General features: G+C 39.5%; 2 protein-coding genes and 2 pseudogenes across 5 annotated transcripts in view; 2 read left to right on the forward strand and 2 right to left on the reverse strand.

Moving 5' to 3' along the window:
* Window positions 1-28,200: 28,200 nt before the first annotated feature.
* LOC114031203 lies at window positions 28,201-161,219 on the forward strand (annotated as a pseudogene).
* A 124-nt stretch (window positions 161,220-161,343) lies between these two features.
* LOC114031210 lies at window positions 161,344-167,883 on the reverse strand (annotated as a pseudogene).
* Window positions 167,884-169,293: 1,410 nt separating this feature from the next.
* Window positions 169,294-181,835, forward strand: PSMD7 (proteasome 26S subunit, non-ATPase 7). Its single transcript, XM_027847721.1, has 7 exons — window positions 169,294-169,452; window positions 176,132-176,223; window positions 176,642-176,734; window positions 177,603-177,700; window positions 178,206-178,286; window positions 179,289-179,380; window positions 180,801-181,835. The coding sequence occupies exons 1-7, from the start codon at window positions 169,379-169,381 to the stop codon at window positions 181,243-181,245; spliced, it is 975 nt and encodes a 324-aa protein (XP_027703522.1). The 5' UTR covers window positions 169,294-169,378; the 3' UTR covers window positions 181,246-181,835.
* Window positions 181,836-204,819: 22,984 nt separating this feature from the next.
* The window catches only part of WWP2 (WW domain containing E3 ubiquitin protein ligase 2), a 120,218-nt gene continuing 95,813 nt past the window's right edge, over window positions 204,820-229,224 (reverse strand). For all 4 annotated transcript variants that reach the window (XM_027847153.1, XM_027847145.1, XM_027847160.1 and 1 more), the window contains exons 11-24: window positions 226,456-226,510; window positions 221,466-221,547; window positions 220,820-220,948; window positions 219,516-219,594; window positions 219,088-219,159; window positions 218,750-218,838; window positions 216,654-216,813; window positions 214,579-214,712; window positions 214,100-214,240; window positions 209,736-209,856; window positions 208,341-208,445; window positions 207,378-207,474; window positions 207,050-207,122; window positions 204,820-206,757 (exon numbers count right to left, since the gene is read on the reverse strand). In XM_027847153.1, coding sequence (XP_027702954.1) covers window positions 206,658-206,757; window positions 207,050-207,122; window positions 207,378-207,474; window positions 208,341-208,445; window positions 209,736-209,856; window positions 214,100-214,240; window positions 214,579-214,712; window positions 216,654-216,813; window positions 218,750-218,838; window positions 219,088-219,159; window positions 219,516-219,594; window positions 220,820-220,948; window positions 221,466-221,547; window positions 226,456-226,510 — 1,437 coding nt within the window. In that variant the 3' untranslated portion in view covers window positions 204,820-206,657. The remainder of the gene's footprint in view (window positions 206,758-207,049; window positions 207,123-207,377; window positions 207,475-208,340; window positions 208,446-209,735; window positions 209,857-214,099; window positions 214,241-214,578; window positions 214,713-216,653; window positions 216,814-218,749; window positions 218,839-219,087; window positions 219,160-219,515; window positions 219,595-220,819; window positions 220,949-221,465; window positions 221,548-226,455; window positions 226,511-229,224) is intronic.

A 229,224-nucleotide genomic window follows, 5' to 3' on the forward strand; every position in this document is an offset into this window, starting at 1 on the left:
TCTTCTTCTTCTTCTTCTTCTTCTTCTTCTTCTTCTTCTTCTTCTTCATCATCATCATCATCTTCTTCTTCTTCTTCTTCTCTCTCCCTCTCTCTCTATTACTGAGTAGTAACTGTGAGTGCTTTTACACTTTCACACACTTTCACATACAACACACTCCATTTCTAGTTTCCACATCTTTGTACTCATTGTTTTGAATGTCCTCTTTCTGGTTCCCCAAGTTTTTGGTGCTTTCTCCTCCAAGGTTACCTTGTATTGACTTTATATTTTTTGTATATCTCTATATATGTATTTTGTATATACATATATGTATATGTTGTCTGTCCCATTAGAATGTACTATCCTTGAAAACAAATTCAATTTCATTTACAACTTCATATCCTCAGCACCTAGAACAATGTCTGGCACATGATAAGGACATATAAATGCTTGACTGATTGATCCAAAGGTCAATGGTCTTCAGGAGTTGCAATGGCTGAAATATCCATCATCTTGTGGCCAATTTGGTTATCAGCTCTTATGAACTCAGCTCAGCTTGTCCTCCATCAGATTTGCAGAATCTGAGAACTGAAGGGGATTTTAGAGGTCATCTAATTGAATCCATACATAAATAGGAATCCCCTCTACAATATTCCTGCCAGAAGCCATTACCTCCCAAGGAAATACATTCCACTTTTGGATAACACTGGGAAGTTTTTCTTTAAATCACAATTAAATGTATCTCTGCAACTTCCACCCATTTCTATTCATTCTGCCCTCTGTACCCAAGCAGAACAAGCCTGATCACTTTTCTACATGACATCCCTATAAATCTTGAAGATAGCTATCATATCTCTTGTCCTGATTCTTCAGCCAATACTTATGGAGCGCAGACTCAATCCACACTGTTCCCCATCCAGGTTTCTCTCCTCTGCATGGACATATAGTCTGTCAAAGCCTTTCTATCTTGGTAGCAAGGATCTGCCCAAGATTATACTCAGCTACATGGTAAGGAAAATAGAGCATTGGGCCTAGAGTCAGGAAGGCCTGAGTTCAAATACAGCCTCAGATATTGACTACCTGAGTGACCCTGGGCAAACCATTTAACTTCTGTCTGCCTCTATTTCTTCAATTGTAAAACTGAAATAATCATAGCCCCTACCTCCCAGCATTGATGTAAGGATCAAATAAAATATTTTGAAGCCTTCAGCACAGTACCTGGCACATAGTAGACACTTAATAAATATTTCTTTCCTTCCCTCCTTAACAGAGACTAGAATCACTTCTGCACCAATGACAAAGCCCCAGTGCAGGACAGTAGTGGAGGAAATAATATGATTTCAAGATCTATTCTAAAAATCTACTTTTAAGATATATCATAGAGTCAGAACAAGACAGATACAGTCTCATTTAGTGAAATTTCTACATCAATGATAAATACTTTGTGTTCTCATCAGTGTGGCCACTATTGTTTACCAGTGCAGATCATGATACTTTCATTCCTTCCCAAATCCCATGATTCTTACATATGCCTTTCTATAAATTTTCCATAATAAAAATAAAAATGATCATTTTATTCCTAATAAGATACTAAAGCAAGAAAGATTCTAAAATGCTCTCCAAATCAAAAAAGATTGAATAATACTCCATGTAGTTTTAATGTTATATGTATCATTATTATTGAAAATTGGTAATACATACATGTTAATATTCAATTAACTAAAGCTGCCCATTCTTATACTATCATTGACTGAGAGCTGAAAAGGACCTTAGAAATCATTTAATCAAATTCCCTCATTTTAAAAATTAGGAAACTGAGGCCCAGTGAGGAAAAAGTATTTGTCCAAAGTATGCAGGCAGATTAGAATCAGGATTTGAACTCAAGTCATCTGACTTTGAATCCAGTGATCTGCTTAGTGCAATATGCTACCACTTTGAAAAAAGTAGGCCACCACACTACCCTATTGTTGTTTCTAGTCAGATAATTCTATGACCAATTTTTCTGCAGATTTTCTTAACGTATTTTCAAGGCAAAAGATCCATATCATAAATTTAAATTGAGGGTGCTTAAGAATAATTCAGCAATGATGTTGCACGTCTAGTTATAGAATTTTCCTTCTAAGTATATAAACTCAATTCAATTCATTCCACCAAGCATTTTGTTTTTTAAAAAACTACTACATTCTATGGAATCATGGTAAACATCTATAATCTCAATTACTAGGGAAGCTGAGGATGGCAGATCTCATGAGTTCAGGAGTTCTGAGCTGTTAATGGCTATTCCAATCCTACCTGCACTAGGTTTAATATTGATATAGGGAGTCTCCAGGAGTTGAGATTTTTCCAGGCTGCCTAAGGAGAGGGTGACCCAGACCAGGCTGGAAATGGAGGTCAGATCTCTCACACTGATCAATAGTGGGATCAGGCCATGAGTAACCACATTTCAGAGATGGAAAGGGTCTTTTTTTTTAACTTACTATGTATAAAACACAGTGATAAGCTACTATTTAGTACCTACCTTCAAGAAGTTTTTCATTCTATGAAGGGATACTATGTACACAAGTTCTAAGTCATACCGAGTGAAAAAGGACAGGGTACAAATAAGGTGGAGGATCAGGAAAGGTCTCAGGTAGAGGTGTTGGCTGAGATGTGCTTTTACAAAAACTAAGGTTTCAAAGAGAAAGTTGTAACTAGTTTGGGTTTTTTTGTTTGGGGCTTTCTCTTTTGTTTTTTGTTTTTTTTGTTTTTTTTGCTTTCTCTGGGGAAGAGGAGGTGGATAAAGGAAAGAATGCAGACCTAAAAATAAAATAAAATTGAATTTAAAAAGAAAAGTAAAGCTAGGGTTTCAATGAAGGAGAGGTGAGGAGGGAATGTATCCCATATATGGAAGGCTACTTGGACAAGGAAGTAGAAAGTTATATATGGATAGCAACTAGCAATTCACACGGAGGGTGTATGAAGAAGAATAATATGAAACAGGACTGAAAATGAAGTCGGGACTAGAGAGCAACTGAAGATTTTTGAGTAGGGACAACATGATCAGATCTGTGTTTTAGGAATATCAATTTGGTTTCTATGTGAAGGCTGGATTAGAGAGGAGAGGCTATTGAAATGGTCCAGGTGAGGCTGGATGAGTGGAGAGAAGGGGACACATATGAGAGAGGTTATGGAGGTAGGATCAACAAGGCTTAGGAACTGATTAATTATGAGGACTGAGAGAGCAGGGAAAGTCAAGTATGACTTCAACTTCACAACTTGGAAGAATGGTGGCACCCTTGACAAAAATACGGATGGTCGGAAGAAGTGTTAAACTCAGGAAGGAAAGAAAGTTCATTCTGCTTTGGACATGTTGAGTTTGAGATGTCTATGGGACATCCAGGTGGAAATGTCCAGAGGATAGTTGGTGATTCAGAACTAAAGTTCAGGTTAAGACTGGATACATAGATTTGAGAGTTGTCCACATAGAGGGAATGATCAGATCCCTAGGAGCTAATAAGAGAGAAGAGACCCCAGGCAAAGTGGTCTGAGGAATGTACAAGAAGGACTTAGCAGAGGAGACTGAAAAGGAATGGTCAGAAATTAAACACAACACAAAAGTGTGAATATATACTTAGTGTATCTGCCCTATAAAGTGGACCCAATGCATTCAGACTTGGGGTCTCTTCAAAGTCACATCCTGCCATGAACAATTCTATCATTAAGAGCAACCAGTACAAGTCACCAGAGTAGTACCACAGGGCTTCATCCTCATCCGAACAGGGAATATGGTTAAGTGTTAGAAAAGAGGAATGTGATCGTATCGGGTTTCCTGTTGTTTCCTTCTGGTGCCATCCTGTGTTACTTTTCTCACAATTAGCAATCCCCATATTTCCCACACTCAATGAAAGGGGTCTTTGAATGAGAAAGCTTGCATCTTTCATTATTCAATATAATGGGAATCTATCATCTAAATATCGCTACCATTAGAGGACTGTCATGTTCAAATTCCACCTCACTGTTCATCGACGAAAGAAACCAAATTTTTTTAAAACCTTGCCTGAATTTCAACTAAAAAGCATTTGACTTCAAGGTGACAGACTGGATTCTTAAGAGCTGTTACCACCTTGGATAGTTACAAAGCAGAGAGAAATGCAGAGCGATGGAACCAAAAAAAAAAATTAACACCTCTATGTGTTTATGCAGTATTGCTCAGGTGGTGTCACTTTTGACATAGAACTAAAAACGCTGCTATAACAGCTGCCAATTGCAAATAAAAGCAAACAAAGGTGGGAGGGAAGACCCCAATATCAACAATTAAAGAGAACCCACTTTGCTTCTAGGAAAGCTACAGACAATCAGATCTAAGAAAATTCAGATTAAAAAAAAAGAAAAAAAAGAAAATTCAAATGACTTTAAGTCCTGCCAAGGTCACACTGATTCCAAATGAATTAATTGCAGAATCATAAAATTTCAGAGTTAGAAGGATATTCAGTGGCCATCTAGTCCAAACTGGACTTGGAAAATAATCCCCCTCCCTCTAAAATATGCCCAACAACTATGCCTTTGTTTGAAGAACTGAAGTAAGAAGGAATTAACTGCATTCCAAGCCAGTCACTCACTTGAAGATAGCTCTAATTGTCAGGAAGTTTTTTGTCACTTCAAACCTCAGTTGTACCTTCCGTTCATTGGTCCTAGCTCTGCCCTCTGGAACAAGCAGAACAAAGTTTCCATGTCCTAGCCCTTCAAATACTTAAAGACATCTAACACTGCCTCACCTAAGACCTTCTCTTGTCCAGGCTAAATAGTCCCAGTTTCTTTAAGTAGTCAAATTAATGAATCAATAAACATTTATTAAGTGTCTACTATGTGCCAGGCACTGTGCTAAGCACTAGAAATACAAAAAAAGACACAAAAGACAGTCCCTGCCCTCAAGGAGCTTACAATCTAATGGAAAAGACAACATGCAAACAAACATATATAAGGCAAGTTATATGCAGATAAATAGGAGATAATTAACAAGGAGAAGGTAGTGGAACTGAGAGAGGTTAGTGGAGGCTTCCTGAGAGGTCAGTAGTTGGAACAAAGAAAGGAGAATGTTCCAGACATGAGGGACAGCCAGAGTTCTCCTATGATGTGAGCTTGGGGTCCTTCACCATAATAATTTCCCTCCTCTATGTTCTGTTTAGTTTTTCAAGCTCCTTCCTAAAAGGTGGTACCCAGAACTAAAGGCCATCTTTCATATAGGGCCTGACTATAGCCTTCCTAGTCCTGGACATTACGTCTCTCAACATAGCCTAAGACTATCTTACCTTTTTCAACCACCTACATCACAGAGTTCACTGATATCAATTAGTCGGCAATGATTAAATGCTTACTGTGTGTCAGGCTTGTGTTAGGCAGGAAGAATACAAAGACAAAAATGAAACAGTCCTAGACCTTGAGAAGCTTACATTCTTTCAGGGAGACAAAAGAGCTTTGGAGCTAGAAGGGCATAGTGGAGATAATCAGCCCAACTTCCTCATTATACAAATGAGTATAGTTAAGTTCAGAGAGAAGTGAGTCACATAATATTATGTAGCTTGTTACAGGAAGAATTAATACTAAACTAATACAAAATCCCAATCGGCCCAGTGGACTTGGAGTGAGGAAAGCCTGAATTCAAATCCTGCCTTAGATATTGACTAGCTGTGTGACCCTAGGCAAGTCATTTAACTCTGGTCTACCTCATTTCCTCATTTGTAAAATGGGAGTAATAATAGCATCTACTTTCTAGGGTTGCTGTGAGGGTCAAATGAGATAATATTTATAAAGCTACCTGTAAACCTAAGATACTATACAAATACTAGCTATTATTGTTATTATTACTATTATTATTATTATTACTATTATTATTATTATTATTAATTTCAACTACCCATAAGGGACAAGGTAGGATCTATCATGGCACACATATAGAAATTAGGACTGCATACTTCATATTAGAGGAGCCCATCCTGCTAATAGTAAAATAAATTTTGAGACCTTAGATTCTTAAGAGGTGAAATCCTTGCTATAGCCAATAACCACAGAGGGCCATATCTGATACAAATAGGACACTGGATCTTAGTTGCTCTTGATTTTATATATAGTTCCTATTATTTTGGTCTCCAGTTGGTATGATCATTAGAAATATAAAACCACACTGTAACACACAATGACTATTTTTTTAAGAGAAACTTCAGTTTAGCTCTATCAAACAAGTAAGTTTTCCCTCAAACATTTAGGAGGTCAAGTCAAAATAATGGAGTCTTGTATAAATGCTTAGATCATTGGATAATTAGTTTCTTCGACAGTAGCCTACCTCAAACTAATTTTAGTAAAAGTCTTGAAATTGCATTGTTCAGTTCAAATGGAAATTGCAACATCCTTCAAAATGAAAAAATAACTCTGGGTGATTCTAAAAAACCTCTTGGTATGCTATGCAAGGGTTCTTTGCATGGGGTCCACGAACTCTTTTTTAATTTTTTAATAACTCTATTTCAATATAATTGGTTTCCTTTCTAATCCTATGAGTTTTATTTTATGCATTTGAAAACATGATTCTGAAATGTCCATAGGCTTTACCAATCTGCCAGAGGGGTCCAGGAAAAAAAATTTTTTTTTAAAATCCCCTAGATTAGAGAAACAGCCCAAAATCAATCTTCTCACTTCCCAATTCTCTGAAGCACCTTAAATACAACCTACTGGCAAAAAACACACACACTTGAAACCAAAGGCTTTCATTACTAATTCCTCTCCAACCTTCTTATTCTTCATTTCCTTCCATATACTCTATGATCCATCTACTTGCCATTCCTTGTACATGACAATCCATCTCCCATCTCTCTAGATTGCATTGTGGGTCTCCCATGCCCCTCCTCACCTCCATCTCAGGCTTTCTTCAAGACTCAGCTCAAATCCTTTTTTCTGCAAGAGGCCTTTCCCATTTCCATTTTCTCTACCTGCAGGAGGTTCTCTACCAGTGTTTCTAAGAGCTTTCATTTATGCCAGATATATCTTGTGTGTGTGTGGTTAGTTATAATGTTGTCTCTCCCATCAGAATATGAACTCCTTGAGGGTAGAGACCATGTTTTTATCTTTCTTTGTATTCCCAGTGCTTAGCACAGGTCCCGGTATACAGTGAGTACTCAATAAATGCTTGTTTAATGTCTAACTAACTAGTTTGTCAGGATAATAAATGAAGAGATTTGTCAGCTCACTTAAATGAAATTTAAGAAAGGACTGGACAATTCTGCCTCCAAATTTTGAATGATAGTATTCCTTTCTCAAACATGAAATTTCTATGTCACATGCACTATGGGTCTTTCTATAAGCTAAAACTCAAAAAATATCTATGAAATTTTACATCTTAACATAAATGAGTAAGGAAGAAAAATCACGACTGTCCAATATACAGCCTGGTGTAGGTCTTTAAAATACTGAAGTACTTCATGATAAATCCTCAAAATAAGAACCTCAGAACCACATTTAGGAAGCTCTACATCAATATAAGTTCAATTATACTAGCAAGTAAATTCTCTGTACTTCAAAGATATTCAGATAAAAGAGTTTTATTCTTCAAAAATTAAAATCAACGCTTGAATGCAATCTAGTGTTATGTATCTTTTCAGAATTTGTTAGTATAATGAGGATTTGAAGCATCCGTAAATCACCCAAAATGGCATCACACACGGAAAACACAACAGGAATGCTTCTGAGACTTTATAACAATGTGCATTGACCTTCCATATGGTTAGGAGTAGCCTTGTTCCAGTAGCTATATAGCTAGAATCGTCAACATTTTTAAATTGCCTGATTAAGCATAGTTGGAACTTTTTCCTATATTCTCATCTGAGAGTAAAGGACTTCTTCACAAATATCATGTAATAGGAAGGAGGGCCTAATGTCTTCTTCTTCTTGCTTCCTCTTTAAACCATATGACCTCAAGAATGGAACCTGGAGTTTTGGCCTTTTCTTCATCTTTTCTGTTCTAGATACAGGACATGGAATCTCCAAACCAGGAACTTGAGCCATTAGGATCTTAGCAATCTAAGACTCTAGGCTAGGTGTTACAGTCATCTCAGCAGCAAAGCCCTGTGGAGCAAGGATGCCAAGATGCTAGCCCAGCACAGCTTTGGACTTGAAGCTGATGCAATCAATGCTACATAAGAGCTAAACTAAACTAAACTAAACTAAGATTAAGCTTAATCTTCATCCCCCTCTCCAAAGACAAGATGAAGTAGGGAGAATTATGCACTCAAACTATAGGTGGAAATGTTTGTATCTTTGTTGTTGCCATATTTTTGAAGTATCTCTTTATAAAAGCTAATCTGATATAAGGTAATTAAGTAGAACTGGAGTACTAGTCCGTGGGCGCATAAAAATGAGAAAACATAACTAATGGGGGCTTAAACTACAAAGGCTATTCATCCCTGCTTTATGACATTTACAAATCTGATAAGCACATCATGTATTCCTTTATCCTAATCAATGATGAAAATGTTCAAGATTGGGCAAAAGATTCCTGAAAGACCCTACTGGAGAGCTCCTACCAACTTGACCACAAACCATCAATGACTTCCTTGTTGACCTGGTCGTTTAACCAGATCCGAATCCAGCTAATTGTGGCATTGTCTGGTCCACACCTATCCATCTTTCCCTGCGTTTACCAGTTCAGTAATCATGGCGGAAAAGGGGAGGGAGGGGTAGGGAATGATTAGTTGACACCATGGTGCTGACAATGAATAATGAGATAATTTGAACATAGATATACAAAACAGACAGAAATGGATACCTCAATCAGTTAATCAATCAAGAATCATTTATTTTGTACCTACTATGAACCATGTACCGTTCTAAGTGCTGGGGATGCAAAAAAAAAGAAGGTGGGGGGGGGGGGGGGGGATACCTTACATTCTCAAATACCTTACATTCTACCAGGGAGATAGAACAGTTTATGTGTATCTTTGGGCATACACTGAAACTGAAAAAAAGAAATGAGCCTTAAGCTAGTTGAGGTCACAAGTAGCCAGGCATTCAGTCATATTTTAATTTCTTCACCATCACAAAATTACAATGACTGTGACCCTGACTAAGATTACACTAAGGAGTGACCCAAAGTGAAATTAAGCAGAGGGTAAAGATCCCTAGCAGAATAGCTCCTGGGGAGCTCACTGCACTGAGACACATTCCATATAGGGGAATCGCTCCCTTTTATGAGCCTCCAAGTTGACTCCAAAGTTAAAAGCCAATCTTGAAAACTCCATCTTTTGTGACATAGACTTGGCTACAAGAGAAGGCACTGGTCTGGGGGACTGGAGTAGGAAGAGGGATGGACCCCAAGGACTTTTCTAATCAAACAACCAGCAAGTTGAGCGTCCTACTGTCTTTTTTTTTTTTAATGGAAGCCTTTCACTATATGGAACTAATTATCACCATCTGCAGTTCTATACTTATATTTCCTCTCTAGCAGCTCATTCTTCAAAAACTCAGTAGCTTCCTCCCTTTACATTTGTAAATGCTGTTGACGGTGGATAAAATCCATGTTTGCTTTGTATTCAAAACCCCTAGGAAAGCTTGTTTTAATCACCGACAGATGTTACATTCTGCTTTGCTATGCTTGGCACAGAACTTCAGAGAGGAATAAAAGAAAAATCTTTATTTTATATTTAAATTGTAGATTGTTACAGACTAAATAAAATGCCAAATTGTTATTGGAAACAACACAGCCACTGTAATAACGATAGTCGGCATTGCGTTTTTACAATTATAATTTTTTTCTGGCATTTGTTTAACCCAAGATGGTTTCCACATTTTGCAAAGGGTTAGGTTTTTTCCCCTTTTGCTGAAATGACTTACGCTGAAATAGTAGACATTTGTAATCTATATTTACTAAATGATATTGTGGAATACTGGAAGCATAATGTCTTATAACGTCCAAGGTCACAGGTAGGTTTTTGAAAATTCTCTGCTTTTTCTGGACTCACCCTTCCAAACACCTGATTCTTTTGAATGCATTTACAAATGCTTTTCCCCAAAAGACCACTCCACAAACATGGCTCTATAAACTATTTCAACCTTGCATTTCTTTTATCTCTAGTTTCTTTGCTAGTTTATTGTCAACTTAAAGACTGGTGACCATATACCCATTCATTCACTTGCACTTCTATTTACTCTGTTACATCTGCCCAAACAAAAACAAAAACAAAAAAAGCCAATACTTTATTAGTGACAATGAAAAAGGTTGTTTCTTTAGGTTCGGAGGTAGACTTCTGACTCATCTCCATATTTGAAAGAAAACTCAACACTATCCTTCTGAAATATACAATTCCTCAAATAGCCATCTTCTTGGAACCCCCATCTGCCCCCAAAGCTCACCTGCTTCATTAATATCCTGAAATTTCCTACTGACATGTTTTCTGATTTCTTTTCTATTAGACAATGCCAGGAATCCAACTGTGCTCCCCAAGACTGATCCCCAGAACCAATACACACCAAACTTTCACCTCTCAGACACTACAGCCAACCACATTTCTCCTCAGGAATATTTCATCTAACATACATTTACATGATTGAGTTATTTTTGAAGTTCATTTTCATTCCAACCAGTTAGAACATCTTGGTTATTAACTTTATGCATTCATATTTTTTTTTGGTTTAGCCCACACAGTTCAAGAACTTATTTACTTTAAGAAAAAGGATGCTTTGTGAATACTTCAGAAAATAATTAAATCTTTCCAAATAAAAATGACAAGCAACTGCAGCCCAACACCAATTGGCTTCAAAATAGGCCAAATCAGTAGTTCACCATTGCTTTAAATATACCTAGTAAGTCTCCAGCTAGAAAGTGTGTACGTTTCTCTAACAGAAACAGATGGATAGATAGATACTTGCATGCATGCATACATACATGTGTTTATAAACGTGTGTGTATGTATATGTATGAACATGCATATATGTATGTATAGTATTTACTCATCAGTGTACATGATATTAAGTTTAAGGTATTTTCTTCCCAAGAGAATATAAGATCCTTGAGGGTAGGGCCCATTTCTTTTGTCAATGGCTTTTTTATTTTCAATTTTACAAACTTTACTGAAGGGACCACAACTAAGCATGCTGTTAGACAGATATTTATAACCAAATGCAAAGAGTCTTTTATAAAATTAACCTCGCTTGTTAATCATTGCAGCCCTATAAGCAGAAGGCAGCTACATGCACACTTAAGAAAAAAAAATTTTTCCTAAATAAAAATTACTATTTTATTGTTCAGTCATTTTTCAGTTGTATCCAACTCTTGGTGACCTCATTTGGTTTTGGTTTTGGTTTTGGTTTTGTTTTTTAGCAAAGAAACTGGAGTGGTTCACCATTTCTTTCTCTAGCTCATTTTGTAAATGAGAAAATTGAAGCAACAGGACGAAGTGACTTGCCCAAGGTCACTCAGCTAGTAAGGTCTGAGACCACATTTGAACTCATGTCTTCCTGACTCCAGGACTGGGCTCTATCCACTGCACCACTTAGCTGTCCAAAAAATGAGTACAGGAGGAGGCTAAAAATAATAATGACATTTACATAGCACTACAAGGTTTACAAACTATCTTATATTCATTTTCCCTTATGTACGCCTCACAACAGCCCTATGGGGTTGGTAGCACAAATATTATGATCCCTGTTTTAAAGATGAGACAATAGAGGATCAGAGATGGAAAGAGATTTACCTAGTAAGTATCAGATTTGAATCTGAATCTTTCAAACTTCTGATTCAACATTCTATCCACCAGTCTGCACTATATCCTAAAAATCTGGCTAATTATTCTTTCCTTTTAAAAACATCAGCCGCCATTTACACGAAGCAAAATTTATATAACTGAAAGAAGAACAAGGGTTATTAATCTGGGATCCATAGATACCCACAGGGTCCATGGGTATATTTCAGGGAGTCCATGAAAATATATGGGGAAAACAACTACATCTTTATTTTCATGAACTTCTAAGAGAAATTTAGCATTTCCTTAAATTATGAATGTTGACTAATATTATTGTAAGAAAGGGTCCATAGTCTACACCAGACTGCCAAAGGGGTCCAAGACACCAAAAAAAAAAAAAGTTAAGAACCCCTAATGTAGACCATCACTATATTTTACTTTACATAATCCTTACAGTGTGTGCACGTGCGCACACACACACAAAATTGCGTGTTTATTAATTGAAAATTACATTAACCTGTATGAGTTGTTCACCAGAGCACAATTCATCTTAGTACTCAGGATGTTAACATATCAGAATTGTAAAAACATTTGATACAGTCAGTCAGCTACTGAGAACACAGTGAGTTTAGGGAAAATGTGGTCATTCATTAAAGGAATTCTGAGTGAAAATGGAACCCTCAAGGACAAATGATAACTTGATACAAATTACCTGGGATAGAATTCTATTTCAGATCACAGTTGAAAGCCTGTATATGATTTAATAGTTCAATAGAAAAGAATTCCAACACTCACACTAAAAAAAATAATCACTGGCTCTGCCATATAAACTTCCTACGTAAGGATGAATATAAGCAATGGCAACTACACAAATTTCCACTAAAAGCCAAACAAACAGGTGTATATTGGCCTCAGTCTCTTAGATTCCATTACTACAAAGCTCCCCTTCATATACCTTTACAGAGACAAGAATCACTTGGCTTGAGAACAGAGTGTCAGACTTGCTTATTAAGAACACAGAAATGCATATAACGAATGCCTCTTTAAATCCAAAAAGGAAGAAAGACACATTGTGAAGTATTTCCCCCAGAAATCTCATAAATCACAGAAAAACTTAATTTCTCTTGCACAGGCTGGAAAATCTGCTTGTGGTTTCTAATATAGTTTTACACATGCATAACAACATAGAGAATTCACACACATATACATACGCAGGCACAAAGAATCCTCAAGTTTCCATTCAGTTATTTTATTTATATTTGACTTTCAGATTAAGTGTAAATTTAAGAAAAACTTTTGTTTATTCAAAAATTATTTGGTAGTAAGTCAAAGTGTTTTTTGGCTCCCATCAACAACCATTTCTTTAAAAACTTAGAAGTCTTCAAAAACAGTCATTTACGTCAATTTTATTGCTTACTGCCATTTGGTCAATACAGGTCAATATTTGGTCAATAAGGCTACATGGTTTTCTGATTTCTTTTCTACTTCCCAATCTGAGCTAGGCTCATCCATAGAGTAGCATGATTGGACACAGAGTAAGGAAACATTGATGACTCAAACTACTATGCATTGTTCTTGAGAATTTGACACATATCAAAATAAAGAGTGGCTTAAAGAATCTCATCCAATTGCTCTTAAGTCTAGGGATAAAAGAAAGAAGGAAACACTGTCCCTACCCTCAATAAGCTTATACTCAAATGGAGAAGACATATCAATAGCCATGTACATACAAGATATACAGAGTGTTAATGGAAAGTAATGACAAGAGAGGCATTAGCAGCTGGAGGGCTAGGAAAGCCCTCCAGCAGAAGATGGGAAAAAAACAAATTGATGAGATTACAAATCCATTTAAGTATTGGAAATCATCTACTTAAAGTTGAAAGGGACCTCAAAGATGACCTAATTCAAACTTTACCCAATCATGAAGCCCTTCTACCATATTCTCTATCAGTGTTAATCTACCTCCAGTAGAAGGGCTCCAGTACCAGGAGACTCATCACTCATTGCTGCCTCCCTCTTAAAGGCTAGGGACAGGAATGGCCAGCATGGGGAGATTTTTGAAAGATTTGTTGGTTAGGTAACAACCCATCACTGGCATAGCAATGAATCAGTAAATCTTTCATTTGATGTTCAGCTGTTTCTCAGTTGTATCCAACTCTCCATGACCCCATTTGGGGGCTTCTTTTGGCAAAGATACTGGAGAGGTTTGCCATTTCCTTTTCCAGCTCATTTTACCAATGAGGAAACTGAGGGTGAAGTGACTTGCCCCCAGGATCACACAGCATCTGAGGCCAGATTTGAACTCAGGAAGATGAGTCTTCCTGACTCTAGGCTCAGCCCTCTATCCATTTCACCATCTACCTGCTTTGATCTTTCAGACCTATAAGTTATTATAGTGACTAGTCTCTCTGGCAAAGACAGAAGTTTTCTTTCTCAAAATGAAAAGTTATCTAATTATAAACATTTCTAAGTGTAAAGAAAAATTTTAAAGTCATAGAATTATAGAGGGTTTTTTGGTTGTAATAGAACTTAGAAATTATCTGTATCCACCTTTTTGTTCTAAATATGAACAAATCAAGATACATAGAGATGGGTAGAATGACTTACCCAGGGTGACACTATAATTTAATAGTGGAGGTGAAACTAAAAGCTGTCTCTTAATTTCCAATCCCCTGTTTCTGTCATATAGTATAAAAAGAAAAAACACTTATATACAATATCTGTCCATCTTACAAGTAGAAATCTATAGACAGTAAAAGTATTTAAAAACATAGAATTCAAAACATTTTTCAGAAGAAGAAAATAGTTAAAAGGTTTTTGGTGTTAATATACATAGTGACCCAAATTTTGCTAAAGTATTACATACTTGAGCATTATTCAAAGACTAAGATCTGATTGGACTAAAGTCATAGGGAAACAATCATAGGGGAGTTTAGAAAGAATTTTATATGATTATATGGCACCACCACTTGGTTTTTTCTTGGTTAATAAAAATTATCAGTTGTATTATATTTTTATAATGTGATCTGGAATCATTTTCCCAAACCCACTCTCTAACAGGCTAGACCCAAAGAGCTTGACTAATGCTTGTCCCCTCACAGTCTAGGGGTGGGTCTGAGGGGTTGAGGAATGTCCAACGCTCCTTTGCCCCACTAGCATGCTTCCCCTTCCTACCATTTATCAGTTGATATCAATTAGTCAGTCAGGGTTATTTACCTTTTAGAAAAGGGGATTTACTAGGTTGGTATAGTTTGTATAAAACACCACCACCACCACCACACACACACACACACACACACACACACACACACTCACACAAAGTCTGTGACATCCTTTCCCACCAATACATACAGAGTTCAGGGAAAAGCGAGTTCAAGCTAGAAAGGGGAATCTCATAAAAACTTTTACTGGAGTCTTCAAAATAATCCCCTTAGGGATGGCATAGCTTTTCTGCTGGCTCTTTGTAAATCCTTAAATCTATCTTTCCTCCTCACATCCAGGCTATCATTGACTCTCTCCTTTCCATCATCACAATATGCTTAAATTGGATACAGCGCTGGCCCTGAAGTCAAGAGGACATGAGTTCAAATCCAGCCTCATACACATAACACTCACTAGCTATGTGACTCTGGGCAAGTCACTTAACCCCAATTGTCTCGCTAAAAAAAAAAAACAAAAAAACAAAATGCTTGCATTCTAAACTGGTTGACCATATTTTAGAAGCCTCCTCCACCTTTTAGGACATGACTAATTCCCTCAAACAATCCAAACAGATTTTTTGCACCTAATTCAAATGTCTTTTGATTATTTGATGGATTTATTGTTGTCAAGCCCTTTTTCTTTCTAATTCACACTTTTCATTGAGACTATTTTGACATGTTCTCATATGACAAAGTTATCAGTTACTTTAAATTAAGTGGGGTAAATTATCTAGGCTGACCTGATACATGCATCCTTATGCTTTTATGCCAAAAGTTATCACCATCAAGAAATATTCATGTCCCAAATTTGTTTCTTATGACTCTACAGAATGGAACAATGGAGGATCAATGAATTTGGAGGTAGGAGAGATCTTAAAGATCATCTCTTCCATCACCTTCATTTTATAAACGAGAAAATGGAGGTTAACCAAAGAAGATAAGTGACTTTTTCCAAAATTATACAACTAGTAAGTAGCAGAGCTAGGATTCAAACCCATATCATCAAACACCAGAATCACAGTATCTCAGTATCTCAGAATTAGAAGAGGCTTCAGAGTCCATCAAGTTCAACTCATAACTGGACAACAATCCTCTTCCCCTCCCCTCCATCTCCTAAGTCCCAAATGGTGATAATCTAGCCTCCACTTGAATGCCCGAGGTAAAGGGAAACCCACTACTTTTCAAGAGGGCTTATTCCTTTTTTATTTTTTTTCAAAAGTCCCAATTGCTAGGAATTTTTGAGCCCAAATCTTTCTGGAGCTTCCACCCATGATTCCTAGTTTTGCCCTTTGGGGCCAAATAGGCCATGTCCAATTCCTCTTCCTCTATGACAATCCTTCAAATACTCGAAAAGACCTATGGTGTTTCCTTTGACTTTCCTCTAGGCAAAATATCACCATTTCTTTAATTGATGATCCTATGGCATGAATCAAGACCCTTAACTACCCTAGTCATCCTCTTCTGTCTGTTCTCCAACTTGATAACATTGTTTCTAAAATGCAGTGCCCAGAATTAAACATAAAACTCCTATATTGTGGACAATGCACTTCTCTAAATTCAGCAAAGATAGTGTTAGGTTTTTGAACCACTATGTCATACTTTTAGTACATATTGCAGTCACCTAAAACCCGCAGATCTTTTTCATTCCTTTTTCCAAGGCAGTTAGGTGGTACAATAGATAGAAAGCCAGGCCTGGAGTCAGCAAGACTCATCTTCCTGAGTTCAAATCTGGCTTCAGACACATCCTAGCTGTGTGACCCTGTGCAAGTCACTTAATCCTGTTTGCCTCAGTTTCCTCATCTGTAAGATGAACTGGCAAAGGAAATAGCAAACCATTCCATTGTCTTTCTCAAGAAAATCACAAATAGAGTCACTATGAGTCAGACATGACTGATAATAGTCAATTTTTAAAATCTGTGTTTAAGACTTTATCTCTACTAACTTTCATGTCATTAGATTCAGCCTACTGATCTAGCTGTCCAAATTTATGTGGATCCTGTTATCCATTGTATTAGCAATTCCTCCAACTTTGTGTCTTCTGATAATTTGATAAATATACCATCTTTGCTTTCATCCAAGTCATTGGTTTTTTTTTTCATATAGACCAGCAATTTCACTGATGTAAGGAGCTCATAGGGACAATCTCTTCAACTAGAGTGGAGGAGTACTTTCTCTCCAATTTATAGACTTAAACAGTTGCCTGGTGCAGGGGGTGGGTTAAGTGACTTGCCCAGGATCATACAGACAATATGTGTCAGAGGGAGAACCTGAAGTCTTCCTGACTCTATGGTACTCTGTTTCTCAAGTCATTGATAAAACTATCAAACATCAGAAGAAAAAGGACTGCACTGGAGACCTCACTTCAAATTGATAATGAACCATTAATCACTATTCTTTTAATGTAGTCATCCAACCCATTTCAAATCTTATCTATCTGTCATATAATCAATCAATAAACATTTATTAACCACTTACTATGTGCCAGACACTAGGGATAAAAAAAGACACAAAAGACAATCCTTGCCCTCAAGGAGCTTATAACCTAATGGGGGAAACAATACGCAAACAAATATACACTAAACAAACTATTCAGGATAATATCTATATTACAGTCTACACCCCATCTCTCCATCTCATCTACAAGGACAGTGTGATACATTTTGTCAAATGAATCACAGGACTAAGTAAGTCATACGGACAATATTTCCCTGAAGCATCGTTCAAGTTACTGTCCAAAAAAGAGCTAGGGTTAGTCTTGACTATGACCCTGGACTGATCCCTTTCTGGGTACAGAATCACAAAAGCACACTTTGAAACCTTATAGTTTTATAATGACCACTGAATTTGTTTTGATGAAAAATTCAGCTCATTTCTTTTCCATATGGCTTGTTGGCCTTTCTCTCAGGCAATACTGGTTTGGTCGTGTGTGTGGCTCCCTCATAGTCCCGACATACTCTCTGTATAGCTTTTGGGCGATTCTCAACTCAACATGGAGTAAGGTTGGGCAGATTGAGTTGCAGTCCTAAGCCAAGAAGGACAATGAAAAGAAGTGAAGGTAGAAATAGGGGTAGGAAGTTTAGTGTAGGGCTGTGCTAAGAGTAGGACGGTAAGGTTGAGTTGTAATACAGACTCAGTGGTCCCGCAATCACTGTAAGTCATCTGCATTTCGAGTGTTCCTTGTCTACACAGAGAGGCTCATGATCTCTAATGAGCCCCAAAGCCACAGCTGGCACAGATACAAGTCACCCACATGCTTACCACTATTTACTATTTATTCAACCAATTTGAAGTCAATTCAGAAAAAAGAGGATTAACAAATTAATCCAAATCAGAAAGCACAGAAAAGCACAATCATTACCTGAGTATTTATGTTTTAAGAGTGCTTATTGGGGCAGCTAGGTGGTGCAGCGGATAGAGCACCGGCCCTGAAGTCAGGAGGACCTGAGTTCAAATCTGACCTCAGACCAAACACTTGACACTTACTAGCTGTGTGACCCTGGGCAAGTCACTTAACCCCAACTGCCTAATTTTAAAAAAAAAGAGTGCTTATCATGGTTTTATAATCTCAGCTATCTGTATATTTAGAATTAATTACATTGCTTTTGACCAGAAGGGATTGGACTAGATAAGACAGAGTGTTGCAGTAGAAAGAGCATTAGATTTAGAGGGAGAAGGTGTGTGTTTGAACACATTGAGGTGGTTAGAGGAGAGTAGATCACCATTACATCTCACTCTCAGCACCCTCTCCATCCTCCTACAACTGCACTCTGATTATCCTGGGAAGGAAACAGCAGTCCTTGCCTGAGCCAGCCGTCCCATTGTGTTCCCTTTGGCCTCCTACAATGGTATACCAGTTACCCTGCCCTTCCCCCCATTTCTCCTTCCCAGTTACACACCATTGTCTGATACCTTTGAATGACTCCACACTGAGGCAGAACCTCTACCTGATGAGAAGGTCCAGCCTCACTGCACACTCTCTAGCATCAGCCTGTCCCACCTCCATACCTGGCCTCCTAGGATCAATGATAACCTACTTGAATTCATTCTTCAAAGATTAACACACTCCCACTCCCTCACCACTTCTCCATCCCAATTATTCTTAGCCTACCTCTGTTATTATACAAGTCCCATTCTCCATTCCACACTGCTTACTATCTTATCCCCATCCCCTTGAACCCAACTCCTCCAAAGTCCCACTCTACAGCTACCCACCCCTTCCACTGTACTCTCTGAAATGCCTGCTCTCTTGGCAACAAACTTGCTCTTATCTTCAACCTTTTTCATTATTATTAACATTTTAATATCATTATTATTATTACCATTCCAATTCCTTCCATCTTGCACTCTCTCCTCATGACCTTATCTCCCTGGCCTGGTAGACCTCCAATTCCTGACCTCACATTAAGGGACTTCAACATACTACGTATTGTTCCTCCCTCAAGTACCCATACTGCTCAATTCCCCAACTTACTCATCTACCACGCCCTATACCTCAGGTATACTCAGAGAGAGTCTGGGTACATACCTTTGATCTTGCAATCACCAGCAAGTGTTCCACTTGCAGGTTAACAAATGTTCATTAAGTATTACTTTGTGCCCGGCACCGTGCTAAGCCCTGAGAATACAAATACAAGCAAAAAGGAAAATGGTCCTACCCTCAAGAGGTTTTCATTCTAGTGGGAGAAGACAACATAATGGGAAACTAAGAAGCAGGGAGGAGAGAGGAAAGGAAGACACTAGAATGGAGGGCATGGTGGAGAAAGTCTAGGGAGTAAAGAGTGAAGATCAGAGAGGAATGAACTGACTGACCTGGACTCTCTCCTTAAATCAGAGGCTCAGGAAGGAACCCACCAATCACAGGAAAGTACCACAGGGACAGAGTGGATTTGTAGGGTGAGAAGGCTGCTGTGGCATTGTGGGGAAAGTCCTGAGAGTCAGCATTATCCACGAGCTCTGAAGTTGTTTTCTCTGATCCTAGTTCATGAAGTCTAAAATTCCTCTCTTTCGATCTTGCACCTTTAAACTCTGTCCTTTATACTCACTGCGACCTCTCAGCCTCCCCACTTCAGTTCTTCCTCAAGCCATCTATCTCTTATGCTCTGGCTACATTCTCTTCCTCCTCTGTCTTGACACCTTGGTGAATCAAGTCTATTTCCTTTAACTAGCATCCTGTATCTTTTCTCCTTTTTGTGGCTAAACTCCTTGAGAAGGCCATCAACAATAAGTGCTTCAGAGCAGCTACATGATGCAGTGGATAGCCCACCAGCCCTGGAGTCAGGAGGACCTGAGTTCAAATCTGGCCTCAGACGCTTGACACTTACTAGCTGTATGGTCCAGGGCAAGTCACTTAAACCCAACTGCCTCACCAAAAAGCAAAAAATAAAACAAAACAATAAGTGCCTCCATTTCCTTTTCTCTCACTCTCTTCTTAATTCTCTCTAATCTGGTTTCTTGACCTAATCATTCAGATGAAACTATTCTTTCCAATGTTACCAATGATTTCTTAATTTACAAATCTGATGCCCTTCTCCAAATCCTCATCCTTCATGACCTATCTGCAGCTTTTGATGTGGCTGATCGCCATCTCTTTCATTCTTCTCTTTAGGGTTTCATGACACGACTCTCTCCCAGTTCTCCTCCTATCTACTCCTCCATTTGCTCCTTCTTAGTCTGCTTTGCTAAATCTTCATCCAGTTTGCACCCATTTACTGAGTATCTCCCAAGGCTCTGTCCTAGGTCCTTTTCTCTTCTTCCTCTGTACTACTTTGCTTGGTGATTTCATCAGATCCCTTGAATTCAATTATCCTCTATATGCAGTTGATCCTCAGGGCTAGTTGTCCAGCCCTAACCTCTCTCCTGATCTTCAGTCTCAAATATCCAACTGCCTATTAGACATCTCAAATGGAATGTCCCATATTCACCTCAAACTCAATATATCCAAAACTGAATTATCTCTCCCCTAAAGCCCTCCTCTCTTCCTATCTCATTACTGTCAAGGACACTACTATCCTCCAAGCCACCCATGCTCCCAACCTAAGCGTCATCCTCAATTCCTAAATATCACTCACCACCCCATCCCCCATTCAATCAGTGGGCAAATCCTATTCATTCTACCTCTATAATATCTCTTGTATATGTGTCCTTCTCTCCTCTGACGTTGGACCACCATGCGCCACCCTGGTGTAGGCCCTTATTACCTAACACCTAAAATTGTATAATTCATGACAAGACAAACCTCTTGATATTTCATACAAGTATAAAAGTGATTAAAATATAGGCTTTACTTGGCCCCAAAGAGGAAATAAGGAATGAGAAATAAGGTGGAAGACTATGGACTACATGCTGCATATATAATCAGACCCAATTGTGGTTAGTTTTACAGAATTGCTTTTTTTTCCTCTTTCTTTTTTTATTCTTTGTTACAAGCAATGTCTCTCTCAATACAGAAGGGCTGGAGATCATATTTGTGGAAAAGGTGATGTAAAAAAAGATAGCAATAAGAAATTTTAAATGAAAATAAAATAAAGAGTATAAGAGGAAACCACTCACTCCACTATCCATCCTCCTTGTCAAGCTGCTGATCACAACAATTTCAGATGGGACCAACTTACAGCCCCACAGCTTTGGTCTTTTCTTTTATTATTAGGAGCAGTTGCATTACACAGAACATGAGCCAACCCAATCCGTGGTATCGCCAGAGTCAATTCCTCAGGTTCCTGCCAGGCCTTAACAGTTACTTTAATGGTCTCAGGGTATACAAATGATCTCAAAGTACACAAATGGTCTCAGGGTACACAAATGGTCTCAAAGTACACAGATGATCTTAGGGTACAAAAGCTTAATAGGTACCATATTTTTTAAAATTTCTAGATCTTCGTATGAGGTATTACGTGTAAAAGAAGCTACATCCACATCCCCCCAGCTGGCATTCTTCTACGTTTTGAGGCAAACAATGTTGAGTCACTTGTCCAGGGTTGCTGCAGCATCAATGATGGGTTGAACTTTGATGGGGAAGCTGTTATTGTTGTATGTCTTGGTTGTGTTTGTAACGTTACAGAGCCAAAATTCAAACCCGGGACCTTTGCATCTAAAACCAGTGTCCTCTCCACTACACCCTGCTCTAGAAAATGCAGGGTTTTATCCCTGATCCCAGCTCTACACACAATGATCTCTGTGAACTTGGTCTCAGTGTCCAAAGGGAATGGACTTCATGACCTCTAAGGTTTCTTCCAACTCTCAATCAAATTCATGCAAGATCAAGCTTTGGATAACCATCTCTTACGTAGACACAATCATAGGATTTAGCTCTGAAAGGGACTTTGGAGCCTTTCTAGTCTAGTTCTTCTACTTGGGTCTGTAAACTTGGTTTTGTGTTGCTGTTTTGCTTTAATATTTTGATAACTGTATTTCAATATAATTGGTTTCTTTGTAGTTCTGTGTATTTTATTTTATGCATTCAGAAACAATATTCTAAGAGAGATTCATAGATTTCACCAGGAGAAAAGTGAGACAGAAAGACAGTGACTTCTCTCAATGCCTTACTTCTCTTCAGGTGTGAAGATTTGGCTAAATGGCACCTAACAGGTATCTCCCCTCCCCCATCAACAAATAGTACTCTAGGTATTTGACTTCTAATTCCCACTGAATATCCTGTAACTATCTTGGGAAAAAAAATGTTCATAAAACTTTCAAAACATATATGAGTTTTGAAACTGAGTTTACTTATTATACTCAGGTTTAACCCCAAGTGTGATTAAGGGAGGACATTAGTGCCTTCCCTCTGTTCATTATCTCCAATTGATAAATAGAAAGATAGATAGATATCTTGAGTATATCTTATCTGTATATAGCTGTTTGCATGTGGTTTCAACATTACGCTATGAGCTTCTTGAGAGAAGTGACTGTCTTTTACCTCTCTTTGTCTTCCTAATACTACAATGGATAGAGCTCCAGGCCTGGAGTCAGGAAGACTCCTCTTCATGAGTTCAATCCAGCCTCAGACACTTACTAGCTGTGTGACCCTGGACAAGTGACTCAACCCTGTTTGCCTCATTTTCCTTAACTGTAAAATGAGCTGGAGAAAGAAATGACAAACCCCTCCAATATCGTTGCCAAGAAAACCCCAAATGGGTTCAGGAAGAGTCAGACACAACTGAAATGAATGACCACAACAACAAACTTAGCACAGAGCCTGATATGTTAAAGGTGCTTAACTCATGTTTCTTGATTAACTGACAAAGACAGAAATTGTCCAGACATCTTTAGTAGGCTGAATATCAAAGTACATGGGGTGAGAAATAAAACATAGATAGGGCAGGTCATACATATTTAAAGACACAGAAAGAAAGGAAGATTCTTACTCCCTCCCCTACCCACCACCTTTAAAAATATCTAACCACAAAAAAAAAAATGTTTTTTTGACTTAGGAATTCTTGTTCCTTGACAAAATGCAAATATCCATATAACTCATTATGGAGCCCTCTGTGTGGATTAATTATCCAGAGTCACAGAATCAAAGAAATGAAGAGAACTGGAGAGAACAGGAGACACCATTCTCCTGAGAAGGAAATAAGCATGGTAGAACAACAAAGCCAGAAACCAGTGCAAGACTGTTTTGACTGCTTCACAGTTGTGCCCAGGGCTAGCCCTGCTTAAAGAAAGGATGAAGGATGTGCCCCTCTTGTACAATCATAAAATAAATTCCAAAAGATTTGGAAACCACTGTTTCTACTATCTATAATTTACACCACTGATTGAAATTTTAATACTTGAAGCTGCCAAATTCCATGAGTCTAAAAAAATATTTATGTAATATCTTGGTGGAAAAGAACCTCACCTCAAGGTCTGTTTAATTTCACTTTTCCTGAATAATTTGTTCAAACATACCCTGCTACATGCTGAAATGAAAAAAAAAAGTTGGATTTAAGGATTTTGAATAAAAATTGGGAAAATAACTCCAAGGCACTTGGAGTTGTGCGATTTCTCAATTCTATCAAATATGAAACAGGGCTATTCTCTTATAGTCAATCAACAAGCATTTAAGTGTTTATTATGTGCCAGGCACTCTGATAAACCCTGAAGATGCAAAGAAAGGTGAAAACTGGATTCAAGGAGCTTACATTCTAATGGGGGTGACATCATGTAAATAGCTAAATATATACAGATATGTGCAGAGTAAATGGAAGGTGATGCCTAAGATTAAGGCACTAACATCTAGGGGAATTGGAAAAGCCCTCTTGAAAAAGGTAGAATTTGAGATGAATCTGGAAAGAAGCCAGGAAAGCTAAGAAGTGGCAGCGTAGGAAGAAGACATTCCAAGCATGGGAGACAGGTGATGCAAAGACATAGATAGGGGATGGAGTTCCATGTTTGAGGAACAGCATATAGGACAGGCTATGGCTGGGGGCCTTTCTCAAGATCTTGTGGTATTTTAATGGCATCCATTGAATACAATGGGCTACCCATTGTTTATCCCTCTCTCTCACCACGTGACTAGCCAACACTCCTTTTAGGGTCTGATACCACTATTTCTGTGGCACAGTTCTTCATTTATTAATATGCTTCAAACTATTTACTCACACCATGTGCTTGTCTATTCGAATTGATAATTCTTCCATAATTTACAGCCATATAATCAAGTCCACAAGCATTTACTAGGCACCTACTATGTATCAGGCACTGTGTTATCATTGAATGAATATTGGTATCAAAATATGGATTTTTTTTTGTCTTAAGGAGAAATTCAGGGTCATTAAAAGCACTGCACAATTTTCCAAATACAATCTAGCTAACTCTTCTGCACGTCTTTCTAGTTCTGGGCACAGTTCATTGTCCGTCTGTAGTTACTGAGCAAGATATATACATTCAAATGGACTGGTTCAAAAGGCTATGTATCACAATATGAACAATAGCCATTCTTTACCCACTTGGTTTTCCTGATGTAGATAGTTAAAGCTGCTCTCTTTTGAGAGATTATGGGTCTCATTCAAAAAGCTCTGCAAAGTCCTAAGGCTTGACATAATAAGCATAATAACATCTACAAATAGAGAGGCATCTAGAGGATTCCCTCTTCCATTTGTACTGAGTGTTGGTCATCTTACATGGCCACAGCAAATGCTTTTGGTGATCACGTCTTCCTATTTTATGTTTGCTACTTGCACAAATTAAGAAGTCCAATTTATCCTATCTATCTATATCATGTTTTTAAAGACAAGAGGAGAACTGTGCCTTACACACCTTTTCTTCCTCCCCTTTCCCCCCACCCCAACCAGGTTTCACACAGAGCTTTGCATGTAGAAAATGCTCAATCAATATTTGCTGAATGAATGAATAAATGATTGTGTCTTTCTGAATTCATCCTTCCTGGTCTAAATAATTCTAATTTTCTTAGTCTTTCTTCTTATGGTAGCTATTTCATTAACTTAGTAAATTTAGTTGCCTTTTTTCTAGACCTTTCTTTTTCATTTCCATGGGTATTTTTTTCAGATTCAGCAACCAGGATGACATATGATATTCCAACTGTGGGAAAACAAAAATGTTGTGTAAATATTTGTCACATTTGATTCATGGATATCCATAAGCCTTCAGGAAACTGGCAGATATATTCTGTGTCAAATTGGATAATAATCACAAAAAAATAATAATAGTAATAGCCACCAATTTATATAACTCTTTAAGGTTTACAAAGCACTTTACATATGTCATCTCCTTTGATCCTTACAACAACCCTGGGAGGAAGGTGTTATTTTTCTCCTCACTTTACAATTGAAAAAATTAAGGATAAGAAAGGTTAAGTGATTTGTCCAGGTTAACATAGCTAGTATGTGTCTGAGGCAGAATTTGAACTCAATGCTTCTTGACTCCAAGTACTGTATTCTATCCACTATGCCATCTAGCTTCAGAATATCCCATAGACATCTCAAACTCAAAATGTCCAAAATAGAACTCACTATTTTTCTTCTCCAAACTCTCCCCTTTTCTGAATTTCCCTGTTCTGTTGAGGGCATCACCATCCTCCAGATTACTGGGATCACAACCTTGGTGTCATCCACATTCAGCCCACATATCCAATCTGTTGTCAAAGCCAGTCATTCCTACCTTCACAACCTTTGTTATATATGTACCCTTCTCTCCACTCACACAGACACTAACCTAGTTCAGGGCCTCATCACCCTCATCAGCCTCCTAGAGTGGTTAGTCTCTCTGCCTCAAATCCCTCCTCATTCCCCTCCATCCTCCCACAGTTATCAGAGTGATTTTCCTAAACCATAAGTCTGACCATGTCAAGCCCCTGCTCAATCAAGTCCTGTGGCTCCCTATTACCTCAAGAATTAAATATAAAATCTTCTGTTTGGTTTTTACATCCTAACCCCTTCCTACCTGTCCAATCTTCTTACACTTTATTCTCCTCCATGTACTCTACAATCCAACAACACTGGCCTCCTTACTGTTCCTAGCACACATCACTTTATCTTCTAACTCCAGGCATTTTCTCTGCTTGTCCCCCATGCTCAGAATGCTCTCTCTTCTCCTCTCTGCCTCCTGGTTTCCTTGGATTACTTCAAGACTTTACTCAAATCCCACTTCCCACAAGAGGCCTTTCTCAATATCAGTCTTTTCCTGCTGCTAGTTCCTGCATGGGATTCACCAATATTAGGAGAGTTATTTGGAATGTTAGGACAGGAGGAGGGCAAAAAAAAATTATGTACGAGGTAGGTAAAGTTACTACTTTTCCCATAACCTTCCATTATCTTAACATGGCCCTGTGACTTTTTCCATTAAGTCTTCATATTCAAATTCCAGTTGTACCTAATGAAAAGAATTGGGATAATCAAAAAGAAAGTATACCAATTTAAATTCACTGACATTCAGGACATTTCTACATAGCACAAAGTGAAGGAAAGGATTAAGCAATCCTTTAGGGAATGACTAGTCATTAAGATAGTATGATGAGCCAATGTAGATATTCAATGCTCAAATACTCAGAGAGAACTGTGCTCTTTGATTCAGATCTCCCCTAAAAAAAGATTCGGATCACCAGGAGCCTATGAGCCTCTCAGTCATCCACAACTGTCAATCCATCCCCTCCCATATGTTCACCACACAGTATCCACCTAGCATGCCAAGGCTCCTTCTCTTCCTCCTGACATTGCCTGGATATCAATGGAGCCCTCAGGCTGTCTACCTGTCATCCTTCACCCTCAACACAAGACCAACTCATTTTCTCTTTCTATTTCCCTGGTGACATCTTTTACTTCTATTCTCTGAAGTGATTCATTTATCACATATTGCCATTTGCTCACAGCCACCATCCATCTTTCTATTGCCCTCTGTATGATATTCGAAATCAGTGCTTCTGAGATAGCTGTGTTCAGGGTCTCGCTACCATACAACTCTGATAAACCATTGGTATGAATAAGATGGCCATTTGTTTCTGGGAGAAGCTTGGAGATATTAAAGGAGCTTTGTAATATCCTGAATATAATCCATCCCACTCTTCTCCTTTTCAACTTTGGGCCCCCAAAGTCTAACTGTACTATCTGCTCCAGATATACAGACTGGTAGGTAAGCTCTGTAGGATGTCCATCCAACTGCATGACATAATCTTATCAATAGTTATTCTTTATCCATTTGGTCTTTCCTATGTAGATGGTCAGGCCAAACTCTTTTGAAGGGTTAAGGATTTCTTCAGGGGTTCTGCAATGTTATATGACTTGGGGCAATAACCACAAATATCACTGGCAAACAGAAGCCTGTAGAAGACCTTACTCATCACAGGGAATCCCTTTACAATTTAGAATTTTCTCTGGATCACCTCCATCACAGTGGCAAATATCTTTGTCAAGCTTCTATCTCCTGATTTTGCGCCTAGTCTGATATTTATGATGAGATGATCATTGAACCAGGTTTTATTTGTTGTTCTATCTTTCAAGGAATCTTTAATAATTCTGATGTATGGATGGGAGTTTTAGAAGCAGAGTTTTGCTCTACCAAATCAAATGCTTTCTTATAATCAACAAATAATAAGCACAAGATGATCATGTAATCTCTACGTCTTTCAATCAACTGAGAAATGTAAAGATGTGGATAAGTCAAGTAAAATAAAATCACTTTGGAGTCTAACCCGTCAGGATTGGGTTCTACTTATCTCAACTCATTGTATCATTGCCAATTCTCTTTCTCCCTGAATGACATAAACTGGGAGTGGAGGGGACAAGTAGTCAGATGAGCCTGATTGGAAGAAAATCCTATGACAACTATCTTTCCATCAAGATTTCTTCTGTGGTTTTTTTCTTTTTAGTCCCGGCAGCAGGAGGAAGATGACAAAGGGGACGTCTTCGTTAGAAAGGGCCAGAATAAGACGTACACTGCCATCCTTGTGATTCTAAGGCATACCATCTTCAGAAGTCAACATGTGGCAAATGTGGATATCTTGCTAAATATAAGAGAAAGTAGAATTGGAGTGCAAAGGCTAAGCGACACAACACCACTGTTCCTGGTCGAATGAGGCACCTAAAAAGTGTCTATTGCCGATTCAGGAATGGATTCTGTGAAGGAATAACACCTAAATCCAAGAGAGCAGCTGTTGCAGCATCTAGTTCATCTTGGCGTTTCAACTGTTTTGCTAAAATAAATGTCCTTGGGGCAGCTAGGTGGCACAGTGGATAGAGGACCAGCCCTGAAGTCAGGAGGCCCTGAGTTCAAATCCGGCCTCAGACCAAACACTTGACACTTACTAGCTGTGTGACCCTGGGCAAGTCACTTAATCCCAATTGCCAAAAAAAAAAAAGAGAGATAAAAAAATAATAAAATAAAATAAATGTCCTGAATGAAAAAAGTAAAAAAAAAATTTCTTCTGTGTAAGATACTTCTTCTCTTGGAGTCTATTAAAGCTGAGCAGACAATGACTAGATCTCTAAATCTAAAACAAAATCCCAAACTGGGGCAATTGTCCAGATAATTAAGGTTATAAAACTCTATAATTAATTATAGCCAGCATGTTAATAAAACACTTTATGATTTGCAAACTATATAAATATAATCTTGCATTTTTTCTTCACAACAACCCTCAGATATAGGTGCAATCACAATCTCCATTTTACAGATGAGTTAAATAGAGGTTAAGTAGCTTGCTCCAGGTCACTGGCTATTACACATCTGAGTCTGGATTTGAACTCAGGTCTTCCTGACTCCAGGACCAGTATGCCATGCAGTGTGCCACTTAGTTGCCTATAATTCTAGTTATCCATTTGTGAAGTGGCAAAGGCAAGGCTAAAAAAGTCACACCTATAATAGAAGGGGGAAAAAATCTACAAAGTCAAATATTTCCCAGAAAATACAAAAGCTTATCTTATGAAAATTTTTAAAAATGAATGTCCACTGTAGCTGTAAGGTATCTAGCAATTCAATAGAAGGAAGTGATAGAGTTGGTCAAACTACTCTGTTTAGATTGTGAGCTCCTTGAGGGCAGGGACTGTCTTTTGCCTCTTTTTGCATCCCCGGTGCTTAGCACAATACCTGGCATACAGTGGGCGCATAGTAAATGTTTGCTGCTTGATTGATTTTCATTTAATCAAAGGTCATATCACCAAGGAATCACTGAGACCAAACAGAGAACAATCAGTTTCCATACTGTCTTTAGATCATCAAAGTATTCCTGAAAAAGGTAATATGAGTAAGGGCAAAGCCTATCTCTTATGGAATACTTGTTCTATTTATACTAAAAAATAATAATAATATTTTTACATTGTCAGCCAGTATCATATAGCACCAACCCTGAAAGCCCAAGTCAAATGCAGCAGCCCAGGAGCTGAAAGAAAATGAAGTCTAGCCCAGGAAGAGAAACTGCTTTTTCCCCATGACATTGGAGAGGTGTAGCTTTTCAGAATATTATCTGCATGTGAGGTCCTCCCAGAGGTGATTCTATTAGATCTCCCGTGCTGTGGTATAACATAGCAAACAACTATCCCATTATCTCAGGGCACTTTCTAGTTTGTGTGAAACCCGTAAAGTGCAGCTTCGAGACACAGAATGTAGCATTCATTAGAGAGCTAGTTAAAGGCTGCTAATGGGATCCTTTGGCTACTTCTTCCTGCCGAGTTATTTGGAGGAGGTCCATGTTCTAAACCACATCCATCTCAGATGAAATAAATTCTCCTTGCAAATTCATATTACCGAACACCCCCAAAATGTGTAAAAAGAGTCTGTCCCCCCCACAATGGATTTTTGTGTGAAAATATCAAAATTCACATAACAAAGACAATTCTGGGGAGAATCAAAAATAGAAACCATTATTAGAATATAAAAACATTTTAGTTACTTAAGAACCCTCATTGCTAAGAAAAGCACAGTCTCATTAAACTACAATTGCTCAATAGGCAATTTTTCCCCTTTTAATTTTCATAAATGGATCATGTTGAAATGTATTCCCTCTAACAAAGACTATGTATTGCCCTCAAATGATATAGTATCTTCAAATTTTAATTAATGTCGAGAGCTTCATTTTGATTCCAAGTAACTTATTAAAAACATGGGATTAATATAATTTAATTGGGGAGGGGGTATAAGGGGCATTTGTTTTCTATTTTTTTGAAAAGGTGGTTCTGAAACTCTGGCCCTGTCAACATCGTTTAAACATTCCTGTTCTGTGGCTCAATGTAATAAATTAAATCAGCATTTTAATTGTGCCCATATTTTGTGGTTCCTGGTAGTACAAAAAAGATCTTCTGTGAATGCACATCCTCCCCACCCCATCAAAAAAAAAAACCCTACCGAGTGATTAATTACTAGTCTGGAAGATATAAATATGCCTTTCAATAAAGACAGTATGGGTTGCAGGAAGCTTTGGCCTTATACATCTCTGTAGGGTGCTTTTACTTAGCAGACATCCTCTTAATTCAAACAAGATTCCTGTTCCAGTACTCACTGACAGCTTGACCATCCTTCCCTCTTCATCTATTAAACTGTATATTTATTTTAATTAGCATAATTTATACACATTTAAGACTAGGAGGAAACACAGGCAAAGCTATTGGTTTTCTACAGAATTTTCTCAATATCTCTCCCCCTTCCTTACATAAGGAATCAGAGAGAACAATAGAAAGTAACCTTGAACATGACATACCAAAAGCACCACTTTTATGCCTTCTCTTTTCGCTCAGGCTCTGTCATTATTCACCCTCTTTTCTGAATTCAAGATGTTGGCAGAGGGGCCCCAACTTTAAGACAAGGAGCACACACTGAAAAGTCTCTTTGTTCAACAGAAAACAGCCGTTCTCAACTGAGCTTCTTACCTACTGCTTGGATTAAGGAGCAATCTTGATCTTTAGAAAAGACAGCATTTCTGAGGAAGGACTTAGGAACTTACATACATGTTACTCAAACCATAAATTCCATAATTTGTGGAATTTCTAAATTGATCTCTTCAAAGCCAGAACAAAGAGGGCAGAATCATCCAGATAATTCAGGCAAAAAGAAAAATCTGACAACAATCTAATTTGGGTTGTGTTTTTTTAGGGTTTTTTTTTTTGTTTTGTTCTGTTTTTTGTTTTTTAAAGAGGAAACAGAGAAGAACCTGGCTTTCTCCAGGGGAAGAATGGTCATGCACGACTTTTTATTTCTTGCTTGACATCAATAATATTAATTGTTAAACGCTATTTCTTCTTACCCATTTCATAAGGAGGAAGTAAAGCCATCCCTAACGTTGTTCAATCTAGAGCAAAAGTGAATTCTGGGCCATATTGAGAACCCAGACATCATCAATCGAGATTTGGAAAGCACCTCAGAGGCCAATGAACCCAATTCCCTAAATTCACAGATGAGGAATATAAGACCCAATTGAAAGGTACCTCCTTGGCCAACCAATCCAACCTAATCTCTACCACAACATACCCAGCAAGTGGCTGTCTAGTCTCTGCTTGAAGACCTCCAAGGAGAAAGAATATACCACCTCTAGGATGAAGGCATGAATTGTTAGGAAGGTTTTTTTTTTCTTCCTGACATCAAGACTCCATAGGCCTTTTGTCATCTTCCATTCATTGCTTCTGGTTCTGCTCTCCAGGGCCAAACAGCACAAATCTAATCCCACACGGTGGCCCTATAAATGCTTGAAGACAGCTATCATATACCTCTTAGATCTTCTTTTCTATAAGCTAGATGTGCCAAGTTCCTTCAACTCATACCTTGTATGACATCATGGTTGTATTCCCCTGAACACTCCTTCAGCTTATCAACATCCTTCTTTAACCCTGTTGCCTAGAGCTGAGCACAGTATACCAGATAAGGTCCTATTCCCCAGCAGAGCAGAGGAAAGCTGTCACCTCAATATTCTTCGAAGCTATGTCCTTTTTAAAGCAGCCCAAGAATGGATTAACTTTTTTGGCCACCATATAATATTGCTCACACATAATGAGTTTGCAGTCCACTAAAACCCTCAGGTCTTTTTCAGAACAATTACTGCCTAATCCCCATCTTATATTTTTGTAAAGTTGACCCAAAAACCATGTTCCTTATTTGTCATATTTAAAGTACATAAAATAAAACCAGTTGTGTTCAGGCATCTTTTATCTCACCAGCTACTATATTCAGCTGGTGTTGGTAGGGATAAAGTACAGCTATAATTACCACATATGGTAGAAAAAGAATACAGCAGACATGAATTTTAATCTTAGCCAGCAATGTGCTGGTAAATATTTAACAACCAGCTCTCAATGGGGGGAGGGGGGGACATCTGCAAGACAATGTTTAAATTTAAACTGCAGTATTAATGTTTTTCTCCATTACTTTCTAAGTCTAGGTAATCAACAAAACAATAAATCAAGCCAAGATTTGTATCACCTGCCAATTTCTGAAATTTAAAATGCTCACTCTGAAAATTTAACAATCACTTTTTTTGAGATGGTTCTAGCGTGTGCCTTGCTTCTTGGTTATGTGAATATTAAGTATCTAAAGAGTTCCCATCCTTCAGGACCCAACATAAATAAGCCTCTTATTCTCCACAAAGGATTCCCCGATTAGAATTAGGAGAGAATCTCAGAGCCCAAAACCCTTATTTTTGCAGATAAGGAAACTGAGGAGTTCGGCTTGCCCAGTCATGCCTACGTATAGCCGAGGTGGGCTTTGAACTCAGGACCTCTTGATGCCATACCCAGCACCCAACACTCTTTTCACTACACGGTCTGGCAGACCACGTTGAGTTCTTGCTTCTCTGAGCTTTAACGTTGTCTTTGAAAGAACTTAACACCCCATTGTAAAAAGAATAATAGTTGATATTTGTATCCCACACTCTGATACAGTAAGAATACACCATCTTGTTTCATCTCCTAGGTGTTTAACATTATCTTTCATCCTTGAAGTCTAGAACTATGACTTTCCTTTTGTAGGGAGCCACCACAATGCCTGATACAAGATCGGGCACACACTGATTATCAAGAAATCACCAAATTTAAATGACTTGAAATCTTAACTCTAAACTCTGATTTGGCAGAAGGTCATTAATCTCCCTTTGCTACATTTCCCTCATAAGTATAATAGGTAGGCAGCATAACACAGTGGATTGAGGACTGGCCTTGGAGTCAGGAAGACCTGGGTTCAAATCCTGCCTCTTATACATGCTAACCATGTAACCATGGGCCTTTCACTTAACCAAGACTCTAAGTTATGGATTTGCATCAGTAAATGTAGCTTCCACGCTGAAAGATTCTTAAAGTGGTCACGTAGGTTCCACTCCTAGGCAGCATGGCAGTCCTCTGAAGCGTAAAAGTTAGTTAGCATGGTCTCAGCTAACTTCACTTCCTTCCCACCAAATGTTTGTTGCACAAAGGACAATTACAAATATTGAGCTAACATATTTGTCAAAGCAAGCAGTAAAACAATAAGTCAGACAGATTAATTTAGGCAAGGAAACATGAGTCAAGGGGCTCTATGACCAAGGAAGAAAATAAAATCTCACCCCAACCAGGGAGAGAACACTCTCACCTCACAAGTCCACACCTAGCAGTCTCTAGGGTTATAGGTACTAAGAATCAGGGTGCCACCTTTTTTCCATATACCTACATCTTCAAGGTTAATAATCACCATTCAAAATTTCACATCTTGGGGCAGCTAGGTGGCACAGTGGATAGAGCACCAGCCCTGGATTCCGAAAGACCTGAGTTCAAATCATATGAACTACAAGTTCATATGAGTCAATGCTGAGACCTCTCCTCTCTCTCTCTCTCTCTCTCTCTCTCTCTCTCTCTCTCTCTCTCTCTCTCTCTCTCTCTCCCTCTCTCTCTCTCTCTACCATCTCTCTCTGTCTCTGTCTGTCTGTTTCTGTCTGTCTCTGTCTCTCTTTGTCTCTCTGTCTCTCTGTCTCTGTCTCTCTGTCTCTCTGTCTCTGTCTCTCTCTGTCTCTCTCTCTGTCTCTGTCTCTCTGTCTCTCTCTGTCTCTCTCTCCCCTTTCAATGATACCAGTGAAGCTTCTGGCCTATCCACATTTTATTCTCTGCTCTTACTGTATGACCAGCCCATCTTCTTTTTCACCAATTTATTTCCATGATGGTATCCCTTTACTCCACCTTTCATTCATAATTCCCCATTTATAATATATAATGTTCCCTATGCTGATGAAATCATAGATCCAAGCAAAAAGAAGTAAGATAAAATTGCAAGCTCACTTCGCAGGGCTGCCATAAGTAATAACAAATTATAATGTTTGAGTCCCTTTACAAACATAAGATTCTATGAATGGCTTAATAAGAATGGACAAGAGAAGGGACTGAAACTCAACAGAAGAAATAGTAACTGGGGAGTCTGAGGGAACTGAGGATAATTTATCAAAAATGACTTTGATAAAAAAAATTGCTCCAGTTTCAGTATATATGGACAGAAAATAGTCAATCCATGAATCCAGGCAAAAATTATATTGGATCCATTATCTACAGAAGAAATCTAGAAAATTATGACAGTAATGACCTGATCCATCAATCAATTTATATATGACCTAATGAGAGAAAGCTTTGTGTAGGAAAGTGGGAGCTATAGCAAAAGTAAGAAAGACCTGGTTCAAATCCCACTTCATCTACTTTCTATCTATGTGACCCTAGGAAAGTCACTTACCTTTCAATGTCTCAATTTCCATATCTGTAAAAATAGGGCTGATAATATCTGTAGTGCACATCTTACAAGGTTTTTGTAAAGATCAAATGAGATAATATAAGTAAAGCATCTTGTAAACCTTAAAGTGATGTGTAAATGTCAATTATTATTATGGCATTATAAATAAGGAGGAAATTTAAAGCTAGAGGGACCTAAGAGGTCATCTATTCCAACCTCTTCATTATTCAAATGAAGAAAATTAGTCCTAAGGCAGTAAAGTAACTTGCCCAAAGTCATACAGGTGAAAGAGATGAGATTTGAACCCAGGGCTCTTTCCACTGAACCATGTTGGCTCCATATTTTAAAGTAGTAAACTTGCAGAGAGGGGACTGACTCAAGGATTTAATAAAGGATCAGTAACCCTTGCCACAAAGCAGGGAGGGAGGGAATAAAAAGGGGGAGAATTAGGTTAGTGAATACCAAGCCAGTAGAGTTGACATAATGTTGTAAGTCCTCTCATCATGGCCATACTTGAGCAGTAGCTCAAGAAGAGACGATAGCAGATGTACCCAAGGCAGTCATGGTGGATGGAAAGCCTACTCTGCAGAGCCCTGACTCAGGATATGAAGCCAAAAAGAAGAGGAACTGTGATTATAATCCTTGAAGAAGTGACCCACAGTGGGGCAGGTAGGTGATGCAGTGGACAGAGCACTGGCCCTGAAGTCAGGAGGACCTGAGTTCAAATCCAGCCTCAGACCAAATACTTGACACTCACTAGCTGTGTGACCCTGGGCAGGTCACTTAACCCCAATTGCCTAAAAAAAAAGTGATCCATAGGATCAAAGAAGCCCTACTATCTACCAATGGACCTGGTCAAAGTTATAGAGAAGTAAAGTAATGCTTGAGCTACCAATAATCTGTGTTGTAAACCTTTTTTTGTTTCATGGACCCCTTGGGCAGCCTGGTAAAGCCTATGGACCTCTTCTCAGAATAACATTTTAAAATAATTGAAGGAAATAGTAAATTTCAATTAAAGGTTAGTAAAGTTAAATATGTAATTGTATTCTCATCCAAGTTCATGAAACATTCCTCCCCCAAATTAAGAACTTCTGACCTTTATGGATTTCTCTTTAAATTTCAATGGTTTATAAGGACCAGAGGCACTATGAATGTCTTGCTGTGCTATTATTCCCTTTGGTGTATTTCCAGACTGCCAATATTTCTAAGAGTTCATCAGAGGCATACAGCTGTAATCACACATACTGGAGAGTGACCCTGGGCAAGTTATTTAATCTTTCACTGCTCTGTGATCCGTGTCCCTGCACTGTCTGATAGAAGGAGGAGGAGAAGGAAGATGAGGAAGAAGGAGAGGAGAATAAAAAGGAAGAGAAGAGGAGAAGGACAAGGAAAAGGAGGAGGGAAAATGGAGATGAAGAAAGAGAAAGAGAAGAGAAAATAAGGAGGAGAAGGAGGAAGAAGAAGAAAAGAAGAGGAGAAAAAACTAAAATTGATATAACCCTTTTAAATTGGCAAAGTGCTTTGCAAATATAGGCTCATTTGATCCTCGTGATCCTGGGAGGTAGGGAGATAGAGTCAGACTTCCCCAGGGTCACACCAATATTTTAGTAAGTATGTGAGGCTAGATTTTAGCTCTGATCTTTTTGATTCCAGGTCCAGCACTCTATCCACTGGAGCACCAGCTGCCTCTAGCTGAGAATACCTGTTTCCTAAGAAAACCAAGCTTCCTTACCACTACCACCACCAAGACACCCCCCTCCAAAAAAATTCTAATTTTTACATTGAGACAGTTTTAAAAAAAAAACAAAAAACAAATTTAATTGTGTAACAAGGGAATGTTAAGCTTATATTAGAGTTGTCCAATATACATAAATGATGGTGATGAATTGGTCATAGCCCTGAGTCTGATTACATTTTTAACAGGTTTATAATGAATGGATAAAACTATAAAGGTGAGAAGTAACCCTGTGCTGCCTTTAGTGGGTCCTCCTCATGATTACTATCTAGGTTCTATAAGGTAACGCAGGAAAACATACTGAGGATGGTTGACATTCTGTTTTACTTAGTTTTGTCACTGCATTAGTTTATTTGTAGATGGAATTTATGACCAAAGTAATTGACACTTTTTGCTTTGGAGTGGCCACTGTGGTAAAAGTTTTCTTCCAAGTAGTCCAGGACAGGATTGTCTTATGGATCTAATTTAATAATAATAATAATAATAATAAGTACCTAGCATGGTACCCTGTACCTAGTAGTCACTTAATAAATGATAAGATTTATACAATGCTTCGCTTACATTATCTCATATGATCCTCACAACTTTGTGTAACTATTGTTAGAATAGTTACACAATTTACAGAAAAGGAACCTGAGGTACAGAAAGTTGAAATGACTTACTCATGATCACACAGCTGGTAAGTGCTAGAGGTAGGATGTGAACCCAGGTCTTCTTAGCTCCAAGTCTAGCATTGAATTCACAAGGCCTCTGCTTTCTCTCCCAGGCCAAGATGGCCACTCACAATGTCAAAACCCCATCCCAACAAACTACCCCTAAACTACAAGGAGTTGTGGTTTGGTATTAACAACCCACACCATCTTCTTAAACATGGTTATATAGGAAATTAAAATGGAGGCGTGCCAACCATTCACTAAGCAAAATTTTTAGGAAGGAATCTCTTTCTTATCCTTTTCTTACTGAAAAATGAGCAGACTCACTTGACCAGTCAGTCAAACAAGTATTTAGCAAGAGGTTGCTAAGCCAGGCACTGTTCTAAGCTATCTACATACAAAGAAAGGTGAAAACAGGTTTCCTGCCCTCAAGGAGCTCAAAGTCTAACAACAAGATAAAAACTGTTGAGGAACTACAATATCTCCTTTTTTCCCCATCCCTATCTACTTTAAGAACAATCAACAAGTGATGTCTGGAGAATTTGCCAATTCAAAGAGAGACTCTCTCCACAAAACTTTCTCTACCATGTCACAGAAAACCCTTCACAATGAAAATTCACTCTGCTGCATCCTCTCCTTCTGGTTGGCTGTTTCCTCCCAGAACCTCCACTTTAACGAAGAGGTTCAAGGACCACCATGCCTTCATTCCTTTCCAGGTTGCGCTCCTGACTCTCTTCAAGACCTTCTACCATACCTCCAAGCCAGGTACCTTTATCTCTCCCCTCCTCCCTCCCTTTTCTGCTCCTTTTCAGGTGTTGTCTTCCTTCATTAGATTGTAAGCTTCTTGAAGTCAAGAGCTGTCTTTATGCTTGTATTTCTATTTTCAGGGCTTAGTACAATACCTGGGATATAGTAAACACTTGATAAATGCTTGCTGTTGTCTAATCTATGTTCCAAGGTAGAATAAATTTGCTTATGAGTTTTTTTATTATTAAATATAACAACAATATAGAAAAAAATGATTGAACTTCCTAAATATATTTACATTCAACTCCTACTTCAGCCAAATTCTTTTCAAGTAACAACTGTCCTACTTCCACCTCTACCCCCAATACAGTACTGAAAAGGGGAGTAGCTAAAGATCTGTTTCATTTAGAAATCCAGAATTTAATGGCATGTAATTTGGCTAATGTATTTGAGGAATACTCGAGTTCAGCACAGTCAGAGATTTGTATCATGCAAGGTCAGGCTTTCACCTAACTCTATCAGTCTCTTTCCCTACTCACACTAGTATAAAATCCAACTTGAAAATCCTCCCATCCACTTCCAACATTTAATCAAGCCTATCTCTTAGAAGAAAGATTGATCAAAACACTGGCTGTTAGCAAAATCCAACTGAACATTCTTGCCTTAAACAGATTCCTAAGGGATTGGTCAGAGGTAATTTGACGGTTGAGGTTTGTTCCTACTTTTTAAATAATTTTTATATGAAATAAAGCTGTACTCATAAGCTATACAAATAAATCCTCACCTCTGGCCAGCCCTATGAACCTGAGAAAACATAAAGGATGGTCCTAGAGATGCCTATCACCTACGAACCAAGTTCTGAGAGTCATCACCAGGTGGGCCACAAAGTATTAAATTCGGCAGTCATAGCAAGCCAGTCCTCTAATTAAGTTGTAGAGTAGGTGCAAACTAGTCAATAAACATTTATTAATCTCCTACTGTGTGCTAGACACTGTGTTAGACCTAGGGATACAAAGAAAGGCAAAAGACAGTCCTGCCCCTCAAGGAGCTCACAATCATTAGAACTTAGTCAGTGGTCAATAAACATTTATTAAGTGCCTGCTATGTTCCCGGCACTGTGCTAAGTGCTGAGGATACAAAAAGTGTCAAAAGACAGTCCCTTCCTTCAAAGGGCTAAGGGGGAGACACAAATATGTACAAACAAGCTATATACAAGATAAATTGGAAATAATTTACAGGAGAACGGCACTAAAATTAACAGGGATTGGAAAAGGCTTCCTGTAGAGGATGAGATTTTGGTTAGGACTTACAGGGAAGCCAGTGGGCAGATATGAGGAGGGGATTATTCTTTGGGGCCAGCCATTCAAAGAGTTCTAATTCTACACAATTGTACAATCATCTATCCCATATACCCCCATCTTTCTTTAAAGAATAGCATGAAAGGCTTTGTCAAATATCTTGCTAAAACAACAAAAAAAATAAGATAAATAACTGTGCCTACTTCTTTGATAGAAAAATTGAGGCCAATTATTCTGAAACTCCTTAATCTCCTCCCAAAACCTCAGAACCCCTCTACATCTTAATCCATTCCCTCCTCTTTTGCTTTTGTCACTAAAGATGATATGGTCATTCTCCTGGACCAAGCTAACCTCTCCACTCATCACAGCAATCATTCCTTCTTTCTCTTATCTTCAATATCTTGCCTCTAAATTTAGAGGCAGCTGGGTGGCACGTTGGATAGAAGTCAGGAAGACCTGAGTATGAATCTGGTCTCAGACACTTACTAGCAATGTAATCCTGGGCAAGTCATTTAATCTCTGTCTTCTTCAGTTTCCTCAACTGCAAAATGCGGATAATAATAGCACCTATTTCCCAGGATTTTTGTGAGGATCAAATGAGATAATATTTGTAAAGCACTCAGCAAAGTATCTGGCACATAGTAGGTGTTCAATAAATGTTCATTTTCTTCCTTCCCAATCTATTGACTCCTTCCTTGCTGCCCACAAATATACCCAGGTGGACTCCACACAAAAAAATCTTTTGTTTGTCCCTGTCATCTCCTCAAACTATCATCCCACATCACATCTCCCATTCACCACCAAACTCCTACTCATCTTATCCATCATCTCCTTTCACTGCCAATTCCTTCTTATCTACATTCATTGTCATTCTGTACCACTCATTGACTTTTCAACCTCTTGTAATCTGGCTTCCTGAAAATATTCTCTCAAAATTTATCATTGACCTCTTAAATATTCAGTTCAGTGACTTTTTCTTGAGCTCTCTTCTTACTTCTCTGCAGCATTTTTGGCATTGTTAACCACCCCTTCCTCATAGATGCCCATGACCTTCTATGCCACTGACCTTTCCTGAGCCTCCTCCTACCTAACTGCCCCTTCACAGTACCCATTGCTGAATCATCATCCAGCTCCTCCCCACCCCAATCATAGGTAGATGTCCTAGGCCATCTTCTCCTCTCTCTAAACCCATCCTTTCATTGATCTCCTCTGATCCCATGGACTCAGCATATATATGCTGTTGTTGTTGCTTATTTATTTTCAGTTGTGTCCAACTCTTCGTGACCTCATTTAGGGTTTTCTTGTCAAAGATACTGGAATGGTTTGCCATTTCCTTCTCTAGATTATTTTACAGATGAGGAAACTGAGGGAAACAGGGTAACGTGACTTGCTCAGGGTCACACAGCTGGTAAGTATCTGAGGCTGGATTTGAACTCAGTTTTCATGACTCCAGGCCCAGTGCTCTATCACTCAGCCACTTAGCTGCGTCCAACTAGACTACTAGCTATTCCCCAAACTTGATACTCCATCTCCTGCATCCATGAATTTGCCCAAACCCATCCCCAGGTCTTGGATAAAATAGACTCTCCTCCTTCTTTTGACCTCTCAGAAGCCATAGCTTCCTTCCAGATTCAGCTCAGGTACCTCCTCCTTTATGAAGCCTTCCCAGATCCCCTCAAGTTGATCACACTGTCTCCTTCCTCACACCTTACACCCAATTTGTATTTACTTAGCAGTATACTAGGTCTACCTGTATGTAGAACAGGAGCTCCCTTAGAGCACAGACTATTCTGGTCTTTGTATCCATGCCCAACAAAGGGAACTTGATAAATATCTAGAGAATGCAATTGAACTGTATATCCGTCAGAGACACACAGAAAACCACCTTAACCAACAGCCTTCTTGTTTCTACCTTCACACTATCTCTCACATCCATCTGCTTCTCAACATTCACACCTTGGTTCAGGCCCTCATCACCTCTTGCAACAACCTTCTAATTGTCCTCTTTGCCTCAGTTATCTTCCCATTCCAATACTCTTCCATTCAGCTTTTTTCTAAATCATAGGTCTCACCATGTCACTCCCCCCCCCCCCCCGATCCAGTGGTCACCTATCACCTCCAGGAACAAATATAAACTCCTCTCTTTGGCATTTAAAAATCCTCATAGTATGGCCACTTTCAGTCTTTCCAGCCTTCTTACATCTTCTTCCCCTCCATGCACTCACTGAATGACCTAGCTCTACTGGTCTAGAAGCCATTCCTCAAACACAACAGGCCATCCCCCATGCCTAGAATTCTCTGCTCCTTTACTTCTGCTTCCTGATTCCATTCAAGACTTGGATGGAATCTCACCTCCTTCCAGAGGCCTTCCCTGCCCTGCCTCCACCCCAGCCATTCACACCTTCCCCTTTCAGATTACCTTCATATGTTCTTTACATATTTCCTATGTATATAACCATGTATTTACATGTCATCTCCACCATGAAAATGTGTACTTCGTGAGAACATGGACGGGAAGGTACGAGGGGTGTTGTATTATGTTGTGTTGCCTCAGCATCACCAGCACGTAGCACATTCCCTGGCATGTAGCAAAAGCTAAATAAATGTATGTTGACTGACTGACTAACTGATAAGGACCTCCAAGGCTATGTAGTCCTCATTTTATGAATGAGGAAACAGAGGCCCAGGAAGATAAAGTGATTGGCCCAAAGTCATATAGGTAGTAAGCATCAGACTGGAGATCTGAACTCCAGTGCTTTTTAGAGAAAGCTTTAGATATAAAGCTTTTCTCCTCTAAAGAACTTATACCACAAGCAAATATCTTATTAATGATCACAAGATCCTAGAAAGGTAAGTCTTTTTATCCATCAAGGAAATAGAGGGACAGAGAGGTCAGACCGAGCTGTCTAAGGCTGTGGGTAAGTAAATAGAGTTGGAGAGCAGACACAGTGGGGCCTTCCTTATAACCGGTCTAATGCAACCCACTCAGACAACCTCTGGAAAGAACTTCCATGCCCCCACTTGAGTATGGGGTTCAAATCTTTCCCACAGAGACCATTTGGAATTTCATTCTGATGTCTTTTTAGGAGAATCCGTAAAAGGAGCTAATAGCGTGAGTTCAATAGGTGAATCTTCATTTATCACAAAATGGCTCCTAATTGGTTCTGTGGCCAGTAATTCTCACATCCCATCCCCCAGTTGTTCTCTCCCTCTCCTTCCCTGGAAAAAAAAAAAATACAGCCATAGAGACATAAGTACCCTCCCAGGCTCTTGAAGCGGTCAGTCCATATCCTCGTTAATGCTCACCAATGAAGAAGGGAGAGTTGAGAAATAGCGTATGGGAAATTACAGTGTGACTAACCACACTGAGCAGATAAACAGGGTAAAGCCTCTAGGGATATCAAATTCAACACCTTTCATCAATCCCAACTAGCAGATTTCCCACTCTAAAAAATATTTAAATATTGCTACCCTTCCTACCATAACTCATTAAAATAAACATTTTCCTTTATGATTTTTTTTCCATTTTTACCATGTGAAAACTGAACATTAAACATATACAGAAGACTAAGAAAACAAGGCAGTCACCTCCAGTTAAATCAAGAGAGGTGAAAGAAGGAGGGAAAGAGAGAGACAGAGACAGAGACAGAAGAGAGAGGGAGAAAAAGAGAGAAAAGAGAGACGGAGGGGAGGGAGGAAAGAAGGAAAGAAGGGAAGAAGGGGAGAGGGAGGGAAGAAAAAAATCAACCTTTGATGAAATAATTGCTTCTGCTGTTATTTTTTGCTATTGCTGCAGAAATGTTCTCTCTCTCTCTCTTCCTTTCTTGTCCCTATAGCAAAGTGTCCTGCTGTTGTGCAGATGAAAGGTCCAGTCTCTTTAAAATTTCATGCAGGGCTCTTCACAACATTGAAGCTTTAAAGGCCCATGGCAAATTCAACACATTGTAGCACTTGATGGAGCTAGATAAAAAATTACATGCAAAATATACTGTATAGGTCCTATCCTGAAATCCTATAGCTGCCTACAATTGCCCATTCTATACTCTACACGCCATCTGTTGTTAGTTAAATATTCAAAAAGAAAAAGATTCATGTAATAAGAGTAATGAAGTTATGGCACTTCCCATGGTATAATGAAAATAAAAAGTAAACTCAAGACTTCTCAGATCAGATCAGGGTCCCAAAATGTGTTGATTGCTTTATCCATAGTTTTCCTGCTTATTTGTTTGATAGTAAAAAAAATAGCAAAAGAATCAAGAAAAACATGTTATTATAAAACCTATATGTATTAGCCCTTTGTCCTGGTTTCATCTCCTTTATATTATTTGTTATAATGATGAAAATAACACTGAGTGCTATATTTATCCCCATTTTAGGAATGAAGAGGCTGAGACTCAGAAAGTTTTTGCAACTTGCCCAGGGTCACACAGCTGACTTTCTAGTGTAGGGAGGGTGAGAGAATGCTTATGGCATACTTTCCTCCACTGACACATGGACTTAACTGAGTTAGCTCATTCATTCCCTGCTGTTTTTTTCTACTTTTTATCTCTTTTCTTGTGTAGGTGACCCAAAGGGTTATTAATGTGGACATGTCCAAGCCTGAAGGTGACCTTATGATTCTGAAAGGTCTGAAGGTCCTCGTCAATGAGAGGTGCAATTGTTTGCAGCAGATGTAGTTAACTGCTGCAGAAGCATAAGCAGCTGAGTAGGGTGGTAGCTGAGCATGAAGTGAATTCAGCTTTGGAGGGAAGTAAGAGCAGAATATAAATGTCTAATCAACATTCCCACAAACTGCTTTATGTTCTGACGAAGTTTAAGTATCATCCTCCCACCAGATTGTGCCAACAGTTCTAAGTTAAGTTACTGAGTTCTGTTCTATTTATTAATCACACGTGGAATTGGTTCACCTTTTTATTTTTAATGTTTAGCCTTTCTTATGTGTATAGGAGTAAATTACCTGTCCCATGCTTAATTCACATTGTATGTTGTGTACCTTTTTTTGTTCCCCCCTCCCCTTTTGTGGAAGCTGTAGATGTGAGTCAAAAGTAAAAATCATTCCCTAGGGGCTACTGAGTGAAGGACTTAATGAGCCAAGGAATGGAAGAAAGAGGAACCTAATCCCCCTAATTAGAGGCAGGCTCCCCCAGGACTGAACCTAGTCCAAACCTCAGGCTTAGGCACAGACCAGGGAATGGTACAGTTTCACAGTCCCTTGGCTTCCTCAAGGCCAGATTATTACTATTACACCACAATGCCTCACCCACATTTTGTATGGATCTATTAGAAAATCCAACATGATCATGAATTAAATTAGAATTTCCTACATAATATTTTAAAATTACATATTAACTTAAAAGACTTTATTAGAAAAGCAAAGAAATGGAGAATAACCTCTGGTGTCTTTTTTTTTTTAAAGATGTACGCGGATTTCAAACAAATCAAAAGCGTGTGACTAACTATAAAGGAATGAATGGGTAGTAAGATTCTAGACATGAGAAATTATTTTGCCAATCAGCTGACTCACTGTGGTATAGCTGAAATTCTAATTTGTGGGTGTGGCATTAGAGCCATTATCTCCAAACCTAAATTTTTTGCCCTGATTCTTTTTGTATTGATTTTTAGATAGCATCTACCCAATATCTGCCATTATATCCCTAAGACCATGCCAGGTCAAGGTCACTTATGTGGTATCTCTGACTGATTTTGTGACTATCACCTGCTAGAGGGGATCTCTCCATGTTAGAAGGGTTTGCCATCACTGTCTTTCTTCAATAATTCATTTCAATTCAAAAAGCATTTACGGAACCCTATTATGTGCAAGACACCATGCTAGGAGGTGGGAACAGGTACAAAGATGAAAATGAAATCATTCCTGTCCTCAAGGTATTTATAGTCTACTTCAAAGAAACAATACATACAAGGATAAATAAATACAAAATTTGTATGAAGGAAATACAAAGTAACTTCCAGGGGAGAACATTAATAACTTGGAAGATCCAGAACTTAGAGAGTCATAGAGTAAGCACAAAAATCTCAAGAGTTTGGGGGCCCCATGGTAAAACCCAAAAGGAATTTTTTTAAAATCTTCCTGTCTTTTCTTGGGAAAGCTGGAGCTGACCCTGTTTTTCACTAGAGAAAATTCCATCCCCCTATAGCTTACATTCTTCAACCTGATAAATGTTACCACAAAGCTATAAAGTTGCAATTTAAAGGCAAAATCATGTGCCTTGCACATTGTGGGTAGTAAGTAAATATTGGCTTATGATTTAATTTCCTGCCCTAGCTTTCTCTTCCATATACCAACCCAGACAACTTTACAGAATGTTGGCTGAGCTAAAGTGAATTTTGTCATAGTGACACAAATCTTCAAATCATCTGGAGAAGCCTACTGAGTGACCCAAGGATGTCCCCAAGATTCTGAGTTTCTTTCAAAGTTTCACTCATTTTCCAGTTTTTTTTTTTGAAAGACATCCAACTTGATCATGAATTAGAATTTTCCATAAAACATTTTAAAATTACACACTAACTTAAAAGATTTAATATTTATTATAGTGGAAAGAGTACCTGCTCTTGAGTCAGATACTTACTATCTCTGATACTTACCTCTGATACTTATTACCTGTGTGACCTTGAGCAAGTCACTCAACATGCTTAGGCTTCCATTTCTTCATCTATAAAATGAAGGGGTTAGACTAGATAGGCTCTGAGGTCCCTTCCAGCTCTAATATGACCTGAAATTTCTTTATTGGATTATGGTCACTTTATGGTCTGATTCTGTTTGGTTTTTTTTGGGGGGGGGAATATTTTAGACATTACATCAAAGTCTTACTCCAATGCCTCAACGTAGTGCCTAGGTTACTATGAGTTCTCAATGGGCTTAAGCTTTGGTAGGTTCTACTATGCTGGAAAGGCTTTGAGTAAGTTAGAGACAACAGACTGTCTGTGCTTTGTGTAGACCAACCAAACTAGCTATCTACAGAGAGGCACGTGACCAATAGACTGGCCACTTTTTGATGAATTCTTTAGCCAGGGCAACCCGTGAATGAGATAATTTATATAAAGTGCTTCACAAACTTTAAAGTGCTATATAAATGTCAGTTGCTATTATTACCAAATATAGAAAAATACAAAATGGCCCCTTGTCCTGAGCAACCCCAGCTATTTATGAAGAGATAATAACAGAAAAGAGCAGCAGCAGATGTTAAATATCAAAAATCACCATTTTTAGACAATGACAAGCATTCACTTAGTTATTAGTCCCCTAAATGTGAAGTCCTTGTCCAGATACCAATGAGTATTTGGACAACTAGAGTAAATTAATCTCGTAGTCTTAACAAACATTGTTTTAAATGAAACCAAACGGCAAAAGGAAGTCCAACTCAATGAAAAGATGGTTCCCAGGTTCTCTTGGGAGATGAAAATAAAAGCTTTGGCAGAGTAAGTTTTACTGTGTATCCAAAGGCAACAAGAATCACAACTTAGAATATTTAATAATTTGTAATAATCTTATTAAGAATCATGGAAGATCACAAGTAGTGTTACCTCATAAAATAGTGAAAAACAATGGAAGGAAAAGCAAATACAAAGAAAGTTTGACAAAAGAACAAACTAAACATAGTTATCTAAAGGGCATTTAAGAATGAAACTGTGAAGAAAAAAAAGAATGAAACTGGAAGGACAATAGACCCCCAAAATGGAAAAAATCTGTCAAGATATTTTTAACAAACTTTGTTCACTATCAATAACAATGAGGCCACTAATTTGGACTCTAAAAGCACAGGCCCCAATATGCTAAATGAGAAAGTGAAAATATCACTGAAGAAAACAAATATGGGAAGAGAAGCTGAACTTGACCAGATATACAAAAGGAAGTAATTCAGGAGGCAGCACAACTTTGACAGTGTTAAGAAATCAATTCTCTTAAGATACCAAAGGCATGGAAAAAATCTCTAACCTTATAATTACCAAAAAAAGGCAACCAAGAGAATACCACTAACTGCCAACATATATGATTATTTTCCTATCTAACTCTACAAAATTTTTTATGAAAATAATCTGATAATGATAAACAATTTATGAGATAAATATGAGACAAGGGCATCCTTGATTAAGGTATGAGAAGGACATACAGACTTTAATAAGTAATATTCTACAGCAGACCACATCTTTACAGTCACACAGTTGACTAAAAGTTGTAAAATAGACACATACATTCTATGAGTTATTTATTGATTATAAAAAGCATTTGACCCAAAGGGGTAAATGTGTCAAAATTATTCCAGATTCTTTGAAAGATATAACAGAAATATTTTTGTTCAACAACCCCTTGATTACCAGTTTCTAGTGACGCATAAGATTGGAAAACATAAGTTCATCAAAAGTATTTGTCATAGTCATGAAGAAAGTGCAGTATAGAATCCAAGTGGAAAAGGGATTCTCTATAGACAATGAGGTTGTCCGGACACTCTTATTTGTGAACGACACTGTTCCAGATGCATCAAGTGCTAAACTTTTACAGATCTTCCTAAATGACATCCCATAATCACTCAAAAGATTTTTAGCCTCATTATCTACATATGAAAAACCAAGTGGATAAAGACTGCCTCTTGATTAAATGATCCATAATATGCAGTTGGATGGTCAGCCCCTAGTATATATATCTTAGACACTGGAAATGCACTATAATCTTTTCCAAGGAGCAGAAGACTGAGCTGGATTGCCTTTGGATAAATACACGTACTAAACTTCTTTTTGAAACAAAGACCTATATTTTTAATGATAATATTCTTCCAGCTATAGGTCTGCAAATAATGGAATATCACAATTTCTAAAGAATGGAAGTTGAGAATTACTCATAAGGCAGTATAGCCTAGAATATACTAGAATAAACCAAAAACTGCACAGAGTGGTCATAAAGGGTATCTTGAGAAATATCCACCTATGTCTGGAGCAACCCTAATGTTTAAAAGAGTGTTAAAAAGTGATTAAAAAATTCCATTTGAATGTTCTCCAAAATCATTTATTCTAATTACCAAAATCAGACCATCATTGTCCATTGCACAAATTAAAATATGTAGTATTGATCAAAGATATTATATTCAATGAATAAAATTCATGACTTGGCAACTATGCAAATACTTAGCTTTGCCTAAAATCACATCTTCCAATAAAGCAAGGCAGTTTGCATTCTTTTCAATTACTGTACTTTTAAGAGGGAGCTGCCCAGGAAAATTTACACAGTTGAGTAAAAACTACAATAGAAAGAATGGCCCTAGATTTGCTTGAATTCAGTTGGCCACTTCTGGATTTACCCAAGCTAATTGACATAATTTGCTTTAATTTGTTTGGCTTTCTCCTGAGGCAATGTTGGTATTTCTCCATAATGAGTGGGCACATCTGTATTTGCCTGAGCACATCTGGAAGAGCCCTAACTTCAGGGTTTGTCCACAGCAGATATACTAATGTGTGCATCTGTAGGCATTATTGCCCGGCGTTCAAAGAGGTTAGTCACTCTATGAAGATAACAAATATCTTTTTCCTTCCTTTTCTATATAAATTAAATTTTGAAGCCATTTCTTTTGATAGGATCTCTCTGAAGCTTTATGTTGCAGTTACAGCACTGATATAGGCTGAGAACTCCTTCTTTACCTAATACCACCCTCCACCACATACCCCCACAAATTCCATCTCTATTGCTAAAGCACTCATATAACATTAAATTCTTTTGGCCCCATCTAAAGTTTATAATAGCAAAATATCATGATTCTGAATTATCATGTCTCTATCATATCAACAACATTCAGGCACAAATAGTTGATGGAGTTATAATTAAATTGGTAACTAACTGAATAGGTTTTATTCATTCAAAAGTTCCCATTAAACTAATCAGGCTAATAATGACTTTTATAGAAAAAAAACAAACAATGAACCCCCAAAGTGAGATTTACCTCTAAATCGCACCAGAGGGGGGAGAAGAAAAAAAATCTATATTCTGGATCAGAAAGTCAAATTTATTTCATTCTAAATCAGAGGGAGGGGATTTAGGTTGCTCTTTTAACCTACTTGTGCATAATGATCATTCAGATTAATCTTAGTGTTTAATAGAGCATTATTATTAATTAGACATGTCATTGCTTGAGGCAGAAAATTATTAGAAGGCAAAAGTAAAGATCTGAATTCCAATGGCTCATAGCAGAAAGATTCCCATCTTTAACGTGGTGCATCTTTGTCAGCTTTAAGTCACCATTGAGTCTATTTCAACCTAGCCCAATTCCATTTAATATTAACATAGAGGCAGTTTTGTATTTTAAGAAATAGTTTGCTGTATATAACAAGGGACTGGCCAATAGGAGCCCAGGCCTTTGAGCATGCTCTGAAGTGGCAGGCAGGGACCCTCAATTCCACTTTTCCAAAAGCAAGATCCCCAAGTATCCACCAATTCAGAGTACCCCAGGCACCAGGCAGAGCAGATTGTGCATGCACTAAGGACCAGACGGGCCCTTATTGGCCAATCCTCCATTACACTTATAAAGGACATTTTTTATTCAGCCCTTTATAAAGCACTTAATTTTTTCTTGGTGTGTGGTAAAGTAAAAGTTCAGAGTCATTAACGTTTTTCTTTTCCAGCACCAAAATATCTTCCCCTTGTTAAGCCATGTTGGTCACTTAAAAGAAAGAAAAGCCAGAGGCCTATGGCTTAGGCTATTTCTCAGAAAATGGGAATAGCATAGACTAAGCAATGAGTTAAAATTTAAACAGTGTGCAGATTTCTGCTCAGGTCCCCAAATCTTCCCATATTCCAGGTTTGCAGCTGCTTTTCCAGATTCACTTGTAGCTCAGGCTTGCAGTTCTGGAAAATAAGGGCCTGAGCAACGAAATTCATAGGCAAGCAAGCACAGGTGATATTTTCTGTAGCAATTCTAAAACAGCTTAAGTGGTTCTGTTCTAGCTCACTAGAGTCCCTACTCCAGCTGGAAAGGTCACATGGGTCAAGGAGGACCACAGAGGGGAAAAAAGGGTCAGGGGAAGGGGAGGACAAAGAGAAGAACCATTCATTTTTTTCCCTAACTCCCTGCATATAAACTTTCAGTCCACATAGGCCAACAGTAATCTTCATCTGATACTTCTGTTCGGAATTTAAAGCCTTTCACTGCCCACCTTTCCAGGCATATCCAACATTATTCTCTTTTACCCACCTCATACTTCAGTCAATGTGGTCCTTGCTTTTCTCCTGGCATAACATCCTATAACCTATCCTCGGGCCTTTGCAGACTCTGTGTCCTGTTTCAAAAATGCCTTCCCTCCTCAACTCTGTCTCTTAGAATCCATAACTCCCCTTTAAAGCTCAGCTCAAGCATCCTCTCCAATAACAGCCCCTTCCTCATTCTCCCAGTCTCCTTCACTCCCTTATCCACAACTGCTTTTTTTTATGAGAACTATGATTTCTCCTGTGTAAGGAGCTTCCAGTAAGGTTACCAATATAAGTTAGCACATTCTCTGCAAATTATAGTCTTAGAGAATTCCCTGGGGATGCTGAAAAATTAAATGACTTGCCCAGGATCACAAAGCTAATATGTATGTCAGAGGATTTGAACCCAGATCTTCCTAACCCCAGGGCAGCTCTCTATCCACTATGCCATAAAAGCACTCATCACTTACTCAGTGTATGTTTTACATGTACATATATATATACACATGTATGTATCTACATATACATATATGTGTATATATGTACACATGTGTATTTAATATATACATATATATTTGCTATTTTCCCCCCAATCAAATGTTTGTCTTTGTGGTAATCATGGGGAAATTGCTAGCTTTGAAAATAGAGGACTTAGGAACAAATCTTACCTATAATGCTTAGGCAAATCATTAAACATTTCTAAGCCTCTGTTTCCTCATCTGTAAAAGAAGGGATTTGAACTAGAAGGTCTCTGACTTCCCTTCCAGCTACAGAGCAATAGATGCCTGTGATTTGGCATATAGTAAGCACTTAATAAACGCTTGTGGAAATCAAGAGAAACAACTTTTTTTCCTTTTCTCTTGGTCACACATGCTGTTTCTGAAAACACTCCTGAGCACATAGAAAATGGAAACAAAAAGCAGCAGTCCAAGGAGTAGCAAGGCAGCCTGGGAAGTTCCATGTCCCATCTCTAGAATTAGACTTCCGCTATTCATTCCCAAAGCTAGCCCTGGAGCAGTGGGCAGCTAAAACACTCCCTTGTCCTAACTTGTAGGTTCTGAAATAAGAAATGGTGTGATTCATCTTAACTACCTAAGGTACAAGACGAACAGCACCCTAAATTCTATTTCTGTTTCTGCTATTGTGTGATTTTAGAAAGTCCATTAAACTCTACATATCTTGGTTTCCTTGTCTGGAGAGAGATGAGAGAGACAAACAGAAAAAGAGAGACACAAAAAGTGATGGGGAGGGAGAGAGAGAGAGAGAGAGAGAGAGAGAGAGAGAGAGAGAGAGTGAGAGGGAGAAGGAAGGAGGGAGGGAGGGAGATAGAGAGAATAATCCCCTGAGCAGGAGTTCTTAATGTAAAGTCTATGCATCTGTGGGTAGATTTCAGGGGTTGCATGAACTTGAATGGGAGAAATCAAATTACATCTTTATTTTCACTAACCTGGAACTGAAATTTAGCATTTCTTTCAATTACAAATATAGGTAATAAACCATTGTTTGGATAATGGATCCATCATTTTTTCACCAAACTGCAAAGGGGCCCAAGATACAAAAAACAAAAAAAAAGTTAAGAGTAGCTACACTAATAGCTACCCATGTATAGGATGAGAATTCATGAGAATTCACTAAGACCCCTTAAGTTTCTCAAAGCCAGATGCTATCTAAATATGGCCTATCCTTATTATGAAATAAAAAGTCACACTCCAAAAAGTTGATATGACTTCATATTGTGAGCAGAACATGAAATGATTCACACACACACATACACACACATAACTGGGATATCAATTTTTCCTTTCTGGCCTAGCTCAATCATCTTACTTATCAATGAAGGGCAAGAACTATTCTGATGCCCACAGAGATGCAAAGTATGATTTCCTTCTCCTCATAGAAATTCCTGATTCATTAACCACTAAATTCAGAGACAAGAAAACCAAGTTTACAAATTCAGAACTTTGTTGTATCCCAAGGCTAAGCCCTCATCCATATGTCCCACAGTGGAAGAATATCAGAATTCTAGGACAAAATGGAGTCCATTGTAATGGCTGTCCTGGAGAATTCCTGCTCTGCTGTAGAATTCTCTCTCTGCTGTAGAATTCCCATAGCATGGGAAACCAGCCAGTGGCTACAACTAGGGTAATAATTGGAGGTATCCATTTCCTAAATAGATACCTTCCCACACCCAGTCCTCTAACCCCTCAAAATGGCATGCCTTTCTTGACATACATACTTTGCCAGTGGGCCAAAGTCTTAAGTGATTTATTTCCCAGAAAACTAAATAGAAGAAAGTGCATTCTTCCTAATAGGGACAGCTCTTCCACTCTGATATGCCACTTCTGAGCAAATAATCCCGTATTTATGCAGATAACATTATTCAAAGAAATTTTCCCTTTGTGTAATATTCTCATAATAGTAAATCAGTTCATTCAGGCATCTGCTTGTTTAGGGTTTCAAACAGAGCTTCTTGACAACATTACATGTGAAGGCTGGCTGCCCACACTTGCTTAATGCATGGTAAATTCAGCTACAAGGGCAACTATGAAACTGTCCTTATTTACCTATTCAGTGTTCTAAAATCCTGAAAAGGGCACTTTTAAAAGAAGGAGGAGTTGATGTTCCAATCAACAAATCACAACTACCAACTTTCTTTTTGGTATTTAAATGTATACAATCCAATTCTCTCCCTTTCCAAGTACTTTAGGGTACCCTCTGGAACCAGAGAAGGGAAAAAAGTCACTTAAATTCTCTGAGCTTTAATTTCCCCATCTGTAAAATGGGGATAATAATAATAACAAACTCAAAGAGTTGTTGTAAGGATCAAGTGTGATAACATATGTAAAGCACTACATAAATATTAGCTCTTACTATTATTATTATTACCAGAGAAGGAGAGGGAAGAGATATTTCCTAATGCTAAATAAACCTATAGGTGACTTACTTAAATGGATTTGGGATAAATGATTGCAATGATTTTGCAATAGGGTCTTCCCTTAACCACCATCCCCACCTTAGAGCATGCTCAGTCGTCACTCCTGGCAACAATAAGGAAGCTTGAGGTGAGCTTACTTCATTTGCAATGGAAGATGACAAACAGTACTCTAATTGACTGATCAGCCAGAACTCAATGGATATTCACAAACAGTGATCTGTCTTTTTGCTTCTCTATTCCTTTTTGTTTGGAAGCCTAAGGACTACTCTGTTCTGTCTCCCAGGAGTCAATAGAAAGTAGGCCAGCTAGTTCCATTCTTCCAGCAAGCTCCATGGTGACCATGAGCCCGTGAACCGTCTAGGCAAGACTGAACCTAGATTTGGGCTGCTTGTTTTGTGTTTCCTTTCCTGAAGAGCTGACCATGCAGCAACTTCAAGATGGACATGTCCATTCAGTGCCACCTTGTGAGTTCTGAAAGTTCTGGAGGTCCTTGGAGGCCTGTGAGTGCTGGTCAGTCCTGGTGGTATCCACCAGAGGACTATGGCTGATGGCATGGAAACTTCTATGATGGAAAGTTAGTTCACCAAAAGAAGAGAGGCCACCAGAAAGAAGAACAAACTTAGCCATATGGATGGACAATGCAATGATAAAGTGAAATTTTGAAATTGCTCAATATCAGCCTGGTAATGTGTTATGGTTCTTCTATAGTTATCATTGCTTTCTGTGAGGGAATAAATGTACTGTCCCATATCATATTATACTCTGCATACCCTTTGTTTCTCCTCCATTTGGGAAGAAAACCTAAATGAGAGTTACAAATGACCAATTATCCCTGGGATACCAAGATAAGGATTTGATGAATCCGTAAGTATGAAAAATGCAGAATTTACTTCCCCTAATTAGAAGTCATGGCTTCCCCATGAATGAACTTGGGGCAAACCACAATGCCTGGATACAGGAAAGGGAGTGGGAAAGGTCACCAGCCTGGAGCACTCCCAGCTAAGCAGGGCTTCTATATTAGATAAGCATCTCTTATAAATTACCATGCATTACTTAAGAGAAAAGACTACACAATTTAAATTCACTCTAGTGAAGGAGGCCTTAACCTTTTTTGTGTCCTGAACCCCTTTGGCGACAGTCTGGTGAAACCTATGGACCTCTTATCAGAATAATATTTTTAAGTGCATAAAATAAAATACATGGATTACAAAAAAACACAATTATACTAGAATGCAATTATCAAAATATTTTTTAAAACAAGTTCACAGACCCCAGGCTAAGAACTTCTGCTATTATAGATCTCTGATCTCACCAATGTGGGTACTCGCTCCAATCATGCAGATCTCAAGCCATCCAAGTTTATACCTCCTGTGCAGTTCTTGTCTGTGTCTTCCTATAAGTTTGCCACAAAGGGTATATCTAACATACTTGCACTATCTAGGCATTATAAAAATGTTGGAGTTACATGGCCTATCAATTATCCTTTAAGCTCAGCACAAGACCAGCCCGTCTTTTTCAATGGTATATTTCTTGGGTGACAACCTTTACGCTATTATTCCTCCATAAGTTTTTTGTTTTTATTTTTGTTTTTGCTTTTTGGTGAGGCAATTAAGGTTAAGTGACTTGCCCAGGGCCACACAGCTAGTAAATGTCTGAGGTCAGAGTTGAACTTAGGTCCTCCTGACTCCAGGGCTGGTACTCTATCTACTGTGCCATCTAGCTGCCCCCATAATTTAGCATTTATAAAGTGTTGCAGCCTGTTCATGCCTACCATGCACCTCCCCATTGCCACTTGAGTGATCCTCAATTTTAATACTTTGGGGACTATAGCGTCCTATGATATGCATCCAAACAGTATCACTGAAAGAATACTGGTACCAAAAAAGATGGGCCTCTGTTTCAAGGAGAAGCTCAGGGTCATTAGTTTCCTAGACTAATTTAGACCACTCTCCTATTAAATTCTTGAGTCCAACTGATTGACCATTTTCAGTGCTAATCCATGCTCTTGAAAAATGACCATCAAATTATCATTTTAGAAAAAAAATATGGTTTTTAATCACAACCTTTATTTCCATAATTTCTACTTTCCCAGTCAGTGGGACAATAGTATTGCCTATGAATCTGAAGATTCTGAAGATCAGTGACAAATATTTCTAGGTATCCTTCCCATATAAGTATATCTTCATCAAATGAAGGAGAATGACAATAATAATAGCTAGCATTTATACAGTACTTCAAGGTTTACAAAGCACTTTACATATGTTAACTCATTTGATCCTCATAATAATCCTGCAAGGTAAGTGCTATTATTATCCTCATTTTACAGGTTGTGAAATTGAGATGCAAATAAGTTACATGCTAGGGTCACATAGTAAGTAAGTGTCTGAAGCAGAATTCAAACAGGTTTTCCCGACTCTGAGTCCACTCTTTATCTACTGTGCCACCCACTGTCTCTAAATAATAATAGCTGACATTTGTATAGAACTTTAAGGTTTGCAAAGTGTATTATAATGTTATCTCATGATCTAGCAGGCAGAAGAAATGAATAAACTTTGCAGAAACCTGGGAAACTAAAAGAACATTTTCAATGATACAAGGAGTTGTATCTTCAATGATGTGCTTACTCCTTCCACCAGTTCAGATCAAAATCCCTCTGTAACTTAGCAAAATGGCTTTCCAAGCATCGCTGTGATGAAAAAAGTCATCATTCTGTGACGAACTTGGGGATGAGCTTCTCCAAATTTAATTTCTAATGCCTCCAAAAGAATGCAGTTATTAAAGATGCAGCAGACGCTTCTTTTGGTCATTTAAAGTATGTATATCATGTTTAGCTGCTGGAGTCATGAATGGGTCCAACCATTCTAGAGAACAGTTTAGGACTGCACTGAGAAAGTGATTAAATGTCCAAACTCCTTGACCAAGAGATCCCAGAGCTGGGCATACATCTCAAAGAGCTCATGATAAAAAAAAAGCCTCATATACAACAAAATATTTGAAACAGCACTTTTTGTAGTAGCAAAAAAAAAAACCAGAAACAAAATAGATGCTCAACAATTAGAGAATGGATAAACCAAATGCTGCACATGAATGTGATGGACTATTAACTGTGAACAATGAATATGACAAATACAGGGAATCATGGAAAGACTCAAATGAACTGATACAAAATAAATAGACATAACCAGAAAAAATAAATACCCAATGACTATAACAATGTAAACGGGGGAGGGAAGAAGGGGAAAGGAACAACTACAAGTCAATTGAATGATATGTAATTATAATGATCAAGTTGGGCTCTGATAAGAGAGAAGAAATTATACTTTCCTCCCTTCTTTGTAGAGGTGGGGGCTACAGGCATAGAACATTACATATACTGTCAAACTCAGCTGACATGTTGGTAAATTTTGCTGAACTTTTTTTTTCTTCCCTTTTTTTTTATTCTTTTTTTTTTTAACAAGAGATGGTTCTCAGGAGGAAAGGGAGAAGTGATTTCTTTGGAAATGAAGATGATGTAAAAACAAAAGATATTAATAAAAAAAATTTAAATGTAAAGAAAAGAAAGTGCCCAGTGTTGAAAAGTCAATAACTTGAAATGGTCTCTACATCAACAACATCCTCTTTCACCAACTACATGTATCTTCTTTTGTTCATTTTTTTTTAAATCTATGCTAATAATATCTTACAATTTAATCTTACTACAGCCTGAGTGGTTCAGTCCAGTATAATAGAGGGAAAAGGAAGGAAGGAAACAAATATTTATTTTATAAATAAATAAAACAAACATTTGTTAAGTACCTACTATATGCCAGACACTATGCTAAGCACTTTACAAATATTATCACAACAACCCTGGGTGGTAAATGCTATTATGATTTAGCCCTTTTTTACAGTTGAGGAACCTGAGACAGACAGAAGGTAAGTGAGTTGTTCAGACTCACATAGCTAGTTAAGTGTCTAAGGGCACATTTGAATTCAGGTCTTCCTAACTCCAGGCCCAGTACTCCATCCTTCATACCACCTAGCTGCCTCTTGACCATTGACTTTAGAGTCAGAAGACCTGGGTTCAAAGCTTGACCTTGTCACTTGCTACCTTTATGACCTTGGGCAAGTCATCTAACTGACCTGAGTTTTGAGATCAAATGTCTTTACAACTCCAAATCTATGAGTATGATCCCATAATGCCAAAGCTTAAGGACAACATCTAATTTAATGTTTCACCAAGCAATTATCTTTTCACAGAGAATAAGTATAAAAATTTCCAATCTGAGAGGAGTTTTTTCATTCTGCATTTGAGTGGCTGAAAATGAAAAGGGTTAGCTTGGTGTTTGTCTTGAAACCTGATGTTATCCTCTGCTACTATGACTTTAAACATAAACACATATATCATGACCATGTATTACTACAGCTCTGTATTTTTAATTATGTACAGAATTTGATACATGCACAAACCTGAACATGCTATTAAACATTATGAATCTATTCAATCTATAGTCTTATTTTGCCTTTCATTTTTTCATATTTTTGCACTTGGATTCCTATTTCCATCCTCATGGCATACCTGATCACAGAGTAACTCAAAACACATTGACTTTAATGACTCTTACACATTCATAAATAGTTTTAAACCCTATAAATGTTTAACTTAGTATAGCATATCAAAGTGCTGTTCTTTTGGTTGTAAATAAATCATTTTTAATCTGAACACTGGAGGAGGGGAGCGGGGAAACATACAGCAATCCTAACCTTCCTGGCCGGTGAATCAAAGGACATTCCCAGACATAGACCCTCCTTTCCAAATATGAAAACCATATTAAATAGATCTCGTCTAATAAGATGTTTTCCTCATGCATTCTTTAGTTGAAGTCTGTTTTGTGCATTCCTCCTCATATTAGGCTAGGACATTAGAAGCCAGGTTTATCATTCTTCCATCTGCAAAGGGCTGGCTGCTGGGAAGATGCCAAGACTGCTATGATCCCACTCACCCCACCAAGATTAACCATGTTAAGCACAGGCAAGAATAGGTCACAATGTAAAAAACGTAGGGGAAAAATGTAAACTTTATGCATGCATATGTATACGTAGACAGTGCCCATTGTCCTCATTCTAAGGACAAAACAGATAACTACCATTCATTCTGTTTTGAAAAGAAGACTGTTGATAAGAGACATAAAGCATTCCCCAGATTAGAATTAAACTTCTGGGTGCTCTAAAAATTTCTATGATGGAAGTTTCTTTTCCTACCATCGTGACCATCTGTATCACCAATCAAGGGGAAAACAATAGGGATTCCAATAAACCTTTACTAAAGCTACTAAGCTATTATGGTAGTCAAAAGAAAATAGTACCAATAATGACTTGTTGAATTCTGCATAGAGCAATCACAACAAACCATGTACGTGGGTGGCCATATAGATTGCTTATATTCTTGGATGGGGAGGTATATTTGTCCACATTCATTACACAGTAAAACAACTCACATTTCAAGGCTACAGAAAGTCCCTCTGTTACTTCTGTGATATCTTTCTCACATCTTTTTGCAAAGCCCATCAGTAGTCGGCTATGCCAGTTGATTATGTCTGTAGCAGTCAATAATTTTTCTGTATAAACATCCTCTTTGAATCAAGCTTTTGCCACCTGGATTGTCACACATCACTTCATCTTAGCATCACTAACCACTTCAACGAGACAACTGCCACTGGAAACATGGTACTGGAGCAATCATTTGGTTCTGTGCACACATTTTAATTTCATGCCCTACAGGGGGGAATCACCATCGGCCTTAAACAAAAATTGAGTCTTTAATGCTTTATTATTTTACACCATTTATCTTTCCGAGCAGTGTGTTTGCTCTTAAAGAAATAAAAAAAAATAACCCCAACCCTTCAATTGATGCTACCAACTTATTCAAGGGGCATTCATCTTCTCAATCTGAAATTCACAAATATTTCCACAACAATCACAATAGAAATAAACCAAAATTGCCAAATGACTTCTTCACCTCACATAGCCAGTTGTCATCACAGCACAGCTGGATCTCACACATTGAACAAAACCCTATTGCAATCTCCAGAAGGGAGAATCATCCCGATTTGAGATCACAGACTCAGATGGTTTTGTATCATGGCCTATAATTTACATCTCAGAGAAACAGGAGCCAACAGGAGAAAAGGAGGGTAAGGAGGGGGGCAATAGACCAGAAAGCAATGAAGCACTAAAAATGTGTGTGTGTGTGTGTATGTGTGTGTGTGTGTGTGTGAGAGAGAGAGAGAGAGAGAGAGACAGACAGACAGACAGACAGACAGACAGGCAGACAGACAGAGACAGAGAGGGACAAAGAGAGAGAGAGAGAGAAAGAGAGAGAATCAGGGTTGGCCTCAAACCTATTATGCCATTTTTGTTTTCCTTTTACACAGGCATTATTTTTATGTTGGCAAAGACATCTGGTGAAATGTTAGTCTTTTTTGTTTCCCTTGTGTATGCATTAAGAGCTTAAAACCATGAGTCAGTGGAAATGAGCTGCCTCAGGCACTGAACTTACAGTAGCCCAGCAATATTAAATTCAGCAATTAGAGTCTATTATTAGGACCTAGAGAAGGAGAAAAGTGATGACCAATGCTCTACAGTGACTGTCCAGAAAATAAGAGAGTCATTAAAGGCATTCGCTTTTATAACTTATTTTTAAAAGAAAAAAAAAGAAAAGGGCAATTTTTTTCCCACATTCTAAAAGAATGTATTGAAGATAGAGCTGAGATCTTTTCCACTGAAGATTTTTTTTTTAATTACATTTGCAGCCCTATGACAGACTTTTCTGCCCTCTGGTGGACAAAAGACAGACCTAACCGGAGATCATAAAGATGATGGTTCAAATACAAGAATGATTTTTCCCATTATTTATGTATGATTTACTATTTTATCTAGAGCCACTCTGCTGATCAAAGACCTTTTTCTAACTATTGAAAAAAACTGACACTAAAAGAAAGTTAAGTCCCACAAGAAAAAGGAAGTTTGGAGGGGATGGGGGGGGTGTTATAAAAAAAATAAAAAAAGACATTATACAGCATGAGACAACCTAATTTTGGACAAGAGGTTAAGTTTAAGAAAAACTGCAATGACCAGTTTGAATGCCTCCAATGGCTAAATAAATATACTTTGAATAAGCAGAAAAAGGAGAAAGAAAGAGGAATTTTCAAAGCAGCTTTTAAAAATACCTGGTAGTGTTTCAGTCTCTCCCCTCAGAGAATGGGGCTGTTGTCTCTCTCTGTGGGGGCCGCTATTGTAACAATACAGCATTGTACTGCTCAGCAGGAAGCCCAGCCTCAGGAGGAGAACCAGGACAGAGAACATTCATGTCCCATTAGAAGCCCCTGGAAGTCAGAGCATTTCAAAGTTATTTTTAAAATCTGCAGAAGTTGGTTTAACTTGACCCAAACTTCTTTTCCATTAAGAAAGAGAAGGACAAGGGCCGGGGAAGGAGGAGCTTTGTGAGTTCTGTCTCTTCTTCCACATCCCAGGGCTGGCTACCAGAGTGACCTGAGTGGACCCAGGCCTTTAACCTGAGCCCAGCTCCCCTTCTTCTATGGGACTCATAAAGGAGGATGCTATGAAGATTATATTTAATTGAATACATCATATGCTCTGAGACTCTCAGATCAATGATGCTTTAAGAAAATCAAAGTTTTGGCTTTGTTGATGGTAATTTAAAAGAAAAATTGTCAGGGGAGGAAAATCTCCTAAAATTATGAGGCTAGATCTGAAAAATTCTAAAAGATGGCATGATCTGTTGGAGATTTTTTTAAACTATTTGTCCTAAAAGAGGCAGAAGAAATTGGACTACTAGATCATTCAAAAACAAACATTTAATAAGAGTCTACTGCATACGAGGCATTGTGCTAGGTGCTGGGGATACAAGGACAAAAATGAAACTGCCTCTGCCTTCAAGGAGCTTACATTCTACTTGGAGGATCTGCCATACATACATATAAATACAAAGTATATACAAAGTAGCTTCAAGAGGGCAAAAACACTAACAACTCTAAGAAATCAGGAAAGGCCTCATACAGGAGGTAGCTACTTGAGCATAACTCTGAAGAAAAGTGGGGATTCTACCACACAGGGCACTCTAAAGGTGGGGGTCTATGTCTTGGTACAAGACATAGATGGAATATTGAGTAAAGGAAACAACACAAGAAAGCCAGGTTGACTGGAACAGACAATACACAATAGGAAATAGTATAAAATAAGACTGGAAAAGTAGATTGGAACCAGACTATGGAGGGCCTGAAATTTTAGGTTAAGAATTATCATATTTTATTTGGAGTTTTCATATTTAATAGGTTTTCTATTGCCTAACACTAACACTGAGAGGTAAGCCAAGCTGGCTTTTCTCCAACCCAACATCACGGGCTACCACTTTCCCATGGCAGTAACAGTAGGAGGGCCCTACTAAGGGAGCTTGCAACTTGGCCCCTGGCTGCCTTTGCCTGGTTCTTGGCTTCCTTCCCACAGCAGGTGACTGAACAGCATCCTCCAGGTGGATGTGCCAGAGCTTGGAGGCAACATGGTGAGTTTGAAGGACCCAGAAATCTTGACTCCAATGAAGCAAAGGAAGCATCTGACCACTGACCAGAGAACTGGCCTGTTTTCACCAACACAGACAGGAGGAGAGTTGTTTGGACAGTGTAAAGACAAAGTGAGTGTAAAATGACTAGTCAGCAATGCCACATGTCCTGATGAGGTTTAAGGATCAGTCCTCCCGAGAGAGCCTAACAGAAATTAAGTTACTGAAGTTGTTACTAAATCCTGTTTTAAGTCATTGTATCAATACACACTTGTAAGAGTTTTATATTTTCATATATCTTTTGAGTATTAGAATTTCTTTTCTGTGTAGGAAATAAATACCTATGTGAACTTGGTAGCACAGTAGATAGAGCTCTGGGTCTGAAGTTAGGATGACTTGTGTTCAAATCCAACTATAGACACTTACTAGTTGTACGACTTAAGGCAAGTCACTTAATCTCTGACAGCCTCAATTTACTATTACTCTATAAATTGGGGTAATAATAGCACCTATCTCACGGGATAATTGTGAGGATCAAACAAGATAATATTTGTAAAGTGCTTAGCACACAGTGAGCATTTCATAAATGCTTATTTTTTTCTCTCCCATCTCTCCCATACCATATATATCCCATATATATTCAATGTATATTGAGTACCTTTTGACTCCCCATTTTGGGGAGACCAAAATGTAAGCAAACAACCAAATTTTTAAGTCATTTTTCTTGGTGGAGGGAAATGAGAGGAGGTTACCAGGGTGGGGAACATAATGAGCCAACGAGGATGAAAAAAAAAAAAAAGAAATCTGACCCTTCTCTTTAGCAGCCATTCTCCCTTAAGACTAAACCTGGTCCACTTTATATACCTGGGACCAGAGCACATGAACCCCTTAGGGAAAGAGAATGGGCATAGCAGAAGTTCTTGTGTTATATGCCAATGAAGAAACTGAAGCTCAGAAAAGTTTAACTTGTCCAAGGTCACACAGTTAATGTCTGAGGTGGGATTCAAACCCAGGTCTTTATGACTTCAAATTCAACACACTATGCCATATGTGCCTTACTCAGAGTTATCCTTGTCTCTCCTCTGACCCTCCCCTCAGTTGTTGGTATCTTCAACCTCAAATTACCTTGAGGGAAGGAGTTATTTTGTTTTGTCTTTTTATCCTAGCACCTAAAATAATCCCTGCACTTAGAAGGCACTTAGTTAATCGAAATAGCAAATTGTCAAGATATGTGCTAAATGTAGTTTAGACTAGAATCTTGACAGTTTTCTCAAAAAAAAAATCTCACTCCTTCTTCCTCCTTTGCAGTAGAGGCATCCCCAGCCCTTAGCACAGCGCACGTGGAGCAGGTGCTTAATAAACACTTGCTAACTTAACTTCATGGTCATCTCCTTAATGGCCCACATTCATCATGAGTACTGCAAGAAGAGAAGTTCAGAGGGGGCAGCTAGGTGGTGCAGTGGATAGAGCACCGGCCCTGGATTCAGGAGGACCTGAGTTCAAACCCTACCTCAGACACATAACACTTACTAGCTGTGTGATCCTGGGCAAGTCACTTAACCCCATTGCCTAGCCAAAAAAAAAAGAAGAAAAAAAAAGAAGCAATGTTCAGGTATCCCTCGAAATGATGTCTCTTGCTGTATTTGGGTGCATAAGGAACTCAATTCACTGGTTTCTCTGCAGAGAACCTGTGAGGCATCCCTCTTTTTAGCTAAAACTCTTCTATATCCTATTCTATGTCATATAAAATGAGAATATCCATTTACATATGCTTCAGCTCCTCCAATAATATAGTTGGCAACCATAGATCTCATATTAATGAAAGCAACAGTTAAATTAAGTTTTGTAGATGGTCTAAAATACATGTGATTCCCCCACTAATCTACTTTTGTGTTGCTCCCACAATACCATTTCGGAAGCAAAAAGACAGAAGGCCATTTTGTATTTTAATTTGTTTCATGAGTCACCATGGTAAAATAATTCATCACCTAGAAGTCAACTGGCTGGTGGGGAGGCTTTCCAAATATTTAGGTGGGCTGGTCATCAGAAAATAGTCACAATCGGGTCTAGCTTGGTAGAACATACTATAGACTGAATTTTCCTGGCATAATCATCAAAAATCTAACATTAGCTGCACACCAGAGTAAGACATCAGAGCAGGATTTTGATGGAGGGAACATCTTTAACAGTTACTGTTACAAAACTTGCAAGAAGACAAACATTCCAATGGACGGCTTGATACTTTGTTCCACCAAGCAGAGGCAGCTATTTCGCTGCAAAAATGGGCAGACAGTAGCACCGAGATAAATACACACATGCAGGATGCCTACAGGCTACAGTTTTTCATTTGGGTCCCCAATCCCCTTGGCTGATCTTCCAACTAAACTGCCAAAATAAACGGACTTAACCTTCCATCAGTGTTCAAAATTGAGTCAGTGAACTGAATCTGTGCATTTAATGTTAGTAAAAGCATAATGTGTTGGCCTAAAAAAAAACTAACCTCTTTATATGTTTGTATCTATGGCACATATGTATAATATTTACTTAAACAATTATTTTAGAAGATTAGAAATGGAATTTACTGGGTTAGAGCTCTGTCTTTCACAGCCATCTGGTGTTCTTCCTTCTATTTAGAACTGTGTGGCGGGAGGGGAAAAGCGCCAAGTTGTTATAGATTAGCCTGTGTTCACGCTGATAATCTACTAAGGGGAAAGTAAAATACAACTTAATCCAATTCAAATATTTGTTGATCTAGCAAAGGAGACTGAGAAGAAACAGTCAGGCAGGTAGGAGGAGATCCAAGAGAGTTCATTCATCTTTGTGGAAGGACTGGATTTGGAAGCAGGAGGCCACAGGTTTGAATCCTACCTCCAGTTCCAAAGTTCTCTGAGTTATGCCTTCCTTGCCTGTAAGATGGGGGTGCCTACTTCACAGGCTTGTTCTGAGAATCCAATGAAATAACATATTTAAAATGCTTTGTCCATTTTAAATCACTATATGTATGTGAGAGGCATTATTATTTGCCACTTTTATTATTGTTGTTCAGTCATTTTTTCAGTTGTGTCCAACTCTCTGTGACTCCCCATTTGGGGTTTCTTAACAATGATACTGGAGTGATTTGCTATTTCCTCCTCCAGCTCATTTGACAGATGAGGAAACTGAGGAAACTGAGGCAAACAGGGTTAAGTGACTTGCCTGCAGTCACACAGCTATTAAGTGTCTGAGGCTGGATTTCAACTCATATCTTCCTGATTCCAGGCCAAGAACTCTATCCACTAAGCCACCTTGCCCCCTTGCCATCCTTTTCATCGTTGTAATAGTCTATTACATTCATAGGTCATGCTTCATCCAGTCTTTCCCCAATTGATGGGCTCATATTTTTGTTCCAAGTTTTGTGGTATTACAAATGAAACTATTATGAATATTTTTGTACATCTGTGTTCTTTCTTGTCATTAAACTCATTGGGGCATCAATCCAAAAGAGGGAGTTCTCAATCAAAGGATATAGATATTTTAATAACTTCTCTATGACCTTCATATTGTTCCTTACACATGAGTCTCTATCTCCCAACACATGCCTTTTCACTGGCTATTCCTCAAACCTAGAATGCTCCTCTTCCTCATCTCTCCAGTCTGGCTTCCCTGGCTTCCTTCAGGATCCAACTTAAATCTTACCTTGTGTAAGAAGCCTTTTCTAGTCCTGTTCCCCACCCACCTTCCTTTGAGATGACCTTCCATTTACTCTGTATCTATGTTGCATGTACATAGTAGTTTGCATGTCATCTCCACCATTAGAATATGAGATCTTTGAGCAAAGGAGCATGTTTTTTTGTTTTTCTTTGTATCCTTATGCTTAGCACAGTGCCTGGCACATTGTAACTGTTTAAAAACATTTGTTGACTGACTCATCTCACGATATTTTCCAGAATCATTGAACTCAGCTACATCAGCAGTGATTTAATATGTCTGTCTTCCCATAACCATTCCAACATTAGAACTATCTCTATATATGATCATTTTTGCCAATTTTAAAGGTGTGAAATGAAGCTTCAAATTTGTTTTAATTTGTATTTCTCTGATTATTAATGATTTTGAACATTTTTTCAGATAGCTATTGATAAGTTGTTTATATCTCTTGACCACTTATCCACTGAGGATTAAATGACTTACACCTTTCTGTAAATTCCTTGTAAATTTTGGACTTCATATTTTATCAGAGATAAAGAAGGTAGGCGACCCAGAGGATAAAGCACTAGAGTTGAGAATCAGGAAGGCCTAAGTTCAAATCCAGCTTTAAACACTTACTAGATGTGTGGCCTTGTGCAAGTCACTTAACCCTTTTCTTCCTCAGTTTCTTCATCTATTTTGGTTGTTATTCAGTTGTTTCTGTCATATCCACCTCTTTGTGACCCCATTTGGGGTTTTGTTGGCAAAAATACCAGAGTGATTTGCCATTTCCTTCTCCACTCTTCATCTATAAAATGAGGATAATAATAGTACCTACCCCTTAGGGTTCTTGTAAGGATAAAAAGAGATAATAGTTGTAAAGTGCTTTGCAAATCTTAAAATACTATATAAATACTAGCTACTATTTTTAACTCAAAGATTTTTCCTCAATCTGGATCTTTTCTCATTCTAGCTGCATTAATTTTTATGTAAAAACTTTTCATATTTACATAATTGAAATTATTTTTTCTTTTATAGTCTTCTATATCCTGTCTAGTTATAAATTCTTTAGTTGTCAAAGATATGACCCTCCACTTGCTCTCATTTTTTCATATTTAGATTGTTTATCCCTTTGGATTTGTTGTGGTATACATTGTATTATGCTCTTCTCAATATGTTTCCCAAGCTGTTTGCTGAGTTTTCCCAGAACTTCCTGGGAATAAAGAATCGCTTTCCCAGTAGTTAATGTTCTTGGCTTGATCAAACAATAGATTTCTACATGTATTTGCTTCTAAGTCTTGCTTGTCTAATCTATTCCAGTGCTCTATTTTCCTCTTCTTCATTCAATATCAAGTCACTCTGGAAAAAAAATGATCATTTTTTAAGAAAGGTAAGGAATCAGAGGAATAATTTGATATATGATTAGTTCAAGCCCTCTTCATTTCTACTTTTTAAAATTTTTTTCCCTTGACATTTCAGAACATTTATTCCTTCAAATAAATTTTGTCATTATTTTGTCTATTGTTATAAAGTATCTATTTGGTAATTTGATTGGTATAGCACTAGCTATATTAGTGATATCATCCTTTTTGCTACACTGAAACAGCCCAGACATAAGCATTAAATATCACTCCAATTATTTATCAGCCTTCATTTTTGTAGGGGAAAATAATTGTAGCTTTATTTCTAAAAGTCCCACCTATGTCTTGGCAGGTTACTTGCCACATGTCAAGTATGTTTTGTTATTCATTTAAATAAAGGAGAGAATCAATAGAATATTCTCAATGAGAAGTTGCAAAGCAGTATCTTCAGCTGGGGTTGGAGGTCACCTTGGTTGTCTCATGATGGAAGAGGATATGTAACCTGAGAGGAAGTTTTAGGCTGGGATAAGAAGAATATTAACATTTAGCACTTCAAATCATTCCAGATAATTTGGAAAGAAGTACAAGAAAGCTAGCCAGAATGAAGCAAATCATTTCCACAGTGCCTCAGGCCTCAAGTTGACTCAGGATATCTTTTGTCTCAAACTTGGGGGCTTAGCCTTGACTATGGGGCTCAGTGCAGTTGAACCTGGAAACAACGGTCATATAGTGGCTCCATTCTGGCCTGACAAATCTTTTGTGATGAGACTCAGGGAACAGCTGGGTGTTACAGTGGATAGACCACCGATCCTAGAGTCAGGAAAACATCTCTATGAGTTCAAAGCTGGCCCTGAGGGCTGTATGACCCTGGGCAAGTCACTTCACCCTGTTTGCCTCAGTTTCCTCATCTGCCAAATGAACTAGGGAAGGAAATGGCAAACCACTCCAGTATCTTTGCCAAGAAAACTCCAAAAGGGGTCATGACACAACTGAAATTACTGAACAACAATATAGTGCTTACTATGTGCCAGGCACTCCACAATTATTATCTCATTTGATTCTCACAACAAACCTGAGAGGTAGGTTCTGTCCCCATTTTACAGATGAGGAAACTGAGGTTAAGTGGCTTGCCCAGGGTCACACAGTTAGTAAGAATCTAAGGCCAGATTTGAACTGAGGTCTTTCTGACTCCAGGCCCAGTGCTTTAGCCACTTAGCCACCTAGCTGTCTTGCTAAGTCCTTTAAGCTGTTGTTCTGAATGAAGTGGTAGATAATCAGACAGAGCAGGTTGGGCCTTCAACTATAAAATTGGGATAATAATAGTATCTGCCCACAGGGGTTCTTGAGAGGATCAAATGAGATAATATTTGTAAAATGCTTATCACAGTGCCTGTAAGCATAGGAGCTTACTAAATGCTCCTTTCCTTTCTTTCTTTGCTACTCGTTGGACCTATTCAGTTTGATTACTCACAGGACGAAGTCAGACGACTTAGCCATGGGATGCTACCATTTATAGGCAAACTTCAGAAAACAAATCCCCTTAATAAAAAGGTTTGTTCTGTAAAACTTGAATTCAGTCAAAAGGCTGCATCTGAGCACCTAGAAGGCCACATGTGACCTTGAGACTGTAGGTTCCCCACCCCTGGTATAGTGAATAGAAAACTGGCCACAAAGTCAAAAGACCTAGCATTAAGTCCTTTATCTCACACATACTGCCTGTGTGACCTTGGACAAGTCACAAGTCCAAGTGGTCCCAGGCAATTTTCTAAGACTATAAATTCCAGACCGTGAATTGCACTGTTAAAGGGATTTTTCTCACTAAGTACTCACTACATCATTGAAATCACTGGCTCAAGTCCAAAATTAATTTTTTTTCACTACTTATGTTGCTTCTAAGGATAATGTAGGTTCTTGTCTGTCTCTCCTGTTAGGATCTATTTCTCCCCTTTCCTTTTCTGAAGTCTTTATTATGACACCTGAATTTCTTAGATACAGCTTTGATGTATATGTCATTAAGTTTCTGGTATATTTCTTAAATGCAGTAAATCACTACACACTCTTTTCTAATCCACTCTGCAACCTTCTTCTCTTTTACGGATGAAATTGCCCAATAACATTCAAGTTAAAATGATTCAGTTTGTTTTATCCTCACATCAGATCTTCTTATAGTACATTTTAAAAGACAAAAAAAAAAGCAGCATAAGTACCTACAATTTATTTTGCTTAAAACATTCTGATCCCAGAGTCTTCACTTATATATAGACACCCTATCCCTTCTACTTCCTTAACCAGACCAGATCCTGATGTTTTCTTTAAAAGAAAAGATCCCTGGTATCTGCAGCTTTTTTTTTTTTGCTTGAAGCTGTTGGATTCTAGTTTTCATCTCTAACTATAGACCTCTCCCACAACTACCAAACCAGATGTCTTGGTTCTCTTTTTACTGATACATTTGTTTTTATGCTTCTCTTGTCCACACCAGATGTAAGTGTGGATTATGAAACCCTCTCTTTTTATCTCTTCCCCAACTCTTTCTCTTAATAACTTTTACCTGAGGCACCCTAACTTAAAGAAATAGCAATCTCTTACTTATTTGTTCTTCCCTCTCCTCCCTTCCTCTCTTTAAGATACTTCTGTCTGATCAACTTTCATGAATGAGGGAGTTGTCTCTGCTCACAATTATGCTCAGTTATCTGCTCCCTGAAGCATGTAATCTGCTTTTTCACCCGATGTTGATTGATTGACTTTATTTATTGACTTTATTTAGTTTCTTTTGTTTGCTGCATTTGCATTTTAAAGGCTGTACTCATCTCTAGTATCCTGTGAAGAAATAACTGAAGATTCCTGTTGAAAATCCATCTTTTTCATGTTTGAAGTTTGTTCAGCTTTTCAGAAGATATTATTCTGGGGTGCAAGCATTTTCTCTTTTTTTTTTGTTAGTGTATTATTCTTTCTTATCATCAATGAGAAGTCCTACAGAGTGCAAACTGAGTTCTACAGAGAGCAAACTGATATTTCTTGACATGTAAATTGCCTCCTCCTAGATGCTTGTGAAACTATTTGGTACTGAACTTTGGAGCTTGGCAACTACATATCAGGGGAAAGTAAACATGGAGTTCCTCTCTACTGGGTGCCTAGATTTTATTAATGTGCCTTTCTCCCTGTTCTTCCAATATTTCTAACATGCTTTCCTAAAGTATGGAGTTTATCCAACTTAATTTATCACACTTTTATGAAAGATCAATGAGTCACAGACTGCCTCAGTGAACTCTGTCTTCACAATGAGTTACTTTGGTTTATAGACACCTCAGTTATACTTTCAGTCTGTTTATTTTTCCTCTTATATTTGTTACATTTATGTGTGTTTAAGCTCATCTATGTAATCTGCTTCTTCATAATGTCCTCTATCATATTAAAGTTTCCTATTATGTGTTCTAAAACACTTATTCTTTTGTCTTTCCAAACTCTTCTTTAAGAAATCTAAATTCTCTTCTTTTATTTCTCTAATTCTCTTAAGTTTCCCAACTACTCTGTAAATTCTTGTATTTCATTTTCATTTCTGGGGATCCAGCTATTAGTATTGTGATATTAATCATTTCTTCTTATGGGTGCATATTTTACCCCATAAATTTAATTTAATATATACCTCTTTTTAATAATATTTAATAATACCTCTTTTATGAGATTATTTCTCTAGTCTGTTAATTTTTCTGCAAGGTTTTCCTTTTGAGGACATTGAATTCCTTTTTGGTATTGAAAAAGCATGATAGAGTTGTGGATAGAATGCTGGATGTGGAGTCAAAAAGACCTGAGTTCCAGTTTCATTCGGTAGATTTCTTCTTGTTTTAAGGTGATGCAGAGGATCTGGACTTAATCATTCACTAAAGCTCTACTTATTCACTTCTTGTTGAAAATCCCCAAGTGCCCAATTTTGAAGACATAAATTTGGATAACAATGCATAGATAAATGCTGTTCCTTGAGGACCAATGCCATCTTGAGATGATGTCTTGACTTGCACATGAATTGGATTTAGGTGAGGCAGAGTTGCATAAAGTCATCAGCCTCACTCTCTCTTCCAGAGTCATGGAAGTCCAGTAGCAAGACAAAAGTCAGAATGACTGGAGTGGATGACCTTTGTGTCTTCAATGTCTAATCAAGCTCCACAGCACCTGCTTCAGCCATCTCCATGGCCACTGGAACAAATTGTTCTCATCTGCCCATTCTACCAGAAGAAGTCTTCACATGTTTAGGATAGACATCCTCCTAATTCACTGAGGAGTTTGAGGTCTGTTGGTTAACCTCAAACTTGTTTAGCCCTTCTGCCAAGACAGTTTTACTGGGGTATGGCTGCTGTGCATGCTACAGCTTCTTGGAGCACCATATGAGAGTTGGGTGAAATGTGGCAGGTAGGTGGCATAGTAGAGAAAGTACCAGGCATGAAGCCAGGAAGACTCATCTTCATGAGTTCAAATTCAGCCTCAGAAAATTACTAGCTGTGTGACCCTGGGCAAATCACTTAACCCTGTTTACCTCATTCTTCATCTGTAAAACTAAATAGAGAAGGAAATGCCAAACCACTCCAATATCTTTGCCAAGAAAACCCCAAATGGGGTCACAAAGAGTCAGACATAACTGAAATGACCCAACAACAATAAAAGATCTCTTCTAGCTCTGTGATCCTATAAGTAAAGTATTACAATAAAAGATTATAATAAAAGGATTAATATCCATGGAGATGGTACAACCAATAGGTTACACCCCAATAATACAATGAAAACCTTATCTAGTACCTGACCATGTAATCGCTATCTCTAGGAAAATACTTTATTTGACTTTATTTATTCTATAGATGGAAAGGGGGAGGAATTTATATGCCTCTTATATAGTACCCTTTAGAAATAATTGCCCTTCAATTTGTCTCACTCTTCTGTATCTCAAATATTTCAGTCTTGCTGAAATAATCAAAACACCATACCTTAATTCCTAAACCACATAAGCCCTTCCAAAAAAATGTATACACACACATACACACACAAAGAGGGACTAGAGTTCAAAAGAAAGGAATTGCATGATACCTCCTATTTTCTCCTTTTACATTTTTTTTCTGTTAATTCACTGCCTCTAATTGAAATCATACTCCTATGTTTGTGGAATATATATTCCTTATCTCTACTTCCTCACCATCTTCCTCCTTAATCTCTTGAAATCTATATTTCAATTATATCATTTTACTGAAACTGATCACTCAAAAATCAACACTGACTTCTAAATATCCAATTCTGATCGCTCAAAAATCAATGCTGACTTCTAAATATACAATTCTGATTCATTTTTCAATTTACATACTCTCTGAATTTTTGCAGTCCTCAACACTGAACAAAACCCCTCTTCCTGGATAGTAATTTTCTTTTGGTTGTTAGGAATTCTATTTGGCTTGGCCTTTGCCTTGATAGGGATACTTCGTGAAAATTTTGAATGCCCTCTGATGAAGAGACCCAGAGAAAAATGTCTGTCTAAACTTCCAGTAAGATTGTCTTTTGTGTGAAAGGGATTCCTTAGGACATTTTGGTGTGCCTTGTATAGAAAGGGGACATGTGGAAATGTTTTGTCCAGACCTCCTTTTGGTTTGTCCTGTATGCTAATGGGAATCATGAAAGAATTTTCACCCAGGAAAATCTGGTTTATCACATAAGGATGAGGGAATGACTTCCCACTCAACTCCAAGTCTCTAATCCTTATAGGGAGAGCCCCACATGTATTGGGAGTTTTTTAGGAACCAAGCTTTCCTTCTGATAGGGAAAGCTTGCTTTTCTTGTCCTTTTTCATTTCTTTATTGTTTTGGGGTCAAAAGTAACCTTTGTAAGCATCAAGGTGACAACCTCTGAGAATTATGTAAAATTATATCTATAGCACAGACTGAGGTTTGGTTTGGTTTTGTTTTAAATGTGGACACTGTGGAGATTTGTTTTGCATGACTATACATGTTTGTAAGAGCTTGTGCTCTTCTTGCTTTCTCAATTGGGCAAGGGGAAAGGAAATGGGAAAGAATTCAGACATGAAATTAAAATAAAATTGAATTTAAGAAACAAAACTATGTCTGTTTGTTAATTGAACCACCATGTGTTTAGAAGTTTAGAAGAATGTTAATTTCTGGATTTGTTTATGAACTAGGCCACATGAAATAAAAATTTGTTAGCAAACTAAAATGCCACATAAGAATAGCATGTAACTGGGGGCAGCTAGGTGGTGCATGGGGGCAGCTAGGTGGTGCAGTGGATAGAGCACTGGCCCTGGATTCAGGAGGAACTGAGTTCAAATCTGGCTTTAGACACATAACACTTACCAGCTGTGTGACCCTGGGCAAGTCACTTAAACCCATTGCCTAGATTAAACAAAAAAAAAACACAAGAATAGCATGTAACTCGGAGTGTTGTTGTGAGATCAACTGGGATAACATATGTAAATCACTTTTCAAACTTTAGGGTGCTACATAAATGCTAGTTGTTGTTGTTGTTAAATTTTTCAAGAGACTCTTTAGTACAAGGCACTAGAAAAGACACTGGAGGGGCAGCTAGGTGGTGCAGTGGATAGAGTACTGGCCCTGAAGTCAGGAGGACCTAAGTTCAAATCCGGCCTCAGACCAAACACTTGACACTTACTAGCTGTGTGACCCTGGGCAAGTCACTTAACCCCAATTGCCTAAAAAGAAAAAAGAAAGAAAAGACACCGGAAAAGGGCAATGTTGGAAGTTTCCCTAGTCACTAAATAGCTATCCAGAATGTGGGACCTCAGAATTTAACAAAAGCACTGCAGGTGATTTTCTGGGAACATCAAATGTTTAACTGAAGGGATGAGGGAGAAACCTAAGCATACAATCCATCTCTACCTTCAATTAATTACTGAAAGCCCAGATAGCTGGACCAAATGAAGCAAAAGAAGACTAGATATAATCAACTTGAAAAGATCATAGGGCTTTTGAGTCATTGGATGAAAGCAGATGATGTCACACAGGAATTGTCATGTGATTGTTTGAAGAGTTATGCCCTTTAGGGCTATGTATAAAAACTGTAAGTTACATTCAAACCAATTAGTCAAGTAGTAATCCATCAATGAAAGGTTCCTATAAAGGAAGTGACTATGGAAAGTAAGAGAGCTCTATCTCCCTGCTTTTTCTCCTGCTCCACCATTAAGCAGGTGATGAGGGCACCACCATCCTCCTAATCACCTGGGTTCACAATCGCAATGTCAGCTTCCACTCCTTACTGTCTCTCATCCACAGCCCTTCCCCTATGTCCAAGCAGGTGTCAAGTCCAGTTGTTTCTACCTTCATATCTCTCAAATACTCCTCCTTTTCTCCTCTGACACTGCCACCAACTATACAAGCCTTCATGGCCTCACACCTGATCTAGTGTGGTAGCTTGCTGTTGGGTCTAACTACCTCATCTCTCTCCACTCCACTCCATTCTCCAGTGTCAAACTGATGTTTCTGAATCACCGGGCTGACCATGTCACACACTCCCATTCAATAAACCCTGGGGGCTCCCTATCACCTGCAGGATCAAATATAAAATCCTCTGTTTGGCTTTCAAAATTTTTCATAACCTGATCCCTTCCTACCTTTCTAGTCTCACCTTACTCCCTTCTACATCCTCTGGAATCCAGGGACACTGGCCTACTTTCAGGTACACACACACACACACACACACACACACACACACACACTCCATCTCCCCATCCTGGACATTTTCACTGGCCATTCCCCATGTATGGAAGGCTCCTCTTCCTCATCTCCACATCCTAGCTTCCTTCAAGTGTCAACAAAAATCCCATCTTCTGCAAGAAGCCTTTCCCAGTCCTCTTTAATCTTCAGCCTTCCTTCTGAGGCTATCTCCAACTTATCTTGCATATACTTAGTTTGTGCAAAATTGTTTGCATATTGTCTCCTCCCATTAGAACGTGAGCTCCTTCAGGGCAGGTGATGATTTACTTGTTTGTTTGCCTTTCTTTGTGTCTTTAGTTCTTAACACAATGCCCAGCACAGAGTAGGTGCTTAATAAATGCCTGCTGATTGATGGATGACTTTATGATAACTTATACAACAGGAAATTCGCACAAGTGTCAGTAGTAGGGTCCATTGAAACTGGTAACCATGACCCCAGAGCAGCCATGACTGACAGTAGCAACTCCATTAAGAGCTGCCCATAAAAGAGTCCAGAATTCTACAAGGGCTTCAACCCTCAGAGCCTAGCAGAGAGCTTCACCCACCGGGACTTTCGTGAAGACTTACAAAGGCATATAAAGATTCCCATTAAGTAGAAGCTATGTTTTGCTGAACTTCTTTTCAATAGTTGTTACAGAGGAAATCATTTGAATAAAAGAGGTGGGAGGGTATTAATTTGGAAATGATCTGATGCAAAAAGTAAAAAGATCTTAAATAATTTTTTTAAAAGTCCTCTAACTAAAGGTGTTCTCCCCCTCCTCTAATTCTCCTGGAGCACTTGTTTAAATTTCTATTACCTCTTATCACTCCCTATCTCATATTATAATTATATGTGTAAATGCCATAACCTCCCATTTTATTTTTTTGAGGTCAGCATTTGTCATTTTTTCTCTTTGTATCCTTACTCCCCAACACCACTTCTTTCACGTGGTAAGCATTAAATAAATTTTGTCGAATGTAATTGAATTGTATTGTAGATGTGACCCTTAATTCTCAAAATCTGGATCAGTGGACCATGAGCATTGACAGATTTTATTAAGCTAGGAAAGCTTTGAGTACAGACACAGGGATGGGATACAGACCTGTTATCTGAGGACTAACCTATTAGAGAAACTCATCACCGAGTTAGCTACAGAGGGATGATGCTTTTCAGCCACAGCTAAATGTGAACACTGAAACTTTTCCTAACCTATCTTAACTCTAGTGCCTTCCTTCCGTTAATTATTTCCTATTTATATTATATTATGTAGCTTGTTTGTACATGTTTGCTTGTCTTTTCCTCCATTAAATTGTGAGGTCCTTGAGGGTAGGGATTATTTTTTGCTTCTTTTTGTATTCCCAGCACTTAGCACAGTACCTGGCACATAGTAGGCACTTAATCTACAAGTTTGTAGAGGGGTTGCAATCTGTACCCATGACAATGAAATTACAGATTCCAGGAGGGTTGAAGTATATGTATAATCCACTACAAACAAGATAGATATTAGCTCCTTCTTCTCTGGAGCTTCTGAAGATTAGGATTAAAGTTTCCAGAAATTTACTCATTAAAATAAAATCCCAGCCCTAGGAAAGAATACAAATACCCTGTGCTCATTAGGATAGGATTTGACATTTAATGTTATTTACCTCTTGGATCAAATATTATTACCTATGCAGACAATCAGACAACAATATCAATTCATAAAACAAAATCAGCTTCTTCTTGAATTTTTTTCCTCTCAGATGATAAGGAAACAGAGAGACAGGAACTGAGAATATTATTTCAAGCTCAAATGCAATGATTTCGTCCTAATGATGCCCCTGGTGGCAAGTAACATTTAATTTTTCTCTGTGACATTGAAAAAAATTAGATGTAAAACTCAGGTAAGAGATTAATATTTCACACCCTGAGGCTAAATACTTCAATATAAATATTCAAAAGGACCTATCCTGAATGAAATCCCTTATGGGTCTAGATTAAAAATGCTTGAGACTTTCATACAGTTCAGACACTGGATAGTCCATGGAGAAAAGCAAAATACCATCAACTACCATGTCAGTGTGGAGAACTCAGGGCTGTTAAAAATGAGACTGAACATGTCTTTGTGGCAAACTTCCCATCATATGCATTCCTCTCCAATGACCTTATTCTGAAAGTCCTCATCTGAAGGCTTCCCTTTACCTTTCTCTCTTTTTTCTAGTAATGATGGTAAATGTCAGTCAACAAGCATGTATTACACACTTTCTATGGTCCAGGCACAGTGCAAAGCACTAGGGATTCAAAACAAAAAAGCAAAACACCCCCTGCCCTCAAGGAGTTTACATTCTAATGGGGGAATACCACATGTAGGTAACTAGGTACATGCAAGATAAACAGAATTCATGGAAAGTAATCTCAAAGGGGAAAGCATCAGAAAATGGTGGGACCAGGAAAGTTCTCCAGTAAAACACGGGCTGCCAGTGCTCACTGCTATTAGTTTATCTAGGTTGACCCCCTGGAATTTTAAAGTCTGAGGTAAAAGAACTGACAGCCATACCTTCCTTAGTCCACAGGGACATAGGAGGGGGGAGAGGTGACCACACCTTGGTGCTGGGTTGGGTTCTCTTTATTGCACATCTATGAGCCAAGATGACCGTTAAGACTACCCCAAGACAGAGGACCCAAGGTGAATATCCTGATTAATTCCACACTTAGGACAACACTGCTCTAGGTCCCTTAATGGTCATTTCCACATTGAGGAAAGGGAAAGAAGAAGAAATCATATAAGGAAATCTCTTAGCCCCTGTGGAACAAACCCTAAAGCCAAATTGACACAAGCAGACGGTCTAGAGAGACAAGCAGCAATAAGTACAGAACTAAGAGGAGAGAGTGTTTTAAAGGAAAAAAAGGAATTAAATATGAATTTCCTGGCTACACAGCATCCCAGTTGGCTAGGGAGCCATGATAATAGTCTATAAATGCCTGAGAGGTGAAAACACCAAAGAGGGGGGAAAAGTCATGTTTAGCATGATGTCTGGAATGATGAAGTAAGAGGATGAAATTTAATAAAAAGAAAATGTAGGCCTAGGGTAAACTTCATAGTTTTCCTAGCATGCCATGGAATATTTTTCCCAAGTGTAATGGTGTAAGCTTCCTCCTTAATGACAATTAAAACAAGCCAGGACAGAGGGAGGGATAATATACTTTAGGGAACAATCCTGCCTTTGCCTTCATCATCAGAAGTGGATGGCAAAAATTCAGAAAGAAAAAGAAAAGAAATCTAAAGATCCTTTCTATATCTAGCTCCTATGATGCGCCTTTCTTCTGTTCTTAGGTCCAGTACATTAGTGCTTAATGCTTAACAGCTGCTCCATTAATGTTTCCAGCCCCTCTGCTATCTCAACTCTATAAAGTACTTTATGTCACCTTAGATACAAATGTCTCAGAAAATAAATTCAATGACTGCTTGGGGGTCAAATGGCAGAGGAAGCATGCCTCTTCTCAGGAGATCATTTTGAGCCCTGAGTTATGTTCTAAGTCCCCTCCAAAGTCTATGTCTGTTGCAGAGTGGAAGGACCCTCCAGGCCGGTTAGATATTCTTGCAGCTCCTGCAGCAAACCAGAGTCCAGGAGGACAACAAGGAGGCTTAAAGGCATGACCTAGGTGAGCTCTGGTCAGGGTACAGAGCCAGGGACTGGATTGGGGGCATAAACATCACATGTAACCCATCTACCTTGCCTCCTATCAACTTCTGCTGCATTTCCCAGGGGTGGGATTTAATCTAATTCTGCTGTACCTGGGTAACCAGTTGTGTTTTGTGGCCTCGTTGTCAGATCGTTCTGAACTTGAGTCTCAGAGAAGGAAAGAGCAGGAGGAGGAGGAAAAGAAGAAGAGCTAGCATTTATTAAGCACCTACTATGTGCCAGTCACTATGCTAAACACTTTATAAATATTATCTCATTTGATCCTCACAACAACCCTGTGATGAAGAGGCCATTATTATGATCCCTATTTTACAATCAAGGAAACTAAGACAGAGGTTAAGTGACTTGCCCAGGGTCACACAGGCAGTAAATGTCTGAGGTCAGATTTGAACTCCAGGCCCAGTGTTCATCCACCTCACCCCCTAGCTGCCCCAAAACAAGAGTTGAGGCTATTAAATGTCTTAGGAGTTCACAGAAGGGAGAGATTAATGCAATGAAGTAATAGAAGACATTAGGGAAGAAATGAGACTGAAACTAGGCAGGAAAGGATGGCTAGGAAGTGTACAGTAAGGGGGTGTGTGTGTGTGTGTGTGTGTGTGTGTGTGTGTGTGGCAGGATGAAGGAGACCTTCCAGGGAAACAGCATGAGTGAAGGCAGAAATGAGAGAATGGACATGGCACGTTGGGAGAAGAGGGAGGGCATTGCACCTTTATGCCCCAAAGGGTTTGTGAAGGCTGCAGTACAACATTCCCTCCGCTGGTACAGATCACACCTCTTCCAGCCTATTCACTCCCATACAATTCTTGTCCATTTCCTTGCGTGAATCCTCCAGAGAAAACCTATCCAATGTACATAAGTGTTCCTATGAATCTTTTAATACTTCATGGATACTAATAATTACAATTATAATAGCTAGCAGTTACATAGCACTTTAAGATTTGCTAAGCACTTTATATATGTTATTCCATCTGAAACTCAAAACAACCCTGTGAGGGAGAGACTATTATTATTCCCCATTTCACAGATGACTGGCCCAGGGTCACACAATAGTGTCTGAGGCAGAGTTGGAACATTCCTGCACCACCAGGGTGCCCCATCTACAAATAATCAGTGTTATTTCTCCATCTGTAAGGCCTGCCCTCTTTTCCCATTGGTGAGTTCCTCTTGGAGCTTTTTTGTTGCAGAAGAGTCCGGGCCAGTTCCTCAATAGATGGAGCACCGGGCCTGGAGTCTGTAAGACCTGAGTTCAAATCCAGCTTTAGACACTTACAATCTGTGTGACTCTGGGCAAGTCACTTAACATCTGTCTGCTTCAGTTTTCTCAACTGTAAAAGGAGGATAACAATAACAGCATCTCCCTCACAGGATTATTGGGAGGATCAAATGAGAAAACATTTATGAAGCATTTAGTATTGTGCCTGGCACACAGTGGGCACTGAATAAATATTTGTTCCCTTCCCTCTCATATTTGTTCCTGGTTTCTAGACTTCTGAGTCATGCCCTCTAACCCAGTACCTTCTTTTCTACCTCTTTAGCTCCTTTTATGTATTGTTTCTCCATTAGAATGTAAGCTCTTTGAGGGCTGAGACTGTCTTAATGATTTCTTTTGTATCTCCAGCTCTTAGTATGGCACCTGTTGCGTATTAAGTGCTTAATATTCTTGTTTCCTTCTTTTCTTCATTTCTTCCAGTCTTCCTTCCTTTTCTTCCTTCCTTCCTTTCTTCTCTCCTTCTTTTCTTTTTTCTCTTTTATTCCTTCTTTTCTTTTTTCTTTCTTTTCTTCCTTCCTTCTTTCCTTCTTTTCCTCCTTTTCTTTCTTCTTTCCTTCCTCCATCCCTTTCTTCTTTCCTTTCTTCCTTTCTTCATTCCTTTCTTTCTTTCCTTCTTTCTTCCTTCCTTCTTCTGCCCCTTTCTTCCTTCCTTTCTTCTTCCCTTCTTTTCTTTTTTCTTTCTTTCCTCCCTTGCTTTCTTCTTTTCTTTCTAAACCCTTTCTTCTTTCCTTTCCTTTCTTCATTCCAAAATATATAAAAGTGAGGTAACTAAAGGGGTTCTCACTCCCTCTTGTCTCTTTTTTGGTACTAATATATTCTCTTTTTTGCCATTTGGGGAGTATCTTCCCTGTCTTTAAGCTATAGTGATAAATCAATCCATGACGAATTTTAATATTACATCACCTGTAGCACAGATATTTTTTCCTCTATGTATTTGCTGGGGTCCACCTACTTTTCCTGACTTCATAGACTCACAGATCTGGAACTGGAAAGTTTTAGAGAGGTCTCTAATCCATCCACTTTGCAAATGAGCAAACTAAGGCCAACAGAGGTTAAAGGAATCAGCCAAGGCCACAGGCAGAGTATGTGAAAGAGCCATGACATGACCCTCTGCTTCCAAATTCAGCACTCTCTTCATTACACCACCTTCTCAACTCTCTTTTCCATTTTTTCATGTGCAATAAGCCCTGAGATATTAGTGTTCTGAAGCAGCGGTTATACTGGCATCAAAATTGTGAGGCTAGGTCATTGTTTTTTTTTTTAAACAGGCAGATCTGTTCCATTTTACTTCTATTTGTTTAATTCCTTCTGATTTTATCTATAAATGGTCTTGGAACAATTTTGAATTATCTGTCTCACACCAAACTTTCTGTCATTTTGTCTTCTCCTGTACTGCTTTTTTGCTGTTTCCTGAAACTATATTGTTTATCTTCTACCCACCTTAATAATGTTTTGCAAATGTGCTTGGACTCAAAACCAGTTTTGCCCTTATTTACTATGTATTTCTCTCCACTTGCCAAGTTCTTCGTGGCAAATTTGGGCAGATTTATTGGGTATTTTGATCTCTTTTTTGAGGTAATTGTTTTACATCAGTTAAACTTCTCTAAGAAATTATAATAATCAAAGTCTTTTTTCCATAGTTTTTCTTTTTTTTCTTTTTTCTTTTTTTCTTTCTTTTTCTTTTTTTCTTTTTTCCATAGTTCTTTTTCAGACTCAACAGAGTATTAAAATAGCCCTCCACAGAGTGTTTCCTACCTGATACTTCAATCATAAAGCTAAAAGGGATAGCTGATGCACCAGATGATAAGAGTCTGGATTCAAAAGGATCTTGACCAGCTTGATTCAAGTTCCCAAATTGTGCCCAATCACCCACAGTGAGATATTTTACATTTTTGAGGGAAGCACAATGATACTCAACATCTGCCAGACAGGATGCAAACCACTAGCTTGAGATATATCACCATTTCAACATTAAACCAAGCATTATTACTTTTTTTTCATGATTCCTTTTGATCATATTCTTGAATGTTTGAGATATGACTTTGTTTACTTGCACTTTTGGCTATGCCAGCAACTTCTCATTTGTGGTGTCACATCTTTGCATAGCTAGATTTGGACAGATGATGTGGTAGAAAAGAAAAACAGAAATAGAATAAAAATAGATAAAAATAAAAGAGAAAATAGAAAAATGCAAAAAGCAATGTGGGACAGAAAATGAAGGTAGCAGAGTCTAATCTGACTTGCAGTTTTGAGAAGTCGTGTACAACAGATGCACATATCCTATTAATAAGTAATTTTGGCTATTTAAGAATGAAATACGGGCAGCTAGGTGGTATAGGGGATAGAGCATCGGCCCTGTAGTCAGGAGCACCTGAGTTCAAATCCAGCCTCAGATATATAACACTTACTAGCTGTGTGACTCTGGGCAAGTCACTTAACCCCAATTGCCTCACAAAAAAAATGAAATAAAAATGTTATTTTTTCTTTCAACTTATATATATTATTTTTTCAAACATTTACTAAATTATTAGGATAAATCGCTGGACATAATTGCTCGGTAAACAGAATTGTTAGGGTTTTTTTTTTTTAACCTAAGGGCACCATGAAAAAAAGAAATTAACTGACACACTAAAGACATCATGAACCAAGAAAGCCTGGAATGTTCAGACTAGATCATTGGGTTCAATAGAATAAGATGAAGTTCATTAGGGAAAAATGTAAAATCTTATTTTTATTCAATCATTTTTCAGTCATATCCAACTCTTTGTGACCCCGTTTGGGATTCTCTTGGCAAAGATACTGGAGTGGTTTGCCATTTCCTTCTCCAGCTCATTTTACAGATGAGGAAACTGAAGCAAACAGGGTTAAGTGACTTGCCCAGGGTCATACAGCTAGTCTGAAGCCAGATTTGAACTCAGGAAATTGAGTCTATATTGTAAGTCTTGTACTTAGATACAAAAATTCAGATAGAGAAGGCACGGTTAGACAGAGTTTGAGAAATGGGGAGGAAAGGATTAAGGAGCATTATACAGTATGTGAAACAGTTATGCAGTATGTATATGGAGTAATACAATATGTTACAAGTTAGATAGTATGTATAGTAGCTCTACATACTATACAACTACATAACAGTCCTGGTCGCTACAATCATGTCTCCAGTGATGCTCTATTGCCTAGGACCAGTAAAGAAACCATATGATGGAGATTAAGATAATGAGTTTGGCAAAAGGTCAAGAAGGTGAGGAAGCCCAAGGTCCCAGAGAAGGGACATTGGGTAATTGAGTCTGGCTGATGAACTGGATTAAGTTGGAAGGCCTGAACAATTGAAGGCACCAGTAAAGGGCACAATGAATGTTTGGTGGGTGGGTGAGGAATGGAAAAGCTAGTGAGACAGGAAGTTGCATTTGGAAAGGAGAAAAGCTGAATCAGCTATGGAGAAGGGCCTTGTGTAGCCAAGATGCTTCATGGATGATGTATGAGTTGGAGGCCTTCAGGGTTAAAAAGGACAAGGAATTATGAAGTCAAGGAGTATGAAGATATGTTGACATGAATATTGGAAATGTGTAAGGATGAGCATGGGAGAAACACATAGAAAAAAGAAGCATATGAACTAGATCTCAGAGTCATAAAAACTTAAAAATAGACATTGGAGAAAGGAAAACAACAGTAAGGAGAGCTATAGATGAGTGGTATGAATATGTTTTTACAGGAAGCATGGTACAGAGGACTTGGAATCAGGATGACCTAGGCACAAATTCCACTTCTGACACTGACCATGGACAAGTCACTCAGTCTCCCTAAGTCTCTGTTTTCTTATCTGTAAAATGAAGGAGTCAAACTTAATGATCTTGAAGGTCTTTTCCAACTCTAAGGCTATAATCCTATGATCTATTAGTCTTGTGAACCTTGTTACCTGAAAGAAGTTGCCTACCCTATAGCAATTGCATAATAACAAGTATATAGCCCTTTAAAGTTAACAAAGCCACCAAACATTGTAACATCTGATCCTCCAAAAAAAAAAACCCTATGAGGTAGGTACTATAGGCATTACTATTCATACCTTACTGGTGAGGAAAATGAGGTCTGGAAGAGTTAAGTGACTTGCCCATGGTCACAAAGCTGGAAGGTGTTAGATTTAAACCCTCTCCTGACTACTCTTCCCATGATCCCATGCTGCCTTTTGGAACCTATTTGGATTCTGACTCAGTCATAAATAACTATAACAATCTGCTGTGCTTAATTTCTGTATGTATGTTGTTGATGATTCTATAAATAGAACAAAATGTTTAATTTGATCTGTTTGTTCAAGTTTTGGAGGCTACTTGTTTCATTGCCCCCTCCCCAACATGGCTATATCACTGTACCTATAGCATCATTTATTGAGAAAATGAAAAGGAGATTTTAATTTTACTTTTAAAAATTTATTTTGTGTGTGTGATTTAGGTCTGTCAGTGCAAGTCCTAAGCACCCAAATGGGCCAAGTAAAATATATCAAGTGTCATGGGAAGAACACGTGGGTTGGTATGTAAGAGTTATATTAATCAGCCAAGAGGGTAACTCTCTGAAAATACAGCAACTGAGGTTGCATTCACTTCCTTTTATACATTTTCTGTCTGAACAACATCTGTTGTTCTCATTTGTCAGGTTTTTTTTTCTTTTTTAACATTCTTCTTAATATGGAGCCTTTATTTGGCTCTCCCAAAGGAATACAAGCAATTTCTTGTAGCAGGAGGAGAAATTTCTGTCAATTCTGTATAATGATCCAAACAGAGAGATTGTACTGTTTAATTGAAGCTATGTGGATTGGAGTGTGATGTATATTAAGCTCTGCTCATAGCAAAAAAGAAAGCAGTAGGTGGGTATTCATGTGGGTAGCACGAAAAAAGAACGAAGGCAGTTTGGGCCTTTCTATTTGCTTTATTTATCTGCAGCTCACTCAATCCACAAGGGATTCTCTCTGTACTTCTGCAAAAGCCAGAGGTGATGCTGATGGGGGACGGAGGAGGGTGTAGAACAATAAAAAAAAAGTCTAAAAGCTAAGTGCATAAAAGCCTTGAGTTTATAGATTAGAACAATTTTATCAACCCACAACAATTTCAACTACCTCACCATCACTTCCCACACTTGCCAGGGTCTTAACAAAAGATGCGCCCAAGAAAGAAACTGTAACCACAGGACATATTGTACCAACATGGTTGATAACATTTTTTTAAAATTTTGTCCAGATTCAAATTCCTTCCAACCTCTACCTATGGCCCATCCTGGTGCAAAGGTTAGGACCCCAAGGACCTTGTCAACTCAGATTCTGTGGTGCTAACAGAGATTTTCCAAGAGTGGAGGAGATACAGAGAATAGTTTCTACTGGAACACCATGGCTGGGCAAAAAGGAAGGCAGAAAAACAGCAAGGCCAGGTTAGTGGTTAAAGAGATAAGTTTTGAAACTAATAGCACCAGGAAGTAGCACTGTGAAGGTCAGTAGCTATGGATTCCAATTGTCAAGATAATTTAAGAAGTAAATGATATAATCAAAGTTCAGGTCGAGCCCCTCATTGTAATATTCATTCCCTCATTAATTGTTAGCCAATCAGAGTTGATTGCCACCCTTGGGAACATCTTTCTTCCAATTGGCACATAAGCTTATGAGCCCCATCCCCACCACAATTGTCTTTGGTCTAAGACAGAGACCGCCAATTAACCATCCTAATAAACATGCTGACATTATTAATAAAATGATTAAATTACCCAGAAATTATGTCTCTTAAACCTTTTTAAACATCACAACTTGGACTCAAAAAATTAATTTAAGGATATATTAGAACAACAGTTAATGGGGAAAAGATAAGTTTGGAATACAGTCAGCCTAATATGAATCAATAGTGAGATATGGTGGTCAAAAATCTAATGTTATCCTATCCTAGAGAGCCACACTGTTCAGAAATGATGGAAGTAAGAGTCCTATTGTCTTCTGCCTTTATAGAATACATATGGAATATTGTGTTCAGTTTAACATGCCACATTTTACAAAGAATGTTAATAAACTGGAGAGTGTCCAAAGAAGAACAAAAGAGATGGGGGCAAAGAAAGAACTGACTTGAAGTCAGGAAGACCTGAATTCAAATTCTACTTCACACATTTACAGCTGTGTGACCCAGGACAAGTTACTTATCTGTAAATTGGGGTTAATCATAGTGATGGTGTATGGGCCCAAGCCTAGATCTTTGCTCTTTGCCCCAAAAGGAATCTGGCTCTACAGGCCCCAGCTCCTTATCTCCCTTTGAAAGCCTTAGCCCTACCTTTTGATCTTATTCAGATGCGCCTTCCTTCGCCCCTTGCCTTAAAAAGAATCTGGCTCCCATTTGTCTACAGGCTCCAGAAAACCCTTAAACTTTTAGGTTCCTTATCTACCCCCCTTATCTCCCTTTGAAAGCCCTAACCCGACCTTCTGATCCTTTCAAACTTCTACCTTCCAGTTCCCTTCATTATCTATTCCCATTGTCTATTCAATCTCTCAGACCTTCCGATCAGAATTCTCACCTAGACCCTTTTCCCAACTCCCCCCCTCCTCTGGCCACCCAAAGTTACTTTAGGGTATATAAGATCCACCCTGGCCCCCATTCAAACGCTGAGATTTTCTCCTGCCCAAAAGGCTGAGACTCTCTCATGCCCCCTTGTCCCTACAGGCATTACTAATGTTCAAATTTCTTAAGAGTCTGGCCTATATGATTTATCTCTAATAAACTTTTTCTCTGGCTGGAAAAAGATTTGAGTGGAATTCATTCAGGCAGGGCCCACATCGTGATCTTGGGGTTCAAGCACCCCAAACCTCTAGACCTCTTCAATAGTGCCTGCCTCACAGGGTTGTTGTGGGATCAAATTAGATTATGTAGAGAGCTTTGCAAATCTAAAAGTGCTATATAAATACTAGCTACTATTGTTGTTGTGGCTTGAGGAAACTATCATGCTGAACCTATAGAAGAAAAAATTCATGGCAACTTAATAGGGAAAGGAATAGCTAGTTAAGAAAATGGCATCTGAAAATAGGCTCTAGATTTTGGGACCCTACTTAAAATACAAGGGTAGCAGGGATGACTGGGTGAAGCTCTGCTCATTTCAGTGAGCAACTGGATGGGATTCGGGCCATGGACCTTTGTTTTATGAAGCTAGGCATGCACCTTTCCCCCTTTCTGATGCTCAGACATGGGGAACTCCCCCCAGAAGTCTCCAGGGACTATGCTGCCTGCCTTGAAGATGTTTGGCAATGGAGTCAAGAGCTGTTACTAGACACACCTCCACTCTCTGTGAAGGGAGAGAACCATAGAAGTGGCCTCTACTTCCAGGTCCTACTTCTCCCGCCCTCTCCTCCCTTGTGCTTTTAGAATGGATCATGCCTGGAAGCAAAGGCTATCCACAATAGAATCACAGGTGCATGCCCTGGAGAGTCTGAGACTGGGATCTCTAGTCTAAAAACCTAAAAGCACTTAGGTTAGCCTGTTTTATTTGTTACAGTCTGAGACTTCCAGTCTTTTAAGTGTTCAGCAAACACTACAATTTTTTCAAGCTTTTTACAGCTGTTATTTGTGTCACCTTAATGCTAAATCAATTGAGTACTCTGACAGAGCAAAGAACAATAGGACCTACACCTCCTAATCCCACCTGCCTTTTGCTGCCTTTCTGTTTCCTTTTCTGGGCACAGGTCAGTGACTATTGATCTTGAGAAATAGATATTTCTAGCCTTGGGGGTTTCCTCACAGGTAATCTTTAGTTGGAGAGCTTCTGAATTCAACAGCCAAGAAACAGCTGCCCCAAGGCAGAAAATTTCTATAACACACTTTTCAGAGGAGAAGAGGATCCCACCCCACAACCTGAGGAGCCTGCCTTTAAAGGACTAACGCAATGCTATGACTGAGGAGAAGATCTGAACCTTGTCAACCTTCCAAGATAATTACAGTGAGTTGCTTAGATAGGGTAGGTCCAAGATAAATGCAAAATAAGTCTTCAGCAGTTCCACAAAAAAAAATCTTTGCTTTCTGGGGCAGAAGTGAAGGGGTCATTAGTATGATAGTTGTAATGGACTATTTGATTGTTTTATGTTTCCTGTGTTTGTTCATATATTCCTGTAAAATTCTTTGAGTTTTATGCATTGGTAATGAAAGTTTGGTGTTTACTGAGACCACCTAAGATGGCAGCATCCATGTGGAAGATGTTGAGGGAAAATCTGCTTCCATGAGACTGGAGGATTGGTGCATGTGTGGACATTCTTTGTTGGCCTACCATAGAGTTACAAGCAGCCTTTTTCCACTGGATACATAGCCAGAACTGTCAGTGGCTTTGAGATCTGCCTGACTTAGCCACAAACACAGAAAATAAAAAATAAAAAACCCTACCCACCCCATCTTGATTGTTGAGTCAGCTAAGTTTTTAAAACACTGAAATTTTAAAATTTCAACCATGTAGCCAATGGGGAAAAGATTCATTTGGATGCATCTTAACCATGTAATAGGACAACATAGAATTTCCACACATGGGCCAGCCTTTCAGTCTCCCAGAAGCAGGTCCCTGGCATCTTCCAAGTGGATTACACCATCTTAGATAGGCACACACCAAATCCCCATTACACATTTTTGGATGGTGGAGTAAATAAGCAAACTCTGGATTTCAATTATGGTATTTCTGGAACTTTTCTTTTTTGAGTTCCTTTCAGGAGATGATTATTGAATTCCTTCCATGTTTACTTAACTCTCTCATCCTAAAAGATCTGGAAATGTTTCATTTATGATTTCTTGAAATTAAGAGTATAAGGTGTTTTTTCCCCAAATCATGGTTTTCAGGAAGTTCAATGACTCTTAAATCATTTCTCTTCAACTCATTTTCTAGGTTTGTTATTTTTGATACCAGATACCTGCCATTTTATTCTATTTTTTCCATTTTAGATTTTGCTGTAATGTTTCTTATTGTCTCATGGAGACTGATTTGTTTTTGGTATATTCTAGTTTTCAGGTTTTCCACTTCTTGGGCAAGATTTACCACTTTCTCTTCTTCCAATTCTTTCTACAAGAACTTTTGTTTTGTTTTGTTTAAAAGATTGAATCTCTCTCTTTCTCACCCAGGCTAGACCTACAGTGGCTACCCACATACCCATTCTCACTGCTAATTGATATAAGGATGATTTGCTCCATTTCTGACTCAGACCAGTTTACCCTTGTTTGGGTTACCTGGTGGCTCCCTGCTCCCAGGAGCTCACTATATTAATGTCATACTTAGTGTGGACACCTGATTGGTATAGCTCACTGCAGGTCAGAAGATGTGCCAGCCTCAGCCACTCTGGTAGATGGAATTACAGGTATGTTCCACCACACTCAACCTTCAAGAGCTATTCTTTCTTCTTTTTTTGTTAATATCTTGCATCAAGGGGCAGCTAGGTGGAGCAGTGGATACAGCACTGGCCCTGAAGTCAGGAGGACCTGAGTTCAAATCCAGCCTCAGACCAAACACTTGACACACTTACTAGCTGTGTGACCCTGGGCAAGTCACTTAACCCCAATTGCCTAAAAAAAAAAAATCTTGCATCATTTCTTTTAGGTATTAATATAGTCCTTAGAAAATATTTCCTAGGAGGCAGAGCCAAGATGGCAGAGGGAAAGCAGTGACTTGCTAGAGCTCTCCCCCAAACCCCTCCAAATACCTATAAAAATGGCTCTAAATAAATTCTAAAGCAGCAGAACCCACAAAAAAACAGAGTAAAACAAATTTCCAGCCCAAGACAACCTGGATAGCTGATCGGAAAGGTATATTGCATCAGGCAGGGAGAGGAGTGCAGTTCATCATGGGCACATAGGCCACAGAGACCCTGGAGCAGGCCTCAAAGGACTGAATCACGGGCAGCTGTGGCAGTTTCCAGACTTCTCAACCCAGGAACGCCAAAGACAACTTAGAAGGTCAGTGGGAAAAGTCTGTTACTGCGGTGAGAGAAGAAGCTAGGTATCAGCTGCCCTGAGGGCAGTGGCTGCCTCCTGAGCTTCTGGCCCACAGACTGAGTGAGACTCGAGTGGCTGATCAGAGGGGGATTGCAAGGATCTCTTTGCCAGTGCTAAGGCAGGAATCTTTTGCTTTGCCCATGCTTGGATCTGGGTCACAGTTCTGAGGGGTGGTCCTGGGGAGAGGAGGAGCACTGGCGTGGTAGAGCTCTTTGTGGCAGTGGACAGGAAACACCTCACCCCTTATCATAGCACCTTGGAAGAACTGACACTTTTCAGGTCCCTAGAAGTATCTCTGAAAACAGCTGTACAAACCCTCAAAGCTTGGGACAGTACATTCTCCACATTGGAAGCAGACTCTTATCTTAACAAAGAGTTTAAAACTCAAGTAATTGGTTGGGATCATGAGCAAGCAGCGCAAAAAGAGTCAGACTACATTATCTTACTTTGGTGACAAAGAAGATCAAAACATACAACCAGAAGAAGACAACAAAGTCAAAGCTTTTACATCCAAAACTTCCAAGAAAAATATGGATCAGTCCCAGGCCTTGGAAGAGCTCAGAAGGAATTTTGAGAAGCAAGTAAGAGAAGTAGAGGAAAAACTGGGAAGAGAAATGAGAGAGATGCAAGAAAATCATGAAAAGCAAGTTAACAGCTTGCTAAAGGAGACCCAAAAAAAATTGAAGAAAATAACACCTTAAAAAATAGCCTAACCCAAATGGCAAAAGAGGTCCAAAAAGCCAATGAGGAGAAGAATGCCCTAAAGAGCAAAATTGGACAAATGGAAAAGGAAGTCCAAAAGATTACTGAAGAAAATACTTCCTTAAAAATTAGAATAGAGCAATTGGAAGCTAGTGACTTTATGAGAAATCAAGACACTGTAAAACAAATCCAAAAGAATGAAAAATTAGAAAACAATGTGAAATATCTCATTGGAAAAACAACTGACCTGGAAAATAGATCTAGGAGAGAGAATTTAAAATTATTGGACTATCTGAAAGCCATGATCAAAAAAAGAGCCTAGACATTATCTTTCAAGAAATGATCAAGGAAAACTGCCCTGATATTTTAGAACCAGAGGGCAAAATAGAAATTAAAAGAATCCACCGATCTCCTCCTGAAAGAGATCCCCAAAGGAAAATTCCTAGGAATATTGTAGCCAAATTCCAGAGTTCCCAGGTCAAGGAGAAAATATTACAAGCAGCCAGAAAGAAACAATTCAAGTATTATGGAAACACAATCAGGATAACACAAGATTTAGCAGCTTCTACATTAAGGGACCACAGGGCATGGAATATAATATTCCAGAAGGCAAAGGAGATAGGATTACAACCAAGAATCACCTACCCAGCAAAACTGAGTATAATCCTTCAGGGGAAAAAATGGTCATTCAGTGAAATAGAGGACTTTCAAGCATTCTTGTTGAAAAGACCAGAGCTGAATAGAAAATTTGACTTTCCAATACAAGACTCAAGTGGAACATGAAGAGGTAAACAGGAAAGAGAAATCACAAGAGACTTATTAAGGTTGAACTGTTTACATTCCTGCATGTAAAGATGATATTTGTAACTCATGAGACCTTTGTCAGTATTAGGGTAGTTGGAGGGAAAAATTAAATGGATGTATATAGATAGATAGATGAATGGATAGATATGTAGATAGATAGAGGGCACAGCATGAGTTGAAGATGAAGGGGTCATATCTGGAGAATAAAATTAAGGGGTGAGAGAGGATTATACTAGGAGAAGGAGAAAAGGAAAGGTAGAAAGGGGTAAATTATCTCACAAAAAAAAACAGAAAAGAAAAGGCTCTTACAGTGGAGGGGAAATGGGGGAAGGTGAGAGGGAATGAGTGAATCTTATTCTCCTAGGATCTGACTCAAGGAGGGAATAACATACACACTCAATTGGGTATGGAAATCTGTCTTACCCTACAGGAAAATAGGAGGCGAAGGGGACAAGAGAGTAGAGGGATGATAGAGAGGAGGGCAGATTGGGAAAGGGGGTAATCAGAAGCAAATACTTTTGAGGAGGGACAGGGTCGAAAGAAAGAATAGAATAAATGGCGGGGCAGGATAGGATTAAGGGAAATAGAGTTAGTTTTTCACAGCATGTCTACTATGGAAGTGTTTTGCATAACTGCACATGTATAGCCTATATTGAGTTGCTTGCCTTTTCAATGAGGGTGGTGGGGAGGGAGGAAGGGAGAAAATTTGGAACTCAAAGTTTTAAAAACACATTTAAAAAAAATGTTTTCACATGCAACTGGGATATAAGAAATACAGGAAATGAGGTACAGAAATCTATCCTACCCTACAGGAAAATAGAAGGGGAAGGTAGGGAGAGATAGCAGGGAAAGCAGACTAGGGGAAGGGGTATACAGAATGTATGCCATCTTGGGGGGGAGGGGTGAGATGGGGTGAAAATTTGGAACTCAAAATCTTGTGGAAGTAAATGTTAAAAGCTAAAAATAAAAAAAAATTAAAAAAAAAAAGAAAATATTTCCCTCTTTGAGCCTCTATATGGAAGTAGATCTGCAATAACTTTTTATATTTATTTTTATATTTTTATTTTATTTATATTTATATATTTTATTTTTATATATTATATAAATATAAATATATATTTTTATTATTTATATATTACTTGTATTTATATTTATATATATAATATATTTATATTTCATGGGGTTTCCTTTGATTTACCTACCTTTCTATCTTTAGTTCCTAAATTGAGGCCTTGGGCCAGGGCCAGCCTCTATTTTCTGCTATGTTTTTGGGTGGGATTGTTGGCCCTTATTGGCTTTTTCCTGGATCTTTTGCATTTTACATTGATCTCCATCTCCTGAGGTTTGCCCCTTCATCACTCCTGGATCTTTGAGATTCAGAGCACTGGATCTTCAGGGATTTCCCTGGTGTTTCAGGTTAGAATTCAGTTCAGAGCCCCTGGGCCTTGCCTGTTTGGGTCTGAGCACCATGCTGATGCCATGCCACTAATGGTTAGTGTCTGCTACCACTCTCTGAGGCTTCCAAGGTCACCTTCCTAGAGATTTCTGACCACCCTGGGGCTTTCTTAGGGATGACTTCTGCTCTTGCTGCTTTCAAACACAGAGCATTGTGGTTACATATGTCCTTGTCTGTCTATGGTCACCCTGGGGGGGTCACCCTGCACTGGGATTGTCTTTCCTGGTTGAAGAGACAGCCTGACTTTTTATGTAGTTCTGGAGTGGAAGAAATCACTTACTATAGCTTCACATTGTATTTCTTGAACATTACTCAGTCTGGTGCCAACTTCAGGGTTTTGTTGGAGTATATGTATGGGAGCTGGGTGGCCTACATCTTGCTCAAGAGGCCATCTTGGATAAAAGTCCCTTAGACACTTACTAGCTGTTAACCCTGAGCAAATCACTTAACTTTTCTTAGCCTCAGATTCCTCATCTGTAAAATGGGGATAATAATAACATTTACTTCAAAAGGTAGTTTTGAAGATCAAATGAGCTAAGGTATATACACTTGGCGCATCTTAAGGCACTATATACATGCTATTTATTATTATTATCACTACTACCACTACTAGTGAGTTTATCCCTTCATGTTTACTGTTTTAATTATTGTTACTTCCTTCTATCCTCTCCTTTTATATTCTTTCTCTCCTTCCTTCCTTCCTTCCTTCCTTTCTTCCTTCCTTCCTTCCTTCTTTCTTTCTTTCTTTCTCCCTCTTTATGATTCACCTCTTATGTTGGAATTTGCTTATGACTAATCGTCTGTTCTTCTTACCCTTCCTCTTAAACTTTCCTACTTCCTTTCCCTCTCCTTACCTAGTTCCCAGTTGAATTTAACGTATTTCAATACTCTCTCTCTCTTCCATTCTCTCTCTCTTTCTCTCTCTCTCTCTATCTCTCTCTCTCTTTCTCTCTCTCTCATTTGACTCATTTTTATGTGGTTCAGATGAAAGTGAGGTGCAAGTGATGTTCTTCCATCCCTTCCTTTAGGTTTGTATACTCTTCATCTTGCATATCCCAATTATGTGAGATAGTAAGTTCTCTCCCATTCCTCCTCTTTTCTTCCTTATTATAGTCCTCTATTCCTTCTTTTGTCTTTCTTCTTTTAAGAAATAAGGACAGGGCAATTCCACCCTTAGACCCTCTGTTAGTCTTATTTATCTCCTTCCATGACCCTTGAAGATATTAAGGTTCTGAAGGGACACTTGTTTTTGTTTTCCCTATTAGAATGTAAGTGACTCATCTTCCTTTAGTTCTTTTCAAATTCTTTCCAGCATTCTCTAACTTCTATGTTTTCATTTTAAATCTTATACTCAGCTCTGACCTTCTGCAAAACTGTATATCTGACCACTTTCCCTTTAAGTCTTTCCTCACTTCATGGTATCAGAGGACAGAGTCCTGCATCCAGCATCCCGGTGCCCAGTGACCTCATGCTGCTGACCTTTACCTTTGAAAGTTGGAGGAGAACATGTCTTAGGGCAAGATTGCCTTCCCAGTGCCCTTCAAATCACATATCAATTGCCCTCTACTCCATTTACAGTAAGGCTTCCCTTACCCAGAACCAGTCATCTTTAAGGAAATTCCACACCAACATTGGATAACCTAGACATTCCAATATATCTACTATCAAAATAAAATAATTTTTGAAAAAAAATTTTGAATTAGAAATTTTCTGATAATCCATCAGTATAAACAAATATATTTGGATTTGAACAGCTGAGCCAAAAGGAAGAGTCCACAAAAAAATTACATCCTGAAAATATACTAATAACATGCTAGGATTTGAAACAAAATATCCAAAATATGAGAAAGAAAATAAGTAAATGAGAGAGAGACAGAGACAGAGACAGAGAGACAGAGACAGAGACAGAGAACAAAACAGAATGGAAGAGAAAAGAGAGAGAACCACGCACAGTATAATGGACCCTTACCAACAAGAATATTGCAATGTCCCCTGCTGTTCAGACACAGATTCTTCGAATTGAATTAACGCTTGTTCATATTTGTTTTCTCACTTTTTTAACACAGTCCCTGTGATCTCTTTTTGTGCCAACCCTAAAGCATTTATGGAAAAATAACTTGGAAATGCCTTCCTAAAGCAATGAATGGAGTGGTTTGAGACATTTCTAGAAAGTTTATGTAACATATAGCTCAAAGCCCACTTGCATAAGACTCTCCTGATTGGTGAGGATTGATTACTCAGAGCTCTAGGACTGGATGAGGGGTGGAGTCGATGAAAACTTGAGAGAAGAGAGATGCTAGTCTTCTGACTTCTAGCTTCTAAAGAAAGTGAGAGAGAAGACATTTGAGGTGGCAGCCCCTTTACATGTCTTCTTTCCAGGGTCTCTCTGCCTTCAGGGACCTGAGGAGAGTCTGGAACCCTGTGTCTTCTCTCTCAAGTTGGGTGTCATAGCATCTCTATTCTCCCAAGTTTTCACTAACTCCACCCCTCATGCAGGCTTGGAGCAGTGAGTAATCAATCCCCACCAAGGAGGATAGTTATAAGAAAATGGACTTTGAGCCATACATTACCTTTTTTAAGTTAAAATGCTACAGAAAATGATCAAGAAAAAACATCTCTTGACCAACACTTCTCCATATCCCACATATATACTGTGCTCCAAACTCTACATCCCTTATTATTTGAAACTGAGACAAAAATTTCTATCTCCTATGCATGTTAGACTGTCACACTTTATAGCTCAAACCAAATTTATGAAGTTGATATCCCCTCCTCTTCTCCCTTCTCCCCTTCATCCCACCTCCTCCCCTCTCCCTTTTGCTCCTCTCCTCCCTTCTTCCCTCCTCTGCCTCTTTCTCCTCCTCCTTTTCTTCTTCTCCTCCCCTCTCCTTCTCTTTTCTCCTTCCATCTTCTACTCTTCTCTTGTCCCCTCCCTTTTCCTCTCCTCTACCCTCTCCTTTCTTCTTCCTCTCTTCCCTTCCTCTCCCTTGCCTCCTCTCCTGTCCTCTCCCCTCCTCTCTTCTCCTCTCCCACAACTTGCCATATCTGTGCCATATCTTAGGCCATATCCATGAAGATTTATTTCATTATTGGTAGAGAAAATTAATACCTGAGTGATGGTGACAAGTGCTTTTGGTTTAACTTCACCATCTCTGATGTAGAATCTCTGTTCCTCCACCGCAGTCACCAAGGACAAGACAACTGTTTACACAGGGTGGTCCGCTCGAAGCAGGCCTCTTGGAAGGCACAGAGAATTAGTCAGGCATTTTTAAATTAGTCTGCTCTGCTTTATTTTTAGATCATTTTTAATGGATCCACTTAGGGCTGCCCACACTCGGATTTATAAGGGCCACCAGAAATTTAGGATGTTTTCAAATACCAGCTTTAATAATGCATGCTTCCAGATGCAAAAGGCTCTGCTCTTCTTCTTTGGAAATTTAAAACCTGCAGGACAGTGCTGAAGGTCTCCAGATGCAGGCTTGAAAGTGAACCCCAGACACCTGACAGGTAATTCCTTTGAGAGTGCGATTTGCTGTTGCAACAAAATTCCCCTTAACTACCATGAAAAATATATGTTGCATGCAAAAGTGCAGAAGTACTATAAATGCATGTATACACCTCTAACAAAAAAAAATAAATTAGGGACTAAGGAATCACATTACAAAAATAATCTTTGCTTTATAAAAGGTTCCTTTAAATTATAAATTCATAGGAGCCCAGATGTAGAGCTGAAATGGACCTGTCAAATTATCTAATCCAAATCCCTCATTTTACAAGTGAAGAAATTGAAACCCGGAGAGATTAAGTGATTTGCCCAAGACCACTCAGGTATAGGAAGTAGCAATTTAAATCCAGATTCCCAAAATCTAAATCCTTATTGTCACATTGCTTCCCTTTCCTCTTTGATATATAAAATATGGAGGGAGAGAGAGAGAGAGAGAGACACACAGACACACACACAAATACATATGTAACCCCTATCCCAAAGACCAAGATAGAGGACTCTCCTTATTGGCAGAGATGAAAACCCTATCTTGTGTGAGCAGTAGGATGGGGTTGGGCAGAGGAGAGAATGTTTCAGTTCTCAGTCCCGTTGCGGACTCTCCAAAGCAGTCTCCTCGTAGACTCTTTAGGGTCAGTCCCTTTGGGACTCTTTAAGCATCAAATCTTCTTCAAGGCTCTTCAAACACTTCAGCTGCTTCTGGCATCTAGCCTTGAGAGAGAAAATAGAAGAGGCCAACCCCACTTCAGTTTGCTGAAGGAAAAGACTCTTGGAAGGTAAGAAAGGAGTGAGTAGTCTCCATCTTGTCCCTGTTCCCAGCTTGCTACTCTAGAGACTACAGGAGATTCCCCTTGGGTGAGATCTAGGACACTTTCTTGATTGAGTTGAGTTATCTCTTTCCCAAAGGGAGAGCTCCTTCACACTGGATAATCTGGTTTATATTCTCCTATGCATACCATCTCTGATTTCTATTTGGCTATGATTTGGATAAATGGGTTTCTTTGCTTTTCTATTTGTGTGTTTATTGTGGAACTGGTATGTGGTGGGAAAGAAATCAAGCCTTGGATATAGAGTTTAGGGTCTTACTTGCCTCCTCACACTAAAATGACAAAGTGACTAGAAGGTAGATGGAACCCAATCACATACCCTAGAGGTCATCAATTACAACCTTCTTATTTTACAGATGAGGGAATTGAGTCTTTAAGGGTTAAGTGACTTGCTCAAGTTCCCATAGCTAATAAATGTCATGGGCAGGATTTGAAACCAGGCCTTCTGACTCCAAGTCCTGCACTCTCTATACACTAAACCATGCCATAGCTCAAATGAGCTTTATAACCATAAAAGACCACATAGTAAGCTATTATCAGTAGTATGTAACCTAAGACCCAAAGCCTATTAGTATGGGGCTCTTTCCTCATTTGGTGGAAAGCAATGCCCCAAGCATCTGAGCCACCTAGGACAGAATTGGGAAGAGAGGAAGAATAGAGAGATCTGGTCTCTTCAGTCTCTTCAGGTTCTTCTACCTTCCATTTTTTGAGAGAGAAGATGGGCTCTTCTAATATCTCTCCAAGTCGCTGAAGGGCAAGGCAAACTCTGAGGAGCTGGCATAAGAGCTGGCAGTCTCCATCATATCCTTATCCTCAGTTTGCTATACTTGATATCAGGGAATTTTTCCACTAGCTGAGAACTGGGACTCCCTCTCTCTTTTGGCTGAGCTATCTCACTTCCTATGAGAGAGCTCCTTCAATCTGCATTATCTGTCTGATATATATTCTCCTACGTTTACTTTCTCTGATTTCTGTTTTGCTACAGCCTTAGATAAATGCTGACTATCTGCTATTTGTGTTCATTGTGGAACTGGTATTTTATGGGAAGGGAATCAAGCCTTGTATATAAAGCTTTATTAATGTTCTGCAGTCATTCAGTCATTCAGTCATATCTGTCTCTTTGTGACCCTGTGGACCATAATGTCCGGGGGTTTTCTTGACAAAGATACTGGAGTGGTTTGCCATTTCCTTCTCCAGCGGATTAAGGCAAGCAGAGGTTAAATGACCTGCCCAGGCACAGCTAGTGAGTGTCTGAGGTCAGATTTGAACTCAGGTCTTCCTGATTCCAAACCCAGTGCTCTATCCACTGAGCCACCTAGCTGCCTCCTATATAAAGTTTTGTTGGTCAATTCAGAAGTGAAACAAGTTTATCCAAACTAGTGTGATGTCATGAAAATACTGTTATGAAACTGCTAAATTTATTGATAATATGTATCTTCTAAAAGTCTGAATGCTACCATATATGTAATTATTGGTTATATGTCTAAACATAAAGTCATTGGCATTGTTTTCATGATTTGAAACTTAATATAGTTTGTTCAGTTGTTCAGTTTGTTGCAAACTGTTGTTTCAGTTGGGTCCAACTCATCATGACCCAATTTGGGGTTTTCTTGGCAAAGATACTGGAGTGATTTGAACCATTTCCTTCAATGGCTCATTTTATAAATAAGGAAATGAGATAAACAGAGTCAAGTGAGTTGCCCAAGGTCACACAGTAAGTGTCTAAGGCTGGATTTGAACTCAGGAAGATGAGTCCTCCTGACTCCAGGCCCTATACTCTATCCACTAAGCCACCTAGCTGCCCTATATAAAGTTTGCCCCAACCGATCTCCCATGAATTAATAATGATCCAGAATTTACCTTGAACCTAAAATATACTTCCCCTAAAATAACAACAGTTTCCTGTCAGGAATTAAAGTCTCTCTTATAAAAGGGTGTAGTGAGGAGATGCTAGAGATGCCTATCTTTGCCTCCCTGCAAGCCACATCAAGTCAGCCACACTACATATGGGAGCTCTCTCTATAGGAATATGACTATAATTTCTGGTTCCTTATTTTGCAGGAAACTGTGGGGTTTTGTTTGTCTTTTCTAAAAAGCCTTGGGCCATTTTTTTTCCTGTCCTTCTGTGGTTCTTAAGGATTTTAACTCATGACCAGCCCATCGTTTTCTAAATAGCACCCCTGGTGTGAGGGCTGCTCAGCCAACTTTGGTGTCCGCCCAGCACCCAACTCTCACCTGTGGCTCCAAGAAGCTGCAGCATGCACAGCAGCCACACCCCAAGGAAACCATCTCAACAGATGGGCTAAACCAGGTTGAAGGTAATTCAAATCAGTCAATGAGTTAGGAGTATGTCTACTCCAAGCATGTGAAGATTTCCTCTGCTGGAATGGGCAAATGAGAACAATTTGTTCTGATGGTCATGAAGGCAGCTGAAGCAAGCATTGTAGAGTACTTAGAACTTTGTCAGACATGAAAGACACCAAGCTCATCCACTGCATCCTGGCCCATTACCAATCCTCTTGACTTTTGACTTGCCTCTGGACTTCAATAACTCTGGAAGAGAGAGTGAGTCTGATGGCTTTGAGCAGCTCTGCCTCATTTAAATCCAATCCATGTGCCAGTCAAGATACCACCTCTTGAAGTCTTTGGTCCTCTTCAGAAAAAAGACAAACTGGGGGTAGGTAGGTGGTGCAGTGGATAAAGCACCGGCCCTGGAGTGAGGAGGACATGAGTCCAAATCCAACCTCAGATACATAACTCTCACCTGTGTGACTCTGGGCAAGTCACTGAACCCCAATTGCCTCACTAAAAAAATAAAAAAGTAAAAGGACAAAGAAGAGCAAATAGAACTACTTGAATATACCTTTTAGTCCAGATCACCTCAGGCTTTTACTGAATGGTCCCTGAAAGCACCAGCCTTCAATTGGTTTATACTTTTGTTGGCCTGGAAGGAGTTTAGATAGGAATTGTTCTCTACAAACAGCCTGGTTTACAATTTGTACTCTAAAAATTTTTGTGAGAAAAAAATTGTTTTTGTTTCTGCTGAGGAATTTTGCCATCTCCTTTTCCTAATTTCTTATCTAGCTCTTTGTACTCAAATGGATGTTGACTCAGGCAAACAGTCTGAGGCTGAGAAACTTCTTTAATTTAGGAAATTCCTGACAACGTTTTGCTGTGGTAATTTTTGTTTTAGAAGTAGATTTTTGTTTCTCTATTCTATAAAATCCTTTTGTTTACATTTTTCTTTTATTTTTTTTCTTCATAGGGAGCAGACTTTCTTTAGTACCAGATAATTTTGTTTCCCCCAGTCATACTCTCAAATCTATTTAATGTAAATTTCATTTTGCTTTATTATGAGGTTTTTGAAGAACTGAAACAATTTATCCATACTGGTGTGACTTCATGAAAATACTGTTATGCGACTGCTAAAATTATTGATAGTTTTGTATTCCTAAAAGTGTGAATGCTACTATATGTATAATTAATTGTTACATATTAAAACATAAAAAGTCATTGGCATTGTTTTCATGATTTGAATTCATATCTTTTGCTGTATTATTATATTGCTTAAGCACAGTATATTAATGCCACAGACTGTTTTTGCTTTAATACATTACATTGATTAATTTCTTTAATATTTGTGTATTAATATGGGCACACATGGAGCAATCTCTGGAAGACATGGAAGCTAAGGTAATTAAGGAGTACTGTCTTGTTATTGCATTTGAAAAGCACAGCTCTCTTCTAAAATTAAGAATAGACCCAGACCTTAAGAATGAGATCATTTTAAGGATATTAGGCAGAAAAATGAAAGGACTGGAAGTATGCAGATAAGGCCACTGATTTTCAGGCAGGTAAAGCAACTCAGGAAATTTTTCTAATCTTTTTTTTTTAATTTTATTTTTAGGCAATTGGGGTTGAGTGACTTGCCCAGGGTCACACAGCTAGTGAGTGTCAAGTGTTTGGTCTGAGGTTGGATTTGAACTCAGGTCCTCCTGACTTCAGGGCTAGTGTTCTATGCACTGCGCCACCTCACTGCCCCAGTTTTTCTAATCTTGCCTGAGAATTTTGACCACAAAGATATACCTGAGGAATTAAGAGTAAGGAGTAATTTCTGGGAATTCTAGACTTGTCTACGCTCTGAGGATAGGGAACTGCTTAAAAAGGTAGGGGCCCTTCTAATCAAAGGAGGTATTTCTGCAGAGACTGAATGTCTCAATTAAACCCAAGAGCCCCACTTCATCAATGAGTAAATATATGACCATACTCCCTTTGGTAGATATGCCACAGATTCAAACTTTGCATTTTCTCTGGACAGGAGCCATGTACATCAGGAGAACAATCTTGAGATACTTGCGTTGGACGGGCAAGTCTGTGCCTGTGATACTGAAAGATCTCACAACCAGACAAAATGATAAGCCTGACAGAAAACCCAAGGGGAATAGCTGCCGCAGCCATGGATAGCCTCACAGAAGCAAAACCAGACATTGTCTGGCATGACTGTATGCAAACTTTAGCTGAAATGTTTGAAGGAGCAGAGTAGAAGACCCTTATGCTAATTTTGTCTCTAATACTGTGCAGCTCAAAAGAGAAAAACCTATTGAGTACGTCCTTGGGATTGAACAACCAATACTAATATAATACTGATATATAAGACTGGTATAGAAAGGCACTGTGGATCCTGAGAATGCAGGAAAAAAGGCATTGACGAGATTGAGCCAGGGTTTGTAGGTGACCCTCATGCATCTGATGTCATCAGATCTATATGAACACATTGCCAACAATGGCTGAGGTAAACCAGGTACTCTTCAGCTTCAACATTCAACATGATTCACGGGGCTCAGGCTCAGAAGGTTCCAGGCTTTCTTGAGTACAGGACAACAGTACCACCATCTGCCATCACAGAACCTAAGACTATGAGGAAGAGATGGAGCAATACACAATTCTATTCTCTTTGGAGAGGTACAAGACCAAGAGAGTGGAGGGCATGAAAGCTTGATATAAACACTTCAGGTAATCATCACAGTAACAGGTTTACTTTTTGTTCTAATTGTGGATTAGATGTGCTAGCAAAGAGAATGCAGGATTGGTCATGAAAAAGTTAAAATCTGATCCAGCTGTGGGAAATAGAGCAGGGCCAAGGAAAGAGATAATCCTGGGCTCCAACGACAGTCACATTGACCTAGTTATCAATTCCCTATGGGTCTATTCCATCTCCACTCATAGGACCTCATGTAGAAGTCGTGAAAAATTGAGAATCTGGACTGCAAATTGAGAATGTGGACTGCAATGTTGTTCTGGACAGTGGATCTCAAGTTACTAACATTTTCCAATCTTTTATCACACGTATCCAGGTAAAATTCCTTTGAAGCCTATGACAGGGGTTGTACTTAGTGGTTTGGATAATAAAGCCTATCATACTTGGGATACCTTGAGGTAAACTGGACACTTCCCAAAGAAGTCATTGGTGTCAACAGTAGACACAGTGTCTCTGATATCTCCAGACCCTCTGACACTCACTGGAGTATCAGCACTGATTTGAAGTAATTCTAGTCTTTTCAAATTCCAGCAGAATGCCTCAAGCAACAAGTTGGAACCCCAAACCTATACACTTTGACTAGTCATGCAGGCTGTGCAGAGGCTTTCAAGAGGTTTCAATGAATATCACAAGGATCCTAATTGTTCACCCTCTGAGCTACAACCTCAGGTATTTTATTTTGGGGCCTCCCCAGTACCACAAGAATGGAAGGATAGGTTGAGGTTGGAATTCAGCAAGGGGACAGTTATGTTCTCATTTAATGAGTGGAATACGGGCTGTGCTGATGGTACAAGCCACAGAATTCAGCTGACTGATTCCCAGCCATTCAAAAAAAGAACTAGGAGGATTCCTCTGTGAGGTATGATGGAAGATCTCAGAAACCATCTCAAAGAAGTACTGGTTAATGGCATCAACACAAAATCCAGTGGTCTGTATGCCTCACCCATAATGGTGGTGCCAGAAAAAGAAAGAAAAGGTATGAATATGTGTAGATTACTTTGAACAAAAGAGCTAAAATGGACCAATACACTATGCCACAGGTAAGAGATGCCCTTGATTGTCTTCTAGGGAGCCAATAGTTTTCATTCATGGACTTAGTTGCATAGCAGTTACTACCAGATTTCTATGTCTGAGGAAGACAGGAAAAGATTGATTTCATCTATCTAGCAGGACTCTACCAGTTTGAGCAAATGCGCCAAAGCATCTCAGAGGGCACCAGCCACTTTCCAAAGGTTGATGGAGAAAATCATTCGGAACAGGAATTAGCTGTGTCACTTAAGTACCTTGATGACATAGCTGTCTTTGGCAAAATACTGAAGGAACAGGAAGAGACACTGATGAAAGTGTTAGATTGGTTGGAGGAAGCTGTTCTAAAGCTGTCAACTGACAGATGCCAATATTGTAGAGCTTCTATGAAGTATTAAATACGTGGGCCACATTGTTTCACAACAAGGTGCAAACCCTAATCCAGAGAAGCTAGAAGTGACCACACCTACAAAAATCTTAGAGATTTAAGAACTTTTTCTGGGATTTAGTGGTTATTATGGCAAATTTGTTAAGAACTACACTGTTACTGCTGAAGCACTAAATTATCTCACTCATGCATATGTGACTGCAGAGACCTAGGACTAAAAAGGCAAGCAAGGAAAAATTAAAAATTAAAACCTACAAAGCCTTTTGGAGACAAATGGACCAACAAATGTGAAAAAGCATTCAAGGACATAATCAACAGCCTTGCCCACGCACTGGTATTAGCTTATGCAGACTCAGATAAACCTTTTGCTCTCCACATAGAAGCTATCCTGGAAGGTTTGGAAGTTTTCCTATGCCAAAAGAACAATGGTCACCAGAGTCCAATTGCATTTGCCAGCAGAAGTTTAACTGTTAGTGTGTCTTGCTACCTTGTCCATCAGCTTGAGCTGTTGGCTTTAAAATGAACTATTACTGAGAAGTTCAAAGACAATGTATATAGAGCAAAAGTTTTAAGTGTAGACAACAATCCATTGAGTTATCTTGATCAGTGTCAAGTTGGACACAGCTTACCTGAGTTGGGTAGCAGCACTAGTCAATTATGGTTTCAGCATATATTAAGCCTTTATTAAGCTCCTGCTATGTGCTCGATGCCACTCCTACTCTCACAGGTGACATATATCTTTTACTGAGCATATCCATTTTCCTATCCATCTATGCTGACAGCACTACTGTGCACAATAGCTCTTACCGTACATTAAGCTTTCCCAGAAGCAAGCCCAGAAAGAATCCGAATACCTGAACTGATCCCAACAAAGTCAAAAGTTCTCAGGATGGTATCTGGAATTTCCCACCAAGCAATGGGCTGTTATTATTCATACTGGAAGGGAAGTGCTTAAAATAACAACCAGAGAAGTGGAAGAAGAAAAAAATGTGAAAGAAAAAAAGAAAATCTCATTAGTTCCCTGCCCTCTCACATACATCCCTTTGCTGTCTCACCATTTCTTCCTTAGTAAGAATCTCTTTTCCTTCTCTACTAGTTACAATTGCTGATTACGAAGCAGAAGAAGATGAGCTCTATTTAATCTCTGACAGTGAGGATTCAACCCACAGAGAAACCTTTTTTAATTCTTTCTAAATGGTACTACAACATTCACTTTGCTGTTAACTTTTTTTTTTTTGGCCTAAATCCATGATTTCGTCACGAGGGGAAAATCCCTGGTGTGGAAATCTTCTCTATCTGATACATTTCAACCATACAGCTGCATGCTTACTCTCTTTATACTGTGTAATTTTCCACCAGTAGAATGTAAGCTCCTTGAGAGCAGGAGCAATTTCATTTTGGTCTATCACCAGAACCTAGCACAGAGGATGACATATAATAGGTAGTTGATAGCACAGTAAATAAAGCATTGTGCCTAGAATCAGGAAAACCTGAGTTCAAATCTGCTCTCTGCCACTTACCAAATGTGTGACTCTGGGCAAGTCACTTAACCTCAGTTTCCTCAACTATAAAATAGGGATAATAACAGCACCTATCTCCCAGCATTCTTATGAGGATCAAATGAAATAATATTTGTGAAGCACAGAGTGCCTAGCACATAATAGGTACTAGACAAATGCTAGCTATTGTTATCAAGTACTTAATAGATATTTATTGGATGAAAAAAATGAACTTCTAATTTTAGAAAATTGTTTGAGACACCAAGAGGTCAATGACTTACCCACGTCCACCAATTTGTGTCAGAGGCAGGATCTTAATCTAGGTCTTCCAGGCTCCAAGGCTGGCTATCTAACCATTATGCCACAACACATGATCACGAGTCTTATGTAACATGCTACTAATTACAAATTACATACTCATCTAGGTTGTTATTACCAGACACTCCCAAAATCAGGCTTTAAAAAATACGAACACTTTTTTCTTGATACAACGTAGAAAGCACTTGGAGAAGTCAGTTAGACATATATCCTTGGACAAATAATTTTTTGTACCTCAACTTCTTCATCTGAATGACAAAAATGAATGTCAACAGCATGTATTCCACTGACCTTAAAGGGGATTGGAAGGATAAACCAAAATAATGTACAAGAAAGCATTTTGAAAAGTGCTTTATAATATATACAACATAATAGATAATAGATAAATAAAATATTATTATTGCTTCTTCTCAAAGGAATTCCATACAGGTACAGAAATTCCAAAATCTTTTATCCTAAGAGTCAGAATGTAGGGTTAGGATTTTTTCCCAGGAATTTCGTATCTAAGAGTCACCATTAATGGAAGCATGCCTGCTATAACACCATATAGAAGATCCTGCCCAAGGTAATTCATAAAAAGCTCAAGGGACATTCCTGTCTCATGATGCACATATATAGCTTCCAATAACATTAATAGCATCTATGTGCTCAGATCTTAGAAGAGAAGTATACTCATCTAAAACATAAACCAAAACTGACAGACTTAATGTTGTAGGAGGGAAAAGAAAAAAAACTGAGAAATCATTAAACATATTTTGTCTATTAACTAGTGAATATCACCTAATACTGTGGGGGTGGGGAAGGGAGGAGAATAAAGGTCTCATTTAAATTTCTCTTGTGAATTAGAAAAGTTCACCTAGGAAAGAAGCATTTTAGCAGGGTTCAGAATAAGAAAATACATCCTCAGAAAAATTTATTGAGAAGCTATTTTGCTTTGTTCCAAGAAAAGATAAATGAAACCATTCTCACATTTCTGTAAAATAGATCATTATTAAATTGCCAAATTACATGCACAATTAAATCTATTTATTAAACAAGACATATGCCAACAACACTGCAATAATCCTGTAAGCCATAATAGCAAATTTTCAACTTTAATAACAACACTGTGCAGCCAATACTCACAGGGCTCATTTGAAAAGCTGGGGCACTCGGTAATTGAAACTGAAATTATACAATTAGGCACTTGAGTAATTTAAATATGAGCATAAGTGTCCTGACTGTGTTGCTTCTGGCTTTTAGTCAAATTTACTAGCACAAGTTGGACTTTATCACTCTAATGATTTCTGCCGTAGATCAGATTTTGCCAAACAGAAATTGAAAATTGTTTGAAGTATTATTTTTATAATTTTTATGACTATGCATTTTCTACTATATTACTATATCCTCCTCCTAATTAAAATTTCACAGAGATAATCAAGAAAACCAAAGTGCTGCCTTTGAGGACTTGGATGGAAATACAAAGATAGCTGTATTCTGATTTGCCTAGTTATTTCCAGCTAGAGGGGCAATAGAGAAACTGCTTAAATAGTGTAATGGGGACATGAGTCTTTGCTGTCCTGGTAGAGTTTCCAGCAGCACTCACCGGCCTCAGTCCTTCCCTCTTGAGTGCTTCCAATTCATACTTGGACCTTCTCCAACCTGAGGGCAATTTGCATGGTCTTCTTGGCAAAGATTAGACTAGAGTGGTTTGCCATTTCCTTCTCCAGCTCATTTTACAGATGCGGAAGCTGAGGCAAACAGGGTTAAGTGACTTGCCCAGGGTTACTCACACAGCTAGTCACTATCTGAGGTCAGATTTAAACTCAGGTCTTCCTGACTCCAGGCCCAGCACTCTATCCACTGCACCACCTACCTGACCACTCACCAACAGGGATAAAGGGAAATTAAAAGGTCAATGGAAATCATTACAAGAGTTTTTCTCATCCCCAGAAAAACTTGAGTCAGCCACCCCTAACTTCACTAGAAGTGAGTTCCCAGGACAATTAATAAAGAAGACTGGAAGATGATTAGTTAAGAAGATGGAAGAAGGCAAGTAAAAAGCTCTTTACGGCCACCTGAAATAGGGGAAAGGGGGAGACTGGGTAAGCTAGGGGGTGAGGGGAATGGAGTGGTGAAAGTGAAACTTGAAAAAGAAATGTTACTAGAAATGTGTTAACTACCTCAAGAGCATTTTGGCCCTAGCCACTAAATTGTGAAAGAGCTGTAACGCCTCTTCTAGAGGAAGAAAAGAATTAGCATCATAAAAATATAAAAGGACAGGATCTTAGAAGATTATTCCCCTGAGGTCCTCCTGAGTGATGTCATCTAGAGAATTTGAAGATATAGATAACTGAGTTTGGGGAATGAGAAGTGATTTTATAAATAATCTAATCATGGTGTTCTTAACATGAGAACCATAAACTTTTTTAAATGATTTAACGTTTTATTTTCCCCTAATTACATACAAGGACAATTTTTAAAATTCTTTTTTTTTATTTTGAGTTCCAAATTCTCTCCCTCCTTCTCTCTTCCTCCTTCCCCCCTCCCACTGAGAAGGCAAGTGATTTGATATAGGTTATACATGTACAGTCATACAAAATATATTTCCATGTTGGTCACGTTGTAAAAAGAAACATACAAAAAAAAACCAAGAAACCTAAAGAAAGCAAAGAAAAAGTATGCTTCAATCTGCATTCTGATGCCATCAGTTCTTCCTCTGGAGATGAATGGCATTTTTCATCATAAGTCCTTTGGAATTGTCTGTGATCATTATATTGCTGAGAATAGCTAAATCATTCACAGCTGATCATAGTACAATATTGCTTTTACTGTATACAATGTTTTCCTGGTTCTGCTTATTTCACTTTGCATCAGTTTATGTAAGTCTTTCTAGGTTTTTCAGAGAGCATCCTGCTCATCATTTCTTATAGTACAATAGTATTCCATCACAATCATATAAAACAACTTGTTCAGCCATTCCCCAAGTGATGGGCATCCCCTCAATTTCCAATTCTTTGCCACCATTAAAAAAGCTTCTATAAATATTTTGTACATATAGGTCCTTTTCCTTTTGCTTTTTGTTTTGTTTTGTTTTGTTTTAATCTCTTTGGGATACATACCTACTAGTGGTATTACTCGGTCAAAAAATATGCATGATTTTATAGTCCTTTGGGCATAATTCCAAATTGCTCTACAAAATATTTGAATCAGGGGCAGCTAGGTAGCACAGTGGATAGAGCACCAGTCCTGGATTCAGGAGGATCTGAGTTCAAATTCGATCTCAAACACATAACACTTACTAGCTGTGTGACCCTGGGCAAGTCACTTAACCCCATTGTCTAAACCCCCCCCAAAGAAATTTACAACTTCACCAACAGTGCATTAGTGTCTCAATTTTACCATATCCATTCCAACATTTGTCATTTTCCCTTTCTGTCACATCAACCAATTTGATAGGTATGAGGTGGTAGCTCAGAGTTGTTTAATTTGCATTTCTTTAAACAATAGTGATTTAGAGTATTTTTATATGACTACAGATAGCTTTGATTACTTTGTCTGAAAACTGCCTGTTCATATCCTTTGACCATTTGTCAACTGGGGAATGGTTCTCATTTTTATGAATTTGACTCAGTTCTCTATATATTTGAAAAATGAGGTCTTTATCAAAGAAACTTGATGTAAAATTTTTCAGAGTTGTTATTGTGCATTTCTCTCCATTCTAGTCCCCCCTTTTACCCTACTCTTTCTCTCCTTTCACCCTGTCCATCCTCAAAAGTGTTTTGCTTCTGTCTCTTACCTAGCCCAGTCCTTCTCTCTCTCTCTCTCACACACACACATCCTTCTCTTATCTCCTTTCCTTTCTATTTTCCTGTGGGGTAAAATAGATTTCTATACCCAACTGATTGTGTATGTTATTCCCTCTTTATGCCACATAAACTTGTTTTTAAAAAATATTTTGATAACTATATTTCACTACAATTGGTTTCCTTTATTATACTATTATTTTATTTTATGCATTTAAGAACATTATGCTGAGAAGGGGTCCATAGGCTTCACCTATGTGAAGTATGTAGTCACACCTATGTAGTCCAGAATACAAAAAAGGGTTAAGAACTTCTGCTCTAGTCTAACTTGATTATTTAACAGAAAAGGAAACTGAGGCTCAGCAGGACAATATGATTTGCCCCAAATCACACAAATGATTAGTTGGTGATAGCCCAGGACCCTACTCCTAGCCTTGTGTTCTTTCCTCCTATAAGACTGAGCTCAGCACCTGGCCATCATCTCTGCTTTGCAAATGAGCTGAGTACCCTCAGATAACTGAGCATTGAAAGGCTTGAAGATCTCCCCCACTCCTCATCAGGGTACTTTAGCCACTCCAATAGGCCACTTCACGAGCACACTAGAAAAGCTGGCCATTAGCAACAAACCCAACCCTCTCCTCAGGTTCCCTAACACTCATAGGAATGTTTTATGTAATAAATCACACTATCAGTGGAGCAGACTTGAACTCGGTGTTGGAAGACTGAAAGCAACCAGGCTTGGATGCTGAAAGGTATGTACAATAAAGGCAGGAGTGCAGGCTTAGTGTGCTACAGAATAATATCACTCCTTAGCCAACTTTTTGTTCTGGCTTAAATTTGTTTGCAGCTAAACCAGAGATATTTTAGAATTATTTAACACTAAAAGAGATACTTTTTTATAACAGAGGACAATGATTTTTGCCCAGATACATAGAGGTAAAAAAAAAAAAAGAAATAATCAGAGTCTGAGCAATATGGTGACTTGAGAAGCCCAGGAGCAGGAAGAGCTATGTCTGGCTTGCCCTGCAGAAGGCTCTGGGTGTGAAAGTGTCCTCGGCCCAGAGGAAACCCTGGGACAGCGCCTACAGAAGCTGCTAGACGAATAGTGAGGTCCTGAGAGTTGTCTGCGCCTGATGGAAAAGGCAATGAGTCCTTGCTCTACCATGGGCCAACTGGCCATCATTAGATAATTGGTCAGAGATCCCTGCCAATCACAGGGCATGAAACAGAAAAATACTGGCCTACAGAAATTCTCATATGCATGGGATGCCAAGTCTGTGCCTTATGCTCAGAGAGGTCCCAGGTCCAAAGTTCCTACAGAGTTTCAGTCTTCATCTGATGGCCAGCCCTGTCAGATGCTCGAATCAAAATTCATTTTCAAACTGTGCTTTATCATCTTCATTCCTTTGTCCACTTAGAATACAAACAACCGTGAGAGCTAAACAAAGTTATTGTACATCCTTAGTACTCCTGGGTTTGTAGAGGTTTATGCTGAGATCTTGAAGAGTCTGAAGGAGTACAGCTGAATGATAGATGCTGTATTATTAATTTTTGTTGTCATTATGTATTTTATTTATTCTATACCAAGAATAAAAGACTGCATGCTGTTAAGTATGTTTTGTCCATTCATTTGGGGGAGGTGTCTCCATTCTCCTCAGACCACAAGGTTACAGGATACAGCAAAACAGGTTTCAAGAAAGAGGAAGAGGCAGGGTTTGCTGCAGATAAGGACTAGTAAGGTCATTCTGATGGGGTAAATCCATGATTGTCCATACTATTGCTATATAGCCTTCTGGTCCAGCCCCATAAAGAGCTGACAACCAGAGAGAAGGCTCTGGACTTCTTAGCACTTCTGCCCAATGGGATGTATGTCACCAGATTCAGCTTGGGAATCCTGATCCTTCCTGTCAAACTACTTTGTCTAGAGGGAGAATTCTGAACCAAAAAAGGAAGAGAAGAACTCATAAGAGAACAAATAGGCAAATGTAACCACATAAAACGAAAAAAGCTTTTACATTAACAAAGTAAATGCAACTAGGATAAGATAGGACACTACCAATTTGTTTAAAAAATATTTTTATCAAATACCTCTGATAAAAATCTGATTTCTGAAATATATAGAGAACTAACAAATACGTAAGGCCAAGTACATCCCCCACAGATAAATGATCAAAGGATATGAAATTTTCAAAAGTACTGCAAACTAACCCCAATATGAAAAATTGGCTCCAGATCACTAACAATAAAAGAAATGAAAATTTAAGGCAACTCTGAGGTTTCATTGGGCACCCAGAAAAATAGTAAAGATAGCAAAAAATGTATACATCAGCATTGAAGGAGCTGCAGGAAGACAGGCATGCTCATGTACTGTTGGTGGAGCCAAGAGTTGGTCTAATTAATCTGGAAAATAATTTTAGAGTTATTTGACAAAAGTCACTAAACTGTTCATACCCTGTAGTCCAGAGGTAAAAGACAGAAAGAAAGGTAGCATATATACCAAAATATTCATTGAAGTACTTTTTGTGGTAACAAAAATTACTGGATACAAAATAGATGTCCATCAATTGGGGAATGGTTAAACAAATATGGCATATGAATGCAATGGAATAATATTGTACCATAATAAATAACAAATATGAAAGATTCAGAGAAAGATGAGAACACTTGTAAGATTAATGCAGAGTGAAGTTAACAGACCAAGAAAACAACATACTCAATGACTCCAATAATGGAAACAAAGCCAATAAAATTCAGATCAAATAAAATGAGCATTGTTGGTCTCTGATGACTGATTTCAAAATATACTTTCTTTCCCTGTTAAGAAATGAGTAAGATGTTGCATATTCTATCCATCCTTATGGAAGAAGTTTGGCTTGATTTTTTTGTTTGTTTTTTTTAAAGAAAGGTACTGGAGTGGGAGTATGGAGATGAGTGTTGTTGTGTGCAAATAAAATGCATTAATAAAACAATTTTAGGTGGAATTGACCATCTAGAAGGGCTTTGATCTCCCTTGAGGTCTTCAAGTAAAGGCTGAACAAATGCTTCAAGTATATTATAAAGAGGATTCTTTTTCAGCTACAAATTGGACTAGATGGCCGCTGAGCTTTCTTCCAACTCTGAGATTTTCATTCTATGATTTTGATACCTATCCTCCATCCTAGACATAGTTCAAGTCCCAGGCATCGCAAACCCATATAAACACTCACTTCAGCATCCATCCACAACATTGATACTGTTTTCAAGATTATGCAAATACCTTAGTTTTCCAAATAGTAGGGCAAGTTCCCCTAGACATGGTGCAAGTAATGTGCTAAGCAATGGCCAAAACTGCTGAGTATGTTTTAGTATAACTCTCACATAAATCTGTTTGTTCATGAAAACAAAGTTAAAATTAAAGTTAATGAAAGTGAGATTAACTTTGCAAATTTGTTCCAGATGACAATGAATACAGGACAGCAAGTATTTAAGACTGTATACACAAAGCCAAGTCTGAGTCAGCACAGATGTTGAATCATCAGTTGGCATGGGCTCATGACACAGATAAGTTGCATTGTCTCACTGCTTCCTGTATTGGAACATAAAAAAGGTAAGCTAAACATCAAATGATCTTTAATTATTATAATAGTCAAAATATTAGTGTGAAAACTAAAAGTACCACAGTATCTGCTATAGATCTCACCATCTGTTTTAATAAGTACAATATAAGTTGATTTCCAAAAAAAACTTATAACTTTTAAAGTCATAAGATCATACATAGATTTAGAGCCAGGCTAGACCTAAAAGTTCATCAAAGCCAACTCCCTCATTTTAAAGATGAACAAACTTAGGCACAGGTCAACAAGCCCTTACTATATACCAGGCACTTTGCTAATTGCTGGGAATAGAAGGAAGACAAAAACAATCCTTGCCCACAAGGAACTCACAATCTAATTGGTGAGATAACATACACATAACTATATACATACAAAATATAGACAGGGCACAGAGAATGACTTGCTCAGAGTCACAAAGCTAGTATCTAAGGTAGAATTTAAACTCGGGTTTTCTTGACTCCCAAGTCCAGTGCTCTATTTAGTATACCAAACTTCTCAAAAATGAGACACTTAAGAGTGCTTATAAATAATCATTTTAAATGTCCAGAAATTAAATTCAAATTTAATGGTCTTGAATTTTTTTATATCTCTAAGTTTTTAAAGTGAAATAATATCCTCTCAGCTGGATTATTGCTTAATCAATTTTTTTTTAAAAATCCAGTAGGGTCACCAAAACTAGTAAAGATAATTTAAGTGGAAGAAATTCAGAAACATAAAGTAGAAAGATCAAATTCAGAAAATACAATCTACTATATTTACAATTAAGAGTTAAAAGTACTGTTATTGATGGAGAAGAAAAACCAGTTTGTTTTATGTGAAAATTTTAGTTGCAGATAGTATGAAACATTACTCATTGAAACTACTTTTTAAAAGGGTAATTAAAAAAATAAGTTGACAAGATAAAATAATTTAATCAAAGAAATTTAGAAGCTTTTAATAAGTAAAACAATTTTTCCCCAAAAACCATGTCTGTGACATCAGAAGGACTGCTTGCTTTAATAAAGCTGTATATAGAATTGCTTAATTTGAAAGAATCATTTGGTCTAACCAAAGCCACTGTTATGGTTGGAATGATGCTTCATGAATCATATAGAAAACAGTTCCTTATTGGTTCCACTTGCAGATAATATACTGGGAGGTCTTATTGCTCATATTTTAAAAACCCTTGCAATCAATTCACTGAAAAACTAAATCTTCATATTTTGCACTATAAGTGGATGAATGGATCAATATTAAAAGCTCAGTGAATGTCAGGACAAAAGGCAAGTCTATAAGCTCCAGTTAAAAATTTAACCCCCATACAATTTGGACACATTTAATGCTTCACATACAATCACTTTTATCAAGCAAGAAATGTAAGTGAAGAGTAGTGATACAGTTTTTCAAATTGTTTTGAGAGTAATCAGCTTTATTTTTTTAAAGTCTATTATAAGGAACCCTCTTTATAAAATTATGATGATATGGAGGCAGAGAATAGGGCACTTCCATATTATTGCAAAATGTTCTGGCTTTCCCATGTCAAAGTAATTCAAAGTGTGTTCAAGCTAAGAGAAGAAAGTGGCATGTATTTTAGGAATAATAAAAAAGATAAAACAAACTCACTTTATAACAAAAGTTTCCTCCTCAAACCAATGTTTAATGGATTTTTTTTAAACTGAGAAAGGAAATCATTGGAAGGTCCTCAAATTCATATTCTGCTCAGAAAGACAATATATATACATATATATTATAAATATACATATGAAAAAGATAGAGCTGTGGACATTTTTTACAAAATAATATTTTTTAAACTTTTTCCAATTTTAAAAATACCAGCTTGGCAAATGAGGGACTTGCTTATCAATTACGTGATTTATATATAGAAGCAATTCTCATTTGATTTTTAAAACCAAGGTATTTCTAAATATGAATAAATAAGGAACCAATTTGTCATAGATGAATGTTACATTTGGTCTTACTCCATATTAACAACAGTGTAACAGGTAATGTTTTTCTTCTTAGCTCCTTTAAGAAAATTCTATCAACTAAGTTTTATAGCTTGATAGCAATGCTTCAGGGGAACCAAATCTAACATTTTTTTCTGAGGGCATGTTAATCTGTAACTTTTAAAGATAATCATACGGTATTGGCTAGAGAAAAAGTCCATGAACCAAATGTTTGTCATCGAGGAAATTTATTCAAAGATCAATAGCTGACTTAGATTGGGAGAGGGTGGTGTGAATAGATTGTATTATTTCTGTTACTATACAGGCACCATGAAGAGTTAAGGCTAAATGATAGGAAAGAATTTCCCAACCAGAAGGATTTCAAGATATAGGAATATTTTACCAGGAAAACTGCTGAATCACTTCTGGCGATTTTCTTAATGATTTACTAACAAGCTAATATTGCAAATCAATGTATCTAATTAAATTTACTTAGTAACTATTTGCTTTTAAATTAATTTCAATGCATAAAATATCACAGCAACTTTTTTAGTCATTCTCTCTAATCTTACATTCAGATTCTTTTTCCATTTTCATTTACCTTCCTTCTTTTTTGGCCTCAGTATATGCACTGGTTCTATTTTTTTGTTTTATATTATTTCATTAGGATGCTTCTAGATTGCTTTATATTCTTCATATTTGTCCACTTTAATTGCGTTACAGGATTTTATTAAATTAATGCACCACAATCTATTTAATCATTACCCTATGGTTGGACATTTAGATTACTTCTATTTTTTTTAACAATTACAAATAATGCTGCTATGAAAATTTTTGAGCAGATAGCTCTTAATTTTTTTTAATAAAACATTTGGAAACTATTCCCAAAAAAACAGAATCACTGGTCCAAAAGGTACAATTATTTTTACAATTTTTATCACCAGACCACTCTCTGAAATTTGCAATTCCACCAATAATGAATGCGTGTTCCTGTTTCTACAACCCCACCACCATTTTAAGTTTCATTGTTTGAAAATTGTTTGATTTTTTTTTCAATTTGATGTACATGAGGCAGGACATTAAAATTGTTTTCATTTGAATCTTTTTTATTATTAGTGAAGTTAAACATTTTTTCAATTAATGATCAAGTTTTAACAGTGTAATAGTGTAGATCAATGCAGCTAATTAAATATTTAATTTAAGTTGCTTTTAAATTAATTTCAATGCACAAAATATCATCATAACTTTTTAGTCACTCTTCCTAATCCTCCTTCCAGATTTTTTGGCCAACCATTCTCATTCACTTTCCTTCTTACATAGCCTTAGCATATACATTGTTCTTCTGCTTCAGCTTTTTGTTATTGCTGTTTTATATTATAACATGAACAGCTATAACTGCTGACCAAATGCTCCCAATAAGCAGATAAGCACAGAAGCCCTGACAGTAGAAGCATTCCACTATCACCACCACTACTCTTCCAGGACAGCCCTGAGGGCCATCGTCAGAAAAGCAACTCCTGTGGAGAATCCCGTGGCAGCAATCCCCATCAACTCCTAACCAATTGCCCCTCACAAGACAGGTGGACCAGCATGGCTGAAGCACCAAGTCCCACACCCCCACGAAGAGACAGGAGTCAGCATGTGCCTCCTGGCCAGTCAAACCAATACCACCACCACCTTGACCTCCACCTCTCCCTTACACCCTGATTGAGACCCAAGAACCATGGGAGTAGCAGTGCTTCCAGCCCAGTGCCCTCAGCCATCATCCAAGGAAGCAACTACCATGGACATACAGCCTGGCAACTACTCCTGCAGATGTTACAGTCATAGCTCCTGAATACCCAAAAAAGAAAGTTCTTGCATCTTCTTGGAAGCAGGCCTGGAATTAGGAAGATCTGAGTTCAAATCTAGCCTCAGGCACTAGTTGCATAACTAACCCTGGTCAAGTCACTTAACCTCTGATTGCTCAGTTTCCTCAACTATAAAATGAGAATGATAAATGCACCCACCTTGAAGGGTTGTTGTGAGGATCAAATGAGATAATATTTGTAAAAATTGCTTAGCACAATGCCTGGCACAAAGTAAATGCTATATAAATGCTATTCCCTTCTCCTGCCATCAAAGCCCTTGGTATTGTCAACATCAGAAACTGGTGTGATTGTGTCAATGGAAATGGCATAAATGAAGAGGCATTAATATCTTATCTGCTTTGCTGCTCTACCCTAAGAACCATGTTACCTTTCCAACACAATTGTATCTAAAACCTTCCATATGTGTTTTCTCCCCCATTAGAATGTGAGCTCCTTGGTGGGGGGTGGGGGACCTATGTGACTATTCCATTTGTATCCTCAGTGCTTTGTACCTAGTCAATGCTTAATAAATGCTTACATCATTCATTCATTCATTCATGCATTGTAAACTGAGAGTTACTCTTGTGAATCTTAATAGACCATTATACATTTTAGACTTCAAGTTTTTATCTGTCATATTTGCAATGAATATTTTCCCAATCAGTCATTATTCATTTAATTATATATTTGAAGTACAGATTTTTTTATTCTAATGTAGTTGAGCATATATATCTTATCTCAAATAACTCCCTCTGATTGTTGAATAGGAAAAAATTACCTTCCCTTCATAATTGATATTATTCTTTTTTATTCCACCTTTTAAGATTCTTTTAAATGTTTCAGTCAATTTGTCTACCTGAAATCCACTGAGGTATATGGTATAAGTTTTGAGTCCAAATTCATTTCCTGACAAGTTATTGTCTCGAATACATTTGTTAAATAATGAATTATTTCCCAAGTTTTTATAGAATGTAGACTCATCAAATATTAATATTTTGCATATATTTAGTTGTTTTTATCATTTTTTAGCCATCAAAAAGTCTTTATACTTCTGTAAATTTTTAAGAGAAGTAGAGAAAACTTCAACTTACTGTGTTTCTGATGTCCTTCATAGCCTTATGATTTGTGTACTGCAGCATTATTATTTTGCCATACTAAAGTTATTAAGGTCTAAATCTTTAACGCTAGTTTTAAGAACCTGAAGCAGGATTCACACAATTCAACATTCATTTCCTCATCGAAATCATTAAAGAGTGCACATCAGACATACAGCTTACTTCTAAGAAAACTGAATTTTAAACCTGATAAGCCTATGTGCAGCTCTAATGTAATCTACAAATGACCTTACTAAGCCTTCCTACCTTCCATAAATTTATATTAATTATATCATTTTATTTAAATTCTCAACTTGCTGTGATGTATTAGCATATTAAAATTAACTCTGCAGGCTCTAATCACTTCACCTTATAAACCAACTTAGCAGGACAAATTTGATAAAATTTTAGTACCCTCTTGTGGTGTTACCTTCATACCCCAATAGGACATTTCTTAACATTATATTTTACAAAAATCTTCTTCCACCAAGCTCAGTGGATAACTAATTAACCTTTTCCAAAATCCAATAAAAGCAAGGGAAAATTAAAGGCTCCTTCTCCAGATTGTGAGAACAGATGAGATAGGATGACATTTCACCATAAATTGAGAAAGAAATCTTAAGAATCGATACAGAAATACTTCCTATGGACTGGTCCACTCAGACAAATTAAATTAAAAGGTTATGCAACTATCCGCTGAATTTGAGTCTATGGTGCCAGCTAATTCAGATAATCTAAAAACTCCTAAAAATGAATTTTCCTGTTTCATCAATGAAAGTTTTTTTTCATTCATAGACAAAGTAAAAATCAGTTAAAATTTTTAATCCAAAGAGTTCTTCCTCAAAATCATACTCAAATTTCTTTCATACATTCTTCAGTAAATCAACAATAAATTGTCAGTATCTCTATATTATCATGTGGAAGTTGAGGTAAAACCATCATCAGTTTTTTGGGGAGAATTCCTGCAAAGACAGTGATGTAGCGGAAAGAGTGGAAACCTGAGTTCAGATCCTACCTCTGATATTTAGTGAGTGACTAATCACTGAGTCCAATCATTTAACCTCCTAACTTCAGTTTCCTCACACATAAGATGAGGATAACAACCCCTGTAATATGTATTGTAAGGCTCAAATGAGGGAACAGGTATAAGAAAGCGATATGGAGAGGCTCTGGATCAGTTTGATGAGCTTATGGGGTGGTGAACCTCTGCTTGGGACTTTATATTCAATCAACAGGGGATGAATTGTGTATTGGTTGTGTCTGATTTGGTTGGACCTGACTGGAGAAGTTTGGGGTCACCCCTTTGTGCTGGCTTATCAATAATCTTCCTGCTTTTTGCCCTTCTGCAAAAAAGACAAGCGATCCCCAGTGCAGCATATTGAGGAGCCACCCACTGAAGAAAAAAACCTGTGACTACTTACTGTTGATGAGCCTTGGCAGAGGAGTGCCCAGTTTCCACCAGCTGACTCTGCTGTGCCCCTCCAGCTACCGGAGTGCCAGGACCTCAGGACCTTTTGCCCTTGGTCTTAAGCACACCAGCAAAGCTGAACCCATAAATAAACTACAAGTTTGTTCCAGAGAAAGGTATTTAAGGGGAACTATCAGAATATCAATCAAAGAGGATTCCATTTGAGTCCACAGAGCAAAGCCAACAGCAATGAGTGGGAGTTGCAAAGAGATAAACCAACGCCTGAGGTCAGGATAAACTTCCTAATAACTGAAGCTGTCCAAAAGTGGAAGGGACTGCCTAGAGAGGGGGCATGTTTCCTCTTCTTGAAGGTCTTCAAGCACAGCCTCTGCAGCATAATCATTTGTTAGGTATGTTGTAGGGGGAGGTTGCTCATATGAACAGGCTGGATAAAAGAGTCACATGGGTCCATTCCAACTCTCCAATTCTATGATTCTGTGGACTGTGGACACTGCTAAGGGCAAGTGGATCTGGAGACAACTCCCATGTTGTTGTTATTGCTGTTCAGTCATGTGTAGTTGACTCTTTGTGACTCCTTTTGGGGTTTTCTTGGCAGAGATACTGAAGTGGTTTTGCCATTTCCTTCTCCAGCTCATTTCACAGATGAGGAAACTGATGCAAACAGGGTTAAATGACTTGCCCAGGGTCACACAAGCTAGTGAGTATCTGAAGTCAGATTTGAACTCACAAAGATGAGTCTTCCTGACTCCAGACCCATCACTCTATCCATTGTGCCACCTAGCCACTCTCCCACTGGTCACAGACAATTCTAACACATACTATGTTTAGGAAACACAACTTACTTTCTTGCCTGCTCTGAAACCTTTGATACTATCAGTCACCCCTCATCTCCTTAATGTTCTCCTCTCTCCATATTTTCACAACCCTACTTACTTCTCCTGGTTCTCCTCCTACCTAACTGACTCTTTCTCAGTCTCCTTTGCTGTACCTTCACCTAGGTCACACCCACTGCTCATGAGAGTCTTTCAAGGCTCTATCTTGGGCCCTCTTCCCTCTCCATACTATTTCACTTGGGGGCAGCTAGGTGGTACAGTGGATAGAGCACTAGCCCTGGAGTCAGGAGAACCTGAGTTCAAATCTGGCCTCAGATACTTGACACTTCCTAGCTGTTTGACTGGAATTCTCTCCCTCCTGACTTCCTTCAAATCCCAGTTAAAATCACACCCTGACTTTCCCAATCCCCCTTAAATCTAGTGCCTTCCCTATGTGAAATATCTCAAATCTGTCCTGCGTATTATCTCGGCTGTACGTGGTTGTTCATATGTTGTCTCCCCATTAGACTATGAACTCCTTGAGAATAGACTGAATTTTGTCTTCCGTTACATCCTCAAGGCTTAGCACAATGATAGCACATTTTTGTTGTCACTCAGTGATCCAGTCATGTCCAACTCTTGGTCACCCTGTATGGAGTTTTCTTGGCAAAGATACTGGAATGGTTTGCCATTTCCTTCTCCAGCGGATTAAGTTAGAGGTGAAGTGATCTGCCCAGGATCACACAGCTAGTGAATGTCTGTGGCCAGATTTGAACTGTCTTCCTGACTCCAGGCCCAGTGCTTTATCCACTGAGCCATCTAGCTGCCTCTATGATAGAACATAACAGGCACTTAATAAGTGCTTACTGACTAATTAACTACATCTCTGAACAATCCTCGGTCTCCTTCACTGGTTCTTCATCCACTCACCCTTGGTGTCCCCCAAGCCTCTGTCCAGAGCCCTCTCTCTTCTCTTCTCCCTCTATACTATCTCATAAGATGACCTTGTCAACTCCCATGGCTTCAACTATCATCTCTATGTAGGTAGTTCCTATATCTATGCATCGAGCCCTAGTCTGTCTACTGAACTATGTGGACAGGAAACTCTAACAGCCCATTGGATATTTCATACTAGATACTAAGGAGGTAACTGAAACTGACTACGCTGAAAACAGAAGTCATTATCATTCTCTCAAACCTCCTCTTCCCAGCTTTTCTGTCAGTGTCAAGGGCACCTACTATCCTCCCAATCACTGGACTTGTGACCTCAATGTTCACCTCAACTATTCACATTCTTCCCTCACATCTTATCTGTCATAAGACGTTATCATTTCTACCTTCACAACATCTCTCACAGACATACCCTTTTTTCCACTCACACAGCCACCACCCTAGCATGGGTCTTCCTCAGCCGATCTAATGCAATAGCCTTCTGATTGGTCTCCCTGCCTCAAATCTCTCTATACCCCAATCCATATCTACTCAGCTGCCAAAGTGATTTTCCTAAAGTGCAGGTCTGATCATCACACACACACACACACACACACACACACATACACACACACACACACACACACGTCTGCTAAATGAACTCATTCCCTATCACCTCCATGATCAAATATAAATTCTACGTTTAACTTTTAAAGCCCTTCATTACCTGGCTCCTTCCCACCTTTCCATTCTCCTTATACTCGACTACCATTTTCCTGTCCCCTACAGACTCTATGGTCTGATGACACTTCCCACACAGCACTCCATCCCCAGCCTGTCTTTTCATTGGCTGACTCCTATACCTGGAATGTTCTCTCTCCTCACCTCCACCTTCTCGCTTACATGTCTTCCTTCAAAATTCAATTCAAATCCCCCCTTCAGCAAGTGGTTGTCCTTCCTCCTGTGCCTCTGCTCATGCCTTCCCACTGAAATTACCCTACATTTACTCACTGTATGTCATGTGTGTAAAATAGTTATTTGCATGTCATCTCTGATTTTGTGAAGTGCTTGACATCAGGGACTTTGTTTTTGCCTTTCTTTGTATCCCCAGCCCTTAGCCAATGCCTGGCACTTAGTAGGCACTTAATAAATACTTGTTGACTAACTCATTGACTTGCCTCTAAGGCAAAATACAAACCTCTCTGGCATTTAAAAATACAGCCTCCAACCTACCTTTCCAGACTGATTCTGCATTATTCTCTCACATATTACATTCCAGCCAAACTGGCCTACTAATTTTCACCTGTACATAACACAGCCTGTTCCACCTCATGGGGAACTGTACAGACTGTCACATGTCTGGAGTGCTCCTCCTCCTCACCTCCACCACAGAGCTTCCTGGTTCAGGTGCTGCCTGAAGGCAGTTACTGTTTCACTTTTGGTTTTGTATCTATGACACAACACACAGGGATAGGTAGGTGGCAAAGTAGATAGAACATCGGCCCTGGAATCTGGAGGACCTGAGTTCAAATCCAGTCTCAGATACTTACTAGCTGCATGACCTTGGTCAAGTCACTTAACCCTGTTCACCTCAATTTCCTCATCTGTAAAATGAGCTAGAGAAAGAAAGAGCAAACCACTCCAATATCATTGCCAAGAAATCTTCAAATGGGGTCACAAATGCAGACATGACTGAAAAAGACCTAAATACCACATATGGTTATTAAATTTAATCAAATTAATGGTTAAAAATTTGTTACAAGATCATAGGATTATTGATCTAGTCCAACTCACTTATTTTACAAATAAGGAAACTGAGGTCCAAAGGGATTAAGTGGCTTACCCACAATCATATCAGGAGTGACCAAACCAGGTCTGTTTGTTACAGCTATGTAATTTCATTCATTAAACTTATTTAGGAACTTGTTATAATTGGCATTGATGTCCTTTCCTCCATTCATTTCATATATCTCAGCATCAGTAACATGTTTAAATAGGTCGAATTGGAGTTGTGTACATTGCTTCCACATCCTTTTCTCTTTTTTATATTTTCTAGTTTTGCATTAATTTTGACCTTTGCTCTAACAAATCAGTGGTCTGACTATACACCGGCAGCTGCTCCCAGAACAACTCCCACATTGGTAATGAGTTATTTCCTCTCTGCTATAATAAAATAAATTTCATTTTTGTGGTATTATTCATTAGTCTTCATGTACAGCACCTACCAATTCATTTCTCAAAGAAAATATAAATGATATATAGGCTTGAGGCTTCCATGTAGCCTATAAACCTCTGGCTTTCTCTCCTTCCCTACTCATCATGCATATCTTCTGACATATTTTCCACCATCTTCCCCTGTGCCCACATTTGCAATGAAGTCATCAAGTATCAAAGTATATGCTGATTTAATTTGGAGGATCTTATTGAATCCTTCATAAACATTTTTCTATCTCTTTGTTCTCTGAAACTGACAGTGTATAAACTGCAATCATTTTCACAGTGATCTTTTTACAAATACTTATCATGAGAAGTGCAACATGAGATGACTGTCCCACAAAGAGATGTTTCCTGTTGCCTTTGGACACATAATAAAAGCAGTTCCACCACCAATTTCTTTAATTGTCTCTCCAAGGAGAACCTGTAAGCAACAGGTACCATTGGGAAAATTCTCCCCACCCCACTTTGAGTATATTTACTCCTTCCCCTCTTCATCAGTTCGTGATTGCTATAAGCGTCTCTCAGAATATGGACTCTCTGCTCTCAGGCAGTGATCTCTGAGTAACAGTCCCACCTCACTCCTTTTGGGGGACAGAGTGAGTCACCTAGGATGAGCAGGCATGCATGGGTTGTAATCTGCATCACCAAACTCTTTAGCACAAAACCTGATTTCCCTATTTCTATTGAAAGCACTGCCATACTTCCAACCACCGAGGCTCCCAACCTCCTGACTCTCACTCAGCCCACATGTCCAATCAGTTGCAAATCTTATCATAACATTTCTTACTGGGGTCCCCATTCTCTCTCTTTTCACAACTACTCCCTTGTTGGGCCTTTTTCATCTCTTGACTGCCTATTGCAATAAACTCCTAATTAGTCTCCCTGTCTTGAGTTTCTCCCCCACTCCACTCTATCCTTACTCAGCTGCCAAAATGATTTTTCTAAGATATGGGTCTGACTATGTCACTCTGCAGCTCATTAAACTCTAGTAACTCCCTGTGGACTCTAGGATAAAATGTTATTTCATCTCTATTTCATCCCTCTTTCATTTGCTTTTGGTGTTTTGTAATGTATATAATTATAAGTACAATAGTATAGGTATGGGCAGCTAGTTGGCACAATGGATAGAGCACCAGGCCTGGAGTCAGGAGGATTTATCTTTCTGAATCCCAATCTGGTCTCAGACCCTTAATAACTGTGTGATCCTGGGCAAGTCACTTCACCCTGTTTCCCTCCAATTCCTCATCTGTAAAATGAGCCAGAAAAGGAAATGGCAGACCACTCTAGTATCTTTGCGAAGAAAACCTCAAATGGGCCCATAAAGTCAGATACGACTTAAAAATGACTTTACAACAGTATATGTATGTGACATATAAATAATCAACTATACATGTAATGAGGGTCTGGAACATTCACAGACCCTATCAACTCGCTCAGAGGCTGGAAACCTGATTCTGGGAAAGTGGTGATGATGTGTGGGAGAAGTACCTTAAAGAGACTGGAATATGAATGGATTCCTATAGCTGGTTCCAAGCAGCTAACTACTTAATGAAAAAGTCTCTTTGACTTTGGAGACATTCAAAAAGGCATTTCAGCTGTGGCAACTTCCTCTTTGACACTCTTCATATCAACTTCAGCTATGATTTGGTGGTGTGATGGTATCTGGTGGAAAGACTATGCTGCAAGAGACGCCCTCTGATGCCCCCCCCAAAATAGGGACTGGTCCAAAAATAAGGAGTGGTCTCTAACCTTGAGAGTTTCAAAGTCTGGACAAGTGAGCCATAGGAATCCAGAAGACCAAATCCAAGCTGGGTATTGCAACTAGCCCAACATCAATGCCCCAAGGAGCATGATTTGGGAGTGACCTTCAATACCCCAGTCCAATGGAAGGACTCATTCAATGTCACCTTTGAATGTGAATTTAGTAGGACTAATGCTGAGTCAAGTTTCAAGCCTAATTCTCTCCTAGAGATTGAGGTTGTATAGGTGGAACTATTCACCTAAGGTACTGGGAATATAATTTATTCTTGCTAAAATACATTGTATGTATTTTGCATATGTGTTCTTGCTATCTCTGTGAAGAAAAAGATTGCTTTGTTAAAAAAAAATTACCCAATATTAAGTGATTATATGAAACTAGGATACAAGTCACTGGCCCCCTAACAAATGGGGGAAATAAAACGGATGGGGACTCAGGTTAATGGCAAAGAAAAGAGACTTTACCAAGTCCTTTAGGGTACCTGGAACCCTGAGGAGAGGGGAACAGAGGGAATACATAAGATATACAATACACACATTACATACATATTAGAGGATGGGAGCAGTTTGCTCAAAAAAATGTTTACTGATAGGGTACACAATCGAAAAAGTTTGGAAATGATCCTCAAGTTCATCTTTCACACAGTCGGCAAAATAGATTTCCTAATGCTCTGACCGAATCACCCTCCTACTTAAAAACCTTCAACAGCTTATAGGATAAAATACAAACTCCTCAGTCTGTGTTTAAAAAAACCTTCACCATCTGCCTTCAACCTGCCTTTCATGCTGATTTCATATAACCTCTTTTCAGGTACACATCACTCTCCTTCATGCAAACGGTCTAGTTCCAACTAAACTAGACTATGAGCTTTGCCCCAGTCTCATCCTTCTGTCTTCCACCTCCCTGTCTTCATGTAGGCTGTCTTCATTCCTAGAATACACCCCTTCCTCATCTTCCTTCAATAATAATAATAATAGCATTTAGATAGTGCCTTAAGGTTTTCAAAGCACTGTACATGTTATCTCATCAGATCCTCACAATACCCCTATGAAGGTATTTTTATTTATCCTTATTCTACAAATAAGGAAAGTGAGGGTAAGTGACACTCCCAAACTCACACAGCTGTTAAGTGTCTGAGATGAAAATTGAATTCAGGTCTTCAAGGCACGGTTTCCTTCCTGGAGGGTTCCCTGAAGCCTCCTGGCTACAAGGATACTTTTCTGCATCCTCAAATTTTCCTAGAATATTTTGTCTGGATGGCTCCTTTGTCCCATCATGGTCTACCTTGTAATTTGTTTAGCTGTGTATATCTAATTTCCTACCTAACACATCGAAAGCTCCTTGAGGGCAGAAACTATGAAGTACTGGGAAATAAACTGGGAAGGCTAAAGATGAAAGGCTTTAAATACAAAGCTGAGATGTTTGTGTTTATCCCAACAACCACTGTCATTTTCCATCTTTGTCATTCAAGCTCTACATAAGCCTAGTAGACTAGCCAATAAGTGCTCAGATTTGAATTGTAAGATGCAAAAAAATGACTTACACAAGAGACTTGTGGTTATAGAGTGAATCAAGGTTTATTGCCAGAAAACAAAGAATTACTAATCAGCAGCACCAATTAATGACCACCCAAACCAATAGCCCCATCAGCAGGACAATTTCTGAGGGCCTTGAACTGTCAGCGTCACCAGCCAAGCAGCTCACCTTAGACCTCAGTTTCCAGCTTATGAGGGTATACAGTAGGCCACACATAAAATGGGATTGCACAGTAGAAGATAGGATTGCTACTTCAGTGATAAATAAGCCTACTTTGTTTAGGCAAGGAGGAAAGTACTGACACGATTGGGTTTTGTTCCACCAACACCAGGTCACAAATGGTCAAGAAGCGCAGCTGGACCTATATGACCTGGGAGCTTCATCACTGTTTCAAGATGAAATCTTTCCAAGCTTGGCTGATTCCTAGGAAAAAGAAATCTAAGCAGAAAAGCATGTAGACAGGACATAACCATCTCATTTCTAGAAAGGACATAGGAGCCCAAAATAAATTATTTGCATTAGCCACAATGATAGGGTTAGTACTGGACTTGCCTCTTGAACCAATTTATGGGATAGTAATCTGTTGATTGCAGCACCTAGTACAGCACCCTTCATAGAGCAAGTGCTTAACGAATGTGTATTGAATTGGGGTCTCCCATCCTGATTGCTGAATATAAACCAGATAACAAGTACATTCAAATAAAAATGCTAATGATCAAGAAAGTATGCAATGACAACATTAAAAAGAAAAACACCTTTAGTAGATTTCAAACTCTAATCACTGAAATGTTAAACCATGATGCCAAATGATCACAGATGATATATGCTACCTACCTTCTGATAGAGAGGTGATGGGCTTAAAATTTGAAAAGAGACATACTTTTTTTTTGACATGGCCAATGTGAGAATTTACTTTATCAAACTGTGCATATTTGGTATGAGGATTTTCTTTTCCTTTTATTTATTGGTCATTGCGGGGGAGAGAAGGGAGAGATAATATGTAATTATAATAAATAATGTTAGGCTGTTGGGTAGTACAGTGTATAGAGTGCGGGGTCTGGAATTGGGAAGACCTGAATTCAATCTGACCGCAAACATTTATCAGTTATGTGACCCTGGGCAAGTCACTTAACTTCTGTCTGCCTCAGTTTCCTCATCTGTAAAAAGGAGATAATGATAGCACCTACTTCCCAAGGTTGTTTTGAGGATAAAATGAGATGGAGATTATGAGCTCCTTCACAGCAGGAACTGCTTGGTTTTTTTTGCCTTTCTTTGTATCCCCAGCACTTAGCATGGTGCCTGGTACGCAGTAGACAATTAATAAATGTTAACTGATTTGTAAAACAGTTTGAAAACTTTAAAGTATCATATATATGCTAGCCACTATTATTATGATTAGTGACTAATGAATAATAAATAAAAAATAAAGTGCTTAATACCTGAGTTTAGCTACACAATCCAAGGGCCAGAGTCAGGGGAGCAATGGAGAAACCTAACCTCAAGAGGTCTTCTAGCCCACACCCTTGCTTTCAAGTGTTATCATACTTAAATGACCCAAATGAAAATGATGGAAATGGAGCATCCAAAAAAAAAAAGGTAGGAGGTTAAAAAAACTTTTTCATGACCAGGAGAAAATATACTCACTTGCCAAAAAAGGCTCTCCTACGACTTGAGCCCACATGTGGCATGACCCTGAATAAAGGCTCCTTTCTATACTCTCTCACGCAACTAACAACGAAAATGTTTTGCTCGTCAAATAGGCACGTTTAATTCAGCAGCAGCCCTTAAATCTGCCTTTCATTTTCCTACTGCCTTTCTGAAATTCCAGAGGAAGGCGTTATTGTTAAACAGCAGCAAGTGTTATTCTCACAGCAGTGCACATTAATAATAATTCAGTGTGGTGTCATGGAAGCCTGTGGGCTCTTAGCTGAATTTATTTGAAAAATAAAGTTTGTTTTTTTTCTCAGAAATCTTTACTTAAGTCAGCATGGAACTCTTGTAAAGATAACTACCAATAAGTCACAACTACCCAAGGATCAGCCTTTTTATTTTTTTAAATTCATTACTCACCATGACAACGTAATAAATGAGCCCTCAGAGACTAAGAAGCGCGTAACTATTTAAAATTTTATATTTTATCTTACATTGTATGCTTCCAGTCATAACTTTCAACTATTTTTAAAAAGAATTCTCTTAAATAGAATCTAGTAAAATGGTTTAATTCTCAACCACAAGCTCCTAGATAATAGTACTTTAAAGTTAGAGAGGGGAAAAAAACAAGCCTTATTTGGTGAGTCATCCATAATTCTACAGTTTCTGATTTTTTAAAAATGAATGCAACATCTGTTTTCTCCATTTTTGTTTGGAGTTCTGTTCGATGTCCCTGTATCCTTTCATATATGACTAATAGGAAAGATACAAGATTAATAAGAAACATAACTGTGACTTCATTGAGGGTTGGTTTTAGTTAACAGTTGGTCTTTAAACTATCCAACATAAAAGTACACATATTTTTAAAAAATGACCCCAAAACTGCTTCATAAAATAAAATATTTCATTTTTCAAAGCCTTAGGATTGTTAAAGAGATTATAGCACTAAAGGGTCCCTACAGTTGTGGGTTGTGTTGCTTTGTTTTGTTTTAACAGAGAAAGCAAGACGTAGAAAACAAGGAAAAAATGGAAAAGTTAAGTTTTCACCCTTAAATATGGGAGAAACTAAAATTTTTATAATGCTATAGTATCATAAATAAAACAAATCTCATCAAAAGCTGTTATGTAAAAAGTAGGCTTTTGATACAAAAGTTTTTCCTTCCAAATTTTCAGGGCTAACATAAAATGATAATGAACAACTCCAGCGCTGTCTTTCTCCCATGATGCGCAGTCACCCAAATCAGCAAGAATTTCCATCTTTCCATCTGTGTACAATATAAGCCAGCCATGTTGAACTTCTCTGATAGCTCAGCAGCTGATTGTTTCTGGTGAAGTAAATACCATCGTGGGGCATCATGAAGCCTAGCATTCAATTTCTCAGCATGATGCTTCCTCAGGCAAACCCTCAAAGTAACCTTCTCAGGTTATATAAAACATATGTATATACTTCTTTATTAATTAAATTATTAAATAGTATTTAATTAAATAGTATTAATTCATTTAAAATCAATCTTTTTGTTCTCTCTCTCTCTCTCTTTCTCTCTCTCCCCTCTTTAACTGGATTCTGAAAAAGTAGTAAGTATCTTTGGTCCCAAAATTCATAGCAAAATAAGAATTCAAAAAAGTTTAGGTTAGGATAAGTCAAGAAGAAAGTCAGACGGTTAAAAATCACCCTGAAAGTGACTCACTTGTAATTATGTGATATATAAGTCTATAAGGTCTGCCTAGTTTTCTCTATAGCTATGATAATGAACTTTTCAGCAGTTTTGGCAAATTACTTGAAAGAAGAAATTACTTCCCCTTCCTATGAAAAGAAACTGATAGTGACCGCATAAGAGAAAAGCATTAACCATTAGATTATAAATTTTTAAAGGATGAATAAGTACATTTTAACACACATAAATTCAAAACAACTGCCCCCCCCAAAAAATCTGGGTTTGAAATTTCTCTCCTGCTAAAATATAAGAGTTGCTAACATGTCACAAAACTGACTAATTTTCACTTCCCCTCCAGGATTATGCTTGCCTTTTGCTACCTTACTTTGAAGGGAGATACCTTAACTTCTCATCAATAACTCTACCAGTGGGCAGTTGGAGGGAGATACAAATTTGACAATCAGTCCTCGGATAATTAAAAATTGATAGCAGTTTATAATTGTAATGTGTCATGTCCTTTCCAAGGAGTCTAAATGGACCTACATTACCCTCCACACATCAGGAATGACATGCACAATTTAGCAGTTGGACTCATTTTTCATTTTTCCCAGACTAGTGTGTACTGTTCCACAGCACTGAGATTGTTCCCAATAGCCTATGTGCCTCACACAGCTCCCAGTGAAGGTGAGAGCTTAATAAATACTATTTGGTGATGAATGTGCTCAATTTGCGAACATTCAAAATGCTGCATTTTTGAATGCCCTAAAAATAGCCAAGTAGTCATGTCCTTTATGTCCAGATTAACTCCAAGTCCAACTAATTCATTTTGAATGTGCAATCAATGCCTCATGACAGCTTCCCTTTAAACAGTGGTTTCCACACCTGCCAACACCAGAGAGCAAATCTCACAATCCAAATCAAATACAAAGTCATTGAAGAAGGTAGATGATGCAGCTAGTTTTGTGTTGTTGCTGTTGTTGTTGTTGTTATTGTTATTGTTTTTCCAGCATTGAAAATGGTGTGCCATTCTTTACTCTAACAAGAAAACTGTGATTTATTACAAAATCAGAATCTTATGATTTTTTTAGAATTCTATGATCTTTACCAAAGAACATTTCCTCTCATCCTCCACTCCCCATATTATAAAAATATTAGGAAGTCCCTGAATATTAAGAGTCAATGTGTATCACTTGGGTGACCAACTACTGCTCCAGATGCGTCCTTGTTATTCGCATCTAATCCATTCACTATTAAGCACTGTGCAAAAACAGGGCCAAAATACCAGCCAAGAAGAAGTCTAACATGCTCAAGTTTAGAGAGCAGGGAATAGAGAATGTGTCTTGGTTATAGAACAAAAGAACTCATTTTATCACTTGGCTTTACCGCTTGAGAAAATGGCTCCTGGTGTGCTGAACTCCATGATAAATGTGCCCCCTCTAGTTCTTTATTGCCTCTGTAAATCACAGGACTGACAGCAGTTAATAAGAAAAGCTTTTGAGTGGTTTTGAAGTTTTGCTTTGTACAAATAAAGTCTCATATTAAAGAATTTGTTAGTCCTCAAGGTGTGGAAAAATCAGCAAAGTAGGACTTCTATACTTTTAACTGTTTGTCTCCTTTCTTAATTCTAAAAAAAAAAAATTAACAACAAAACCCTATTATAACCCTGGTTGCAGATGCAAATGTTTTTAAAATATCCATTTAAATGATTTAATCTAGGTTTTTTATTTAACATTTAGATTTTTCATAATCTAAATATTCAGAAAAACAATACCAAACACGAGGAAAGGCATGGGGTAGAAAGAAGGGGGTTGCTATAAATTTATTGTTGGGCTTCCATCCAAAATGGTATGCTCTACCTGTTTTAGCCAAAGCAAATTTCAGTGCAGTGTCTAGAAATAAGAAATCCAAATTCCACTTGGCTAGTGTAAGTGGCAAAAAGTCAGTTCATCAACTGCCAGCTAATGCATGAAGATAACTGAAATTCTTAAATCAGATATAAGATTTTAGGGTATATCCTACAAATAATAGTTCCCATGATATATCCCATGTAAAAAAGAATTTTAAAGTGACTATGTCATTCTTCTCTCTGATGAGCTCAAAGAATCTTAGAAAAATTGTACCATTACTCACAGCATCATTATTTCTTAATGAAAAAAGGCAGATATTATCACTACCTTCTCCAAAAAGGAAACTGAGGCATAAGAAAGAAGAAAAGCCTTCCCCAAATCATTTAATAAGTCAGTAGCAGAGTAAGACATGGGACTTATAGTCCTGTGTTTTGCCCACATTATAAATTCTTTCAAAGCTCAGCACAAGCAACCCTGTTTATAGGAGGTTTTTCCTGATCCTCCCAGGAACTTCCTCCCAGAAACGACTTGGTGTCTGTATATATATATATATATTTTTTCCCTGCTAGAACATATGCTTCTTGAGGGTAGGGTCTGCTTTCCTTTTGCTTTTGTATCATTAGTGACCAGAAGAGTTCCAGGCAGAGAGTAGACTTTTATGAAATGCTTGTTGGCTGATTTAATTGATTAATCAACTGATTTCGTAAACTACAAAGCAAAGATTTTGAATTTATATTTCCTTAATGAAATTGCTTCTGCTTAACAAAGAAGCCCTTCTAATCTAGATGGTGTGGCTCAATACATTTCAACACAACCACCAAAAGGATAGTTGCTAATTAAATGAAAAATGAGCAAACTGGCTGGTTTACAGCCATACAGAAAAGACTCCAGTTGGCACAAAGCAGTCAGATTTAGTAAAAATAAGACTTTCTAACAATTCACCTGGAGAAAGCTATAGTTTGGTACATACAGTACAACAAAGATCGAGAAGCAAGACAATAGCTCATTTAAAATGTATTCTTTTACACAGTTCTGATTATTAAACACACATTTCATTGCAGTATGCATTCAGAACACAGCTTTTAGCATTAAGGTTTCTTTGAATGGTATCTCAGTGAAACAAATTGGAACTAATATTCTGGTGATTCTGTTTTCTTTTCTGTGGCTTATATCATTCTAGACTAATTCTGGCCAATTCTTTCTAAAGCAGATTTTGTTAATTCACTCTTTCAAGTGAACAAGAATCCATATTTATTCAGATCTCACTGAATGACAAAAAGAAACAGATTTCCTATCTTAACAGGTGGTAGTAGTAGTAGTAGTACATCTTCTCAGGCAGTTTTTAACACAGTTGTTGAAGGCCTCTTTGTGAATTACCTAAATGAAGCTAAGACACTACCCCATGGCTCCCTGCCAGATGGTAGTCCCACAAAGCTCAGAATTCCACAGGCAACATGAAGCTAAAAATTAAATTTTTTTCCCCTAGAAACAAAACTCCTGCTTCTGACTGAATTGACTCAATAAATGGCTTCATTTTTCTCCTTTGTTTTTCCAACAGAAACTTAGGCAAATAAAAGGGTAATGGGATACTAGCCAATGAGAACCCAGGCCTTATGAGGATGCCCACCATGCTCTGCCTGATGAGATCTCAGAATATGCTGGGTATTCTATGACTGTTTCCTGCTTGGAACACTGGCCACTTAATAAATGTTTATTGACTGATTGACTGCTGTACCATATGGTAAAGAGGAGCCTTTTGAGTTGCTGCTGAGTCAGAAGTGAATGGGCATACAAAAGGTTATTAAACCTCCCAAACCAACCTCCTTTTTCCCCGTTGGCCATCAAGGTAAAACATGCTGTAAGCTTTCCTCTGGATGAGGAGAGCGGCCTGTAGGCCTCCCCACCTGAGCCAATGTGTGGTCTATGGCCTAGCTGTGTTGTAATTATTCTTGCCTGCTCTTAGATGAAGGAATATTAGAAACAGAATAGACTAGGCTTCAACTGTGTGAGCTTCAAAAGGTTGGAAGAGCTAGTAAGGACCCATGAACTGGAGGCCATGTCAGAGTATTCCAGAAATCAAACCTGGGAAGGTGCCAGCAACACCCATCGGACTGACCTGCTTGACTTAGGAGACAAGGAATTAACCCAGCAGCCAAGATGCCATTTTCTGCAAACAAGGGAACCACTTCATCCATCAGTTTTGCTGCATTCAGAAGCGAACTACAAAGCAAATGCTTTGTAGCAACCATTCAAGTTTGAGCTTACTCTCAGCAGGTATCAAGAAGGTGGGGGTAGGGGGAGAAAGAATATGTTTAGAATTATTCTGTTCTTGCTATACCTTCTCAGTAAATATCCCTTTGGAGAAAGGAAAGACAACTCAGGGGTGTGTTTCATGGGGTCCACCCCCCAGGCATTAGGGGTAAGATGTAGTTATCCAGCCTTCTGTGAACATGATTTGTCAGTGACAGTGAGAGTTGGAATAAGGACCATTAGCAACTATAGAAGCTATAATACTATAGCATGAACCAAGAGGGACAAGCACTCAGAACTCATACAAAGGTTAGGCTGAATTAAATATTGGGTAGGTCTTCTCCAGGTAGATATATTCAAGGGTTTGCTCCTGTGAATTTTCATCAAACTTGAGAATTAAGAGTCAAGTAGGTAGCACAATGGATGCAATGTTGGATTTGGAGTCAGGAGGACAGGAGTTCAAATTCCACCTTAGATACTTATTTAGCTGTGTGACCCAGACCATGTCACAACCAGTCTGCTTCTTTATTGATAAAATGGAGGAAATAAAGCCTTCTCGGTTGTTGAGAAGATCGAATAAGATAATATATGTAAAGTGCTTTGCAAATCTTCAAGCACTATGTCAATCCTAGTTATTGTTATTATTAAAAATAGACTCCAAGGTCTCTGGAAGTTAAAATAGGCTTCCTAGGATTTGGAGTAGTGATGTACAAGTGGTACCGTTATTACAGAGTCCTTGGACTGATAGGGACCCTTGAAAGGGACCTCTTCTGGTTCCTTTCCAAAACTAAACTAACACAATTTTGGAAGGAGAATTGTCTAGCTTTTTCCAAATTCAATTATTAATTAATTAAGCGTTTGTTGACTACTCTCGTATATATAAAGTGCTGCACTAAGTTCTACAGGAATACAAGGATATATAAGACAGTTTCTGCTTTAGGTAGAGGGTATGACAGGTGCATGAATAATTACAATATAAAGCATTATGGCACAAATTTTCCCAAAGGGGTAGGATACTTTTTGATATAACGCCCCTCAGTAGCATGTTTCTATATCCTTGCTGTTCCTCACACAAGACACTCCATCTCCCACCTTCACGTCTTTCCTCTTATATGCACCTCCTGGCTTCCCTGGTCTATTTCAAGACTATCAATCAGTCCACAAGCATTAGCACCTTCTATGTGGCATGTATTGTAGTAAATGCTGGGGATGCAAAGAAGGGCAAAAAACAATCCCTGATTTAAAGGAGCTCGCGGTCCAGTGAGGGTGACAACATGAAAACAACTGAGTACAAATGTAATATATACAGGATAAATTGGAGATAATTAACAGTGGGGAAGCACTAGCACTAGGGATCAAGAAAAGCTAAGCTCAAATCTCATCTTCTACAGGAAGCCTATCCTAGTGCCCCTCAAAGCTAATGCCTTCTCTCTGAGATTACCTCCCAATGACCCTGTATATATTGGAGCATGGGCTTTGTAATGACTATGGATATGTTGAAGATTCCCTTCTTTGCAGGGGAACAGGACAGTGCAGAAGCAGAACAACCAGCCAACCAGAAGGACTTCAGAGGCTCAGGGCTGTTTAACATACCAGTGATCCTTTGTGTAATGAACTCTAGCTGAATTTGGAGATGCCCGTAGCAGCCAGAAACCACAGAGCCAGCTTGAACCAGCTCAAGGGCAGCCTTGAGCAGCAGCTGCAGACTCGAGACTTTGCTCAGGACTTTCTAAACATCCTGGCTTATTGTGTCTACAGACATCCCCCTCCCCTTAACCCCACTCCCTGCTCAAAAGTGTCTAGAAACTGTTAATATCTCATCCTTTTCCACATCCTCTTTGAACAGCTGAGAATTTTCTGTGTGTATGTGTCTGTCTCTGTCTCTGTCTCTGTCTCTCTGTCTCTCTCTCTTTCTCTCCCGCCCCCACCCTTGCAAGTCCTCTTTTGCAAGATCTTCTCAAACAACAAATGCTTTGTAACCTATGATCACACTCTTTCATTTAGGGTCCCTTTTTGGGCCTTGGGTCCTTCTTTAACAATATCTTAGGAGCTCTTGGGTGCAGGGACCATGTTTTTGCCTTTATTGTATCACTAACATGTAGTACAATTTGTAGCACATGGTAAGCGCTTAATAAATGCTTGTTGACTTAGTTTGTTGACAAACAATACTAAAGAAGTCATTATAAAGATCTAAACTAAAATTTTTCTATGCAAGATAGTTTTAATTTCTCTTATTTTGCTAAGGCAAATGAAGACCAACTGCCTCAGAATATGACAAAATTAAATGGCAAACTCCATTCCTTTCTATGTCTATGAATTAACTAATTTTCAAAACAATACTTTGTACAAATATTTCCTTAAACATGAGTTCAGTTCAGTTTTATGGAGCCATGGCAGTTTCTCTATCTTGGATAATCTAACTACCAAACATATACAGATGATGTCAAAGAAAACAAGCAGCAAGTGTCTGCACCCTAAGGATTCCTGATAGGAAGGAGGCAAGTATTCTCATCTTAAAGAGCTGTATAAATGCTAGTGATGATGATGATGATGATGATGACAATGACGATAATGATGATAATGATTATGATGATGATGAATTGAATCTAAATGCATAAATAATCCCACAAAAAATTAAAAGGAATAAATCCTGCTTCTGTTAAGGAATCCATTCATTTCTACCACTGCCCTCCCACCACACTATACCACACACACACATACCAAAAAAAAAAAAAAAAAACCGTCCTTAAATCAAGGAACTTTAAAATGAAGCAGCTGAAACACTGATAGGACTAAATAGGTATGACACACTATGTTTAAGGAAAAGGAATTGAAACGGAAATTCTTTAAGTTGAATAGCTGATATTAACTTCAGTATAGATTCACTCCCCCCACCCAGAAATTTGCTGTTGTTGAGTCATTTCAGTCATATCTGACTCATCATCATCCCATTTGTGGTTTTCTTGGTAAAGACACTGGGGTGGTTTGCTATTTTCTTCTCCAGCTCATTTTCAGATGAGAAAATTGAGGCAAACAGGGTTAAGTGACTTGCCCAGAGTCACAAAGCTAGTAAGTGTCTGAAGCTATATTTGAACTCAGGTACTCCTGATTCCAGGGCCAGAGCTCCATCCATTGCACCACCTAGCTGCTCTCACCCAGAAATAGAAGCAAATAAAAAAAAGGGAAATACAATTATATCAATACTATAAATGAAAATAATCAATATCATCAATTAAAGTTTATATAATGCCTCTAAATATGAAGAATGGGATTAATTGCTTTTATGATATCAGATCTACACTCTTTCAGAGACTGTTTCCATCTAGTTCTCAAAATCCCCTCTATATGACCGTGAGGTAAATATTTATGAAATTACAAGATCATATATTTAGAGATAGTAAGGAACTTAGAGGTCACCTACTTCAATCCCTTCATTTTATGGATGAGGAAACTGAGGCCCAGAATGGTTACACGATTTTCTCAGTCACCCAGTAGTAAGTGACACTGAGAATTCAAAAGAAAGGTCTGCAAAGCACAGAGGGAGTAGAAATTTTGGGCAATGAATCTAGATTGTGAAATGTCATCTTGAATACCTGTCTCTGCAAGGGGTGGGGAACTTGCTGCCTGAAGGCCACATGGGGCCTCGAGGCGGTAGGTTCCCCACCCTTGGTATATAATCTGAATTTACTAATGGCTATGGACTCCCTTTTGCACTTTGTCCCCTATTTCTCCAACCCAAAAGTAGAGGAGGCAAAAGTTATAAATCTTGAGCTATGGAAGCCAAAGAGATGCATTACACCTTATGCAGGCATACAATTGGCAAAGTAATAGGAGATACTGGCAGGGCTTAAGTGTAGAAGAATCCCATAGTCCCTAACTATGCCTAAATGCCTCAGAAATAAATACAAGTGAAGCAAAAAAAAAAAAAAAGCAGAATGTGAAACGAAAAGGGTCTCTTTTTCATATTTCTTTCCAATGAAGTTGAAAATGCTCTTGTATAACCAGTTTGCTTATTTTATGGAGCTATGGGACTATGCTTCTACATATTACTTGTAATTACCACATTATTGTTACACATTCATTCATTCATTCATTCATTCATTAGTTCATTTACTTCCAAGCAGGCATTCCAAGCTCCCACCCAGAGACCTTGGGCTTCCGTGACCTAGTGACTATGCACCACAATTATCCTCTACTCCCCAGCCATCTTGAGGCCATACATTTGTATATGTATCCTTCTTACCTCAATCCCCTTACACACACTTTCTAACAATGGCTCTTGAAAACTGTTATCACATCAACACAATCAAAGCACTCCTTCCAAGGCACCATTGCCCAAGATGTATCGGCTTCCCCTATTAGAATGTAAACTCTTTTGATCCTCCTTGCTTGTATTTTTATCCCCCACATTATCACACTGCCTGGCATACAGACTTAAATGCTTTTTCTTTCTTTCATTGCTTCAGTCATTCATTCATTCAACAAGCGTTTATTAAGTCCCTACCCTTCTCCAGGGGCTATGGCTAGCATTGGCCATACAAAGACTAAAATACAACAGTATTTTCCAGTTGTTTACATTCTTCTGGATCAGTGACACTACAATTTTATTTGGTTTTCACTTACAAACAGATTTCACAAAGGCATTTTCAATATCTCAGATATGTTTAAATTGATGCCTATCACAGCAGTTTTTAACAGGTTTTTTTTTCCTCTACCAGTCAATTGTTGCAATCTTAAGTGTGAACTCATTTAAGGGAAAGAACCTGGTTTTCCTTAAAATCATTTAATAGATCTAAGCATAAGTAGAAATTTTCTTGTGAAATTAATATTTAACAAAAGAAAAGAAAAAGAAAGGTTCTATTAATGATCAAAATACTTGACTTTATAGACCTAGTCTGTTTAATAGGGAAAATTCCGGCCTCTTTTCTTGGTCTCCTGCCAGATCTTCTTTTTACTGAAGAATCATTCTAAACTTCTAATCACAGTTCAACAACCATCTGCAAAATCATATACAGATATTGATATTTGCCACTCTACAGTTAAATTGCATCAAATGTCAATCAATGCAATCAACTCATTAGCTGGCTGTTACTGAGCTTCAGGACTTGCTATATACTTTTTCATTTCTTTGATTAAGCAATGACTATATTCCCTGCCTACATCTACTGACTGATTAGCTCAATGATACTGCTAATCTTCTGAAGCCAAATGAGTAAAAGAATCAGGAATTTTAGGGCTATTAGTGACTTTGGAAATCACCTCCACACAAATCCCTCATTTTATAGCAAAGGAAACCATGGCCCAGAGAGATTAAGTAACTTGCCCAAGGTCGAAAGTAGGCCAAAAATTAAAAAAAAAAAAAGCCCAGTGATTACTCTCTATTCCTCTTATTCAGAATATCAATATACAGCAAACAATAAAACAATTTGTTAAGTCAAATTTTAAATTTCCTGAGAGAAATTTTAAACAAAAGCCAGAATTAGACATTCAAATATCTTCTCATTGTCCCCAGGTCCTAATCTGTTTTCATTCCACCATCTTCCTAGCTACCTGAGATTTTAAATTTCCCCAAATGATGTCACAGCCAAGAAAAGATTGTGCGAATGTCACATACAGAATCTAAAAGCCAGAGGTCAATGCAGCTCTCTGGTGTGCTGGCCCACTGCTCCAAATTTTATATCTTTTCTGTCCCTCAGTTATTGCCTGACATGATTTAACAACTGTAATTCCTTATTTAACGATGTCAAAGGTTTTTAGGAAATTGACTGTATTTCACCGACGATATATTTCTTCTTGATTACAGAGTGGTTAAAATGATTTTAAACCAAGACAGCAAAATAAAGCAGTAATAAAATCAATAAAAGGTGCTTAAAACATTCCTTCTATTAGGTAATGGCATTTAAAATATCCGTAGCTTGTAATGGCACTTAGGATATGCCCAAAAATCAATGAGCTAAATTACTTATTGAACTAGTTAATTTGAACATTGAGTTTTTTATGTATATTGATAAAATAGGCTACTGAATACTACTAGAAAGTAGCAATATCATTTTCATGGTCAAATGTCTCCCTCTGCTGGGAAAAATAAATAAATTAATTCTCTCAGGTAAGGAACAAAAAGATATGAAAGTTAAAAGCTGTAACCTCCAAAAACTCCACAAGAGGTCCCCGAATCTCTGTAGGCTTCCTAAATTCATGTACCTTGGTAAAGAATCCTTCAGAGTTTATTTGAGTAGGAAGATCTCACACAAAAACACTTCTTTAACAGCTCAGCAATCTGTTCACCTGAAGTATGATCATATTCAAGTCCACATAGATAACTGACAAAAAGAAAAATGAGTTTGTGGTAAAAAATCACATACGAAGACCATAACATTTTTCAGGTATTCCTAGAATTCAACTTCTAATAACCTTGGATCTTTTCTCTTATGTCAAAGGGTATTTGTATGTTTGTTTGGGTTTAAAAATTTCATTTTTGTTTTGTGGTTTGATTTTTTTTTAAGGCTAAATATATTTTCAAGGAAATGTCTGCATTTTCAGTAATATACTGGTTTAAGGTAAAGTCTGGATCAAGCTAACTTTTTAAAATTTTTTGAGTACTCTAAGGTTTGAATTCATTATTTCATAGCACAAGAGAGCCTTGGAGTATAAATGATATGTAGGTAGGCCATGTGAGTTTCTGATAATATTATTACCATGACTTTTTAAGTACATAGGTGCTTGCAAAAGTTTACTTGCCTTTGCAAAGGATCCTCAGCCTTCATTTCCCCTCTTAGCATTGAATCAATCTCTGTTCTCTCCTTCTCTGTGCCAGATGAACCCCAAGCTGATTCTGGAGTTCTAAAGAGTTTAGCTGGGGATTTTTAGCTATAATGACAAAGGCAGCTTCAGAAACTATTTATATAGCATGCTTAAGCAAATGTTGAGAATGTTGAGAAATCATCTGTAATACTTTAAAAATTGTTCCTAAAATCTTAAGGTAAACATTTTAACTATGCATATGTTTGAATTATTTTCATTGCAATGTTTTCATCAATAGTGGTTCACATAGCCCTGCACACCAAGAAAAGTTCTCTGCATTTCAATTTTATTCAGTTTATTTTATTTAAAACAACATGGACTACTCCAGAGAAGATGGTAGTGAAAAACCACTGTGGTTTGAGTTGGCTTTGGTGTTTCTTCACAGGCAAAAACACTACAGCCTAAAGATTAAAGCAATTATCTCTATATGAGATTACCAGTAGAATCTTAACTACCAGGAGAATCTTTGCCAAAGACCAGGAAAATAAACAAAATATCTTCCTTGATTCAATGAAGCTTCATTCAGTGAATCACAAAGAGTGATTGTGAGAAGACTCATAAACAAATGCTTATATTTGAGTTTTGTTTGGTTAACAGAAAACTGATTTCACTATTAGAAACTGCAGGTCAAAGAATCTGCAAGTTGGAAGAGACCTTAGTAGCCATCTATTCCAACCCATGTCTCCTGTACAACATACCTGGAAGACTTCCAAGGAAGAAGAATGTAATAACCATGAACCCAAATTGACTCTTCCTACCATTTCAGTTCAATCCAATTAAGGCCTACTTTTTGCAATAACAGTATACTAAGTGCTGGGGAAACAAAAATGAAAAATGATGCAGTTAAAATTCCTGACTTCAAAGAGCTTAGAGTCTACTGAGGGTAGGGGGGAGGGCATGACATACACACAGTAGAATGTGATAGGAGCAAAAGGAGAGGTCCAGACAAAGGGCTCCACGAAGATTTCAGGAGGGAGAGAACTAGGAGGATGTCGTTGAGGAGCTAAACCTTGATGGAAAAGAATATTAAAAGGCAAAGATGATGGAATGCATTCCAGACATAAGGGAGAGGCTATACAAATAAACAGATGCAGGAGAAGCTAAATTGAGACTAGGGAACTGTTCAATCAGTAGTACACTATGGCTGAAATGTAGAATTTGTGAAGCAATAAGACAAGAAAGGCAGATAAGAGCCAGATTGTAGAGGTATCTACATGACAGGCTTCACGTGATAAGGAGTATTCATTTTACCCTATAGGTGTCAGTAGCAGCCCAAGAAGGTGAGAGAGAAGGAGTACTAGCTATTGGCAGAGGTAGACAAGGTTCAATCTTAGGAGATGCCAAAGAAAGGGATCAGTCTTGTCTTATAATCTCTCACTCCTTATGCCCCCTCCCTGAGTTAGAGCCAGAGGGAAAATCTCTTAAATAAAGTTTAAGTGTGGCTCATATATAAGGTCTTTCCAAAAAGAACTAAAAAGGTCCCTCTAGAAGAGTTATTGTGCACAGTACAATATCAAGTATAGGACAGCTATTTTCTCCACCACAAAATGCTTCAAATGTTAAAGACTCATAAGTATAAAAATACATAAAACATAAAATGATAACCTTTAAATGCTATTGAATATTCTTCTTGGACACTGATAATTAAAATATGAAATACTTCATGGGAATGCTGAACAGGTACTTCACCTTCACCTCAGATCTATACTGTGCAAACAACTCACTCAAAGACGCCTAACCTTCTTTCCAGTCAGCCATGCTGGCTAATCCTCCTGTTGGTGGTCATCTCCTCCAAGAAGTGTCGAGTTGCAGGGAGCACATCCTTCAGGCAACTAGCACTTGATTTAATGACTCTGGACCTCTTAAAACTCACATAAGCATCCACAAAGGTTTAAAACATCCATCTCAGAATTGCTATTTCCTCACCTGTGCATAGGGGAAGAAACACAAAACAGAAACAGCAGCCAGGAACTTGAGATTCAGCTCACCTAGACATCAGATGTACTTGTTGTCATGTGCATGCATCCACAATAACTATTGGTGGGAGAAGAAGTGGGGAAGTCCCCCCCATTGACAGTCCAAAGGAAAGTTGGCTGAGTTCCAAGCAACATGCTCAACAAGAAGCAAAGAGAGGAAAAGACTTTGGCCTCTCCTTTTAAGCCCACTGAGTAGGTAGCTCTTCCTTACTTGGTTGCCCAGTTATCACTGGCACAAGTGCCCTCACATTTTCCATCTGGGGACCATGGAAACGAGGATCTAATCAGGAGTCTCTGGTTGCTCATTCCCTTTAACAAGCAGCCGGAGCATGCACTCATGTCACTAAAAGTGGCTCAGTCCCATCTCATCTGTTACTTAGGCATGTGAACTCCTTGCGTTCACTTCCTTTTCTCAGCTACATTAAAATGCTTCATTGGCATATAATCTTAAAGAAAAGGAATAATGTCTCTGGCCCTTAAAAAATAAAAAAATGCAAAGCTTATGCTCTTTAATCTGTGTCCAAATCTCCTATTTGTTTTGAAACAACTTGGTCCAAAGTAAACAAGTCAGGTAAAAAACTAAGGCATTTTTAGAATATTGTGCTGCCAGTAAATATAAAATATTTGTGGTACAGACAAGAGCAAAAAATATAAATTAATTCATCTTTAAAAATTACAATGATGTTAAGCTAGTTTTAAGCAATTCCTTTCATTACAATTAAAACTGTAGAATAGAAGAAAGGGATAGAGGGAGGAGAGGCAGCAGAAAAATGAGAGCCTGACCAAGACTAGCTGGAGAGGAAGCAGCTGCAAGGCCCGAATGCTCGTCTCCAGGGTTTCTTTGATATTTAACTGTCCTGTGTGTTCTTGTGCCAAACGTACATGTTTTATTTTAATCAGAGTAATCCCTAACTCTGATTCTACAAGAAAATTAACTATTCAGATGGGAGACTCCCTGTAGTTTATGCACCAAGATCTGTCTAAGCTGTCTAAGCTGAATCTGTCCAAGACAGCTTTAACTGAATGCCATCGTATCCCGGGCTTTAAGGCTTCCAATCCAGAATGGAAAAATAATTTGTAATCCTCTTGTAGTGTGCCAGGTTTCCTACATGGATTACTATTTCTGTGATGTGAGGAAGAAATTGCAACAGTATCATTGGGGTTTTTTTATACTTTTTTTTTCACTTTCAAGTAAGTGGACTATAATACATACAAGAGTAACAATGACTATGTAGTTACAATAGGATAACATGATGCTATCATTTATATGAAAAATACAACAAAGGAAATAAACAAATCAAGTATTTCTGCAACAATTATCCATTTGGGAAAGCCAATACGTTTAAAAAATGGGAGAAAGAGTAAGAACAATTTCCATGTAGTTAAAAAAAACTGAAGCATATATTTTAATTAAGTCATTAGATAATAAATAATAAAGACATTCTAATAGATCAGCTAATACAGAGAAGCCTGGGAATAAAAAAAGTAAAAATCCTCATAATAGGTCACAATTAAATTTCAATTTAACAAACATTTATTAAGCACCTACTAAGTGCTAAGTGTGTATCTAGCTGCATAGACACATAAAAGCAAAAATGAAATAGTTCCTGCCATCAAGAAAGTTATATTCTACTTGGCACTAGTACACTAATACTTTCATATTATTTATCTCAATGAATTTTTGAGTGGAAGGGACCTTAGTGCTCATCTTGTCCAACCTTCTTTTACAAATGAGGTATCCATGTCCCAAAGAAGTTAATACTCAGGGCAGCTAGGTAGTGCAGTGGATAGAGCACTGACCCTGGAGTCAGGAGGACCTGAGTTCAAATCCAGCCTCAGACACATAACACTTACTAGCTGTGTGACTCTGGGCAAGTCACTTAACCCCAACTGCCTTGCCAACAAAGAAAAAAAATGCTAATTCTCTCCCTCCTCCACTCTGACTACTGACCTCCCTCCCGGCTTCCTTTAAGTCCCAATTAAAATCCCACCTCCTAAGGGTAGGATTTTATTTATTTATCCAGTATATAGCTTGCTGTTGTTATTCAGTCATTTCAGTCACGTCTGACTCTTTGTGACACTATTTCGGGGTTTTCTTGGCAAAGACACTGGAGTGGTTTGCCATTTCCTTCTCCAGTTCATTTTACAGATGAAGAACTGAGGCAAACAGGATTAAATGACTTGCTCAGGGTCACATAGCTAGTAAGTGTCCAAGGCCAGATATGAACTCATGAAAATGAGTCTTCCTGATTCCAAGCCCAGGGTTCAGTCCACTGTGCCACCCAGCTGTCCCATCTGTAACTTACTTTGTATAAATTTATTCACATGTCGCTCCCATTAAATTATAAGCTCTTTGAAGATAGGAGGATTTTTTGCCTCTTTTTGCTTCCCCAGATCTTAGCATAGTGCCTGGCACATAGTAGGATTTTAATAAATGTTTTTAATGAATTGAATTAAATTCTTTTCCCAAGTTCACATGACTAACTGATAGCAAGAATAGAATTAAACCTACTGTCAATACCCTGATGATTCTTAGAACAAATCTGTTAAGTGGGTGGGCAAGTCCTATTCTCATTTTATTTTTTTTTTCAGCCAAAGACATAGTTTATTAAAGATCTGCCATATTGGTCAGACTCTTACAGAATCTGAACATTTGTGAGCTATTGGCTAGATTATAAAAATCTGAGCCCTTGGCTATAAGAATCTGAGCACTTTAATGGAGACAAAATGAGGTCCTATCCCAATTTTATAGAGGAGCAAAATACGGCATAAAGAAGAGAGAGGCAGGGTAACATAGTAGAATGAGCACTGGCTATAGAGTCAAAGGATATGGATTCAAATCCTGCCTCTTACACTTATTGCCTATGTCATTTCAATTTCTTAGTCTTAGAATCATCAGTAAAATGAGGAGGTTGACTAGCTGGTCTCTGGGGTCCCCTCCAGATCTAGAGTTAATCTAATTAAGCATCAGAACTATTTGAACTGCCACCCAAGATACCTTTTATAACATGAAAGGCTTCACATAGCTAGATGGTGGTGCTTGAGCAGAATTTTGAAGGAAACAAATTATTCTAAGAGGCAAAAGTAAAGTGGGAGTACATTCCAGGCATGGGAAACAATCAGTGTAAAGGCACAGAGAGAGGACACAGTATCACGTGTGAAGATGAGCAAGCAGGTCAGTTTGACTAGATCGTGGAGTATGAGAACAGGAGTAGTGTATAATAAGATTGGAAAGGTAGATGGGAATCACAAAGAGAGGTCTTTATATTTGATCCTAGAGGCAATAGGGAGCCATCAAGATTTATTGAGCAAGGAAGTGACATCAAGTTTACATTTCTGGGAAATCACTTCGGCAGCTATCAGAAGGAAGGATTAGAGAAGAGAGAAGGTTAAGTCAGATAGATCCATTAGGAGGCTATTGCAAATAGTCTAGGCAAAAGGTGATGAGAACCTGAACTTGAGTCATAACTGAGAAGAGAGAAAGAACAAATATGAGAGATGTTGTATAGAAATGGCAAGATGTCACTTCTGATTAGATATGGGATGACAGAGAGTGAAGACATCAAGAATGACACTGAGTTTGTGAATCTGCTTGATGGGAAGGGTGGTAGTGCCCTCAACAGAAATAGAGAAGTTCAGAAGAGGGGTGGTTTTGAGGGGAAACATAAAAATGAATTCATTTTTTGGACATGTTGAGTTTGACGCACTTAAGGGACATCCAGTTTGACATATCCAATAGGTTGGTGGAGATGCACAAACTGATGTCAGGAGAGAGACTAGAGTTGGATATATAGATTGAGTAGTCATATGCATGAGATAGTAAGTAAACCCATGGAAGTTAATGAGATCACTGAGAAAGAGCATAAAGTGATTAAAAAAGAGAGAGCTTGGGATGGATCTTTGGAGTACATAATTAGGAGGCTTGATATGAATGATGATATAGCAAAAGAGACTAAGAATGAGTAACCAGATAGGTAGGAAGAAAGCCAAGAGAGAACTATACCATGAAAACCCGAATATGACAGAGTATTCAGGGGGAGAATGGGGTTAACAGTGTCAAATGCTACAGAGAAATCAAGAATGATGAGTATTGAAGAGAGGTCACCAGATTTGTCAATTAAGAGATCACTGGAATAAAGACTCCACATACAATTAAATATTTATAGCTGTATTTTTTTGTGATACAAAGAACTAGAAACAAAATAAGTGACTATCAATTGGGGACTAGATAAAAAATTATGGTACATGAACAAAATGGATTATTACTGTTTTAAAAGAAACAACTAACATAATGAATATAGAGAAGCACAGAAAGACTTATATGAACTGATGCAAAATAAAGTAAGCAGAAAAGGGAATACAATATATAAAATAACTACACCTATGTAAATGGAAAGAACAACCACCACAAAACAATGTAACTGAAAGCTGTGAAATTATAAAATATAAGCTTACCCCCCTCCCCCCCCAAAAAAGGAGATACAAGACACTTCTCCCCACTCCTTTGCAAAGGTCAGGGATCATAGATATGAAATATTGCATATGTCAGCTTTTTCTTTAACTGCGGTCAGTTTTGTTGAATTTTTTATTCTCTTCCTCTTAAAAAAAACTTTTGTTCTAAGGGATGATTTTCTGGGAAGGGAAGGGGAAAGGATATATAGAAGGAAACTGAGGCAATGCAAAAATAAAAGAAAGGAATAAAAATCTATGTTTAAAAAAAAGAGATCATTGGCCATTTCGGCGAGAGCAGATTCAGTTGAGTGATAAAGTTGGAAGCCTGATTGCAAAGGGCTGAGAAGTGAGAGGAGAGAAGAGAGGGAAATAGATGTGGATAGAAACAAAGGGCCATGAAATGGAAGTGGGTGAAACAGTAGGGAGAATATAGACAGGTATAAGACAGAGGGATGGGAAAGGTTAGTCTGGACTGAACCAGTATAACAAATATCAGAGGGAAAGCACAACCTCAAAGTTTGGTTAAGTGAATCTAAGTAATTAACAGGGAAGAGGGAAGGGAATAAGGATTTATATAGTGTCTGCTATGTACCAGGCACTGCGCTAAGTGCTTTACAGATATTATCACATTTGATCCTCACAACAACCATAGGAGGTGAATGCTATTATTATCCCCATTTTACAGATGAGGAAACTGAGACAGAACAAGGTAAGTGACTAGTCCAGGATCACACAGCTAGTAAGTGTCTGAGGCCTGATTTAAAGTCAGATTGTCCTAACTCCAGGCCCAGCACTCTAGCCACTGTGCCACCAGCTTACTAGCTGGGTGACCCTGGGCAAGTCACTTAACCCCCTTGCCTAGCCAAAAAAAAAAAAAAAGAAGAAGAATTAAGATAAGTATCTACCTATAACATAAAGCAAAAACAAAAATTTTCCCAAGCCTTGATCTTTTGATAGTTAATATAATTGTAATATTACAAACTTTAGGAAGAAGAAAGGAAGAAAGGAAGGAAGGAAGAAACTCTTTGATTCTATTTTGGAGAGCTATGTGGATAGGATGCTGTACCTGGATTTAGGACAATCTGACTTTAAATCTAATACTTACTAGTTCTGTGACTCAGAGCAAGTCACTTAATCCCTGATTGCTTCAGTTTTCTCATTTATAAAAGAAGTATAATAATAGTACCTAACTGCCAGAATTGTGAAGATATTAGATAACATTTGTAAATCCATTTGCAAATCTTCAAGCACTATGCAAATGCTAGCTATTATTATTATTTCCATAATTATACAAATACCTTCCCTGAACTGAAGGACAACATGCAAGCAGTATTGTTACTCTGAATCAAGTAGTGAAAACAGTAAACTACTCATTAAAAACTGCTAAGGAGAGGCTGGCAGCTAGGTGGTTCAGTGAACTGAAGATGGGCCCTGAAGTCAAGAGGACCTGAGTTTAAATCTTGTCTCAGACCAGACACTTGACACTTACTAGCTGTGTGGCCCTGGGCAAGTCACTTAATCCCAATTGCCTCGAAAAAATAAATGGATGAATGAATGGATAAATAAATAATTGAAAAAGGAAAACTGCCAAGGGAATGAGGTAAAGTCAAGATGACAGAGGAACAAGGAGTACAGCCAATATAATCCAATATAATCCCTCCACAAAGACAGAAGGATGACCCAAACATTTAAGAAAAAAAAATCACAGTGAGTCATATTTCTAGACCAGGTCAGCATAGAGAAATAGAGGGGTCTGTGGACTCTGGAGAAAATTAGAATGGACCAAATAGAAGCCAATGACTCCATATGGCAACAAGAAATATTCAAACAGTCAAAAGACTGGGAAAAAAAATAGGAAAAAAAGGAAGATAAAACAAAAACAACTGAACTGGAAAAAAAAGAAAAAATTTAATAATTATTGAACTACATGAAAATCATGACCAAAAAAAAGTTTAGGCATCATATTTCAATAAATATTAAAATTTCCCAGATCCCTTAGGACCAGAATAAGTGGAAATAGAAAGAATCCACCAGTTACCTCCTAAAATAAACCCCAAAATGAAAACTCTCAGTAATATTATAGCCCAAACCCAGAGCTTCCAGGTCAAAGGAAAAAAAAAACTGTAAGCAGTCAGAAAGAAAAAATTCAAGTATCCAGGAACCACAGTCAGGATCAAGATTTGTCAGCCACCCCTGTAAAGAAGAAGAGAACTTGGAATATTATATTACAGAAGCCAAAAAATATAAACTTACAATTAAGAATTATATTCAGAGAAACAGTAATCCCACAAAGGAAAAAATGCATTTTTAATAAGACAGACTTCCAAGCATTCCTGATGAAAAGACTAGAGCTGCACAGAAACTTTAAAATATAAACATAAGAACGAGATAATGATAAAAAGGTAAAATTGAATGAACAATCATAAAGGACTAAACAAAGATAAACAGTTTACATTCCAACATGGGGAAATGATATAAGTATCATCTCATAACTCACTCATCATCAGTAGTCATAGTCAGAATCAAATTAGACAGAAGACTTGGGAGTGGTTCTATTATTTTTCAATCATCTAAAATAAGAACGAAAAGGGAGGGGAAAAGGAATACACAAGCTGGGGCAGGGATAGGTGGGACAGAAAACTATCTCACAGAGGTACACAAGTAGACATCTATAGAATCAGGGAAGAAGGGGTAGAGGGAGCAGGTGACACTTGAACCTCATTCTCTAAACTAATCAAATGATGGAAGAATACATGCACACATGCTCACACACAAATGAAACTGGGCAAAAATACATTTCCCTAAATCAGGGAAAAGGGGAAAGGGGAGATAGGGAAGGGAAGGACAAGATGGATTAAAGAAGGGGTCAATATAACCATAGGCAATATAAAATATTTGGGAGACTACCTGCCAAGACAAACCCAGGAACTATATGAACATAATTATAAAACACCTTTCATACAAATAAAGTCAGATCTAAACAATTGGGAAAATAGTAATTGCTCATAGGTAGGCCAAATTAATATAATAAAAATGACAATCCTGCCTAAATTGCCAAACCAATCAAACTACCAAAAAATTATTTTATCGAGCTAGAAAAAGTAAGTAACAAAAATTCATCTGGAAGAACAAAAGGTAAAGAATATCAAGGGAATTAATGAAAAAAATGTAAAGGAAGGTGGCCTTGCTATACCAGATCTAAAACTATATTATAAAGTGGCAATCATCAAAACTGTTTGGTATTGGCTAAGAAATAAAGTGGTAGATCAGTGGAATAGGTTAGGTACACAAGACACAGTAGTCAATGACTACAGTTATCTACTGTTTGATAAACTTCTGGGATAAGAACTCACTATTTGACAAAAACTTCTGGGAATACTGAAAAATAGTATGGCAGAAACCATTCACAGAAAATAGTATTACAGAAACTATGCACACACAAACTATGCATCTCACACCATATACCCAAGATAAGGTGAAAATGGGTACATGATTTAGACATAAAGGGTAATATTATAAGCAAATTAGGATATTATAAGCAAAGAATAGTTTACCGGTCAGATCCATGGAGAAGGGAAGAATTTGTCACCAAATAAGAGATAAAACATAAAGAAATTCAAAATGAATAATTTTGAATACATTAAATTAAAAAGGTTTTGCACAAACAAAACCAATGTAACCAAGATTAGAAGGAAAACAGAAAGGTAGAAAACAATTTTTACAGGCAGTGTTTCTGGTAAAGGCCTCATTTCTCAAATATACAGAGAACTGAGTCAAAGTCATAATAATAGAGTCATTCCCCAATTGATAAATGGTCAAAGGATATGAACAGGCAGTTTTCAGGTGAAAAAATTAAAGCTATCTTTACTCACATGAAAAAATGCTATAAATCATTATTGAGTAAAGAAATGCAAATCAAAACAACTCCAAGGAACCACCTCACACTTATCAGATTGGCTAATATGACAGAAAAGGAAAATGATAAATGTTGGACACAATATGGGAAAATCAGAATACTACTGCATTGCTGGTGGAGTTGTGAACTGATCCAACCATCCTGGGGAGCAATTTGGAACTATGCCCAAAGGGCAATTTAACTGTGCGTACCCTTTGATCCAGCAATACCACTACTAGGTCTGTATCCCAAAGAGATCATAAAAAAGAGAAAAGGACCTACATGTACAAAAACATTTATAGCAGCTCTTTTTGTGATGACAAAGAATTGGAAATTGAGGGGATGGCCATCAACTGGGGAATAGTTGAACAAATTGCAATATATGAATGTAATGGAATACTATTGTGCTATAAGAAATGATGAGCAGGATGATTTCAGAAAAACCTGGAAAGTCTCATATGAACTGATGCTTAGTGAAGTGAGCAGAACCAGGATAACATTGTACATAGTAACAGTAATACTGTGTGATGATCAGCTATGATAGACTTAGCTCTTCGCAGCAATACAATGATCCAAGTTAATTCCAAAAGACTCATAATGCAAAATGCTATCCATATCCAGAGAAGGAACTATAGAGTCTGAATGGAGATCAAAGCATATTATTTTCACATTTGGGGTTTTTTTCCCTTTCTTGTGGTTTTTCCCTTTTGTTCTGATTCTTCCTTCACAATATAACTCATGTGGAAATATTTTTAACATGATTGTACATGGATAACTTATATCAGATTGCTTGCTATCTTGGGGAGGTGGGAGAGGAAGGAGGGAAAAAAATTGGAACTAAAAATCTTATAAAAAATAAATGTTGAAAACTATCTTTACATGTAATTGGAAAAAATAAAATACTATTAAGTCAGGGGGAAGAGAGAAAAAAGGGAGGGATTAATCTTAAGCAAAATAAGTTCTAACTGAAGAGGGTAGATTTTGAAGAGAAACTTAAAAGAAAAGAAATAAAGGAGAAGAACTTTTTATTGGGCCCTGGGTGAGAATACAGAAGAGGATCAGGGGAACAGAAACAGATTACATTAAACCTAGAGCACTAATGCTGAGCTCATTCCTCTCTCAACAATCTCTTCTTTATAAAGAGGGAATAGGAAATAAAGAGAAGGAAAAGTGTAACAGAAAAGGTATATACACAATTGACAATCATAATTGAATGTGAATGGGATGAACTCACTCATAAAATGAAAGAGGATAGCAAAGTACATTAGAAGGCAAAATCCAGCAATATGTTGTTTCCAAAAAATATACTTAAAACTGAAAGATGCTCACAGTTAAAATAAGGAAGTGAACAAAATCCATTATGCTTCAGCTGAAGTAAAAAAAAAAAGGCAAAAGTAGAAATCATAATCTCAAAGCAACAGCAAAAATAGACTTAATTAAAAGAGATAAACAGGGAAACTACATTTTGCTGAAAGGCACAGTAGACAATGAAAGAATATCAACATCAAACATATATGCACCAAATGGTATAGCATGAAAGAAAATTAAATGAATTACAGGTAAAAATAAAAAGTAAAACTATAATAGTGGGGGACCTCAAATTACTTCCATCTCAGAGATAAATCAAAACAAAAAATAAGTGAAGGACCTAAATTGAACTTTAATAAAATTAGATAAATCTCTGTAGATTATTAGAATGTAATAGAAATGGAATGGAATATTTCTCAGCTACAGTACCATCACAAAAACTGACTGTACTGGGACATAAAAATCTCACAAACAAATGCAGAAAAGTAGAGATATCCAACACATTACAACATACCACCAGGACACAACCATTTTGTGAATTACAATGCAATAAAAATTATATTCAATGAAGAGCCATTGATAAAATGATTAAAAATTAATTGAAGACTAAATAATAGAATATTAAAGAATGATTAGGTCAAAGAACAAATCATAGGAACAATCAATAATTTATTAAAGACAATAACAATGAAACAACATACCAAATTTTTGAGATACAGCCAAAGTAGTCCTTAGGGGAAAATTTATATCTCTAAACACTTTCATCAATAGAAGAGAGAAAGAGAGGATCAAGAAATTGGTCATGCAACTTTAAAAAAAAAACTGGTAAACCAATAAATTAAAAACATCCAACTAAAAGTCAAAATAGAACTCCTAAAAAACCAAAGAATAGAGTAATGAAATTCAAAGAAAAAACCTTTTGAATTAATAAGTAAAACATTAGCTAATGATTTAAGTAGAAAACCAAATTACCATTATCAAAAATGAATAAGGTGAATTCATAGCCAATGAAGAGGACATTAAAAAGTTATTAGGAACTATTTCACCCAATTATATGTCAATAAAACTGACAATCTAAATGAAATGGATGAATAATTGCAAAAACAATAAAATAAAATGCCCAGATTAACAGAACAAGACATAGAAATATAACACAGTCTTAGAAAAAAGAAATTGAACATGTCATAAATGAATTCCTAAAAGAAAAAAAAAGCAAAGATAGGATGGATTTACAAGCAAATCATATCAAATATTTAAAGAATAACTAATTCTAATATTATATTAACTATTTGAAAGTATAGGAAAAGAAAGGATCCTATTAATATCCTTCTACAACACAAATTTGGTACTGACACCTACACCTGGGAGATTTAAAACAGAGAAAGAAAACTATAGACCAATATCTCTAATGAATATCAATGCAAAATTTTTCAATACAATATTAGCAAAGAAACTACAGTGGCCTATCACCAACATTATACAGTATGATCAAATTAGATTTATATCATAAAAGCAAGCCTGGTTAAATATCATAAAAACTATAAATATAACAGACCAAATTAATAACAAGAACAAAAAAAATTCATGGTTACATCAATAGATGCAAAAAAAGCTTTTGATAAGCTACAACACCCATTAGTGTTAAAAACTTAGAAAGCATAGGAATAAATGGATCTTTCTTTAATATGATAAGCAGCAGCTATCTAAAATGAAAAGCCAGTATTAACTGTAATGAGAATCAATCTATAAATATTTATTAAGCACCTAAGCACTGCACTGAACACTGGTGATACAATAAGAGGGAAGGTATAATACCTGCTCTCCAGAAGCTCACAGTCTAATAGGTCCATTATCACCATTGCTATTAAATCTAGTGCTAGAAATGGTAGCTATAGTAATGAGAAGAAAATGAAATTGAGAGAATAAGCATAGGCAAAGAGGAAACAAAATGATCACTTTTTGTAAATGATATGATAGCATATTTAGAGAACTCTATAGCATCAAATAAAAAAACTAGTTGAAACAATTAACAACTTCAGAAAAGTTGCAGAATGTAAAATAAATCCACATAAATCATCAGCATTTCTGTGTATTACCAAAAAAATCCAGTCAAGTCCAATTCTTCATGATCCCATGGACCACAGCATGCCAGGCCCTTCTATCCTCCGCTATCTCTCAAAGTCTGTCCAAATTCATGTTTGCTGTTTCCATGACACTATTCATCCATCTCATTCTCTACTGTCCCCTTTTCCTTTTGCCTTCAATCTTTCCCAGCATCAGGGTCTTTTCAAATGAGTCCTGTTTTCTCATTATATGGCCAAAGTATTTAAGCTTCCACTCCAGTATTTGACCTTCCAGTGAATAGCCTGGATTAATTTCTTTAAGTATTGACTGTTGATCTCCTTACTGTCCAAAGGTCTCTCAAAAGTTTTCTCCAATTCAATTTGGAAGCAGCACTTCTACAACACTCAGTTTCCCTTACAGTCCAATTCTCACAGCCACACAATGCTACCGAAAAAACCATAACTTTGATTGAATGAACTTCTGTCAACAAGATGATGCCTCTGCTTTTTAATACACTGTCCAGATTTGCCATACCTTTCCTTCCAAGAAGCAAGCATCCTTTAATTTCATGGCTACAGTCACTGTCTGCAGTGACCTTGAAGCCCAAGAATATAAAATCTGACATTGCTTCCATTTCTTTTCCCCCTGTTTGCCAGGAAGTGATGGGACCAGTTGCCAAGATCTTAGTTGTTGGCAATTTTTTTCATGTTAAGCTTCAAGCTAGCTTTTACACTTTCTTCTTTCACCCTCATCAAGAGGCTTCTTAATTCTTCGTCACTTTGTGCCATCAGAGGGGTATTGTCTGCATATCTGAGATTGTTGATATTTCTTCCCAGCAACCTCGATTCCAGCTTTTGATTCATCCATCCTGGCCTTTCACCTGACATACCCTATGTTAAACAAATAAGGTGAAAATATACATCCTTGTCATACTCCTTTTCCAATCTTAAACCTGTCAGTTTCATGTTTGGTTCTAACTGTTGCTTCTTGGCCTACAAACAGGTTCCTCAGGAGACAAGTAAGATTATCTGGTACTTCCAACTCTTTGAGGACTTGCTACATTTTGCTATATCACCTATAAAGTGAAGACTAAAAATTTTAAAGGCAATAGCAAGTAGTCATTGAATACAGCTATGGAAAAAGTATCTTTATAAAAATAATGATCTGAACACGTAAGAGTTTATTTTTTGTTTTTGTTGATTTTTTTAATGTACATATTTATTTTGTATCATATAGTTAATTCAATATCCAGCATCTTTTTCAAAAGATGAAGAAGTCTGTCAAATCCAAAAACGAAAGTAAAGCAACGGCTACTTGAAATCAAAGCTCCTCTCTATGGACCACTAGGTCCCCCACTTATTCTTGTAACTATGAACACAATCCATCTTTGAAATCAATTTCACAATTTTTTTCAGAATTGAAAGAGATTTTAGCAATGATGCTCTTCAACATCCCACTCCATGTAAGGAATCTGATACATGGCCCTGCAATTATCACCCAGCCTCTAGTATAACTAAATAGTAGAGTGGTTACAGTGCTGGACCTGGAGTCAGGAAGACCTAAGTACAAATCCTGCCCCAGACACTTGGCAGCTGTGTGACCCTGGACAAATCACTTAACCTCTCAATCACAATTTTGGTATTTGTATAATTATAATAATGGCACCTTCCTCACAGAGTTATTATAAGAATCAAATGAGATAAAATATGTAAAGTGCTATATAAATATTAGCTATTACTACTGTTTAAAAAACAGAATATCCAAACTCACTCAACCTGGAATTAAAGAAAATAGCTATATCTATAGTCAGTTTGTTCCCACAAAAAGCTTTACATTCTTTTAGGAAAGATAAGTTGAGATGAGGAACATGATTTATAGTAAAAGTTAATCTGGAAGCTGGAAATGAGAAGAAAGAGATGATTGAGGAAAGGTATACATGGATTCATCTTTCACTTGTCCCTCTTCTTTATTCCCCACATTGAGTAAATGAAAAATCCCATCAAGTTTCTTCCTTTTGTAGTAGAAAAAGACCCACTTGTGTCAAGGGCTGTCATTATGTGGCTCAAAAAGAGGCAGAATAGATATCTCTAGCCTTATCTCCCCCCACCCTTCTCCAAAAGAGATTTTTATTCCTGACAGGAGGGGAAGCAGGAAGGTGGGGCTATAGGCCACTCTGCTCTTCTCAGAGAGAGGGCTAACAGGCTGGATGTATTACTATCTGCCCTTTAAATATTGTTCATCTAAGGGATATGATTGGGTTCAAGCTAATTTCTGATTACTCATTTTGGGGGGGAAGGACTGCAAGTTCTAAATCTAAGACTTGTCTACTTTCCTGCCAAATAATACAAGTTTCACGATTAACATCCATAATGCATAGCAAAGAAATCCATCTACCTAAATCATAGCAAAACAGAAATGAGAAGATGTATACATAGGAGAATATAGACAAGACAATACAGAATGATAAAATTCTCCCATTGGGAGTAAGATAACTCAGCTCAACTAGGAGAGAGGGTCCTCAACCAAAGGGAAATGTCCCACAGTCCATTGCATGGCAAGTTGGAGATAGAGACATGATGGAGACTTGCCAGTTCCACTCATGCCTTCCCAGAATCTTTTCCTTCAACAACCTCATGTGGGATTGGCCTCTTCCATCTTGTCTCTCAAAGTTGGAAGTCAGATGCCCCGCAGCAACCCAATGGAAGAGTGCCAAAGAAGACTCAGATTGATGAGTGCCTGAAGGGGACTGGCCCTGAAGAGTCCCAAAGGGGAACTGACAGAGAATTGAAGCTCTCTCACCTCTCACCAACTAGCTTCTCACACAGGGCAGGGCATTCATCTCCATCAATAAGGGGAGAGTCCCACACTAATGGGCTTTGGGACAGGGGTTACACTTTAAAATGTCTCTTAAATCTGTCTTTTCTCCTTTTTCATATCATCATATAGCATAAGCTTTCAGTCCCTTCACATAGACCACTCTAAGATCCTTCTCTCTTCACTCATCTCTCTAATTCCAGGGTCTACCACCTCCTCTCCAACCCTTCCAATACATCTTGCGTATTATTAATTATATCAACCTTTCTAAAATGTTTTGAAAAAATTTTGATGTTACTCACCTACTTAAAGATCTATAATGGTTCCCTATTGGACAAGTCCAACAACCCTGCCTGACCACAGTATACTCTATCAACCCTACCTAGTTCATTTGCTCTCCTATAGATGGCTATCCTAAGCTGTTTTTGATTTTTCAATTTGGATTTCTTTGGCACCCTTCACTTCAGTCTGATACAGAGATTGGACACATTTCCTGCCTTTCTGGAGTAAGACAGGTGGTCCAGTGGAATGGCTAGAGCACTGGGACTGAAGTCAAGAATACTGGAGTTCAGGGGCAGCTAGGTGGTGCAGTGGATAGAGCACCGGCCCTGAAGTCAGGAGGACCTGAGTTCAAATCCGACCTCAGACCAAGCACTTGACACACTTACTAGCTGTGTGACCCTGGGCAAGTCACTTAACCCCAATTGCCTAAAAAAAAAAAAAAAAAAGAATACTGGAGTTCAAATCCAGACTCAGTTGTGTGACCCTGGACAAGTCACTTGACATCTTTTTGCTGCAATGCCCTCAACTAAAATGAGAAATATGACTAATCACCCTCTAACACACGGTGAAACACTACTCAAGCTTTCCTCTAATCTAAGAAAAGAAGAGAATCCAAACTCTTACCAAAGGCAGCATAAGAAAGCCTGACCTGAAAAGCAAACCAAAATCAATCTGACTTCTTGCCCTTTTCGGGACACTCGCAGGAAAATACACAACCCAAGACATTTGGTTGTTCCTACTTGTCTTCCAAGATAAAACTTCACTCAACTCCTAACAAGTGAACCCCCACCCCACACACAGTAGAGAATCCCATCCAAATTCCAATTCCCTTGGAGAATCTAAAGTTTCCACAATGCTAGCTTGCTGGAAAACCAAAAGTTTGGGACTTCCTAAATAGAATTCTCACCAAATGGGTGAGAAAATATGACTCCCATCTACAAACCAAATTCAAGGATTAAATGGAAAAACAGAAACTAGAAAATAATGGGCGCAGAGACATGGGGGCCACAAGAAAAATACCAAGCAGCACTTATACTTACCAGCTTGAATGGGACCAACCTTGAGTTGCATCAGCATTGATGCAACTACCTCTGAGGCTTGTTGTGAAGATCAAATGATATAATATTTGCAAAGTACTTAGCATGGTGCCAAGCATATAGTAGGCACTTCCTTCCTATAAACACTGCTTGGTTTCCAAGGTTTTATAATTAGGCCCCCTATACTACCTAACAATATTATTTACCACTATTTTGCCAAAGTTCAACCTCTGTTCTAGTCACTATTGAATTTTTTTATTTCGAAAAATATTTGTTAAATATTTATGTGCAGGGCAGTTAGAGACAAAAAATGGAAAAAAAAATAGACTGTCCTCAAGGAGTTAACAATCTAACCAGAGGATAGCACATGCATAAAAACATCTATAATATGTTAGAATTTAATAAATGCATGGGAGAGGTCAGTCAGAGAAGTATTAGAGATTCAGTGAGAAAAGAATCACTTCTAGTTGGCAGAAGCAAGAAAGACTCTAAGGAGAAGGAGACAACTGGGGGTCCTGATTAGGGGAAAGCCATAATACATAGTAAGAAGTGAAAAGTCATTAACTCAAACTCTGTGAAAGGTAGAAGCCTGGACATGACAACTTGTTAAAAATCATAACTTAGATAGTGTGACCGATGAAAGCCATAACATGAACACAGTGGCCAGTTCATGTCCAGTACATGACCAGTACACAATCGTGTGTTTGGGCATTTACCCATCAACACTGGCTTAATGCCCAAGTTTGGAAATGAGCTCTTTACTAAACAGAAACCCAAAATATCCACCAATCCTCAATCAAGCACCCTATGGCTCCTCCTCCCTATGTCTGATTTCTATAATTACCATGGGAATCTTGGGGGGTCTTTTGCAGGGATCCATTGAATTGTCTGGTGGCTGCCCCAGATTGCTCCTGTTTTGTAAATATTCATAATGATTGAATAAGCTCCTATAATCAATCTGGAGCCCCGTGGCCTCTTCCTTTGGTACCAAGATCCTCCCTACAGTTATAGGGGAGGTACAGAGTTCCCCAGCCAGGGGAATTCTGGACCTTACAAGGTCTGAGGTGGCTTTTGAAGGAAAAGAAGTATTTAAGTAGGTAGAGATTATTTGCGTCTCAAATGCCTCAAACAACAGAAATGCAGGAGTGAATAAATACAGCAGCAAAGGATAGCAACTTCAACAGTGTGACAGCAGAGAGATGAATGAGAAACTTCTTTCTAAAGAAGTTCTTTCTAAAGAAACTTCTCCTAAAAAAAAAGAGATAGGGGTGAAGGCAGAAGTCCTGTGGAGGTAACAGTGAAGAAATGGGCTTGGGGCATTGTGAACAGAACCTGGCTACACTCTTCCCATAGGCGAATCTGTCTTGTTTTGTTTTGTTTTTTCACAATACATATTTATTTATGCTAATACAGACTAGTGGACTTACTTAGGTACACTGTTGGTAGAACTGTGAATTGGTCTAACCATTCTGGAAAAGATTTGAGACTTATTAAACTGTTCATATTTTTTGACCCACAGATCCCACTGCTTGGCCCATACCCCAAGTAAGAGAGAAAGAAAAAGTCTCATATATCCAAATATTCCTAGCAGTACTTTTTGCACCAGCAAAGAACTGAAAGGAAAGTGGGTGCCCTTCAATTTGGGAATGATTAACCAAACCATGATATATAATTGCAATGGAATATTATTACTTCATAAGAAACTATGAAGAATTTAGATAAACATGGAAAGATTTGTATGAACTGATGTTGAGTGAAATAAACAGGACCAGGGAAATAATATGACACTGTAACTATAATCATGTAAATTCAAAAAAATAAAAGGAAGTTGAATTCTAAGCAACTGTGATGAAAAAATCTTGGTTCCAGAGAACTAATAATGAAACATGTTTTCTCTCAGCAGACAAGTTGGAGACTATGAGGACAGAAAATTTCATTTGCTATTAGATGTGATCAATCTATTACTATTGTTGCTTAACTTTTTTTCTTTTACAAGGGAGGGTTCAGTGCTGGGGTAGAGGGAGGTTCTACCTAGAAATGCTGTGTTGCAAAAACAAAAAGGCATCAATAAAATTTATCTGTTAAAGGTTTAAGCTTGGGACCTAGAAAAGGACACTTGGGCCCAGCAAAGGCAGTAGTAGAGTGGGGAAAGCATTGGATTTGGAATCAGAAGACCAAAGTTTGAATTTTAGCTCTACAGTTTATTAGCTGTGTGATCTTGGGCAAGTCACGACCTCTCTCAGCCTTATTCTCCCTCTCTGTAAAAGGGGAGGGACATTGAACTAGATGATCTCTGGGTCTCTTTCAGTTCTAAATCCTATAATACTCTACACAATGACCAACCACAATTCCAAAGGACTTATGATGAAACATGCTATCCACCTTGAGAAAGAACTGATGGACTTAGTGTAGGTTGAAGCATATTTTCTTCATACATACCCTTTTTTTTGGACATGGCAGAAATTTCTTTTGCTTGACTGTGTGTGTGTGTGTGTGTGTGTGTGTGTACACATATATATACACACACACACACATACATTTACATTTACATATATACATATATATGTAATGGGTTTTTCTTGCCTTCTCAATGGGTGGAACAGGAGGAAGTAGGAAACAGAGAATTAAGAATTGAAAATAAAGGGGCAGCTAGGTGGTGCAATGGATACAGCACCGTCCCTGAAGTCAGGAGGACTTGAGTTCAAAGCTCGCCTCAGACTGAACACTTGACACTTACTCGCTGTGTGAACCTGGGCAAGTTACTTAACCCCAATTGCCTAAGAAAAACAAACAAAAAAAAAGAATTGAAGATAAAATTGAATATTATGCTTTAAAAAATAAATAGTATGATATTGGTGTCTAACACTACAAGGCACCAAGTCAATTGTTGAAAGCAGCTTGCAGTGAATGAATCACCTCCATCATACACTGCCTACCTGCTTTTTTCCCCTAGACTAGAAGGCCATTAAGTAATAAAAGAATTCCAAAAATTTATTTTAAAGACAGTAAGAAAAACAAATGATTATTTTTTTCATCTCTGTTTACCAAGAGACTCAAAAGAATATATACAAGTAGGTTGTCCTCAATTTCCTTCCAAGTCATGTCGTTGTTGTCCAACGAAAGAGGCCATGGGATCATCTGGCCTCTAGCATTTCATCCTGGATGCCTCCATTTCCTCTTCTTTAGGCTTTCAGGCTTCATACATGCTATTGTAGGGCCTTTCCTCTCATCCAGCTTCATGATTACCTCAGTTTTTCATGTTTCTTCTTTTATTTACCGTCACTGTCTGAACTACTCTTCTCGTGTTTCTTCTTTTTCTCCTCTTTCTGTTTCACTTGGTGAAACTCCATCAGACTTTTTGGTCTGCTCATTTGCTCTTCTCCCACAGCATCATCAGAAATATTTATCTGCATTAGCAATTTCCTTCCCAGCTTCTCCAGTATAGTCAGAAATTTTGACAAAGGAATAATAGCACTTGTACCCATCAACTTTCTTTCCAATAGGAAGCCCAGATATGTGTGTGATTGCTGATCTTGACATACTATTGGATATTGAATAGCTATTGGATAGCCTGCTCTTGCCCTTTAATGATTGCTCCATGTCTTGAATATTCCTATCTTCTGTCTGAGCTAACAGTAACAGAAGGAAGTGGATCCAAGTGTTCTTGACCTCCATACTTCTCTAGGATGCTTTGAAATCTTTTTTGACTTTCAATGATTTGTACAGCATCTCAAGTTTGTTGGATCTGCTTGGAGATGTACTTCAGACCCTTTGTCGTAAGCCTCCCAACCAAACAACTATGTTTATGCCATTGAAATTATATCTCCATTGCAGAGAAACAAATTGTCTCCTGCATGACTTCATCAGGATTATTTCCTACATTAACATAGCTCTTGTCTTTGCATGGTAGTAGGAAGAATCACTATCTAAATTTCACAAGTATTTAGCAATGTCTTCTTGAATGCTGAGATTCTGGACTTTTGTCTTTTGGAGTCAAAATTCTATCCAGGCATATCAATGTCATCTAAATACTTATCTTTATCCTCATCTTCACTGGCTGGTCTATTTCCATCTGAGAATTTGGTTCTTTTTCTCCCCACTGAGATTTTGGGGAATTCTCTTGTTCCATTAACTTTCCTGAGGCTAATTCCTCTTTTAGCTTCTGAGCTTTCAGTGTACATTCAGCCAGATCAACTTTGGCATATTCTTCTATAATCTTCCTATGTGCTTCTAAGTTGTAGCCATTCCACCAATCCCTTTTCCCATTATAGTCAAACATAAATGAGGTTGGATATGTTCATCTGGTGCTATATTCATTCCCAGGAATTCAGTACCAACATGCCTAGGTCTCTCAAAGCAGTCTTTTTTGGGGAGGGATGAATCAGAGCCCAAATTTTTACCTGCTCTTTTGTGATATTTCATAGTCATAACATTCTCTGTCACACCCCTCTCATGCCACTATCTAGATAGGCTATACTCTTTTTGTTTCTCAGATTGGGGTCTTTTTGATGGATACACATACCATGGCACAGAGGAGATGTACTAAGGAATATGAAGATTGATAGCTTTTCCTTCTTCATCTACTTCAGCTGAAGCATTCCCCCACTCTCTAGACTGTTCTACCTGAGAGGAAAAAAGGGGTGGTGGTGGTGGTGAAGAATTATATAACTAGATAAAAGTGGAAGAGAGTAAGGACTAATAAGCAAAACTCCAAAGGGAAAGGGGTAACAAACAAGAAAAGATCAGGGGTAAGGGGAATAAGGTGAGGGCCACCTTTAAAAAGCAAATTAAAGTAAAGCAATTGAAGGAATACACTACTGTGTTTATAGCAGGAATAGAGAGAAACTCATAACTTGAAAGGAAATCAATATTAGAGACAAATGGAGGAAAAATATGAACTGAACTCATAACTTTAAATGTGAATAGATTAAACAATCCAATAAAATGAAAAAGAGTGACAGAATGGACAAGAATACAAAACTCTACCATATGTTGTTTACAAGAAACACATTTAAAATTGTGTGTGTGCATACACACACACACACACACACACACACACACAAAATAAAACTGAGGAAATGGAATATTTTATATAGATGAGAAAGTAGGCATGTAAGTCTGAGAGGTGAGGGGAAGCAGTAATCAGGGTTAACTAACTTGCCCAGGATCACATAGCTAAAAAGTATCTGAGGTCAGATTTAAACTCAGTTCCTCCTCACTCTAGGGCCAGTGCTCTATCTACTGTGCCACCTAACTGCCCCTATAAATCAACGGTTATTGATGTTTTCTCAGTCACTTCTTTACACTATTAGTAAGGCCCCCAATTTTTTCCCATGATTTTGGTATGGTCCCTCCTTCACACATACTTCAATACTATCACAACTGTTTTGCCTCCAGCATGTATCACCTCTGTATCACTTGGTCCAATCTGGCTACTTCTTCTGTCTCTCCTGCCATTTCCACCTCCAAAGACTGTTATGTTAGAGTCCAACTGGGATAATTCTGTTAACCTTGATGGTGAGAAATTTGTTAGAAAAATATTTGTGAATAACAAAAGACGGGCAAAATCAATATTGCAGGGACTACCAAAAAATAGTCACATTGTTGGCAAAACTGCAAACTAGTTGACCAAGTTTGTAAAGCAATTTGGAATTGTGCTTTTAAAAAAAGTGACTAAAATGTCCCTACTCTTTAACCCAGAGATCACACTATTAGACATATACTCCACGTAGGTTAACAATAGTAAAAAGAAAGAATCCACATACACCAAAATATTCATAGTGCTACTTTTCACTTGCCCTCAGCTTACACATTCAATCTGGTTGTCAAACCCTGCCATTTCTACTTGACAACATCTCTCCTATTTTCCCTTCTCTTCATTCACACAGCCACCACTTCAGTCCAGGCCTTCATCCCATCTCCTGGACTACTGCAAAAGCTTTCCAACGGGTCTCCCTGTTCTCAAGTCTCTGCCCACTTATATCTGTCGTCCTCAGCTGCCAAAGTGATTTTCCTAAGTCACAGGTTTGACCACGTCATTATACCTGCTCAATAAAGTCCAGTGGCTTCCTGTGGCCTTCAGGATCAAATATAAAGTCTTCTATTTAGCATTTCAAGCCCTCCATAACCTAACTGCTTCCTACCTTTCCAATCTTACTCTTTACTCCCCTCTGCACACTCTACAACCCAGATCATTTCACCTCCCGTATCTATGCTGTGGCACTGCTCTTTCACTTCCACATCTGAAATCCCATCTTCTTCAGGAGGTTTTTCTCAGTATATTCTATTACCACCACCACCACACAAACACACACACACACACATATACACAAAATGGACTTGGCCCTTCTGAGATTACCTTTCATAAGCTAAATATTTATCTTATATGTGCCTAGTTATTTACATCTTGTCTCCCTCATCAGAACACCATCCTTAAGGGCACAGATCATGGTTTTTCACTTTATTTAATATCCCCAGCACTTAGCAAGTAATGGGCACATGGGCACTTAATAAATGTGGTAACTGACTGATTGACTAATCTGTGGTAGCAAAGAATTGTAGATGCTTATCAACTGAGGAATGGCTAAACAAATTGGCTCATGAATATACTGGAACATAATTATTGTACTAAAAGAAATGATAACTATGAGGAATCCAGAGACGCATGAAAAGACACAGATGAGTGGATGTGGGATAAAGTATGCAGACTGTTAAAACAATATACAGAGCAACTACAACAATAAAAGTGAAAATAAGAAAACAACAAAACCTAACACTGTATGGTATTCATGTAATTAGAGTGAGGGCCCCTAGGTGGCAGAATAGATAAAGCAACAGGCCTACAGTCAGAAAGACCTGAGTTCAAAAGTGACCTCAAACACTTACTAGCTGTGTGACCGTAAGCAAGTCATTTAACCCTTTTTGCCTCAGTGTCCTCATCTGTAAAACAAGTCAGAGAAGGAAATGGCAAACCATTCCATTATCTTTGCCAAGAAAACCCCAAATGAGGTCACGAAGAGTTGGACAAGATTGAAACAACTGAACAACAAAATAATTATAGTGATCAAACTTGTCCCCAAAGAAGTGATGAGATGATGCACATAGTTCTCTTTTTTGAAGAGGTAGGGGATTAAGGGTGGAGATAAAAGCATATACTGTTAAATCCAATTAATGTGTTGTTTGGTATTACTGAACTAATTTTTTTTCTCTTTCTATCCTGTGTTATAAGGGATGATTCTCTAGAAAGGGGAGGAGGCAGGAAATATTTTTTAAAAGATCTACAAAGGATAACAATATAAAATTAAAATAAGTGAATAAATTATTCATAGATCATTTCCATTTTTCTTCTGTTTATTGTTCCCATTCCATTTTTATCCTTAAATGCCTTTGGGAATTACTTTGCTTAGTCGGATCTCTTGCCACTCTTACTTTCAATTGGCTTCATTTCCCACTGTTTCTCTTTGTTTTATGAGTTGATACTGATCAAAATCATCCACCATCCTTCTTTAAAAGATTTTACAAACTAGTTTATGTTCAAAACCTGCATTGCCTTCAGCTAAGTAGGGCAAGTGTTCACTAATTAAGGCACTTTTTGTGCTTTTTTTGCAGTTGTTTTACAGCAGTTAAATTTCTTTATAGACAATAATCAGTGTTAATGTCATTTTTACTGTCCATTATACATTTTTCATTATCTTAAAAGATTTGGTTAGTTTAGAACTATTATGATTTTATGCCACATCTGGATTCAAGTCTTCCCTCTGACAAACATGTGATCTTGGGCGAGTCACAACCCTTCAGGGTTCTAGACAACTCTCTAAGACTGTATGTTGCAAGGGTAAAAGCATTTTCCTCACCTAGAAGTTCCCTACGCCAACGAAATCACAGTTCCAGTCCTTATCCCCATTCCTATCTTTTTCTCAATTTTATTCTTTTTTCTAACTTTTTGCTAATTCTGACATTCTGACCTTCACTCCAACAAGTCAGACACCTGATCTAGGTAGATTCCCACATCAACAAGTATTTTCCTGTTAAAATATAATCAATTTCACTTTTTGTTATATCACTTGGTGCTCACCATGCCTAGTGTCTATTGATTCTCTTTTGAAGAAAATATTCAAGATATAATGATTTGAGGCTTCTGTATACTCTACATGTCTTTGTCCTCTCTTCATTTCTTATCCCTGACCCATGCTTTGCCATACATTTATCTAATATCATTACCTATTTCTACCTTTGCACTGAAGTGCTAAATGGCACAGTGGATAGACTATTGGGCCTGGAGTCAGGAAGATCTGAGTTTAAATGTGGCCTCAAATACTTACTAACTGTGAGATCATGGATAAATTACTTAACTTCTGTTTGCCACAGTTTCCTCAATTGCAAAGTGGGTATAATAATAGTATCTACCTGTTAGGATTGTTGTGTGGATATAATGAGATATTTTTAAGGCACTTAACACAGTGCCTGGCACATAGTAGGTACTATATATTAGTTATTATTATTATTATTAATTATTATTATTTCCCTTTATCAATTAAATATTATCTTGATTGCCACAGTGTATGTCATTTAATTTGGAGGATCTTATTGCATGCTTCATAGACTTATTCTACCTCCTCATCCTATATAACTGATGTTGGTATACAAGCTGCAATTATTTTCATGGTAACTTTTTGGATATGCTTTTATGAACACTGTAGTACAAAGTGACCAAATGTACCATGAAATAATATTTTTATTGCCTTTGGTCAAATGATAAAAGTGACTCTGCCATTTCTTTTCTCTGCTCCTCCAAAGTGTACCTGACAGCCACCTTTCTGTATCTTCAACTTCGTTTTTTTGTTTGTTTGTTTATGGTGAAAAGGTCAGGTTTGGTAAGATTCAATTCCTCCCGTAATATGTCCACTCACTGGTCATCAGACAAGGGCCTCACATTTGAGAAACAATGACTAAATCACCATTTACAGGTTTAAAAATCAAGAGATTCTTAGCACTCTCTTCCTCCTTTTCTGTCATTTGACTACCACCTCAGCATAAGAAGCATGGGAAAGAATAGGATAAAGGGATGTTTTATATTTGCTATTATTGTTGTTGTTTGATGGATTGTTATGGACAAAGAATTCCTTATCAAATTGCCAGACCACTGCTGATGGACCTCTCAATACTTAGCTAGGTCGGTGCTCAGAAAGCAGATTGTGTCTGTTGCCAAGACTACACTCAAAGCCTTTCCAGCATGGTAGAACTTTGCCAGACCTTATGCTTCACTGGCCTAGCCTTTGAGAACCTTCATATCACAATTGAGCACTAGAGAAAGAATTTGCGTCTAAGAGAAGGCTGTGCTATTTTGGGCTGAATCTCCCAAATCTCCCACAGCTGCTAGTCAGGATTACTAAAGCCAAACAGGTTTCTGTAGGGCATACTTAGTTTTCAGATATAATCCACATCAGAGATGCTGAGCTTCACAGAAATCAAACAGAAAAGCTTTCTAAAATTCAAATCTTAAGGAAATTCCTCTCAAAAAAATGACATTTATACATGAAAATTAACTTTCTTTTCATAAATCAGGATGGAATTGACCTTCATTTACTAATTATTAACTACAAAGAATCTTACCATCACTCATTCACTGACACAGCAGAAACTGGAACCAAAAGCCTATTGTATCTATTCAGTTATCCATGACTTCAGAAAAGGAACATGAAAACTGTGCCAATTGTAAGATGCTACAAAGTGCACAAGTATGCTGACCTTAGAGTGTTGAAATTGGTGTCAGTGGCCTATAGTTTGAATTCTGGTTTGGGCAAGTCACTTAATCTCTATGGACCTGTTTCCTCTTCTGTAAAATGAGGGATTTGCCAAAGATAAATGTCCTCCAAGGTCCCATCCAGATTTTAGCTGCAAGGTCATTTCTTCCCATTCTTCAGTGTCTGAAGAACTCAGCCTAATTATCTGAAAATGGTCACAGCTACCACTACATGAAGGCCTTCTAATACTTTAGAGAAGTGACTACAAGATGTCAATATTGTTTACTTAAATGGATGTTTTAGGGAAATAACTGTTTAGTGATTTGGATGTTTTTCATCCTTCATTTTCAAAGAGAACCAACAACATTATGTGGTGATATCCTGATTTGCATGAGAAACGGAGTCAAATAAGGCAGAGTTGCACAAGGTCATCCATCTTACTCTCTTCTCCAGTCATAGAAATTCGGTGGCAAGACAAAAGTCAAGATGACAATGGCTCAGGACTCAGTGGATGACCTTGGAGTCTTCCATGTCTAACCAAGCTCTAAGCACTCCACAACATCAGCTTTCAGCCCCCATCAGCCCATTCCATCAGGGGAAGTCTTCACATGCTTGGGGTAGACATCCCCCTAATTCACTGATGGATTTGATGCCTGTGACTGGGATAAACCATAAAGAAAGACAGAAGCACAGGGGTAAGATTAGATGACTCCTAAAGTAGCCCTCCCAACTCTGCTGTCTCTGCTTTACAGGCCCCTATTCCATCCCCTGGAGTTAATAAATGTGATAGAACATCTAAATTATCAGTCTTATAATTATGCACTTAGTATATGGCAAGAAGGAGAGGCAAATTTTCCTCAGTTTGACTCAGTTTCCTCATCTTTAAAATGAGGAGATAAGCCTCGACGCCCTTTAAGGACCCTCTCAACTCTAAATCTAGGCTCTTATGAAAGGAATAAAGGTCTGACGTGGGGGAGGGGGGAGGGGCACGATGGGAGGAAAGGGGCTCTGGCCCGGCCTCTCCAGGCCCAGGAAGTTTAGGGTGCCCCGGGTCTCCCCAGGATGGGCGCCGGTGTTGGCCTTTCAGGGACTAAGGCCCCTTTCTCGTCGTCAGTTTCCCCATCTGACAGACTAGGGCTTCGAACTCTTAAGAGACACCCCTTCGCCCCGCCCGCGCTCGCTTTACCAAGATGGCGGCGCTCGCTGGCGTGGTACAGGCCGGGAGCGGAAGCGGAAGCGGGAGCGGAAGCGGAAGGAGGGCGGCTGCGCGAGGCGGCGGAAAGGGCGGAGTCGGAGCCGGGAGTTTACGGACTCTGACGGGCGTCGCTGCGGGTGCTGATTTTCGCCGGGAGACGGGCTTGGCGGGCGGGCGCGATGCCGGAGCTGGCGGTGCAGAAGGTCGTGGTTCACCCCCTGGTGCTCCTCAGTGTAGTGGATCACTTCAACCGGTGAGCGCGGCCCGGCCGGCGGGCGGACGGACGGAAGGGCTGAGGCCTAGGCCGGCGGCGGCAGCGGCCGCTGAGGCTGAGTCACGGGGGCGGCGGGGAGGCCTCGGAAGCCACCGTAGGGACCTTCGGGTCCTTCGCCCCGAGCTGCCTCCCGAGGCCCCCGGCCTTCTGCCCCCGCCCCATCCCCCGAAGCCCCTGCCAGGGGGAGAGGGTGTTAGGTTCAAATCCTTCGTCTGAGAGGGTGGTCACTCCTGTAGCACCCACCTCACACGGTTATTGATGTGCATGGTGTATGTAAATTTGTTATTGGGGTCAGGTTTAAACTCAGTTCCCCTTCACCCTAGGGCCAGTGCTCTAACTACTGTGCCACCTAACTGCCCCTATAAATCAACGGTTATTGATGTTTTCTCAGTCACTTCTTTACACTATTAGTAAGGCCCCCAATTTTTTCCCGTGATTTTGATATGGTCCTTCCTTCACACATACTTCAATACTATCACAACTGTTTTGCCTCCAGCATGTATCACCTCTGTATCACTTGGTCCAGTCTGGCTACTTCTTCTGTCTCTCCTGCCATTTCCACCTCCAAAGACTGATAATTCTGTTAACCTTGATGGTGAGAAATTTGTTAGAAAAATATTTGTGAATAACAAAAGACGGGCAAAATCAATATTGCAGGGACTACCAAAAAATAGTCACATTGTTGGCAAAACTGCAAACTAGTTGACCAAGTTTGTAAAGCAATTTGGAATTGTGCTTTTAAAAAAAGTGACTAAAATGTCCCTACTCTTTAACCCAGAGATCACACTATTAGACATATACTCCACGTAGGTTAACAATAGTAAAAAGAAAGAATCCACATACGCCAAATTCACATCAATAACCACGATACCTACATATTAAATGCAAAATGCTTTGCAAACGGAAAAGCATTATATAGATGATGACTTAGGGCTGAAAGGAACTGTGAAACCCATTCATTTTCCAGATACAGAAACAGACCCAGAGAGAGGCAGTGGGTTTTTTCCCCATAGTCATTGCGTAGGGTTGAGGACCTGAACTTCTGAATCCTTGTCAGAAGGATGTTTCTCTCAAAAAAATATGTTATTTATACATAAAAATCATCTCCCTGTTCATAAATCAGGATGAAGGCATTATTCTTACCAAGACTACAACAAGGTGCTAAAACTCCAGGGCTTTCCCAAGAGGCTGGAGGTGAAGTGAGGTGTTCTGCCGCCTGCCTGTCTTATGCCATCCCCTATTCTCACCTTCCTATGAGGAAAACAAAGCTAGGTTATTATCAGGTTGGCGCTGTTTATTAATCTCCTGTGTGTAAAGCACCATGCTAAAACTGGGGTAGGCTCAGAGTTTAGCTGAAATGCCTGGCCCTGCCTACAGCCTGGTAAGGAGAATAAGACTCCAAAAGAAATAGCCACAATATGCAGTATGAAAGGAAAACTGAGCGGAGGTATTAAAAATGTTGGGTGAGATCTAAAGAATTAAGGCATCTTTCTCCAACCACCTTTACCTCTGACAACTGTATTGAAAACCCTGTACCAGCTCCCTGACAGAGGAGTTTCCCTTTTAGAAAAGAATTATAATGGGGGAAACGTGTGTATGTATATACATATGTATGTATGTATGTATATGTGTGTATACACACCTGTATGTTGCTTGGATCCAGTTTATTGACATTGTCAAATTCAGGTATAATGCAGAGTCTGCAAAGTGATTAGTTCATAAGAATGAAATCAATTTGTAGTTGCTGATGAATCAATTGTAGAAATAGAGAAGTAGAGAAATGTTCAAAATAATATGCTGGTACTTGTTTTGGGATTTGCATTCTTCCAGCTTCTGCTTATATTTGGACTACCCAGGCTATCATACTCAAGTCAGTTTTTATATTTTCAAATATAAACAAACATTTGTTGGACATATTTTCTTTGAACCTTAGCTTCAGATTGTTCGTTCCAAGAACGCGGGATCTGCTTTTTGAAGTTGGCTTTATATAACATAGAATTCAACCTAACAACCAAAATCAAGCACACAAACAAAACCAAAAAAAAAACAAAAACTTATGTGGTGAGTTGAGAATACCACTAACTGTATAATATGTATGCTTTTTAGGGTGCTGATCATTGTTTTATTTTTCTTATGGATTAAAAACTGCTCCAAAGGCATTCTTTCACTTTTTGTGGAAGAACATCATTATTGTTTATATGAAGTATGATATGTGCTTATTTTAACAGGTGTGGAAACTCAGTGTTAAAGTTAATTTATCTTAAGATGAATAAACAAATCGGTAAGATCCTGTAGTCAAGAGTCCCAAAGTTTGATTGACCCCATTTTTCTCTGGCTTTTTCTGGCCCAGAAGAAATATCAGTAGTAGCTTATTAAAATAAAAATGGGGTTACGTTGAAAAGCAGTAAGGCAATATGGCCACTGGAGTCTGTCAGTCATCAACTCTCCTGTTCTTTGATAGATAGTGGTGTGATGTGATGTAGTAGAGCCCTGGACATGTCAGGAGGGCCCAGACCCTGAGCAGTTTACTTAACTTTTATAAAACTTAGTTTCCTACAGAGATAATGATACTTGTACCTACCTCACAGCTTGGCTTTAGGATCAAATGAGATAATGTATGCAAAATGCTTTATAGCCTTAGAACTACTGTACATCACTATCAGCTTGCCATGATGACTAGATAAATCATTCTACCTGTGTACCTCAGGATTCTTGTCTGTAAAATGAGGTTGCCACTACCAATGCCCTCTGTGTCCTAGTGAAGATCCAATACAAATTGGATGCTGTCTTATGAGTGAAAATACCTGGAACACATTAGGAAAAAAAATAAAGTAGAAATTTTAAATGGTGATGAGAATATGTAAGTTCATCATTTTCCCATTTTTTTCTTTTCCTGCCCAGACAGGGTCACCAGATTATGTCTAGTAATTGCATGCTTCAGTTAACACAGAAGCTATAATAATAATAGTCAAAATTATCAAGCGCTTACTGTGTGCCAGAAACTGTTAAGCGCTTTTCCAATTGTATCACAACAACCCTGGAAAACAGGTGCTATTATGATCCCTATTTTACACATGAGAAAACTGAGGCAGATGGAGGTAAAATGATTTGCCTGGGGTCTCACAGCTAATAAGTTTCTGAGACCAGATTTGATCTCAGGTCTTCCAGTTTCCAGGCCCAACCCTCTTATCCACTCTGCCACTTAACTGCCTTAATGGTTGAATGTAAGTATTCAAATCAGGGATTCTTAATTTCAGATTTGTGAACTTGGAAGAGAAAAAATTTATATCTTTATTTTCACTAAAACTAACTGAAATTTAGCATTTCTTTCAACTATGAAGGTAGGCAACAAATACTATTTGGAGAAGGGGTCCATAGGCTTTACCAAACTGCCAAGGGCATCCATGGCACAAAAAAGTTAAGGAATCCTGGTGAGGCACTTGGGTGCATACAAGGTACATAATATTATTAAGTCCTTATGGACGTAGATGAGATTCCCCTTGAAGAGCATAGCAGTATCAGTATTCTCTTAGCATCTATAAAACCAAGACAGAAATGTGCAGAAAAGTGCTTTCATAATAATATTGATTTAACTTTGAAAAGATTTGGGGCTGTGACAGGATTGACACTTGGAGCTGGTCTAAGCATTCTGGATACCCTTTTGGAATTATTCAAGAAAAATGACTAAACTGTCAGCACCTTCTGATCCAGCGAAAGAGTTCCTAGGGTTACACCCCAGGGAAGTCAAAAGCAAGTATAGTCTGGTAAATGCCAAAACATTCCTGGCAGTTTTTATAGTAGCAAAAAACAAAGTGAGTGCCCATCGTTTGGAGAGTGGCTGAATAAACTTTGGAATATGAAAGTAATGGGATATTATTGTACAGTGAGAATGAGGAATATGAGGAAATCAGAGAACTACGGGAGTAGGATTCTAGGACTGTCGAGGCCAAGTTCAATCCCCTCATTTTACAGATGAGAAAACTGAGGAACAAAAAGATTAAGTGGTTCTAATAAATATTTGAGGCAAAATTTGAACTTAGGTCCTCGTGATATTTATAAACTGACACAAGGTGAAGCAAGCAGAACCAAAGAACAATATTGTAAATGAAAAGAGCACTAAAAGGAAGCCAGACTGAATAGTTAGAAAACCAGTAATGGTCCCAGAAAACAAAATTAAATATAAGAGACCACTAGTGGGATGCAATGTATGAATTGTTAGACGTGATTTGGTTTTGGTAGAGGAAGTGTTTCCAGAAATAACTTTAAAAACAAATGGCAAGACTTTAGGAGAGAAAAAAGTTTGGAACAATGGGGGATACAGAAGGAAAGGAAGGGGAAAAATTAAGTACAGTAACTTTTAAGTATATTTTCCAAATGCTGGCCAGGTGACATTTGAAAGCCTTATAGTTAAGAAGCAGACCCGTTTACTAAATTTTAAAATTTTCTCCATCAATAACAGTGAAGCCAACCACATTTGGACTGTAACATCACAGTCTTGATATCAAGTGAGGCATAAAACCTGCTCACTGCAGAATAAATGATGCAAAATACTGTGCAGACAGACAGAAGGTGCCCGTCACAGAGTCCAGATGGAAGGAGGAATTCCCTCTAGATGATATGATCAAGTCCTCCAAATACCCTTGTTTGCTGATAACATTGCAACAGGTCCCAGGACATTGAATAGCCTCCTGAAGGAGATCAATACTCATTCAAAAGCATTTAACCTTTACTAGCCACACCAGAAGAATCAAGGGGATAAAGAGTACTTGTTGTTCAAACTGATATTCAATTAGAGAGCTGGCTCACAGAGTTGATCTGTGTTTATCTTGCACAGACACTGCAGAAGGACAGTGAACTGGCCCTATAACTGAATAGTAAGGAGAAAGTAGTCTGGCTTGAGTTTAGGGGATTTTACAGTGTTTTTAATGACCTTGCGCATTTTTCCCTGAAACAAAAATCTCTCTTTTTAAATACCAGTATTCTTCCCATGCTGCAATGTGACGTCAGATCACGGAATGCCGCAGGCTTCATATAATTAAAATTATGACTCACCCACACAGCAGTGGAAAAATTCGTAATATGTGTGAGTAGATTGTAGTATATCACCAAGAAAGAATTATACAACAAAAATTATGTAAAAGACATCAAAGAGATTGTTCAGCCAGGGGAAAAGTGGGCCAATTAAATTGTAAGAGCGAAGAGTAACAGATGGATAATCAGTGTGCGCCATTCATGCCCACATGATGTCAAAATCTAGAGCAAGAGCTCTTAACCTGGGGTCCATGGATAGATTTCAGGGGGTCTGTGAACTTGGATGGGGAAAAAATTACATCTTTATTTTCATTAATCTAAAATTTCCTGGATGCAGCAAACTGCTACAATATTTGACTTCATTAGACTTCCAAAGGGATGCATAACACAAAGATTTAGAATTCCTGATTCCAAGAAAGGCCCCCAACACATTGTGTAAACCCCCTTTGGAGAATTTATACGAAGACATAACCTAGGATTGCACAGATTGGGTTGGAATGGATGAGTTTTCATACCATCAGAGGAAATGTCTCCATCAGAGATCACAGACCCCTCAAAATACCAATACTCCTGGATTGAATGGCCATGTAATACAGACTTGAAGGATTCCTAACTTTAATGGCAAATAGTTTATTTTTTTTAAAAAAAAAACTGAAAACATGTCTGTTCCCTTTTAATTTAGGTAACAGCTGTCAAGAACACTGATCCCTTTGTCAGTGTGCAGTCAGTATTTTTCTTTTTTAATGTTTTTGTTGACCTTTTTTTTTTCACATTACCATAATTTGCCCCAATAACCCTCTCCTAGAGTAGCCTCTCCCATATGATAACAAGTAATATTTTTTAATACAAAAAGAATGGGGGGCGGGGGGCAGCATAACTGATGAGTATATCCAAAAGTCTGAAAATATGTACGCTGTGCCACACTCGGACCTCCTACCTCAGGAAAGGGGGTAGAGGGAAGGTCTTCTCATATCTTTGAAGTCGTGCTTACTCTTTGTCATTTTACAACATTCACTTTTGATTGGGGTGGGGGGCAGTGCCACAGTCCATTTCACATTGGGATAGTCGATGTGTATATTGTTTTTCTGGGCTCTTCACTCTGCATCATTTCATGTAGTGCTCATATTTTGCTTCTCTGTGTTCATATTTGTCATTTCTTACAGCACAGTAATATTACTTCAGTCGTGTAACTCATGCACCACCGTTTCTTTGGCCATTCCCCAGTCACTGGGCATCTCCTTTTTTTTTCAATTCTTTGCCATCACAAAAAGTACTGCTATAAATATTTTGGTGTATTTGCGGACTTTTTATCTATGGTCTCCTTGGGGTATGAGCCTAGTTGTGAACTCTTTGGATATAAACATTTAGTTGATTCAGTTGCTTAATTCCAGATTGTTTTCCAAAGTGGTTGTACTGATTCACATCTCTATTAACAATGCGCTAATGTTCATATCTTCCTACAATCCCTCCAACATTTACTATTACTCTGCTAATTTGAAGGGTATGAGGTGAAACCTCAGAGTTGTTTTGTAATAAGTATTTTTATGAGACTCTAAATGATACCTGCAGGGTTCATGTGTTTGTGTGTTTATTATCTAAACTGACTGTCTTCTATTTTCTCTTTCAGAATAGGAAAAGTTGGAAATCAGAAACGTGTTGTTGGTGTGCTATTGGGGTCATGGCAGAAAAAAGTACTTGATGTATCCAATAGTTTTGCAGGTAACAAATAATATTACATCTTTCTGGCCAAAGGTTAGAGTAGGGGGTGGGGAACCTGTGGCCCTATAGATCCTCAAGTGCGGCCTTTTGACTAAATCCAAACTTCACAGAACAAATCCACTGGGTTAGACTGATCGTCAAACTATCCACCATTAAAATTTTTATTTTTTCTTGTTAACCATTTCTCCAACATTCTGGCAATTTAACTAGTTAAGAATAAGTAAAGCATCCACACAAATAGACATTATTGTTTATTTTTAATATTGATTCCAAGACAAGCCGGTAAATTGAGATATCTCTACTGATTCTAATATCAGTGTAGATTATTAGGTAATAAGGTTGAGGACCATTTGTTTTTATGTATTTCTACACTCTTTATTAACCAACATAAAAAAGCGCATCTTGCTTTTCTCTTTAGTCCCTTTTGATGAAGATGACAAAGATGACTCAGTCTGGTTTCTTGATCATGACTATTTGGAAAATATGTATGGAATGTTTAAGAAGGTCAATGGTATGTATTTTATTAGAGGGACTTGTAATATTTTATAATTATGCATAATGGTAATCCTAAAGAGCTAGCTCTTTGTAAATCTGAGTTAGTATCTGATCCAGTCCTCTCATTTTGCAGGTTAAGAAAACCGATCTGCAGAGCTTAAATCAATTGCCCATAATCACATTTTAGAAGGGGCAAAGCCCAGACTCTTAACTCCTAATGCAGTGCTCTTTCCATTCTAATATGTTATATTACAATTCTATGACTAGAGATTTTGTCAGCAGACAGAATATATTCCTTCACATGCTTAAATTTTATATTGCATTTAAATATTACCTTAAATTCTCTAGTTTTTCTGTTTGTCTTGTTTCAGATTAGATTTTTAACTCCTAGACAAAGCATGAACTATGCTGTCTTTTAAGAACGGAAATCAATAAAGTGAACTTAAGCATCTCTTTAAAGTTCATATTTTTTTAGAAACATAAAATTTGTTGCTAATTTTATATTATAAAAGATAAATACTATATATTCAGGCATAGTAATGAGGATATATAAATTATAGACAAATTGTATAAAAATTTAAAATTCACCTTGCTTATTGCCTCTCTCTTTTTTATTCCCCTCATTACTCACTGTAGAGTAGATGTTTAATAGTTACTTGTTAACACTTCATTCCCTTTCCCCTCTTGGTAGAGAGTTGGAAGACTACAGGCATTGAATGCTGCATGCTCCATCAGACCCATTTCCATTAGAGGTAGATGCCTGGGATCTTTAAAAGTTCAGAAAACAAGACATAAACCCTTCCAAACAATTTGGATTCCTTCCCTTAGTGAGTGATCTTTTCAAAATTAACACTTACTGGAATTCTTTTTTTTTTTCTTCCCAGCCAGAGAAAGAATAGTTGGGTGGTACCATACAGGCCCAAAGCTGCACAAGAATGACATTGCCATCAATGAACTCATGAAAAGATACTGTCCTAACTCGGTAAGTGCTCTCCAAATAATAACCCCTGAGGAGTGCCCCTTGGTTACTTGTACTACCAACTAGCTCAGATGGGGACTAATATGGGATTACAGTAAATTATTTAAGCTCAAAGAGACATAACTCTGTTTATCATGTGACACATAGCTTATTCCTTAACGATGTTGAAAATGTAGAGCAAGGGGGCAGCTAGGTGGCACAGTAGATGGAGCACCAACCCTGGATTCAGGAAGACCTGAATTCAAATTTGACCTCAGACACTTGATGCTTACTAGCTGTGTGACCCTAGGTAAGTCACTTCACCCATTGCCTTGCCAAAAAAATAAATAAATAAATAAATAAATAAATAAATAAATGTAGAGCAAGTGCTGTAATGTGGACTCATTGCTGACAAAATAACCCTGTAATACAGCCTGAAGATCCATGGCTTGATGAACCTGAAACTTGTCTTGTACATTCTCTCCTTTGCTGTGCCTCCAATGGTTTGCTAAAGTGTTTTCGCCTCCAGGTATTGGTGATTATTGATGTGAAGCCAAAGGACCTCGGGCTGCCCACAGAAGCATATATTTCCGTTGAAGAAGTTCATGACGTGAGTCATTTCAACATTTTTGGTTTTAGAAAAAAAAATGTATAGTTCCCATCTGCTACAAGAATACACAGCTTTGGTTCTGTTTGGCACATAATATTTTCAAGACAAAAACTCCTATTGTATTAAAGTAAAGCGAAAAGACATTGTTAGTTTCTGCTAATGCTTTAGTTTTAAAAAGCTCTTCTTTGAGTTTTAATTCTTGAATTGTAGACTATTAGAATTGGAAAGGACGTTAAAGAGCTAGTCCATTCCCTTCTTTTTGCAGATAAGGAAACGGAGGCTTAGAGAGTCAAGTGAAAAGTTAGTAACAAAACTGGACCCAAGTCTTAAGAAGTCCACACTCCTTGCTGTGCCCCCTCCCTGATTTCACTGCCCAGTGAGCTCTGGGGCAGTTTTAGTACCAGGAGATGTTTTCAAATGATAGGATTGTCTGCCCATCTAATAGATCGGTCCTGCAGAAGGCTGGATGGCAGGATACCCAGCAGGAATATTTAACATGTGAGTACTGATCCCTGCCTTGTCCTCTGCTGCCCAGTGCCTCTCAGAAGAGTTGGGACACTGGCCAGAGTTTGCTGCAGAGCTGACCCATGGCCTCCTGACCTCTGTGTGAATCCTCATCATTAGTCACAGGACTGATGCAGGGATGGTGAGGAAGCAAGCCAAGGCCTGGTGAATTTGTTTTATTTTCAGGGCTTTTTCTAAACCATTAAACAGCACTACCAGGAAAAGTTAAACTCAAGTTATTTCAACTCTACGAGTGTTCTGTCGTCTAAACGTATAAATATGTGTATGGACAGCTAGGCAGGAGGTAGCTGTGGGTTTGCTCGAATGTCTGTGTGGATCTGTCCTCTCAGCAGCTGGTGTATATTGCAGCCCATCCACGGCCTTTCCCGTGTGATTCTTGCCCTCGTCTTCTCTGTTCTCAATAAAGGAGCCATCCAGAGCTTTGGTACACTTGCTGTGGATTACAATGTCATGACAGTCAGGCTTCCTCTCTTCCAGGACGGAACTCCAACCTCCAAGACATTTGAGCACGTGACCAGTGAGATTGGAGCAGAGGAAGCAGAAGAGGTGGGAGTGGAGCACCTGCTCCGGTGAGACCTGGTGCTAGCGGGGCGCGGCCACTGCAGGGCACAGACCCAGGGCTGAGAGAGAGGCATGTTGGGAGCCCTCCGGCCCAAGCCCGTGCTTTCCAGAGGAGAGACGGAGGCTCGGGGGATGAAGGGCTTGCTTAAGACCACAAGACAGGATTGCGCCCCATCCCCTTTCCACTGCGCCCTCTGCTTCCCACCATTTGCCTGAAACACAGTGTAGCCGTGTTTCTGCATACACACTTTTCTCTTTCTAGGAATCATTTATTTATTTTGTATCCTAGCGAGTCTGATCTAAATACCTCGTGTTTGTGTGACTCTTCCATTTGAAAAGCTATACTTGTTAAAAGACTCCTTTCGGCGGTGATTCTGTTACCTAATTAAGCTTCAACATCCCATTGGTGCAGCACTTTTTAGAAGTGGGAGATAGGAATTACTGACTTTGACTTGTCTGTGATCAGCTAAGTCATAGGATCTTTAGATAACAATAACTTTCATCTGTATCATGTTTAACGTGGCAAAATACTTTCTTCCCAACAGCAATTTGAAGTAGGTCATGCAGGTAATTATGATGCTAGGATTTAGGGCCGAAAGGCACCTTAGAAATAAATTATCTAGTTCAGTCTCATTTTACAAATGAGGAAACTAAAGTTTAAGGAGGTTAAGAGACTTACCAAAGTAATACAGATAAGTAGCAGAGCCAGGGCCCAAACCCAAGCCCTTTGTCTTCAGCTCCCATCCCACTCTTCCTGACTTGGTTTCTAGATGTCCACGACCAGTGTTACTGTCATTAAGTAAGGCTTTTCACATCTCAGTAGTGATCGTCCTGCTAGAAATAACCTTTTTCCAGTGTGGTGCTTGGAGATTTAGAGGCTCTGTGATCTCCTTGATTTGAGTGCTCCCTCCACTGTCCCATCCTAGTCTTGCTGCTGCTTAGTAGGACATTTATGGCCAAGCTGTTGAGAAGCACTGGGGGTTGATTGTAATTTTAAAAAAGAAATATTTTTGTTAACAAACATTTTTATTGATACCCTTTATTTTTATGTTGTCATTTATTTCCTCCTGTAACCCTCATCCCTTCTTCCCAGAGAACCATCCCTTTTAACAAAAAAAAAAATTAATTTTCTCTTGTCCCTTGAATTCCTTTAGGAAGATTGAATTTTTTTCCTCTTTAAAATGATGGAGTTGGATCATATGATCTCTGAAGTCACTCCAGGTCAAAAATCTATGATCCTATAAAACATAAGTCTAATAGTTAATATCTCCCCAAATCCTTAAATTAATTACCTGATAGTTTAGATAAAAAATTCTTTGTTTCACTTTACCTCCTTTCTCTGGCAAAGCTGGGTGGGTGTTTTCTGAGAGGTCCTATGGAAGGACGATTGCCTAATATATTTTCCCCTCCTATTCTGGACCGTTGCAGAGACATCAAAGACACGACAGTGGGCACCCTTTCTCAGCGTATCACGAATCAGGTCCATGGTTTAAAGGGACTGAACTCCAAGCTTCTGGACATCAGGGGCTACCTAGAGAAAGTCGCGATGAGCAAGTTGCCCATCAACCACCAGATAATCTACCAGCTGCAGGATGTCTTCAATCTGTTGCCTGATGTCAATCTTCAAGAATTTGTAAAGGCATTTTACCTGAAGACCAATGATCAAATGGTGGTGGTGTACTTGGCCTCACTGATCCGCTCAGTGGTTGCCTTACACAACCTCATCAACAACAAGATTGCCAACCGCGATGCCGAGAAGAAAGAGGGGCAGGAAAAGGAGGAGAGCAAAAAGGAGAGGAAAGATGATAAGGAGAAAGACAAAGATAAGGAAAAGGGTGATACCAAGAAAGAAGAGAAAAAGGAGAAAAAATAAAAGTTGGTGTGGTTTTTTGGAGATTACTATATTGCAAGCTAAACGAATATGCTGCTAGAGGGTTCTTTTCACTGTCAAGTGCTTGTTATAACATTGTTTTGATAGTTCTCTGCCTTATCTCAGAAAGGGAAGTCCCTTGCTGTTGGATCATTCAAGTCAATAGGAGGGTAAAGGGGGCCAAGTTCACCAAAGTGGCAGCTATGTCACAGGCACGTGCCATTGGGGTTTTATGGTCTGGGCCTCAAGCATTGGGTGGAAAGTGAGGAGGAGCAGAGATGTGGTGTAGCTTATTTTATTTTTTCCCAATAAAACCATGTTTTGAAAAACGATTGTCTGCCCTCTTCTCATCCTTAAGACCATTTGGGTCTATCCCCAGCAGTGCATAAAACTTCCAGACTATGCATAAATGCATGGACACTGCCTTTTATCTGCCTGCGTTCTGTCCCTCCTCCTGAACTCTTGGTAGAGGATTCCACACCAAGGGACTTTGCTTTCTGAGCCTGAGATTGCCTCAGCAGCCTCAGGATTTGAGATTCAGCTCCATATATTGTTTACCTTCAGAGAGATAATTAAATGTTTTGGTTTGTAAATTTGTGTTCTAGTCATTTTTGACTCTAGAAGCTAACAGTCAGTGAGTCTGGAGTGAGTTACAGTGATGGGACAACTCAGCTGAAGGTCATAAAATCAACAGAGCCAAGCCTGAAAGAAACTCCCTTAGAGAAGTCATTACTTTATCCTTGGAAAGTCAGAATCTCAACCCATTAAATATACCTGAGAGAAGTAGGCAGCTTGGTGTAGAAAAGACCGTATTGAGCCAGGAATGTGGTCCCAGCTCTGCTCCCAACTTTATGTGACTAGGGTCTAGGCCATCGCCTCGCTAGGCCTCTGTCAGCATCAGTGAAATGAAGGATTAACGGTCTCTTAAGGCCCTTTTATCCCGAGAAAGTCAATTCCAAGTAACCACTGGAAGGAAAAGGCAGAAGGATACTTGATTTTAATTGAGTTTTCTTACAAAGTCTGTAACTGCAGTTCTCAATGCCACTAACAAGATTCGAGTCCCAATATGCAAACCTAAATAAGCAGTTTCTAGCAGCCGCCTTGATCTTATTACCACTGAACCAAGTAAATTAATTTACTGTCTGCTTCCTGGGCAGGATTTGAGCCCTATTTCTAAATGGGTATGTAGCTGAAACAACAAATATGAGGTGAAAATTATTAGTGAATTGGTGCCAAACTAGTCAATACTAAGGTCCCTTCCAGCTCTAACATCCTACCATTCTTTGAAAGCCAGTTTTCATATAACTGCATTATTGTAATACTAGCTGCGTCACCTACGCCATTCCTTCAGAATCATGGGAAAGGATAATGGTTCTGCCAACAAGTCACTGGGTCACTGGTGCTTCACAGAAAGGGAAGTTGAAACACCTTAAGTAAAAGACACCAATCTCTAGTGCCTACTTGGGTAAATTAAGTGGACTAGTTCAGATTGTAGTTGATAATGTATAAGGTATGTGAGTTTCTGCCCTAAAGTTGATTACAGTTTTGGAAGGACATTAAGCAGGTGATCTTATCTGTCAGTTGACTGGCATTTGTTAAGTATCAGCAAAGTGCCAGTCATTGTGCTAATAAGTCTTTGGAATTCAAAAAAAAGAGCAAAAAACAGTCCCTGTTCTCAAGTAGCTAACAGTCTGAGGAGACAGCATGCAAACAGATGTATAAGCAAGATATATACAGAATTGGGGTTAATCTGAGAAGGAAGGTTTAAGATTAAGGAGTACTAGGAAAGGTATTCCACATGGGGGACAGCTAGTGAAAACACTTGGAGCTGGGATATGGAGTGTCACATTGGAAGAACAAGAAGGCCAGAGTCACTAGATCATAGAGAAGATGGAGGAAAGTAAGGTGTGAGAAAACTGAAAAGAGGAAGGGGCCATATACAGGGCTTTGAAGACCAAACAGGATGTTATATTTGATCCTGGAGGTAATAGGAGCATGATATGGTCAGGCTTATCTTTTTAGGTTTCAGGAAGATCATTTTGACAGCTGTGAGAATGGATTTGGGAAAGACTGCAACAGGAAGACCAACCAGAAAGCTATTGTGGTAGTCCAGGTGTGAAATGATAGCATCTGCACCAAGAAGTGTCAGAGGAGAGAAGGGGAGTGTGTTCAGGAAATGCTAGGAAGGTAGAAATGATGACTTGGTAATAACGGGATCTGAGGGGTGAGGATGAGTGAAGAGTGACACCTGCGTTTTGAGTGTGTGACCATGTGGGTGGTGGGACTCTCAGCAGTAATGGGAAAGTTAGAAAGAGGGGGACATGAGAGGGAAAGCTAATGAGTACAGTTTTAGACATGTTGACATCCAGTCCAGATATCTAAATACCAATTGGATATGCAAAACTGGAGGTTGGGAGAAGTTAAGGCTGGACAAGTAGATCTGAGTGTTCTGAATAGGGGCGATTATTGAAAACATGGCAGCTGATGAGATCAGCTGATGAGAGTTGTCTAATCTACCATGTAGAAAATACTAATTTTCAAAAGCACTAAAAATAAAAATACTTAGCCCTAAAAATTATCCTGAATGCAAGTTAATATGATTCAGAAGGCACTTTTGGAGTTTACAGAGCTCTACAATTAGCCTAATAATCAATTGTATAACCTGCTAAAGGACTAGCTAACAAATGACTGAAGAAATGAACAAAAGAATAGAAGATATGCTAGCTTTCACCGTACAAATATAAGTGTATACAAAGCAGTGGTCACATTGATGTTCCAGAAAATGCCTATATTAATGTCTAACAGGCATGCTTCTTGAGTTTGAGCTCAGTTTAAAAGATAGAAATGTGGTTTAACGAGTAGAAACAAGGAAGATGTCTAATGGGATTTTTCTGTTTGCAGAAGTTCCAATGCAGAAAAGAAAAGACTAGGAGAGCCCAAGTGTTGCCTGGAGGGTGAGGGAGAGAGGAGAAAGCTTAGGTTAGGTAGAAGAAATGGCTTATAGGAGAATATCTTTAAACCCATAATTGAGAGCCTGTTTTGTTTAGAACCATTTCCCCAAATGTGAAGGAGAAGAGAGACAGCAGATGGAAGACTGATTTGGTTGCATATTTAGAAGAGAGGAGAGATAGGAGCAACAGAGACTGGGGATATTTTGTTAGAGGTGAGGCCAAGGCCCAAAGAAGTGACATGATGAAAATGGAATGGAAAGGGTAGATTCAAGAGCTGGTGTAGCAAGAAAAATGGCATGTCTTCTGATTGGATCTGGGGAAATAAGATGGGAATGAAAGAAGGAAACTAACATTAAGTTCTTCCTAGGTGACAGGTATTAATTAATCCAACAACTGAGCTTGAGGTTCGGTGAGGAAGAGGTACCTAATTGGAGATGATTGGCAGGCAAGGATTTGAAATTTGTCTTTGTTAATGGTTAGGCTGATTTGAACTCCTAACCACTTTTTCATAGAGTCTGATAAAAAGAATAAAGTTATACAGGGTTGGAAGGGGTTAAATACTGCACATTTCTTTGTCGATAGAAGTGACTATTGAGCACCAGAGTTAGAGAGTGCCTGTCACTCAAAAGGTAGACCAATTATACATTGACAGCAAAGGATAACTAACATCCCGAGATTGTACTCATATCCATAAGACCTCTAGTGTGTTGGGTAAATTCTCTGCAGAGGGTTTTGGGAAGAGAATGGACAAGAATGGTGCCGAAAAGGAAGGAATATTTTACTTGCACTCTGAACCTACAAGGGGAGTATCCGTATTGATGATATCGCAGACCCAGCAAGTGTTAAGCAACTAAAAATATTGAACCTGTCTAGTCCTTGTTACGTATCATCGATTTGTCCTGCATATATGGTAAAAACAACCTGACTTTCTCCTCCTTTCTGTTAAAAACTAGTATATGACATATAGTATCACTAAGGGAGAATCATTCTTATATCAAATGCTGCCTTCCGTAAAATGATGGAGGACTACTTGCTTGGCTATTACCATTGGAGTCATCATTTCGATATAACTAGTTGCAGCTGGCTTGACTCAGTAGCCCATAAACAATCATCCATCTCACAGATGTGGTTGACCTAAGAGATTTGAAAAGTTACTGTTTTAAAAGGGAAAACCCCAGTAAATGACTGATCCCAAGCCTACTTCTAGTCCCTAGGGCATAGGGGTTGCACCATGCATTTCCATTCCTAAAGCCCTCAGAATGACCAGTACAGATTTCTGCGATCTGGTTGCTGCTACGCATCTTAAGAAGAGTGGTGTCTGGCCCCTGTCCTTAACTGATTCCCCATTTTGAAAAATAGCAGTGGAATCATCCTTAAATTCGTAAGTAGATGACCTAAATTACAAATAGTTTGAGCAAATAGAATGCCAAAAGATAATGGCCTGTAACCAACCAAAGCTTCATACTTGGTAAGCTCTTTTCCTTCCCCATTTTGACGATTAAATGTCTACTGTATACTAAGTACATTGAGTGGGGAAAAAAAACGCCATTTACTGTAACCTGCCTCTTTTCCGCTTCTCTACATCATATAATCCCTTGAGGTCATCCCCATTCTTTCCTTTACTATAACAGTCTCTGACAAAGACATCACTCTTTTCCTCACTAAGGCCAACCCTTCTCTGTGTACTTTTGATCTATCTCCTCTTGTTTCTCCGGCAGATACCCCTCCCTCATCTTCACTCCCTCTCCATCTGTTGACTCCTTTGTAGCTGCCTACAAGCATGTCCAAGTGTGTCTTATAAATTCCTCACTAAACTCCACCATGTCCTTTTCTCCACTCACATACCCGCCACCCTCATAATTTCTCACCTGGCTTATTGGAGTCACTCCCCCTGCCTCATCTTTCCCTTCCCCAGTGTTGCCAACTGATTTTTTTCCTCAATTGTAAGTCTGTGTCATTCCCCTCCCCATCAATTCCAGTGATTCCCTGTTACCTCTGGGATCAAATACGAAATCCTCTGTTTGGCCTTAAAAGACCTTCACAACCTGAGCACCATATACATTTCCTGCCTTCTTACAGACTACTCTCGTTCATTCAAACCAGGGCACAGCCAAACCGGCCTTCGTACTATTGCTCAGTCATGGCGCTCAAATTCTCTCTGTACCTTTTCATTCATTGTCCGTCCTCAATGCCTGGAATGTTCCCCAACCTTACCTGTGTCTCCATAGTTTCCTTTGAGGCCTGGCTTAAGTACCTCCTCCTACAGGAAAACTTTCCTGATCTCCCAAGATACCAGCACCTTCCCCTCAATATGGCTTATATCAATACTGCATATACCTTAATAATAATAACATTTATGTAGTACTTTGAAGTTTGCAAAGCACTTTGTGAATATTATTTCATTTGATCCTCACGACAGTCCTGCGAGGTAGGCAGATGCCCATGTTACAGATAAGAAAACTGTGGCAGACAGATTAAGTAACTTACCCAGAGTCATACAGAGTCTGAGGCCAGTTTGAATTCAGATCTTCCCAAGTCCAGGTCCAGCACACCATCTGTTGCCTTATGTCACATCCCCCAGCTAGATTGTAAACTCCTTGAAGGCAGGGACTTTTTCACTTTTTGTCTTTGGAGCCTCAGGATCTATTACAATGCCTGGCCCAGGGTAGATACTTAACTGCTTGCTGATTGCTTCTGGGCAGTAAGTAGAGACCCTAGAATTTCACCCTAGTTTCCATTAGACCTTCTAAAGTAGAGTTCATCCTCTTAAAACTATTCTGTTTTTTAAAAAAAAGTATAAAGAAAGTTTTATACAAATATTTAGGTGGATCAAGTACTCATTCACTTGCTGACCAACTCTATCAACCATGCCATGTGCCTGCTGAATGCCATGAAGCTTGGAATTGGCCATGTTTGCCTTGTATTCACAATAGCAGCAAATATTTTCAATATAATAATTAGTTTATCCTTCCTCTTTTCAATATTTTATAGATGAACAAATAAGTGAGAGAATAATCCCCACAAAATTACCGATTCAGACTCCATTCCTAGAGTCTGGTTATAACTGACCTGTACTGTGCCTTCTCTTTTTCCACAGTCTCTCTTGACTTTGGAGTCAATTTTTAATTAGGTAAATTTCTGCCAAGAAAATGTTCATTACAAAGGTTTCACTATCCACCTTCACTATTGATGCACACAAATGCTTGATGCCATGCATCAACACAGTCTTACTTCCAGAAAATACACAGGATCATTTGAATTTAGGAGCTAGGAGTGGTTAGCCTAGAAGAGAATATGGTAGCTACCTTAATGTATCCTGGGGCTGCCATGTAAAAGAGGGATTCAACTTGTTCTCTTTGGCTCCAGAGAATAGAAGTCAAAACATTTGGGGTAAAGCTAAAGAACAAAGGAGGCTCAATGCCAGGGAAAACTTCCTGATTATTGGAGCTCGCCCAGAAGTGGAAATGAGCTGTCTTTGGAGACAGTGAGTGCCCCCTCACTATCATGAGAGGTTATCGCTGTACAGATATGGATTAGATTAGATGGCTTCTGAACTCACTTCCAAACATGAGATTACTATGATCTTTCCCTCTTTCTTTCTTTCCTTCTTCCTTCCAACCAGGTCTCCCTATGTTGCCCAGATTGAAAGTACAGCAGTAGCTCATGGGCCTTAAATCTTTGACCTATTCCATTTCCAACTGGGGCCAATTTGACCTTCCATAGGCAGCCTGGAGACTCTTGAAAGCTCATCATATTGGTGCTAGATTTAGTGAGGACACCCAAACAGCTTTAGCCCTACTGCAGCTCAGACCTCCTGAACTTGAGAGATCCCATCCTTCTAAGCCTCCCCTAATAACAAGGATTATAGGTGTATACCAGCACACCCAGAGATTCTGTGATTTTTCACAGCTCATTTCTGTTGGAAGTATGGTTAGGCGACATCATCTGTACTAACAAACTACAGCTGTCCATCTGTCATTGGGCTGACAATTAGGGGAAAGAGTAGCTGGATATACCTCCATAATTGTTGCCATTTATGGTGATAACGGGGCCAGTATGGCAGCTATAAGTCTAAGAAGTGATGGAGTTGTGAACAGCAAGGCAAGATAGACACCTGTCTTCAACATGAATAGTATCATTTTGTCTGATTTTAAAGTTTGCAAGAAACTTTCTTAACAACAATCCTATGTAAATGTTGTCCCCATTTTATAGATGACAGAACAGAGGCTCAGATAATTTAATTATTTGCCCATGGTCATGTAGTTAATATCATAAGACTCAAATCCAAGTCTTCTGGCTCTTTTCGCTATAGCAGACTTCTTACAGCCTGGGGAGACTTCAAGCCAGTCTCCTCTTGCCTTCAAAATATTCTATACATAAAAGAATCTATCCTGGGGTGGAGCTAAGATGGTGGCATAAAAGCAGGCACTCTCTTGAGCTCTCCCCCAAACCCCTCCCGATACTTGTAAAAAATTACTCTAAATGAATTTTAGAGCAGCAGAACCCACAAAAAGACAGAGTAAAACAAGTTTCCAGCACAAGACAACCTGGATGGTTGATGGGAAAGGTCTATTGTGCCGGGCTAGGAGAGGAGTGCAGTTCAGCATAGGCCACACAGGCAAAGACCAAGGCCCAGCAAACCCAGAGTAGGCCTCAGGAGACTGAATCAAGGGGAGCTGTGGTGGTTTCCAGACTTCTCAACCCACAAACGCCAAGGACAACTTAGAAGGTCACTATGAAAGGTCTGTCGGACCTGAGTGAGAAGAGTGCAGTCCAGCCCTGGTCCTAGCGCAGCCTTGGGACGGCAACCACAGTGGCAGCAGCTGCTTCAGGAGCCCTCGGCCCACAGATGGTGGGGGGATTGAGTGGTTAATCAGAGGGGGATTGCAGGGATCTCTTTGCTGGTGCTGAGGCAGAATTCTCTTGCTTTGCCCATGCTTGGATCTGGGTCCCAGTCTTGGGTGGCAGTCCTGTAGTAAGGAGGAGCGATAGCACAGCTTGTGGCAGCAGTGGAGAAGGAACCCTCCTCTCATTTCCAGGGCAGAAAAGAGTGCTTGTGGTCACTCACAGACCAGGGAACAGGCCAGGAGAGGAGTAAACACTTCTCGTTAGAACATACCACCTTGGAAGAACTGAAAACTTACAGATCCCAAGAAGTATCTCTGAGAACAGCTGCACAAAACCCCTGAAGCTTGGGATAGTACACCCTCCACATTGGAAGCAGAGCCCTACCTTAACAAAGAGTTTAAAAGTCAAGGATTAGGTTGGGAAGATGAGCAAACAGAGGAAAAAAGTCAGACAATAGAATTTTACTTTAGTGACAAGGAAGATCAAAATATACAACCAGAAGAAGACAACAAAGTCAAAGCCACTACATACAAAGCCCCTAAGAAAAATACAAATTGGTCCCTGACTGTCAGAAAAGCCGAAAAAGAATTTTGAAAATCATGTAAGAGAAGTAGAGGAAAAACTGAGAATGATACAAGAAAATCATGAAAAACAAGTCAATGGCTTGCTAAAGGAGACCAAAAACAATGCTGAAGAAAATAACACCTTAAAAAATAGACTAGACAATGGCAAAAAATGACCAAAAAAAAAAAAAAAATAGCAAAAGAGGTCCAAAAAGCTAACGAGGAGAAGAATGCCTTAAAAAGCAGAACTGGCCAAATGGAAAAGGAGGTCCAAAAGCTTACTGAAGAAAATACTTCCTTAAAAATTAGAATGAAGCAATTGGAAGATAATAACTCTATGAGAAATCAACAAATTATAAAACAAAACCAAAAGAATGAAAAAATAGAAGACAATGTGAAATATCTCATTGGAAAAACAACTGACCTGGAAAATAGATCCAGGAGAGATAACTTTAAAATTATTGAACTACCTGAAATTCATGATCAAAAAGAGAGCCTAGACACCATCTTTCAAGAAATTATCAAGGAAAACTGCCCTGATATTCTAGAACCAGGGGGTAAAATAGAAATGGAAAGAATCCACCAACCACCTCCAGAAAGAGATCCCAAAAGGAAAACTCTCAGGAATATTATAGCCAAATTCCAGAGTTCCCAGGTCAAGGAGAAAATAGTGCAAGCAGCCAGAAAGAAACAATTCAAATATTGTGGAAACACAATCAGGATAACACAAGATTTAGCAGCTTCTACATTAAGGGCTTGGAATATGATATTCCAGAGGTCAAAGGAGCTAGGATTAAAATCAAGAATCACCTACTCAGCAAAACTGAGTGTAATCAATGAGGGGAAAAAATTGATATTCAATGATATAGAGGAATTTAATGCATTCTTGAGAAGCTAGAGCTAAATAGAAAACTGACTTTCAAATACAAGACTCAAGAGAAGCATGAAAAGGTAAACAGGAAAGAGAAATCATAAGGGACTTATTAAAGTGGAACTGTTTACATTCCTACATGGAAAGATATTTGTATCTCATGAGATCTTTCTTGTTATTAGGGTAGTTGGAGGGAATATATATAGACAGAGGGTACAGGGTGAGTTGAATATGAAGGGATGATATCTAAAAAAGAAAATTAAGGGATGAGAGAGGAATGTACTGGGAGAAGGAGAAAGTGAAAGGTAGAATGAGGTAAATTATCTCACATAAAAGGGGCAAGAAAAAACTTTTACAGTGGAGGGGAAGAAAGGGGAGGTGAGAAGGAATGAGTGAACTTTACTCTCATGGATTTGGCTTAAGGAGGGAATAACAAACACACCCAATTGGGTGTGGAAATCTATCTTACCCTACAGGAAAGTAGGGGGGAAGGGGATAAGAGAGGGAGGGGTGATAGAAGGGAGGGCAGATTGGGGGAGGGGAGTAATCAGAAGCAAACACTTTTGAGAAGGAACAGGGACAAAGAAAAGAATAGAATAAATGGGGGCCAGGATAGGATGGAGGGAAATATAGTTAGTCTTTCACAACATGACTATTATGGAAGTGTTTTGCATGACTGCACATGTATAGCCTATGTCAAATTGCTTACCTTCTTGGGGCAGGTAGGTGTCGCAGTGGATAGATGACCAGCCCTGGATTCAGGAGGACCTGAGTTCAAATCTGGCCTCAGACACATAACACTTACTAGCTATGTGACCCTAGGCAAGTCACTTAACCCCATTACCTAGGCAAAACCAAAACAAAAACAAAAAAAAAATTGCTTACCTTCTCAACGAGGGTGGTTGGGGAGGGAGGAGGGGAGAGAATTTGGAACTCAAAGTTTTAGAAACAAATGCTAGAAATTATTTATGCATGCAACTGGGAAATAAGATACACAGGCAAAGGGGTATTGAAATCTATCTTACCCTGCAGGAAAATAGAAGGGGAAGAGGATGGGGGAGTGGTAATAAAAGGGAGAACAGACTTGGTGAAGGGGGAATCAAAATGCAGGCCATCATGGGGTGGGGGGAGGGCAGGGATGGGGAGAAAATTTGGAACTCAAAATCTTGTGGAAGTAAATGTTGAAAACTAAAAATAAATAAATAAATTGGGGGGGGGGGGGAAGAATCTATCCTATTTTAAAGACTTCCCTCTATCTCAGAAAGGTTTTCATAACTTTTCTCAGCAAACTACTCCAATGTTTAATAATTATAGGTCATTTCATAAGCAAGTTCTGATTTGCATACCTGAGCTAAATGGTTTTCTTCTTAACTATCCAGTCTTTGGCTAGAGAACATCCCCAGTATACATCTACTTCAGATTAACTAAGGTGAGTCAGTCAATAAATTTTTATTAATTGCCTACTATGTTCCTATTCTGCTAAGTGCTGGGAATAGAAAGAAAGGTAAAAGACAATCTAATGGGGAAAACAACACGCAAGAGACAATGTCCAAACAAGCTATGGGCAGGACAAATTGGAAATAATCAACAACGGGGAGACCAAAAATGTTTAAGGAACCAGGAAAACAAAAGTATGGAGGATAGCCCAGAAAGGTAAGGAAAGTAAGAAGGGAGGACAACCATGCAAATCAATAACATACAGCCATACCTTAAGAAGTAGAAACGTTGCTGGTTTGTTTTTCTTTCCAGTGATCTTTTCCTTTAGATTTTCATGATAATTAATGAAATAATATTTGTGAAGCATTCCTGCAAGTCCTTAAAGTACTCTATAAATATTAATTATTATCATTATTGCAGCTAAGTGGCGCAGTAGATAGAGCACCAGGCCTGGAGTCAAGAAGACCAGAATTCAAATCCAGCCTCAGACACTTATTAGCTGTGTGACCCTGGGCAAGCCACTTAACCCTGTTTGCCTCAGTTTCCTCATCTGTAAAAGGAAGACAAATGGCAAACCACTCAAAACTCCAAAAGGGGTCACACACAGTCAGACGCAACTGAAACGACTGAACAGCAACAAAAAGTCTTAAGATCATAGGTTTTTAGAACTGGAAGGGACCTTAAAGATCACTTAGTCTTTATTTAAATTTGATTTTCATTCTTCTAAGGTCAATTGAAAATGGGCTTTGTAATACAAACCAATTTATTTCCATCTTGCTGAACTGTTCCAAGTAACCAGTTCAGTAATTCATGTATTTTGGCACTAGATGGCACTGTTGACTGAACCCATACCCTGAAATTTGAAAATTTCAGTTCTCCACAAATAGTGTTGTAGGGTCTAGTTACCATCAGGATGACATTAAGAAGTTTCCCTTAAAACTTCTCCACAGTACCCTTATGGCTTTGGCTGCAGCCAGGGAGAGGTATGGTGGAAGTGAGCCATACAGAAACTATAGTTTCTTTTTTGTCCTACCTAATCTAACCCACATCATCCAGCTAATCTAAAATAGATTAATATTGTAAGTTCTCTCCACCAGCTAGACTTCTTACACCCTAAATTTTTCACATGGTCGATCCAACATGGATCTCTTGAAGGCTATAAAGCTCCGTGTCCCCTCAGGCCAATTCAACTGGACCATAACATCCTCACTATCACTAATGCCCCTGTGGTTGTTAACCATCATTTTCAGAGCCCAAAACAGGGACTGTGATTTCATCTTTTTCTTATTATGCATCCTAGGCAAGTCCCCTGATATTTCTTTTCTTTTAAGAAATTAAATATTTTAGGACTCAATCTTTTTAAAATCAGCTCATTTCAGGGAACCACAAAAATTATAGATGAAGAACAAGTCCTGAGTGGAAGTAAAAACTGGATTTTGGTTTTGTTCTTCTTTAATTGTAGAAACATTTCAACTTGGTGTTTATAGATATTTTAATGTTAATATTCTATGTAGCTGTTTGTTTTTTAAACTTGGTTGTAGAAAAGATCGTTAGACTTAGAGCCTGGAAGATATTGTTCTGAAACCTGTAGTGTTTTACTAGCTGTGTGAACTCGAGCAAGTCACATTCTGTCTGAGCTTCACTTTATTCAGCTAAAACATCAGGATGATAATTCTTGCCCTACTGACCTCACATGTTTGGGAGGAAAATGCTTTGTGAACTTTAAAACACTATATAAATGTTCATTGTTATGCCCCTTTCCTCCAACAAAGATGGGCATGCTCAGCCTTCTCTCATATATGTTACAGCCAACATCTGAATCCAGCAAATGTCAACGTTAATTGGCTAATCTCTTGACCAAAATAGACAGTTAAAAACCTAAGCTACATGGGAGAAAGATCTCTTCTAGCTTTTGTCAACTAGTGTTAGCATTTTTCAAATGGCTGACTTTGTTGTGACTTGACCAAACAAGAGACTTCCCAAATACATATTGGACATCATTAGCCAGCCTAAGATAATACCTCAAATACAACAAATATTTGGATTGTTGATGAAAAAAAGTAGGTGGGCTGTGGGGGGGGGGGGAAACTAAGGTAGTTCAGGAAGAAAAACAGAAGAGGGCACTGATGAGTCATGATCAGAATAAAAGGCCAATAATGGTCCTTCAGCATGGAAATAGGGTTTTTAAGGAAGGGGTCATAGGGCTTAGAGCTGAAAGGGATCTTAGAGATCATCTGGGATAAGAATTTTTAACCTGGGATCCATGGATAGATTTCAGGGGGTCTGTGAACTCATATGGGGGAAAAATAACATCTTTGTCTTCACTAATGCCTAATTGGAATTTAGCATTTCCTTCCATTTTGAATGGAGATGACAAACAAGGGGGTTCATAGGCTTCCTCAGATGGCCAAATGTTAAGGTTAAGAACCCGTGATCCAGAAAAACTCTTCCATTTCATAAATGAGAAAACTGAGGCAGAAAGAGAAGAAGTGACAGGTCAAAGATCAATGAGAAATAAGTAACAAATTATTTATTTAGAGTCAGATCTTCTTACTTAAACCAATGTTCTTTCTTGCTAGAACCTTTTAACTTTGTGCTTTTTCAATGCCAACCCAGGTATGCATTAAACTTTGCATTAAACAAAGCAAACAAAAGCTTCTGTCAAAGGAAAGGAAAATCAAAAGTCATGCCATGCCGGTGAAATTAATTCTCTTCCAGAAGAGAAGTATGGACATTTCCGTATTCAGCTCTCTTCTCTCTAAAGCTGTCATCTAACGTTTGAGAAGAGGGAATGCAAGATTCCTGCCTTGCACTCTCCTTCAGACTAACTGATGATCACAATGGTACCATTAACCACTGCCTCTCCACCCTATAATTACCAAGAAAATGGCGTAGAAATTGTCCTTGACTGATTAAATATGGCATATGCCAAGTTGGGTTGGCTTGAGGCCCAGTCAAACATTAATGACATTCAGAGTTCAGACACTGCAGGAATGTAACATACCATACTAAAGGTGGCCTGTAACCATTGTTGCTACGTGAAAGTGATGTCAGGCCTTTGGTAGGAAGCAGGGAAGAAAATTACTTCAGATTCTCCCACTTCTTTTATTCATTTAGTAAAACATTCAATAAGAGTGATCTAGAAATTAAGATCTATATTCCACTTGTACCGCCCACTTTTGATTACAATTCTGGCCTATGTGATCTGTATCTCTATAAAATGTCCATACTTTATTTTTTTCATCTACAAAACAAGACTGATCTGACCAAGGTAATTGGCAACAGACTGCCAAAAATGTTTTTCCCCATAACTTAAATGCCTTCATTTATTGTATTGGAAATAGTGCTAATTGGTTAGAAAGGCACAGGACGAGAGAGCTGGAAGAGATCCCAGAAGTCATTCTAGTCCAAGGCAACAAGAACACCCAATAGGAACATACCCAACACATGGTCATCTAGACTTTTCTTGACAACCTCCATGGGGGGAGCCAACTACCTCCTAATACTTCCCATTTTATTTTTGAGTAGCTCTAATTATTAGGAAGTGTTTTATTTATGTCAAGCTGCAACGTTCACCCATTGTCCATCCCAGTACTGACCTCTGAGGCCAGGAAGAACAAGTCTAATCTCTCTTCCAAACAATGGCCCTTCAAATAATTGATAAAAGCTTTCATGTTCCCTCTAGATTTTCTCCAAGCTAAAAGCCTCCAGTTGCCTTCGACCAATCCTCATATGGCATGGACGCAGAGTCCTCAACATTTCTAGTCACCCTTCTCTGGATGCACTCTACTTATCAAAATCCTTCTCAAAATTGCATCACTCAGGAATGAACAGTATTTCTAATATGACAAGGAAGACTATCTCTTCCCTAGTGTGGGACATTTTGTATCTCTTAATGTATTTTAACATCACATTAGCTTTTTGGCTGCCACATCACACTATTGACTCATATTGAATTTAATGTCCATTAAAATCCTCAGGTGTTTTTCAAACAAATTGTGATCTGCCAAGCCTTAACTTTGGATCACTCCCATTGAGAAGGCAAGAAATGTGATATTAATTATACATGTGAAGTCATGCAAAACAGATTTCCATATTAGCCATGTTGGGGGAAAAAAAAACAAGAAAAATAAAGTTTAAAAAAGTATGCTTCAATGTACATTCAGACTCCATCGGTTCTCTTTCTGGAGATGAATTACATTTTTTTTATCCTAAGTCCTTAGGAATTGTCTTGGATGAATGTATTCATCAGAGTAGCTAAGTGTTTCACAGTTGACTATAGTTATAATGTTGCTGTTACTGTGTAACAATGTTCTCTTGGCTCTGCTCACTTCACTTTGCATCAATTCATGTAAGTTTTCCCAAGTTTTTCTGACACCATCCTGCTCATCGTTTCTTATAGCACAATAGTATTCCATCACAATTATATACTACAGCTTGTTCAGCCATTCCCCAATTGATGGGCATCCCATCATTTTCCAATTCTTTGCCAACCACAAAAAGAGCTGTTATATAAATGTTTTTGTACAAATAGGCCTTTTTCCTTTTTCTTTGATCTCTTTGGGTTTATCAAACATTAGATTACTATGGTCATTTACTACTTTGTATTGTGTACCTAATCTATTCCACTGATCCACTACTCTATTTATTTATTTTATTTTTTTTTTTTTTTTGTTGTTGTTGTTAGGCAATGGGGTTAAGTGACTTGCCCAGGGTCACACAGCTAGTAGGTGTTATGTGTCTAAGGCCAGATTTGAACTCAGGTCCTCCTGAATCCAGGGCTGGTGCTCTATCCACTGCGCCACCTAGCTGCCCCCACTACTCTATTTTTTTAACCAGTACCAGATTGTTTTCATGATTACCACTTTGTAAGATAGTTTGAAATCTAGCACTGCTAGTTGCCTTCATTTTTATTTTTTTTCATTGATTCCACTGATATTCTTGATATTTTGTTCTTCCAGATAAATTTTATAATTTTTTCTAGCTCTATAAAATAATTTTTGGTAGTTTGATTGGTATGGCACTGAATAAGCAAATTCAGATAGAATTATCATTTTTATTATATTGGCTCAGCATATCCGTGAACAAATAATATTTTTCCAGTTGTTAAGATCTGCGATTGTGTGAAAAGTGTTTTGTAATTGTGTTCATAGAGTCCCTAGGTTTGTTTTGGCAGGTAGACTCCCAAATATTTGATGCTGTCTGTAGTTATTTTAATTTCTCTGTTTCTTCCTGCTGGACTTTGTTGGTAACATATAGAAATGCTGATAATTTATGTTAGGTTAATTTTATATCTTGCAACTTTACTAAAGTTGTTAATTGTTTTTTAGTTGATTCTGTAGGATTCTATAAGTATACCATTATATCGTCTGCAAAGAGTAATAGTTTTATTTCCTCATTGCCTAATTCCTTCATTTTCTTTTTCTTGTCTTATTACTATAGCTAAGATTTCTAGTACAATACTGAATAAGTTTGATGATAATGGGCATCCTTGCTTCACCCCTGATCTTATTTAGAAGGCTTCTAACTTATCCCCACTACAGATAATGCTTGCTGATGGTTTTAGATAGATACTACTTATCATTTTAAGGAACATTCCATTTATTCCTGTACTTTATAGAGTTTTTAATAGGAATGAATACTGTATTTTGTCAAAAAACTTCTTCTGCATCTATTGAGAATCATATGATTTTTGTTCTGTTATTGGGATAGCCAATTATATAATTTTCCTAATATTGAACCAGCCCTGCATTCCTGGTATAAATTCCACCTGGTCATAGTATATTATCTTTGTATATTGTTGTAATCAGAAAAGGAAAATGACAGCTCTTGGAGGGGATGCTGGAAAATTTAGGCACTGAAGCATTTTTGGTGGAGTTGTGAACTGATTCAACCATTCTGGAGAGCAATTTGGAACTATGCCCAAAGGGTTATAAAACCTTGCATACCCTTTGATCCAGCAATACCACCACTAGATCTGTATCCCACAGAGATTTAAAAAAAAAAAAGGAAAAGGACCTATATGTACAAAAATATTTATAGCAGCTCTTTTTCTGGTAGCAACAAATTGGAAATTGAAGGGATGCCCATTAATTGAGGAATGGCTGAACTAGTTATGGCATATGATTATGATGAAATACTATTGTGCTATAAGAAATAATGAGCAAGATATTCAGAAAAACCTGGAAAGATTTATATGAACTGATGCAAGTAAAATAGTAACAGCAAAATTGTACAGTGATCAAATGTGAATGACTTAGCTGTTCTCAGCAACACAAAATGATCCAAGACAATCCCAAAGGACTTGTGATGAAAAATGCTATCCAACTCCAGAGAAAGAACTGATGGAGTCTGAATGCAGATTGAAGCATACTTTTTAAAATTTTCATCATTTTTCTTGTTTGGGTTTTCTTATTTGCCTCGTGTTTTCTTTCACAACATGACTAATATGGAAATGTATTTTGCATGACTGCACTTGTACAACATATAAAATTGCTTGCCTTCTCAATGAGTGGGCAGGAGAAAGAGGGATAGAATTTGGAACTCAAAGTTTTTTCAAAATGAATGTTAAAAATTGTTTTTAAATGTAATTAAGGGAAAATAAAATATTAGATACACTGCTGTAATCTACATGCTAGTATTTTATTTAAAATTTTTTGCATTAATATTCATTAGGGAAATTTACATGCACCCCTGATCCCATGCCATCCATCTTCTCTAGCAGATTGTCCCATCTATCATCCCCACTCTCACTAATCTGCGATCTCTACCTGTCTACTGACTATTTCACTGCTGCCTATAAACACAATCATGTCTCCTCTATCAATAAAAAAAAACTTTTACTTGATCTGACCAACCCTATTATCTATCATTGCTTATCTCTCCTTCCTTTGTGGCTAAACTTGAGAGGACTGTCTAGAATAGTTTCCTCTCTCTCTTTGTCTCTCTGTCTCTGTCTCTGTCTCTCTATCTCTCTCTCTCCCCATCCATCCGTCCAGTTTGGCTTCTGACCTCATCATTCAGCCAAAACTGCTCTCTCCAAAGTTACTAACAACCTCTTAAGTGTCACATCTAATGGCCTTTTCTCAGTCTTCATCCTTCTTAACTTCTCTGTGGATGCTGACACCATCAATTAACCTCTTCTGAATACTCCCTAGGTTTCTGTGACACTACTGTCTTCTAGCTCTCCATCTACCTGACTGCTCTATCTCAGTCTCCCTTTCTTGATCTTCATCCAGATCATACCAACTAACCGTGGATATCCCACTGGACTCTGTCCTGGGCCCTCTTCTCCCCCTATAATATTTCCCTTGGTGATCTCATCAGCCACCATAGGTTCAATTATCATTTCTATGCCAATGCTTCTCACATCTCCTTATCCAGCTTCACTTCTCTCCTACCCTTCAGCTCCACATTTCCAACTACCTATTAGCTATCTCAGACTGTATATCTGATAAACTTAACTTTTCCCAAAATGAACTGATTATCTTTCCCCCAATCCCTGCACTCTTCCCAATTTTCCTATTAATGTGGAGGCCTCATCATTCTCCTAGTCACCCAGGATTGCAAACTAGTATCATCCTTGAATTCTCACTCACCTCCCCGTGTCCAATTTGTTGCAGGCCTTTATCACCTCATTCCTAGACTGCTGCAATAGCCTACTGGTTGGACTCCCCACTTCAAATCTCTCCCTACTCCATTCCATCCTTCACGCAGTAGTCAAAGTGATCTTTCAAATGCACAGTTCCAACCATATCATCCTTTTATTAAATAAACTCCAGGGTCAAATAAATAATCCTGTTTGGCATTCAAGGCCCTTTATAACCTGATTCCTTTCTCCCTTTCCTATTTTCTTACACCTTTATACCTTACTAGCGTCCTTGCTGTTCCCCACAGAAGACACTCCAGGTCATAACTGCATTCTCACTGGCTGCCCCCCCCCACACACCCCCTCTGGAATGCCCTCCCTCCTTAGCTCCATCTCCCGGCTTACCTGGCTTCCTCCAACTCCCAGATAGAATTCCACCTTCTATAAGAGGTCTTTCTCAATTCCCCTTAGTGTTTCCCTGTTAATTCCCTGTTAATTATCTCCAATTTACTCTGTGTATATCTTATTTGCACATTGTTTTTTTGCACCCTGACTGTGATCTCCTTGAGAGCAGAAATTGTATTTTCCCATTCTCTGTATCCCCAGTGCTTAGCACAGTGCCTGGTATATAACAGATGCTTAAATGTGTTAATTTATTGATATCTAGCTACACAGTCCCCACATTGTATTTATAAGGTTGATTTTTTTTTTACCCCAGGTGTAAACCTTTGCATCTATCCCTATTAATTTTCATATTCTTAGATTTCGTTAAACTTTTTGGCCTACTAATAACTTTTTGAACCCAACACCCAATCCAGTGCATCTGCTCTCCCTCCTAACTTTGTCTAAGCTGGAAATTTGATAAATATGCCTTTATCTAAAACACTGATAAAATGTTAAATGACATACAGCCAAGGGTAGATCATTGGGGTACTACGTTAGAGACCTTCTTCCAAGTTGATATTCACCTCTTACTAATTTCTCTTTTGTTCTGGTTAAACCAGTTTCAAAGAAACCTATAGGCTATCATCTGGCCCACATCTCTCCATAAAAAAAAAAAGCATGAATTACTTTATCAAATGCTTTGCTAGAGTTGAGGTAAACGATATCTGGATCAGGTGGAAGAGACCTCAGAGGCGATCTATCTAGTCCAGACTCCTTATTTTATAGATGACTTGTCCAAAGTCACGGAAGTAGTATAGGTCAGAAGTAAGATTTGAACCCAGGTCCTCTGACTCTAGTGCCAGCTCTCTTTCCACTGTCCCACTGTTTTCCATTTCCTTGATCTACCTGTTGAGTGGTCCTTTCAAAAAAGGAAATTATGAATTATGTAATTATGTTGGTCTGCCATGACTTGTTTTGGATGAAGCCATAGTGGCTTTTTGTGATCATTGCTTCCTTTTTTTTTAGGTATTAGCTGTCCCTCGGATATGCTTAAGAACCAAAGTCAAGCTCACTGGCCTATATTTTATAGACTCTACTGTGTATGTTTGTGTGTATGTGTGTGTGTGTGTGTGTGTGTGTGTGTGTGTGAGAGAGAGATTTGTCCTTTTCTCATCTTACAGGTACCTCTCCCATTTTCCATAATCTTTCAAAGATCACCTTCTGTGACTCATCAATCTCATCTGCCAATGCTTTCAGTATTCTAGAATGTACTTTGTCTTAGCATGATGGCCTGAATTCACAAAGGGCAGCTAGGTGCCTTCTTATTATCTCCCTACTTACCTTGTGTCTCAGCTCCTTATGATTCTCTCATCTGTCTTTTCCAGATTATTGTCCTTCCCGGAAGAGGGAAAGGGGGACAAAATAAAAAGTTGAATAGTTCCATTTTCTCTGGCATCTATCACCATTGTCCTTGCCAACCAAAGCAGTGAGCCTAATGCTTCTTTGATCCTCTCTTTTCCCCAACATTGCTTAGGCTAATACTCTTTTATTGTCTTTGACTTTCCTCTTCAGCCCAGGTTAGTCGGAGCTTTATCACTTCTGTTCTGGATTTGAGTTATTTATGGGAAATTCCTTCCTCTTAGTTTCTGGACAAATAGGTTTAGCCAAGCAAAGGAATTGGACTTTTGAATGGTACTTCACATACTGGGGTAATTTGCATTTGTGTGATGGGCCAAATAGACATGATTGGAAGCCAGAGAGGATAATCCATTACAGCTCCCAACCCTATTTTTACAGGACCATGATACACTTTCATATTCTTTCTCTTTTACCTGACCTTGCTTCTATCTTTTGTTTGTACCTTTTAAAAATCTACACTGCTCATTGAGTTCCCTGTGCATCTACATTAGTCTCCCTAGGCAACTTTCCTTTTTCTTCTTCATTGAAATCTTCTTTCTCTTCATAATTTCATCCTTGAGAGCTTCCCATTCTACTTGGCCTATCATAGCATTTTAGTCCATGGGATCCCATTCTGTGAACCATTTTATTCTGCGAACCCTTTGAAATCTGCTTTCCCCAAATTCATGGAGCATGTCACTCAACATATACTCAGCTTTCCTCTTCTTTACCACAAATTCTTTTCTACCCATGGAATTTCCTCCATCATTTCTACCTCAAGATCTAGTTCCTCTTTCTTTGTGAGGACATCCATAATAACAACTCCCATTTTTGCAACAAGAAATCAGAGGTTCACAGGACCATATACAATAGAGGCCATGTGGTCCAACCTTACTTTACAGAAGAGGCCTAGAGAAGTGGCAGGATTTGAACAAAGGTCCTCTAATTCCAAATGTAGCCCTCTCTACTGTACTATCAGCCTCTCAATTATTAAATTATCCTCATATCTCTACTTTGCAATACAGTATTGTAAATCTTTCAAGGAACACATTCACAGGAACAGTACTGGTTTTAATGGCATTTTCCCCCTCTCTCCATGCCCTTTTTAAGAGCCAAGTTTAAAGTTGATGACTTATGTTCTGCTCTGGTACCTTGAATCTAACTAATCTGTCTTGAGGTGAAGCTGTGCCTAAATTATCTTTAGTAACTGAGATGCCTACATTACTCAAACAGTTCCAGCTGTGGAGTTACCATTTTGCCATCCTAGTTCTAAAAACTATCTTTAGGGAAAGAGACTACACGCTTTCTGCTGGTTTCATTCTGGGATCTACTGATCTTCTGTGTGTAGTTGGTAAGCAGAGCTCCAGGAAAATGTGAATGATGTCCTACTTTAAGTATCACGTCAGATATGACCTTTCTCAAAATGGTTCCTATTAATCCATGCAAGCAAATGCCTCATTTTATCCTTTCACCCAGAGGGTAAACACGACTACTCAGCTGAAAGCCCTGCATGAAGAACCCATGGTTTCTGGGCCACACTCCTGAATGGGCATGCTTTCATTGGCAGGCACAGACCTGTGGGCTTGACTTTGGACAATCCATACGTGACGAGTCTTTTCCAAAGTCTTTACGGCCCTGTGGTAAGGAGCCCCCTCGCAAGTGGGCGTTCACGGTTTTCTTTAGCTGCATCTGGACGGTCCAAGAACTGACACCTCTGCTAGACTGGCAAAGAAAGAAATTGCTGTCAGCATCTTCCAGCCAAGGACAGCCCCATCACCAGGAGGAAGACACAAAGAAGTCAACAGCTGGAAAGCTTGACAGAATTAGTCACGCATGTCTCCTTCCCAACTCAGGGATGGGGATCTGTGAGCCTCAGCCGACCGTCTCAGGGTTTCCAGTCTACACTGGCTCTGAAATGGATTGTAGGCAAGTTTTTGAAAACGTCTTGAAAACTTTGTGTGATGAGGTTAAAAGAGGCTCCACAGGTAGACAACTCTTATGTTTCAATGTAGCCCTACTGAGAGCTTTCCCGGATTTAACAAGAGAAGTACTTGCTTATTTCAGGACATGGACTTGAGGTGTCTGGTAGCACCGTTAGCCAGAAATAGCCCGTTGCTATAACACCGGAGGAAGGAGAGCAGAACTAGGGTTTTTTCTAGACACCATAAACAGCAGCATCAGATGACTACAACCAATTAAGAAAATTAAAGTTTAACCCAAAAGAAGAAAACAAAAATTTGAATTGTCATTCAAGCTCAGCTGGTCATGTGATTTGCAGTGTCACTAAAAAGTGGCCTCCCCGAAGCTCTCACTGCTCTGGGGTTAACTCCCTGAGATAAACCAGGTTAATCATGAATGTGGTTACGCTTGGGATTATACTGAATTCTATGGAAAATATTGGATATTGTTATTATTGCAATGTTGTACCTGGCAGTAACTTCGCTACACGGCAGGAGATGATGGGCAATGATGTCTTCCACTGGTATCTTCAAGATGTCGAGAGGTGGAGAAAGGCCCTGGCATAATGAATAGAACCGCACCATGCCACCCCTTTGTGAAAAAGACACAGGCTCAAAGGTAGCCTCAGACACTTACTAGCTATGTGATTCTGGGCATTATTTAATCGCTCTCTGCCTGAGTTTCTTCATCTGTAAAACGGGGATTATAATGGCACCCACCTTTCAGGTTTATTGTGAGGATAAAATATTCATAAAGCACTTTGCAAATCTTAAGGTATTATAGAAATGCTAGCCATTATCTTTTTAGTCATGGTTTACAAAACACTTCTCACAACAACCTAACGAGGCAGGTAGTCAATAGCCAACCAGCCATCATTTTATTAGCACGGGAACTTGGTGACATGAATAGAAGTCTTAGAGGCCTGCCTGTAGCTTAACTACCTTTACAATGCTGATGTTGAATGATCCAGGGACACCAGCCTTGCTGTTCCATGAATGGCACTCCATCTCAGCTCTAGAAGCCTTTTCTCTGGCCATCCCCATGCCTGGAAGTCACATATGCTAATTCCCTTTGGATGCCTAGGCTGAATATCTATGCTTCCACACCTACTTTTTCCCCACCACTCAACTAGAAAAGGCCATAGCTTAGAAAGAGCATCTTAGGAGAAAGCTATCTTCTTCGTCAAATGCCCCCGCCCACCAAACCTTCAATGGCCTGACATTCAAGCCATCTCTGAAACTCCACCTGAGTTTTTCAGAAAAAGGCTTAGGAAGTCTGATGTGGAAAATGCTGAGGCATTACCCTCACTGAAACATTCCAGTTTCAAGGCCTACCTTGCCCACCCCAATCTTGGTGCGTAGATTCTTCCTTTTAAACAAAGAAATCTTGGTATATATGGTGATGCAAGTCCACAGATGTCTGAAGGGGTGCAGGCGGGTGGCTGAACATGAGCCCTGAGAGTCCGATGAGCCCAATAGGGTGACTCAGGCATGCTTCCCAGAACAGCGAGGTGAGCGGATGACCCACCCTCTTCCCAGAAGGGGCAGTAAGTTATTCCACTGACTTCCACACCAATACCTCCTGCAGCTGCTGATTGTTTATTGCACAAGAGATCAGCATTGAGGCAGAAGGGATATTACAAAATGAGCTGGTGACCAGCCTGCTGCTACAGAAGTAGTTTTTTTTACAGACGCTTCATTTATATACACATATGTACACGCATACGAGCGAACACACACACAGACACACACACAGACACACACACAGACACACACACAGACACACACACACACACACACACACACACACACACACACACAACCTAGTACTGACAGCTCTCGGCCAAGGCAGGAAGCCCCAGCAGCTGCAGCCTGCATGATCAAACGGGTCGCAGTACAACCCAGCAAACAAGTGAGGAAACAAGGGCTGGTTTCCCCACCCCAAGCTGGCCATCATTCCAAGGAGGACACGACACACATCAACGTGGAGCTGCCAGGCTCAGGCCCCCATGAAGTGGAACCAGCCAGGAAGCAGCTGCCCAAGAATCCTATTTAAAGCTAGAACCCTATGGCACAGGTCGGGTCAGGCAAGGAGGAGATGGAGGAGGCATTGGGGGACTCCTTGAGTAAAGCACACCTGCTGGAATCTAGAAGGCAAAGGGGGAAAGGCAAACATGGGGGCCCAGACACTGGGGGTGAAAGGTGCCGCTTCCTGCCTTCCTTTCTAGCAGACTGATGGAATTCTATTCAGCAGGTGCAGAAAGAAGGCTGCCCAACGCTGACCCTTCCTGTCTCGCTCCACAACAGGAGATGATGGGGTACACTGAAGAGGGCCTCTCTGGGGCAGGAAAAGGGAACCAGGAGCCTGTAAGTCAGGGTTCACCCACCAAATCCCCTGCTCTGGCAGAGACACAAGGCCCCTGGGTGGAGGAGGCTGAATTAGCCGGTGGCCAACTCTCCTGCCAAGCTGGGCCCTGCTCCAGGGGAGCTTTCAGAGAACTCGTTTCTGCACAGAGCCCCTGTCTTTAGGAAAATGGCCCTCACAAGCCTATGCAGTCCTCTGAAGGCTAGACCTAAGCTTAGAAGACCTTGGACTGTGTCCCTGAGAGGGAGGAGGGGAGAACTCGAGCCCTTGGGGCCTGGTTCCCCAAAAGTCCCAGCCCAACCCAGAGCTCGGGCTCCATGGAACGACAGCAGCATCACACAAAAAGGAATAAACAAAAACCCATGATCTGCTAATCAGGAGTGACCACTGCCATGGCCTCAGCCCCTCCTCCACCCCAGGGGCCTGTAGTGCTGAGCCCCCGCTGGGCTCAGCCTGGCCCTCAGGCTGCACCCCAAATCCCTCACTCTCACATTCAATTTAAATGAATCACTAAAAAAATTTTAAACTTCTATTTCAAAACACCAAAATGTCTCCTATTGGGAAAGGCAAGGGAAACCTCCCCCAAGAAGCTCATCTAACCTGTATCTCTCATCACCCCTTCTTCTGGGCATTTGCTTGGTCCAATGAGAATAGGGGTTCCTTCCCCCCAACTCACAAATGTGATTCTCCAGCACTGGGGAAGGTGGGAACACCTTCACTGAGGAGATTCTGGCCCTCTGGTCTCTGATACAGGACACACACACACACACACACACACACACACACACACACACACTCTCACACACTGTGAGAAGAGGGGTGATGGGTAATCCCAGGCTCCATTCCAGTCTCCCACCAGCTGGCTGCCAAGAGTGGGGGCAGGAGCCCGTGGGCAGTAGGGCCTGGGGAAAATCTGCCAATGCGAGGAGACTTAGAGACCCCCACCACACTGTGGGGACCTCCTGAGAGTCCATTGTCCTGCTGCCACAAAGACAGGACTCAGTGACTGCCCAGCATGGCATGACAGGGAACTCGAGAGAGGCTACTCTTCATCACTCCTGCCCAAAACCCTCTGTCTCCTCAATGGCATACAGCAGCTTCTCCTTCAGCTGCTCATAGCTCTTGTAGGGGGGAAGATCCAGACGGTTGAAGCTGGAGAGAAAGAAGGAACAACACTATTAGCGAAAATCCAGCGGCCTTGGACTCTTCCCCCGGAGGGCTGCCCACTCAAAGCAGAGAGCGTCAGGACAGGTCAGACAGGCTGCACACCTGAGCACGTGGGACACATCTTTCTTAGCTAGTCCACACCCCAAGGTGTGCTTTAGGAAAGGAAGAAATGTCACACACACACCAGGGGTCCCCAAGCAAGCACAAGTATCAACCCGACCTCACTGGGGTGTTCTGTGTTCCCTAGGCCAGCATCTCCCCCAAAGGAACAGCTTACCAGGTGTGGCTCCGAGGCAGCCAGGTTTCCTTGCCAACCTTGTCGATGCAGAACTTCTGGGGTCCGTTACTGCCTGGTGGCCATGATAAAAGCACAGGGTTGAGTGAAGTAGAAAACTGCCCCACAGCGACTCCACCCCACTCCCATTCATGCCAGTTCCAGTATTTATAAGAAACCAAGGCTATGACCACCCCCAGCAAACACTGCACCTGAGCCTATGGAACTCTGGGATTCCACAGCTGCTGCCCGTACTCCTCTCAACCTACAGGACGTCTCTACTCCTGACCACCCTGGACCTCCCCTCTCCTTGCACGGTCCCTGCACCAACCGATGAGTTCGGCAAATCCTCCCACAGGCAGGCGGCAGGTGCCGGTGACAAACTGCAGCAGGCGGATCCTTTTCTCATTGTCCATCTCCTTCACCACCTGAAAGCCAAAGCACGGAGCCCAGTCAGACAGGACACTGGGCTCCGATGAAACAGCACAAGTACAGAAACAGAGAGAGATCAATCCTGGCCTCTGCCCTGAGCTGTGACAACATCTCTGGGGTTTTCTCAGCAGAGCTGTGATCCCAAAGCCAGAGGAGACAATGGTGGACACCCAACCTAACCATCTCCCAAAGAACGGGACTGGAGAACATTAGCAGCAATCCACAAGGCAGTGCTGGGTCCCTGGGACCTTTCAGTCAGCCTACAGGTCGGATATCGTTCTAGCAGCAATCAGCCCGTGGAGCCTGGGAAGCCAACTCAGCCCTGGGGCTTCCTAATCTTGGCTAGCCTTGGATCTTTAAAGGAGAAAGCACTCAACTCACGAAGACCAGGTCTGAAAGTCCTTCCTATTTCTCTTCCTGTCTGACTGGTAGGGAAGTCAGTGGCTAGCAAATGCTTCAACTCTAGCCTCTACTCCTCATCCAATGCTCTGCCTCCTACACACCAGTGATTAGAACTGGAAGGAAGGTGACCAGTAACTTCCACTTATCACCCTAGATTCACCACGCCAGAGCCTTTCCAGGCCAGGAGAGCCCTGCCTTTCTTTTCAAGGAAGCACATCTGAAAGTCTGAGGACAATCAACCACAGACAGGACGTGTGCGTCCGTATGTGGGTGGGTGTTTCTGTATAAACCACCCACATACGGGCTAAGAGGTGGGGGAGGGGTGTGAAAGGGTGGTAAAGGCAGCACAAGGTGCTCTGGGCTGCCCCCCCACTTAGGAGGCTCCCTGGGCCCATGCTCTGTGTCCACGTCACCCATCCCCCCTCCCTAGAAGGAACAAGGGCCTAGCCCCAACACTCACCTGCCAAAACCACTGGATGGGTCTGCTGTTCTTGGTATAGTGACGGTAGATGGTGTTCTTCTGCCAGTCAGCCATATCAATCTCCTGCATGCCGCACAGCATCAACTAGGAGACAAATGAGACCCGTCAGCACTAGGGCCAGCCCCCATCCCCCCCGTGGGCTAATACCCAACCCAGAAGGACAGTGGCTAGGGGCAGGGGCAGGTGCTGCTTTCTACACCCTAAGCAGACACAGGCTCCAACAGGAGAAGGATAGATTAGATCTGTACAGGCATCGGGATTTATTTATTCCCAATTAACTGAGATTTACCCCTTTTAAGAACCAAGGCTTTAATTTTAACCATTTGACACGGAAATCCTTCTAAAATGAATCGAATACCTCCATGCCTTCTTAAACAAAGTGTTCTGGCCATAATTTAACCTCTTCTCACTGACTCTGGGCAAACATTATGACTATCAGTTACTGTACTGTATCGCCCTCAGTACCTCAAATTTCCATGAATTTCATTTCAAGTGTTTGATACTTTCCAAATTCTCATGCATTTTAATAGCTTTTCTGCCTTTTACTTGACAAGAGACTGTCAGCTGTAATTTTCTGCTGTTGTCACTGTGCCAGGCCCAAGCCTCCCTCCTCCCTGAAATTTCTAATTTATTGTTCTGATGGTTCTGGACTGGAAAATCAAGTAACAAATCAAATCTGTTTAACCATGTTAAAAAAAAAAAAAAAGAAGAGAAGACAGGCACTGACTGAGGGTCTAAAAGCCCTCTCATGAATGTGGTAAACATGGTTTATTTAGTGTATGGACTTTTTAACTTAAGTTTTGGCTATTCAGAAGCCTCCTTTGCTAACTTTCTGGGGATTAATCTAAGCCCTAAAAGGCCAATGCTGCTATCAAAGCAGCCTCTGGGTATGAAAGGGCCATTCTCCCAACAGGATACTTTCCCCATTAACAAAAGACCAAGTCTCTACAAATAAATAGCCCAGGAAGGGTCACCAGCTACACCTACCTGATGCTGCAAAGTATCATGAGCATGTTAACCTGGGGCCTCCTTGCTATAGTCTAGCCTGAAAGTCACAACTGTGAAATTCAAGGAGCCCAGTTATCTATTCCAAGCCCTATCTTTTACCGGTGAGTAAACTGAGGCCACAGAGATTAGGGAGTGTTGAGTCTCAGATCCCTTGAATAACAGGAGGCAGACATGAGGCTCAGCCCCAGCGGCCTGAGCTCTAGACCCTCTGTTCTTTGCCAAAGCACTACGCAGCCTAGATTATTGAGAAAGGGTCTTCTCCAGAAGCAAGTTCTGACCTCTCCACTACTGAAAAAGAAGTAACTGGGAGCACAGGCTACTGGGCCAACCAAGAACCGAGAGCCACAAGAAACCTGGGGATCTCACCTCGAGTTCCTTCTCATCAAAATAGCGGAGCCATTCCAATGGAGCCACTTCATTGAAGCCATCCAGGAAAGCTCTGGTCTGCTCTTCCACACCTCGGGTAAATCTCCAATCTGTCAGCAGCCTGAAACCAAAAACCAGCCCATCAGCACCAAATACGCTGAGTCTCCAACCCTCTTTCTCAGGCTCTCGGCCATCCATGGAGTCCTTTTACACGTACCAATCCACACAGGCCAGGGAGTAAGCCTGGATTCAACCCTGTGCACCAGAGGCACGACTTTTATTCGTTCATTAATTCCAATATTTACGGAGCACCTACTCCGCATAAGGTGCTGCAGAGGCTGAGATGCAAAAACGAATAAGACTTGATCCCCACCCTCAAGAAACTTATAATCTAAGAGGAGACAGAAGACAATTACGTAAATGTGATAGTGTTGCGTTACAAGGATATAAGAGATAAAGTGTTATAAAACAAGACATGAGGCAACACCTCCCCTCATCGCTTTGCAGAGGTGAGAAGTCCATAGGTATTTATACTATATGTTGTCAGATTTTTTTTTTACTGATTAGCTTTGTTGTTGATTTTGTGATTTTTCTCTTTTTCTTCTGAAAAAAATATTTATTTTTTTTAAAAAAAAGTTAAATGAGGGGCAGCTAGATGGCACAGTGAATAGAACTCTGACCTTGGAGTCAGGAGGACCTGAGTTCAAATCCGGCCTCAGACACTTAACACTTACTAGCTGTGTGACCCCAGGTAAGTCACTTAACCCTGACTGCCTCACCAAAAAAAAAAAAATGTTAAGTGTTCAGTGAGATCATATCCAAAGAGTAGATAAACTGAAATTACATGGGAGAGAGGGAATTTAACCTTAGCCTTCACGGATGGATAGGCAGAATTTTCAGAGGTAGAGGTGATGGGGAAACCACCCCAGGCAAGAAGGCTATGAGAACGTGTCATCCAGTTTAACTAGCAGAGAGTACATGAAGGAGAGTAGCATTATGAGCCAAGGCTAGAAAGATGAAAGGCCATGAAGCTAAGTAGTGTAAACTTTATTCAGTTTTTTGTGAAAGGAAAGTGAGATGACCAAAGACATGCAGTAGGAAGATTAATCTGACTGTGTGTAATATTTAAGAAGATTAGAAATGGGAGAAAGGCTAGCCAAGAGACTACAGAAAGATGCAGCGAAGGCCTAAATGACAGTGGTCAAGTAGTTGCCATGAAAAGGGGGAGATTCCACAGAACTTAGTGGCGTATTGAAAAAAAAAGAAGCAAGAAAAAGGAGGAAGTGAAAATAAATACAAGGTTTCAAGGTTGAGTGACTGGGAGGGAGGGGTTGGTTAGAGTTGGAAGATGAGGAATTCAGTTTGTAAATGCCAAGTTTAAGGTATACCAGCAGGACGCTCGGGGAAGCTGTCCAATAGATAGTTGGAATTATAAGCCTGGAGTCTGAAAAAAATCAAAGCCGCAACTACAGATTTGGATATCATCCACAGGGGCAGCTAGGTGGTTCAGTGGATAGAGTGCTGTGCCTGGAATCAGGAAGACCTGAGTTCAAATCCAGCCTCAGACACTTACTAACTGTATCATTCTGGGAAAGTCAACATTGTTTGCCTCAGTTTCTTCATCTATAAAATAAGCTGAAGAAGGAAATGGCAAACCATTCCAACCCCAAATTGGGTCACAAATAGTCTGCCATGACTGAACAACAACAAATATCACCCACATAAGGAAATAGCTGAAACCATGAAAATGGATGAGATTGTCAAGGGAGAAGAGTAAAGATTGAAAATAATCATTATTTCATAATGACAATTTATATAATAATTATATTCTTAAAGACTTCCTCTTTGATAGTCTTTAAAAACTAAGAGTCAGAGAAAAACAGAAGAAAAAGAGATAGAGACAGGCAAAAGCAAAGAAAGTTAAGGGCAGAGTCCTGAGGAATGGTTATATTTAGTAGGTAGGAGAAGAAAAGTACGAGATCATTTGTCACAGAAGCCCAAGAAAGAAAAAAGGGTCAAGAAAAAGAAGGCAGTCACGTTAAACGTTGCAGAAAGATCAAGAAGGATGATAAGCGGAAAAGGAAAAAAAACTAATGGCATTTACAATAGGTGGTCTTTGGTGATCCTTGAGAGAATAATTTCAGTAGAGAGGAGAAAAGTTGGACAATAAGGGGCTGAGGAGTGAATGGGGGGTGAGACAGGGATCAATGTCTACTGGCCGGGCAGTGGAAAAATGATAGAGCTTGAAGAGACAGCAATCTCTTTTTAGGCATGTTTGGAGGGAGGAAGAGGAGGAGGAGGAGGGGAAGGAGCCAGTGGAGCAGACCAGAAATGCAAATATTTATTAAGCCAATACGAGAAGCAGAATAAAACTATGATGTGCTTGTTGGGGTCAGAGTGCTTGTGTTGAACGTTGCCTTTGGGACTGGGGATGTGAGAAAAATGGAGCAATCCCTGTGAGGAATCCAATAGGTAGACATTGACATGTGAATAAGACAAGTGCCATGCAGCAACGGGGTCCCACATTACAAATGGGCAATGGTTCCAACCAAGAGTTTCAGGTCTTTCTCTGTCTACAAGTGATTGGCAGCCTAGGTGAGAGAATGGATAAAAACAATGTCCATGGAGAGAGATCCTGAGGTTGGGAATGAACAAGGTGGGTGCAATAGAGTTCAAGAGACAGTCCATCCAACAAACATTTATTAGGTAGCCCTACAGAGGCAGAAATCAAATGGTCTAGGGGTAAGGGATTGAGGGTGCTACCCACCTATGGTGGTGTCTGGGCAGGGAGGCAGGGGAAGCCAAGAAGACATTGCTGGACTGGGAGAAGAAGATAAAGGTAAGGTGCAAGAAGTCTGGTGCACAAGAAGGGTAGAGTCACTCAAAGTGAGGTGAGAGGAGGGCAGGAGGCCACAGTCAGAGGAATCACATTGGCTTAGGCTCTTAGGGGCAGCAGTCGCAGAGTTAACAAGAAAGGCTGGGGACCCAAGGCCGTGTCACCATCAGACTGAGCAGAAGCTTTAAAAGGGGTGGGGAGGGGCTGCAGGCACGAGAACGAAAAGGCTGAACAAGTGAGCTGTGGCTGGGGGTGGTCAGAGAAGAAAAGACACACAAGAGCATATGCCGAGCAAAGTGAAAACGGCACAGGACTCAAGGGGTTCGTTTGGGAAGGAGAGAGAAGAGAAATCTCGATGTTATTATTTGAGGCATTTTCTTCTCACTCACTGGAAATCCAGGCATGGGGCCTTCACTATTCCAGAGGGCTGAAACTTTCAATATGTTTTTTTCAAGTAAGAGAAATTACTAAGTGAAAAGAAGATAAAAATTCAATTGATCAATTAAAACAAGTCTAAAAAAAAGGCTTGGGATTCTGTAGTGAAAATGCCACTCGTCTAGCAGCCAGACCTTGACGTTGCCTGATCTGACACTGGCCAGGGGAGTCGCCGAGGACCAATCTCCTCCTCCCACTGAGTATCTGTAAAATGGGGACAATAATGAATTCCTGCTTCCCTCCCAGCCTCATGGTGAGGAAAGCACTTTACAAGCTTGAGGGTGCCACAGAAATGGGAGTGACAATGCCAAGTGCAGTGTCGTCTCAATTTCAACAAAGAAGGAAAAAGGACTCTGAAACCACCTTCCGTCTACTCAGTCTATAGCTCATATGTGCAGAGTTTTCCCAATGCTGTCCCCCCGTTAGAATGTGAGCTCCTTGAGGGCGTATTTGCCTTTCAGTGCTCAGCAGAGCTCCTGACATGATAGACACTTAATAAATAAACATGTATTTATTAAACAAATAAAGTCGACTGACTGACTGATCTCAGAGCGATGCATCAGTTCTCCCTGCCTTCACCACACTAGCCAGGCAGCATGACTATCACTCCAGAAATGAGTGTCTTTTGCTGGGGGGGCAGGCAGGGGGGGTGAGGCAGACAGAGCACTGAACTCGGGGTCAGCAGACCCTGCCCACACTTCATGGATGTGTCATGTGATCTCTTGCCTCAGTTCCTTCACCTAGAAGACGGTGATCACATTTGCCCTACCCACGTCAGAAAGATGGAGTGAGAAAATAAAGCGCTGCCTCAAAGCGAGTCACTGTGAGTCCCTGGGGAACCTTCACCATTCAAGGCCTCGTCTGTGGCTGGCACCCCAAAGAAGACCACAGGCGTGAGGAAACGCACCATCCTGCCTCGGGGACCCGGGGCTTCCTGTGCCCAGCTCAAACCCAGGCTCCTTCACGTCAGTGCAAGAACGCTGACTCCGGGAAGCATAGAGGGAGTTAAGGGTCCGAGAGAGAGGGATGAAGGGCCCCCCCCAGCTCTCCTCTGGCCTTTGCCCTCCCCCTCGCCCCACCCTTTGACAATTACATGATGTATTCTTCTTTGTTCTCCTCCGTGACACGGATGCTCTCGCCGCCTTCCTTCAATTCGTGGGTTGTCACCTTGCCCAGGATCTCCATGTCCTGGATGAAGTACAGCTCCAGCCCACACTCCTCCAGGTTGTTTTCTCTGGGTGGGGAAGGGACCAGAAAAAAAAAAAAAAAAGGTTTACATCATAGGGAGTGACCTCCCAACCTGCTTCCTCATCCTCACTTCAGGCCTAAGGCCCAGAACCCAAAGGGTCTGTGAGCTCCTAGTTACTGCCTGCAGGATGGCCTGCTAGAAGCGATGGACAGCTGCAATCAAGCACCTGATGCTGAGCTTTGATCCAGTCATGCAACCTCAGCTCCACAAGACACCGAGGTCATGAAGACGTTTTCATTCCAACCTGTTTGTGTGGATAACAGGGCTGGGTCCCAGGGAAAGGGGCCCAGGCCAGACCCTGACTGGCAATGACAACCACTCACTTGATCCAGACAATGGAGTTGTAGAATTCGGGATCGATGGACTCGAGGTCCTTTAGCGTTGGTCTCTTGTTTAGCATCCGCTTGTAGAAGGGGAGGGTGAAGCCAGTGTCAATGAACTTTCCATGATAGAGTGCCTAGGGAAGGAAGTGACAGGCAAAGTCACCTCAGCCACTGGGCATGCCTGAGCACCTGGGACAGAGCAGCAAAGCAGGGCCGAGCCAGGTCCTGACCTCTACAGGGACCCAGAGGTGCCAGACGCTGGAGGGGGCTGGGAAGAAAGGAAAGTGCCTTCCTCCATACCAAGGGCCCTCCCTGGCCCTCACGCCCCACCTCTGACACTCCATGACAGAGTTACTCCCTGAGTCAGACACGGGCCTGAGAGGCCCAGGATACATTCCACTGATCCTGCTGCCATCCCTGTGCAGTGCCCGCAGAGGAGAGCTGGGTGGCTGGCTCCCCCTGGGCTTAGCAAGCAGCTGCCCCTGGGCTTAGTGAGAGCACTTGTCTAAACAGCTCCAGGGGGCTGCCTGACTCACAGACTACACCATCTGGGAGGCAAGGCAGAGGCAGCCAAAAACAATGCAGACACTGGAGCGGCTGGCGGGCCAGTCGTGAGTAATAGTCTGGGGTTTTACTGGTCTGTCCTGTCGGCTCTCAGGGCAGGCAGCCTTTGGGAGACCTGGAAGGAATGTACCCACTTCCTGAGCCCAGCACCTTGGCCAAAAACTGCTAGGCAAGGGGGAAGGGCGACAGTGAGGTACAGGCACTGAGGCCCCTGGAGTCCTCCAGGGGACAAAGGAGAAGAGAGAACTTCAGCACCAGGGGAAGAGCTGAGGGACATCAAAGTAAAAGCACGGCACTTCCCTCGGCCCATCTTTGGTTTCCTACCTTAAGCCACAATATACTGCCCTCCCACAGCCTGAGACTTCACACTGCTGCCATCCTTTGGACACACCCTGACTCTCATTCGATATGCATTCTGAATCTTCCTATGTGTACAACAACATCCCCTTCTAAACTCCACGTTTCCAAACTGCATCTCACTCACACCGCCCAGGTGGGACAGTCCCTCAGAAAACTGTAACAAGTGGCTCCCGTGAAATCAAATCCATGTTTCTGTAGTCAGGCTATTGCCTCCGATCCTCTCTCTCCAATCTGCTACTTACAGATATCGAAGGGCCTTCGGAAGGGCCAGGAGGCCTTCAAATCCAACTGGCTTCTCGAAGGCTCTTAAGTTATGAGTTAGCAGCAACCAATTTGTCAACAGGCATTTACTGTGTGCCAGGCACAATGCAGTAAGTCAATGAGGATACCAAGGCAAACAGGAAAGTCCCTGCCCTCGGTGGGCGTATCATCTGTAGGGAGACAGCTACTTGACAATGACCAAGCTTCCAAGATGCTCAGCAGAGAGAGAGATGCACTACTCCAGGCACAAAGAATTATCCATGCTGGGCGGCACTAACACCCACCCATCACTAGCTCCTCCGGAGCAAGGAACGAGGCTGGGCCTTTGGGATTCTGGTGGGGATCCTGCCCCTCCTCCCAATCCAGCTACCTCACACCCAGGAGCGTGGCCAACGTGGGAGGAACGGCAGGGGGGCTCCGGGGTCAGCAGAACCACACCCAGGGGCCAGGGAGAGAGGCCAAGGTTAATGTAGGCCCCAGGATTTCCTTTCTGAATAAAGTGGGGGTTTTTTAGGTCAGTTGTTGGGAAAGGACCCTGATACTAGTATTAGACACGGGTCTTGTATCATGTCCATTTCAGGACAAAGTCTGAGAGTTTTTAGTATCAAAAAGCTTATAAATTCTTAGAGGACAGAGATGAAGCTCTGAGAAGGAAAAATCTGCCACCCGGCCACTCCTCTCATTCAGACAGTGACCCTCCGCCCCCCGCCCCGACAAGATTCAGCGTAATCACAAAGCTCCCTTCACCCAGTCATCCCCTCCAAGGAGAGGACGACCCTGCATGTGTCTGCCTCACTTCTCTCCTCAACACCCCGCTTCCTTGGGAATCAGGAGGGGAGGGAAGAGAGGCCAGGCACCTGGAGACCAGATGACATCCCCGGAGCCCTTACCATTGCTATAAACCTGCCGATGAAGCGGAAGTAGGTGAGGTGGTCTGGGTTGATGGAGGAGGCCGGGTTGATCTGCAGACAGTAATTGTTCTTCCCGGCATATTCAAACAAACAATACATGGGGTTGAGCACCTCGTGAGACAGGAGGAAGAACCACTCTCTGTGAGAGAAAAGAAAAGACAGAACCACAGATAAAGGGAGCCTGTCCTGAAGATACCAGACCTGCACTCATGTGTTTCTGCTACAGCCTCAGGAGTGAGATCCGGGGCCAGGAATCCCAGGAACAGGGCCTCAGCGATCCTTCTTGGGGTCTTAAGGCAATAAATAGGTGGCAGGAGAACATGTAAGGGCTGGTATGGGGGCAGCAGGTCACCAGCTCCACACAGTGGTAGAGCCCAGGGAGGCAAGCACGAGCAGAGGCTTCCCTGGGGAGTCTGAGGACAGTTCAACGTAACCAGATCTCATGTGGCCTCAGCTAAGGGCAGGAGAATGATGATAATAACAGTAAAAACATCAATAACAACAATGGTAACAACAAGAACAACAACAACAACAGCTGGCATTTATCTAGCACGCTAACGTCTGCAAAGCGCTTTACAAAATGCTCGTGGTTCCTGTTCCTCCCTTCGGCCGGTCCTAGATCAAACAGCCTAGTACGTGGCCTGCGCCCTACGACACAGGACAAGGGGGCACCTTCAAGACCAACATGGAAAGGCAGAGCAGACAACGTGCTGACATATGTGCTAAGATTTACCTCCTAAACCCAGCCACCCCTGAACAGGTTTCCTCGCCGTGCTATAATTTTGGGGTAATCTATGCTGCCTCTCAATTATCAATCTAGTTTTCCATCATGTATTGTGTACAGAATGTGCCAAACTGTGGGTGTCCCCCTAACCCTCTGTGCCCAAGGAACCTTCCTGTGCCACCTCCTCACCACGATGCCCCCTCTCTCATCCCCTTGGGCATGCACCTGAACCAACACCCCACTCCTTGGACTCTCCCTGCTCCTTGGGTACCAGGCTCACGTCAGACTCGCTGAGCCCTCAGCACTTGCGCTAAACCCAAAAGGAGCCATGATAAGTAAGCCGGGTTCCTTCAGTCCCTCCTCCCTGGCTTCTCAGCTGTTTGTGGCCAGAGAGACGAGGATTCCTCCGATGCAGAGAGCGCCCCAGTATCCTGTCCGTGGTTCTACCCTGTGGTAGAACAGCATGACGTAACCTACCATAGGGTAAAACCACTGGCAGGACACAGAGAGAGACACACACACACAAAGGGCAGGAGCCACACTGGAAGCCCACAAACCAAAGCCTGGAGGAGGAGGTGGAGGAGGGTCACCACGGAGAAGGAACAATAAATCTAGAGTGGGACAAACATGAAGAGCAACAAGAAGAGGACATGGTGGGCCGGGAGAGGCGTTTAAACCCAGAGCCAAGCAAAAAGAAGCCCCCAAGCAGCAGAGGAGGTGTCCAGGAGGCCAGGGCCCCGCAGCCTGGCAGAGAAACCGCCTGCCTCTGCCCAAGTGCTTGCTTTATCATAGAGGGCAGCTTCTCCCAAGGACTCTGTCTACTTTATGAGATGGACAAAGGAGGAGGAAGGCAATAATTCAGGGGTTCCAGTGGTCGAGTCATCAACTTGCTCTCTCCATTTGTAACCTCTTCTCTGCACACCACTGTCCTACAAATTGTGACCCAAATTGCAGAAAAGGCACTCTTGAAGAAAAGTCTCGAGGTGACCATGGCCGTATCTGATCCAGGAATTGAGGGATATGCCTATAGACCTGGGGGAGTGGATGTGACATGCACAACTTCGGCCTTGTTGAATTTAAAATATCCAAGTATAAAATGTATTTCACTGTCTTAAAAACAGGAAGAAATCTCTGGTTTCTTTTCAGGTACACATTTCATGCTAACTCAGGAGGATCCTGGGAAGGCAAAAGGTGATTTAACACTGAACCCAGGAGAGGGAAAGGAATTCACCTGAGTTGATACTACCTGAAACCTGTCTGGCTATAGGCCTTGTTCCCCAAGGAGGGACAGAAAAAAAAAAAAGGAACAGCCACTTGGTGAAAGCACCCAAGCCGCCATCACTAGGCTCACCTGGCAATACCACCATAGTCCAGGCCCTCCTCACCACGCATGATGATGTACAGCCGGCGACGGAGGTCGTATGGCTTCATGTTCATGATCTGAGAAGAAGAAAATATAGACACCCCCCAAAAGTGTCAGTCCCCAGCTCTCCCAAATCACAGCACAGAGCAGAATCAGAGAGAATCTCAGGACACCCTCTCCCAAGCCTTTGGCTTGAAGAGAACAAGCATCTTGCTAAAAATGCTCCACATTCTACTTGAGCAGCCAACACGTAAGAAGCCCACGTGTGTGGCTTCTCCATGCCTCTGGGCTCAGGGAGAAGGGCAGAGTCCTCGCTGTTCCCCTACCTGCTGGAAAGAATCCTCAAAAAGCGTCTGCCTGGACACACTGATCTTCACGTGGCTGGGTAGGGCATTTGACTGGAAAGAGAAAAAAATCCCTTAGCAGGGAATCAAATGATCTTTACTTGTTCTCCGCCCTGCTCCACCCTTACAATCAATCCAACCCAGGGGGCCTGCACAGCAAGCAGCCCCAGCCCAGAAAGCCAAGTTGAGTCCAGCCAGGAATGAACATCCAGCTGCCTGAACCACACCCACCACAAAAGTCAACTATAGACAATTCGTCTACCCAGAACTAGACAGCTTAGCTTCCCTCCAACCCTCAAGACTATAGGACAACTCCTCATCCACTTGAGCCTGAAAGTAACCAAGCAATCCTGATGAATACGGCTGGGATGGCCCCCACGTGGGCAAGCATAACTGACACTGTAACTCACATGGCAGAGAAAACGGAACTGGTGATACTTCCAGCGAAAGCTTCGATCATAGGCTCCAGGAGAACCGCCTTGCTTGTTTCTATGAAAAGCAAACAGTTCCCATAGTTCGTGAAATTTCCCAAGCATCAGCAATTTACCTTTCTGCGTCCTTTAGAATGTTTTATTTTGAGAAAGCTGGTTAGTTTAACACTGGAGAAACTAAGACAAGGAGAAAGTGACTTTCATTAGGCTATTAAGACTAGTCAATACTTAAACTCCTTCAGTGACCCAGGCCTTCAATGGTATGAACGCTCTCTCCACAATCATTCCTTGGTAGATGGCTTCCTAAGGTACTGTGCTGCTCCCCACCCCCAGTTAATCCGCTGAGCAATCTTCTAATGAGCAGCCTGTCTGCTGACAACAAACACGCACGTTCTCCATCCCTGGTGCAGTCCTCAAGGACTTTCCAGCCTGGGAGGACCCACCGGGGTTTGCGTTCTGCCACGATAGCGGCAGAGGAACCAGGATTGCCACCAGGCTATGATGAAGCATAGAGGAAGCTTTCAGTGGAGGATGGAGATAAACCTGGCACAGAAACTCAGATTTCCTGCTTCCCAGAACCCTGACCAGACAGCGCAGATCAGGTTCATTTTGGAAAGATACCAGAACCATTACTGTAAACCATATGGAAACGAGCTGAAATCCTCATCCACCACTGCTACCACCATCAGGCTGGCTGATTCAAGTCCGCTAAATATATAGTAAGCATTTCCTATATTCAAATGTTCAAACGTTTTTCAAAAGAGATAATAATCTTTGGACAAGACTACCTGTGCTATTCCTACTGTTCAACACAGAATGATGGGACGGCAATGTACTTGGGAAAGCAAGCTTGTTCCTGCCCCTGCCTCCAGAGAGCTCAGACATCTAAGAGAGATGTCCTCCCAGGCATTTTAAAATAGGGATTTTTAACCTGAGAAGGGGTCCACAGGCTTCACCAGACTGCCAATGGGGTCCAAGACACAAAAAAGGTGAAGAACTCCTGTTTTAAAGAAACTCCAAAGATCCAGAAATGAGTTACTGGACCACTATAAACTCGGACCCTTCCTTCTTTCCAGGTAACTTTTGTCTACCATCCCTTTGGGGGTACTGGGGATCCAAACTACAGCTTCAAATCTAGCCACCAGGGGGTGCCATAGAGCAGCACAAACCCATAATGGGCTATTGCCCAAACTCACCAGAGGGACCATCTCCTCCAAAGCTTCCCTGTATGGAGCCAGGCTGAAAGAACATAACTCAGCCCTGGCACAGCATGAAGAACTCACCCTGATTCAAATCCGGGACGTGGGTCCTTAAAAGTCGTGGTGCGTGTGTTGTGGTCCACAAAATAGCGCACCCCCTCACTGGTGTATTTCATTTCCCAGCCTGGGGGCAGGGCAGGCTCCTGGATCATCCTGCGGGACCCAAAAGAAATGTCATCATGGGCAACAGACACAGTGACCGTCACTTCTCTGCAGGGCCTGGGACTCTCCTGTTCCTGCCCCACCTGTGTTTTAGCCATGGTCTGCAGAGCCCTTTATTTAGCATGGCCCAGGCCTGGGCCTAACTATGGCCAGGCTCCAAAGAGAGCCTTTGGCAGACAGCGACAGAGATGGCTACCTCCCCAAGCCCGAGAGAGATCGCCTCCTTCTAGATGGCACTGACACAGGAGAGAATCTGCAATATCGGGGCACTATCCAGCCAACACCACATTCTAAGGGGAAGTGACACTCAGCCTTTTGGGTTCTCACTGGGATCCTCCACAACTACACTGAGGGTGGCAGGGCCAAGTTCACAAGTGGCTTTTTAGAAGCTACTGGCAGCAAACGCCATCCTGAGAGGGTCTCAGGGCAAAGGACCGGCTCTACTTTCCCTTGGTGACAGATGCTAAGAACTAGCCAGCCAAGCCCCCAAACCCCCATCCATACATACCCTTGGGTACGAGGGTCCTCCCACTGGGTGGTGCGGGTGTTGTGATTGACATAATACACCCGTCCATTGTCCTGTCTCTTTTCTGGAAAAGAGAAAAAGAAAAGGTAAAGAGCTAATTTAAGTATTTCTTAGCATCTTTCTTTTCCTTTGAACTCATTCTAATGTTCCTGCCCTTAAACTTTTTTAAAGGTTCAACTGATAAGAACTTGATACATTTCCCCCCCAGGCTTCACTAGTGAGAAGGGAAAGGAGTCTATTTCTGTCTCTGGGGCAAGCACCGTCTCCTCTGCTGTGGCTGGGGCAGAGGGAGGTTGAGGAGAAGGAGTGGCACCTCTGCCAGCTGGGCACCAAACACATGTACCTCCCTACACTCAGTACGTAGCACACAGCAGGAACTCAGTAAGTGCTGACTGACTGAGTCTCTCCCCCGACCCAGCCCAGGCTTCAGGCTCTATGATTTTCCATCCACAAGGGACCGAGCAGTTAGATTGCGGACACTTAGATGGGCCAGTCCTCGAAGCACCCATAAGCAAAGCAGTTCTGCGGGCATCTGCATTCTTCTATTTGCTCCATCTCATCCGACTTTGCATATCAGCACCCAATCCCTGCCCCAACACAGCACGAGATGTTGAAATCCCTCTTCTATTAAACGAAGATCCTAAGTTTTAAAGGTCCCATTGTCCAAACTCCTAATTTTACAGATGAGGAGACAGAGGCTCAGAGCAGTAATGGAATTCCAACCCAGGTCCTCTGACAAAAGACCTCAGTGCTCCTTCTCTAGACTACGCCTCCCATCTCCCCTTCAGAGGCTCTATATTGTCCACCCAAACCCCTACACCCCAACGACATTCATAACCTTTGTTCTGGTCCAACTGTAGGCCTACACAGATATGTGTATAGTGCCCCTCTGGATCAGACACCCAAAGACAGACAAACATTTGGGGTGACTACTGGGGCATTTCTCTCTTTTGGTTTGCTCTTCTTATTTCTTAGGCTCCTGTGACCCTTTGCTGAAGGCTATCTTAAGCCTAAGGTCAGCCTGGCTGCTGCCCTGCCTATTGGGCTGATGGAAATTTATAGAACGATCAAACGTTCTGGAGAGGAAATATATCTGTTGGGGTCAAATGGACTTCATTTTGAGGTGAAAAACACTCGAGAATGGGTCTGTAAGAATTGGTTTGGGTTCCTCCAGGCCAAGAGAACCCTAGCTAGTGACTCTCCAACCCTTATTGAGGGTCAAAAGAATTCCCGAAGGGGCCAAGGCTCTGAAGCCCACAGGAAACCAAGAGTTTCTATAAAGTCACAGTCTTGGGGCCAAGAATCATTCTCAGGGAGTGCTTTCAGCAATCTGAGCCTCAGCTTTCTCATCAAAAAACAGCCAAAGTGATATCTGAACTCATCATTCCACAGAACTCAGAAATCATCAATGTATTAGGTAAATATCACCATCACCACTACTAAAGGCGAAGAACTGCCTTCTCTTCTGCAATGCCAATCAGATCCAGAAGCAATAGCAAGCTGAAGCTCAAACAGGAGTCAAACTGGAAAACTCCAGCCTGCTGCAACCCATTCCTAAGGCCCAGCTCCAGAACTCCCCAGGATCTTTAGAGCTAGAAGGAGCCTTCTGGAGCTCATCCAATCCTACCCCCTCATGTTACAGATGAGGAGACCGACGCCCAGGGAGGGAAATGCCTTGCCCAGGAACAAGGCTTGAACCCAGGTCTTTTAGACTCTGTAAATTTGATGTTGTTCAACCTGACAGCCAAACCTTTTTCTACTGCTTTCTTCTCTCATCTGTATAGACAGAGAGAAAAGAAAGAAGGCCAGGAGCCATGAAGTAGCTACAACTGCCTCAAAACAGCCTGTGCAACCAGCCTGTGGCTGGAACCTTCCTTCTCCAGAGGCTTCTGTGGGCAAAAGCAGGCCCCTCCCAGCAGAGAAGCTGCTGCTGCCTCCGCTGAGAGCCTTCACGTCTGCCTCCCTGGGCGCAAAGCCAAGCTAACCACTGGGACTCAGGATCTGTCCAGCCTGTCTCAAGCCCACACAACGGAGCGTGCTGCTGATGGCTGAGCATGCTGACCTAGGCTCACTGAAGCAGCTCGATCCTCAGAGAACGACAACGTTTCAGATATGGAAGGGGCATCTGAAATCACACTGCATCTAAGAAAACTGAGGGAGGCTGGTGGGGGGTGGGGCAGGGGAGGTGTCTAGAGTAGGGGCAGGAGGTGAGAATGGTTTGCCCAAGGAGACACAACTAGTCAGTGGTGGTGTTGGGACCAGAACCCGGGTCTCCTGACCCGCCTTCTCCAGGCCTCTTTCCATAAGACCATTCTGCAAAGAGAATGAAAATGTCTCTTTTTCAGAGGTGGGGAACCTGGCCTTAAGGCCACATGTGGCCCACCCCTGGTCTAAAGGGCAACCAGTAACACCTAAGATAAAGAGCACCCCCAAGGGTAACCTGACAGCTTTCTGGGAGCCAGGACAGACACATGGGATCATTTCTCATTCTGTCTGGCTGCTTGGTCTTATTTCTTTTTAAATATCCCCAGTAAAGTGGCTACTACCATGGATCCGGGCAGACCAACACACAGTCCAAGAGAACTTGTGGTGAAGAAATGTTTCCTGACGCCGAAGCCAAAAAAATTCTTTTTCTCAATTTTGTCCTATTATAGCCTTCTAGTCCTTTCTGAACGATTTCGCCTCTTCCCTTGGATTTTACATCCTGTAAACAGTTTTTAACCTGGCCCTCTGGCCTGCTCCCATCCCAATTTAGCTCCATGCACTGAAAAAAACGTTCTTCTCTCCTCTGCTTACTTCTTTCAAAACCCCGAGTGGTTTTTCTTTATTGACAGCTTGACAGTGGGAGGAATTCAGAAATAAACAGCCTAAAATGTGGTACTCCTCCCTAGGGCCAAAGGAACAACTACTGTGCCACCTTGGAGCGCTGGGTCACAATGCACCAAATTCTGTTTGCTCTTTTCTACCAAATTAGATTACAAAATCATTTTAATTTGATGCACGTTCTTACTTCTTAGAAGTAGCTTTAGTGGAAAGCAAAGAGCACTGGGATGGGAGTCGGATGGCCTGGGTTCTAGCCTCAACCCTGCCCAAGTCAGCAATATGACCCAGGATAAGTCACTTCTCCTACCCCAACTTCAGTCTCTTTGTCTGTAAGATGGGTAGAATAATACTTGCAATACCTACCTCAAAGGGTTGATTATGAGGAATGCACTTTGTAAACCTTCACACCCTACATTACTATGAGTTATCAATGCCACCTGTACCATTTACTGCCAAGGATAAAATCTTAAGAAGGGATGGGGCTGGATCAGATACACTCAAAGATCCCTTGGATTCTATAAGTTCACCCTTCCAGCTTTCCATAATTCTACAGCCTGTCGATATGTGAAATCCCGATAATTTTTCTATTAATACACTTAGCCAGACAGATTACCTGAGTAAGCAAGTTCCCAGGAGCAAATGAGGCATGTCTGGACCATACATTAACTCATTTGTGGGGCCAAAGGGACAACAGGTACAGAGCCCATTCTGAGCCCTTAAATACAAGAGTAATTCACTCAGTGATCTCCTTGTGATCTCAAGGAATGGATGCTTCTCCCTAGTTTGAGCACCAAAGAGTAGTTTCTAGGCTGGAAGAATCCAGTTCCATAGACGTCTTTTTCCAGGGAGATACTTCCTTGTCATTTCCTGCTATTCCAAGTCTTCCTGCCTCTGTCCTCCCTGGCATTTACATCTGCTCCCAATTTAGTGCTATCTGTGTGATTCCAAGTCACACTGCCTCCCTTCTAGAAGACTTTGATGGCAAGCAAAACCAGTACTCAACAATCCCTATAGTTGCACCTGACCACTACCAGCTCATTAGCGTCTCTTTAGTGGCCCTTCTGGTCTCAAGCCTTTGTGACAACTCCAGACTCATCCATTAATTAGTAGAGTCTTTTTATAAAGTACACTAGAAAGACGAACCCCAACCCAAAGAGCTGAAGAGCTCTGAGCCTGGCAGAACAGCTAACAACCAGTCTGAGGCATGCTGGGAGAGGAAAGCACCATGAATTGCCTCTCCATTGTGCTGGTGATATCAGCATTCTTACTATAGCATGTTACCAGGTCACTAGACCTAGTCCAGTCTAATGTTCCTAGCATACAACCTAATCACTATGCAAAGTCCTTCTGCAATCAAGCCCTCAGTCTCTCTAAAGTGACGGACTTATGTTCTCCCCCTGTCCCACAACTTGCTTGCAACATTAGTAACTTTCATTTCATGTCTAGAGGAATAAAGAAAGGTAAGTGCCAGACAGCAATGGAAAAGCAGAGGAGACATCAGGGTAAATGAAGAAACAACAAATTCCTGAGACCCAAGGGAGCCTTAGAAGGAACTCCACATTAGAGCCCTCCACTTCCTCCTCATAGCATCCTCCCCAGCTGCATCACAACCAAAGGAGTTAGGCTGTTAACAAAAATGGGAAGAGTTACCATTGCTAGTTATAATGAGGCTTAAGTCCCCAACAGCGAGGCTTCCATGAGGACCCATTACAGTGTTTGAATCCAACCTCAAAGTCACAGACCAAAAATAAATGTTCTTTATCATAAAATTCACAGATAATCTCAACATTTCTTAACCTGCTACTTGAGCAAAAACCTAGAAAGACAGGTCCAAAAAACCTTTCAAAATCAGGAGAACCAAAACTTTCCATAGCCTCATGCTGCTTTAACTAAGGCTAATGGAAGCTGAGGAAGAGAGGATGCCCCTGCTTTACTTTCTCAACCTTATGAACCTATTGCCCACAATTTCTCTGGAACATAAAAGTAAGGCTTTAGACGGGTATCCCCAGTGTCAGACAAGGACAGCAGTAAGAAGCCTGGACCAACAGCTGAGAAAAAGCCAGGGCTTTGCAGGATGAGGCATAGAATGGCAAGCCTGGGGAAAGAGGGTCTGGGTCCAGGGACAGGAGCAACAGAATGTACTACTTACCCCAGCCAGGAGGAAGAGGGCCGAGTGGATCATGGTCAGATGAGGCACCAGAAGACTAAATACAACAGACACAGCAAAAAATAACACACACATAGAAACAAAGAGGTTAAAAATGACAATTAAAAAAAGAAGCAAATGCCAACAACTGATTCTTAAATTCTTCACCATCAGCCCCCCCACCCCCATCCTAGACTTTCCTCTGGTATTTATGGAGCACAAAGGGGAAATGTGAAGTAGTATATGCTCCATCAGGAACTTAAAAATGAAAAAGCCACCAATCCAGGACCCCAAAGGGACAAACAGAAGCTGAAAGGAGAGAGTGAGGCGGAGAACACGATGCATGGATGAATGTGGGGCAGGCAGCTAAGGCAGGGGAAAGGGGACGAGAGATGGCAGGAAAATTCAGGAGCAGGACTTCCCGGGAAGTTCAGACATGTGTGTCTGCTCTGCTCTTGCTAGCCAAGACGACTGAAATCACCACCACCTCCAACTTTCTCCAAGAACCACACACAAGAGGGGAAAAAATATCGCAGGCCTTTCCAATGAAATCATTCCCACAAGCCCTGCCCACGCCCAGTGCTTCCTGGCTGTAGACGGCGCCCTCCCCTCCTCATCTCCCTTCCCCCCTTTCTCAACATGCTGTGAGAGTAAGCAGCAGTGTGCGATATTAACTCAAACTGAAGGGACATTCATGCCCTCACAGACAGGCGTCTCCCCCAAGCCCCTTCACCTCCCCCCGGAATGTTCTTATGGCCTTTCACAAAGCACCTTTATTCCTCCTCCTGCCAGGAGCCAGCTCTTCACCCGGCCTGAACCTGGGGATGCTCAAAGCTATGGACCAGCCTCACCAGAAGTTTGGGGAGGGGGGTAGAGAAAGGGAAGGAGAGAAGTAGAGAGCGGGAAGGCAAAAGAAAGAGTGTGTCGGGGGAGAACTGGCTCAAGGGCTAGAGTGTCACTGTTTATATTCTAACTCCCCTTCCCCAGCTCTGCTGGGAGCTCCCCAGGGAATGGCAATGCCAGACTGAATGTTCACATAGCCCCGGAGGTGGGGCGAGGTGGAGGAAAGGGGGATGCTGTCAAACACTTTTCATAGTTAAATAAAAAAAGCATTGTTGCTAAAAAAGGACTTTTTATTTCACCTACTAAAATTTAATAGTTGTATTAGGGGATCACATTCCAAACGCAGGCTTCAGGATGCCTTATTTGCCTAGCTTGGGGAAAAGGGGGCCATGGATCAGGAAGGAAAATATATGAATGGAGCTCAGTCTGAGCTTGTGAAAACATTGATCTAAATTGCCACCCACCCCACCCTCATAGCCCTCCCTAAGAAGACAGAGAAACTTTTTTTTTCCAAGGGGACAACACAGCCCACTACTCAGTGCAAGAGTTTTAACGAAGAGGTTTAGTTTTGAACCCAAGGATGGCTTGAGGGGCTCCATAGCCCTCCTTCAGCCAAGTGCCTCCTAGGAGCTCAATGTGAAACTGCAAAGGGGAAGAGAGAGGAAGGCTCAATCCCTGAAGAGGCACAAAGGAAAAAGCCAAAGAATAACAGAAAAATTAGGCAATTAAAAGTGATGTGTCTTCCACATTAAATCAAGCCCCCACAGCTTGCTCTCCTTAAGAGTGCTTTAATTGGGTAGGAAAGGCAGAAACTTGCTTTCATAGACATTTGCCCATCACTACCCAGCCATGACACGCATAAAATCTCAGACTACACGCGAGATTCTCTCCTTTTCATTACCAGAAAAAGCACCCAAACGTACCATCCACCACGGAATTCAGATGTCATGAGTTGACACCCCACGTAAAACTAAGTTGAAATTCTGTCCAGTAGTTCATCTATTAAGTACAACCACCATAAACACATTTAGGCAAACGAAGGAAAGAAACTGGAACCAGATGGGAAACAGAATGCAGCTCTTTCCCAAAAGACGGCAGAATGCATTAAGTAGAAAGATGCAGAAATGTCCCTGGAGATGAGCTGCATAAAAGACAATTCTTAGAAAGGAGAGGTGATGAGAAAGGATAGACTTATTGGCCTAGGTCCTTCTTAGATGCCAAAACTTCAGAAAATATATGAGCACTCTATAAAGAGATTTTTTAAAAGTCTTTTCCTATCAGATCCTCCAAACCTGTAAGAAAGAGAAGAAAAGAAGAAGGAAGGAAAGCATGAAAAAGAAAGGGAGTACCACAATGAAGAACACAGTTAGCAAATAAGCCAGGAGCAATGGAGATACTGACACCTATAGAGATGGATATTTTACTTTGACAGTTAAGATTTCCAAATGCTTAGCTCTGCTCCACATATTTCTTATTTTAAAGAACTCAATGAAGAAAAAAGAATAGAATAAGGACAGCAAACAGAACCAAATCAGAGATGACTAACATAAATCCTTGCTCAGTAAAACCTATTCCCCACCTAAAAACATACTTTAAATAATAACAGCCTTTATATAATGCTTTAAAGTTTATTTTTAAGTTAAATTTTATTTTATTCTCAAAGACCAACTTCGTCTCCCTCCCACTTACCTCCCCCTCCTCCCAACCCTGCATTGAGAAGACAAGAAAAACAAACCCCCTGTCACAAACATGCACAGTCAAGCAAAACAAAATTTCTCACCGGTCATGTCTAAAAAAAGACACACTTCAATCTGCACTTTGACTCCATCCCCTCTCTGTCAGAAGGTAGGCAATGGCATCGCTTCATCACAAGTCCTCAGGAATTGTGGTGGGTCATTGTGTTGATCAGAGTTCCCAAGTTTTCATATA

This window comes from Vombatus ursinus, unplaced genomic scaffold (genome assembly GCF_900497805.2).
Source record: "Vombatus ursinus unplaced genomic scaffold, bare-nosed wombat genome assembly UNPS02005286.1, whole genome shotgun sequence".
NCBI classification, from domain to species: domain Eukaryota; kingdom Metazoa; phylum Chordata; class Mammalia; order Diprotodontia; family Vombatidae; genus Vombatus; species Vombatus ursinus.

Bases quoted from the DNA above. Each gene is read 5' to 3' on its own strand.
- PSMD7 (XM_027847721.1), top strand. From the start codon at position 169,379: ATGCCGGAGCTGGCGGTGCAGAAGGTCGTGGTTCACCCCCTGGTGCTC. The intron at 169,453-176,131 runs GTGAGCGCGGCC...TTTCTCTTTCAG, and splicing joins GTAGTGGATCACTTCAACCG to AATAGGAAAAGTTGGAAATC. The intron at 178,287-179,288 runs GTGAGTCATTTC...CCTCTCTTCCAG, and splicing joins CCGTTGAAGAAGTTCATGAC to GACGGAACTCCAACCTCCAA.